Genomic DNA, 277,616 nt, shown 5'->3' on the forward strand with positions numbered 1-277,616 from the left:
TCTCTTGAAGAGAGGAGAGGCATCTGTGATGTTTCATTTGATGGCTGCTGCTGTTTGGTCTTTTAATGCTGCTGCACTTCAGCAGATCTGAGGAGTCACATCTTCTGCTGTTCAGCAAAAAAGAGTTCTTTCTCTGATTTCTTGTCTTGCATTGATGGGCTCATTTTCGAGTTTTGAGGTTCCATTACATAATTCTGATATTATATTACATAATATTTGAATGTAGTCTAGCAATAATAGTGTTGTTACTTCAATTTCAGCACAATCACTGACACAAATGCAAAAATATACTACCATTAAAAAATTTGGGGTCAGTAAGATTTTTTTCAACAAGTTTCTTATGCTCCTTTAAGGTTGCATTTATTTGATCAAAAATTAATTATAAGCAGTAATCAGTCCCTCCAGAAAAAAGTGATTATGCGATCGCCTGAAAGTACCAAGTACCAAAAACTTACAGTTGTAATTATATTAGTACTATGTAAAATAATTTACTTTGCAGTAAGAGATATTCTGTGATTTAGTATGCTCGCTTATCATAGGAAGTAATAAGAAATTACTCTTTACATTAAGGTAGTAGCCTAGTGAGAAGAAGGTGTTGGGGGAATCACCTTTTTTTCTATTTTTCATCAAACCGCAGTTTTTGCAAGTTCACCCAATTTCATCGCATAAAATTGCAAAAATATCCCGCACATTCCATCACATTTTTTAAGAAAACGTGCCGCAAAATCAAGGATTTTTGCCCGCAACAATCACAAAAAAACTCTGCGTTTTTCTGGAGAGACTGAGTAATAATGTGAAATATTGCAATTTAAAATAGGCCTGTTTCTGTTTAGATATAATGTAAAGAAAAAAAGTTTTCAGCAGCCATTTTATCTTTAGTGGCACACAATTCTTCAGAAATCATTCTAATATGCAGATTTGCTGCTCATTTATGATTATTTTAAGTCGTTCTTCTAAATATTTTGTGAAAATCATGGCACAGGATTCTTTGATGAAGAGAACGTTTAAAAGAACTGCATTTATTTTAAAAAGGAACCTTTTGTCACATTATAAATGTCTTTACTGTCACTTTTAATAAATGTAATGCATTAATGTTAAACTACATTTAAACTCATTTTTTACATACTGTTTACTTAAAGTATTCATTTACTCCCTCTCTGTCATTGTGGACAGCTCATGACCAAAACAAGCCGCAATGTGGACTAGACCTTATGCCGTTAATTCAAAGGTTTGGCTATGACAGACTTACAAATATACAAACACATCCAAAGTCTGCTAATGAAAAGAGCCAAGACATCAGCAACTTTTCCAAAACACCAGGAGGTGCATTCACACACACACACACACACACACACACGTCGGAGTTTCGATTATTAACCTCATTTCCTATAAGCTAGTGCATGATCAGATATATTATCTTTAATAAGAAAAACAGCGCATTAGCGATTAGCGACTCCATGCTAATGATAAGAAGCAAAGCTGTAGTTTATTACTCGCTCAACTGAAGCTGTGTTTGTTTACTGAGGTTGTGTTCTAATTTGTCCGCATTATGCTGTTCATTTTTCTTTGTTAGAGGGACCACGAGGCACAAAGAGAACAAGACAAACTGAAAGAAAGACAGAGATGTGAATGACAGTAAGAGAAAGAGTGTGTAAGAGAGAGCTAGAGAGTGATACACAGATGGGATGGAAAGTGAGATACAAGAAAGGGAGAAAATTAATGATGAGAGAGAGGGAGAGAGAAGTAGAGGACAGAGGGATGGAGGGAAGGAGACATGGAGGACAGTTCTTCCACATCAGTCACTAATCCCTTAACGGTGTGTAATCACCAGTTTAATTAGCAGCTCTGATTGGCTGTGTCTGACCCAATGCATTGTTTCTAGGACCATAAAATAGTCTGTTCAGAAGCTTCCTGATTAATCTCTGCAGGCCTTTCACCGTGATTAATGTCAGTGTTCTGTGTTGCTTTGTACCCTATATGGAGTGAAACACATGTCAGATAATCACAATTGCAACTAATTGCAACAATTGACAACATCTCACGCAGTGTTTTCTTTCTTGTAACTGCATCATTATTCTTATTCTTCAGAAGCATCAAGCTATAGCATGTCCCTAGTTATATGACTTTTTCTTGTAATTACAACTTTCTCACCATTGTGACTTTCATTTTTTTTTTAGAACTGCATCGTTTTATATCTTAAATTCACTATTTTCTATTCTTAAGATATATCAAAGCTACAGTGCAAGCCTAATAACTATTATGATTTTTATCTTGTAATTGGAACTGTTTCACCTTTGTGACTTTTATTTCTTGTAATTGTATTATTTTGTGATTTTATATCTCACAATTTCACTATTTCTTAAGAAGTGTCAAACTACAGCACGTCAAATACTGATAATTATGTCTATTTGTTGTAATCGCAACTAAATCTCATCATTGTCTATTTATTTCTTGTAACTGCATCATTATCAGACTTCTTACAATTTTATTTTTTTCACTTTCTTAAGAAGCTAAGCTACAGAGCGCTTGTTAAATTCTCACAAGTGTGACTTTCTCGCAATTGCAAATACATCTCACCATTGTAACTTCATTATTTTTCTTAAGTGCATCATTATGTGATTTTATATCTCACAAGTTTACTATTTATTATTCTTTATCTCAGTTTTATTTCTTTTATTTTTTTTATTTAATTTTTTTTTTATATTTCAGTTTATATCGCTCAGCTGCAAATGTCCTTCTATAGTAAACAAACAACATCTCGGCTAACATGGTTCAGTACTTGGTGAAAACATTGTTTATACTGATACAATTAATTAATGTAGTTATTTAATACAAAATGGTCTTTTAATACATTGTTGTTGACATTTTGTTCAGACTAAATGCTATGTGTTTACCAATGTAATAACCACTGTAATGCATGGCCTCTGGCTTATACTTATTCTTTATTTCCTCTTTTGTTTGCTTTCACTATTTTTACTGTTTACTGTGTACACTTAATGCTATCTTGCTAGCTAGAAACCTCATAAAATCACTCTTTGGTGACATTATCTGCAAAGCTTTTCATTTGGAGGTCACAGCGGTGAAACTGTGAAAGAAGCTTGCCTTTGTAATTCCATCCCATCATGCAGTCCTTAGAGCTCAGAATGGCACATGGGTTCCTGATCCCCATGACTCAGAGATGAGTGTGTGTGTGTGTGTGTGTGTGTGTGTGTGTTTAAAGTTACTTTACTCGCTCATTATGAGTAGAGTGACATGGCACTATTGCCTTCCATTATCTGGATTACATAAGCAGGTCTCTTCCTGATTAATCACTTAAGTGTGTGTGTGTGTGTCCTGTGAGACAGCTGCATTGACTTTCCCAAACCTTTGCCAGATGTGCGATGCCCCCATTCCTCCAAACCCCTTTTTACTCACATGTAAAGACACATACACTTTCTTTATCACTTCCCACGTCTGTTCCCAGAACACCTCGAGCAAAGCTCAGATCACCCTCCTCTCTCTAAAAGACTCAAAACCCTGCACTCCTAGTGGGTTTACTCGTGTCTTTAGGGAATATATTGACAGACAAACCGTAAATAAGCTCAAGTGACAGAATAAATAACAACATGTGTGATATATCAGTCAGATATAAATTATCATGATCAACAGGACCAAGCTTTTTGTTTTAGTACTATATATATAGTACTAAAAAGATATTAAGTGTTTTATAAAAAAAATAATAATAATATCACACAACACACCCACATTACATAATTTAGTATATAATATGAAAAATATGTAAAATTGTAATATATCTCTTTAATATGTGTATGTATATATGTTGACATTAGAAAACATACTCACAGTGAAACAACTGTTTGTATATACTGTATGTTGATTTAAGTAATTTCTGAGCACACCAGGAAGAAAGAACAAGGGAGAGAGAGTTCCTGCTTTGGTTGTTTCAATATCCTCAGGCTCACTCTACAGGGAGTGATTTAGCCACATATCTAAAAAACCCTTCCTCTCATTCTGTTCCTACATCCTACTCTGTTTTCCCTTCAGTAACCCTGTGTTTTGTGTATCTGTGTTGTCTTTTGTTGGCTCGCTGGGCTGAGGAAGGAAACTGCAAAGACATTTTTCAAATATAAACAGAAATAGTTTGTCTTTTTGAATTTGCCTTAGTCAGTCATTAAAATTATAGATCTTTTTGGAGGAATAGTTCAACTACAAACAAACATTACTAGATCAGAACTAACTCGCAGAACCATTATTCACTTTAAACCCATATTTCTTTCTTTTTTAGATGTCACAATGAGAAATTTTACTGGTATATTTCATGTGATTGCAACTCACTAGAACTTCAAGGAATAGTTTACCCAAAAATGAAAATGTTGTCATCATTTTTATGTCATCGTTATGTCGTTTCAAACCTGTGTAATTTTCTTTCTTGTTAAACACAAAAGAAGATATTCTGAAGAATTCTGAAGAACCAAACAGTTGTTGGTCCCCACTGACTTCCATAGTAGGGAAAGAAATACTATGGAATCAGGGGACCATCAACTGTTTCATTACCAGCATTCTTCAAAACATGTTTTATGTTCAACAAAAGAATGAAACTCATACAGGTCTGGAATGACATCAAGCTGAGTAAATTATGACAAAAGTTTTAGTTTTGAGTGAAATGGAAGCTTTAGCCTAAGTTCTGCCAGGAAGACTCAATCACTTCGTCATTAATTACCTTCATCATTATCCAATCACGTCTTTATACTCCTGTATAAAAGATCGTACTTACACATGTTTGAGTTCGCAGATGCCAACGCGACAACAACCTCCACCCTCCCCACCACCACCAGGATGGTCCTGTCCTTACCTTCCAGGGGGGTCTGCTGCGCCCCTGCCTTCGTCTTCAGGCAGGAAATGCAGATTCGCTACCCTCGGATTACGAACCATGGACGGGGCCTTCCGCCAAAGAAATTTATAATTGTGCTCGCTGAGCTGTCAATAAATGTATGCTTCGTACATTCCTCTATCTCCCGAGTCTTTCTGGTAGAACTATACCTACATTTGGTCTGTTTCCTCACAAAGCTGTCCTACTGCTTCAGATAAGATTAGAAGAAATATTACAGTACTCTGTATGGTCCTTTTGTGTCTGTTTCTGAAGCATGAAAGCATAAAAGTCTTATTGCGTAATAATAATAACTTTATATTGTTTTAAAAGTCAATTCTCAGAGCACTTTACATAAGCAAAATTAAGATAGATAAAATTGACATGATAAACACAATACAAATAAAGTATAACAAACAATTTGACAAACCTAAAATCAATTTAAAAAGAAATATCCAAGACATGAAGTAAACCAAAAAAATACATCACATAGACAACCACAAAAATCAACTATCACCCAAATGCAAAAGTTTTAAACATTTTCAAGGATGGCGCATTTCTAATTTCAGAAGGCAGAGAATTTCATAACTTTGGGGCAACTGAAGAGAACCCCCTATCACCCATTGTTTTTAGGTGTGTTACCGGAACAACTAAAAGACCGAGCAAAGATTACGTGTCGGAATGTAATTATATTGTATGGAAAAGAACAACATAGCACAATTGTCTAAAATGGCTGTTTTTTTCTTTCTTTCTTTCTTATTTTTCATGCAATATGGGTTTGAAATGACATGAGGATGAGTAAATGATGACAGACTTTTCAGTTTTGGCTGAACTGTTCCTTTTTGTCTGAAAGGGGTAGAAAAACTGTGATGTTTGAGTTCAGCCGAGTTCATTTGAAAGCCTTACAAAAGAAATCTGATTCTCTTATGCCGTCTTCACGTCTCTCCTTTAGCTACTTTCCTCTTTTATCTTCAGACGGCACAGAAAAACACAAATTGTCCTCTTCTCAAAACCATTTCTCTTGTGTTTCATATCATTTCTCATTTTCTTCTCTCTTACAGTCTTTCTCTATCCCTTTCCACTTAGATGTATATCACTGGCATTCCTTTTCTTGATTATTCTTTTTGATTTTGTTCATCTCATGTTTTACCCTTATAAATTTTGAAATACTCAATATAAAAAAAAAATAAAAAAAACAGAAGACAGACCTTGTGTTTGCTTGAAATAGACCCCCCACCACACACACACACACACACACACACACATAAAATGCACAGAGTGAGGTAGGGCTTTAATGATGTGTCCGGTTCTATTAGCTGTGCTGCCATCTTTCTATTCAATGAGTTCATTATTCACCCTCCTGTGACTCTAGGGCCTCTTATCTCCTTGCATTTCTCTGCATGTCAACCTCTTCCACACTTCCTGACTGACCCCGCAGGGATCTTTAATGGAGATCACTGCAGCGGAGACTCACTTCTGATCTCTTTCAAATCGGATGAAGTTAAGTTAAACCAACAAAAGAAAACTTGCCTCAAATACAATAACAGTGAGCTCTATCATCTGAATGGGGTAAAGTTGTGATTTAGCCGCTGTGTGTGATAGTACCATGAACCATGGGCCTCCCGTCAGGATCACAGTGGCAAACTCTCGGAGAGCGGTGCGGCGGCATGCTGAGGGATAGATATAAACTCCCACATGTGTTGTTACGGTGCTTCCACATCACCCATCTGCTTCTGTAATCAGGAGCCTGCAGTCACGCGTTTGATGAGCTGCTCACTCATCCCGCTTGTGCCGACAGGTAAAAACCTAAATGACCGTGGAACGCGCTCACAGTCTGTCTGGGACTGCGGATCAAAGGGGCCACTAAAGGGATCCCCGGATCAGAGCAGACATCCGGAGGCCAATAACTGTGGGATTAAGATAAAAATCTGCCTTTCGCTGGATTTCATCTCTTTCATTTTGCCTCTCGTTTATTCCTTGCCCCGACTCCTTTATTCCTCTTTCACTTCTTTTCTATTCCTAAATTAATGCATTCTCTTTCTTTCTTGTGGTGTTTTTTGAAAAGGCAAGTGTAGGACTGCAGATTCTCTCAGGCTGATAATGTGCACAGTTAAAGTGGCTCATTAAACCCATTTTTCACACAGAAATCACCGCGTAGCTCCAAGTCTGCAGTCAGCACTTTCCCACCCCCAGCCCTTCGCTGGGTTGTATAAGCGTCTGATAAAAATAGTGCAATTGAATCAAACTGCACATCATTTCATCAAACTGTTTGACTCCTGCTGCTTTTGCTGATTCTTGTTTATTAAAGAAAAGGTTTCAACCAAAACTGATGTTCCAAACATGCGTCACTTACTTTTTTTAGGAACACAGAGAAATTTAGAAAAATCTTTTCCATGCAATTGTGTGGTACCTTTAAAACTTCAAAAACACCATAAAACTTGTTTATATCCCTTGTGCACTATATTAAAAGTCATTATTCACTGAAAATATTTGCATGCACCTGAATTAATCATTCTTTTTAGTCAGACCTTTTCAGTGGGTCTAATAATTCAATTCACAAAGCATGTCTGAATAAATTGAATCCAGTTAGTTCTCTTTTTCTTGAACATTTCAGGGGGTTGGTGAAGATTATCAGTGGATAGCAACAAAATATATATATATTTGTTTTTCACATAAAACTATTTTATCACTTCTTAAGACTTATTGTGAGTAATTCATGTGGTTTGATATAAAGTGGAGATTTTTTGACATTTTGGAGCTTAACAGTCCCAGTCATCTTTTTAGTTCCCTGTCAAGGGAACTTCGAACTGCGTCCTCTGAAGGGACACTATGGGGAACACCTCGTCGTGACCCGTGTCTGAAGCATACTTTGAAAAACGCCAATGTGTTGGCCGGCGACAGCCTCTGACGTCGCTACCGGCGCGACTATAAATACGCGCCCGTAGGACCCGTCACTTATCTTCTTCGTCTTCATTGACTGTTTTGTTTGAAGCGTGCATCTGAGAAACGACCAGAATGGTAAGAGCGATCTATTATGGTTATCATGGCATCCACTAGCAAGGCGTTTAAACAGTGTGTGCATCCATGTCAGCGTTATTTGACACCTGATGACACACACAGTCTTTGCGTCTCTTGTTTGGGCAAAGAGCACGCGCGCGATGTCCTTGAGGGGGCAATCTGCGCGCACTGCGAGCGTTTTTCTGTGGAAAAGCTCCGCTCTCGTTTGTCATCTGGATCTCGCGGCTCAGGACCCGCCGTTGCCGAGGCACGGAGGAGAATGAGCTCGTGGGGATCGCAGGTGGATCTCGCTGAGGAGTTTAGAGAGGGACTTTCCTCTCACACTCTCCGGCGGCAAACGAGAGCGAACTTCGAGAGGAAGATGCGTTGTCATTAACCCTTTCTGACACTGAAGTTAGTGCTCTGCTGGGTTCTAACCAGAAAGAGCAGGAGATATTTGAGAGTGGTGAAGAAGCTGAGGCTGATCCGCTCATTTCTCCTGCTCTGCGTGAGGGGAGCTGTTAGAGGTTATGGATCGCGCCGCGGCAAAAAAAAAAAAAAAAAAAAAAAAAAAAAATATATATATATATTTTTTTTTAAATAAAATAAAAATAAAAATAAATAAACTTGCCATGGAAGTGTGCCAGAAAGGTAACGTCGCGAGGTAGACTCGATGAGTGTTATTTTTCTGACCATAGCCCGCAGCCCAGGTGAGCCTTCCATTCTTGCCTGACTTACATGCAGAAGTTGAAAAGGAATGGAAGAGGCCGTTTTCTCTTGCATCCATCGGTTTCAGCATACGAGTTATGCTGATATCGATGGCATGCACGAGGACGGCTATGAGAGGATGCCCCCTGTAGAAGAGATGCTGGCTTGCTGTCTCTCAGTGGGAGAACATCCTCTCTAAAATCTCCCTCTTTGCCATCTAAGCCCTTCCAGGATACATCCCGCTTAAATGGTAAATCATACGCAGTAGCAGAGCCCGAACAACAAAGGGGTCCTGGCCCATCTCGATCTGAGGATCGAAGACGGGCGCAGAAGGCTAGTGTCGCGGCTCGTGCTCCTCCCCCGCCTGAGGGCAGGGGCAAGAGGAATCGCGGGTCACGAAGAGGTAAGCAGGGTCTGAAGGATGTGATTCAGACGGGGCAGCGTTCTCGTCTGGATCAGAGCGATACCTAGGAGTTTGTCACTTCCTTTTGGATGTTTTTAAATTCTGTTTCATTTCTCCCCTGCCTAATTCCCCTGTAGCCACCAGCGCTCCACCTGATCGTGGTTAGGTGGAAAGTTTCTCACATAACAGGCTCCTATCCTGGACCTATTATGTTTTTGGTTGGTCCTTTTTTCATAGTGACCTCCTTACTGACGGTCCGGACCAAAAGGGGACGCCCCGTAAAGCAGGACTCCAGTACAGGAGGGTGGGTGAGTATGTAACCCTTTCTGCTTATGGGTGTTATGTTGCTGGTGGTTATGTCTTCTAACAGACTCTGTGAGTTTCCTTTTACAGTGCTCAGTTCCAGCCTTGTGCTCTGGCCACGATCACACGCTTTCGGCAGGCGGCCGTGCCGCGTGGGTTCGCCCCCCCAGGGCGCGACACCCACCGCGGAGCGAGTTCCACGTGCGGGAAGCAAGCGCTCTGCGGTTGCTCGTCCCACACCCCTCCCGAGGAGCCTGGCTGATCGTCAGAACTGGCATAGCACTGCAGGGAATATCATGGATATCCGGCCAGGTCACCCTGAGGGGCCGCCTGGCCGCTTGGCGCATCCGGGGAGGTGGTAGTTACGGAGTCCTTCTGTATGTACTGCCTCAGGTGATGCTCCCCTCGCTTGAGGGTTGGAGCTCGCCTCTCCCGTGCGATCCAGCGCCTCTGCGATGCTTAGGAACCTTTCTGTACACACGCTAAGCCTGTGTACTGTCTCAAAACCACATGGTGGTCAGTGTGCACGTGAACACTTTGCGCACTGTCTCAAAACCACGTAAGTGGTAAGTGTGCACGCAAGGCTCTGCACACTTTCTAAAATCCTATACGGTAAGGGTTACGCGCCCCGCTTCGTTCCCTTTCTTAAGATGATTAGCCCCGAGGTTTCTTGGGCTTCATTCAACCAGTGTGTATTTGTTATACACCCCAAGCATCGCTTCCCTCAACATGAGGGGCTGTGTGGACTCCCGCATATTGTGGTCTTTTCAGATAGTAGGCTTCACCAGGCCTCTCTGATGGTGAGCTCCCACATACTGTGGTTGTCAGGTAGTAGGCCTCACCAGGCCTCCCTGGAGATTTAGCTCCCACATGCTGTGCGTTTCCACTAAAAAAAAAAAAAAAAAAAAAAAAAAAAAAAAAGCTCCCACGGTTTGTGGTTGTCAGGTAGTAGGCCTCACCAGGCCTCCCTGGAGTCGAGTTCCATATTAACTTCCACTGAGGTGGTTATCAGGTAACCGGTAGTAGGCCTCTCTAGGCCTCTCTGTTGGTGAACTCCCACATATTGTGGTTATCAGATAGTAGGCTTCACAGGTCTCTCTGAAGGTGAGCTCCCACATACAGTGGTTGTCAGGTAACTTTTTTCTGTACACACGCTAAGCCTGTGTACTTTCTCAAAACCACATGGTGGTCAGTGTGCACGTGAACACTTTGCGCACTGTCTCAAATCCACGTAAGTGGTAAGTGTGCACGCAAGGCTCTGCGCACTTTCTAAAATCCTGTACGGTAAGGGTTACGCGCTCCGCTTCGTTCCCTTTCTTAAGATGATTAGCCCCGGGGTTCCTTGGGCTTCATCCAACCAGTGTGTATTTGTTATACACCTCAAGCACCGCCCCTTAACATGGGGGGCTGTGTGGGCAATTCTCACGGTAGTTTAGCAGCGCTCCCCTTTTCTAAAAGGGTCGCCTATGAGCATGCTGCTCGGAGCTCGGAGTCCTCCTCTCATGGGAGACTGAATTCTCGTTTTTTCATCAGAGCGCTCCAGTACTACATACTGTTTTGAGACGCACTGTGAGAGCAGACATCCTGCTGAGGCAGGGGCTGAGGCTCGGGGAATGGCGCCTTCGCACCAAGGTGTTGAAGTAGAGTTAGAGAGATTGGCCAGACCTGGGTGGATCGGTTTTGCGGCTCAAGAGAGCGTTGCACTATCCCCTCTGGCTTCCTCTGACTCATCCAGCTCCATTGGGGCTGGACGCCATGGTACAGGCGTGGCCGAGGCTTCATCTGTATGTTCCGTCCTCCAATTGCTCTGCTCCCGGGCCATTCCATCTACGAGCTGCTCTTATCAGAGTGCCACGAGAGCCCCTCCTTTGTGACAGGCAAGACTTGGTAATAAACAGTGCTAAGTTCTTAGCCGTATCCCTTTTAAAGGAATCTTTCGTGATTCCAAGCCTTCAGCTCTACCCCGGGCCGAGGCCCTTCAGGTAAGTTGGGTATGTAGCTTAGGCCTTTGGCCATAAGGGATAATGTCATGGACAGCCGTCGAACCGTCCCAGGGGCGACTCCCGGTGAAATGGTAGAGTTGGTACTTAGTGTTTGCCATGATTCTGGCCTGCACTCCCCTCAGCATGGCGGCGTGGGTATACTGTTCCCCATAGTGTCCCTTCAGAGGACGCAGTTCGAAGTTCCCTTGACAGGGAACGTCTCAGGTTACGAATGTAACCATGGTTCCCTGAGAGGGAACGAGACACTGCGTCCTCTAGCTCCCTGCCATGCTTCGGACGCAAGCTTCACGAAGAAGATAAGTGACGGGTCCTACGGGCGCGTATTTATAGTCGCGCCGGTAGCGACGTCAGAGGCTGTCGCCGGCCAACACATTGGCGTTTTTCAAAGTATGCTTCAGACACGGGTCACGACGAGGTGTTCCCCATAGTGTCCCTTCAGAGGACGCAGTGTCTCGTTCCCTCTCAGGGAACCATGGTTACATTCGTAACCTGAGACGTTTTCTTAAATTGAAAAAATAGTGGCAAAGATACACTTCAGAATCTCTCTTGTTGTCATCCGGTGCAGAACAACATGACAACATGTTAAATTTTGGGTGAACTATCTCTTTAATAGACATACCTGACATCATAGACCTGCTGTGATTAGTTAGACAACAAGTTAGTGATAATTTCACTATTTTTTAAGTCAGTTATTTATAAAAAAAAAATAATAATAATAATAAATAGCATCTTATTTGAATACAAAGACTTAAGTTGATCAAGGCTAGTTCTTAAGACACAGTCTTAAAGTGGCTATGTTTAAGTAACTGGCCACTGGAGGACAAGCAGTAAATGTGAACACTGCAACAGAGAGATTTCCATATTTCACTTAGGATATGGTAGCTCCAAAACAAAGATCGTAGTCAGCAAACACGGAGATAAATGTGTGTATTTGTGTGTGAGAGAGAAACTTTCTCTCTCTGACACTGATGTGGTGTGGCACTGAAAGCCTGCAGCAGTTTTCTGGCCAGCGGTTCCATCCTGCAGCTTCACACTGGCTTAGACAAGCAGAACAACACTAAGAGCTCGCACAGACACACACTTGTACACAAATATAGAGGGGAAGGCAAAAGAGAGCACTCAACTAAGTAACCACATTTAGGGATTAGAGGATGTGGGCAAAGCGCTCCACAGAGGAATTCAGAAAAAGCCAGACGGCAAGGAGTAAAAAAAACAAAAAAAAAAAACAGACAGCTGTTTCCAAAAAACTCTGTCAAAAACTTTCACTTAAATCAAAGCAGTCTGAGCTCATCACCAAATTAACTCCACTCGACTTAGTTTAAAAGACACAACTAAACAAGACTTTAATTAATTCATATTGAGAAACAAATTAGAGGCTGTGACTAGGCTCATGCCTCAAAATGGAAAACTTTTTAGGTGCTGTGTGTTTGTTTCTTAAAGGAACCACCTCAAAGTAACAATTCTGTCGTCATCCCAAAAGGAAAAACACAAAAGGAGAAACACACCACAAATCAATAAAAAGTGCACACCACATTCCATGTACACTGCTTTTTAAAAGTTAGGGGTCAGTATAATTTATTATTATTATTATTAGTATTATTATTATTCAGGTAGGATGCAATAAATTGATGAAAAGTGACAGTGCAGTGATATATTGTAACAAAAGATTTCTATTTCAAATATATGCTGTTTCTTTGAACTCTAATTTTTCAACAACATAAAGAAATTATGGGGAAACATATTACACAGCTCCTGAAAAAAGATTAGCTTAGCCAAAAAATTCTTGTTTTATTGCATTAAATTTAGCAAATAAATGCAGCCTTAGTGAGTATAAGAGACTCCTAAAAAAACAAAAACAAACATATCTTACCAACACAGTGCTTTATTCTGAAGCCATATAACAGCTTTGTGTTTGGTTAATAGCTATTAGTAAGCTGTATTAATAGCTTTGTGTAGAAAAACAAGCATTTTAAAGTTCCATTCACACCAGGAGTGAAAACAATAACTACAATGAATATAGCATGCACACCAACAGAAAATAATGCTATGCTTACTCTAAATGTATGCTTTAGTTATTTTTCAGAGATCAAATAATAGGCAGACCCCCTGCAGTAGTGCAAAACCCCCTCATCATTTTTAGATGAATTACACATTTAATATTTTTGATGTTAAACAGGATGACTGATACATTCAGTTAAAAGAACATACAGGAAATTTATTGGAAATGCTTTTTAACCGATTTCATTTTAGTTACCCAGCCTCCTTTTTCATGCAGTCCACTGCTCTCTTTTTATTTTTTATTCCATTCACATTTTTTAATTTAGAGTCTTGGAATTCCCTTTTACTGTTGGCCTCATGCTGGTATCATAAAGCCAGTTCGAGCAGGCAAGTGTATGAAAAGCAGAGCCAGAAGCCTTAGTCTTTCTCCCCTGTGTATCTGTAATCATCTGGTCAGCATTAGAGCTGCACCGACCTGCAGGGTTTACACAACACCCACCCGACCGCTGGAACTGACCTCCATGCACAGGCAACTTTCACATGTCTAAGCAGCAGGCGCACATGTACAGTACAGAAACACACGCAGGCACATTGGCCAAGGTGACAGTATGTACAAGCGGAGTGTGTGCGCATCACGCCAGAGAGCGCGTGAGCAGCTGTTTGTTTAATGTGTATGCGGCAGAATTCACCCAGAAGTTCAAGGCTATGGCCACGTGATACGGACTGACGACTCTGTCCCTGCAGGAATAGCGGTTACGTGCCGAGACTTATTGACAACGAGGCCACTATCTTGAATTTTGCGGATCACTGGGTTATCTTTGCCATAGCATTCTTAACTGAACTGAATTACTTGAGCTGTAATCGAAAAACAAAAAGCTGTAGCCTGCAAAAGAAGAGAATTTAATGAACTGTGTTTGTGCGTGTGTGAGAGCTTATGTCTATAGGACCCTGTGCTTTACAGTAGGACTGCATAGCGCTTTAGAGTCTCTTCATCTCTGAATACATGAATAAAAAATAACTGCATAAAAAAAGGGTAAAAATCTGGCAGGGCACAAGTGTACGGATATCCATCTTATGTAACGTGTAAATTAAAATCAGAGCTTTCTCTCTGCGTGAGTGTGTGAACTCATTGGTGTCGACCACACTTGTGTATTTATCCCTAAAAAGAGTGTGTGTGTGTGTGTGCATTTATCAAGTGCTTTGCTCATATCCTGGTGCTTTAGTGAATGATTAGGGGGGTGGGATTACAATCCTCAAAAGCTGATGACAATGTGTTTGCCACAGAGAATTTACTTATCATAGATGCCAAGAAAATTAGCATCGAAATGATTCAGCTGACAGTCTAACATTATATCTGACTGCAAAGGCCCAAAATATTTATGCTTACAGCTGAAGAGAGTGAAAGAGTGAGAGAGAGAGAGAGAAAGAGAGGGAGAGGAAAATGAACAGCACACATCTAAAAACCCCAGAGAAAGAAAACCTCTTTATAATGTCGAGAAATGCAATGTGAAGGAGCCTGGCTCAGCTACAGAAAAAAGTGAAGAGAGAAAGTGAACAAGAGAGCGAGAGAGAGAGAGAGAGAGAGAGGGAGATAAGGGAGAGGCTGACTTCAGACTTCAGAAATGGACCCACTGCAGAGACCATGGACTGTGACATAGCGGGTTGCCATAGAAACGGGGACAGGCGCTTATGTGTTAACTGTTTGCATATAGATTGAAATGAATGTGTGTGTCTGTTCATGAATTATCAGTAATAAATATCTTGTAAATCGTTTATTCCACCCACAATTTAACACAGCTACACCATTCCTCAAAATATGACCAGTTTGTCTCATTAAAATCCCTCACTGTATATTATCATATCATGATCATATGACAGGTTTTACATAAATGGGAGAAGATTTGAGCTATAATACATTAGTCTGTCAATATACTGCAACTGATCCTTCATCAGTCTAAATGTAATTTACAAATAACTAGTCCTGGGCAACGATTCAATTTTCTAATCATGATTAATTGCATTATTATCTGTGATTAATCGCAATTAATCGCATTGTTATGCACAAAACTAATAATGCATTCAAAAGTAGTGTATTGCGCACTCTTTTTTCATTTAAAAGTAGGCCTACTGCGATCTAATCGAAAATGTAATAAAATTTGGTTTGCAAACACTTTAAACAAAGGTGCTTTTTACAGGAGTGTTTATTTTACATATCAGTTTAAATATTTATTGAAGCCTAAGGCTACGTCTACATTAATGTGGATACATTTAAAAATGGCTTTTTCGTTTTAAAATGCTCTACGTCCACACAAGCGTTTTCAAGTGTTTTCCAAAAGTGCCTCATCCACACAGAAATGTCAGGAAACATTCAATTCGGTTTGTGCGCATGGATAAATCCTCAAAACTGCATATGATACACACGGAACAGACATGAGACAGTTTCATGCATTTTTTTCTGACAGGAAATTTGATTTATTTTATTTATGAAAATAACTCCCCATTCACACACGCATCCAGGTCACACACACTCATGATTGTATGTCTGATCTATAATGCAACTGCCCTCATGTTTTGTCGCAAATAGTGCGAGTAAATCTTTGCAGGACTGTGATATATGAAGAGTGTTCAAAGTAACGCATCTATAGCAATAGTGTGAAAGAGCACATGACGTGCACAATACCAGTATAAACACGGATATCTATTGGTATAATATGACTAAATTAGACTAAATTTGTGTCATAATTTTCAAAAGCCTCCGTTTTCACAGTCCACACTACGACACGATGACGCCATTTTCAAATGTATCCGCTTTGGAAAGCGTTTTCCAAAGCTACATTTTCGTTAACTAAAAGCGCCGTCTCAGTGTGGATGGAGGGCCATAACGGAGAGAAAAATACCAAAACGGAGAGTGCAGATCTACTGATACGTGCTGCATGATTGCGTGATTATTTCTGAGCAGCAAAAGCAATATATTGTGAGAGTGACGTGTGTTACTGCATCCCATAAGACTCAAAATAATAAACCACAAAGTTAACAAAATGATTCACTCCACTGTGTTGAGCGAGAGTGCTTCTCTGCTGTCTTCAAATACAATCGGAAACTTCCTATTTCAAACTTATAAAGTCAAGATTATGACCTTGTTGCATTCTTTTCTGTTAAAAATAACAGTGGACATTGATTTGTGAATGCTGATGCTTAGCCTAAATAATTAGATCGGAAGCATCCCCTCCCTGTGACCCATGATTTGTCTGTAGGCCTGTGTTTATTCAGAGCCAGTGAGCAATGGACTTAAAAAAACTGTGTTAACACTCAATAAAATAGTTGTTGGCATTAATCAATTAATGCATTAATGCCATAACGCGTTTACTTGCCCAGTCCACAAATAACATAAATGGAGTACATTAAATACAAAATGTAAAAAAATGGTCAACAGGAGTTGCCCCTGGAGAATAATCACAAATTTACATGAGGAGGGGAGTCATATTTAAGACTTTTAATGGCAAAAAATTTGCTAATAGCATCATTAAAGTACACTAAATCTATTATTTGAGCACTGAAGGTTTTATTCTTTGGTCCTGTCTGGGGTTCATGTTATAATCTGAAGAATTTTTGGACTTTTCAGCATTTTAAGCATCTAGCATATCTTCACTGTATAAACAACTAATGCCTGAGCATTTGAAGAGGACAGATATGGTTCTAGAGTCATAAATATGAATACAGATGAAGCAATGTGGGCAGAGGCTTTTCATGGTCTTTTCATGGACTTCATGCATCTAAATGCGTTTTTAAAAAATCTGTTCTGAACCTTTTGTGTAAAATATCCATTATTGCACACGATTTAATCTCAAACTACTCATAAAATTCTAATTATGTCATTATGCCAAAATGTCAGATCTTTTGTTTAAACCTTTATCTTCCACCCAAACTAATATTGTGTCCTAATAAGCTGTGAAGGAACAAGATTCCAGTGACAGGTACATTTTCTGTCCATACTGAAAGCGGGATTGTACATAAAGTTACATTTATTCAATTGGCTGATGCTTTTATCTAAAGTGACTTATGAGAATAATGAAAGCAGCAGCAATTAAAAACGAAATGAATAGTTCACCCAAAAATGATGATTTAAAGAGAATTTTCTCACCCTCAGTCTATTCTACATGTAGATGTTTGTTTCTTCATCAGAACAAATTTGGAGAAATTTAGCATTTGATCACCAGTGGATCCTCTGCAGTGAATGGGTGCCATCAGAATGAGAGTCCAAACAGCTTATAAAGGCATCGCAATTACACACAAGCAATCCACACAACGTGAAAAGCTGAGTGTTCGTAATAAAATGGCAACATTCGTGTTCGTTGTTTTTTTTTTTGTTCTTTTTTACCTCAAAACATTGCTAAAATAGGAGTCCTCTATACATAATGTTGCTTTCTCCTGTGAAAAATTCTTCACATCTGAATTACAAGAGTTCACTTCATTGGTGAACAAGTGAAACAATGCTAAATTTCTCCAAATCTTTTCTGATACTGGACGGCCTTAGGTGAGATGTTTAGCCAATTTTCTTTTTTGGATGAACTATTTCATATATGCAAGACGTAGTGAGAACACAATAAAATTACTCCTTCAAAAATATTCCACCCACTTTTATGTATTTATTTATTTTTACATCGGAATGGATTTTTCTGTTCAGGTGAAGGTTTGGAATTAACTTGAGCACTGAGGGTCAAGAAATCTGAAGGTTTCAGAAAGTGACATTGTACCAAACTGTAATGGAACCACCAGACTTCATTCATTCACTTAAGTGTTTAAGTATTTAGGTACACACAGAGGCTGTCCATCAGAGTCTTCAGTTTGATGCAGATGGCTAAAGGCCGTCTTAACATATTGCACCTGTTTAAGAGTAAAACTAAGTTTGAAATCATAAGTTTGAATGTGTTGCAAAGTCTAATGCAGGTATCCTGCTCTTTAAAATCAACTGCAGTAAAGTTTAGTCCTAGCGTCACTCAACACACCTGGCAGTAATTTACAAGTGAACCCAGACACTGATTAGCTGATTCAGACAGGTTTGATTAGAGCTAGATTTATCCTTCGCTGCAGGAAGGATAAATCAGAGCAGAAATGAGCACCTCTGCAGTAAATGTTGTCATTACCTTAAAAAAAAAAAGAATGAATAAATATTGTAAAAAAAAAAAAAAGAATAGAAAGATATATAGTTCCAATGTAACTTGTTATTCTGTTGTAGATGTTTGTCAAATTTACTCAAAATTATTTTAAAAGTAAATCTTATACTTTCTCTGAAACTAATGATACGTTTTCCAAACAATTACAAACATATGGCAAGTAACACATTGAATTAAATTAAATGTGACATTTTATAAATAGTATTTTTGGTTAAACTGACTCCACTAAGACAAGGCAAGGCAAGGCAAGTTTATTTATATAGCACATTCTGTACACAATGGTAATTCAAAGTGCTTATGGACATCGCACAGTGCTCATTCAATAAATGCACAGCTAAACAGATGGGTTTTGAGTTTAGATTTAAATGTGACTAGTGTTTTAGCACATCTGATCTCTTCTGGAAGCCTATCATAATTTCCAACCTAACAAAAAAAAAAACATTTTTACAGTGTACTTCTTTTTTTCCGTATGTGAAAAGGAGATTTGTAACAGCGTCATAATAGTTATTATTATGGAATGGGTATGGATGGGATCGTTGTTTTAATAGTGTTTTCAGATCTGCCACCCAGCTTCCACCAGCCAGCCAGAAATGATCACAGGAACAACTGATTGACAGGTTCTCTCAGAGAGACGCCTCATGCACACTAATGGAGAGATCTGGAATGCAGCAGTGAGGAGATTATAAAAAAAAATTATAATTATAACCATCAAAAGTCATACTATGAGATTAAAGGAGACAACCCCATTTAGATTGAATTAATGAACTATTGTGGGCTGCACACATAAAAACGCAAGCTTGTAAATAAAGGCTCACTGCATGCATCACTGTAGAGAAAACACAGAAATCAGGCCAACAGCTTGGACAGAGGCTTGTAAAGTTTGGGAAGAGCTAGGAAGCCATAAATGTAGGTAATATGCAAAAAGAGAGAGCTGGTGTTATATGGGTGCAAAGGAGGAGAAGGCTTGTCCGGTTTGGAGTAGCAGTCAGGACATGCTGACATTTCCTTTAGATGTGCATTTTTCCAGAAGGCCCGCAGGGGAGGCGGAGTAGCCCGCTACGACCGCTACCAAAGAGGGCAAAGCTGAGCGCTGACACTAACAGCAGGAGACAGAGCAGGCGACATGACGTAACCTATTACACTTTAATACCTGTCTAAAACAATCTCCCTCTCCATCACACACTCTCACACTTCAACCCGCAAGCTCAGATCATAGACTCCCTCTGTCTCCTTTGTACGTGCACACGTATACACACGTATAAAAACACCCAGTGCGTCACAAATGCCCAGACTTGCAGAGATTCATGAATACACACACACACACACACAAACTCTCTGCTGCCGCAACCCCCAAATATGTCATGTCAGGTCTCGCGTAGTGGGTGTGTTACTCAGGGCAGAGTGTGGGTAACACAGGGTTGACTTGACTCACACACTGAGTGTTCAGCTGTGCACGGAGAGCCCTGGAGGATTACTGTACGCAGGCAAGGATGAGGTTCTGTAACACACATACTGGGTAATCAATATTGCATACGAGTAAAGCTGCGTGCATTAAATAATGAGGCATTTGTAAGCTGTGTTGGACTGAATAATTACTGAATGTAATACATTTATAATGACACCAAACAATACTATTACTCTGGCTCAATGCTAAACCACTTTCTTTGTGCCATTTTTCCAAAATAATCAATAATCTGCATTATTACACTTAAATCTCACACATTTTATGACTATAATATTTTTATTAATAGACAAAATTAAAGAACTGTTAAAATAAATATAATATAATATTAGTTTATTTTAAAGCCAGAAGATTCATTTATAACATTTTCAGGATAATTAAGGAAATTTACCCAAACCGGATAATTCTCATGACTATAATGCTAAAAAATAAGAGAGGAAGAGATTATATTTAATGCTTTTTTAATTAAAGCATTCATAACAAAGTGTTAGAATTTGTTCGTATTGCCTTTAGTTTATGCTCATTTAAATATATGAAAAGATCTTAGCATTTTTTTCTTTTCATTTATATTTTTAAATTGTTTAATCTTTATTTTAATCAGAAAAGATTTGAAATTATGCATTATTTTGTTTTGTTTAATCTTGATTTCATCATGTTGTAAAGAGGTATAAAGCATCTGGATCAGAAGCATACAATCCTGATCCCACTGCTTCACCTTTCCCTTCCATGTCATGTCAAGGGCAGATGCTCTGCGGTCTTTGGATCCCCGAGACCTTTTCTCTCTAATCCAGCAATTAACATGAATTAATTAATGATAAAAGAGAGGCCAAAGCAGACCTTGAAGATGCTGTTCTGCCTCATAAGCATTCTGATCTCCTCTGAAGGTCAGCAGGATCATTAGCCTGCATGCTTCTGATCTTAGAGCTGAAGAACACTACAATAACAGAACTTTGATAAGCTTGCAGTCTCAATCTATTTCTGCTCTGTACTCTTTCTTCTTCTAATGCTCTCTTTCAAACCCATATCTCATTCTCTCTCTTTCACTTGCTTTCTCTGTTTCCATTAAGCATCTTTGAATGTTTTTCTAAAGAGGTTTTTGATAACAATCCCACTCTAACCCTAATGCAATCATTTTTTTTTCTTTCAAACTGTTTGTAAAGTTCCTTGAATTTCTCTAAACATGAATAGCTTTTGCCTTTTGTTCAAATAAATGGCAACATAAATAATAGATGGTATTACAAAAGCAACTAACAACAGCAAAATAGGTGCAAAAGAGAAAGAAACAAGATGTACATACTTGCAAACTACAGACTATTCATTGTACTGATCATAAATTAGCAAATTGTGTGTAAACCCATTATAAATGTTTTCATGTTTATTGATTTGCAAAATATGCTGTTAAAAAGAGTTGCATATGCAGTTGTGTAGCTTTCTCTCACACATGCACACTGATGCCTCCATGCACTGAAGCAGAAAAAGTGCAGGGTCGGTCAAGAGAACACTGAGTTGGCTTGAACAGTGAAAAAAACAGCTTTCTCATTGCTTAATGACCTCTTCTGCCCCCTGGTGTTCAAAAAAACTGGCTGCTTTAGATTTCACTGAAGAGAGATTCTGTTTTAAGGGGAGATTCACACTTTTCATTCTTTTTTAAAAGTATGTACATTTTTATAAGAACTCTTAATTGATGCAGAATAGTCACATTTTATGTGCCCCCAATTTAAATGCATTTATTGGATAAATATAACATTTTGATCAAGTTCAACTGGAGTTCAGCCCAGAACTGGCTCTGACTAATTCTGTCTCATAGCGTTGCCAAATAGGCATAACATACTAAAATGCAAACTAACTTCTTTGAACTTTATTTATCCTTAGTTCCCCTTTAAACATTAAAAACACAAGGAACATATTGGTAAATGGGGGGAACAGGTGATCCACCCCTTTCCTTTTCATGCACATGAATTGTTAAAGTTATTACTTAGCTAGGACCAGTAAGAAAATTCCCCTAGAATGAGTAAAGAAGCTCATCTGAATTATGTTAATATTCAAATAAAATAACATATTTTAAGTATTATTATTAATTCCATAAACATATATTATATTTATAATATATTATAATATAAATTACTGCAAAAGATAACTTTTTATTGAATTGATGTGAATTTTTATCATTTCATGTACATTTTCTTTAATTATGAGCTGTTAATCCAAATCCATCAAACCTCAAAACATAGTCTAAAAGACCAGATTTCACTCATATTGACTAAATGTGTAATTGCTAGATTTTACCTTTGCATGGTGAGCGAGTTGGGTTTCAGCTTAGGTTTCAACTTGCTAAACAAAATCAGCATTCAAAACAAAAAAAACTAAAATCTAATTTTCAGTGTATCTTAGCAGAAGATACTAGGAATAAATTAGACATGATCACTCTCTACCTTTAGGGCCTAACATAAATGAACAAAGACAGCAGACATGAAATGACACTGAGAGAATACAGTTACCAAATAATGAGAAATGAACACTCTTTTATCATTTACTCTACCTCATGTTATTCAAACCCCCTACGTCTTTCTTTCTGAGCAGAATTCCTAAACAGCTTTCTTCTATACTGTACATTGAAAGTGAATAAGTGAAGGCAAGCTCCAAGAAAGCAGCATACAAAGAATAAAAAATTGAATAAAAAATTATCAGAGATGGGAACACAAGCACATGCAACTGATTAAGACTTTACGTTAAATGATATTAACAATTTGTCGATGTAACTTAGTAAACAGTAGTTAAACCATAGTTAAGTAACTTTACTTCGAGTGCTTGCAATGCAAAAGGGTCAAACTATTGGATATTTCAAGCAGATTCACTCAAATTGCGCAGATTTTATTGACTAACACCAATCAAAACTTTCTAAACTGTAATTAGAGGAAGTCTGTATTTTATTCTGACCTTCCCCTCATCATCACATTTTTAAAAGAGTTTGTTTTGAAATGCTCTTTTGGGCAATTCTTTGCATTTGTCTACATCTGCAGTTGTCCTCTTTTACCAGTAGATGGCATCAACAGTTAAAAGAGAAGAAACATGCTGACACTGCTCTCATGGAAAGAGTTCTTTCTCTGCTAAAGAGGGAGAAACCCTGAGAGTTTGAAGATGACCTGATGTTTGATTTTTAATGGGAAAATAAAATATTAAAACTTACATACATAAAGCTGATGCTCACATACTGTATATGCCTGAATGTACATGGTGATAAAAATTGAAATTATATTGAAAAGTATATACTGCAGTGTTCATGTGATTGTAATTTAGCAAACTCAGTAAAGAGACAGTACTATGTTGCTACAGAAATATGTTTAAAAACAGTAATAAAAAAGTGTACTTGTGCTATATTTCTTAAAAAACATGCATCACTGCACAGATTACAAATTTAATTGTCTTAAATATCAAAATAATTTTTCCCTAAGCCATTTTACTTTATATAAAACAGCAAAATCTTCCTTCAACACTCACACTTAAAAAAAAGGTGCTTCGCTAGCTATAGAAGAACCCAGCAGAGCAATAACATATAATATTTTCTCTTCACCCAAAAACTAACACCTAATAAACATGAGCTTTTCTGCACCCATATAATTTATAACAACGCAAATGAATATTCCATAGAAATCTTTGCCTTAATAAGCATGCTGAGTAACTCGGCTAAGGATATCACACAACAGATTTTGGTTCTCCTTCCCCAAGATAAACACAATCAAATTGTCCAACAATACTATTTAATGCACTGCTAGGACCGGAGATAGAGAAGATTCTTGCTCATACAAAATGCCACAGCTCCTCTCATGAAGCCTTCCCTGCAGTTATCAGCACTCAAAATCCTTCTCCACCTCACGGCCCTTCACAATCATTTGATCAGATTTCCCTTCCACGTCATCCAGTCCTCATGTAAGAGCAGCCAATCACATTATTACAAACCGATTATGTCCGCAGAACTCAATTTCATTCAAATCTAAGTTTTATGTTTCACTTTGCACTGAATGAAATTGTTGCAATGGAATGAGCATTTGTTTTTCTCTTTCTTTTTTTTCCATCTAATAACTAATAAGTCGACAGCCACACACACTCCGTCCAGACATGCTTATGTTCAGACTCGTTTTTGAGTCTTTTCTATAGTCGTGAGCAATGACACGGACCATAAGACTTACAGCGCCTGTTCAGCTCTGTATTTCTCTGCTATTTTATTGCAGCTTACGCTCACAGGCATTAGCTTCCCAATAAGCAATTTTGCATTTAAAAGATGTCTATTAGCCATCCAAACACAGCCCTTATATCTAGGCTAAAACCAGGCGAAATCTGAACTGTCAGGGAAAATTTAAAGGGATATTCCACCACAAAATTTAAATGTTGATATTAATCACTTACCCCCATGTCTTTCCAAACCCGTAAAAGCTTTGTTTCTTTAACTGAACACAATTGAATATATTATGGATGAAAACCGGGAGGCTTGTGACTGTCCCATAGACTGCCAAGTAAATTACACTGTCAAGGTCCAGAAAAGTATGAAAAGCATCGTCAGAATAATCCATCTGCCATCAGTGTTTAAACTGCAACGTTATGAAGCGATGAGAATACTTATTGTAGGCAAAGACTTTCTGTACACTCTTCTGTGTCAGCCTCATCAGTTTTTCCTATTCTTATGTGTTCACTGTATAAATTAACATAGATTAATCTTTGTTAAAGCTGTGTTTTAACACAGATACTTACAAGACCAAGCAGGAATGTCCTTTATTGTTTGTTGTTTGCCTGTTGCTCCCCGACAGGTAAACTTAGTGCTCTCTCGTGTAAAAACAAAACAGAAGAAATGATTATGGCAGTACCTTGCAACAGTGATCTCTACTAACTTTCACATCTCCCATTGCCAGTAGTCTTGTCTCACTAGGGCTACAATTGCCATCTAGCAGTTGGAAATTGTAAAAGTATTTTTACTTTATGAACTGAAAGAGTCAAATAACATTGTATAATGTGTATGAATGTTACAGTACATTTAAATGTGTGGTATGTGTAGGGCTGAGTTTTGACACACATTTCACACTTTGATTCAGTTCTCATCAACAAGCTTTCGATTTGATTACCGATTCGATTCAATAACGATTATTTTGGACATGCCAAATTTTCTCTAGGAAAAAAAAAATCTCTCAACTAATACGTGAGAGTAATTTGGTACTACATTACTATAATATTGAAGGTTAAAAGTAACTGAATTGGAAGCTATAACATAAAAACTGTTAAAATGACACAATGAAGTTTTTTAAATAGTTACAATTACATCAAAATATTTCTACTTCGTTTTTTAATATAAAAATTAAAATGGTGGCTGTCATAAAAAAAAATATTTATTCAAACATAATTTAAACATAAAAATAGTAAAAATTATAATGAATATGTTATATGGTGCATATATTTAGCAAAATAGCCCTCTCTACAGTCTATTTTTCTATAGTCTATGGTCACTGAATATGTTTTTCTGAGGTAAATGTGTCATTACGTGACATTGTTTACAAGACTCATATTATATTGATCTATTCATGTGGCTGAAACACTGATTGAGCAATTACATGACAGGATACGGATTGTAAAGTTGTACTCTTTCTTTTAACTTATCTTCGGATGTTTAATCATGATTATTTTGTGCTGAAACTTGTATTAATGTGGAGGAGATGATCAGTTCCATTCATCTGTCACTCCACATTAAACAATTCTTTAAATACTGCAATACAATGGACATAATTTGAATGAACATAATGTTCTTCAATGTTTCATCTATCAACTGAAAACGGGCTATACTAATCAATTCTTGGAATTTAAGAATCAATATCTTTCCGTAAAAAAAGAATCGATTAATATCGAGATATCTATATTTTTTTACCCAGCCCAAGGTATGTATATTTTCAAAATCGCTTTAGAAAGCTGTGTCGGGACGAGTACCAAAACAAACTTTTTGCCAATCAGCAGTAAAGGGCATGTCTACTCATGATGTGCAGGAGAGAGTGCACAGTGCAAAAGATGGACATTTGCCGAGCCGAGCGACGACAGAATGGTGTGTGTGTGTGTGTGTGTGTGTGTGTGAAATATACAGCAGGTAAACCATTTTTCCCAGTAAATATATATATATATATATATCTCAATTTGTTGTTGACATGACATTTTCACCAGGGGCATGTACCATGATGGTAGCTGAACAAATTCAGAGTTACAGGATTAGTTTTGAGTTGACAAAACCAAACCTCTCTAATCCGGCTTTGTTGGTACCATGATGCTGATCATCAACTTTCTTTAGCCCCTTTCACACTGCACGTCGGACCCGGCATATTGCCGGAACATTGCCGGGTCACCTTCTGTATGAAAGCAACCACGTCCCGGGATTGATTCCGGCATTGAACCCGTGTCGGGGACCTAGTAACATTGCGGGGTTCAACCCGAGACGAGCGCTGTGTGAACAAAAGCCAGATCTAATGACGTGTTGAAGTGATGATGCGTGTTATCGACTCTTTTACTGGCTGTTTTGAAGAAAGATCAACGTTCGCGACAAAAGAATATGTGCAAAATGTAATGAAGCAGAGATCAGTTAGTTCCTTACTTTCCCCGCTGACGCCGAGATCGTTTGCTTGCTTCAGTGAAAGTATAACATGCCTAGCATTTTCGACTCGTACATTACACGTCACGCCCTGATGTCACGTGTCGTTACGGGATCTTTACAGGTTGTGTGTGAAAGCACGCACATATCCCTGGTAATCACTGGCAGTGTGAAAGTGCAAAATCTAGCGACCCGGGAACAATTGCCGGAACACTTTACCCGTGTATTTGCCCAATGGCAGTGTGAAAGGGGCTTTAGTCAACTCAGGCTTTGATCCTGAGTTTGTGGAGCTTGTGCACATGAATGTGTGACATCACTGTCAAACAGCCAATCACGAGCCTTGCAACACAAAGCATGTTTGATCTACTTCTCGCGAGAGACCCAGCGAGATTCAAAACTAAAGGTTAAAGGTTTTGCTAAAGGTTAAGAGATTCAAGAATATGACAAATTTAAACGTCATATGAAAAATAAAATAAATTATCTTGCTCTATCAGTGCAGTGACAAGTGAAACTTGTTAACTTAGTTTATAAATTAAAAAAAATAGAGATAGAGACTCAAACTTGTAAGGTCAGATTTTTTATTTTTTAAATAGTGCAATACTACAGCTTATTTATATTACATGATCTGTAGAAATTAACATTTATTTAAAATAAACAATTTATAATAACTGTTAAACTAAAATTGCTTGTGTGTAATAGATAAATAATAATATGAATCATAATAAATATGTAAATCATAAAATTACTCTGTAATTATCATTAAACCCAGACTTCTTCTCTCTTTTTTTTAGCGTTAGTGACCTTTAATTTGGAGCAAGATAAACTGGGGGAGTGACTTTGTGTCAGACCAGTCAGCTAATCCAGTTTCATGGTACAGGCCCCAGATGTCGGTAACAACCTAAGTAATTCATACACACAAATAAAACAAAACAGAAAAGTTCAGAAATTAAGTTTTGTGTAATAAAAATGGAATGACACATGGAAAAAATATTGATCTACTTAAATTTGTTTCATAATTTGAACAAAAGCCTTTTTTGGTATGGCAGCTTCAAGATGCCTTCTGTAAGGAGAAACTAGTAAAAAATAGTTTAAAAAATAATTAAATATAATTATATATATAGCCTATTAAAGCTGGAGTGGCAGTCAGATGCACGTAAAAATGCATGTTATCTTATTTCAATGATTTTGCGTTTGCCAGGACAGTTACAAAGCCACAATAAGCCCATTTGTCACACCATCTTGATCAATGTTGATGAGGAACGTAAACAGGTGAACTCTGACCAATAAGAGGACAGCTTTACTCACATGTGAGCTGTATGAACACAGTTTGGTACGCTTTGCAGTGTTGCCTTGTGAACGCTAACCGAACCGAGAAGAAAATGCAACATCTGAACAAATCAAACAATGGCTGCGGATGTAATGGTGATAGGCCAACTTGTAATGATAATAAAACCATTGCAAACCCAATTAATATTTCCATATCAAGTGTATGTTTGCGGAAAAAAATTTTTTTTTTGATTAATATAAATGTAACAGTTCAGTACATAAGATACTGTAGAACCATTATTTCCTTTGTTTCTGTTTTGTAAGCTTTCTTTAGTAGCGCTCCCCACTAAAACACGCGAGGACTCACGAGCTCTCCAGACATATGACTGCTCGCGCTCGGCACTTTCTATTTTTGTCCTAGTGGCGCTGTTTCTGCTCTTACTACCATTTTTCGATTGCGGGCGGGAATAAAACAAACCCTCTCCTCTGCTCTGTCCCTCACTTTGATATTAATGTAACCTTGCCCGCTCCTTAAAATAGTCGTAAAGTCGTGCCTGCTCGTGCGCCACTCGTCCTTGAAAGCTTTAACGCTCTGTAGAAGAAAATGAAGAAGAAGAAAAAGAGGAGGAAGAAGAATAAAAAGAAGAAAATGTAGGGGGGAGGGTGCGAATCAGAATATTATGGATTGATACAAATAGTCGCTCGCGCCAACCCTCAGCCAGAGTTGAATTAATGTGTTACTATTTTTGGAACGCCTGTGTTTCCAGGGGAAACCTAATGACGCAATGACGTCAATGCAGGTCAACAGCAGACTGGAGGAATTGAGCGCTTCCATTAGATTTTGCAGTATTTTCCAGAAACGCGGAAAGGACAAAATGGATTAGTTTAAATTGTACTAAAATCACCAGAGTGTCATTTAAAAACAGTAAAGATCAATACGAGAGGAGCACGCTCGAATGTATTGGAATTATTACTATAAAAAGCAAATGGGAAAAAAAGATCTCGTCTTCCATGAAGCATCGCTTGTACGGTAAGTCGGACATGTATTTTCTTCAACGGGTTGATTTTCTTTTAACGCTCACGGATCCGCGTTGTATTGTCTCGTCCCCTTTAATGGGGCTTGGTAGAAGCATTGCTAATGTATTTCTGACTTTCTGACAGACAGTCTGATGCATGTTCTTCCTTCATCTGTGAACTCAACACATGGAGAAAACACCCTGTTTCAGATGGTCTCTATGGAGCGGGTAGGTGAGCAGCGGTTATAAGCGCCTATAAATGAGCTATAACGCGCGTGCTTCGCCCTGCGTCCCTTTGCGCGCTTTTAAAACCCATTTAGAGCCATTGCATCTGTTGAAATGTGTATAATTTCGTAATGCTTGCTTATTCTTGCTAGGAATCATCTGAAATTACTTTAAATATTTAATTATGATTTTCAAATGCTGACTCGTGACTGAATTGTTGGCTTTAACTTCATGGTGTGGAACAGGCGCCTACGAGTATGCCTGGGAAAATACGATGCAAACGCACAGTATGTTAACCTTCCGATTCATAAGTGCATTTATATGTCTTTTAACACAGCTAAAGGTGTGGGACAGTGGCATGTACAGAATTGCAATAATTAGACACCCATATCTACTTCCATAAACACGATTATATCCAATACTACACCGGGGTAGCTCAAAAGCATTAGCAACAAGTACTACAAGGATTGTATTATTAACGTTCCCATTTTGTGCAACACGCTGGACTAAATGTAACCATTGAAACCTTTTTTACAAACATTCATGGGAAACAAACACCCTCGCAAAAAAAGGGAATATTACACACATGCACACTCCCATAAAGCAACTACACTCAGAGGAGAGGAGAAAGCGGGATCTTGAAAGGGACACACAATCAAAAAAGTGATTTTAATATTCATATTTGAATAAATTCAATTTTATGTTCCAGATTACAGGCACCATAGTCGGTCTGACGAAAAACTCTTATTTCTCCATCTCTTCCACAAACTGTGGGTGTGTGCATCACAAGGCGTTCACCGCGACGGGTGGGTTTCAGCACCGTGGACAGCAGCCCGTTCAGAACAACGGACAGCACCCGTTTAATTTACACCACCTTCAATCAACCCGAATACACCACATCAGCGTTTCCAGTATGTTTTTCTATGCGTTTCTCAATATACACGCATGTAGTGTTTTATCTCTCAGTTATGGTCATTTACACACAATACACGATATATGTGTACATGGAGACAAATTTGGGTTAAAAATAATTGTATGTCTTAGATAAAGGCCTATTAGATTTTGGTAGTTGATTTGGGAGACAAAAACCCGCTAAAATCGTTATAGGAATCGTCGCAATCAGAAAAGGGAGGAGAGCGCGCATGGGAGGGCGACACTTTTACACATATGACGCATTTAGTGAGGTAAGCCTTACTGATGCCTACGTCATGTACTCCGCTGGACCCTAACCATCTTTGGCCCGGGTAACAACATACGCAGAACACAATGCAGGATCGGATTAAAGGGCGTTTCACATCCGGCACCTGACGGTCTCAGGCTGCATTTTGGCAGGTTCAATAAAATTTGAACTTGCGCAAATGGGAAAATGACAGTGACTCATATGGGCTACAGTAATTGGTTTCTCACACTTTGCGCGAGAACGATGTAAGTGGACTAACATGTGACGCGTGAAATTTAGGCTGCACGTCATAAACGCAACAACAGATGCGTAGAAACAAAAATTATTGTCAATTTTCGCGGGAGATAACTCTTGCGCCACAATCAGAGAACACAGGAAACCGTCAAGTAATGATGCTAGTTCTGTGTAATTTAATCATTGTCATTGTGTAATTGTAGTACTTTCAATTAATGCATTTCTTCGTTTGGCTGGAAATGTCTTGGACGGATCAATGTGTGCATGTGTGTGTTCATATATTTCTTTCTAAAGAAATATTTTCTTAATGAAAGAAGGCTGACATTCACATTTCATTCTCTTTCCCTCCCTTTCTCTCTCTCCCTTTCTCTGTTCAGATAGGCAACATGAAGCTGATTTCCAGGTCCCTGTCTTGTCCTTTTCAGGTCTTTTTGCGGTCTGGGCTTGCTGTTCCTTGAACCAGTAGCCAGGAAGCCCTTACCCCAAAAAGTATCTGCAGAGGACCAAAACATCATAACAAAAATATCAAGCTCTCAAAATCTCCATCAAAACTTAGACTGCCAAAAAGAAGTGTGTTCTTTTGCATAGCACACTCATAAATGGTATGTTTTTGTTTATCGTTTGGTTAAACAAACAGTTTGATGATCTAAGCATTTATTTAATAGGAAATATTAAGCCATAAACCTCACAATACCGCATTTTGCATAGATCCAGCTACACACATTGTGTGGAAAATTAACAAACCTTTTACATTTGAATAGAATTTGCATTCTCTAAAAATAAACAAAAATTCTGTCTCAAATCAACTAAAACACAGTAGGTGAAGGAGAACAGAAACAAAATCTACATTTATGTCAGCGCAGGAATTATGGCACAGCTCTCACCACACTTGTGACGCACAAGATGAACTGTGACAATGCACTTCTAGCAACCTCAATCTGAAAGCAACCAGATCATAACTTTTACTTGTTGCCCTGGATAACTGATATTGCTTAATTAGATTATATTTAATCTATAATAATTGTAATCTGAATCTGTAGGATATGGAGAGATTTCGCAAAAAGGAATCAAGGGACAGCAAGAATTGTTTATGAAAAATGTTTTAAGATAAAACCAATTTAGGTTACGCTTTATTTTACAGTGTCTTTGTTGTAGTGTATTTATACATTTAAGTACTGAGTAATATTAATTAGCTACATGTACTTACTATATGGTTAGGGTTAGGATTAGAGTTTGGTTCAGGGTTGCTTGCATGTAATTATGCATGATTTATTGTTATTATAATAGTAAGTACATGTAACATGTAAAAAGGACACCTTGAAAAAAAGTGTTCCCAATTTTTATTCTGTACATAATTTCACAGCAGTTAATTTTTTATATTCTGAATAAAATAATAATAATATTCTAGAGACTTTCTCATATTTACAAATGGTGACAATAAAATTAAACATTAAAAATGTAGATTGAATAAAATATACATTTTTTATTTCATATATGTGGTAAATGAAGCGTAAAATAAATAAATTAATACATTAATAATTAATTAAATAAGGGGGCGGGGATCCATCTCAAAAGTTTTATTACAGAAAGTGTAATAAAATTAATGGACCATTCCATCAATATTGATTTATATTGTAATAATAGTTGCTTAAACATGAAACAGTCTATACATTCATATATGCAGTTGCATTTATGTGTATATTGGTCTATGCAAAAAAAAAAAAAATTATTAGCCTATAAAACCTTTGAGAGGATTAATTGTGATTCAAAGTGTTTAGTGCTTTTTAAATTAATTTTGTCATTTCTTAAGGATAAAGAAACAAGTGACAAGTGATCTTGATGTGTAAATCTAAATGAAAAAAAAATAAAAGACATTTAAGACTGATTTTGTGGTCCAGGATCACATATAGAAGTAGAAACGACCGCATTGTCCATTATCTTTTTTCTTCCCACTAAAGTTTTTATTCTATTACATTGTATTTTAAAAAAAGAAAGTATTTCAGTCAACCTGTTAGACTGTCATACTTTTAATGCATTGTATGATACAATACAGAAAAGTATTGAAAGGAAACAAAGAAGAAACTTAAATGGGTCATAAAGACTGTATACGAATGGCAACCGTTCTCCCTTTTGGTGCCTATGACAGCCGTAAGATATGAGAGTTGGGTATTCAGCCAGGTCCATGGGCATCTTGCTATAGTGCTTTCTTGCCCAGAGCATTTATCCCCATAACTTCCTGCCCATTCACCAAGAGACCAGCTGAGTGCTTTGGTCATGTGACTCTACTGTCCGCAGGCCTTTCCGTTGTCTCCGCTCTTCTCTGGGAGATCATGCACTTTGCAAAAACACAGACCATATGCTGACAGATAAATATAAATAAATGATGTATTAGGTATAAATAAGGTTCTCCCAAATTAATATTAAATGTATTAGGTGTTTTGCAGTAGAGTGGAATCAGAGAAGCCTAACTCATAAAGGTTTATAACATTACATCAAATTGATAGCTTAGAGAATGTAATCTGATTATTCAAAGTATTTCCTGTCCCTCTATCTCTCTTTTTTTAATAAATGCATAATCCTTCCTGTACTAATGACAATGTGACCCTCATACTGGAGACAGGGTTAGTCCCTTTGAATTATGATCCAAAAACATGGCACACAATTTGTGTCACCATTCAGCCTTGGGAAATGGAGCAGTGCTCTGCCGATGTCATCAGCATAGGACGTAGTGTTGTGGAACCACTTTTAGGGTCTCCATGTTGTAACGGCCTGCTGAAGTCGCTACTGTAGATGTTAGTTCTTATTTTGCAAATAACAGTTTCAAATCAGTTTAATAATTATTTTATTATTTAATTATTCGTTATTAACACTACTTTGTTAGAAACCATGTAAACAGCTCTGTAATTAAAAAAATAATGTTGTGTGAATCTTTCCTGCATCCGCATCTTTCTCTAGCTGCATGGACCACACTGTGTCCAAGTCCAAAATGTAAAAGAGAAATTCTGATATTAAACTATATATAATTATAATAATGATGTTCTGCTACTGTAATACTAGTTCTTTATAGAAATAAATCACTATTAATATGTGTGCTTATTTTTGGCCAGATGACAATAAAACTGTCATTAAGTCATTGTTTTATTTATTTTTTTATATTTTGAGATGTAATGTATAAATGCAAATTAATGGCAAGTGACCCTTCATTCAAGAGTCCTGCGAAAATTACTTTGAGTTTAAAGTAGCTATTGACTGTGATCTGAGAGCATTTCTTTTTTCTTTTTTTTAGCATTTCTAAATTGTGCAGCTTTTTAAAATGATAAAATGATTTGAGCACAGCCAAATAATATGCAAGGGAGTTTTGGGAGAGATCTGTAAGGAGTGTAGAGTGAGGAGTCTGTATATCGGGTACTAAATACTTAAGGTAAGAAGCAAATCAATTTCGGATGTTAAAATGGGACTTCAACAGAATGAAACAAAGGTTGCAGGTAGATGCCTGACAGATAACCACTCACGCAGGCTTTTGCACTCATAGCTGTCTTCTTATATCCTCACCTTCTTACACTCTCAGAAAAAAGGTACAAAGCTGTCACTTGGGTGATACCAGGTAAAAGAAAAACCTAAAAGTTTAATCTTTCTACCTTATTTAACCCTAAATAGCACATATATTGGTACTTTAAAAGTGCACATTTGTACCCAAAGTATTAGTACCTTTTTTCAGAGGGTGTATGAACAAAAATTGAGAGATGTTTAGTACATGTTGGATAATTCAGTCTTATCTACATTTTCTTTTATAAGAGGGAATATCCTTTTTTGTCTATTCTGGTATATTTCCCCTCCTTTTGACTGGTTTATGTTTAACCTGATCTTCTGGTTTTCAAAAAAACTGACTCAGTGAAAGCTGACTCAGTGAAACCTCCTACAGGTCCAACTGAGCAATGCACTCACAAGCACAATACTAAAGAAAGAGACGGCAAGAGTGAGGCAAACACAGAGATGTTCATCAACTGAAAGCTTCATTAAACAGTGAGGTTTTGCCCATCAAAACAGTGTTTTAGAAATGAGCCAACACTGTAAAAAAAAAAAAAAAAACATTTTGCTGTAAATAAAACAAATATTCTTAAAATAATTAAAAATAAATTTGCTCAAACTTAATGTTTCATTAAACATGTTACTTGCTATATCTTTGAGATTAGAGTTAAAGCTTTACTACACCACATTTTTCATTGTTGATAAAATACATTAAACTTTTTTTGCTCTAATTAGAAAGAAAAGAAAGTTATACATATACAGTTGGAAGTATAATTATGTACTGTATTGCTTGTATAGCACGCTTTGTATTTCTCTCAAGGCTCAGTTCCATATCTACAGAAAAATTATTATATAATAATACATACACTATATCCATAAGTATGTATTTACCTGTCAAAGACAGGTAGTAGTAAAAAGGCAGTAAAAAGTGTGTAACCACCTGTATTTCTAACTTGTCATAAAAGTGTCATAGTGTTTATTAATTACAGGTTGCATTCTCCATGCTCACATAGGTGTCCATATTTGGAGAGCTGTACATATCCCGCCTTCATCATGCAGCACATGATTTCCAGATAGGACCCTCCTTCACTCCCCTCCCCCAGCAGTACGTCAGTTTTGCAAGTTCGGTTGGGATGAAAGCAGGCTGTAACCCAGTCTAAAAGATCAGTGTGGGTTACAGCCACAGATTTGCACACAAGGAAATTACAGAGAAATCATAATTTATATGAGATTAATCATAAACAGATGGCAATCCTGAACAAAGTGCGAGTCATAGGATACCCATTTCCAAGCTGACTGAGCAAAATCAGACCAAACCCATAGACAGCCTCTCAAACCCAAAGAAACAAAATCACGTGATCCACAAAGACCACATGATTTATGGAAAACCAAATGCAAACTAAACAATTTTTCTGTAATGACATAATGAATACTTCTGTTTTTTACAAAAACACTCGAGGAGGATGTGAATACCTTTCCAATGATTCCCTTTTCTTTATTTTCATCTCGTTAAAGCATATCTAACAGACTATTAAATACAGGAAATAGCTTTTTCCCCACTGTTTTTGCTGGCTCATGTTGATGGGTTATGTGTAATGATGACCAAAGGAAGCTGTGACAGATCATTAAAATCCTCAGGCTTTTATGAATGATGCTATAAATCTGTGTCTCCTGAACTGCAGTCAGATTGGATATCTGGGATTAAACTCTAACCTCTGACAGTAAATTGAGATAAAAGGACAGGAAGTAAATATGCGTCACAATTGGAAAAAAAAGAAGCTTTTATGAACTGTCAGTTTACTGGAAGAGAACTTTTATTACCATCAGTCGTTCAATGTTGTCAGCCAAATAAAATATTGTTACACATACTCCACCAATCAAAATTAAATCCACATGAACTCATTTTTTATTATCACTATTTTCCCTATTTTAAAATAACATAATTAACCATGAAATAAATGGGAAGCATGGGAATTATGTAATAAGAAAATAATCATCTAAATAAATAAATAAAAATCATAATGAGTGGCCTGCTTTTCCTTTTACTTATTCATTTAAAAATGCTGTAAATAAATTCAGATTTTTCTACATTTGTGTACACATCAAAATGTTTTAAGATCATGAGAATTTGTTTTAATACATTTGATTGCATTAGTTGATTCATTGCTTTCATCTCTTACACATTACTGGATCCCAATGAAGCGTCAATTAATGTGTGATCAAACTGAAAAAATGTCTGAGAGCAACTGGATACCAGTAAGTGAAAACAAAAGGGCAGAGCTGGTTTTCAAATCCTCATTATCGCACACACAGACTCTAAAAGCACATGGCCTGCATTAAAACATGAATTAGCATTAACCTATAAAATCATTTCAAATCTATTTTTGTTTGAGAAAAAAAATACAAAACAGTCAAAACGTAATTAAGGAACATTTTATCCCTAAATATCCCTTGCTCAAAAAAAAAAAAAACAATCTGAAAAGAGAAATAGTACATACTGCAACAAATAAAACCAATTATGGTTTACGGTAACAGTGTTGGGAATGACCCAAAGCCTTTTGTTTGGCAAAACAAAACTGTCTGTCATGTCAGTGTTTTCCATGGAAGATGATCGGCTGAGTCACATTGGGTTCCAACTAGAGTCACATTGTTCTGATAATTAAAACTCCATAGAATTAAAATAGGACTTGGACTTTTGATACATATTTGGTAGCCTTGAGTTCATCTAATATGCGAGTCTACTTATAAAACATCCCTAAGTAGATAAAATTACAATTAAGCAAAAAAAAAAGGGGGGGGGGTAAAAATAAATATATTTGAAATAAAAGAAAAATGCTGTTCAAGTTTCACAGAATAATTAATGTAAACAAGTTTACTTCAGGTTTAATTCTGTCAAAACTCCTAAAAACGTACTTTTCTTAACCAATGTTTACACTTACAAACAAACTGAAGTGCTACATAATTTGGGATTAAAATACTGTTACATAAACAAAACGCTGGGTATTTAACATACTCATTATTCTGTGTCATGCAAATCTGAAAGCCATCTGTGACTAACAACATGTACATCACCATTATACTAAAATTGAGATTGCTACTAACAGTATTAAGTTGTACATATCTACTGTATAGTCTGTGCTCATCTCTAGAAAAACACGACAACTTTCAACCAACATTCAGCTAAAGCAATACATGTGAAGCTAATGAAATCTAAAGCACGTAATTTCCAGGAACTAACACTGAAAGCCTTAGGGAATTACATCACACACACACACACAGATGAGAGACAGGAAACACACATGAGCATGAACACACAGTCCATATAACTCAAAGAATGTAAGAATATTCCAGCCTGCAAACCAGTTTCATCCAGAGTGCTTTGTGCTTTGTCAGCTTTTGCATTTACCCAAAAAAATGTTGTCTGTTCAATATGTTTTGCATCAAATCAAAAAATAATAATATGAATAATAAACTTCTCTAAAGAAGACTATTATATGAGACCCTCAACAACCATGCTACTGTAGCTCATATTTAGTGACGCATAAAAGACTCACTGAGTAATAAAAAAATGAATCCTTTTTTACTAAATCACGAAGTATGTATGAAATGATACAGTCACGAACAACACATTACGACCATAAAATCATGCATACATTTAACAGGCAACAGTGTGCCAGCTAAGTTGCAGTTATGATTTTGTAATGTGTTAGTCACTGGCCAGCAAATTTATCTTCACTCTGTGTAAATATCTTGTGTAAGGAACAGGGTCACAATGCCACATCTTACTCAGATACCTGACATTAGACGTTTCCCTCATTGTCTATGATAACTCACCATACTTTGTTTAATTTAATGAAAAATTTAATTAAAATAGCATATAAAAGTTTTGGCTGGTGGTCATTTTATGTTTAATTTTATGTTATTTAACAACTTTTTCAACTTCTGATTTCATTTCTAGAAAGAAATTAGTATTGTACTAATTATATATTGGCTAGAGCTATCTTGAGTGTGTTGTAGATCATTAGACTATTATACTGCCTCAAAATCCTGTCCGAATTTAGTTTCCGGATGTACCTTCATGTGTAAATGCTGCCTGTAAAGTGAATTGACTGATAAGGCAGTGAGGCAACAAGTCAGCTGCTTAAGTTTTCGGATACAACCTTTTTTACTGTTCACGTTTACAACAAAAGAAAGTCACAAGGCCTGGCTTTTCCTCAAACACTGTATATGAAGTACAGTACTGCATGTTTTAACTAGGCCTTTTTACCACACTTTTATAGAAATACCAAGAGAAATAAGATGAGAAACTGTTCCTTTCTTTTAATTTATCTCATGTCTGGTCAGTATCAAACATCGCTTTATTTACAGAGAATAATTTAGTGACTTAAAACCTACTCAAAAGTTCATCAATATTTCATAAGCAGTTAATATTAACCTAAATTTGCAGTTTAATTTGTACTTTGTCCTGTAACTGTAGGAACTTTTATAGAAAAAAAAGTGTTTTGTAATATTATCTTGCTTAAGATCACTTTACAAATAAATGGAAGTGAATGAACATAGACTATCAATACATTTGTTGACTGTTTCCATGCTAAAATGTTTTCTTAACATAAGGTATATTTACAGTAGGACAGACCATTATAAAGACTATAATATTACATATATTCTTTCCATGTAATTGTTTCATAAAATTAATGCTGAATAACTACATTCAGTATTTGAACGTTTGGTTATCCATAAATTACTTACTGTTACTGAAGTTACTGTTAGAATATTTAGTTGGCTGCCTATATCTTACAGGACAAATATTTGGTGAAACCTTGAGATTTCAGTGAACAAGACTTGAAATATAAGTTAAAACAATTTGTGTGTGTGTGTGTGTTGAACTTAGAACTTGTCTATATGTAATTTATTGTCTAAATGTAATTTAAGACCTTTACATTTACAAAATGTATTACATACATGTCAATATCAAAAACAAAGGTCTGTGTATAAATGTACAGCCATAAAAAAAGAGAAAAAGTTGGTGCTCAATTGTCATTTATCAAGCTGTATTGACCACAACTTTACTGGAAGTGTCCTTACCTGGGGCTCCGGTGTCTTGGACTAGAACATGTGGCAGTGGTCTTCAGCAGGCTTCAAGCTATGGTGGACGACAAAGGCGAATCAGACTAGACCGGCGCTGGGTGAATCACTGGGGCAATGAGTCAATCATCCACAGCTATAAAAGGCAGATTCCTGCTCGAGTTTCTCAATATGCACATCAACACACCAGAGGTAAGCTCATTCATTCATTCACACAGACACTCTTGTCCACATGGACACAAAACATCACAATAGCACCTTTATATCAATGAGACATAAAAAATATACAGTTTTGTTATAGCTTAATTCATTACTGTACTAAACAGGATAACTATTTTATTTATATATTTATTATTTGTATATGTATTTTGAGACAATCTAATGATTATCTAATACTGCACACAACTAAATGCGTGGCTTATGACAATATGATTTGTTTCTTTGCAGAAAGATGCAGTCTTCCCTGATCTTTTTCTTCTTAATAACAGCCCTGTCGGCCGTTAGCATCAGTCGACCCACAGCTACAGAAGAGAGGATCCGAATCATGGCCCGAACTATCATCACCAGAATTAAAAAAATCAAGGATGAGGTAAATTGTATTAAATCAAGGTAAAGTCATGTCATTTACCCTCATGTCATTCCAAACCTGTAAGATTGACTTTCTACTGTGGATCACAAAATTAATTATTTTAAGCATGTTGAAGTTCAAACAATTTTGATCCAAGTTTCTTGTGTTCCACAAAATAACAGAAAGTTTAGGAATGACATCAGGGTGAGTAACTATAATTTTATTAACAAGAGCATGTAGCTTCAATTAATTAAACAAAGACAAATGTAGCACAGCTAAATGTAAATTCTTATAGTTTCGTCAGTCTATTTTTTATATATTCTTTTGAATGCAACTTTATTTTTTTTATTTTTTTGGCATTCAGTTCAACTTAATTTTGATAGCATATGACTACAAACTACCCAGTTTGTCTTTTGTGGATAAAGAAATGTACTCGCAAAGTGGGAAATTCAAGGCAAACTCTGCACTACTTGAAAAATAACTTAAAATTACTTACAATTATTATACATAACTATGAATAAAATATCTAGTTCAAATATATTTAATTCAATTATTTATGTTTTACATTTTATTTGATTATTTATTAAAATTTTTCCACATGACATTTAAGAGCTTGACTTCCATTTGACATTAAACTTATTTGAATATTCAGCACATTTCTGACTCTCTTCACAGCATTTCCAGATGTCTCCAGAGATTGATTTTGGCACTGACATCGATACCCCCATTGATAGTCTCACTTCTGTCTTCGTTCACTTGAGCTACCTTCAGCTGAGGCTGCGGGTGCCTCCAGCCCTGCACTTACAGCAGGTCCAAGTGGACTTGGAAACTCTCCTAAGAACACTGGAGGGACTGGCAATTTCACAGGGATGCCCCCTGCCCAACCCTGAGACCCCAGTGCACAAAGATGAAACAGCCTTCCCTGTCACCTCCAACTACCTGTACCTCCTGGAGCTCCAGAGGTACCTCGAGAAGCTCTGCCTGAATATGGACAAACTAAAATGGTGCAAAGACACGGATGTGGCCGAGACATTTATATTCTGAAATGTGTAAGCCATGCTTATATACTTCTATGCATTACTCTCAAAAATTCACAAGCAAGGACTAGTTCTCTAAATTATTTAACTTATTATACTTTGTTAGTTGTATTGAAATTTTCAGCTTATGTTAGTGCTGTCTTTTATACTACAGTTTTCTATTTTCTAAGCTATATTGTAATATTTTAGCACCTGATGATGTTTTGTATTATAACAGAGCACTGAGAAATGCCTTTAGATGTTTGTTATTTACTATGTCAGACATGAATGCAGAAGGACTGCGATGGTATGCACTTTTTTATGCATTTTTTAAAGAATTTTTAAGACAATAAATTATCTTTACAAAAACCTCTACAGAACCTTTTCGTATTTTTTTTATATGTAGAAGAGAGAGAGAGAGATTATTTTAATGAATCTCTATATAAATAAACCCAATTCTTGTATTATTTTAAAGAGGCACTGCACAAGATAAATAAATTTTATTTTTCCACAGCAAATACACAAATGTATTTTTGTAATTTTGTTTAAAGTCAAATCAAGTTCTTGTTTAGTTCTTATTTTGATGACATGTTACAGTAGAATCAGGTGGCCGGCCCGGTTGAATAAACTACTTAGACTGGTCTTAAAAATTATTCACCTCATTTGGACAAAAATGCAGATTGGTCTAATTTGAATCCCCCCAAAATATTTAAAGTATTACCTGTTAGCTAGTCAACCCAAGTCTTAACACAGTGGCTATGTTTCTGCAACTGGCCCCAGGACTACCAAATAAACTATTTGTCTAAAAACAAACAGTGTATACATACAGAGTGAGGAAACGTTCTCAGAAAATCGCTCTGGATCCCTCACATCCAAGCCATCTCCTTTTTGAACTTTTGGCATCTGCTTGGCATTACAGAGCACCGAATACCAGGACAGCCAAGTACAAGAAGCGTTTCTTTCCACCTCATGATCAGTTAATGTTCTCCCATTGTGCAATACAATTATATGCAATAGCCTTATACTTATTTATTAACCTAAATCCTAGTACATACCTACAACTTATTTTTTATTTTATTTTATTCTATACCTATTCTATCTATTGCACACCGGTACAATACATTATTTTTTGTTGTTTATTTATATTTATGCATGTGTATTTTATTCACCTCTTTTTTATGTCTGTGTGTTGTTGTTGTCTCTGTGTACTGGAAGCTTGTGACACTAAAACACATTCCTTGTATGTTCAAACATACTTGGCAATAAAGCTCTTTCTGACTTCTGTCGTCTGACTTCTGAAACTGGTGATGACACTGGCTGGGAATTTTAAGGCAGGAAATTTTTTTTCATGATTTTCAGATTTTGCTTCAATAACTAGTATTCTTTCAGACTAAACATCCAAATTGAAGAGTCTGTTTTATTAGCCTACACTATTTGTGTCTGTTGATTTTAATTGCAGATATCATTTTAAGTTTTTTTTTCTCTGCTTCAGTAGCCATTACATACACCAAACTTTTTCCACCAATTTTTTATTTTATTTTATATATATATATAGGGTTTGCTTATATAGGCTAGGTGATTTTTTTTTCTTTGTCCTTGACAGTTTTTTCTTTTGATATCCAAATTGTCATTTATCAGTCTGATGATGGTAATTACCTTCATGTGGATTAAATAACGTTAATTATTAAAGAACTGCTCAGAAGTTTTCAAACGCGAATTCAAAGAATTGCACACACTACTGTAAACGTGTCTGATTGTATTATTGCTTATAATTATTAACCTCCACTGTATATTTTGACAAATGAAGGTGCCTTTTAGCTACAGTTCTGCTTGATACAGTCTGCTAAAGTGCAGTAACACTCACCAGCAGCAGTCTGTGCTGCGGAGATCTCCAAGATGTCCAACATTGACTTTCCATCCAGTCTGCAGTCATTTGAGCAGGTGTCGAAACGGCTCAGGTACTCAAAGGCGGTCCTCTTTTTCATCCAAATGTCGCTACTTCCAGCCGTTTTCATCGCTTTACTCTTATTTGTATGAGAATCAAGCGAGGACCGATACAGTTTTCGCATTATTGTCGCGTTCCTGACAGTTTTTACCTTTTGTTTAACTTTCAAAAAAATTAAGCATAAACAAATATTATTCTGCTGATTTATATATTTATAGCGACTCAAAGGCAGTATAGTGTAGGCTTAGTAGCTTAACATTTCAATGACTAACAAATACTATTTTCGACCGACGTGGCTAGAAGATTTGCAAGTCCGACGGTTATTTTTTTAAACCAGCATGCACGTGCGTGTTCAGCAAACCGTACTGCGCGCCACACTAAACAACAAATACTAGATTTTACTTGTATAAACATGTAGAAAACATCATAAGTGAAAATAGTAATGACCGATTTACAATCAAAATAATATTTATAGTAGTTTAAACGCGTGTATCTTTATTGACTTTATAAAAATTTATTTAATTCACTTATGTGTTTTAAAAAGTAGCTTCACAATCAAAATAATATTTAAAGTAGTTTAAAAGCGTGTTTTTTTATTGACTTTATAAAAATGTATTTAATTCAGTAATGTATTATTTGATAAACTTATGAATATATTGTGGAAAGTTGGCAACAACTGTAAATGTTGATTATGATGTCCCTGATTTCACATCGCAGACTGTCTTCTGCAAGTTTTTTTTTTTTTTTTTTACTGCTAAAAATAAAACAAACGTCTATCAAACCTTAGCCGAGTTTCCATTCTGTCCCACAAGGTGGCAGCAATATCTTACATTTGCGCTTCAGTGCTTTTTTTTTTAATAAAAACTTTGTGTCACTTATATATATATATATATATATGTATTCTAATGTAGCTAAAATTGTGCCTTTGTTATTTCAATCATCTCAATGCCAATATGTCCGTGTACAATTGCCACCCTTTAAAAAAAAGGAGCTGGAGATTAAAATCTCAAAACAAGAAGTAGACTGGGTGGCTAGGGTGGACACACTGTGTCCAGTAGACCCTCCCTCTCTATTGTTGCTCATTAGGCAAGTATTGTTCAAGGTTGGGGCCAGCGAGACTGTTTAGGGTCGGCCTTCCTCTGTGCAATGTTCACAGTTTCCTTTTTTGTTTCTTCCTCTTTTTCTCTTCTCACCCATGCAGCTTTGTCTCTATTTTTGCATTGTACCAGTACAGGATTATTGCACTGTATGTTTTGCCCCCTGGGTAAACAGGGCTTGATGCATTAAACATGTGCACATTAATCCAATATAATCTGCCTGCTTGCCAGCATCCGCTGCTGATCAGAACCCAATGCTTTACCCCGCGACCCTCTTATTCTCAGTGTTTTCAACACGCTCAATGAACTCTTATTGGCAAATGACTACTTCAAAATACAGAACGAGTTACATTGCTTTAATTAATACTCTGCAACTTCTTTGCATATTAGAACTGCATGTAATGAAACATCCACCCAGTAGTACAGGCATAATGGAAATAAGCATATAGGCCATATTATATCAATTGAGAAGGAAAACTTTTAAAACAGATGTGAAAAGAAATACGCCTACATAGCTGTTAATCATGTATGCATGCACTTGCTGAAGCGCCCACACACACTATCATTCGCCTCCTTCAAATAGGCCCATGTGCAGTCTAACAGGTTGCTAAAAATGTATTCTCGCTGCTGACTGATATCTATGAGTTTTTCCAACAGCATTAAAAAAATAGTAATTGCGACTCACAATTCTTTCTGAGTTTATATCTGCATTTTCTTAAAATTGCAAGATGTTAATTCACAAGTGCACTTCTGAGTTTACATCTTACAGTTGTGTTTTTGTTACTACCTCGTGCACAAAATGGTAATTATGACTTTACACAATTCTGAGTTTATATCTCACACTTCTGGGGAAAAAAATCTCAGCTGTGGAAAAAGTTATTATATTTATTTATTATATTTATAGTTATTATATATATATATATTATTTTTTTTTATTTTTATTTTTTTTGGTGAAAACAAGGTTCCATAGCTTTCCAATGAGGTGCTAGTTTGCATGTCACCAAAATGAATAGGAAAAGATGAGGCAAAGACACACAATGCTGCTATTGATTCTTGTGAACCAGCATGTTTGTGAGTATGTGTTTTGAAGTCTCATAGGAAATCTCTGCACTTTATCACTCTGCATTTATCTGCACTCTGATAAATTAATGTTCAGCGCATATGACAGCCAGGTGCTGTTTCAGTTTGCATGATTGCTTTCAGAAATATTTGCATACATTATTACTGCCTACATAGGCAGGATCCTAACTGTCACACATCCTCAAAAGTGACTGATTTGACATCTATGTAGTTATTGTTTCTGTGTGGGAAACTCATGAGGGTGAGCAAATGATGACAAATTTCTGGGTGAACTATCCCTTAAAGTCATGTCAAAAAGATTGCATTTATAACCTGAGCACACATGAACGGCACAGCAAAGTTGGAATTATTAGAGATTTCTTTAAACCCTGGTTTGCCAAGATGGGGGCGTGCCAGTGAGAAAACATGGAGAAAACGATGGATGCAACATCTAATGCTGAAAATTATATAGTTTTCCTTTACTGTAAAATTATCTTTGTTGCATGTACAAAATATGATCGTATTGTACAATTACGAAAGAATGTACATTGATTCAGTTTACAGTGACTTCATTATTAAAAACATACAGCAAAAACATAAATCACTTTACATAAAAAAAGTGATTTTAACGCGTCTGACATCGTAAGATTTACATAAAGCACATAAATACATGAACTTCCCAGGTGGACTTGAATTCGTAGACCGTCCCAGGCAGTGCACACATATTCACGAACATTTTTAATTACACCGTATTATTTAAATATATTTAAATATTTTATAAATACTTTTTTCAGTTCTGAATTAAATGTTTATTTTTCAGACTTGCCTGACTTTGAAGTAGGAGCTTTCCAGGGGGATTTTAAGACTGCATCAGAGCCAAAGGCTCCATCTGAAATCACATATTCTCTAAGTAGGTACTTCTTTTTAATAAGCACTGCACAACCATTAAAAAAGTATTCTATATACAGTGAATGTAATCTGGACATACTACATTCTACTAAATTTTTACTTAGTAGATAAATATTTGGATGCAGCCAACATTTCTCATTATTTAACATATCATAACGTAAATGCATTACGTTATACCAACAAAACTATGGTGTAAACCAGGTCGAAATGAATAGCTCTTAAAGATAACAATTGCAGATTAGCACTATTTACAGTGTGGGTTTTGGAAGAGAGATATATCTAGCTGTGTGTGTTCGATCAATTCATACATCCATATGCATCCGTTAACTGGATGGCCAAGGAAGGAAAACTGCACATTAAAGTCAAGTTGTGTCTTTTAGCTTTGTTAATGCAGACTGTTAGGATTCATTGTTCCCTATAGACAAAGGTACTTATCTCTATCAGAGGCAGCCTTTGTGAGCTCCTCCGGATGCTGGGGGTGGGTGAACATAAAACACACAGGGTCAGGAGGGAGACCCTGCCCACCTTAGTCTTTTCAGTGAGCGGCTCGAGCAGTCAGACACAACAATATGGAGTCTGAGCATGGGCTTATGTACCATCCTAGTACATGGAAATGTGATGTAATACGACCATTTCAACTGTAATCAAATATTTAACCATGTATTGGTGGAAGAAAACAGATTCAGTAAAAGAACATTGTGCTAAATGGAAAACCATTTTATTTTTCTGTAACTGTAGGCCTTGAACGAGCCTGTTTGCTGAGCTGGGCTTAATGACTACACATTTTTCATCTGTGCAGTCGAGTTATGGAGTTATCTCATTTTAAAAATGGATTTCCTTTGAAGGGGCCTCCAGAGCAAGTGGCTTTTTGCAGAAATATGAAAAGTGGACAGTGGTGTCTTGCTTCTGGCAAGTGTCTTATAATGCAATTGTTGAACTTTTTATAGAAAACCAGGAAGGCTGAGAGATTACATTGCTGTGTTTTAATAACACATGGCCTTTTGCAACCACGTTTCTGCCCACAGTCAGAATGTGATGTCATTACATCAAGGGGATGTACTATTCGATGTTTTGTGCAGATTGTGTACTAAAAACCTAACTTGAACCCAAAACACTGAATCTGACTTTCACGGTCTCCGGTTGTTCCAAACCTCTTTTGACTTTCTTTCTTAGCACACACACACAAATATATTTGGAGTAATGTTGCAGTCCAGACTATACTTGGGCCCCTGACTTTCATTGTATAGACAAACACTGAGATTCTTTTCAAAATACTTTTTTTGTGCTTCACGGAAGTTAAATATAGTTTTGGGGTGACATGAGCATGAGTAAACAATGACGGATTTGTTTTTAACTGTGTAGTTTTCCTCATATGTTTTTTGGATGCTGTAGTATATTGTGGACTGTTGATGATCATCATGTTCTCCAAACCTCAGCAAAGCTCTGCACTTCACCTTAAATCATTCTGTTCTCAAAAACATTACCCCTGCTCTCATGAGATGTACAGTACTGATCTGGAGCATAAGCGAAATGGTAAAAAATAGTTGAATATGTGTTTGTGCGTACTGTATGAAAGGTCAAACTGGCATTGAGACTCCCTGGCTCCATCCAGTTGAACAAAGTTGAGCTTACTATCAGGAAATTATGTTTCCTTCGGATGGGACAATTCGGATTGTTTCTAAATTTAGTGAATTCCTTTGGATCAGAGAGGTTGTGATATCCCAGAATATACCATCTCCCAGGAGGAACATTGAGAATGGATTATTATTGGCTACCTCTGATTGTCATCAGAGATAAGCGTTCCATTGACAAGAAGACGAAGTGTGGCACAAGTCAACTCAAAAGCACGACATGCTAATGCTTGTGGGCTGAAGTGTGATGTAACATTTTTTTATGATTGTCAGAGACAGAGTTTCTTTACATTGTTAGGGTTTTTAACACACAATCTGAATTACAAATTTCGTTTATAATTTATGTGTATGAAATTAAGTTTCTTATTTATCAAAACAATATTAATTTATTAAATATTATCGTTATTAAATATTCAAATTCCTAACTTTTGTATAAATCCTATCTCTAATTCTTGTGTAATTGTGCATGCAGGTTTTTATTCCCTAATTTATACACTAAATGGAATATTTCTACTTCCATTCAAAAATATAAGTAAATTAATAAAATATGAATTAATTAAATATGAATTGAGAATTAAAATAGAATATGTTTTCTAACTCTTATCCTACATTTCACTTTTTATGACAATAAGAGAAAATATGCGGTATTTGTACATGCTAAAATTACCTTCTAACACAGCAAAAATATTTGTGCACTTCTGGATATCTAAAAGCGACTATATTGAGATTTAAACATCATCTGAAAGCAGAATAGACAAGCATGTTTTTTTTGTTTTTTTTGGATAGGACAATATTTGGCCGAGATACAACTATTTGAAAATTTGGAATCTAAAGGGGGGAAAAAAATCTAAATATTGACAAAAATTCACCTTTAAAGTTGTCCAGATGAAATCCTTAGCGATGCATATTACTAATCCAAAATTAAGTTGTGATATTTTTACGTTAGGAAATTCACAAAATATCTTCAAGGAACATGATCGTTACTTAACATCTTAATGATTTTTGGCATAAAAAATAAATCAATAATTTTGACCCATACAATTGTTGGCTATTGCTATAGACATGCCTGTGCTACTTGGGTTTTGTGGTCCAGGGTCACAAATAATTAAAAGAAATGTTGATAATTTATTTAAAAAATACTGTATTTAAGTTACTAATTTAAATTGTACTTTTAAATATATAAAATGTATTTAAAATAAATATTACATTTGAAATATTACAGTATTTAAGCATTTTTTTTACTAATTTGCTGAATGGGTATAATACATGCAGTTTGTATGACCTTAAATAAGTTAAATATGTTAAATAAGACCACAAGAAATAATTGTGCATAACTATTTATGCACTTCAAAGATCGTCTAAAAAAATAGTGAGGAAAAAAATAGATGTTGGTAGTGGTATATTCCAGTGTGCATATGTATTCACTGTATGTGTTCGAACGTGTGTTTTTCATCTTTGTAGGACCCTTAATTCCTTGACAGTTGCCTGCTGTACGGTGCTTGCTCTCTGCTCTCTAACAATCTGCTCAGCGATGTGTGACCAGATATTGTGCATCTGAATCCTACACTAGACTACTGATGCAGCGGGAGAGGGGAGGAGAGAGGAAGAGGGAGAGAGAGAGAGAGAGAGAGAGAGTGTGCGACCAAAAACGATTTCTCTCCCACACGCACAGAGAGACAGATCTCGCTGTCCTGCAGTGGAGTGCTGGTGGCTCTTCTGGATTCTCTGTTTACTCTCTTCCACTGGGAGAAAGGTAAGTTTCTCCTTCTGTCCTTCATCTCTCCAGAAATGTTTCATTGTAGAAGCTACAGCCTGGTTCCTGATTTCGGTATAATATATATGTGACAGTCTCAGTACGGTGACTCGGGTCCATAAACATTTGTATTTTTCATTGACACCCACGGCTCGTGCTCTTTCTTGTGCTTAATGGATGGTTGTGTTCCTCTCAGACCTCTTCACACATTCACATATGAAAAAGCTCTGCGTTTCAGACGCATTCTGCTCCTTTGGTAACCATGGCGAAGGCAGCCGGCGTAGCAGCCTGTGCGTTTTGAGATAATCAGGTGATCCGGATGCTTGAAGAGAAAAGCCCACAAAAACATTAACGTGACAGGTCATTCATCATGTTTTCACAGGCAAGTGTAATTGGCGACTTCTGAGCAACAGCACTGTGCATGTGCCAAGACAGAAAATGGTGAAAAACATTTGCAACATTTGGAAAATACAGTGAAATAGGCAAAGAATCACAAATGTCAACAGGTTGTTTGGACCACATTGATTAACATCTTTAAAAACAAATTAAAGAATTTGACTGACAGATATCAGATAACACATTTTGGAGTATGTTGAGTGCGTATTCTGATACTGCTAGCAGGGGATTCAGTGAAACAACCAGCATTGATGGTTGATGGCTGGGAGCAAACAACTATAATCAAGATATATAATTAATTTCCATGCACACACAGGCTAAACATAAATGGATTGATTCATTCAGGCCTGCAACAAGATAACATTGTTAATGAACACTGTGGTGACTGACCACCATGAGGACGCAGAGAGCCGTTGATGTGGAAAATTATTGTGTGCAATGTGCGTGGAGTCAACAGTATTGAGCCCAGTGTTTTGCAGTGTGAGGGAATGGGAGGAGAAATATTAGCTGGGTTTCCATCACTCTGCTTTTATGCGCACTTTGAAGTATCGCATCAGAATCGAGTGATGGAAATGCTTAATTTCGAATAAAAATACTGTAATTCGCGAAATAGTTTTAACGCTCGCTTGAGGTGGTTTCTGAAAATTATTATATTCAGTAGCTTTCCTACTTTTCGTAGTGACGTATAATCCCAGTTTATCAGAGAGTGACGATTTTGTTCCCTTTGTCTCGTTGGATGGAAACAGTGCTTGTTTGCAAATGTATTGTGCGATATTCCTGTTTCCAGTTTATACATAAAATTCGCCACTTTTGATGGAAACCCAGCTATTGTGTAAAATAACAACACAATAACATCACCGGTCGATTGAGGTGATTTAAGGGGTTCTGTAAAACTGGACTTTGCCCTTGGTTTGATGTTATTGTGTCCAGTTGACTACTGTGGTTACAGTTAATGGGTGCTCAATATGACACCAAAACTACTGATTTTCAAACAATCAAGTATTTTTTATGTGAATCAATAATAATATAGATAAATGCATCTAATAAACCTAGCGTACAGCTACTGATAAGAGCTGAAGATCTTTGCCCGAACCCGGCGGGAAAATTATATAATTTTACAGGGTAAATGAGCGGTCATGTGATGTGTTTCTATTAGCGCGAGAAAGATGGGAAAATGTATGCGGAGTAGGTGAAACGGAGGCTTGCCTTTGGCGATTACGTTTTGGTTGCACCAACAGCTAAACCAAAGTTGAAGGTGTGGAATAGTTTTAACCATGTTTATAATGAGAATAATGAGCCATTGGGTTATATTTCTGGACGCACCATCAGTGAGCGCAGGAACGCGCTGAAGCCATGTGGATTTAATAATTTTCTAATCTTGGTGAGTAAAGGTTTTTCAATTTATAACTAAATAATAAATGAGTCTTAAATGCATAATGTAGACAGAGTATATAGGCTAATGTTGGCATTATGCATTATTCTTTTATTAAATTTCAGCTGCTAGTGGCGAAGCAAATCCAGCGGAGCCTTTATCTTAATTTCATTATTGCCAGATACCCTTCTTAATTTATCTTAATTTAATTTAAGAAACACTCGTTTTTATTGGTGCATTGACCTATTTATAGGCTAAATGAGCCTATGGCTATAGGCCTAGTTAGAGTGCTGAGATGTTACGATTTAATTTATTTTTTTTGTTTCCAACTTCCAAGTGGCCTATAGCCTACGTTAGTCATGAATAAATTGTTAAAACATGTATAAATGACTCATTCTTGACAAAAGGTAAAAGAGCCGTGTGCGTGAGAACATTCGAATAATGTTGTGCTGTAAACGGGTTCGGGCTTTTAAAAAGCTGTCAATTAAAATGTACTTGTCGGGCTCGGGCCGAAATCTGTCGGGCTCAGGTCCTGTCGATTACAGCTCTACTACTGATGGTGTGGTTTTACTGACATTGTGATGTTTTTCAATCACAATACACAAAAGAAAGAACATCTTAAAAATGACTCTAAAACCTCTTAATTAGACTTAGATGTCTTTAATCCTGATTTAAGCGATTTTACTACTTCAATCCTTTGTAGCCTAGGATTAAGTTTGATTTCTATTTCTGTGTTTTTTGGCGAACCACACTAAATGTTCTTTGTTTAGGACTAAGTTGCATTTGGACCATGAAACGCCAGACCATGGCTGCTTTGGTTCATGGTTGGGTTAATTTGAGGTTAAGGTTAGGCTAATGGCTTTCGCTGTCTGTAAAAACCTTTAGACGGTGTTTAAAGGAAAACCCTGTGCTTTTTATGGCTGGAGGTCATAAATATCCCCTCCCCCATCTTGTCTATAGGATAAGAACCAGAAAGGCTCGGTGAATAAATCATTTGATTTCATAAAGACATGAACCAATGATTCCCACAGCCATCATGCACGTCTAGAGGCCTGTTAAAATAATTGATATCATGATGGGTCGATCCGTCAGCACTTAAGAGGGTCCTCAACACTAGACCTACTTTAAACACACATATATTTGAAAGAAGGATATTTTGACCCTAACCCTCTGTTTTTACAACCTTCTCTGTTCTCTGATGGGTTCATTCAGGTCCTCTCTCATCTGGTCAAGTGAAATCACTATTTTGCCTCTCATTGATTAAGTAATGCGTTGGATCAAAAATTCAGTTTACAAAAGATGGTGATGGCTGTGGTTCTCAACTGGTGGGTCCAAACAGGATTGTGGAGAGCTAGAAAAAACAATGCTGAAAGACACATAATAAAATACAATTGTATATAGGTGTGACAGCAAAAATTTTAAAGAGAGAGGAAAATATTTTAATTTCAAAAGGTTTGCAGCTTAGGTGAGCATAAAAGTCTTCTTTAAAAAAAAAATAAAAAAAAATCTTTCTGACCCCAGACATTTAAATGGCAGTGTACTCAAAATACACACCTTTTTAATCTCTTTGTATAACTTTACATAATGTGTTTGTGTCTGTAAATTTGCTGTTAGCTTATGTTTTTCACAGCAGCTATTAAACATCTTTGAATGGATCATTCAGATGCAAATTAACTTTTAATTGTTCAGTTATACGGGAACCAATGATCCTGATTCTTCTCGCAAAGTCAAATCTGTTGCACATCCAACTGTAATCTGTATTTTGACACATAAAATTAATCTGTCACTTGGTGAAAGAAATGAAGCAGATGCCAAACTGAAAAAAGTATAAAACTATACAACTATATTTAAAAATAGTATAAAACTATATTTAAAAATAGATTTCGTATCGTTGGGCCTCCAAAATCCAAAACCTGGATCTTGAAACGAAACCATCTGAGAACCACTGAATTAGAGTAAAAATGTCAATTGTGACAGTTTGGATGATAATTGCAATTGTTATTAGGATGATTAGGAGTAAGAATAAAGTTTTAATGGTGGGGGGGGGGGGTTACAGACGGTGAAGGTCAAGGTTCTATAATAATATAAAAAACTCAAATATAAGAAACTCATCAGGAGTAGCTCTCGAGCACTCGCTTTTTCCCTTTTTCTGCTTGAGTGAATACATCCAGCTCTGGCAGGCCCTTTCTTTGCCACGCACAGTAGAACAAAACGACAATGAAAGAGTGAAGGGAGAGAGAGAGAAATGATAGAGAGGGGGAAAGAAGAAAAGAGGGGGGTCTAATAGTAAAGATCAGTGCTATACAGTCATTTATGTTTCCTCTTTGGTACCGACTCTGACACATGCACAGCAGCGTTTGTGATGCTGTTTAACAAGCTCCTGTGGGGTCTGACTTTCTGAGGCATTTAGCTCAGACAAAACTGTTCTTAAAACATTTCAGAACATGTGAAAGAAAAACGCAGGGGCTGGCAAATCAACTGATCTGGCATCTGATACATTTTTGGAGAAATCTGGCCTGTAGTAATGCGGTCTTTGATAGCGAGGTTGTAGAAGACGGGACTCTATTCGCTCAAAGCAGGTGGTGTGTGGTAATGAGTAAACAGTCTGAGTAGTGATGACGGTAATGACTATGACTCAGCCAGGTTTCAACTGCGCCCCCTGTGAAAAGATTACGCTTGTTAAAAAAGCTTCCGAAATGGTGGGAGACATCACAAATGGTGAGAGTATTATGGTGGTATGCAGTTCTGACACTACCATTCTGCTCTTGCTATGCATAGTAAGCAGATGTTCTGTATGCACAGAATAGCTGGATATCAAAATGTGCTGTGTACAAGCACAATATATTTTACAAGGTACTGCATCCTATAATTCAGTATGTTGGCCTTGACCTTGCTTTTTCAGTGTGACATGGAAACAATATTTTATGTTTTATTTGATTGGACCATTATTTTTTTAGAGAAATTAATATATATATATATATATTTTTACCTTATTTTTTGAGTAAGGATGCGTGTAATTGATCAAAAGTAAGCAGTAAAGACATGCTTCTTTTTTTTAAGTTTCTATTCATCAAAAAATGCTGTAGAAGAAAAACTATTACAGTTTCAGATGTTCAGATGTTTTGGATTTTCTTACAAAGACAAATCTGAGATCCATCAGTCTTTTTTAAATCCATTTGCCCAGAGCCAGTTAGTTGGTTTAATCTAGTAAGCAAACCTCATTAAGCTGTGAGATCTTTAAAAAGACTCTTGAGGGAGGCAATTTCTGCGATACAGATGGCATTGAGAGACGGAAGAGACACAATGGGGTTACAGAAAGAAATGAAATGAAAGAATTTCATAATACTTATGCCACTGTTTGCTGACCAAAAACAACTGATGTTATTCCCAGCGGGAGAGTAGAGAGTTTTTGCAGTTTCGAGAACAAATCAATTGCGTGAGGGGGAGAGAAAGTGAACGAGAGAGAGAGAGAGAGAGAGGGCGAGAAAGAGGGATGCGGGGGTGGCAAAGAAAGAAAAAAAGAGTCCAAGTCTCACTCCGAGAGAAATTCCATCAAATTCAACTCCTCTCACTGAGGCTACAGGCCATCAGCTTTATACTCCAAAATTAGCCCAAAGCTCCACAAAGAAACCGGCCTCTATACCTCCTACTACACCACCCCCATATATACATACACGGCCACAAACAGACCTCTAGTCTCACATTAGTATTCTTCAAGAGCCCTGCTTCTATAATTGCTCTGTCAATGGAGAGTTGAGGCCACCTCTGGGACAGCAGAAAGATATGAGTTTGGCATAAACTCAAAGGCTTAAACTTAAACAGATCCTCTTACAGGTGTGATGGGAAAAGCTCTACTATATAACTTAGTTGAAGTGAACTGACCGGATATAAATGTTTATTGCATCTCTAGGTTATCTGCAGCAGAAGCCTGGTGCATCTCGTGGGCGTTCCTCGGAAATTCAGACACCATGTGAGCAGTGGTCCGTGACGACATAAGAGGGGCAGAATGCTTCTTCTGCGTGGGACTCTTGTGGTATTCTCTCTCTTCAGCTCTGTCAGTGGGTTTTTCGGCGAATATGGGCCAAAACCGACGACCCAGACCAAGGCAGGCTCCAAAGGATGGGGCATGCCCAACTTTAAAACATTGAAATCTAACATTCCATTCTTTGATTTGGGATCACGACTTTTATTCGGTGGCACTAAAGGGTCTGCTACTACAAAGGTGAGCACAGCTTTCCCAGAAGCAACCACACAAAACTATACTCTTTCTTCGAAGGACTTAAACCCAAAATACCAGCCGACCACAACCTCGTTTGAGGTACTTCAAAGCAGCACTGTCCAGACAGGCACCCTGCTGCCTTTAAAATCAGCTAAATTGCCACAGAAAGATGGAACAGAACCTCCTAAACTTTTTCAAAGCTATGATCTTGATCTTTGGCCCCCTAATAATGGCCAAAGCACAGCGAAAACCCCACAAACAATGATATCTAAACCAGAAACCCAAGCATACACTGTAACCACGGCTCAGAGTACCAGCACCACGCACACTACAACACTGAGACCGATTACGGAAACCATGACCGTTTACAGTGACCAAACTGTACCCACAGATACTCCGTCAACAATGTCAGAACTCACAACACAAGCGTACACTGTATCCACTGCTCAGAATACCAGCATCATGCAAACTAAAGCACTGAAACTGATGACGGAAACCATGAACACTTACAGTGACCAAACTATAGCCATAGACACTCAGGCAACAACGTCACAACTTACGATACCTTCATTCCAAACCACACATTTCCTCACACCAGCAGAATCAGAAGTATCTACCCAACCTTTGACCACTGTTAACACTGGACAAAACACAACAAACATGGCCTCGAAACTAGAACGGACACCTTTTAAAACCACTGACAAGGCTCTGGATGGAGTTTCGTGGGTAGAGCAGACCACAAGCCCATCAGAAAAGAGAAGAGTGCAAAGTGTTGGCCCAGATCCTACTCCCTCCCTATCAGCAGGAGGTAAGTCAACCCCTCCTTTGTCTTTTCATTTCCAACCCAAGCATATGATCCAAGATAAGCAAAAATGTACACAATTTGACCCATCCATAGCTGGCATGGGTGTATTACAGTACATTTGTTCTTATGTTATACCTTTATTTAAGGTGAAAATGGGTGTTTAATGAATTGCAGAGCCTTACTGATAACCAGTCAAGGGTTAGCAGTGGAATCAGTACGAATGAATTATTGATTAATAACATAAAAATACCTAAATTATGCTAACTGTTGTCAATAATTAGTGAAAAGAATGTTTCATTTCACAGTAAGAAGAAGAACCGCCCCATGATGTCTGATGTTTGTTCATATAGTTAGTCTGTGAGCTTTATTCCTGGCAAGGAATATATATATATATATATATATATATATATATATATATATATATATATATATATATATATATATATATATATATATACATATATATATATATATATATATATATATATATACATATACATATATATACATATATATACATATATATATATTAGAGGTGGGCATAGATTCATTTTTTTAATCTAGATAAATCTCACTGTGATCTTGAAATTAATCTAGATTAAAATGGCTCATTCGAATTCTGCCGACGACATTCAGAATATGTGTGTTACCCAAATAAAATTGACAAACAGTAAGTCTTTGAGAAGGGGTTTATCAAGCTAGGTGGTGCATTAGAAAAGGGGCTCATCTCCTGTTTTCAAAATGCATCACAAACTGCTTGAAAAAGCTGTAAACTAATTCCACATTGCACAAGGTGCAAACAACCTTACGCCTGTTTCACACATACTCTGTCTGCAGTGCGTATGCGTTGCATATTTTTTTATGCACCCATGTTAACGGACTACTACCGAGTAACACAGACGGACTGCATACGCACTGCAGACGGATTATGTGTGAAAAATGTAAAAATGAAGTATACAATGAAACCTACATTTATTCATACACCTTCAACATTTCTCACATTATTACAGTTTTGCTATATATATAAAAAAATATATCTGGTGTGTGAATAATTTTTGGTTTGACTGTTAAAACTACAAAGTAGTCAAGAGCAGTGAGTGATTTTCATTTTCATTTTCTTGGATTAACATTACAGCAGCCAGTCGCTAAATTAGGCGCGGTCACTTTAAGAGACGATGAACGCATCCAATATAATACACATCCCATTTTTTTCCTCAACTGTTTACTTTCACTTAAGAAATAACCGTTATATTTTGTATGTTTTTGTCGGCACTAGAGCAAAAATAAGCAAATTCAATGTTCAAGTGTTTTGATCAAAACACTTGAAAACGCTTATTTTTAGCGTCTCAAGACGCCTTTCTCTGTGTGAGCCCTGAACACCGGAACACCGGAACACCTCGAGTACTGAATTGGACTCTTTCACATATTTTAGTTTGTTCAAACTGCGATTTGTATTTGTTCGATCAGGTGCAGGAGGGACTTCGAGGAGAACTTTGCAGAAGAGAGCTCTGTCCGTGATACACGGCTCTCGATCTCTCTATGCACCGAACACAGCACGCGAGTAACCAGCTACTCTGTTAAGCTTTTCCGTGTCTTGTGTTTGGATGCTTTAATGTTTAAATCGACAAGCGTTACGTCTTAAAAACACGTGAAAAAGATAAGCTTTCATGACGATGCGCAGCAGTGGCCCGTCAACTGTCCTGAGCATCTTTTTAGGCTGGCCCCAGTCAGACTATATCAAGGTGAAAGTCATCATAGCTTGCTTAGTGTAGACCCAGCTGCCAACCTAACTTTGAGAATAGATCACCGGCGATATTTTTTTTATCGCCCGATAAGAGGTTAACGCCGATAACGGCCCACCACTAATATATATATATATATATATATATATATATATATATATGATGCGATACTACTACTACTACAGTATGTATACAGTGAGACGAATGTGACACCAAAATCAAGACAAATTTTGTGTGAAAAAGGTTACTATATAGTGCACATAAATTTCATTCTCATTACCATAATGCAGAAAAAATTTGAAGTAAATTTGTAAAGTTCCTACTAAACATAAAATAATAGAAGATTGTTTTATTAAATTTAATTTATGCAGATTCTTAATCTTATTCTTGGCTTATGTGCACGGAATGCTTTATTTATTTTTTTTACAGAAAACTGCTCCAATCCAAATGTAGTTATTTACATTTACATTTATGTCTGACCAAATCTAATGAAGTCAGCAATGACAACAATGTACTGTTATGTACTAATGTTTGAAATGTTTGTTGCATATTTTGTAATGTTGCTTAAAAGAGTCATACTGTTTAAAAAGCATTTTTCCACTACAAAACTACTGGCATCATTGAAGGTCAAATTAGGTCCGGTTTACCCACTGCAGGGACTTTTTTTTTGTAACGGTTTGCAACATTTTGATCCAAGGTCAGTGCTTACTATACTTTAGTCATTAAAAAGAAGATCTAGACCTAAGCTCATGATGCGATCCAGACGAATCAATACAGACCTCCTTGAGATGAACATACACTAAAACTCTCCAGATATATGTGACAATAGTGTGCCAAACACCTAAATATGGTGTATGTGAGGTGGCCAAGCTTGCTAACCAGTATTGACATGGCTCTGTTTGATATCTAGAGCTAAGGGAGCAGTAAGACAGGTGTGTATGTGTACAGTAAGCATGGGATTTGCACTGGAGAAGCAGCCAGTTGGGCGGTATGTGATCAGTATTCCAATGGCAGAGTCAGCAGAGCCAGTGAATCCTCAGGGACGATGTTTTTCCGCACCGTCTGTTCATGGATGCTGAGCATGCCTCTCTCAACATTTAGTCTCCTTTTCTCAATTCACTCTATCCATCCTCTCTCGCAGTAATAGGCCTCTCCTGACGTTTACTGGGCATCTCTCTTTTTTTTCCGGCAATAAGTCTCATTTAGCCCTTCAGTCTCATGTTTTCTTTCAACCTCTCCTGGCTCCCAGAGACATGTTTTTCCATGTCCTTCTCTTTTCCTTTCCTCTCGAACTCAACGAATCTTTTTTAAGATGACGGAGAAAGGAAATGCATAGAAAGAGAGATTTTCAGAAAGGAATATGGGGAGTCAGAATATCATCTTTTGTGTTCCACAGCAAAATGAAACTCATACAGGTCTGGAACGACATGAGGGTAAATGATGACAGAATTTACATTTCTTGGTGAACAATCCCTTTACGAACCACACATACATACATATATATATATATATATACATATATATATATAGTTCTTAAAGGGATTGTTCACCATGTGCCATGTTTCTGTAGTGCCTTCTAGAAGTGGTAAAAATTTGTAATCAGTAAAAAACCCAAAAATCAAAGACAATTTAGTATTGTGGTGGTATATAAAACATGTACATTTAGCAATAGATACATCAAAAAGGGTTGTAAATAAATATGCTCCCTGCACTTGTAGAAGGCACTACAGAAACATGGCTCATACTCTAAAGGGCATGATACACTGTCTCTGCATTTGTGGGTGTGGGTGTGTGAAACAGCAAATTATTGACTAATGTTTGGGTCACCTTGTCTTCTGGAGGTGCAGGCAGCCACAAATTGCTTATCCCCCACCTCAAAAACACGCCGGAGCTGAGAGCAAGGTCAATTACCACACTGGAACTGAGAGGAGGAGGGGAGACTGGGAAAGAGGAGGGCATTAAACAGGAAAGAAAGAGTGTTGGAATAGTGATGGACTGGAAAGAGAAACGAGCGTGAATCTCTCGAACACTGTCTGGGTCACATGCAGGGTTGCCAGGTCTGTGAAAAAAACAACTAATCTAAGGGCCAGTCAAAAATAGCCTAAAACTAGTCCAGTGACACTAACCCAAAATATGCTACTCAAATTCTTAAAATACATTATACAGTCACTGTTATGCATTATACAAAATAAAAATCACTATATCATAAACAAAATCTGTTTTCATAAATGCTGCACTGCAAAATCTTTCAAGTTTCCAATGCAGCTACGATTTTTAACATGCAAAAGTGTCTGAAGACCATACAAGGGTTTGACCTGTAATGAATATAATGCAAATCCTCTATTTCTTTTCTTTGGGATGAAACACCACTGAACTCTAGGGTTGTTAATATGCTAGATCATAAACTAAACGGTTGTCAAGGATACGGCTCTCAGGCTGGTTACAATGTGATTGTTGTCATGGCAACACTGCTGAAAAGTGCTATGTAGTGTATTGTTGATGGGTGTGTTTCGGGTAAACTGAGGACAGAGGCATGTGCAGGCTGTCACTAGAACATACACTCACAAACAATACACTTAAAGTATTCACCTCACTGTCATTTCATAGAAGGTTAATCCTATGATTAGGATCTCTCGAAGCGTCTAGACCAACCAAATCATTACAGCCTGTGTGGAGATTATGTGCGACTTCAGTGAATCCAAACAGAAGGAAATTTTGTGATGTTTTTTATCCTAAAAATCCTTTTTAAAATGAAATTCAGACTGGCCTTTTTAAACTGAATTGTGTTCATAATCTCACACACAAACACACACACACATTCAGGCCCATGAGGGAGATTAAATGATTTATGTCACACTGTGCAGAGGCCAAAATTACAAATTCTGATGTAATTCCCTCTTTATTAATGGTGACCAGGGAGAGAGGAGGAGGGTAGACGAGAACAAGGCAGGAAGATGAAGGTAAAGAGGGTTGCTTAGATGAATAACTAGCTCTGAGAGAACATTTCTCATAATCTAATGAGGACTGGTGATCTGGGTGGCTCGGACAGAGAGTGATGGGGGACGTTTGACGCCTCATTTGAACACAGCCTGTTTAATAGACAGAATCTTTAAATCACCAGTCAAGAGACAGCAGAGAGTAATTCAGTATGAGGCTAATGTTGGGGCAATGCATAGATACATGTGTAAATACAAATCTAATTACATTTTTTCTTTTAAAAATGAAGATTGCGAATCCAGGTTTGCTTGTAGAGTTGCATAATTTAGCCAAAACTGTGTGACGTCAAAATGGCTATAATTAAAAAATAATTACTAATTGTTGTTGTTATTGTAATAAAAGTAAAAGAGGATGCAAATGCTTTTAAAATATATCACTGTAAAATAAAAAATCTAAACCACTACAAATTTATATTACAAATATTTATGGCTGGCTGGATTTCTTTTGTGTTGATAAAAAAAAAACCACATGGAGCACTTTAATATTCTCTTTTGTTTAAGGGATAGTCCACCCAAAAATTAAAATGTCGTCTTGTCGTTCCAGACCTGTATGAGTTTCTTTCTTATGTTGAACACAAAATATGTTTGGAAGAATGCTGGTAATCAAACAGTTGGTGGTCACCATTGATTCCAAAGTATTTATTTCCCTGTTATGGAAGTCAACAGGGACCAACAACCGTTAGGCTCTTCAAAAATTCCACAAAATATCAACTTTTGTGTTCGACAGAAGAAAGGAACTTAAACAGGTTTGGAACAACATGGGGGTGACAACCTTTTCGTTTTTGGGTGAACTATTCTTTTAAGCAATTCTCATTACAAGGATGGAAAGTTGGTTGGATGGATACAGTTGATATAGAGGAATAGATAAATAGATTGATGGGAAGATATTGATGGATTTGATGTGGGTTGATGGATGGAGATGGAAGGATTTATAAAGATAATATATAAAGATGGATATATATTAAACATAAGCTACATAAAAATGGAAATTAATGGAAAAATATAGATATAGATGGTTTAGACAGATGCAGGGATACACAGACAGAAAGACAGATTCTCCTACAGAAAATCATGGAATCAAGTGGTGCTTGATGGTTTAGCATGAGTGAACCCCTGCCAAGAGAGGATGAGTAGAGCTCTGCACAATCACACACACACACACTCGCTGTCCTTTTGTAGTCTCCCTGCTTGGTTTGGTGCAGAGCTCATTATTCATGCTAATGAGAGACAGTATCATCACCAGAGTGAAGATCTGTTGTGATCAGACTTGAAACATACATCCTGACAATATACAAAAAAGAACATCATGCAGGTCTTAAGCAGTTTCCACAAGGAATTAATGTAGACACACAAACAGTCTTGAAGTCACCCTAAAGGTCATGTTTGTGTCTAAGCAATGAAAGCTTTGACTTAGCTTAATATACTCACAAGTCTACACACTTATTTGGGCACATTTATGCTACACATCCATACATAGAGTCCATACGCACACGCATGCCCAAACATCTGCATAGTTACACATTTGGGAATGTAAATATTTCATCATAAAATCTATTAATAAAGAATGTAACAAACACAGAAGCTTGATGTGTGGTGCTTAATAGGACAAGCTATTTGAGTCGGATCTGTGGGAATCATTGACCAGTGACCAGATATTAAACACTCTGGCCTCATTGTGTCAGGGCTGTTTTCGGTCCTAGTAAGGTATGTGTTTTGCACAGCGACACACAACCTAGTGACTGTTTGTAGCTGTTTCTCATAGGAAAGTTTTGCTTCGGATTAGTCTGATTATCCTGCTTTGTCACAAAGATAAGGTTTTCGTTTCTGATCCGTAATAAAGCTCAGTCGCAGTAGAGTAGGCTGCGCATATTCAAACATGAAAGGCAAGTTATTGTAATTAAACAATGGGAGATCAAATCCTGACCCTGAATACTGCAGAAATCTGTTTGACATAACTAGGTTAGAAAATGTTCCTGTTTCTTGATTCTTTCAGTCATAACTTTCGTTCAGCACCACATTCTCAGACTTGTGTGCTCTGTTTTCCCAGAAGGCTTCCCATGGGAGGAAGGCGATAAGGAAACGGGGAAGAGTGCTGATCTGACAACACAAGAGCGACACGATGAACTGACAACATCAGCTAGCGTGACGACTCTCAGGAACACAGGTAATTATGCAATACACGCCTTTATGTAATCTACACCTGTGATAATTATACTCCGGTTTTCATCTTGGGACATGAACCAGTTTTCAGAATTCAAGTAAAATGGAGAAAGATTCGACCTGAGTAAATAGCACTCCATCCAGACTAATCTGTTACAGGAATAGTTCACACAAAATGAAAAATTGTCATGGTTTACCCAACTTCATGTCATTCCGAAGAATGTTTTTATCACAAAAGTATCAGTCCACCAAAGTAAAATCCCACTTGAACACTTGAGCCTGCCAAATACAGGAAAGTAGACAAGTGCTCAAGTACAAAGACCGCAAGTGTGGGTATTGGAGCAGGTCCATTGAGTCTAAGGAACCAGAGCAGTTTAATTTGTTAATTTATTTATTTGTCTTCACTGGATCAGCCAATTAACCCAAAAGATCTGATTCCGAAAGAACAGTTTGTTCACAAATTTGACCACTTCACTCATGAACTGCCATAAATACTCCAGGTAGGATGGGTGTTAAAAATTTCTGCGAATATAGACTTATATTTTGGTCTTTCTCACACAAAACCAGCATATGACTTCAGAAGAGTTGGTATATAGTGCATATGGACCACATTTATGATATGTTAATGGACCATTTTCGGAGATTCAGAGCTCTAATATTCATTATAATTGTATATGAAAAAGGACATTCAGTACATTCTGCGAAATTTCTAGTTTTGGAGTTTGAATAAGTCATATTTCTTTAGAGTAACATGAGGATAGGTAGATTTTGAGTAAAATATCCCTTTAAGAATGTCATACCAGCTCTCCGTTGGTTGAACAAACAGATAGTCCTGCCTTAAAACAAACATTATTTAGCCTGTGTAGCTTTGTCTGATTGGTTGGGATGTCCAAACAAAAAGATACATTTTCTAAAGGAATCAACCTTGAAATGGCTTTCTTGTTTCTGGACATTACTGGGTTAGAAGAAAGTATTTTAACACTGAATAATACACACATAAGCTGGCAGGATGTAATACGTTTCCCAAACACAAGAACAAGTGAGCCAACTTGTCTTGTTTCTTTCACTGAAAAATGAAAGTCAAACTCTTCCTCCTCCTCCTCCACATGATTTAGAGGAAGATATCTTTTGGTATGGCCGAGTGCACCACGACCAACCGTCTGTTACCTGCCAGTAATTGCTTCCAGAGGGAGGAGAAACGAGCACTTTTATCTCATAGTTGGCACCTCCTACAAACAAGCCAAGTTGAGTTACTAAACTGCCCAAGAGAGTTGAGTTACGCAACATGTCTCAGTAGATCAGATCTATCAACATATGGCATTAAGTGTGCCATTTTACGTCACCTTCCCTGTTGATCATGAGGTACGTCGTAGACCCAGCTTCTCTTCTGTGGCACCTAACCTACTTTCTTCCCGCTGCATTCAATGGGATAACCTAAATTCCATTAATAGATGGACAAAATATGCCACAACGATCCAAGAACCAGGTTGCGAGAATATCTGTGTTTATGGACTGTCTCGTAAAGTAAACTGCATGCAGAGATCCGACCCACAAAAAAGCAGCTGCCATATCTCAAATTAAAGATGCAAAAGGTTTCTAAAATGGAAATCTCCCCCGAAAATGTAATGTCCTATGAGATCAGAAGGCCTTCCTCTCTTCTTCCTGTCGTTTCTCCTTCACTGCCCCAAGTCAGCATACCCAGGCCTCATCAATATGAATGGGGTCGTCCTACCTTGCTGTCCACTCATCTATTATTAGAGAGAGCAGAAATTGAAAGCGAGACAGGATAGATGAAATCTGAATGAGTAATTGTAACGAAATCACAGCCCTGTATTCCATAATTAAGCAGAGGGAGTTGTTATTATCGGATCAGCGAGTTGTGTCTGAATTCCTAATCCTAAAATACTTGTTGTTGGTTCACTTTCTGACAACCTGGAAAACTCTCAGATCCTCTTTACACTTCCGTCTTGGTTGATTCGATCAGCTGACGCATTGGTGAATATGCTAATTACAGACAAAAAAAGGGAACACTTTTGTGTAGGGGACAATTCTCTCTATTCGCTAGTTGCTTATTAGCATGCCTGTTATTAACATATTGGCTGTTTATTAGGACATTTGGACCTTAAAATAAAGTGTGACCAGTAAAAAAATAAATAAATAAGTTGCATCGGAGATACTACTCACAATTAATTCCAATAGAAATTGGTGCTAACATGTTGCTAAGAAAATGAACAACTTGTCAAACACAAAGCAGGACACCTTTCAGAAATCAGTTTAACCTGAGCATAAAAAATGCATAGCACACACATTTATAAGACTGAACTGTTTAAATTGATAGTTTATAACAAAATGAGGTATAAACATAGGGTGCTTCTCAATTCGAAGGATGCAACTTTGTAAGGCTGCATATCTCGGCGGCCATGATAAAACAGAAATTAAAGCATAAAAATAAAAGCTAATTCTAAATTAATAAATACTATAATAGCACAAAAATAATAATCAAATAAAGCAAACAAATTAATCTAGATGTGTAATTACAGACAAAAAAGCAGTTATGCATCTAGATTCATTTCTGTTTGTTTGTAACTCTATTGTGCAAGATGGCTCTTAAAAACCTGAATCGAAATTTGCACTCACTGTGATCACGGTCTTCACAAAAACATCCTAACTGATAAACTACAGGTCAAGCTAGTGCTTAGTGAGATGGGTAACACTTAAGTATAGGGATCACTTCTCACTATTAATTAGTTGAGTTATAGCATGCCTTTTGACATTTATTTGTACATATAAAGCACATATTCAGCATGACCATATTCTACATCCTTAATCCCGCCCAATTTAACAACCACCTTACTAACTATTAATAAGCAGCAAATAAGGAGTTTATTGGGGGAAAAGTCGTAGTTAATGGCTTGTTAATTGCAAGAATTGGGCCTTAAAATAAAATGTAACCATGAAATGAAAGCTATTTATTTGAGTGACTTGTCTGAACAGACCTTCTGGGCAAAAACGTTTAACTCTCTGTATAGACACACCCAGGGTGGCACCATCAACAATTAACCCTACCTATCATTTGAAATCCCATCAACCCCATGTGGATCAGTGGAGTTGTTTGCCTTTGGTCTGCTTCCGGCCCCCTCCTCCTGAACTTTTATCCACTGCCATTACAATGCATGGCCATAACAACAACATTATGGAACCCCATAGGATGATGATGTTAACCTGGCTTGAATTCCTGCTATGTTTACATGTCTGTGTTCTCTAGAGGTATTTTGTTTTGATAGATGTGCACACAGTTCCACAAATAGAGTGTCATCCAGTTGTGTGCAGGGATCAGGGTCATTGAGATTTCAAACTCTGGCTCGCATCCAGAAACTAGTCATATTTTCCACACCCCTGAGGGTGGAGGGCACAAGCAGGCGAAAGGAAATGAAGAGGGAGGACGTGTGAAGCTCCTGCCACAACAATCCCTCTTATCAGTGCCCGGCCTTCTCGTCACACTCTTTCTGTGTCTGCATACCATACACTTTCTCCTCATGTCAGAGTGACACACTTCTCACAGCCTTTAGTTAATCAAACACTAATTATTCTCATCAAGACAGCTGGACACTTTTTCATGCCATCTTGAGCTCATTTAACTTAAATTGGCATGTGATAGCATCTAGAAAGCAATAGACTACCCTGCTGAGTCCAGCATTAATTTCCATGCAAGTATAAACTGGTTTCTTCTAGCTGTTATGCTGATCTTTTAAACAGGGCATTTGTAACAGAATTGTAATTGTATTTTTTGCTTAATTGTTCTTTTTCAGTTTTTACTTACAGTATGAGAAATTCTTAACAAGCCGGTTAGGGTTAGGGTAAGGGTTATTTCCTAAATCAGGAATCTTATTTTTTACATTTTAAACATAAGTTGTACATTCTTGTGCAAACACAAGATTGGATTGAGTTAAAATAACTGTTATGTCATTCATTCCTGTAAAGGCGAAGATGAAATTTTAGCTTCTTTTACTCCAGGCTTCAATGTCACATGGTCCTTTAAAAATCATTCATATGCTGATTTGGGGCTCAAGAAACATTTATTATTATAATTAAGTTTAAAACACTTGTGTTGCTTATTTTGGGGGAAACCTTTGTGAAACTAAAAGAAAAGAGTTTATTTACCGTCACTTGATTAGATTACAGTATTATGCCTTCTTTCTGTCAAAAATTAGTATAAAAATTATTATTATTACAGTTGAGAATGACTCAAAAAAACTTTAAGTTTAGCACATTTATACATAAAGACTGAAACTCAAACAGCAAAACAGGAGACTGAATTAAAGCCATTTTTATTCATCTTTAAGAATACAGCAAAAGCAATACGTTAAACTCATTTGGTATTTCATTTTGTTCTTCAAAACACATCCAGAACAAATTTCTGTATAAATCATTTCCAAATCCTTTTTGTATGTACGTCACATTGAAATCCGTTCTGCAATTTACATCTGAATGCTTTTGTAGGATTTACTGTACATAGAAATTCATTCTGCTCATTCTTCTTGAATAAAGCACATTAAGAATGGATATTTTCATGAATGAACAACAAAGGTGTATATTTCATGAATGAACAACATAAAGGAGTAAAGCAAATAAGAGCTGAACATCCATTCAGACAGTTTTATTGAAAAGAAATCAGGTCAGTGTATTCCAATGAGCCAAAGTGTGCCGCAAACAGGAGTCAGCTGTAACCTATATTTAATGTAAGTGGATAAACAGCCATCTATAGATCTAATGAGCACTGCTTGGTGGTTAGTGCTGTGGTAGTGTTGATTAAAGAGAAGCATCTAATGAGCAGTGTGTGGCTGTCACACACACGCTACCATTAATCAAGTGCAACTGGTTTGATTATCTACTCCCACCATCAAAAAAAAAAAACACATTGACATTAAAATGGAAGCCAGGCTCACCACTGACTGGGTACGGTGAGTATATTTAACTATAGTGGTGGTCATCAGCCAAAAAAGCCAAAACCAGTGCAAAAAAAATAACAGACCCACCTTTGGGAGTGACCCATGATTTTGTGTAGGCCTCTGCTTTTTTAAAAGGAGGAAGGTCATAAACAAAGTAGTTAATTTGGCTCTGGGTGTAACAGGAAATTGTCTGTCACTACCAACATCTAAAAGCATACAGAAGCAACCTAAAATGAGGCAGGGTCTTAACCAGCACTCAACAACATTCAGTAATTATGTATTTACCATGCACAATGTGGACGTGTTTTGATGTCACACTTAAAACAATGAAAAAATTATTAAATTAAAATGTATTTCTTTTTTTATGCATGATTTTGAACATTGTGAAATGAGAGAGCCATTTTTAACTTTTAATCGAATCAATTTGAATATATAAATTGCATATATATATATATATATATATATATATTGCAATATGCATCCAGAGATGTAAAAGGAATGGCCATTTATGCTTTTATTTGCATATTTCGTTTTCATCAGTTCATGTTTGCGAATATAACAAAGAGAAATTGGAGGGATGGGAACAGGAATTAAGCTGATTTGTTTGAGAAATGTCTACATGAACATATTGTAAAAATTGGCATCATCTAATCTTTTTTAGTCTTTGTTGGCCCATAATGCTCCATGGTTTCTGTCTCAAGGCTTCAGTAAACTCACCGGCATTTTTAGAAAGCCTGATCGTGGCAGCTAAGATGAGTTATGACTCTGATCTCCACTGTAAAGGGTGTAATTAGATGTGTCAGTCTTTGAAGAGCTGACGTACATCCCCACGCTGTTATGCAAAGGACTGATATGGATGTGGAAGCTAATATCTTCCATCTCATATGGATTTGAACATCAGTTGCAAATGCAGAGCAGGGCAATCCTTCTAGTACAGGAGGATTGACATATTTTGAATGTCTTATCGAATTTTATAGTAGTACATTAGATGACACAAACAAACCTGTGTGGGTTTTCATAACGTTTACATGCTCTATGGTGATGTTAGTTCATCTGAGGACTTGCTTTTGGATTGCTTATACATCACTTCCAAAAAAATGTTTGGTAAGCGTTAGGAAGCAATTCCAGATTTGGAAATGGCTGTCACATGGAACTTCACATGCTGTTCCAACTCTGTTAGACTAAGAAGCTCTAATGTATATAACACTCCTCAGCACCAGAGCCAAGCCACAGAATCCAAAATCTAAAACAGCAGCCTCCTCCCAGAGCAGTATGCGAATCAAACAATACAATCACAATTACATTTTATACACAAACAACAGATGTCGAATCTCCACCTTTCATGGCAGCCCACCAATCCCTGCTACTTGGACAAATATGTTCACCAAACTTTTTCTCCCAGTTAGAAATGTCGTCATATTGAGAACTTTTACTTTTAGTAGGTTTGAAACACGAGACATTTCCCAAATTTAGGAATCTCCCATCTAAACCATTGGTTTTCCACTGTGAAACATGCTCAGCTAGGCAGACACCTAAAAAATGCCCTCTAGTGGTGATATCTTTCGCACACAAAAAAAAAACAAATCATAGGTTGCCAGAAGTTGGTGACAGTAATGACTGCCTTGGTTGTATGTTCTGGAAAATCCATTTTGTATACACTCCAAAAAAAGTCCTCAAAAATAGGGCCCAATGTACTGTGCTAACATGGAGTTTTCCATATTGAGTTTTCACAGGTTTTTTTATCTATAATTTTAATAAGCCATTGCATTGTGTTGTGTTTTAGAGTTAAAGGAAAGGTCCATAAACTTATCTGAAAATGCTCTTGAAGAAAATTACCAGTTCCAGTAAAAGTTCCAGTACCATTTACCTTTTCTTTTTTTACTGATTTATTTCTTCATGCTATTCATTTTGTTACTAGCTTTCCGGTCAATGAATAATTAAATCATGAGTCGTCTCCTGAGAATCAATATCTGTAGTGCATCTTTACACGTGTCCTGTACTAATAATGCAATGTTTTTGTTCTTCCTTTTAGAAATGGTCACCGCTACATCTGAAGACTGGCTGACAGATCTTACCCAAGAATCTGCACTCCCTGACTGCAATGCAGAACGTTCTGGAATCTGCAGTTCTAGTGACACTTGGCCCACCACCACCACTGTCCTGAGCAACAGCAGCAAAAATGACAGCACAACCACCCTCTCCACCAACCTCTCTCAAAGTCCCAACCCATTTCCAGCCCCACCTATGTTTGTGGTGCTATATTCTGATTGGAACAGTGCCCTGGCGACATGGGGTTCAGCGTGGGAAGCACACATCTATGGCCTGGGCACTGTGTTCTGTCTAGTCGCTTTGGCCTCCACACTGAACCTCCTGTGCCTGCCTCTACAGTACCCATCAGGCTGTGGCTACTTCGCTCTGGTTAGTCTCTGTCTGGTGGCCGCTGGCTGCACTAGAGCCTTCGTTCTAGTGTACGACGCATACGGATACCAGGACCGCATGGCATCCACAGAGGCTTTACTCTTACTTTACGAGGCACCATTTCCCTGCATGACTGCCGCCTTTGGCCTAGTATTCCTACTCCTGTCAATGCGTTCTCGTATGCAGCTGTCCTATTCCGCCTTTCAGAGACCTTGTTTCCTGGCTTGCTTGGTGCTTCTGCACTTTGCTGCTGCCTTTGGCCCTGTTGCATTACTCCATGTTGATCAGCAAGTCTACCTATTTCTGTCCTTGATCTCTAGAGGTGCCTTTGTGGCTCTGGCAACTTTCCTATCAGCTGCATATTTTGTGTTCTACTGCTACGTTCGTGCTGACTCCAAGCATATTTATCATCTGAACAACACATCACCAACACCAGCCGAACGCTACAACCGTTGCCCATTTGCAGAGAGCCGAGACTGGGACCGGGCAGCAGCCGCAGTGTTACTCTGTGCTGTCTTCTCTCTGGCTTGTGCAGGGCTGCAACTCTACGCCATGCTGCACGCTCTCGGAATTGCTGGAAGCGCAGAGTCCTTTCGGCCTTGGCCGTGGTGGACTTTCCAGTTCAGCTGCCGAGTTTGTGAAGCAGTGATCTGCCTCACACTGGTCCTGGTAGTTGCTCAGCCAGTTTACTGTTCTGATCACCTTCCCCAGCCAGGAAGTTGCTGGACAGAACTGCTTGCAGCAAAGTCACCTATAATTCCTGGGAGCTACCAGTGGACTCTGTCACACCAGGAGAAGCTGGCCATCTGTGATCCAATTGGGCATGGAGAGACCGAGTGCCTACCCTTGTACACACTGGTGGATGACCGTCTCAGCAGCTTGAATGGCCTTGACCTTTTATACCACAGCAACCGGGCTTTAGCCTATCGTGACCTTGACCTCGACTTGCCCAACACTCAACCCAACACTGGTGCCCCTTCTGTGGGTTCATCCTGTACCAGCGACTCCACAGCGGACCTGCGCCCTCCTTCGCCCATAAATCTGCGTCGAAGCATTGATGAAGCACTGTTTGGTGAATCTCTATTTCCCATGAGTCTCTTCAGCCCCTTACGACCCTTCACCTCTAGTGACCGCTCACTGAATGGTAGAGAGATCAACTCCAGTGGTGCTCAAACCCTTACTCCTGATCCAGGCCTATATCGAACATCTTCATGTGTGGAAGTGCTACCTAAAAATCCCCTTGCTTCTCAAGCTCAACCAGATGGTGCATCGTTAGGTTTTCCTCCATCCCCATCTCCCTCACTATCATCTTCAACTTGCTGCTCATCTCCAGAGCACTGGAGAGGCAGCTCCAGCTCCTGTTCCCTCTACAGACAGTCTCTGGGTGGCTCTTCTTTGGTTTTGTGCTCTAGTCCGGAAGGACACCATCCACCACCCTCTACCCTCAGTGGGGGTTCCAGCCACACTGCCAGCTCTGGCCACCAAAGGGGAAGCTTACAGAGACCCTACAGAACATTAAAGTCAGAGGAGAGTATGGACCAGCAGTCAGAGTTTGACCAATCTGTCCAAGAAGAATTTATCAGTGTATGCAGACAGATTGATGCTCTGAGCATCTGCAGTGAGACTATTGACCTCTAGGGGCAGACCTCTTTCTTTCGGACAAAACAAAATGATGTAATATGAAGAAACCAAAAGTTTTAGATATATGATGAGCAGGTAATGGACAGATCAGGTGATTCGGTGAGTCTGTTTGCCAGGGTGTCGAAACGCACTTGCTATGTGTAGACATACAGGTAAACATTTTGTGGTCTAGAACTGTGCCAAATGTTTCATTTTGTAAGGGTTGGTTTGCTTCTGTCAGGTAAGTTCTCCAAAGAGATGGGTTCTGAAGAAGTCAATATCCTTGTAAAGGTTTAAGAAGTGCCAGCAATTGCCAGAAGCTTAGGCAGATTTTGTACAAAAGTTCTTTGGTGATTGATACATTTGTAATTGTAAAACATTTGTTTCAAATTTTTCTCTATAATGCTAACAGTGACGTTTTGTATGAATTTGTGCAAAATCACTTTTTGGTCTATGTGATTAATACTGTAAGAGTGCGAACTACTGATAACCATAACCTTAAACAAATACTAGGCAACATAGCATCAAAAAAATAGTTTCAAATTAAACACAATATAACCTTTCAATCCAATTTTGGAAACCCTTAGAAAAGTTAATTTTGCTTCTGGTCTAGTTGCACAGTTAATTCAAGTGTTGTTTTTTGCAACAATGCATTATGAAGATGAAAGACCCAATAGTTTTATCAGCTCCAAGGGAGAAAACTTCTCTTAAAGGTCCCGTTTTACGCGCTTTTTTGTAGCTTTGATTGTGTTTACAATGTGCAGTATAACATGTTCATGTTTCGCGTGTAAAAAAAACACAGTATTTTTCACACAATTCACCTATCTGTATACTGCTCTTTTCACTGTCACAAAAACGGGCTGATGACTTCCTTGTTCTATGAAGCCTCTCCTTCAGAAATACGTAACGGGTTCTGATTGGGCCAGCGGTTCCTGTGTAGTGATTCGACAGCAGCTGAGAGCAGGCTGCCCTCCTGGTAACACGATTGGGCTAGAACGCACTTGCTGGAGATGTGTTTATAGTCACAGGAGCGTTTTTACTGACGAGATGCGCATGAAAACCGCATTTGTTTTTTTGCACAGCCCTATCATCTAGTTAACAAAGCTAAACAGCGTTGCCCTTTGTGTAATAAGTTACAGAAACTGTTAAACGCACCAACTTAATAAAATACACTTACCAGTTGTGGTCCATAAACAACGCCTTCTCCAGACAAAGAGGGAACTGCTCCATCTTTCAAGAATAATCTTTGTGCGAATCCGGTATTAAACTGGTTGAGATTGAGAAAGATGTCCTCAGCAAGCTGTCCTCAGCAAAATGAGCTGCACATAGTTTTACATGTGCATTATAATTTTCGGGAACCGAGTTAAACATAAATTGTAACCATTAAACTCAAAGTATAGCGTTCCTGGGAAGCCCAAACAAAGGTGATTGGACTCAGAGATTAAAATAACAGCGTTTCAACGACATGGCGACAAAAACAAACAGCTCTTCCTTCTTCTCCGTCGGAGCACAACAGGGCCACGCCCCCTGTTTGTGAATTCATGTAGGCGGAGGTTAGTCAAAAAAACTGTTTTAGTGGCGTCATTCCTGCAGGAACTAGAGGGATGTAGTCCAAACGGGTCGTTTTTTGTAGGCGAATTCTGTTAAATCAAATATCTCGCTTGGCATTGAACTTTGAGCTTTAGCATTTTACAGATATTATTTATACTCTAACAACAACATTACACACTAACTAAAGTTTAAAACATGGAATCACGAAGAAGGGGACCTTTAAGACAAAAAGGATTTAAGTATTCTCGCAGCACACTCTGCTAATAGCTAAAGTTCAGTCGTTCTGTAGCACTTAACGAATTGAACTATAGCCTGCCATTTTTTTTCCTTTTCATAGTGTATATTTGATATATAACTACAATTAATCATTTATTTATCTGCCAGATCTTATGTCATGTTTTCAAAATCTCTATACACTGTTATTCAATACATATTAGTATGAAGAAAAATTACTTTGTACATTTTATAGCGTGCATGTTCTGAAAACGTGTGAGAAACTGCTGATACATCTAATGTTTGTCATTAGAGGCTGTTGGAGATTTGCAATAAATATATTGAAAACTGACATTTGTCTCATGCACAAATATTTCACATACAAAACAATCCAAGTAACAGATTAAGTACTTTTATTTATTTTTTTAAACAATATTGAATAGGATATGCAACCTCAGTTGAGTACACTGTGGTAAACAGACTTGGCTCTTGAGTTGTCAGAGACCGTGACTGTGGGAAAAGCAACACACTAACAAAAACATCCAGTTGATGTAAAGGATGCAAAGGGTGTCTTTGTACATTGTTATTCTGAGAATTTTGTACAGCTTGAATAATCGTCCACATATTTAATGCTAAGATATAAAATAAAAAAACTTCTAGAAAAAAAAACTGCAAAACGCTAAACAAATAGTACTTAAATTGTATTACATAAACAGTAGTTTCAATACATATGGTTGACATGCTTCATTTGGCAGTGATAGATAAATGAAGCCACAGGATCTTGCGAGCATGAGTGGCATGTTTTGATTTAAGACGAATGTGTCCTTCATTTATTACACAATTCAAGGCATGTCACTGGTCCACCCAACACTGTAGGGGACATTTAGATGGACAAAAATATCCTGAGAGAAGACCAGGATACTCACAGCATTTATTTGGCTTTTATAGAAGATTAAATAGTCAAGTTAACAAAAATGCACTTGGCATTTATGTAAATAATAATAATAATAAAAAAGAATACTGCAGCATGCAAAAGAAAACGTTTCATACCTGTACAGCACTCAGTCACAACTGCATTAACCCAGATTCCATAATTATTATTCTTCTTTAAAATTCCTCATAGACTGCATTAAAAGTCACCCATAATAGACCTTGATGATCATCAAACCCTTCAGTATAACTTCCAGCTTTTGTCAAAAATACAATCCAGACACATTGGCATGACACTCTCAGAGCAACTACATATATCTACAGTAATCAGTTTTGGTATAATTATTTTCAGTATGAATCATACCCACAGTTACAGGATGCAGTAAGGTGGACGTAGAGAAACCTGACCCACCGAGATAATACAATAGACATTTAACTATCACAAAACTGACATTAATTTGCTATGTACCTCTGCCTTCTAAAATAAAAATATATCTCATAGCATCTTCAGTAGTCACAAATCTACTACAGAAAAGACTGCCTCAAGTACAGCCAAAGAACTTGATTTCAAGGCAGCTAACATTTTGCAGGTGGATATAGACACTGATGCTGCCTTTAAAAAAATATTCAAGAGAACAACATGGTTGAAGAATCAGTTTGGGAGGGGAAAAGGCTTTCAAGAATATTCGCTGCAAATGCTGCCTTGTTTCTGCCAGTCTGCTCATAAACACAGCTGCAAAAACACACAAACAAGCAGCTTTTCAGTAACCCTGATGCTCCCTTGAGTGCAACTGCCATGTTTGTGGGGACTGAATTAGTTTGTGGTCCTGCTCTCAAACTCATTTAATACTTCTCTTCTCCATATCTCACTGTGGTTGTCGTGCCAGAGGAACGGTGAAGAGCGGAGAACGGGTTCTGGCAGGGTGGGGTAAGTTCTAGGAATTGTCTGAGGTGTTTGGTCGCTGTTTCCCATCCGTGTTCTGCATGCTCCATTAGTAAAGACGTTTCTCATAACTATGGAGACAAAAGACAATAGTTTTGAGATAGTGAAACCCATCCTAGCTTTGACATATTAAGGTAGTGTTGAGCACTGGCGCCCTCTAGTGACTCACGAGTGAAGTCCATGCACGCCACCCTCCACCTGAGCAGACATGGTCCGCTTCTCGAACTTCAGCTCTCCGGAATACATCATGGACCTGAATGCGCACACAAAAACAGTGTAGGAATTTTCAAAGTGTTTAAAAAAAGCCAAATGCCCAATAAAACACCAAAACATGCCTACCGAAGCACAGAGAGGCTTTTTGCACCAATGTCTTGGCAGCCGTGTTGGATTCCAGCGATGAGGTATGGGACAAATTTATGGATGGAGCCTTTGTCCTGCACTGAGCCCGACACTCCCTGAGCCACCTTCACCTTATCGCCCTCGCTGCCAAGAGAGCCAATCAGCAAAGAAGATTAGGTCATGTGACGATAATAATAATAAATCATTATATGCTGCATACTGGGTCACATACTATTCTTTTAGAATACAGTGTATGCAGCACACTATTCAGTAAGGGTTTCATTCTGAACACAGCAATTGGCTTCCAACTGCTGAATAATTTATCAGTGTAGTACATAAACAGAAACTACTGTGTACCTGAAGTATCGTTTCTGGCTGCTGGCGTTTTTCTCCATAGCGTCTAGTGAGCCCATGCCTCTGTATTTCTTCAGCCGCACCCCATCAGAAAAGAAATATTCGCCCGGAGCTTCTGTGGTGGCGGCCAACAGAGATCCCATCATAACTGCAGACAGAAAGCACTCGTTTCATGTAAATGGCCATGTATTTCATGTTCAACAGTGCACTATAACAACAATCACCTGTCGATGCCCCCAGGGACAGTGCCTTCACCACATGGCCGACCGTCTGGATGCCCCCATCTGCGATGACAGGCACACCAAACCTCCGAGCGTACTCTGCCACCTTGTACACGGAGGTACCCTGAGGCCGTCCACATGCCATGACTACAGGGATCAGGAATGGACACACGTCAGGCTTTATGATTGGTTAACGTGTGAAAGGAATAGTGCAACATAACAGGGAGTACACAACTGTATATTGTGTTTGTGAAACACAGGGATGCAAACATGCCACCCTTATAGATACGATGCTTGAAACGTGACACGGTGTTCGTTTACACACAAGCAGCTTATAAGTTCTGTGTTTCGAGTGGCTCGGTTTGCAGTGAATGCAGCTCCACATGAATTCCATGTCTGCAAGTGCGGAGAGATTTGGTCTCTCATATTGCGCATTTGAAAATGCAACACAGCCCAACCATCTTCTCAAATTTATAAATGAGAATAATTTATAAATCTGGGGTCCACAAAAGAACTCCCTGCTGTTAATGTTTGAAAGCCAAAAAAAAAAAAAAGATATATTATTAAATAACGTTACATTATTACTTATATTAAAATAATTGTCATTTAATTGTAATTTAATTGTAAAGTGTAATTTAATTTCTTTTTTAAATATTAATACTATTAAAAAATAAGACCAAAATAGGGTGATTTCTTTTACATCCTTATGCTTAAATCGACTGTAAATCCACATTTTAAAACCTATGCTCTCATAGCACCCTGAGGCTCTGCCCATTTGCGTCCCTGGCAATATATGGATACTTTATTGACTGTGTGTGAGATTGAGTCCCAACCTTCCTGTGTGATGCAGATAGAACCACAGCCCATTCCCACTCTCAACGCATCCGCCCCTGCGTCGATCAGGTTCTTCCCCTGAGCAGCTGTAACCACTACAGAGAGAGAGAGACAGAGACTGAGGTTAGAGAACCAGAGTGAGCAACTGGGAAGTATCTGATAGTATTTCAATCCATATTTACCATTCCCTCCCACAACCTGCAGATCTGGGTACTTCTGCTTGATGTAATGGATCATGTTAATCTGGTATACAGAATTGCCTTGCGACGAATCCTGAAAAACAAATAAAGTCCTCAGTATTGCTGATGCTAGTGGGACTTACCTCACACTTCACCTTTAATAGAAGAACAACTCAAAACAGTTTATGACAGTTATAGGCCTGCATGAAACTGATCTTGGAGATAAGCTCCCTCAAGCAACATCTGCTTTCAGTTTTCAAAACCAAAGACTGACAGTTCCTTTAGAACAACCGCAGTGGCTTTGACCTACCAAAACCACTACATCCACCCCAGACTGCATGAGCAGGTCCAGACGGTATTTATCGTCTTCACGGGTGCCGATGGCAGCACCACACAGCAGCTGTTTGCGGGAGTCTTTGGAGGCCAGAGGATAGTCCCTGTTCTTCTTCAGGTCTGTGCGGGCTATTATGGCCACCAGTTCATCCTTGTCATTAACAATGGGCAGTTTACCTGTCGAGGAAATGAAGAAAACTCTATGAGACCTTTTAGAATTGTTAAACACTGTATTCTATAGTGGGTGACAGGGGACTGAAACTAAAATAATTTGATGACTGTAATCTGTGTTTAAGTGTTCTTACCTTTTTTGCTGCGTTGCAGGATGTCATTGGCTTCTTTAAGTGTGACACCAGCCGGAGCGACTACAAGATCCTCTCTTTTAGTCATCGCCTGGAAAACAAGTACAGATGAGAACAGCCATAAGGGTACAGCACCCCATTTAATTTATGTTATATATAAATATATTTAATATATAAACAAACATTTCTTAAATGTATACATGCTTGTGTGCATGGCTTTACATCAACACCCGCCAAATATACCCGTCAACACTCCCGTCTTACCTCCTCGAGGGGTTTGTTATGATCTTTCTCAGACAGGAAATCGATGTCCCGTGATGTAACGATGCCGACCAGTTTGCTGCCCATCTTGCCCGTCTCAGTTATGGGGATTCCAGAGAATCCGTGTCGAACTTTTGCTTCAAGTACATCACCTACAGTGTGATGAGGACTCAGGACCACTGGATCAGTGATGAAACCCTGTTCAAACCTCTGCAGGCACAAACACACAGTCCTTGACATCAAATATTAACAGGTACCAACACACGCTTACACTCACAGAAGACCTGGCATGAAACGTTTGTGAAGGCTGGCGCAGTCTTACCTTCACTTTGCGCACCTCGTTGGCCTGAAACTCTGGTGTGCAATTATGGTGAATGATGCCAATTCCTCCCATCAGCTGAGCAACAAGTCAGAAACATTCATATGAATTATTGACAGAAGTTCAGTCTAATCAAAAAGAGGATTTAAGAGGTACTCACTGCCATGGCAATGGCCATTGAGGATTCGGTAACAGTATCCATAGGAGAGGAGATGAGTGGGGTCTTTAGTGTGATCTTCTTGGTCAATGCTGAGGTCAGGTCCTACATAAAAGATCATAGAAAATGGTTAAAAAATATTTCCGATAATAAAATTTCAGGCCAAAAAGGAGTGTATTTTGACTATGTAGTTCCATGTCTGGCCAATAGAGGCAGAAGAGTATCAATAACTGCTGTTCCTATCAGGAATATTAACAGGAAAATTATGCCTAGTGCTAACATTTTTGTGTGATAAAAACATAACTGTTTTTGGTCCAAAGAGACAATAATAATAAAATAAATAAAACACTTCTATTCAAAAGTTTGAGTAAGATTGAATGCAGTTATTCAGCAAGGACACATTCAATTGATCAAAAGTGACAGTAAAGACACTTATTGCAAATTATTTTTGCTGTTCTTCTGTGTTTTGAATTAAAGAATTCAAAAAAAAAAAAAAAAAAAAAAAAAAGATTCACGGATTCCATACAAATTTTAAGCAACGTACAAAGCAAACATTAATAAGAAAAGCTTATTAAACAGCAAATCAGGCATATTAAACATATATTTGGAGAATCATATGATGCTAAAAATTGGAGTAATGGTTGCTGAAAATTCAACTTTGTCATACCTTAAAACAACTATTTTAAAATGATAATAATATTTAACAATATTGCAGTTTATTATTAATTAAAAAGAAATGAAATATGCAGTCAGCCTTGGTAAGCATAAGAGAAGAGACTTCCTTCAGATACACTTACTAACCCTAAACTTTTAAAAGAACTAACTAATTCAAAGAATATCACATTTAAGCATGTGCATGTGGGTAAGTGTGCATGTAAATCAAAATAATAAAAATAATAAAATTGGGTGGGTGGGTAGAAGTGGTTAAGATGGAGTGACAGTGAAGGCCGTGACCTTCATTTGTACACCAGCGCTGAGAAGTGTTCCTCTAAGACGGATAAGCTCACAAACATTCCCTTCACAACCTTCACCTTGCCTAAGTTCCCAAAATACGCTTTTGCATACACACCACTGGGGGAAAGTGGCCTCCTGGGAAAACAGACACCACAGTGGGAAATTTCCCAAATCTATGGTTTGGGAAAAGTCAAGACACGAACATTAAAGCTGTTATTAAACCAGCCTACACAAACCCAAACAGGAGTTTCAGTTTCAATACTGGTCACACTCGCTGTAGTTTTGGGTTTTGAGCTTCGACCTCATTTAATTCCTTATTATACACAATACAGGGATTTCAAAAGCCCTACTGTGCGCCAAAGGCAATAAAAAGAAAACAAAAAGACAATACAGCAGAATATCCAAAGTTCATTATATTTTAATATCTGCTAGTGAACACAATTCAAATTAAGGGGAGAAAAAGCAGCTGGTTTAGGAGTAAATTGATGCACATTTAAAACTGCTGAATTAAGTATTACGAAGTCAAATAAGATCACAAAAAGTGAAGTGCTACATTTCACAATTAAGGAAAATCCCTGTGGTATTTATTATATATATTATTAAATTGTAATATATTGTATGTATAAAATACATAATTCAAAATTATCACAACGTCTTATTTTAATTGTTGGATACAGTAACTTTTGTAATGGTGGTACAGATATTTGATGGATTAAAAAAATAGACACTTTTTATATTAAGTTATATTTAAGTTATATTATTAAAGAAAATATAACACTAAAACATTACTTTGTGTAAAAAAAATAATAATAAAAAAAAATCTTGAAAAGAAAAGAGCAATAAAGCCTGTGAGAAATGAAACAAAGGAGACAGCCGTTTAGCTAAAAATAGTAAGTCCAGAGAAAACACAGATGGGTTGTTTAAACCAACACGTCATTGTGAAAACAAACCCAATGAGTGAATGAAAGTGTGGAGGATAGACGACTCACCACTTCATCTGAGGTGAAGTCAATGAAGCCAGGCAAGATCAGGAAGTCACTGCAAAGAGACACAGAAATAAAACTATCATTGACCAAGAATCAAGTCATATAAATATGTCTTCATGTTTGTCCATTTTTAGCATTTGCATAAATTCAAAGATGCAAAGACATGGAGTAAAATGTTGAATAACTTCCATTTGATTTTATAGGGAGAGGAGGCGGTAGTTCAAGCATAATGAAAACCTGATGCTGACTGCTGGATGTATGTGACCTTAAATCACGAGGAGCTCTAAAATAAGTGTAGTTTTTGAGGTGAGCTTGAGGAACGTCGGAGGCCCAGGCACATTCTGACATGTTCTCATTTACATGAAACAAACCTTCACCGGCCTACTGAAATCCACCGATACGTGCTATATAAATCCTGCTGACTTACTAGCAAGAACCAGAGAAAAAAAAAAGCTCCTCATACAGACGAAACATATATGATTGGCAGATGAGTGCTAATAAAAAAAAAAAAATTTAGAGAGAGAAAATACGAAGGATTCTGAATAGGTTATGTATACGTAAAAATAAAGGGAGAGACAGAGGCAACTTGAAGGACATAAACATATTTTCTCATTTTGTGGTGGGCTAAATAAGGAGTTTGTGTCGGCTGGAACAGGGCAGAGTTCCTCTGCGCCCACATGAGCAGCACACAGCCCCGAAACAACAACACAGGGTGAGAACATCAAAAAATAAATGAAAGCCCAAATAAATGAGGGCAAAACAACAGTTGTCCTGATTAAATGTGCTAGAGTCCAGATCCAAGAATTGTTTGACTGGCATAAATATTGCAGGGAGCAATAGCGGTTACACCTCATTCTCCTGAAGTGACACCAAGAAATAAAAGCTCTTATGCATGTTAATCAGATTATTTGTCCCAACAAGCCACAATGAAATTGACTTTTTTTCCAGTGAATGCAATGGCCCTGCCCACAATGAAATTAGATTTGTTCAAAATCCTGCTTCGCATAACTTCATACTAACCATTAGATATGTTCTGAAAGGTTGTGATTAAGTAGTCTTGCTTTGTTACTTTATGTGTGTTTACGTACCTAAATAATGCCTTGAATGCACATTTTAGCATCTATAATCAGTTAATGAACTCACTGCTGACTTTCAGCTCTACAGTCTCTCTGGTGGAACAATAAGTCTCAGTTTTAGATGACTCAGACTGTAGACGTCACTAGACTCAAAGACAGTACAGACTGAAACCCAGTCTACCTCCAAATGTGCCAAAAATCATCAGACTCGCAGACTACAGCTTTATTCCAGCCATCTTTGAAATAATCCAGGTAACATGGTGATCCACTGAACCCTACATTTAAAAATGTTTTTTTATTATTTTTATGAATTTTAAACCACATGCTAATTGTTCAGCTATATGGTTTCAGTGAGCAGTTGCTCTGACTGAATCGGATCCGTAATCCACTTGCGGTTTCAGTTTGAATGCAGTATCTCCTTATCCATACTTCCCCTCCTAACTCATGCTATTTTATTTATTTTTTTATTCAAAATCATTAGTGAAGCCATTCTGCCTCACTGAACTTTGATTTATTCTCTGTTTGAGAAAAAAACAAACAAACAGGGTAACACTCTTTCACAGACAAAAAAAAAAAGCCTACAAGTATTTAAGTTCTGAAATTTCATTTAAATTGAGTGCATACTTGAGCAAGATTCAATAAACAGGAGGCAAAAAAAAGTTAGCCACTGGGTGGAAATGTGAGGTTTTTCACTTGTAAGAGGGGTTGATTCATAAAGAATATTTGAGAAAACTATGTAACAAAAGCCCAAAGACCTACAAGGTTTGAAATGGGTTTTTAAATCAGATTTAATGCAGATCAAAAATGGTGCCTGTTGCAACGTTTTATTATCGTTTGAATAAAACAAAAAGGAAAGAAAGAAATTCCAGATTATGTGCATTTTAAAATGGTAAAAAACACTGACATTGCCTCGGTGTCAGCTAATGTTATAAATAGAGAAATTAGTTTGAATACTTATAAAGACCGAAATCTCATTCATCGCTCTGATAAAATAATCTTTCAAAAAACATACAACAAGCTGCAAAGTAACACCGGGGTGAGACATCATGTGTCATATGCCATATACTGTTCAGATACACAAGTGCATTACACAAATCAATTCAACACACACACACACACACCCGTGTCAGATTTATGCGTTTCCTCCATCCCTGTCTCTGTGTGTGTGTCTGTAGAAGAACACCCCCCCCCCACCCAACCGATACACACACACACACATGATGCCAGCGTGAGGAAAGTCATGCGGCCCACAATGCATCCCTACACGCTTTTCATTACAGATAAGACAGTTATACAGCTGGACCTCTCACCTTGTAATCTCAATCTTAAAGGCGATATGGTTCATGAACTCACCATGTCCTAATGTCCTAATGTCACCCGTCAGAACACAAGTCTACCATTAAAATGCATTATGGGTAAACAGAATGAAGACACATATGCATTGTCAAACATAACACACTTATTGGTCCACACTGTTCAAACATTGTCCCATCATTCTTCAAAAGATCTTCTGTTGTGTACCAAAAAAGAAAAAGTAAGCCACACAGGTTTAAAATGACAAGAATAAATGGGGACGATTTTTAGTTGTTTACCTAATTGTCCCTTTAAAAAAAAAAAAGTTTGATTTGGGTTTGTTTAAATCTATCATGCAAATTACTACATGTATAGAATTATATATCCTGGCTCAGCCAAGCTTATATAACATGGGGCATAGATTACGACTGAAATCTGAATTTTTTGATTGTCGCCTAACAGCAAGAACAGTAAATAGACCATCCAGACTGTATACAGCCGGAACGTTTGCGTCTCTTATTGAGCTCACTAGATGACGATGTCTTAAATAAAGGGCCATATTACTCACTTGTAAGTCATACCGTCCCCCATAGAGCAAAGCTCTTCCGCCGTGAGTCCGTCTGGGACAGACTGCTGTTCTGATCTGTAATGTGGATGCCCATTACATACACACAGTACACTACAGGGAGAGGAACCCAATGACAAGCACTTACTTGTAGGTGAGACCATCTCCAACTGAAAAGAGCTGCTGGGCAGACAGTCCGTCATCAGGGATATAGCCTGTTCCTCCACTTATCAGATAGTCTGCCATACTGGGAAAAGAAATACACAAACACAAGCTGTAAATAGCACAGTTCTCGTCGTAGCTAATCTGCAAAGCAAAGTCCAATCATCTCTGTATTTATATTGGAATTCTGTTTATAGTCTAAATAGAATTTCCACTTGAATTTCTCATCTTTCTGAATTTCCACTATATGTAAAAATGTTATTTTTTCCACAGGGGAATTTATTTTGAACAATCACTTAAAGACATACCAACTATGGGCTGCAGAGTTATTAATCAATTGTATATGCTTTTGTTGAAGCCATTTTTATTATTATTATCATCATTATTATTATTATCGTGTTTAACAGTTATGTTTAACAAAGCTGTCTAGTTGTAGTTTTCCTAAATGTGAAAACTACATTACCCATGATCCTGCAAAGCTAGCTCTACCAATCAGATAATCAAAACAAACAATCTTGTTGTTGTTGTAAATCAAGTTGTTGTAAATCAATCTAAAAAAAATTTATTATAACCTGAGAGCAGGGAGGGCAACAGCAAATTTCTACACAATATTTACTCAAAATTCACTACAAATTAACATCATCCATTGAGTAGGCCAATGGTGTCCAATCATGCCACAGGAGGGCCACCTTCCTGCAGAGTTGAGCTCCAGACCCAAACAAACACACCTGAACTCGCTAATCAGTCAAGATGTTTGAAGATACCACAAACCTCCAGAGACATATGTCGGAGATGAACTTTATCTCTTCACCTGAGGTGGCCCTCAGGAAACACTGGCAGGTAAGATTTTTGAAAACATTTTTAATCGAATATTTAAATAGATTACAATTTGAATAGACGTCTGCTTATATTTGGCCATTCTGTTTGATTGTGATGCATCCGTTTTATGGACTTTGTGCCAACGAGGTTGTCATTGCTTGAGTCTGGCTGATTCCAATAATATAAAAAAGGCTGATATTTGATTTTAATGTGGCTGCTTTTATAGACTGTCTGTACCAGTGGCTATGCCAGTGTTTTTATTGACATTGGCTGTGGTCGATAATCTAAGTGACCGAGGGCCTGTTTCATAAAACAAGTTAATCAAATAAGCCAGGTTTACTTCAGAAAGTCTGGCTTATTTTCAGTAGATGTGACTCAAAATAAGTCAGACTAACTGAAATAAACCTGGCTTGTTTGGTAAACTTGTTTTATGAAACAGGCCCTAAGTATCAGCTGATACTTGTTTTTAAATCTAACCTCAATCTTTTTTTCTGCTATGGAGGAAATGTTTATTTCAGGAAATGCATTTGTGATCTGTTTTACTTGAGTAAAAAGCACATTCAGTAGACTGGCGTTAACAGGAAGCCACGCATATGTCTGATAAACCACATGTCGCTACGCGTGGAATATCAGGAACAATGCGTTTAGGTTTCACGATGTAAACAATCACTCGATAACAAAAACGCTAAATGTAATAATGTAACGATCACAGCGCCGTGACCTACTAACATTATTCCATCTGCAACCGCGATGTTAACATTACCGAACTGACACGTCACGTGCACACAGACAGGCGTAAACCGGCAGAATTATTATATTTGTGTATTTTTGCATTACTCTTTGAATACAGTAAATTAATCTACAGACTCGCACTACTGGCCCAGTGACCTAGATTATGCACATTAATAAATGAAAGTCAGGGAAACCCGGAATCTCGGTCGAAATTAAAAGCAAACCTGGTGAAGATTTTCTTTGTTAGTGCTCCTCCTGCTTTACATTACTAAAATTCTTAACATGATACCGGAGTAAATGTAAATCCAAACCTTTTCTGTAGATGAGCACGCGTGTGTCTGGAGCTGATGCGCGTCGGATGGGAAACCCAGTTTACCGCTCTCTGTAGGAGAATGCGTTATCTGAAACCGGTTAACTTAGTTCATCTAAATGAGATCCTTCAGAGGGTCTCGTTTGAATTCGGGTTTTGTAATGAGTCTAGCTTTATGTAGAAAGCGAGGCAGACACAGAGCGCGCGCGTCATATCCTCAACAGCTCCACGTGGTGGCGGCACGGTTAACTCTTTCATTACCGCCACATGAGGGTGTATATTCAATATCTATATTTATACACTGTGTATGGGGGTGTCAAATAAAGATGCCCGAGACATTGAGAAAAATTGTGACATAGTTTGATATGGATTAATATGCCTGTCAAATTATTTAAAGGTAATATTTGTATTCATATGGGCTTAAAATGCACACTACTTTTAAATGCATGTGATATATAATAAACTAAAACGCTTCTTGAGTACAAGTGAATAAATCAAAGTGTTTTAATGCATTTCTTATTTTTAATGGAAGGTAAAAAAAAAGAGGGAGGGGGCTGGGGTAACATGTAAATGTTGGTTAGGCCACACTAACTATTTTTGTAAATTTTAATTAGACTTTTCATGTATAATCTGTTACACCTCATTTTTTGCTTAACTTAAAATTCAGAAATTGAAAACCTCTTTATCATAAGTTTGTATTCAAGTCACTGTCTAAATGAATTAATTTTTTTGTATTTTTAAGCATGATAAAGGAAGTTGTCAGTTTTGGCATAGTATTCTCTCTAAATTCCTGTCTCGTGAAGTCTTGAATAAATGCAAAAAAAGCCAATGACCCAATTACATAATGTTATAACCAGAGATTGGTAATTGTTAAGCACCACTCCTAGATTTAAAAGTCAGCCACAACCAATTACCTGATGCCAATTGCTGAAGAATGACTGTGCTTAGGCAAATTACAAATCCTCTCCATTGACTGGCCAGCACCTTGCCCACATGAAAGCCCAAACTAATTTTGACTAAAGTAGTCTTTTAATGTGCACATTACTCATTCTTTGGAGGGCAGAAAAGATACAGTTTTAATATGTTATAAAACGAGTAGCATCTTCGGCCATCCACTGAACTTTTTTGTAATGTCTACCGTATTCAAAATTTCCTCTATCCATATTCATATATCATTTGTTTAGACACTGCAATGTAGGTCCTTGTAAAAACTGAACAATTATAGCACTATAATGCAACTCGTGATCAAGTCTGGTGTGCTTTGCATTCCATTGATTAACATGGGTAGCCAACCATAAAAAAGCAATTTGTATACTCCAAATTTGTTGGCATGCCATTCAACAACTCAAATTATGAACTTTTTCATCAAAGCAACCAAAGGCTTAATCTTTTACTTTAAGTCTGACACCCCCAGGCAAAATTGTCGGAGGCAATGGTAATGTGAGCACATATTCCATGATTTCCCATGGAGCTTTTGGACCAGTGGGGCAAGATGGCAAGTACATGTCGGTTTGTAGCATTTATTTAGACAAGAGAGTGTGTATAAAAGTACAGACAATAATCATGGCTCAGTTTGCTAAGAATAGTAGCATGTATGTGTCAGAGGCAACAGCCGTTAAAAGCCCTGACCCTTGTCTCCCACCATCACAACAGAGGTGAAGCGGTTATATGTACCTCACCATATGTAGGTCAATGGACATGTGGGTCAGACTATCATCCTGCACCGGCAGCTAACTCAGTAATTTCTGTAATGCTGCTTTGCAATGATTTGTATCGTGAAAAGAGCTATACAAATTAACTTGGATTTAAATAAAACATTTGGACTTCACAGCCCACCGCATAGCCGGAGAAGACCTGATCTGCTATGCCCAGAATAGCTCTTTTAAATGTCAACTTTTGTTGACCCTGCATCAGATTTTAAGCCCTTCAATTAAACAAGCCTATTTTAACCCTTAAGCTTGATGGTTTTAAAGATTAGAGATTAGAGACCTACATTTAATTATAGCATGACAAGAGGGGATTTATATTCAAAGTTGAATGCTTTTAAGAAAAGTAACAGGCTCAGAAGAATATGTGATGCACAAATCTCGATGATAAAGAACAGGTAACATTTCTGACTTTGTAACCTTCGCCTCACCTGTCTGGAAAACCTGCTTGTAAACGTGTTGCCGTGTAGCGCTGGGCTGCAGACTCATGTCCGCGCACATGAGGAACCCCTGGGAAGCCATTGGGAGAACATGCAGTGTTGTTCACCATCTCGTGGTCCATCTCCTGTTCTTGGAAGTCCTCTGGAATGTTTTCCATCTCTGTTTTGTTTAGGGATATAGTCTGTGGACTGTTCATTTCCAAAACAAATCCAACCAGTCCAAGCCAGTTGTGGCCGAGTCTTGTGCAAATTCAAATGATGTTCTCTGAATCCTGTTCAAGATAGCACAATTATGGATCCAAGATTCAGATTCAAGAATGGAATGAAAATAAGTACGTAACTACGAAGGCTAAAGTGGTCTATCTAGCTGTTAATCCAGAGTTAAGCGGTTTCATTTCTCTAGGATCCTGTGGTTGGTTGTGTTTGACGAGGTGAGCGAAGAGCTTTGCTATGAGCTCATATAGCCAGGGCGAGTGAGTTCCCAGGAACTGTGAAGCCATGCTCTACGCACCTGCTCACATGGAGACCAAGGTGTCACCGTGGAGATCTTCCCACCTCTGAATCCCACTGGCGCCTGTGTGCGAAAGCACTGGAATAATAGGAGGACCGAAAACAAATTACAGACAAACTAGAGATAGTAAGAGAATGTTCAAGCCTGAGGGAGTTGCATACTGGGACAGTGAGGAGATAGAAAGGAGTGTTTTGCGCTCACGCTCTCTCTCTTTGTGGCTTTAGCTGTGGTTCTGTCAAGAGCGCATGTCACTCACACAAAGAGGATTGGAGAATTAGACCTGGGGACCATTAAGATGAAAAAGTCACTACGACTCAGACTTCGTGTATATGTGTGTAGAGCCAACAGCTGCTGGAATTGAAGGCACAAAACAAACAAGATATTGCAAGCAAACCCAACAAACTAGCTGAAACGAACTCAAAACATTAATAAAATTACCAGAAAAAGTTGATGAAACAAACAAGCAAATAACTATTAAACAACCAAACAAAAAACTAGATAAATTATATTAAGCATAAAATAAAATAATTAATTATAACCTACATGGTAAAACAATAATATAAAACTAACATTTAAAATGTTGCTAGGGTGTTAATTGTGCTCGCTAGGTAGCGCAAGTTAAAATGGCCCACACTATATTTATATATACACTTACCCAAGTTCAAATAGCCCACTATATATATATATATATATATATATATATATATATATATATATATATATATATATATATATACTGTTTTTTTTTTTCGCATGCCAAACAAAAATCCTCCTATTGGTTTACAGCTTATTTTGAAGTATCCTTCATGTCTAGCACATGCTGAATATTTAGGGTTAAGTTTTTTTTTTTTCATAACTAATCAAGAGTCTTTAAATAAATATTCTTCACAATAGCAAGGCCACAGATTATGCGTCAAAACATATTGTCATTGAGTAGCTGATAAGTGCATTGTGCACTATAACTGAAGGCTTTCTTTTCGTTTATAGTTCATATTAAGCAGAAGCAGGTGGTTGCTGGTTTGAGACTAGCTTAAGCTGAAATCCTCTTAGACCTTATAAAAAAACAGTAGCTGACTATCTTCAAAACCACACATGCAAAACCTGTGTGTGGAAGATCATCGAAACTATGCAAAATAATTTATCTACATAGTCATCTCAAATATATAATGGATTTGTCATTTTGTCTGGTGAATCAAACATTTAATTTCTCTTGTGGTTACTATGACCATGATAAGGAATCTCATGCATATTTTGTGGGGAGTCCCATTCACTAGAGGGTCAAGCACATGACAGAGGTCCTCTCCTGACCCTCTGCTGCCTGCCTGTGTGTGTGTGTGTGTGTGTGTGTGTGTGTGTGTGCGCAGAAATTAAGGGAATTAGGCTGTGTGTGACTCTCACTCTCATCAGGTGAGCAGATGGTTTCAGTTTGACTTAAGGATAATGACAGTTTAAAACAAAGCTTTCCCGATTGAATGCAATACATTATTTTATTATTTATCCACATCTACCAACAGTACACTGCACTTCTTACAAAGACTTACAGTATATGAATGTATAAGCATATCACTGTATATACTATAACATTAATCAATTGCCATATTCATATACTATGGTATTTACATGGTATTGTCTTTGTACACCCCAAAAAAAAATGTTGGTACTGTTTTGGTTTCTGACCCCCCCCAACCCCCCCCCCACCCCCCCCCCCCCCCATCGACCATTTATGGTAATTTTAATAAACTAACATCCATTTCTCTCTTTCGGCCAGAAGAGAGCAGCAGAGACTTTTACATCTTCATATCTCTTCCATTTCGCAGTTTCCCATATCCTCTTGAGACCCTGGTTTTCCCATTAAAAAACCATGTCATCTATACACTATCTAATTTGCATGTGAATATTGTGTTGTGACGGCATGTAGAAATAAGTTTTCAGATTTTATTTCAGATTTTCATAAAATATTTCATAAGAATATAATTAATTTTCCTATTCAAATGCTTTGTCTCCCAAAATGTGTAATTTATCATGCTTTTAGTCCTTTTGTCCTCTACAGAGTTTGTGTATGAAATGACCGGTTTCATAACAGGAAGTTATTTGCTTTGAAACCCTAAAATTTTCCTGAGACGTTGTTTTTATGAAAAACAAATTAATCAGGGAAAAAAAAAAAAAATTTTTTTATCCCATTTCCATAAGGATGTACGTTAGGCCTACAATTTTATGGATCCATCCTCCATTTGGTAAAAAGCCCTGAATGTGCCCTTTACAGGACATCCAGATTAAACCTGTAACATATGATCTCGGTTGCCTATTGCCCTCTGAATAAATAAATTGCTAAACTTTTGAACTGCACACAAGCTCACCTACTGTTAATATTTTGTGAATACGAATGCTAATATTGAATATTTTGCGACTTTTACTTCATGGGTTTCTTTGGTACTTTCTGGTGACTCACAAAGAACATCCGGTTTCATTGTAATAAGCAAGTTTGTCATTAACCATCTACTTACTGGTTTTAGTAAAACGAGTTCGTTATTTGTGCTGACTTTAGATTTCAAATAGCTACAGGTTGGAAAATGGGAATTTGTGGAGCAGTCTATTTTCGCGAATCGGTTCTTTTGAACCGGTTCGAAAACAGCAATTCAGTGAAACCTTGAAGTTGCATGCCAACCGCCATTATTAAAATCTACAAGAAACAGCAATTCAGTGATCCTTTTACGTTATGGTGCAATTACGTCCATGCATCTATAGGAGTAATTCGTAACATTTTTCGTAGGGAAGTTTGTTGTAATGTGTCCCCGTTCATAAAAACATTAAAGTCCTTTAGGATATGCGTAAATAAAACTTTCCTACGGTCGTCGTAAACAACTTTAACATGTTTTCATCGTCTAATTAATGTGATGTTTCGCGATGTAAGTAAAAACATATATATAAACAACGAGATTTTGATTCGAGAAAAACGTAGACTGATTCGTACCGGCTTCAAGTGATTCGTAGAAATGATTCACTTCAAAACAAAAGCACGGTTCTTTCACATCGCGGGAATTTCTGCATGTTGTATGTTCTGAGTTTTGGAAACACCCACTTCACAGGAGGATTTGAATATGATGTCATGACATCAAAAGGAGAGCGGCACACAAGCACGGGCACAGCTGTAATAAATCCCTAAACAAGCAAGACAATCATCCCTCCTGGTAAGAAAGACGGATTTGTTTTCGCATATTTGGTCGTATTTGAGGAATTCCTTCTCAAAGTGACATTCGGTAAGTATTTATTCAGCAAACGCATTTTCCTTGCGAATATGAAACCTCAGTTTACACGAGGAATACAAATAAATAATTATATTCTTAAGCCAATGTGTGTTTTTAACTTCCGGTATTGATGGACGCGTGGCTCGTGTGTGCTTTTGTTCTTTATAAAGGACAGTCCTGGACATCCGCAGCGAAACATGACTGAACTCGGCTTTCTGAAGATCTGTTTAATCGGAACCGCGTTTTCCTTTCTGCTGGCTCTATTTGGGCTGGTTGATTCGGTCGGAGGTCTGATGTATCCTCAAGGACCAGACTGGGCAGACGACAGCTGGACAGAGAAGCTTCCCCCTGGGTCTTCATCACGGACATCTGTGGCTGCCAACAACACCAAGCGCCACGAGTCGAGGTGATCTTCTCAACTGCCATCGGTGGCAAGTCTCTAATTGCACTAGGAGAAATAATCCGTGCATTAATGTTACTGACCTACTAAAGCCTGCTGTGGAATTATTTCCTGCACTACACTACTGTGAGTCAGACATGAAGAACATCAAAAAGGGCTGATCATTCTACAAGCCATATGAGACGTCAATTCTTCCCACTCATTAGACATTTTACTTTGTTATTCTGGTTTCTGCAAAGAACTTGTCTGACTTCATAAGAAGAAAAGCTTGCAAGAGTAGAAAACAATATCTTCAGGAAAGATTGAAAGCTTAAAAATACTACAAACATGCTACATGATATGCTTGACTGCTAGAATCAAAATATTGAAATCCCCTTATGGTCAAAAATGTTTTATGTTTTTATTATGTGTGTTCCTTTTTTATATGAAGTCTAACACAATGTTTGCATAGATTTGTGTAACATGCTGTGTTCACCATTAAAACAAAAAACTGGCATTAGGCAGCAAAACGTTGTTTTGGTTCTGAAAGGGGGGGTCTGAAAGTTGTTACTAAAACTCACTGTTCTATATAAAACTTAATAAAATATATATACAGTTGCACTGGATATCACTATAAAAGAAAATTGGTTTTATGCACTACAAGTTTGCTAAAGTGTTTTAGTGTTTTGGTGTTTTAGTGTAGTGTTTTTTTTTTTTATGGCACACTTTCACTCTTTTCACTTTTTTCTGAGAGAGTTTTGTGACCAAAACTACACAAAATGGCAGGTGAAACTTATAGGGGTGTGTCTATACATGTTTAATAAAAGCTGGCCAGGTGAAAAACTGTGATTGGGAGTTATAGAAAATAGTAAAATGTTATGTATGGTCTTGATTTTTCCATGGAAATCCACTCCTCTTTACCGTGGCATTTTTCCACAGATAGTGACATGTTTTTGCAAAGCTGAAGTTGCATATTGGCAGCTTTGAAAAGAACCTTGACGTAGATGAATGTTATTGAGTAATATGATCTAGCCAAGCCTTATAAAAGCCACAGCCCCACTTTCTCATCAGAGAAGAAAGTTTTTGTTTTGTCTTTTTTTTTTTTCTGTAAATGGCTGATTTCAGCTTTTTCTTGTATTTGAATCTCACATCGTGTGAATTTATCCATACAGCTTTCTCTGTTTAGTTCGCTTTGACATCCGTACTAGTTTTTCACATTTTGTCACTATGTTCCCATTAAACTAGTGACTTTAGTTTACACAAGCTGAGTCATGGCATCAGGAAGAGATTAAGAACATCTTGTTCCTGAGATTACTCCTACAACCAAGATTGTTGGAGTGTACATTTATAAAAATGTAATCTGAACATCATATTTGTTTATTTGCTCATTTAAAGTACTAAGTGGAGAAAGACACTCAAAAAATTCAGTGGTGAAATACAGTATAAAGAAAATATAATCACTAAACAAAATATGGCAACATCTTTACATTTATTTTTATATATATATATATATATACAGTATTGTTCAAAATAATAGCAGTACAATGTGACTAACCAGAATAATCAAGGTTTTTAGTATATTTTTTATTGCTACGTGGCAAACAAGTTACCAGTAGGTTCAGTAGATTCTCAGAAAACAAACAAGACCCAGCATTCATGATATGCACGCTCTTAAGGCTGTGCAATTGGGCAATTAGTTGAAAGGGGTGTGTTCAAAAAAATAGCAGTGTCTACCTTTGACTGTACAAACTCAAAACTATTTTGTACAAACACTTTTTTTTTCTGGGATTTAGCAATCCTGTGAATCACTAAACTAATATTTAGTTGTATGACCACAGTTTTTTAAAACTGCTTGACATCTGTGTGGCATGGAGTCAACCAACTTGTGGCACCTCTCAGCTGTTATTCCACTCCATGATTCTTTAACAACATTCCACAATTCATTCACATTTCTTGGTTTTGCTTCAGAAACAGCATTTTTGATATCACCCCACAAGTTCTCAATTGGATTAAGGTCTGGAGATTGGGCTGGCCACTCCATAACATTAATTTTGTTGGTTTGGAACCAAGACTTTGCCCGTTTACTGGTGTGTTTTGGGTCATTGTCTTGTTGAAACAACCATTTCAAGGGCATGTCCTCTTCAGCATAGGGCAACATGACCTCTTCAAGTATTTTAACATATGCAAACTGATCCATGATCCCTGGTATGCGATAAATAGGCCCAACACCATAGTAGGAGAAACATGCCCATATCATGATGCTTGCACCTCCATGCTTCACTGTCTTCACTGTGTACTGTGGCTTGAATTCAGAGTTTGGGGGTCGTCTCACAAACTGCCTGTGGCCCTTGGACCCAAAAAGAACAATTTTACTCTCATCAGTCCACAAAATGTTCCTCCATTTCTCTTTAGGCCAGTTGATGTGTTCTTTGGCAAATTGTAACCTCTTCTGCACATGCCTTTTTTTTAACAGAGGGACTTTGCGGGGGATTCTTGAAAATAGATTAGCTTCACACAGACGTCTTCTAACTGTCACAGTACTTACAGGTAACTCCAGACTGTCTTTGATCATCCTGGAGGTGATCATTGGCCGAGCCTTTGCCATTCTGGTTATTCTTCTATCCATTTTGATGGTTGTCTTCCGTTTTCTTCCACGTCTCTCTGGTTTTGCTCTCCATTTTAAGGCATTGGAGATCATTTTAGCTGAACAGCCTATCATTTTTTTGCACCTCTTTATAGGTTTTCCCCTCTCTAATCAACTTTTTAATCAAAGTACGCTGTTCTTCTGAACAATGTCTTGAACGACCCATTTTCCTCAGCTTTCAAATGCATGTTCAACAAGTGTTGGCTTCATCCTTAAATAGGGGCCACCTGATTCACACCTGTTTCTTCACAAAATTGATGACCTCAGTGATTGAATGCCACACTGCTATTTTTTTGAACACACCCCTTTCAACTAATTCAACTAATTGCCCAATTGCACAGCCTTAAGAGCGTGCATATCATGAATGCTGGGTCTCATTTGTTTTCTGAGAATCTACTGAACCTACTGGTAACTTGTTTGCCACGTAGCAATAAAAAAATATACGAAAAACCTTGATTATTCTGGTTAGTCACATTGTACTGCTATTATTTTGAACAATACTGTATATATATCTATATCAGGTGCTTCTCAAATAAGAATGTTGTGGGAAAATAATTTATTTCAGTAATTCAACTCAAACTGTGTATTAAATTAAGTGCACACAGTAGTGTAGTTTAAGTCTTTGGTTCTTTTAATTTTGATGATTTTGGTTCACATTTAACAAAAACCCACCAATTCACTCAACGACATCTCAACATTTTTAGTGAATTATTGGCCTTCTGGAAAGTATGTAAAATTACTGTACATGTACTCCGTATTTGGTAGGGGCTCCTTTTGCTTTTATTACTGCCTCAATTCGGTGTGTCATGGAGGTGATCAGTTTGTGGCACTGCTGAGGTGGTATGGAAGCCCAGGTTTCTTTGACAGTGGCCTTCAGCTCATCTGCATTTTTTTGGTCACGAATTAGAATGTGGTGACAACTTAAGACACCTGAAAATGTTTCCTTAGCCTGGTCTAAGTTTGATTCACTATAGGCTACACAATTATGGGGAAGACAATCATTGACACCCTTCACAAGGAGGGTAAGCCACAAACATTCATTGCCAAAGAAGCTGGGTGTTCACAGAGTGCTGTATCCAAGCATGTTAACAGAAAGTTGAGTGGAAGAAAAAGATGCACAGCCAACAGCGAGAACCACAGCCTTATGAGGACTGTCAAGCAAAAGTGAACTTCACAAAGAATTGACTGAGGCTGGGGTCAAGGCATCAAAAGCCACCACACAACTGGCAGTTGTTGTATCCCTCTTCTTAAGCCACTCCTGAACCACAGACAGCATCAGAGGTGTCCTACCTGGGCCAAGGAGAAAAATAACTGAACTGTTGCAAAGTCCTCTTTTCAGATGAGAGCAAGTTTTGTATTTCATTTGAAACCAAGGTCCTAGAGTCTGGAGGAAGGGTGAAGAAGTTCATATAGCCCAAGTTTCTTGAAGTCCAGTGTTAAGTTTCCACAGTCTGTGATGAGTGGGGTGCAACGTTATCTGCTGGTGTTGGTCCATTGTGTTTTTGAAGATGCTGAATACATTTTCCAGCAGGATTTGGCACCGGCTCACACTGCCAAAAACACCAAAAGTTGGTTAAATGACCATGGTGTTGGTGTGCTTGACTGGCCAGCAAACTCACCAGACCTGAACCCCAAAGAGAATATAAGGGGTATTGTCAAGAGGAAAATGAGAAATGAGACCAAATAATGCAGATGAGCTGAAAGCCACTGTCAAAGAAACCTGGGCTTCCATACCACCTCAGCAGTGCCACAAACTGATCACCTCCATGCCACGCTGAATTGAAGCAGTAATTAAAGCAAAAGGAGCCCTTACCAAGTATTGAGTACATGTACGGTAAATCAACATACTTTCCAGAAGGCCAACAATTCACTTAAAATGTTTTTTTTTTTTTTTATTGGTCTTATGAAGTATTCTAATTTGTTGAGATAGTGAATTGGTGGGTTTTTGTTAAATGTGAGCCAAAATCATCACAAATAACAGAACCAAAGACTTGTGTGCACTTATTTAATACACGAGTATCACAATTTGAGTTGAATTACTGAAATAAACTTTTCCACGACATTCTAATTTACTGAGATGCACCGGTGTATATAAATATTTATTACAATATCCATAGAACCCTTCTATTACTCAAAAGGTTCCTTCTAGTAAAAAAAAATGTATTTGTTGCTTTTCACGTAAAGGAAAAAAAGGCTAATTTTAAAACTGTTCACTGAGAGGATCTGTGGGGAGCCCATAATGCTTTTTCTATGGCATCTCTGCTTAAACCCTTTTATGGATACTTAATATTTAATAGTGTGCATGCCATATATGTCTGCATTGGAATGCTAACAGACAGCTTTCACCAGGTATTGATTTCCTAATTTGTACTGCATATGAGTTGTTCCTGAAGGCTATATGAAGCAACAGCGCTCTCTCTTGGATAAGACTTGAACAGAAATACACACACACACACACACACACACACCTATAACAGAGTAAACTGCTCTAATGCTTCATGTGTTGATACTCTCACTCCATGTAACTCTCATTTATTTTTCATATGTAGCACATGGACGGTGACAACAAAGAATCTAATGACTTGTAATTGTTGTAAAGAAAACTTGAACGTCCACCCTAACAGGAAGATGTATCTAAGAATAGTTTCCACCCACCCACACACACAGATAGGAGTTCCTCTAGACGCTATTAGAAGAATTAGTTTCTCATACAATGGCTGGCCGTCTCAATACTATTCAGTTATTGTTATTACTTTAATATATAGCCATATGCAGTAAAACAATATGGTCTTTAAGTAGTTGTTTGGAAAAAGATGATCTTTATTGTCTACTCACATGGAAATTTGTTTTTGGCTCCACCCCACAAGATGGAAAATTACACAATGTACGTATCATTACAAACACAGGACCGAACTATTCATGCATATTGCAATCAGCCTCATGCAATGGCTTCCTCTTTTGGCTTTGTGCCCTGACATTTGAGAATAAGATGCAGTATAACAAAATAAAATACATTTGACATGAGTCCTAAGAGATAAAAGAATGTATCGATGTTTAAGTGTACAATAAAATACATGGTTCAAAATAACATCTTGATTAAAAAAAACTCATAATTACATAATTTTATTATACATTCAGCATGTTTGGGTGCAATTATGCTTATTTTCCTATTAGTTTTCCTATAACAAATGCCACTTAGAATTTGCATAAAAGCAAGGATTTGAGCAATTAAAAATGTTTATCCTGCCATATCCAAAATCTTCATTTCTACATCTGTAGACAGTAGTTTCAAAATTTCTGATAAATGAGACCTAAATGTTTTAAATACTGACATTTAACCAAATTTTTAGAGACCTTAACAGTTTTGAATGCAAATATAAAGCGCACCTTCCTCTTTTCCCTGTTTATGTCCACGTTTACTGGAATTGCACACTAATTACATAGGTTTTGTCACATTGCACCCAAATAAATGCTTACGAAAACCATTTCCTCAGTAGTACAGCCTATTAAACCGATTGTAACTCTATCCTTCACAAGCCTCAATTTCCTATGTGTTACATTAAATATGCTATCTAACTAAAGTGTATTTGCCTCATCACCCACAGACGTTCACAGTTCTGAAAGCAAATTTGTACATTGATTCCGCTTTTCTCTATTTAGTTCAGTGGTTCAGTCTCATATGATTTTCTCCCTTTCACCCAGTCGTTCCACAGCTGAGCCAAATGCTGATATAGCTTCGACATACTAATGTTGTCTCGTCTCTCACTTGCCCCATTTAGTGAGACCAGCATAACCGCACACTGGTCACTGATCCGCATCTAAGGACCCCACCGAAAGAAGACATCTCAGCCCTCATGTAGCTCAGGGCCACATGACTGCTGGCAGAGGTTAGGGGATGCTAGTCCACAGCAGGGAGTGGGCCTGCATTCCTGATGCCAGAGAGCATACTTGGCATTCCTGGCTTCTCCTAGTTGCTCTCAATGAGCCATTTGACTGGCGCTGAGGATTTTTCCCCCAGAGTGGCAGAGTCAGCCTCTGACGGATGAGAGTTGCTGCTCTGGAGAATAGGAGACCATTCATGCCATACTGGGATTAGAATGATGCCATTGAAATAGCATGCACCACGGAAAATGTTGAAAAGTGCCACGACTCAATTCAGTGTGATTTGGTTTGTTTTTAGATGGTCACATCCAAATGAAGCATTGCATAAATTTGTAGAAACAAAAATAAGCAAAATGATCTATTTTCTGTAAAGTGATATGACTTAATTGAGTGGGGTGTTGTTTTTATTGTTGTTTTTATTATTATGGTCAAAATATTGCATAGATGTACACTGACCAAATAGCAGTGAAATATATAGATTTTTTAGTATTTGGGTGCAATCTTTCAAATCAGTTTGAATTAGTTAGAATCTTTGTCACTAAATATGTCTGTAATTCAATATGGGACCACCAGATACAAAAATTATATCACATGCGTTTTAGAAATAATAAGAAATCTTGCATTCAGTGAAAGAAAACATTGCCATTGATATTGCATATGCCCGTAGCCAGCTTCCGGACCTTGGTAAACTTTTCATGGTCAAAAATCTAATTTTCACTAAATGACAGCTCTGCAGTTTAAAGCTCCTCATATGAGTGTCTGCAAGTATTAAGTTTAGACCATTTTCAAGAATGTTTAGCGCCTGTGGTATGTAAATGAGATCTGCTTTATGCTAGCGGAGTGAATGAGAGGGTTGTGAATGAAGGCGCGGGCGCCAATTTCAATTTATCAAACCCAATTATTATAAGCGTCTTTTAACATGTTTTTTTTTTTTACTTAGTTTGACACTTTAGAAAGTTAACGGAGAAGGAAGTTGCTGTTTAGAGTTAGATACATATTTATCTTGCCTTATTTACAAAAGATTATGGTTTATGTAATTTTCAGTTTTTATTTGTTTTCATAGCAATATGTTATTGCTGACAGGCTACCACATTCAGTAAGGCAAAAAAGTTAATAAATTATAATAACATTATCTGTCAGAAACGTTATCAATGTTGTCAAAACAGTACAATATATCATTAGTGCAGAGATCTGTAGAAGGTCACTAAAAATAAATAAAATGCAAGCACCAGCTATGAATAAGCTGACTTCACAAAGTCATGCTAACAACATTCATTAGAGCTATAAAGTTAGCCATGGTTATTAATGAAAACTATATCAATAATAGTCATACGTATTGTTGAATGAATAACAAACAACTGTACACCTCTAGTAATGATATAATTTAACAGTGCTTATTCCTCCAAAATAGAAAAAGATTCAGAAACCTCTAGATGTCCGTCTCTTTTAAAGTGTTTAATGAGTAGACTATGTGGGTATATTTTAGCACAATTCTTAACCCCACACCAGATCCACCATAATTGGAATATAAAGGAAAGTGAGTAATAATTACGTTTAAAATCAGTAAAGAAACTACTAGATTCTTTTTTATTACTATCCTTGTAATATCTTGACATAAATCCTTGACATGTACCATTGTTGAAGTATCTTGGGATACTAGCAACATGGTATTATTACCATTGGATACAATCGCTGTACCATGATGCCACTAGAGTACTATTTTCTCCCTCAGCATTCTTTCCCTATCTTGTACTGTAGGTACTGTACATATCCATCGACACTGTCACTTCCATGTGCCACATTTAGCAGCGCTCGTTCTCCGTTTCGCTCGGTTGTAGGCAGAGCTCAGGAGCGCGCGGCGCGGTGCTGAAACCGAGGCTGTAACGTCATGCTCGACTCTAAACCTCACCCACCCTCCCAGAGGCGAGCAGCTCTTTCACACGCACAGGCACAGGCGCAGACGGACTCACTGACTGGCTGGAGCTGGAGCGGATTGCTGTAAGTATCGCATTTGCGCGAGATTCTGTGGCTTCACAGTCGTATCGGCGCGTGTATTTCGCGGGAACTGTGAGGGGATTATGATGTCACCGTTTGATTGATACATTGTAGCGGCCGAACGGCGGAATGTTACAATGTTGCAAAGCAGACCGGCACAAGGGTTTGCGGAAGAGCAGCTCAGATGTCTAGAATATGGCGGAGCTGGAGTCAAACAATTCAACTCCTTAGATTTACCAGACTCGGTTTAGTGGCGAAAATGGTCGCCGGGAACTTTGTGTTGAAGCGCGCGAGGTTTGCGTTGCTCTGTCGCGTGAAGAATGGCGTTTTCTGTTGTCTCATGTCCACGGCACTGTGGAAGTTATAGCGGAAATGGAAAAGTTGTACGAATGAGTAGTTTAACGAAGCACGGATTATCGGCTTATAACCGTCAAAGCTGCATTTTTCGACACCGTTTACGTAAAGAGATGCAAAGGAGTGTCAGGCATCGTGATAAAAGGCACATTTAGCACCTTCTAACGCAGTCTTTCCTTCTAGATTTGACTGATTACCGGCCCCGCCTAGTTCTGTTCTGTTCCTCAGTCGAGGGAGATGACGAGTTCATTCAAGAAGAATTGGAGAAAATGAGACTAGGTTTTCTTTCACGGTGGAGTGACTGTCAGTTCACTTAGGAATACTTTGCACTCCTGCTTTTCAGGGTTACGGAAAGAGAAATATATATAAATAATGTGTTGCAGCCCACTTCATAGACATCACAGGGCCTTTATAGACTACTAGTTGTATGTGACATTTTGAATATTGTCTTCTGTGAAGAGATGTGAGGCTGAAGTCTCTCAAAGAGGTTGTTAAAGAAGATCCTGTTGCTTCTTCATGTATTTTTAATGGCTTGATCTTTAATGATGGGGCTCTTGTCAAATTATAACAGTCTTTCTCCAAAGGTGTCTCTACACAGCCTGCTTTGAGGTGGCTTTGTGTCTGCTATAAAGTCTGTGTGGAAATGCCATGTCACATAAATAACTGCTAATAATAAAATATGCCGATTAAAATAAAATATTTTAGATTCCCCTTAAGCTCATCGTATCTGCATCTGAATGCAGCATCAGTGCAGCCTTAAGGTGCGGTCACTTTTACCATTTGTCTGCCATTTTTATGGATGGAATCTAGTCGTTTCATTGGGAATTCTCACGATTGTTTGCGATGGGGAGTCTGGTGTGATGGTGGAAGTTGGTCCACCAAATGGCCACACTCACCAACAGAATACTGCTCGGTTTGACAGTGACTTCAATATGAGCTACGCTTCATAAATGGCTATGCTATTGATGTGGAATACTTGGAATTTCTGTGACACCTTTCCACTGTAAAATGGTATAAAACTCCATTTTAGGCTTTGTGGAATTTGTTTAGGTTTTTGTTTGCTGCAACATGTATGACAACTTGTGCACCCGCCTATCGATTGAACACCATTTCCTGTTTTGGAGGGGGTCTTGAGCAAACACTTGTCATTCCCAATCACAGAAAAGTAGGCAGCAATATATCTGTCACTGCCAAAGGAAGATAAGTGTAAGTACACTCTTACATTTCCTCTGTCAAATACTTTTGTCAGTTCACTAACTTCGTGTGAAATATGAAATAACAGAGTCATTGCTTTGTTTTTGTATCTTCTTTGTTTTCTGTTTACCTGTAATTTATACATGTATACATACAGGTCCGAATTCTAAAATTGAGAAGCCAGGCTTGTTACCATACCAGTACTTAGCATATATATATCTTTTTTGGAGCTTTGGGTCGGGACGACCTCACCCTAGTGGGGTCTGACCCCAATCCTGTCCCTCTTAGAGCAAGAGGAAGGAAACCCCTGTGATAGTGTGTCCTCTTGGGCACAGAGGAATGCCGGTCTGTAGGCTCTGTTGAAAATAACAAAATGAAGAGATGTGGACTTCCTTTCAAAGAAAGCTGTCCACCGTTTGAACACCCTTTAAAAATCTGGGTTGGGTCCTGGAGGAAAAGTCTGTATTTAGAGCCACGTCTGCTATGATGTGTCGATTTCAGGTATCGCTTTCATGTAGTTCCTAGTTGTTTTGTATAATTATAGTCGCGATTGTCGCGGTTGACAGTGTGGTTCTTGCTTTGAGCTGTATCAGAACTTCCCAGCAGCGTTCTTGTGGGAGTCAAACTGTATGCAAACAAACACAGGGTCTTTCAGGGAAGCAAATATCTCTTTGACTTTGTAAATGGCAGTTCTAATACAGCTGTCGGGACTGATTCCTCTGGAGGGCTATGTCGGAATAACCAGCCTGCTAGTCTGAATTGTGCTCGCCATTCTTCTAGTGTCACTATATTATGGGTCTTTGACTGGTGTATATGTATGTGTGTGTGTGTGTGTGTATATGTGTATATATATATATATATATGTATATAATATAATGGTTGATTGTGGGTTTTTCAATTTCAGATCCTTAAACTGTACCTCTTGAGCCCGTTACTGAATATTGAGACTTGAGAACAGCTATGACATTAGTAAGCGCTGTGGTTTCCCACCAAGGCTTTGACATTTGACTAGGAAACAGAATCGCGTTTTGAAGCCAATGGGTAATGAGATGACAAAACATTAACTGCCAGCTGTCGGTAACTGTTGAGACTTTTAGAGGAACCAACTGAGCAGAAAGGAAAGGAGATGCTCTGGAGAGGAAGAGCATGATAGTCCGGGGAAAAGAAGGCTGTTGGTGTTCCTCAGTAAATTGGACCACTTCCTCTTTAGGCCAAAGGGCCTCATGAAACCTGGTGGCCTTGTCACGCCTTCCTTCCTCCTTAGAAGTCATGTGATTGTGCGAGACTAAGTGAGTGTATAGATAGCTGTGGGTTTGATACTGTAAATATACTTTGTTTTCAGCAGGTATCAAGTGGATGATCTCAGTGTAAGAAATCAGAATTGGCTCTCAAGTTGTTTCCAAGGGTTACCGAGCTAATGTGGCTCAGCTTGACGTTCACGTTTTCTTACGCTAATCCCAAAGCAATTCCTCCATCTATTCCCACACATAATTTTCCTCATTTAAGCATGTAAGCCATGACTGATGACTGTGGCAGCTGTTTGTGACTTGCAAGATTGGGGCCTTTTTTGAGTCTATGATCTAGAAATATACATTTGAATGACGCCTTTGGTCATATTGAAATTCAGATATTTGTTGTTGCTTTATGTGTTCGCTGATGTTGAAAAATGATTTTTTTTTTCTTGAAAGAAAATGGTGCTTTTATTCAACAAAGATGCACTGCATTGATAAAGTATCAATTTGTCTCTGAAGACAGTGAATACATTAATAATGTTATACAAGATTTATTTCAAATAAATACTATTCAAAAAATGTATCATGATTTCCACAAAAATATTACGCAGCACAATAATGACGCTGACACAGACACTGAGGACTTGAGTAATGGCTTCTGAAAATCACAGGAAATTACATTTTAAAATATGTTGAAATAGTAAAGATGTATTTTAAATTGTAATAGTCTCTCAATATTTATGTTAAATAAATGCAGCAGTGTAAGAAATTTAAAAATAAAAAAGACATTAAAAACATATTACTGATCCCAAACTTTTGAACAGGAGAGTGTTATTTTAAAGCCATATTAAATATGGTTTATGTAGGCCTACATATTGTTTCTGAAATGGCTTAAGTCTCTATACATTTCATGGGCAAACTGCCAAAATAAATGCGAGTTTTTGAGCATTACATAAAAAAAAAAAAACTCGCTGAACTGATTGTCTTATGTCTAAAAGTGCTTTATTTCAGGATTGATGCAAGGCCAGGAATAGCCTTAAAATAAATATAAATTGGAAAAGGCATAGTGAAATCATCCATATGTTTGAAATGTTATTTAATGCACATCAGTAGTAGATTTACAACCCAGCATTTATGATGAGGCTGAGATCTGATTTAGAAATGCACAATGAAATGGTTTGAGCAACAAGTTCATGAAGAGGCATTGCTCATTTGACTGCAGAAAATTATGTGTCTGAGTTTGTGTGTGTGTGTGTATAAACGCATCCCTGGGGTCTATATGCTGTAGTCAGTCAGACGTCAGATGCCCTGCCATGTGTTGACATTTGACACTAGAATTTGGGCTGAGTTCTCATTGATCTCGTCTCCCGTTGCTCCTTTTCCTTCCATAATCTGCCTCCCAACTTGTTGTTTTCCAGTCTCTAAGCAGCTTACTGGTTTTTTAGCAATAGAAATCGTGCTATTGCCTTAGTCTTCGTGACATTGCTTTGACAAGGGATGTTTGACACCCCTGCCCTTTGAGGTAGTCTTCATAATTGTTGTGTGCATCAGTTGCCTTGTAGTTTAGTGTAACTAGATCAGAAGTGACTTGTATGACTTTCTTCTTTAAAACACAAAAGGAGATGCTTTGCAGAATGTTAATGCTGTTCTTTAGTGTACAATGACAGTGAATGGTGACAAAAAATTGGTCAAACTCTGAAATTGAGAGAAAAGTAACATCACACCAAGCTGAATGTTGAATAAATATTGTGTTTGCTATGGCATTGTTGCATAAAACCCCTTTTAGATCCTTTATTTTTAAAAGTGTGTGAGCTATTGTTTTAAAATTTTCATGGTGCTATTTTTGCAGCTTGGTCGCCATTCACAGTTATCGTATGGAAAAGAGCAACATGAACATCCTGCCTAAAACTTTTTTTTTTTTTTTTTTTTGTCCGCGAAAATAGATGTTGTAATGACATGAGAGTGAGTAAATTGTGACAGAATTTGCATTTTCTGTTTCTGCGAACAGAAATCGAGACCATGCTGGTTGAGAGTATATGAGAAAAAGAGCAGTTGTTCACTTTGGTAAATCATTTTAGATCCCCCCACCGATTCGTTGCATCAGTAGGAAATGTCTAAATGTGAAACCGTGATTGCTACTCCATGTTTGTTTTCACTCATTCTCCTTGACAAGCTTGCTTGACATGCAAATAACATGTTGGGCTTCAACACAGGTTTTTGACAGGGCCAGTTAAAACTGCATCATTTACCAAAACAAAAGCCTTTTCTATCTGTTACGTGGGCCACTGAATCTTTTGAACCCTTTAAATGTTCTTGATCGTCAACAATGTTGTCTCATTCATAATCATTGCTCATAATAAGCCTTTTGTGTGTTAGTAAGTCTAAGTTCTCAACACAATAGATTTATTTTTTGAACCGGTTAAAAAAAACAATTAATGGCAAGCAGTGAGCCAGATTGCTTTGTTTTTATAATTTTTTATTTATTTCAGACTGTCTCTGATGTAATGGCTTGTGCTTGTTCCAAGAGTTGATTACATGGTTTCATCCAGATTTGAGTAAGAAAAAGAGCGGTGTAAAAAACACAACAAATACTATGTTTGTTTTCTGCCCTGCTATGGTGGTTTGTGTTTATTACAGACAAGAGACCAGTTTATGTAGTCATTACCACTAGATTGTGTTGCTTTGACACAGATTTACTGCAGGCTATGAGTTTGCCATGCTAATAATGATAGCATGTCTGTAGCCGGCTGCTAGCTGAGATGATAATAACTTTGCTGGATGGTTATTGGCTCCATCCTGACTGCAGTAGCACCTTTTGGCTCTGAGTTTAGCCAAGTCTGGCGTATCTCTCACCTCTAGACTTATCTGCCACAACTCAACTGGGGTTCAATTTTGTATGGGGATGATTCACTTCATGGCGGATATACTATATGTTTTTACTGACTGGTTCTAAGTGCTATTAAACATTCATTTATATTTTAGAAACTTGGCATTGCCTGATAAATTGGCTCGAGACTTCCTGTTGCTGTCACTTTCATAAAGATCAAATCTTCATGATCATAAAAGCATTTGAAGAAGGTTTTTGTCAGAGCCCGTGTCAGTCTTAAAGGGGTCATATAATGCAACATGCACTTTTACAAGTTGTTTTAACTGAAATGTGTGTTGGCAGTGTGTGTGTACACAACCACCCTATAATGATAAAAATCCACCAAGTGTTTTTTCTGTAATCTCTTTAAATGTTTTCAACTTTCTCAAATCGACTAGTCTGACCGTGTGACGTCACACAGTCGGAGGCCCCTCCCCCGATTGTTTGATTGACAGCAGCGCTTCAGCACACACTGGACTTGTGTCTTACCTCAGACCCGCCCTGAGTGAACCATCATCAGGCCGAGATGCAGACTATCATGACTCCTTAGTGATTGAGGTGTTTTGTTGTTGGATGTAATAATGAACATAGCAGTAGTCATTTACTCCTGAAATCTGAGCGACTGAAATCGCAGAGGATTAACTTGCGTTTGGAGAAATGAAAGAAATGTGCCCTTGATCTACATAAATGTGTTTGTTCGCGCGAATCCTTCATGATCCAGCCTCCAGCAGTGAGTATAATGTATTTGAATGAATTATTGCAAATCGCCTTTTCTAATAATGTGCTAATTAGCAAGTTTCAATATGAATGTGGCCAAAGTCCTTTCAGGCAAGTCGTGCCACTCGGCCACCATCTTGGCAACGCCTCCGGGCAGCTATTTCAGACTAACAAGACCAGGCTTCTATCTAAATGAATGGGCAGAGAGTCAGAACTGCACTTTCACTGGTCACCGGGACATAAAAACTGCATGCATAGAAACAGCAGTAAAATATGATAAAAATCGCTGAAAAGGTTTGATGACTTTGCCCCAAAATAAGTTTTAAAATGCCTTTTTCCACAAAGGTTATACTTTTACTACGCATGTGCAAAGGTTCCTCAACTGTGCACATATGTCAGTGGAACCAGACGATAGGCTTAAATGTTTCCCGGCTTGACTGTTAAAAGCAGATGATTGGCTTTCCAGCGGGAGGGGCGGGACATGTGCACACAACCGCCATCTTTGCTGTTATGGTTTTCTTTATATAGTTGTATTGAGGAAGTGGCATGTCTCTTATAAATTGTCTCTGATGTGGCTAAAGTAAACAGTCTCTCAGAGAGCAGATCAGAAGAGGGGGGCGGAGTCAGCAGAGCTCATTAGCATCAAAGGAGAATCCCACAAACCAGCCTGTTTTGAAAAGAGCTGTTTTTGACGGTAAATAAAGGTGTTTTTTTACACTAACATTGAGAAATTTTAAACTAACTGTTACAGATTTTTCATTAAGACCCTAAAGAATCATATCAACTTGTGGAAAATGGGCATTATATGACCCCTTTAATTTTGACATTACTATTCATTTTGTTATGGGTTCAAAATATTGGAAATCAGTCTACTGCCATCAGTCAGTCTCTCTCTTTCTATAGATAGATAGATAGATAGATATACATACACACACTATACATAATGTAAAAAAAAATACAAACTAAAATCAATGATACATGTGATTTTAGGCATCACAATATTATAAGGTACACTGTGAATTTTTTTTTCACCAGTCTTTAAGGATTTGTGCTTAGATTTGTCCTAAACATCACCAGAGTGCAAAAACCATTGCTTTCTGTGGCACACATTTCTAGAAAGGCTGAGAGTTAGCCTAAAAGTTTAAACCGACGTCAAAATACGCATTATGTTTGTGTGTTCCCATTTACTGAGAGAAGTTACTCCTACTGTAAAACCTGTGAAAGCTTCAAGAGTGTGTTTTATTTATGGCACTGTAGTGAAGAGCTTTTGCTCAAAGGATCCCATTGCTGAGAAATAAATAACACGGGCCGTATGATCTCCTGATGTGTTTCGTTTTGGTGCTTTTCTTCAGGGACATGGGAAACACTTTTGACAGAACCTGGCACACAAAGCCCAGCTTATAGGATTCCAAGGACCCCATAATCACAGTGGATATAGACTGGTTTCTTAGCATTTATGGCGGTTTAGGGCCTGCTGAGTTTATGGGGTTACAGGTTACCTTTCAACCTCATTGAAGTAATGGATTGTGGGAAATTTCAAATGTGATAAGGAAGGGGTTGAAGAATTCCTGTGTTGAAGGCTGGTTTAATAGAGTCTTTGTGGAGTTCTCAGCTCACTACAACCCTTTTAATAGAGTAAATTAAAGCATTCCAGTCATAGATATATGAGACCATTAGTGAAGTACTCGGAAGTGGAAGGTTTTTTTTTTTTTTTTTCAGAGAAGCTATTGGTACAGAAATTACTCTCTTTCGTAAAGAAAATCAAAATGCAGGATATTGAGAAATTAATTAATAATTATAAGAGATTAGCTTTAGCAAGTTTAAAACAAAGATGTTAAAAAAATACTTTCTTGTCACAAAGCTCCGAGATGCAGTGTAGTCTGAGTTTGTCATGTTCCCAAGTGGATTACAAAATTTTTTAAATTTAAAAAAAAAAAAAAACTTTTATATGTGACCGTTTTATACAAAAATAGATATTTAAAATAAACTACATAAAATATGGAAAAATATACATTTAGATAAAAGAGACTATTTTTGTATTTTTTTTTTTTTGCATTGTTGTTTTTTTTTCTTGTAATAATACGAATGACTATTATAACTGTTTTTCTAAATATTTTATATTCCATATATTTTTTTTTTATTAAATTATTATTTTCATATATTTGATTAGATATTGTATATAATTGTGTGAAATGCACACAATTAAAAGTCCTTAATGCTGAGCCTTGGTTTCTTATAGCAGCAGTTCTCATTAAAATGTGGCCTTGATTATAGATATGTTTGAAGGCATACACTTGTAGATTTGGTATTTGGTTAATCCAGTCTGCTGCTCTGATTTGTGGCTGTCAGCTCAGGCCAGTTGTTGTTTTGTGTGGCTCTCTAAATAGACGTCCTTAAACAGCTCTGTGGATTGAAATTAATCCCAACATCTTCAGATAGACCCAGGGACTGTGTTTAGTGCTCTACTGTAGAGCTCTCATGTATCATCTGCATGTTCGTGACCCATTCATGTGCATATGAGTCTCTCTGTTTGCACATTTGCACATCTTTTGAACACCGATCCCTTTTATGTTTGAAGATGCCTTTTTTTTTTTTTTTTTTTTTTCTATCTCCAATGAGTATCGCGTTCATCTCTCCCGGGATGTGCGCACGCTCTTACGTATATTTGCATACGAGTATTCACCTATTTGTGCGATGCTGCATTCTGTGTTTTACCTTCCGCTTGCCTCTCTTGTCGAAATATTAGTTGACTTTTCTAAGGAGTGACATGTTCAGACTCCCTCCGATAAATCCCGTGGGAGAACGTGGTGCTTCTCTCCAACGCTCCTCAGAATAGCAAAGCTAACCACCCCTGCAGATCCCAGCAGTCTGTTCAGCTCCGAGAAAAGAAAGCCGCCAGGCACCAGCAGGCACGTGAAATCCCGGCAGGCCGACTGTCTTCCCTCTGCTGTCCTCCTAATTCCATTTGCACTGGAATTGACTGAATGACTTTGTTTGCTATAAACATTGTTTTTCTTAGCTTGATATATTCAAGCAGAAAGCTATTATAGTTTAATTATCCATGTTCCGGGGACCATAAATGTTATTGATTTGGACCTACATTTTGACCATAATTAGCTTAAAGATTGCTGTTTATTACTGCACTTTTGTATGCAATAGCTGACACGACACTTCCTCTTTGCAGAGGGATTTCCCTCTGGGTGTGGAATTTTACTGATGTGTCAGGGCAAAACACCCATTAAAACTAGGGGGAACACTTGTATTTTTTTGTTTTTATATAAAAGTTTTGACCATCGTTTGACCAAAAAAAAAAAAAAATCGTAGCTGGCCGCATACAACAATGATGTTTTAAAGTTGCCTCCTATGGCTAGTGCAGACTTGCCTGTCTTTAAGTACTACTGGTGAATGTTAAATTCAGGCTCATCAGAATGCACCCACAGCTGATGTGGATCCTTTCTTGGTTTGTTTTGAACGGTGTCATTTTTCAGCCAATTCGTTTATTGATTACTCAACACTTTGCTGAGCAGAGTGTACTGTAGACTCTACATTTCCAAATTAACCTGATTGATCGTTTCCTTTTACCTTCAGATTTTCCAGGTATAGATCTGTCTTGACCCTGATGAGGTGTATAGCTACCAAGTATCAAATGGAGTTCTGGAGCTCCTCCCTCAAACCAGACTCCAATTCTGATTGGTTGCTGGATCATATCAGTATCTCTTTATTAGTGGCGCATAATTGTTAAGGTTGTTATAAGGAACTTTTTTTGTCAAGGCATAATGGTAAAAGTACTTATAAACTATTTTTTTCAAGTTTATCACGTTTGATTTTTCAAACTTTCACAAAGTTTTTGAGAAAGATGTTTTGTTGCCAATATATTCAACATACACGCATTGGAAAAATGTGCCTCTACCTAATTTAATGCATACCTATTATGTACAATTTGGGGAATTTTTCAGTTGAAATTAACACTATTGACGTTAAGACTCCAACAACTATTACTCCTTTTCACAAAAAAATATATATTTATTAATAAGGACTTATTTTCAACATTTAAAAAATACTTTTACCTTGATGCATAATTTGTAAAATAAAACATTTTGGTGTTTGCATCACATAACTAGATCCATATGAATGATTTTATGATTTGGTAAACTTGCTCGATAGCTCACCTGGTACAGCATTTCACATGGGTGGGAGTCCAGTAAAACATAACTCTAACGCTAAACGAGCACAGAGTTGCAAAAATGGAATGGCTGCTTTAGCAAATGTTTGTCAATTTTGTTAACATCTTTTTAGGGCAGGTGGTGTTTTATTCTCCAATGGTTTGTAATATTTTAGTGCGATTTAAGTAAATTGGCGATGTAATAACATTGGAAGGTTTGCTGTCATCTAGGGGTGTGACGGTTAGTATATAACCGTGAGACCGGCGGTTATAGTTGAACACCGTCATTAGAACTTTATAACCATATAGAACATCACCAATTCAAAGTTTATATGTAGAAGCCAATGAACCTTCCTTGGAAAACAGACGATTAAAGTTGGCCTTACAATATGCAATCAAATTAAAAACAAATAAAGGAAATCCAGCACATCCGGCAGTTTTTACAGTCCAGTATTCAATAATGTATGAAAGAAAACCAAATCATATTCGTCCATTTGGTCTACGTATAAAACCTCATCTGGAAAATCTCAAAGTAGATTTAAACATCTTGGAACAAACCCACTTTTGCAAAATTCCCCCTTGGGATATCAAAAAACCCTTTATTTTGTTGGATTTATCAAAGAATCAAAAATCGGAAACACATCCAAATGATTATCAGCTACAATTTTTAGAAATAAGAGATATGTATCCTCAGTATACTCTAATATACACAGATGGATCCAAATCTGGAAACCAGGTAGCGGCAGCTTTTGCAACGAATGAAGTACATCAAGGTATACGTATTCCAGATCAAAGTTCAATCTTCACTGCAGAAGCAAATGCTTTATTGCTGGCATTAAAATTTATTGAAACTTCTTCACAAAAGAAATTCTTAATAATGACTGACTCAAAATCATGCCTGGATTCACTGGAAAGTTTGAAAACTGATCATCCAACAGTAGTCAAGATCTTCGTTAAATTATCAATGCTCAAATCAAAGGCTTTTAGCATCTACTTTTGCTGGGTACCTGGACACGCAGGAATTGCTGGAAATGAGAAAGCAGACAGTGCAGCAAAAGAAGCACTATCCGCAGAATTAGTAAATAGTTTTATACCTTTTACAGACTTAAAACAAACGATAAATGAATACATCAGAAATAAATGGCAATCAGAATGGGATCAATGTCTAAATAATAAGTTGCATGAAATAAATCCTGATGTGAAGAAAAAACTTAACCTCTGTTTTGAGAATCGTTGGAATCAAGTCATCTATACACGATGCAGAATAGGACATTCAAAAATTACACATAAATTTTTACTCTTAGGAGAAAATCCTCCAAAATGTTCATTTTGTCAGAATTCATTGTCCATTAAACATATCCTTCTAGATTGTATTACATCTGCCCCTGTGAGAAACCTTTTTTATTCCGTTGATACTTTTGGAAAAATTTTTAATCAAGTGAATCCGAACATGGTCCTAAGATTTCTAGAGGAAATAAATGTAAAACATCTTTTATAGCCTTCCTTTGATTGGTTGTATCTTATTCTCGCCATGAATATAGCCTTAGAAGCTGGTATGGCGTTTAAAAGAAAAGAAAGAAAGAAAGAAAGAACTTTATAACCGCCAAAACCGTGTCACTAAAATATTTTTTTACAAACATTTTTTATCAAAAATTATTTTCATTTTTTAGATAGGATCATCAGATGCGCAATATATCGGGAGACATGGTTTTTACCACTTAATGAAATTTTGTAAATCGTCAGACATGATATTTACCACTTCATTAAATTTTGCTTTGTAGAAAACCTTTCTTAAAAACGAATTTCGTTTTGAACAAATTTTATCTTAATTTTAATAGATGTTTCATCAACCAATTGCATGTATTTTAATAAATAAAAGCAAATATAGCAGACAATGATAACCGTGACATGGAAGCACCAGCGCGCCGCGTTCACTTGCACTGCACTGTGAACTAGAGCGCATCTCATTGTAAACGAAACTCAGCGTAGGCCTATGCCTCATACTCTAGCATTAAATATTTTTGCTGCATCCTTTCCAGAACAGACAATGGCATTTTTTTATTTTTTTTGCGGCTCGCATCAGCAAAGCATAGACCGCAAAACAATCATCGGATGGCGGGCGGGTGCGGCTTTGAAATTTGCTCAAAAAACTTTGGCGCGGATGATGAGTTTTGTGACAGATCTCCTTAATAAACGGAGGTCTGAAATCTCTGCCCCTTTACCGATCAGAGCGCGCGCTGAAACGGAGTTAACCCGCTATCTCCAAGATCAACCAATTGACTTTACGGCAGATCCACTAGCATGGTGGCGAGACAATATGAAACAAAATGAAACACGCTATCCACCAACCCCCCCCCCCCCCCCCCGACGGTTGTGTTATGAACCGTCACATCTGACTCACGTCATAACCGTCATCACCAATTCTGAAACCGGCACACCCCTACTGTCATCTGTTTTAGATAAAACTGAATGTGGTTTTAGGGCCACTAACTGGACTTTTCACTTTGTTTACTGCTTTTTTTCTGTATTTTAGGTTCTGACAAGATTATATTTTTGTTGTTTTTTGACCTATGAATTGATTCTTGGGTCAAGTGCTCTACCTCAAAACTCTTAAAGTTCTTCAGCATTATCCCCCCCCCCCCCCTTTGAAACAGACAGTCAGGGTAGAATTAAAGTTCAATCCTCTTCATCTGCCTTGGACAGTATATGGCACAGTGGGTGTTCACTTAATCAGAGTGGAGGGAAATGTCAGTGAAGAATGTCAGTCTTCTGAAATGGAATGGCCGTGGCCTAGGTTCTGAGATGGGGGTGTGGCCTGAGGTTGGGTGGGTGTGGTCTGTTATAAGACAAGGTGGGTGTGTTCATAGATTAGGTGAGTGTGGGTCTAGATCCTTAATATTACACATCTCCATCACAGCTGCAGTGTTTTTTCCCTGTGCTTTTGTGAGGCATTGCAGTTCACCAGTAATATGTGCTAAAGGTTTAAGCAGTTAACTTAGTTTCTCTAGAGAGGGAACTGAGAGTAAAGTGGCGTGATTATATGCCTCAGCCCAGTGCTTAATTTAGCTACAAGCACTTCGATGTCTGACAGATATCTTAAACTGTGTCTAGGGACTGAGTGATGCTAGTCAGCTAAAATGCAGATTAAAGTTTAATAAACATCTCATGGATTGTTGATGGGATGTTCGGAAGGATTTAAAATGTAGTTCACCCAAAAATGAATATTCTGACATTATTTACTCATCTTTATGTTGTGCCAAACCTGCATTGACCTGAATTTTAACTGTGAAGCACAAAAAAAGAGATATTTAATAGATTGTGACCCTAAAAAATGAACCACAAAAGGTGATTCATAATATGAAGTCTTCTAAAGCTATATGAAAGCTTTCGGTGAATAACAAACCACATTTTTTGTCCCCCCAATCTATTGTAGCCTACTTGTGCATTTTCAAACTAGCCTGTCATGAGACATGACCGATAGCCTAAAATATTTTGGTATCGTTTATGTAAGATATGGTGCAATTTTTAGTGTTTTTTTTAACGGTATAAAGTTTAGTCATTTTCTTTATTCTAAATTTACAAATAACACAATTTTGCGAGGTAATTATTATTGTTTTTTTTTCCAAAGTTGGCCTTAATTTAAGCACCACAATTTTTTCATGCTTTGTCAGACAAAAGCCATGTGTTTCAAGAAGAAAGAAACAAAGATTTTTCGATGTGAGGGGATGTTAATTTTGTAGTGTACTGCCTCTTTGAAAAAAAAATGAGTCAAGGGAGAAATGTTGTGTGAAATGCAAACTAATGTATGAAGCTTCCATTAGCCTGAGCATTTCATTTGAAACGTAAAGAGACTAATTTAAGTACTGACATTAAAAAGCCGTTAATGTCTTTCTCCCTCATCCACAAACACGCAGCATACACACCATCTTGCTTAATTTGTGTTGCCGTTATGCTTTTCTCATGATGGCTGTGTTTTGTAGAGCATGCCAGTCTGCCAGGAGCATATCCACTTACCGAGTTCATCACATTTCTGAGCGGATTCAGGTTTCAGGGTTCCAGATCCGAGAGCAAATGAGTGATCAGTACTCACGAGAGCTTTCTTATGCAAAGAACCGAGAGGTGCTGGTAGTGAATCAGCTCCTGTCTCATGTGCGGTCATGTCCCCTCAGATGACATCACCTGCGGGAGTCGTGCATGCACATGCTCTGCTATGTTTGGCATTCTGCTCACACGCGCATGCCCACGTATGTCAGAAAGATTAAGGAAAAAAGAACCGACCGCTGCAGAGAAATACTGTGCTAGCGGTCCCTGTTTATTCTTCACCACACATTGTCTTTGTCTCCCTCTTTCTCCTCCTCTCGTGTCCCCCGTCTTCAGTCACACACTCTTTAGGTCAGTGTGTTAGACAGCCTGGCCTGCTGCCAGTTGCTGTTGGTGAGGTAAGGACTCATAGATCTGCTCTTGCAGTCTGAAATGGGAAAAATAAACACAATAACCAGAACATAACCCCCCCCCCCCCTCACTCCTCTCGATGCTATGTCAGTTTCTTTTCTAACCAGAAGCATTGCATACTATTTAGTTCTCGCAGAGTATTTTTAAGAGGGGAAATCATGGAAATGGGATTTTTTTTTTTCATCTATAAGTTTACCAAGCACTTATATGGATTTTATTTTTTTTTTCTACATCAGCGTTTTCTTTTTTGGCCTAAATGCCACACTTGGCCCTCCTCTTATCTTCTGACAATTAAACGCCAATAAAGTCGCCAATAATTATTGTTTTTAAGTTATGGCCAATAAACGATAAGTGTCTTATATTGACATTTCTAATTGCAATTAAATAGATCTAATAAGCAAAATAAATTTTTATTTTGTCTCGTATTCAGCAAATGACCTCTTTTACTTCGTGATGCCTGAAGTAAGTGGAGCTCCAAACTGAATGGTATGGTCTTCCATTGATTTCTTAAGGGTATTATTCGAAAGAGGGTCAGAAAGGGTTTAAAATGATCAGGTAAAACTAAATGAATGCTGTTATTGATCTCAGAAACCCCGACTAACATTTATAAGCAGACTTCAGAGGACAAGAAATGCTAAGAGTGGAATGTGACCCTTTTAATGCACACTCAAGCTTACTGGGCAACTCTGTTTCTCTAATGCTTCTCTAAAATAGTTTGGAGCCCAGCATGGAGATGAACCATAAAAGCTGGCTGTTGATTGCAGATGCATTATCTGATGTGTGCTTTGGATTTGGACACTGGGAGTTTCCTTATAAAGACACAAGACAGTGGTTGCATGGGGCTGCTCCTTGATTCTGAGAGGGCGCTGCTTGTGGTTTATTAGACGCAGCTATCTGGTTTCCATAACTGCAGGGAGGCCTGGGAGATGGAAGGGCCTGCTGCCTAATCACAACCAGCAAGAGCTTCCTGACACCCCTCGTCCACGTCAATGTGCAGTGCTGCTCCTCCTGTCAGGCTCAGATGAAGCCCTTAAATCGACCTCAGACCAGCTGCTGCTTTCCCCCGCCCTCTGTTGATTGAGTGTGTATGTGTGTGTATTTAATTTCTTACGCCAAACCACTACCTTCTTTTTCTTCTCCTGCATGTGGCCGCCAGGAGTGTAGGAGCAAATGCTGTAGAGGGTGTATTCGGCATGCATATCCCACATCTGGCAACCCCATGCTTTCGGTTAGGGGCTTAAAGAAGGGGCCTGAAATGTAATGCGCAAGTTTCTCAGCACAAAAATGAACCGATACACGTTGCGTTTATTCTCTTGAATGTAGTTTCGCTAAACAATCTTCTTCTTTTTGGGTGTGTTTGTGTGCAAAGGGAAGTCTAAGTTGACCCACATGACTATTTACTATTGAATGCGTTAATTCACTCTGATGTTGTTATACCTGTTTTGTTCTGTGTTATTTCTAAAAAGAGCAGAAAAGTTTACTGGTATAAGTAAGGACACATCGGAGCAACAGGTCAGTGTCTCAAACATCAAAGTATAAAGTACGTAATGTGTGAGCATTATATTATTTAAATACATTTATTAATGCAGATTTGTACAAATTTTAATGAATGTCCTATGCATTTTGAGAAGGGTATTATTATTATTATTATTATTATTATTTATTTTTTATTTTTTTCAGTTACGTTGATATTGACTTTATTAGGACACGGAAGGAGTAGAATTAAACAATTTATTTAGGCTACATAAATATTTAGAAATTAATTTTAGGCTATATAATCCATACAAAGGAATAATCGTGCACATTTTTTTTCTTTAATGCTCTAAGCTTAAAAAATGAATTGATAATTATTTTAATCGATCGATAGCTCTAATTAGTGCACATGACATTTAAAAAGAATGCATCTTTACTATGTCACTTTTTTTTGTTTTTGAATAATTTATACAGCAGTCATTAGTGATCGTATTCATCTCTCCAAGAATGCAAGGAGCACTGCAGCCTTACTGTAGAGTTGCTCCATAGATACTCCGCTTTACTGTCAGTGCCCAGACTTGTTAGTGGTGAGCACTGGCTTGCTGAGGACTGCATGTAAGTCAGCTGTGGCAGCTCTTCAGTCTCTCTAGTGTAAAACATCTGAACGAAGACATCTTCTCTCTAGAGAGCGTGTGGAGACATGAACATCCCTAGAGCGCATGGGAAAGTTCAGATATTCTGTCGCTTGCTTATCTGTGCACTGTTTAAACACTATAAAATCTGTAAAAATGTGACAAGGGGAAGGAACTCAGCTGTTTGGGTCACTAAAAATGGTTATACTTTATAAGTTGTTGGGAGGTGTGATTCTAGTCTTGTCAAGTGTTCTTGTAAATATGATGTCTGTTCTGTTCATTTAATCGGTAGCCTGGAGAGCGTTTGCAATTTGCCACATTTTAAAGTTGGGATGTAATGGAACTGGCAACATATCTTTTCTTCCATGTTGTGAGTAAAACTGATCTATCCAGCAGTTATTGATTGGATGGAGGCAGATATTAATGCAAGCTTGTAGCTGATTGTTAGAAATGGGTGAAATTTGAGCTAACTAAATGATTGGAAAAGTCTGTCATCGTGGAAGATTGAGTTAAAGACGTTAACACATTGATTTAGTTACCAAATGTAATTGTTTTTGATTACAAGCTGAAAATAAGGAAACCTGGGTGGATGGTCCATATTAAGATCAATATGATGCATTTAACAAGTAAATAGGGGATTTCCATTTCATGCTGACTTCTGCAGTTATTAGTAGTGCTTTTGAAAAAAATCATCACAGGTTTTTAGTTCTAGAATTGACTTGTATCTATCACTTCTGTTTTATCTGTTGTTGAAAATGGTTTTCATCTTAAAGTGGCGTAGACGTTTTTATTGTGTCCATTTTAGTACATCAAAACAATCCTGACAGTTTCTGACATTAAATTGTGGATGAATTCATGGATGGCTTTGAAAGGGTGACTTTAGTGACAGAAACACAGTTCATCCAGCCTTAGAACGACTTTATAATGCTGAATGGAATGCTTTAATCCAACAATGGTACTCTTTATATCTCTTTTTTAACCCTCCCGAATGCTCATTTTCAAGAGGAATTGTATTTATCCATTTTCCCAACTGGAGTTACATACTTTAGCATATAGAAATGTTTCGGTGTCTAGTCCTGATGTTATTTCTGGTGTGACGAAAAAACAGCCCGAATATTTTCAAGGGTTTCAGTGCTTCCTCAGGCCAGAACCGGCAACGCCCAGGCTCACGAATGGAGGGGGTCCCCCCGGGGGTCTCACTGCGCCTCTCTATGAATCACTCTTCCAGCCCGGGACAAAAGAGATGCGCCCCTGCTCTACATTCCAACGTAGAATTACACAGAGCACAATTCCGTTCCCTCTGGTCTTCTTCTTTGGGCTCAGGGACAGTTTGATACAATATAGCGGGTCGGCCGAGTGGCCTGTGTAAACAACTGCATTCCACATGCGAGGAGAGAGAGAAATGCAGCTTCTCAGGCACGGATCCACCCTGCCTCCTGGCCTGCTTTGATTTAACTCTGCAGCAGGAAGTCCTCGCGCTGCACTGGATTGGAGAGCGACTACAATCAGCTGAATCTGGACTGTGTCTTGTTATCTGTCAGTCTATGCAGTCGTAAAGGGCTCACTCTCTTCCACAGGAATGGGATTTGTGCGGTAGGCGTCATTAGCTTGTTTATCTGTGCTTTGTGTGAATGCTGCGACTTTCTCGTGTGGGAGGTTTGAACCGTGTGGCCGAGATCTATCAGAAGCACGTTTCATAATGAAGTGCAGATAGTGTGCCAAAAGCTTGCTATCTCGGATGTTTCCAAGTTTGAAGGAGATCTAGCGGTAGTTATCTTGAATTCTGCTTCTTTTAAAGAAGCTATAAGTAGCTTTTGTGAGGTCCCTTGAGGTCATGGATCTTATTAAACTGAAGCTGAATATATTGCTGCTGTTGCAACTTGGGCTGGGTAAAAAACGTTTTCTTGTTACAGCCTTTTGCCGAAATGTAATATGAACCTATATTTAAATTTTCATTAAATCTCGGAATTTTGTGCACTACTTTTCAAAGGTTTGTTCAGATGTCTCTTGAGCACCAAATTAGCGTATTAGAATATTTTTTGAAGGATTATGTGAATCTGTAATCTGGAGTAAAGGCTGCTGGAAATCACAGGAATGAATTGCATGTTAAAATATATAATAATATATTAAAAAAATTATAATTTCACAATATTACAGTTTTTACTATACTAACTTTTGAACAATGGTGTATTTAATTGGAAAAGAGATGTTGATTTTTTTTTTTTTTATTATTCTTTCTCCGATAATACGAATTACTATTATGGCCAAACAGCCACTTGACCTTTTTCATGAAACATCAGCAAAAACATTATATGAAAATAATGTGTTCATGCATTCTTATGTAAATTGACAAATGAAATGAAATGTGTCGGTTTATGTAAGAATGTTTTTATGTGTGATTTATGCAGAAAATTCTTCTGCTTGCATTTGGTTAATGAAGAAATAAAATCACATACCAATTCTAGTTAAACTGGGATATTTTCTGCAATGTTTTCCTCTAAATGAACAAAATTTAAATAAATGTAATTTGAATACATAAAAAAATACCACCGTGGACTTCTATGAACATTTCTGAGTGAATGACGCAAGTTAATCATTAAATCGATTCATTAACAGTCTGGAAAAATGGATGTGGAAATTAATCTATCTTCCCAAAACACAATTTTTCTACATCAGTTATCTACTTTAGAGATGCTGTTTAAAAGTTTCTGTTTTAGCTCTCTCATACTAATGAGCATTAAAGTCACACCAATTATTCATGATGATTTTTGCTACTATTATTATTATTTTTTAATATATATATCATAAGTATTTTATATATAATTGCCCAGCCTTAATTGGAACACACAAGCATGTGTTGGGCAATAAATTAGGCATTTATTATTGCTAGCATGTCTTGTTCTCATATAGTGGCGTTTATGCATCAGTTAATCACACTTAAGCTGATAGGATTCATTGCTCTCTGGTTCAGGTTCATTTGGGTTAATGTGTGTGGGATTTTATTTGCCTATAATGGATTATTCTCCCATCAGAGGTGCGCGTTTGGACATTACCCATGTTCACAAATGCCATCTGAGTAATGACAGAGCAATGCCCTTTGACACCAAATCATCTTGTGGCCTGAAACCCTGTGAAGTCATTGAATTTTGATGGAGAAAACCCCATGATAACGGACTTATTGCAGGTATAAGCAGAATACTAGACCTTATGTCTGCTGGGAAACATTCGTTTCTGTGAAGTGCTTATTTTATGGTAATTTAGCATCAGATCCAGTCAAAAGGACAGAAGTATCTCAGCATGACTCAGTAGGTGTCTTTTGGTAGTTTCTCCAGAGCTGAACACTCGTGACGTTATTCTGACACGCAGGGAATGATTTTGGCATTGGGTCCCTGATTCCATGGTCATTTTTGTGACTTCCAGCTTAGTTTGTTCAATCATCTGCTGGTGTCTGCAAACAATGGATTGTTGGTGCCTTAATCCTGTTCGAATGTTTGGAGTAATTCCCAGCCATCAGAAAGATTATCCAAGAACGCAGTCTGGGAAGTGGTTGGGGCATTTGCACTGACAGCGATTTGCATCAATAAAGCAAATGCAAGTCATTCAGTTCCGATAAAAGTTCTCCAGCACAGACTGGTGAAGATACAGTTCAATACATATCAAGGATAATATATAAGAATGATTGGCCATGAAATTTTCTGAATGTTTCTGCATGTTGGTTGCACCCAGTGTAACAAATATAAGTTTATATATATTAACATAGCTTTTATTTTTGTATTTTCAGTTTTCATTTGATTTTAATTTAATTTGAGTATTTTTGTTTGTCATTTAAAAAAAAAATAATAATTTCAGTTTTTAATCTCTTTTTTTCTTTTATTTCAGTCTATTAACCAAATTTACCAAAATTAACCAAAACTATTTGTTACAATAAAATTGATTACACCAAATGATTGTTTTGACAAACAGATGTTTTTTCCTCTTTCTCTTTCTTTAAAATATATTTTTTAACTATTTTCCAAGAACACATACTTAAGAAAAGCGAATTTGTTTTTAAATGAAACAAGGACAGATGTCCACCCTGACTTTGACTTTGCATCCCCAAAAATATTAAAATTAATTTTGATTCAGAAATTATAAACATGTTTATCATAAGAGATCTGTAGTAAAGTAATTTAATTTGATTCAGTTTTGAACAGATTAATAGATCTGGAAAATATATACAGTACATGACCGTACCCTTAGCAGTCACATAAAAAATACTATAAGCAACAAAAAGTAGAGTATCACAATCTGTATATACTTATATGAAATGTTGGCTTAAATTGAATGGGTTAAATTCTCCTCCCTTCTTGAGTTTTTAGTATTTGTGAGTCATAGATTAGTCTTGAGCCTGTCAGAGATCTTCTTGTCTTTGTGTATGATTTATGGATACTGTGTGTTCCTTCCTCCTCTTCTTCTTCTATCTGGCTCGGGGGATCATGTCAGGATCTCTGTGGCCTGATTGTGCCTCACTGAGAAATGACAAATGATGGGTGAGAGGTTGAGGTAAGTCCTGGGAATGGGCTGACGGGGCGATGAGGCCGCAGGTCATTGAAACTCCCCAAATCCCCAAAGCATTGGAGCATATGTTTCTGTCTGAATAGGCAGTGTGCAATATCTCATTCTGACACCAGACTTGACCCATCCACTATTCAGTTCCAAAGTGTGCATTCTGATACCCATTTTAAAAGCACCAGCGGGGACCGTGGAGGTCATGACCGCTGACCTTGCAGAGCCACAAATCATAGAATGGCCTTTTTAGGCGATAGACACAACCTTGGATTCTTGCCTTTGATGGGGAAATAATTTGCTTGATTCTGTTCATCCTTTCCCCTTTCACATTGGATCACGCTCTATTTACACTCAATGATCCAAACCAAAGGTGTCCTGAGAGTCTGTAAGGCCCTGGACTTTTCATGTGAAGGCTGTTTGTAAAACTTCCTGGCTGGATCGAAAGTAACTCTCAAAGTATGTGAACGCAAATGATTTGAGCTATGCATGCTCAGTTTCAACTGCTGATATTATAATAAAGAAAAACAACGACGCCAATAGCTTTATAGGTAGCACTCTGACTTCTAGCACTGTGTGTTTCTTTGGGCGCTGTTGAGCTTTGGGTGTCCCGATCTTATATATATATATATAAAAACAATATGAATACAAAAGAGTGCATTTCATCCCTATTATGGACAACAGGACCACAAGCCTGCAATTCACAATTATCACAATTATCTTTTAATACTCGCTTAAAATATTCCTAAAATTTCTAGCCTTAAAGTGTGATGACGCCAATGTGCTCCCTTCATAAAAAACCCTGTACACTTAAATGGGATTTGGTTTTGTGCTGTGAAGTGGAGATCATTTGTTAATTGGAAACATTTCGTGACTATGGAGCGTACCTGCGCTGTTGCCAACACCCCCTCTTTCTTTTTTGGCACTGTGATGTCACTTTCTCCTTCCTTTTCTCATCAGTGGCTATCAAAAGCATGTGTTACATTAAATTACGTGCCACTTCTTTCTGCTTGATGACTGTGATTTCTAGGGCACTCTAAAGGCAGTGCCATCGCACCTGGGGTGAAAAAGCTGTGTTAATTTAACAGCTGGGGCTGGGCCCACCCGACTTTCTTTTAAATGGGTGTTTTTTAACCCTTTACGAGAGCGGACGAGAGGGTTAATAGCTCCGGATGGCACAGAAGGGGGTCTTTTTATGTGCAATTGCAACTTGGCAGTGGTGATGCCTCTCGTGTATCTCTGCTCCCAGTGGGGATTCACTTTGACTAATTGCTACCTCTGAACCCAAAAGAAACGTGGAGAAGTCAGACAAAAATGGGACAACGGTGCTGATATAAATGGACTAACCTGAGCCATTAATGAAGGGGCATTGAGAAAGCGAAAGTGCTGGGATGATATTAATTCAAGATGAGTTGGTATTTCCAGGGTGTTATAAGGCTTAGCTTAAGCATTAATGCTATTGCTAATGCCTGGTTTTTTGCATTTTGTGTTGTGTGGCCTGTCGCAATGAACCTGAGCTTTACCAATATCTCATCTCCACTTGTTCCCAAACTGTGGCGATTTTCAGGCTTGTGTAGTGAGTCACCGCGTGTGTTTGCGCGGCTGCGTCCTTACACTGCCATGCAAAGGATGCTGCATCTCTTCGCATGGTGTAAGAAATGTCGGGCGATGCTTTTCACAAATGGCAATCTGTTTAGCAACATCATGAGGCCTAGCAATGTAGCTTAGAATATTTCACACTTCAGTTGAAAATCTATGTTCCTAACAAGGTGCAACATGACACATTTCATACTACACTCAAAAGAGAAATACTGTGACGGCAACAAAGTCACAGGAACTTGGAACATATTTGATGATTGATCTTCAGCTATGTAAGGCAGGGATTTGGACAGGTGGGAGTAGTAGTAGTCTTGTAGCTTGTCGTTGTGACAGCATTGCTTATCGTTAAACTCTGATTTAGTTGTTGAAACGGTGTCTAGGTGTGAAATCAAGCAGTACTGATTCTTGTCGACTATTAGTGAGATTGTCGTTTTAGCACTGTGCGCCAACGACCAACGCTTCCCTCTCTACAGTCAGTTGTCTGCCAGAGCCCGAGTTCATGAACGTCACAGCACATTTCCAGCACTCACATGCCGATATGAATTTGGCTGAGATGGAGAAGTCTTTGAGGTTTGATATGCGAGAACTCAGACCATCTACTCCCCAACTCCAGCGCGGTTTGCCTTCACGTTCACAAGCATCTCTGCTGCTTCGCCTTTAAACTAGACGCTTACTGTCTGCTCCTCGCGGCCGAGGAAAGATGTTTCATTCACGCTGACTCCCGGTGTCTGTAGCCTGTCAGTTTGTGTTTACCTCTGGGTGAAAGATGCCACCATCTTTCGAATGGAGATAAACTCGTTCTTCTCTTTTTCCAGTGTTGGCTAGTCATTTGTGGATTGTAATCTGCACCGTGTATTCCTTGACCTTTGCACTTCCTACAGGAATGAGCGTTTGATGTCTTCCTTGTGTTGTGTTATCTTTATCTTGTGACTTCATACTGAACGCCTGAGCAAATGATACACTGTCATGCGAGTTTGACATATTAATATATATTAATAGATATTAATTTTTTCTATTTAATGAAAATCCATAGTGACCACAGGCCTGCAAATGAACTATCTTTACCATGTCAGTGGTTAAAATACTATTTTTATAGCAGATTATCTTTACGGTCATCTATTTTCAGTTTATTTAGAGGAAATGGTCAAATAGTATAGAGTTTTAACATATATGGATTACTGAAAACGAAATCTATGTAAAGCTTGTATGTAAAGTCTCTTTTGTTCTGTTCATTGGAAATGATGACCGCATACATGTTTGGAACAGCAGGAGTATGACAGAATTTTCATTGTAGTAATATTTTTATAATCTGTAATGTAATCTGTAATGGCCACAAAACCAATTTCTTCCATTTAACACTCTCTTCTCACCTTTTGTGCACTTCAGACCCTTTCAGAAGGCCCGTGCTCTGGTTTCTAAACCTCTTGTGCTGTGCTGTTGGGAGGTTTGTGCGCCAGCTTTAGAAGAAGGCTAACAGCAGCATGTTGTAACGCTGATACAGTCCTTTCCAGCACAGTCTCCAGTGATTCGCTGAATCTGGCCCTGACAGACGGCTGGCAAGTTCAGAGCAAGACTGTTGATTTGTTCCGTTGCGCATTTCAGTCTCCCTTACCTTAGCACACAAAAGCATCGGTCAAATAGGCGGTTAGATGCTGATGTCTGAAGGATGACGTGAACTCTTTTCTCAGTTTGCCTTTTAGCAGGACAAAAGGTCATCTTAAAACAAATTGACAATCACTTTTTACAAAGATGTGAGATCAAGTACACATTGTTCGAATGTACTCTGTAGGTCCTAAACAAAGCATAGCAGAGATATTGTCTGCATACGCTGTATTTTGCCCAAGACACAGGCAGTTTTTTGCGTTTATTGCACTTTGCAGAATAATTCAGAGATGTGAATGCTTTTCTTGGTAAAAGCTAATTGGACTCAATTTAAATGACTTCCGATGACCAACCTTTTTCATTGCTACTCTTTAATGTGCACAGAAAGTGCTTAGAGCTGCATGTGCGGTTGATAAATCATTTCAAATAATACTGTAAATGTACTATTAAAGTATGTTTGATGCCATTTTGATGATTCGGTCCCATTGTAAATAGATAAAATAATGTTTGATATTCATAATATTTATAATTCTTTTTTCTTTTTTATGATTCTGTCCTATTATAATAAAAAAGTCCCTTGTGTCGGTTGACCCACATCTTTTTTTTTAAGTGGTGCCTTGAGACCAGGTTTCATGAATGTGTTGGGACCCTTGTCTTTATCAGGCTTGTGTGTGAATCTAAATAGAAGGCTGCACTTATCCTCAAAGGCCTTTTAATGGCTTTAAGTAGCTGAGCACCATGTCTGAGGGTCTTAGAGGCAGAATCCACTCGCCACTGAATCACTTTCACTGTGGTGCTGCTGAGTCTCTCGCAACCTCTTGACATTTGAGGACAACCTGAGGCTGAGCAAATACAGCGTGCTCCGCCATTAGCCCGAGTGCTGTCGATGTGTGTAATACAGTCAGACAGAAGGAGCAGTTTGCCAAAACATGGGACTGTAAGACCTCTCTCTGTTCCTCATCTCGGGCTCTCGCTTATGATTTTGCTCAATTTTTGCCTGTGGTTGACAGGTGCTCAGATGATAAATAGCTTCACTAGGCCTCTTTTGAAGCCTTTAAGAGCCTTTCTTTCTGTTCTGCTCCTGATTTCTCTGTATCCCGTCAAGCGCTGGGAAGTCAAAAACTGAAAGGAAACATTGCAGTAAAACAAAAAGGCCCAACTAATGAGACATGCCATTTTTATTCATAAATTAGGAAGAAATAACCTGTTGGAAGTTATTGTAATCATGTCCTTGATGTATTTAGAATCTCGTAGTGTCTGAGCAGGTAATTTTGCCCCAAAATATTGTTATACCCTTTTTTATATTGTGGTCTGATAAATGATCAATATTCTAATTTAATTTGGACATGATTTGGATCTACATTCATTATGAACCTTTAAAAAAAATAGTTTTTAGAAAAAATTTGTGTTGGCATATGATACCCATCATATTTGCATATATTGTTCTATTAGGCTTTTGTTCTTCCTTTTGAACAAGTAGAATTTTAATCAGTCACTTCATATGATTAATAGACCTTGTGTCTTAGTGTTTTTTTTTTAGTTTTTTTGCATATTCTTTCAATGGAGGGAGAGGAAACTCTTAGGTTACAAATATTTGTCTCAAAAATGAATGATTATGGATTTTGAATGACATTTTGGTGAGTACCCTAAATGACTATTTCAAACTTTGTTTGTCATAAAACCAGGTCTCAGCTTAAGTGTGTGTTGGTGGCTCACTTAAACACACTTAACTTGGGCGTAATCATAACACACTGAGAAACACTGCCAAACCACACGGGCAAACACATTTACATAGGGCTTTGAACTTCTTCACACTTTCAGACGCTCACATGTATGTATTGTTTACCTAGCCTAAAAGCCTCCTAATTTTTGTAGTTAAGATAAGGTTAATATTGTAATCTTCACATTTAAAGAAACCCTTCAGCATTTTTAGACATGACTTTTAAAGTTGTCACCAAAAGAGTATTTTCTTCTATTTGTTGTCAAGTATATCTATTTCATTAGCATGCTGAAACTCCAGACCTTAGTCATCCTTGAGCGGAAGATCCAAAGCGTCTGCTCACTGTGTTTTGGATTCTTCATCACTGCGAAAATCCTCTTACACGGCGTCATGGGATCTTGCTTGGTTAATTACTAGAGGGGAAGCTTTGTTGGAGGAGAGAGATCACTTCACAGCCGCAATGGCTTGTGCAGTGCAATGTGCCTGTTAATTTCTCAAAAAGGTGTAGAGCAGATATGCAAAAAAAAAAAAAAAAACTCAAATCTTGTGGGGATTCCCTTTAAAACAGAATTAGGATTACTTCAAGGCTTTCTGACTGAAACGTATTTGATTTGGGTGGGTCAGAGGTCAGGAAGAGTTTGGGTCACGTTGCATGTCTTCCGATTAGTTACACATACAGAAGATCGAAGTCACTCATCTGTTTTAGCCCTGTGTCTTCCTGTGAGTCTTAGAGATATTTTGAGCTGAGCTTGTCATCACTTGACTTTATAGCCCAGAAGAGGCGTGGTGTGTCAAATGAGGATTGTTTGAGAAATCAAGTACCATTTCCTGTCATAATCCACCCTTTCATGTGCACCGCACTCTTGCTTAAATATGACCATCGAAAACTGCTCGTCTACACACCCCCACAGTCATTGTGACACCGACCACAGGCCTCGGCAGCCCAGCCCACAATGTTTGTGTGAAGCACTGAGATACAGCATTATAACCATTTCCTGAGTAATGTATTGCAGTTTATGACTCGAGCTGTCATTCTCATTAACAAAGTCATTCCTTTTCTAATCCGTTCAAGCACTATTCTTTGCTAATTGTCTGCCAAGACAAGTCTTGAAGACTCATTCGCACCCAGATTGATATCTATAATGATAATATATAATAACTACATCAGCTATAATAACTATAATGGCGTTCACACAAATGGACGATAGCATTGTTTTTTTTTAACTAGTTTTCATGAATAAACATCATATAGTTATTGTCTTTAGTGCAGAAAGGGCTTTACCCTCCTTCAAGTTGTTCCAAACTCATAAGAAACATTTTCCTCTATTGAACACAAAAGAAGGTCATTTAAAGTGATAGTTGACACAAAAATGAAGATTATGTCATTAATGACTCACCCTCATGTTGTTCCAAACCTGTAAGACCTTAGTTCATCTTCGGAATACAAATTAAAATCTTTTTGATGATATCCGAGAGCTTTCTGACCCTCCATAGAGAGCAACGCAACTAAAATGTTCAAGGCCATGAAAGGTAGTAAGGATCAGTGGATCAACTGTAATTTTATGCGTTGTGTTACTCTTGTGAACATGTGTCAGAAGACTGACAAGGAAGAGAAGAAATTGTTGAATTAAATAGTATTAAATTATGGTTGAACCACTGATATCACATTGAAAACGATACGTGACCAAACATTTCCTCCAGTCCAGCAGGTAGCAGAAATCTGTTACAGCTAACCGCTATTAAAATGGCCAGATTTCCACCACTTACTGGACTGTGAGGCATTTTTTACCACCTGGCAGATGTTAAAAGGGGCCAAAACTTTTGTCACACCAAATTCTTGTTTTTTTTTTTTCTTGGTTAATATTGAAGAATAGAAGCTCCAAGAAAACTATGAGTCTTCTTGTGTTTGTAACGAAATCGGATATTTCTGCAGACATGCACACATTCAGTCCCTCACACCTTTTACCAATCCAGAATGCTGCAATAAAGATACACAGCGATGTCTCTTTCCCACAAACCAAGATTCCCCTGCTTCTGTGATGTAAGCCTGTAAATCCCTGCTGCCTAAGGGCTTCAATGACAACCAAAAGCATATGTGAAATGCATAGGTGAAGATCTAATCTGCCTTTTCCCTGACAAAATGTGCATTTCTGTTCCAAATAGACTAATTCAGTCTATTGTTAAGATAAATGCAGTCATTTTAACCCAAACAACCACTACTTCACGGCTTTATTGGTCTTATTTCGGCTACCAACTGTGGGAGTCACTAATAGTGTATTTGAACCATATGTGAAGGAGGGTTAGGTCTTCAGAGGGTACATTCACTTTTATATTTGCTTTCGCACATCTGCGCTGAATACACTCTTGACTGACATATTGTACCCTGATATGTCCGTTTAAAAGATGTTTTCCATTTATATGTCGTATTCCCATTTGCCAGAGGGTCTTATTCTGTCACCCTCACATTTCTCACTCATTTTATGTTTTCCACACATTTCTACTCTCCCTCCTGCGCCGTCTCCCATTCCCTCTGTACTTTGCCAATGTAAATGGAAAGCAGAGCGTTCGATGACAGCGGAGGATTTGTTTTTTAGCGCGGAGCTGCTGGCACTGATCTGTTGCTGAGAGGGAGTGCAGTGCGCTGGGGCAGTTCTCAGTCTGAGATACCCTTGTGTCTATTGCATTAGATGTAAGTTAGTAGTAATCTCTTCTATCGGAGTGTGGTCCCACAGTCAGCCTGGCTCCAGATTCAGCTCCAGATTCAGCCCCCATGCCCACTAAAATCCAACGTGTTGGATCTGATATGAGCCTCCAGTTTACCCCTGTAAACTCATTGCTCTGTGGTCTCAAACCTGGGTAGAATGAGGAAAATTAAAGGGAAAGATTAATCAAAAATCTTGAAGATCATCTGTTTTGGGGTGCATGGGTCTTATGTGAACACCCACTAAAAAACTAAAGCGGTCAGATGAACCCGAAAACCCAGACTCGATTTTGTGCACTGTTGGGTTTCCAAAATGTGTCTCACTTGGACTGAGTTGATGTACTTGGACTTATTGTAATCAAAGTACACAAATGTTGCTTTCTTACGTTGCCAGTTGCCACGAGTGGCACTATAGTGAATGTTTTCATAAATTTCTTAAGTCCGAATAGTTTATAGTTTTATATATTTACTTAATTAGTTTATATTTTTTCTTTCCGATCAAAAAAAGGTTCACATGCAAACTAGTTCAAACTAGTTATTAACTGGTTAATAGCTAGCTATGCGGGTTTAAAGCTGAAGTGTGTGTTTCACCAATAGCTTCACCAATCAAAATCACACACACACACAAAATATTTTCAATCTACTTTTCAAAACGTTCTGTTCATTCAGTCAAAATTTTCATTGGTTGGTCACACAGATAACTCTGCCCCAAAGCGATGCCATTGGTTGTTGCTATGTCTGGCAATGTCAAACAACAAAGTGTTTTGATAGTGCATGTGTTTATGCTTTGGGGGGAATCAACTAATGAATTTGATGGCTTAGTTTGGTTTATCACCTCCCCTATGTGGAGTTCACGTAAAGTTTTACAAAGTACACTTGCAGTACATGGACCATGCATTCATAACTTTTTATGCACACAAAGTGCTTTTCTGACCCAAGCCACTACACATTCATATACTGTGTCTGTCTGGAAGTAATTTTATTACTCTAAGTGTTACGAGGAGTGTTATGAGGAGTGAGAGAGACAGAAAGACCCAAGAGACAGGGTGTGGAGCAGTTCAGATCTGTCTGTGTGTGTGTATATGTGTGCATGATGTGTCATTTATCTAAGATCTATGTCAACCCCACCACACAGCTCTTGTTCCACTCTCTTCCTGCAAAGAAGGAAATGGCATGAGTGCACAGCTACATTACCTCAAACCAAACACCTTTAGGGGCAACGCACTGCTATGTGTCAGATGGTTGATGATCTTTTTGAGATGCAAAAGCTGAAGTTGACACAAAATTGTGATGTCAAAGGAAACTTTACATTTTAATTAATGAGTGGGCAGGAGTCTTGCGGGTGCAGTTCAGATTAGATAGTCAGCTTTATAGCAATTTCACGCTGGCGGCCTTCTATTAGCTTTGAACTTGAGGGCCGACCACAGGTCTAAATCCCTTTTTGTTGCTTGATTGACTGCGGCTCTCAGCTTCAGGTTATGCACTGAAGTGCTACGGTGTACTTTTTCATTAAATGCTTGTTCAAAGTTTAAAGTCAGCTGACTAGTATGAACTGGCTACTTGTATGAAATTCTGGAGGCTCACCTTGTTTTTTTCCTCTTGTTTCTTCTACAGGTAGTTAACAGACACACTGCACAATGCGTGAATACAAGTTAGTAGTCCTCGGATCAGGAGGTGTCGGCAAGTCTGCGCTGGTAAGTGGCTTCCAAACATCCCTGCCCCCTTCCTTTATCTCTCTTTCATACTGTTTTCTACATAAACACAACAATTTCACGATGGTTTATCTTTCGTAAGCATCTTACAGTCTAGTTCTAGACCACAAATATTATAAGTGGTGCTTGCTGATGTTTTTCCTTGTGATGGACAAGTGACACCAGTCCATCTACAAGCATCTCAAATTCAAGTGATTCAGTCTAGGGGTGTCGCAATATTAAAGGGATAGTTTACCCTAAATTGAAAATTCTATAATTAATTACTTATCCCCACATCGTTCCAAACCTGTAAGACCTTTGTTCATCATCTTAACACAGATTAAGATATTGCTAATAAAATCCGAGAGCTTTTTTGACCCTCCATAGACAGCAGTGCAACTGAGATTCAAGGCCTAAAAGGATAGTAAGGTAATCGTTAAAATAGTCCATGTGACATCAGTGGTTATACCTTAATTTTATGAAGCCACGAGAATACTTTCTGTGCGCAAAGAAAGAACAACTTTTTTTCAGCAATTTCTTCTTTTCCGTGTCAAACTTTGATGCATGTTCATGAGAGTACCACATAAAGTTCCTTTTAACGCAAAGTATTTTAGCCAAGATAGTGAAGTAGTGAAAAATCTAGGACATTTAAATACTAGACATTTAAAGAATAGTCCACCTGACAATTATATGATCATTTCAAACAAAAACTTCTTCAGATTCATAGAAATAATGGCTTTTTAATTAATTTTTTTTTTTTTCTTTCCTTTCCTCACACAAATTCATTGGGGTCCAGCATTGTTTTGGACCCTATTTATTATCATTGTAACAATTAAAAACATTCTTCGAAATACTTACTTTACCACCCTAACATCACTTTAAACATTATGAATTTGTCTTGCCCTTTATGCCATGTCCATTTTAGGAATCCCCCTGAACATGTATAACAAACTACACTGTATTTCTGTAGAGAAGCTGGTTTCCCCATCTGAAAGCGCTTCTGCGCTGCTCCGTCCAGCACTTTAGCGTCTCTGGAGAAAATCTGTCCTCAATCAGGTCGATAAAGGTTGTGAGAACCAAACTGGCCTGTGGTCCGTTGCGGTGCCCTTTCTGAACCACTCAAACATCACATATATTGGAGTCACGGATACAGTGAAATAACTGTTACCTCAGTGTGTTGGCATTTGCTATTCAGTCAGCATAATATATGTCAGATAGCATTGCAAAACCACAAGTAGTTCGGCAGCTCTTCTAAAATTCAGTGGGTCAGAACGACAAAACCCTGTGGAAAAATTCTGCTGCATGCCATTAGCTTTAGATTTCCACATTTCCCCTGAAGTTTAAAAACAGAGCAGTTTCCTCATGAATTATCTCTTATCACTGAAGTCACTGTTTGCTTCCTTAGCTCGTTAGCACGCTAGTACTCCATGTAATACCGTACGTCCCGCTGACACCACTTTGACCTAGTTTGTTCCATCCCAATGAACTCCAATGGCTCACCCATTGGAGAGCAGCCACAATGGCAAGACCCACTCACCTCGGGGCTCAACAAAGAACCCATTGGCTGTATGTGTGCCACTGGGTGTGAGAACAGTCCACCCCAATCCTCGTCCCTCTCAGCCCAGACCTCTTTCAGCATAAAGCACATAGACTTTTATTGTCCATTAACTCTAATTGGAGCACTGTGGATGGGTCTGGATGAAATGGCCATGCAGAGTTAATCATGTTGTAAATGCATTCACATCAAGCTCCTGTCCTGCTTCATGCAGACGGGGGGGAATGAGACAGGTCTGTAAAATCAGATCATTACTGTGTGGGTCAGTCTGCTGTCCTGTAATGGAGCTGTATAGACTGTATCAATGGCTACCCTGTAGCCTTGCAAATCTGCTGAAAAGACAAATACAGGATTTACAGAAATGAATGAGCTAATTCTTGTAAATAAGGGTAACTTGTGTTAAAATCAGTCGGTCTCTTTAAAGGTTATTATTATTATTATTATTATTACACATTTTCAATTTTGATAACCGTTGTGCTGCTTAATATTTTTGTGGAAACTTTGATGCATTTTTTATTTTTATTTTTTCAGAATTGGTGGATAAATATAAAGTTCAATAGAATATCATTTATTTGAAGTGGAAATCTTTTGGAAAATTACAGATGTCTTTACGTTTTATCAATTTAATGCAGGCTTCCTAAATAAGTGTTAATTAAATATTATAAGTGGTATAGTATATGAACTAACATGAATAGAATATTTAAGAACTTGATTCTTGCATTATAAAATAGTTTTTGAATTTTTTTTGTATTTTTGAATTTCAAATGAATGGACATTTAAATATGAAATTTACTTCCCGAACAATTCTTTGTTGGCTTTTGCTCTTTTGAACAGTTCTGCAATGTAAATATGCAGCCATTAGTGTGATTTAGCTCAGCACTTGTGCGTATGGCTCGATTTACAGTTACAGGAAGAAACCACTCTGTGGTCAGTTGTTAGTAGCTATATGGTAAGTAATAGGGTTGACATTAGTGTTGTTTTTTGTGGCCTGTTTTAATTTTAGTCTAGTCTTTGTGTGAAGCTGTCATTTTAGTTTTTATTAGTTTGTCACGTTTATACTCTTTTTAGTCTAGTCAAGTTTCAGTCAACTAAAAGTCTGAGCATTTTAGTCTTATTTTAGTCAGAATTATACATGACTATTTTAGTTTAGTTTTAGTCAATGAAAATGGTATTTTAGTGTCTTTTTAGTAATGCAATTATATTTAACCCAGTCAGTATAGCATGAGTACCTAGTAGAATAGACGAAAATTACTTTTTTTTTTTTTTTATCCAAACCAGTTTCAAACAAGGTTATTTTATTATATTATTGTTACCCTATAGACTTAAGAATACATCCATTCCAGACACGGAAGACTCTCTGATTTGAATTTACAACATTTGTTTCATCCACCAAACATGTTAGAAGCACACACATCGGTTCCTTTCTCTGTGTTAGACTTAACTTTGTTTGTGGTCATCTACTAAATGCCGCAGGTGGGGCTTGAGGAAGTGACGTCGGTTGCGTCTGCGCAGTGCAACCTGATGTGAGACACAACAAACAGAAATACTGGAAAATAATAATAATAACACGACTAAATGAGACAAAATAAGGTTATAACATTGTTTCATCTTGTTTTGGTTAACATAAATGAAGAGACATTTTAGCATAGTTTTTATTTTGTAAACTACGTTTTTATTCGTCAACAATATTGTATTATACATTTAATTGTATAGTCAACGTCACATGGTCAATATTTACGTTGCGTCTCGTTTTCGTCACATGATAAAGGTTCATTGACGAGAATATTTAGTCATAATTTTTGTTGACAAAAGCAACATACTACTATATACCACTTATGTACCATTTTTCCGGACAATAAGTCACACTTTTTTTTCATAGTTTGGCTGGTCCTGCGACTTATAGTCAGGTGCAACTTATTTAGCAATTAATTTGACATGAACCAAGAGAAATGAACCAAGAGAAAACATTACCGTCTACAGCCACGAGAGGGCGCTGTATGCTGCTCAGTGCTCCTGTAGTCTACACTGAAAACATAGAGCGCCCTCTCACGGCTGTAGACGGTAATGTTTTCTTTTGGTTCTTGGTTGTAAATAAATGCGACTTATAGTCCAATGCGACTTATATATGTTTTTTTCCTCGTCATGACGTATTTTTGGACTGATGCGATTTATACTCAGGTGCGACTTATAGTCCCGAAAAATACGGTACTTGATCTATATATATATGGCCTGATAGAATAGATTCACCATGGATTTAGATTTTTTTTGTGGTCTAGTTTATAAATTATCATGAGTTTGTGTGTTCATGCTTGTGCTTCAACCTTTATTTCAGTAATTAAAATAAAAACGAGTTGGGCTGTTCTCAAACATTGACTCGGTCTGGCTGTTTTGAGGAACCGTTGCTTCACCAGGCAACACCCTGTTAGTTTATCTGTCAGATGAGTTGTGGTAGTCCGGGGGAGAACAGAGAGTCGGACAGGATCAACAGGGTCAGCTTGAGCTGTAATGATGGATTGCCAGAGCTGACACAGAGAGCCCATATGCCTGCAGGGAGGAGCGGATCTACTCAGATGCCCACAGTGCTGCTGACTTCTGTGTGCCTGAGTGAGGCCGCACATGCTAATGTGTTGTTGCTCATCGATAACCTAAAAACCAAAGCCACCTTTCACCTTCCAACATAGCTCTCGAATCTCAGACGAGGTTTCCAAACTGAGTTCAGGGAGCAGCAAGCAAGTTCTGAGCGCTCTGTGGATAATTAGAGAGACAGAAAAATATTTTACTAAATTATTTTTCTGGGCTATTAGACTTAACGTGCCAACTTAAGGTACAGTAATGTTCAAAAGTTTGAGATTGGTAAGATTAGAATAAAAAAAACAAAAAAAAACCAAGGATGCATTAAATTGATCAAAAATGCAAAAAAGTTATTTTGATAACCATAATCCTACAAAAAGGTTTATATAAAAGTGCTTAAGTGTTAAAAAATGCTTTTTAACATTGATAATAAGAAGACATTTTGAGCAATATATTAGAATGGTTACTGAAGGATCATTTATTACCAAAGACTGGAGTAATGATGCTGAAAATTCAGTTTTGACATCACAGGAATCGATTCCATTTTAAAATATATTAAAATAAAAAACGGTTTTAAATTGTAATAATATTTCACAATATGTCTGTTTAAAAGTCACTTAAAAAAGAACAGCTTCAAAATCTTACTGGATGGTACTGTGTTTAACAACTATAGTATTAAACATAATTTTTCTTACATGCTATATATGTTTACATATATATTAATGTGGTATATAACTACCCTCTTTTTTTGCAAGATAATAAAATGTCCTGTACTTTTTCAAGGACTTAATGGGAATACCCAAATGAATAGTGTAATGCAATAACAAGCCCTTTCTGTTTATTAATTGTAACAGAAGATTTTTTTTAATATAAGCATGACCTTTACTAATCATTTGATGCTTATCTCCACAATATTTGTTGCTTGAAGTGGCTGCTGGGATATCAGCATTCTGAGCGTGCCTGTGTGCACTTGATCTAATCGCTGAGAGCAGAGCGATGCGCACGCACGCACACAAACACACACACAAACACACAAACATACACACACACACACACACACAGACACTATCCTTCACACATCCTCACTGCTCTTTGTTGGAACATTGTAATCAGTGGCCTTCTTTGAATTTACATGCCTTGTTTCCACTTCTTTCTTCCCATATATGGATTATTTTTAGCCTTCGTTTTGTGTGTGTGTGTGTGTGTGTGTGGAGTAGGTCGTAGTTCAGAGTTACTTTAAGGAACCAAGCCAGAATGTGTATGTGTGTGTGCGTGTGTGCGCGCGTGCATGCATTAGAGCACTAGTGTAAACCAGCCAGAAATAATAAGGAACAGAGCTGTAAGATAAAAGACGTTCAGAGCATATGTGCCAGCTGACACTCGTGCATATGATGTGGTCGGTCTCAAACACATCAGTTCAACTCTGCTGCATCAGCACACATCACCTCTTCATGCCCTAAATCTCTTCTGAAACCAGCACACATGCACAATGCGGCCCAGCGACAGCCTTGAGATGCATAGGGCTGATGAAGTGTGAGGAAGACAACTGGGGAATAGCAGGAGATGGTTCACTGTGTAGAGAGATCATAATAACTGCCACTGGAATTCTCATATTGAGTCCTCGATTTGCAAAAAACTTTCCTAGTGGCTTTATAGCTAAGTAGAACTGAAGTGACATACGCTTGTAGAAAGAGGACAAGGTGTGTTTCCACATGCAGACATCTCTCTCTCTCTCTGCCATTCACTACTGACACATGCTTGCACTGTAATGACAATGTTACCATTTCCTTACTTCACTACTACTTAAAATGTGAAAAGTATTTATAACTTTAATCGTTCATTGACATACAACATGATATTTAACAACCGGATCTATCAATTGTATTTTTTATTTAAAGGGGTCATATGATGCGATTTAAAAAAATAAAAAAATAATCTTCGGAGTGTTACTATCTCTTGATCTGACATTATTTACTGTCTTTACATTTATTTTGAAAGATGGAAAGTGGCGTTACATTTCTGACAAGTGCTTGCGGTGTTCGTCCAATCACAATGTACTGGGTCAGCTGGCCAATCAGATCAGACTGCGCTTGTCAGAAGGAGGGACTTTGTAGGAAATGATCCATTTGAGAGAGGCATAGAGGACCTACAATAATGTACAGTATTTGAAAAATGTTTTGAACCATGTCAACATATACTGTTATAGCAAAAACACAAAATAATGATCTATAAAAAAAGCATCATATGAACATCCTTATATATATATATATATATATATATATATATATATATAAATAAAAGAATATACATAGAGGCCATTCCGTGGTCTTCTGATTTAATTTCATGTTTATTTATTTTTTAAACATGCGTCTGCATGTTGGTTGCACTACATGACCTTGATATTGCAATCAATTGATTTTTCAAATATTAATAAGCTGTGATGCCGTTGTTTTTGTAAGAAATAGAGATAAAATATGCTAAACTACTAGTCAGTGCAAATAAATTAATGAACTGTATTTTCATAAAGCTTGACAGTTCTCAGCTTTTTTATATTTATGCCCCTCCTCCCCATAAAAAGTCTGAGATTAATGTATACATTTATGTAACATGCATTTATTTATGTCACACTTCATTTCAATGTCCAATTCTTGCAATTAACAAACCATTAACTACATCTTTTACCTCAAACTTCTAATTTGCTGCCAAGTAATAGTTAGTAAATTAGATATTAGGATGTAGAAGGTAACACTTTAGTATAGAGACCAATTTTCACAATTAACTAGTTGCTTATTAGCATGCTTATTGTTAACATAATGGCTGTTTATTAAAACGTATTAGCAAATTTTCTGCATGACCATATTCTACACCCCTTATCCCTAAACTTAAGCGGTAAATTTTTTTAACTTATCAATATATGAATTTATCTTTTTACTACTATTTGCAGTGAATCAATTAGATCCAGACACAAAGAATATGCATTATGGATGAACTATCCTTTTAGGATCCCCTCTAATCTCTTCTATGAACTAGTCTCATCTCGACAAATTTTTACAGAAGACCGCATTAATTTCACAGCACACAGGCACTAATCTAAATTCATGATGATTTCTTTACTCATCATGGCTCTTGTGTATTAAGCTTGATTCTTTTTATCCACACTAAGGCATTAGGTAAACAAATGATTTCTCGTTCACCAGGACAATGAGATCCCTCGTACCTCGTTACTGACATCACCTGCCTTTGCTCCGTTTCTTTCTTCCTCTCCCTCCCATCAGGCCGTTGTCTTCCTCCCACAGTTGATCAGCATCTTAATGGTTTTTCTGTTGTTTATGCCTGTCCAAACAGAGCTCTCATTAATGGATCTAGGCTGGTGAAGTGCAAATCAAAAAGGATGATCAAAGGTCACCCGAGCTATGGAGGCCCTGAAGCCCCCGCACCTGTGGGCAGCCTCACATGGTTTTCATATTCTCCGCCACCCCTGCACTTCCTGTGAAGTCACTGAAGAGCCGATCGCCTTTAATTCGCTCTTTTGTTTCAACACGATTGTTCTTCAACCCCCTGCAATTTACTTCCATCCATAAATGGTTCTATATTTACGGTGGTAGTTAATTGCTTGGTAACTGGTCTCCCAGCAACATCGGAATGTGTTCTGATCCTTGACCAGAGAGTGCAGGTTTCGCTCGGGTCTCTTTCTGTGTGAAGTGGCCATTGGCCTTTTCATATGAGCACCTCTGTGGTTTCAGAGCAAGGAGAGCGATAATGACACGCAGTGGCTTGTTTGTGCAATAAGCAGACGCAGAAATCTCTAGGTCTAGGATTAAAATGGAATTCCCCGTCAGCTACTGGAAGTGAAAGTCATTTTGCACTGTGTCAACATGTTCATGTTTGAGTATCGTAACGTTTAATGGACATGTCTTTTTCTCTTTGTCTTCCTTCTCTCTCGCTCTCCAGACTGTTCAGTTTGTCCAAGGGATCTTTGTGGAAAAGTATGACCCCACAATAGAAGACTCGTACAGAAAGGCAAGTTCTGCATCATTTTTATTGTGCATAGGTTGTCAAACCAATGTCTTTTTAATGTTTTCCAGACTCAAAATCCAATTTGTTTTCTTAACTTTTTCCTAGGCCAGCACATTCTGGACCGTAACACATAGAATGGCCTTATCCAAATATAGTTAGTCTATTTGTTTTTTTTTTTTTTTTTTTTTTTTTTTGTAGGAACCATGAAGTAAGCCATACTACTTTTATAATCAAGTTAATTAAATGCCATATATGTGACCCTGGAGCACAAAACCAGTCTTAAGTCGCTGGGATATATTTTTAGTAATAGACAAAAAAACATTGTATGGGTCAAAATTACAGATTTTCTTTAAGGCAAAAATCATTAGGATATTAAGTAAAGATCATGTTCCATGAAGAGATTTTGTAAATTTCCTACCGTAAATATATAAAAACTTAATTTTTTATTAATAATATCCATTGCTAAGAATGAATTTGTACAACTTCGAACATACATCAATGGGAGCCTATCTATTCAGATTTTAGTTGACGTATAAATCTCAGATTTGGAAAACTGACACTTAAGTCACATTACTTCAATTACATTACTATAAAGTCATTGATGTATTCGCATTGCATATTACATTTAAAATAGGGTAACTTATTTGTAACAGGTTACATTTACAAACTTAACTTCTCAACACTTGCATATTGTGAGATAAGTTATAGCCAATGTTTTCTATTATGACGGTGGGATTTAATATTTCTGAATATGTCTGTTTCAAATAACATTGCCACTTTATTTCTTGCAATTGTGACATACTCTACTTTGTGACTTTATATCTAGGTGTGATGATGTTATTGAATTTCTGAAAAAACGATCCATTGTCTATTACGATCCATTGACAACTTCAGCCAACTGCAAAACCTATGTGGGAAAATCTTTCACCCTCGCATGAAATCCCTTAATGTTTTGGAGGGAAAAAATTCATTTCAGTAGGAATCCACGTGGGAAATTACTTTTTCACCCACAAAAAAATTGCTGAACATTGGCTAATGTGGTCATACCTGAAGTTTTCCATTTAAATTGACACTTGGGTTAACAACAAAAGACAAATATCATGTCATTGGATCAGCCACAAATGTATAATGAACAATATACACAAAATATATTCTATATTTATGTCCCAAATTGTTAAACAACCTACAGTTACACCAGACCCAAATGGTGCAGCGCTTTGCTTGAAAACTAAATAGCTCACATTGCAATCAATAAAGCTGTCAATAATCAAAGAACTGGAAATGCCCATCTGTGACAGTTTGCTGACTGTAATAAAAATGTCTGCTTATGTCAGATTTTTTCCAATTGCAATGCGAGTATATCATGACAAAATCTCTTATCAGTTGACACATTTCTACAGGATGTAGTATGTTCCCCGTCCCGCCCTAGATACACACGTCAAAGAAACGGTGTGTGTGTGTTTGTGGGATGCGTCATCGCCCCTGCGCTCAGACTGCTGTGTTCGATGAGGTTTATATTTTAATGGCCTCTGTCCAAGAGCTTGAGACACAAAGGTTGTGTCTAAAAATGAACCTACACTCAAACAGTAAAAGGAAGTCCCATCTTGACCAGCACCTCCCTTCCTCGCCGTTGCTTACACTGCTGTCCCATGGGCACTTCCTGTACAGTACCACATTTTATTAGTGCAGATTTTATTCCTTGTTTATACGGAGACAGTAAATATATTTAATCATTTTTAAATCCTTAAGTTGCATTTAATATTGAATTTAATCTGATTACATTCAATGATAAAATAGCAACACAGTGTTTATAAATGATTTAGAACCATATGTGAAGTCGGTTCAACTACAAACCTAAAAAACTATGAACTGGTTTCTCAACCAGAAAGTGACTTTTTACTTGAATTAAAAAAAAAAAAAACTATTTAATATTGTTTTACAATTTGAAACCCACACATTTTTCAAAGAATCAAATTTATTTGTATATTTATTTACATTTTTAAATGCTGCTTATGTGTCCAAATACTTACTGGGTCCCACTGTTTACAAACTGGAGAACCATTATTTTTTTATTTTTTTTTATAATTACTTTAGATTAAAATCAGATCAGGATTTTTTTTTTTTTTAAAAGCAGATAACTATTTTGATATTTAAATGATGTCACAAAAATGAAGGGGAAATGGTGTGCTATAGTCTTTGTGTAATAATCCCCCATATAAAGGTTGTTTTTTGATGCCAAATTTTCTGTCGTGTCTGTGTCTCTGCAGCAAGTGGAGGTGGATGGACAGCAGTGTATGTTGGAAATTCTGGATACTGCCGGAACGGTAAGACAGTTTGTGATCAGAGCTTTATTTAATAACTTGCTTGCATCTATGCATTTGAAAGAGTTAATGCTTGTTCAGTTCAGTCATGCTGTTACATGAAACTGGTTTTTAAATGTCCTCTGACATCACAGCCAAGATAAAATCTTGTATGGTAGCTGTAACTAAATGGGTTATATTTGCCTCCGATCTCCCCCTACTGTAAGTTAAGTGATAAATAAGTGTGTACATGTGAGTCCTCATGTTTAGAGAGTGTTTCGTCCCCTATGGGGGATAAGGACATCTTTCCAGTTCTGCAAGCCCCTGTTTTACAACTCTGAGTTGTGGTGACAGATGGTGAATGTTGTCCTTGGGCTCTCGGCCCCAGAATGGAGCCACAGTCAAATGAAACCGAGCCAAAGTAGCTGAGAATATTCCTGTCAGAGATGTGAACTACAAATTGGCTACAGTTTTTGTACAGTAGGACTGGCACTTGCTCCGAAATGGTCAAAGCATTATTCAGTTTAGTACTAGCTGCAAGAAAGCAGACTCCAGAACATAGTCTTGATTGAAATTGGGTGAGCTGACACCAAAAGAGAAGGACTTTAAACAATGACCGTTAAAGTCAGTCTGCAAATGGCATAAGGCTCACATTCTCAGCCTATATGACTCGGCACACAAAAGATGTTTTGATAATTGTTTATGCTGCTCTTTTTCTTGCAATGCAAGTAAATTATGGCCAGCAGCTATCAAGCTCCAAAACATTCTTAAAACATCTTCATGGAAGAAAGAAAGTCTGTACAACTCTGAGTTTGTTTATGTGGATTTCTCCCCTACGAATCCTGAGCTCTTGCCCACTCACTACCACTCACACTGTTGTGTCCTCTAGAGAGAAAAAAAATCATTATTCTTCTCCATACCCTTCCTTTACTAGACATATTACACGTTACCTTTGACAACCCTCTTCATTCTCCATGGGTTTGAGAAGCTCTGAGCACTTTCAGCACACTGACCCAGAGCAAACAAAGCTGTGGGGCTATTGATGTGCCTCTTATCAGGTCACTTGACGTTCAGCTCATACAGGATCTAAGCCGTCTGAGCTATCATTTAGAACCGCGGTGTAAAAAAAAAAAATGTTATTATATATTTGAAGGCGAGACATTACAGGCAAAAAAAAGCTGTTTTTAATGCACTCTTTAATTATGAGGTTTTGTGGAAAAAATTGTTGTTGTTTTTTCAGACTAGTGGAAGGAAAATATCCACTCCATTTTCTCAAAATTTTCTCCTGCACGTAGCCTAATATCTGCTTCAATAATTCTGAAATACACCAATCTTACCCGTCTGTAAGGTTTTTACCGAGGGGTTTGTTCATGCATAATTTGCCTGGTTTTATACAACATTTTATTTCTTAAGAATTGTGAAAAATGTATTTTCCCCCTGGCTGTTGACCATAATTTCTGATTTATAAAGTGATAAAAAGAGATATCCAATATCACCTCGGTAAAAATGAAACGATCATTTTCAACCAGGCTTTATCCAATGTTAATATTTGTGTTCTAGAAATGTATGTTAATTAGCGCATTTTCAATTCTGTAATGCCTCATCTGCACATGTGACCTCAAACTTTTGAACAGAAGTCCCATCTGGTATTCTCAGGTCAAATGAAGATGGATAACATTAACTTTACAAATGTATTATTTATTAAAATCAAAGGACATTTTGTTATTTTATTTTTTTTACATTGCTTCAGTTATAATTCAGTTATATAATGACTACAATAAACCAGTAGTTTTTGTACAATATGTTGGTATGGTATGGGTTATTTCATATTTGGTCTGTTACTTCAAAAAAGCTTTCTTTTTGTCTGTCAGTACCTCAGCTCCCCCATACACTATCTGAACTCTCGTCCTCCTCTTTCTCTTCCACTCAGGAACAATTCACAGCCATGAGGGACCTGTACATGAAGAACGGCCAGGGCTTTGCACTAGTATACTCCATAACAGCACAGTCCACCTTCAACGACCTGCAGGACTTGAGAGAACAGATTCTGCGGGTCAAAGACACGGATGATGTGAGTCTTGTCCATCTCTAGAAAAACTCATCCTGCCCTGCCTTTAGCTTTCATCTCACCCTGAGCCCTCATGCTCACCGTCGTCAATAAGGGCGACCTTTAGGCTGTGAAGAGGCTCGTCTCTGTTGACATAAGAACAGAGTTTTTTCTTCTTGTCCACCTCTCTCTGTCTGACAGTTCTGGTTGGGCAACAGTTCTGCGTTTACTCGATGTTTATTTTGATTGCCAACCGGTTTATCGCAAATCCAGAAGTGTTATTGCTGGAGGTCGCTAATAGGTATACCGTTTTTTTTTTTTTTTGTGTATGTGTCTTTCTTAAACTAACATGACTACAAATAGTACAAAAAAAAAAGATTGCACGATTCATACTCGATGAGAATCGACAAAATTCAGTGAAAATGACTGACTTCCTATTGCAAAAGTAACTATTTGTGAATGTCCCTTAAGATATAGTGTCTTTTGTCACAAAGTCGGACTAGGCTTGGATTGAATTGCGGCCAAGTTTGTAAGGAGGAAATAAATCCGTGTGAAAGGTGTGTGTGTGTGTGTGTGTAAGAAGTCATTCTTAACTGTTTGTGAGAAAGATAATAGTGTGACGACCTCAGTTGACCTGCGCTATTTCTGTGCACTTCCTCAGCTCAGCTGATTTAACACTGGACGTTTCGGTTAATTATTCTGCCTGGCTGCCTGCTTTGCTTTTTGCTTTTTTTTTTTTTTCTTTACACAGTCAACTTTTTTGTTGCTTTGAAAGTATCTGCTGAAATCAAATGTAAATGCTTTGTCTCACAGTTTTACTTCTGCTATCAGATCTGGGCTGTGTCTGAGTTGTGTGGGAGTTTTTAGCTGCGTTTGTGGTATTGTATGCAAATGTGAATGCATCTGAAGCCTCGAAATGACCTAAGGTTTCGGCTATCGCCTTTCCTCCCTCTTTTTCTCTCTTTTGCAGTATCTTTTTCAGTTAAGGAATTACAACAGCTGTTGCAAACTGCGGGCCCTTAAGAATGATTTCTGCTATTATAGCAACACAGTTTCTGCGAATGTCTCTAAATAGCTTTTCTGATGAAAAACAGATAGAGAAGTTGGAAGTGATGACCATGTAAACTTATGTTTTAACTTTTTTTTTATTTTTCTGTGCTAAACATGCATATGAATTGTCTAATCTGTCTGAATTAGTTCGAATCCCTAAACCATTGTATTATCACTTGATTTCTTCATCCGTAAATGAAAACTCAGTCGAAGTGTTTCTCTTCAGGTGCCGATGATCCTGGTGGGTAATAAGTGTGATCTGGAAGACGAGAGGGTGGTCGGGAAGGAACAGGGCCAGAATCTCGCCCGTCAGTGGAATAGCTGTGCTTTCCTGGAGTCCTCTGCAAAGTCCAAGATTAACGTCAATGAGGTGAGAATGACGTACAGATAGAAAATAAGGCCTCTTTTTACCCATTATGTTATAAAAAGTCACATTTCATGCAGAGTTTTTACAATGTAAGACCTTATTGAAGGATTTTTTTTTATTAGAATACATGATAACACAGGAGGGACAATTCTCACATTTAACTAGTTGCTTATTAGCACGCCTGTTATTAACATATAGGAACATTAACATATTCTGCATGACAATGTTCTACAGCCCTAATCCTAACCAATACCTAATCTTAACAGCTATCTTAATTACTGTTAATAATCAGAAAATTATGAGTTTGAGGCAAAAGCTGTAGTTAATGGCAAGAATTGAACCTAAAAAAAAAAAGTGACCGAATACATGGCTGCTTGATGCCAATAGAGAATGTTTGTAAATGGTGTCGAAACAATTTTCACTTAAGAAAATGGTTGGAAATGAATTAAACGGGACATTTTGAACTAGAATTTTTTTACACTTTGAACTTTCTGGTAAAACTTACTTCAATACTTCAACTTCAAAAAATCCTTTTTTTTATATACATCATATGGCTTCCACCAGCAGGGGCAGTTTTTTATACTAAAATATAAAATCATTTCTTTACAAACTAACATTTGTATTAAAAACAATCTATAACCCCCTCCTAAAATATATTTTTTATGAAAATCTTTTCAAATGAATCATAATTTCTAATTCTATTGTAATGTGTAATGTAATGCACCGTGTCTTATATTTTAGTTTATTTCTTTTTTTGTTACCTGGATCACTGAACACACAGACCTTGTTTTTCTTACTGTGAACTGTCTACCACAGAATACTCATGTATAAAGCTTTTCCATTATCGGTTGTTGTCTTAATATTTGAAATATTTAAATCTGGGAGTTGAGAGGTGAATCTAAAAGGGTGTTTTTAATCGTAGGTAAAGCTTTATTCGGTAGGCTGTGTATGGGCATGATCTTTTCCCCCAGTTAATTATCAGTTGAGGTCAGGCTTGGGTTGTCTTCTGACATGCCTGTGCTGGCGTCACCATGGAGCTGAGGTCTCAGAACAGTGTCATTGTCAGCTAGTGATATCTCTCCATGAAAGCGTGGTCACACATTAGCAAAGCAGGCAGTCATCTGAACCACTCGGACACAGAGGGTCCTTTTGTGAGCAACACAACTCTGCCTACATGACATAGAGCTGCTTTGAGCTCAGTTTGTTAAAAAATGACAATCCAGGCGGTTGTAGCGGGATGCTATATGAAACCCCAGTGCTGGTCTTGAGTCAGTCCTGTAGTTTATGAGAGGTGACTGAAGGGCAGAATGGGATGATTTGAAGTCTTCAAGCTTTTTTATCCCACTAGGGCATTGCTCCAGGATTACTCATTGACTTTTGTCCAAGCACAGACCTGCATCATCATTAAAGTCTCGGACTCTCCCATAAGTGATAACTAATATATGGATCTTCAGTTGGAGCTCTCTCAATAAGATAATAAGGAATTTCAGTTGCACGTGACCACAGTCAAAGGGATTCATCACTTTCAGTTAATGCAGCCAGAGACATTTACTTTTTTACAAGGTGCTTTTTCTTATTTTCAAAGCCCAAAATGACTCAATCTACTAATAATCAGTACAGAGTTAAAAGCAGTAGGAAACGACGCATCTTTAAATATATGAGTTCAAAATAACTGATTTGCATTATTATGCATTACTACTTTTTTAGTCACCAATATAAGAAATATAAAAGAAAACATTAATTTTGCACATTCCAGATAACGGTTGATACTGCTTTGTTTGAAACGCCTTTCATTGGTGGATCAAAATACATTTTCAACAACAACAAAAAAAAGATATTTTTGCGTTAATTGTATAAAAGCTGAGTTTTTATGGACAAAACCATGCCAAAATCCAATTAGACAGGAAATTACAGGATTAGAAAGGACATTTAGTGCTGCCAGGTCTCTCTCTCTCTCTCTCTGACATTGAATTGCATCTGTATCTTTTAGTTTTTTTCTGCTTTCCTTTCAATGAATGAAAGAAAAAAGCCATTTATTGATTTGAAGGGGTTTAGGCAAGTCCATTTGCTCGGTTGTTCTGCACAAGTTTGTCAAAACCTTTTGGTGCATCCTGTATATCTGCATCTGTTTATCTGGCATAACTGAGATCATCTGTTGTTATGTACAGTATAGAAAAGACTGGATTACGAGCTTATCCTTCTCAACTCGCGTCCCAAATCTGCCTCTCTACACGACATATGGTAGCAGAGATCTTATTACAAATCCTGCTATATGACCAGTGTTGTTTAACGTCAGTAGCAAACATGCAAATGTGTTTGTCTGTAACAATAGCTCTGATCTCTGGTGGTGGTGTAAAAGCTGCAGATGTTGTGTGGAACTGATTGATGATGCAGGAGCTGGTTTTCCCCTCTGGGAGCTGTGAACATCTGTGTGGGGAAGTGTCCACACCTCCGACTGACTGATTTCTCTCGGTTTCAGGCTAGAGCGGTAGTTTTAAAAACACCACCTGAGTTGGAAGCTTGGTTTTGTGGTTTTGCTATAAATCTGATCTTATTGCCACAAAGCATATGGATTTCACACATCATTAGACAAGGAAAATAAAATTAGTGTTAAGTTTACTCTGACTGGTTAGTAGGGGTGTGCAATGGTGACTTGACTTCCTATCATAATTGAAAGTTATTACAACAGATTCAAAACGTAAAGTCCCCATGAAAGCTGTTTGCGTTTTCCTTCAGGAATTTAACATATTTATGAGTTAAACAAATGCAAGACAGCCATTGATTTTACCTTTTACGTCAATTGGAAATAATGTGGGTCATTGGATCATTGGTCTTTATATGATAGGTTTATTGTTTTTGTTTGTGTTTGTTTTTGTGTTTCTTGTGGTGTTCTGTTTTTGTTTTGTGCTTTTTTGGCTTCGCTATGTTTTTATGTTTGTTTGTTTTTTTTTGTTATATTATGCTTTTTCATTTTATAAATCGTTATCTAAATAGTAAAAATTACTTGGCACAATTTTTTGTTTTGTTTTGGGTCTTAGTTTTGTACTTATTTTATTTGTGTGTTTGTTTCTTGTTTTGTGCTTGTTTGGCTTCGCTTTGTTTTTAGGTTTTATTTCATTTTATAAATTTAAACCGTAAAAATTACTTGGCACAATTTTTTGTTTTTGTTTTGGGTCTTAGTTTTGTGCTTTCTTTTGTGTTTTGTTTTTAAAATACAAATAATTATTTAAACAGTAAAATCTTCTTTGCATAATGTGCATTGAGTAGCAAATATTTCATGTCCCCCCTACAAAACCGTTTTGGAGCTAAAGTGACACTTTAAAATACAGGTTGACTACCTAATAGTGAATTTTAAGACAAACACATCTAGTCTGATGGTACATGTATGTATTCACTGAGACATGTTTTTGTGTGTGTATGCAGATCTTCTATGACCTGGTCCGGCAAATCAACAGGAAAACTCCAGTACCTGGAAAGGCCCGCAAAAAGTCCACCTGCCAGCTGCTCTAATACACAGCTGTTCTTTTGCTCTGAGCCAGGTAAGATCTCAGTTATGATTGGCTAAGCAGAAATGATTGACAGCTCATCACAATCAATGGTCTTTTATTTATTTAGATTATAGAAACCATTGAAAATGGGTTCTGTTTAGAGCTTCATGAAGTGTAATTGCACTTTTATTCCACTCTTTTTTTATTTTCTGTCTTCCTGCAGGTCTGATTTACTGCTGTGTCTTTCAGCAGTGCCAGCATTCCGACGTTACTAAAACCTAACATCGAATGGACTTTCCTATGTGGTGATGCCCCTTTAACAAACCAACCAACCAACAACCAACCAATGGATTCAGACTACAGTACCATGACAGTTTTTTGCACATAGATAACTATCATCACTTTCCAATGTCGCGAGTAAGAGATTTTTACATATAAATATATAAATATATATTCTAACTGTATGCAACTGAATAAAACAATTAAGTGAATACAGAGCTAGACAAAAATAATTGTAAAAACAAATACAGAGCCTACACGCAGTGTTATTGTTAACGGAGACAGCCACCGTTGTAAATGTGAGGAGGGAATGTCTAACCAGGCTGTGCACGTTGCCATGGCAATTACAATGATATTTATAAGCACCACTATTTTAGCCGGAGAGGAAGTCCAAAGAGCTCCTATATAAACCATTCTTACAGCTAACTTTCTTTTTTTTTCTTTCTTTTTTTTTTTTGTTGATTAATATTTTGTAACTTTGTTTCTGCTTTTATTCTAAATATGATTTCTTCATTCTCTGCCTTTTTTCTCTTTTATAAAATTACTAGATTTTTGCTCTATGGAGATGTTATATTCACAACAGCTATTGATGAGTTTTACAGTAGGAAAACCTGTGGATACAGTGATGTACATGTAAAAAGTGCAAAAATATAATTTTTTTTTCTCACCATCATTGTCCTTAGCCTCAGATGTTGCCTTCAAAATGCGTGTCAAGACCTTTTTGTGTCTTTTTTTTCTTTTTTTTCCCCAAGGATTCATTTCCATAATCTTAGGTCCATCTCATACACCATGCCGGGTTTCTTTAGTTTACAAAGAACTTTGTACAGCAGGCTTTTTTTTTTCTTTCAAAAAGGGGTATTAGTAAAGGGGTTTGACTGTTTCGTTTTAGTATCCGCCTGAAGCTCATCTTTTGGATGGTCTCATAATAAATAGTCAAATCCGTCTTGATAAAGCTGATCCTGATAAAATTTAGGACATAAACACAATATTTTAAAGAATTGGGGGTTTTAATACACAGGAAAAACAAAATGTACAACAAACCAAACTCAAACATTGCCCTTCTCCCCTTGCTTGAGATGCATCTGTGTAAGGATATGAAAACCAAAATATTGGATCCATTCAGTAAAGAGTGAGGAAAAGACATCTGTTAGTGACTGTTTCGACTTTGTAATATTTTGCCCTGTTTTTCTGTCTTCGTTACTGTTGGATTAACTGAATGTGGGGGTGTGGGGTCTTTGGTGTTAAGCGAGAAAAAATGGGAAGAATTGATTTAACAAAAAATTTCATTTTACATCAGGTGTAATCATAAAGAGTGTTCATAAAAGAGACGAATGCACAGATGTAGCATTCGATACTGGTCTTTGCAAACACCGAAATGTCTCTTTACAGGATGCAGCATGCGGTATGTACATGTAATGAATTGTTTCTGAATGCTTTGAGGATTTGCACTGTGTAAAGAGAAGAACACGACTCCTAGGGAGCGTCCGAGCAGCAGCGGACGCAGGGTTAACATTACGAGTCGTGTGTTGTACTGCAAGCAAATGCCTTGATGCTTTTTAGGAATTGAGGGGTGGAAAAAAAAAAGCCTGAAGAAAATAAAAACTTCACGTGAGGACCAGGACTGAGACAGAGGCGCAGTGTTTAAAATGCAACGTCGTCTGCTTCTGATGGGGCGAGGGTGGGTGGGTGGCCAAGTGTCAACTTAAAAGCCTTAATTAAAAGAATTTTTGCAATTTTGTATAACCGAGCATCTGTAGTTTAATAAATTGGATTGCCATGCAAGGGCTCCCAAGAAGCCAGTTTTTGCCACTTGAATGTTTTGTGTATTGTTTCAGCATTTTCTGTCAGACCAATAAATAAAAAAAACAAAAACGTTCAAGTTGCTCTCTACCATGATGGGACGTTTGCTGAAAAGGTGATGTCTGATTCAGACTGAATCAGAAAATGGAAAAAGTCTGGTATCTGGTGCATGGACTAGAAGGAAAAGGAACAGGATGACTGGCATCTTTCACTTCCCAGAAACAGAACGGATGGGTTCTGGTAACATGGCTTTCTGCAGATGAATACTTGTATACATGTACTCCAATGCTTTATCCACTGATGAAATGTTCATATGGCATCTGTGGTCTATCCTGTGATTTCAGACCTTAAGTCACTTCACAATACACCATCATCACTAACACGAATTTATTCGAAAATAAAAACATATTATCTAGCCTAAGTGGCACGAGATTAGTTAAATTGTTTTTGTTTTTTTTGGCGGACAAATGTAATTTGACAGTTTAGTTTTTGACAAGTTGACCAGTAGGCATGTTGACACTTGACTATTTAATCTATAATTCACAAAATTGCATAATCAAAAATGTTACCAGCCAATGCAATATCAAACCATTATTTTGTCAAACGGATAATATAATCAGGTTTATACATGTATAACATAAAACATTCTCCTGACACCTAGCAACGACCTCATTTATGAAAATATTTCCGTATATTTCAATAATGAATGTTAAATGGTGTAATGTGATCTCCACTACACGAGGAGGCGCTGTGCTCTTGTAGTTTCCCAAACGACATCTAATGTAAATAGAAGAAAAATACACACATGACGTGGGAAACACGATAGTGCTACTTAAGTTTAATAATGATTTTGACTTTCTAAACATTAATTTAAATGTAATAAGCATGATATAGCAGAAATACTCTACAGTTCGTGTGACGTCAAGTCCGAGTTGTCTTTCCGTGAGGCTTCAAAACCAGAGTGGTTTGCATTTGAGTGTTCAGAAAAATATGTTAATTGCAACACAAACGTTTTCATCATGAATCTCAGCGTGACTCTCAAGTGTTGTAGTAGAGCTCGTTTGCTTGGGAATAAGACGGCTGTGTGGCACTGCAGAAGACTGTCAGATGTGTCGTCTGGTGACAGTCAGCCGAGCTCTGAGGAGGAGAAGCCCAGGAGAACACGCAGGGCTCCGGGGAAAGCGTCTGTCCTGCTGTTCCCTGGCCAGGGCAGTCAGTTTGTCGGTATGGGAGAGGGACTCTTGAAGTATGGGAATGTCAAAGAGATGTTCGCTGTAGCCGAGAAGGTGCTTGGCTATGACCTTCTGTCTCTATGCCTAAATGGACCCGAGAAAGATCTGATGAAGACTGTTCATTGCCAGCCAGCTGTGTTTGTCTGCTCCCTGGCTGCTGTGGAAAGACTGAACCGTGAAAATCCTGCTGTAAGTTACCCACAAGATCACTTGACAGCTCATCTATTAGGATTTGCTGTGTCATGCATGTATGATTACTATTGCCGTGGTCAATATTAATGTCAAACTCATTGACCCCCATCTGCAGGCTATAGAGAGCTGTGTGACTGCAGCAGGTTTCAGTGTGGGGGAATTTGCTGCTTTGGTCTTCTCTGGTGCAATGCACTTTGCTGAAGGTAAAACTTATTAAACATGCTAAACTGGCTATTTCAACTACGTTTTTTAAAAGTGTGAACCATATCCAGATCACAATTGTCCCCTAAATCTAAATAAATAATTTATTTCCATAAAAACTCAATACAAAATAAATATTTCAATTTTATAAAACATGTTGCATGTAAAAAAAAATACCTATTTATTTGTATTATGACAAGCACATAGTAATACAAATAATACACCCCTACGTTGTCATAATTAGTAAAGATATTTGTTAACTAAACTCTAAAACGGACTATTTTAAAGTTGTTTTTGTTAAATGAAGTAAAGCTGATGCTTAAATGAAAAAGTTGCTGTGGGAACTAACTGAAAATAAGAATACTAAAATTACTAAAACTAAAACACCTATTCATTAAATTACAATTACAAAGGAGGGTTTAAAAAAAGAATTAAAATGACAAAAGCATATAACAAAATGGCTTAAACCTTAACCTAAATTATATACAGACACACACACATATACGTATATTATCCTCATTATTTGAATTATTTTTCACAAACATAATTCACATTAAAAACAACTATTATTTGTATTCATTATTATCGCTTTCAAATCAGCATAAATTAAAGACGGTATCATATGTACCATCATGATGTATGAGTACATCATCATACATATTGTTTTTTTCATCATAGTAATAAGATTGTTGTTGTTGTGTTTTTTGCAATAAGCGTTGTAATTAAAAATAATTTCACATGTTTTTTGCAATAAGCGTTGTAATTAAAAATTATTTCACATTCCACAAAATCTAAGCATACCTAAAAGTAGTCGTCTTTGCATATTTTTCATATTTCATATTAAAGGTTCACCCAGATTAATTTATTATAATGGCCCTGTTTTCTGCTCACAGCTTTGTTTGCAGTAAAGGTGAGGGCAGAGGCAATGCAGAAGGCCTCTGACCTCGTATCTAGTGGCATGTTGTCTGTGATTGGCCGACCTCAAGCCAACTACAGATACGCCTGCGTCCAAGCTAGGGAGCACTGTTTGTCTCTCGGTATCCAAGAGCCTGTGTGTGCCACTGCCAACTACCTTTTTCCAGATGGCAGAGTAATAGCTGGACACAAAGAGGTAAGATCAGTCATATGGAATCAATGCAAAGAGCTTTATTCATGAGAAATATGGGCTTTAAAAAAGTTTTGAAGTCCTGACTTTAAAGCAATGCTGTGCTTTTAAAAACCACTCTCTCACACAGGCTTTGGATTTCCTTCAAAACCATTCCAGAGAGCTGAACTTCATGAGAACGCGACTGCTGCCGGTTAGCGGAGCCTTTCACACCGCGCTGATGGAGCCAGCGGTCGAGCCTCTGAGAGACGTCCTCAGAGAGATAGAGGTACGGCGGCCAGAGATCTCCGTGCACTCCAATGTGGACGGCAAGCGTTACATGCACGACAAGCACGTGCGCAATCAGCTGGCCAAACAGCTGGTGTCTCCAGTGAAATGGGAGCAGACGCTGCATGAGATTTATGAAAGAGCCCAGGGGCAGGAGTTTCCTCACACCTATGAGGTGGGACCTGGGAGACAATTGGGCTCAACGCTACAGAAGTGCAACATGAAAGCCTTTAAGAACTACACGCATGTAGATGTTGTATTGCCTTAGGACTGATGTGCAGTAAAACATGTTACACTTGGTTTTCTTCTTTCAGATAAATGCAAAAAAGACAAACTCTGATTTATTTTTACAAATTTTATTGCGCTTTTTGGTTTGGAAAGTCCAGCTTCCTTTAGTAGTGCAGAAATGCTTTTAGAGGAAGAGGTAACAAATCATTGGCCCAATTATCCAGCAATAGACCCAAAACACACACAAAAAAAACTAAAACAATCTTTGACTTGCAAAATCCCGCACATATATATACTTATATATGTGAACCAGCACTTCATTTAAATCAGTTATAAAAGAGAATTTAAAATAAGCCGTTTTCTATAAAAAAAATGGAAATAAAATCAGCCGTGGTTATATTTGAGCCAAAGACCAGCTCTTGACCCCCTCAGTGTCACATTCAGCCTTCATCTTCATTCCAAGCTTTAAGGAAGATAGACGCAGTGACCAGAAGTAAAGCAGATGCAAGTATGCATGTGGTCCTGCGAGAGCAGTCAGAAACGTGCAAGTTGGATACCTGAGAAAAGATCACAACAAATATAAATTAATTTAGTTTATACCACATTTTCCCTTAAATACCACTGCCAAACCTGACCTGAAAATATCAATCATTTTTTATTGTACATTTTTAAGCCTAAAGAAATCTATTGAAATTAACAAAATCCTGAACAATCTTTAAAATTTCTGTAGTTATTATTATTGTTATTTTATAATTGGTCGTATTAAATTGGTCAAAAGTGACAGTAGAGACATTTTAAATAATATTCGATTTCAAATCAATGCTGTTCTTTGGAACTTTCTATTCATTAAAGAACTCAAAAAATAAAACACAATTGATAAGAAGTTATTTTAAATTATACTAATATTTTACAGTGTTATGGTTTTGTGAATTTGTGCTGAGCATTTTACCCAAGATTCATATATATTTACAGACACAAAATAAATATTATCCATACCAAGGCTGCCCACTTCTTGGCCTCCTGACCGCAATTTTGTAGCTGTGGAACAAGCCAGGATGTCCTCAACATTGGCATAATTTTGGACCCCCAGACGTTGCTGAAGATCCTGCTTAAGACAGTTTCGTTATTAGAAATGCATGAATAGATATTAAACCACACCGAATTCATTTGAAACAGCTCTCAACTCACCCAGAGAACGCTCTCCTGGTTAGGACATAAGGATAAATCCCATAATTCAGGGGCAGTTGATCACGCCATTTGTAGTCCAGTTCGTCCCCTATCAGAGCCAGCTGTCTTCCAATACGCTGGGAAACACCGCTGTTCAGACCAAAAAACAGACTTGTGTTTAAAACACTGTGTTATATTTTATGATATAACAAATCTGAACATATATTTACCTCATGTCGTTGGTATAGCGAGTGTTGTGGTCTACCTCACCAGGTCCAGCCCGGAGGGATGTGGCGTTTTTCCGCTGTTTCGTTTCTTCCACCATTGTGTTCTGAAAGGTGTGCGATCATGTTTATGAAACCAATTCAACCGTCTCTTGCATCACATATAACCATGCATTTGCCTAGACTCAGTGTTCTATTTCCTTTCTCTGCTGCGGTTCTTCATTTTGTTTGTGTGGAGGAAGAGGACTTTGTTATTGCGACCTGCCCTTTGTGGTCTCACGTGACCTGATCCTGTAGCTAATTGCTTTCAACAAACTGCCATCACTCTGTAAACACACAGGCCATGTGACATGTGCACACTGGGTGTGTCTCTGTCTGTTGCTGCCATAGAACATGACATCATTGCCCATACAATTCAAGTTTCGAAAAACACCTGCAGCCATGAACACAACTTCCTGAATTGCTCGAGGACTCTGGTCTCTGTGGTAATAAAACATGGAAGAACGCAGACATGCACAGCTCAAAAAGCACCATAAAGCTGACTCAGTCCTCGCCTGTGGCCTTACTTTTCGCTATTTGATGTTATGAAAGCGCATGCGATTAAAATACCTTTTGATTATTTATAGTATAAACAGTCAACACATTTATAATGTATGAGGGTCTAGCAGGAGACAAACAAACGTGTTTTCCTTCTCCTTCATGTGACTGTTGAAAACATCAGGTTTGATGCAAATGCTCATTCAAATCAGCCAAACTGCTCAAAGCCGAGCAAACTGCATCTTTTGTTTTGAACAGGTACATTGTTTATCGACATATAACCAAAAACGGATCGTGAATCTTGTTTTTTGTGTGTGTGTAATAATACAGACTATCGTGTCAAAATAAACTGTGACGCACAATTTTTTGGAGACATTGTCAACATTCTAAGACCAGGAAACATCAAAAATAATTGAAGAAAATCTTAATTTCTTACTTTTACTTTTGTAAAGCTTTCTTTTTCACTTAATATATACTTAAAAAAAAAAAAAAAAAAAAAAATATATATATATATATATATATATATATATATATATATATATATATATATATATATAAAATACAAGTCAATTTTTAGATGGCTACAAAGTACTAGTTTGTATCGTCAGGCATGCTGCTGAATATTTCTTGAAATATAATTTTAATTTATTCATATTTTTTGTTTTTAACGGTAAGATTCACCATGCACTTATTTCCTGTCAGCAGTCAACATGTTCCCATTTGGCTTGAAAACAAAGGACAGGTGCATAATGGAAAACAAAAGCCAAGATCATACCTTGTTTGTAGATTAAAGTGGACGCCGCCCTGCAACATTTCAAGATATCGTGTTAATACAAGGAAATTTTTTGATATATAAAACTACTAATGAACATTGTCCCAGACTTACAGCAGCGTCCTTTAATCTCGGTGTCTTCCTGTGATGTGTCTCAGCTCAGTGATCACCTGCAGTTTTACATTCAGGAAGCAGATGTGGGTGTCTCTGTCATTTCTGGCCAACAGAGGACACTGTTGAGGGTCGGATATCACTGCATTCATTCATTAAACACAGATCTGAACCAGATGCATGAGCTCATGTTGTAATTCAGTCTGCTGGGCCAAAAAGCAGACGTAGAGGATCTGGACCTTTCTTACGTTTCCAAAACCCCAATTGCTTCCATCTCCTTTCTATGTGTGGTAAGTATTGAGCTGTGTGCTCAGTAATGGCAAGTGTTGTTCGTCTTGTGACTTATTTATTTATCTGCAGGCCAGTTCACTTGCTTTATGACTTTTGCTTTGCACCTAAATTAAAATGTATCTTCTTGTCCTCCCACTTTGGCTTTGAACCCCAGCCACTTTGCTGCCAGTGGACCTAATGTTCACACAACGCCACCTGGCTGTTTTGCTGATAAATACAATTAAATCATATATTCTCTCTCTCTCTGTCTGTCTGTCTGTCTGTCTGTCTATAGAGTATGTGTAAATTGTATGTACTGTAAATATTACTGTACGCGTGTGTGTATAATGGAAGACTTACGTGTAAATGTATATTTAAAGGAACCATACTCATTTTTATACTACCATTATTTTCCACATTTTAGAATAATAGTATTCTGTAATCTAAAAAAAGTCTATAAAAATAGTACCTTGATGAGGTGCATCCCGGGATGATTTTTAAACCGTGTTGAAGGAGTTCAGTTCAGATGTATGCTTCACTCTTGTTGACTGGTTTTCCTTTCATTGTATGATGCGGTGCATCAATTAAAATTTTATTCACAATTTTACATTGAGAGTTCACTATTCATTTATGTAGATTTTCAATTATGAATTAATGATTTATTTCCTTTCTTTCGTAATCTTGAGGACTTTTGTTACAAAAACAATTTGAGCTTTTGTTTTGAAATGCACAAACCGGAAGTGCAGTTGAGCAGTGGCTTCACACCGCTATGGACCACAGTGGTAAGGAGGGAAATTTATAGCGTTCATTCGAAGGTTTATTTCACCCAAAACTTGTTTTATGTAACCAAAACACATCTGCGCTGGGTTTTTACACATGTTTTCATATAGATAATCGAGCTGCTTCATGAATGTGCCTAGTTAAAAACCTTTTCCTGCAATACTATCGGTAAAGAGGCCATGGTCTATGTCAGTGTGGCGTTAAATCTTTCCATTAGATCCAGTTTGTTCAGCCTCTAAAGAAAGTCTCCAGCATATTGTAAATAAAAACACAAATATGTTAAATCGTGCATTCCTCTGGGTTGTTAAATATAACATAATTATGTGTGAGCGCTGTAAGTTTCCATACTGCGCTATCGTTCACATTACTATCATCAGTATAAACCTCACATCAAAATCAAGTCTTATTTACAAACAAATGTTTTATCGTTTATGTAAGTATAATGGCCACGAATCAATACAGGTTACAAGAAGATATGTTTAGATAACTATTAGTTACTCATACGTGCCAGTTAATCAAAACAATCTCTGATTCTGCATTAATACCATATGAAGGTCAAAACAAACTATTAATTTGTTCTTTTTTCATGCAGACAATGATATGCAGGGTACGGACGGACCGTTAGGTGGTCCTGATGTCAGAAGGAGGATCCCCATCAAACTTCTTCCCAAACAGGCCAGGAATAAACCTGCCCCTCGACCCCAGAGACCAGCGGGACGGTTACCGTCCAAAGCCCATTCTGCAGAAGAAGGTATTGTGTCTATATATTTTTCCACATTAGATATTATAATGCACTGCAAATAGAGCTTGTCTCCTGATCAGTGTTTCTGCTGAAAGGGTTTAACTTCAAGCAGGAGGATAGATTTGATTGCGGTGTGAAAGCTGGAGATGCTTTTGCGAGCCAGCGTCGGTTCCCACAGCAGCTGTACTGGGATTACAAGGTAAAAGTTGTAGAAGAGGAATTTACCCACCTCTCAGATGCTCGTGTTTAAAATGCTGTGAACACTCTTTGTCTCTCTATCTCTTTAATTTTTTCTAGCTAAATTTGATCGGTGAAAAAGATGAGACACCTGTGCATTTCTGTGACAAATGTGGACTGCCAATTAAGACATATGGCCGTATGGTGAGAATAGTTGACGTGTGTAATGAACGCATACAATCTGCAAGCCACAGCTTTCTGGTGACATGAATTAATACTGACATGACTTCATTAATTAAATTCTTTGCAGATCCCATGTAAGCATGTTTTCTGCTACGAGTGTGCATTGCATCATGAAAGAAAGGGTGACAAGATGTGTCCAGGGTAAGTAAAATACGATTTATTTATTTTTTTTATAAAAAACAAAATAATGCCTCTAAAATTACTAAAATACACTATAATAGAGAATGCCTCATAGCTTCATGCAGATATATGATCATTAATATTCTATGTATATTATATTATATAACTATACTATATTATAGTTTGGGGTTTAGATGTTCTTTAATGAAATTAATGATTTTATTCAGCAAGGATGCAATTTAAAATCAAAAAGTGACACTAAAGGCATTTAAAATATTACAAAAGATTTCTAGTTCAGATAAGTGCTGCACTTTCTATTGATCGAAGAATCCAGCAGTACAGCTGTTTTCAAAACTGATATGAAATGGCTGTTAGTTATGGCTTATGAAAATTTAGCTTTGCCAACACAGGAATTAATTAAATATTAAAATGTATTAAAATAGAAATTAATTAATTACGTTAGTCTTATTTCACAATATGACTGTATTTTTGATAATATAAATGCAGCCTGTGTGAGCTTAAGATACTTCTTTCAAAAAAAAAAAAAAACATAAATGGTATTGTAGCTAAAACAAATTCCATCTCTGTTCTTTTACAGGATTTATATATATATATATATATATATAATATGAATACTGTTACTCTCCCTTTATTCAAAAAAGTGAAAAGTGGTAACTACAAAAGGAGAATAACAGTGAGCAGATCTGTTTTCTATTATTTGATGTACTCTTTGATCTTGCACCTGGCCCCAAGGGGATTTTGGATGTGCGTGCTTCAACGCTTTCTATATATAGAAGGATAGAATGATTAATATAAGTTGAATCATTTTCTACAATAAGGTTTTTAACCCGAGCAATTTCAAAATGTTTTATGCAAACAGACAATTGCAAAATAAAGTTGAAATCTAGTTAAAATAATAATGCTATGTCTTCTGCAATGAAAATTATATTTAAATTATATTAAGTAATATTTGTCTACATATATTTTGTACTCAAAACTGAAATACCACAAAATATCCCTCAAATTTTTAGTGTCATCCTGCAATAAAAATGATGAATCATTGTTACGAATCGATTACGTGGTAAATATTTAATATATGTTTTCCAGCCCTAGTTTGTACTGATATGCACAGTGTTTTACTGATGTTGCTTCTACATGTGTCCTCTCTGTTCCCAGCCTAAACATGTACAGCTGTACAGACCCGGTCCAGCGGATTGAGCAGTGCCAGCGTGGCTCTCTCTACATGTGTAGTATCGTTCAGGGTTGCAAACGCACCTATCTGTCCCAAAGAGACCTGCAGGCTCACATCAACCACCGGCACATGCGGTCCGGCAAGAGCTCCAGCAGCCGCTCTGATTCTCTCCACCTTCCTCCCGCCTCGGAGGTGACGGACCGCTTCCGTGTGCCCCCACCTCACCTACCCAAACCGCATGTGCTCATCCCTCCTCCTCTGGCTCATCCAGGACACGATCCCTACAGCCAGCCTCCCTCTGCCTCACACGATGACCTCCGACCTCCGCAAGGCCAACCGCCCGGAGACATGGGACCATCCCGCTCTCTTGCTCAGGAGACCTTCCGAATCTCGACCGTCACCACACGGAAGCACAGCAACCTCATCACGGTTCCCATCCAGGACGATTCCGCGAGCTCCGGACCATCCCGCGACCCCCTGCCCCAGCCCAGCAATGCTCCGCCCCCTCACCATCACCCTGGAGACTATCCAGGTCAGCCTGTTGTGACCCATCCACATCACATGATGGCGCCGCCTCAGCAGCACTATGGCCCCCCGCCGCCCCCTCCCCCCATCAGTCATCCCATGCCGCACCCGGGACAGGGCTCAAACACACCTCACATGGTTTTCAATCAGGCCCCTCCGCCGCTGTCATCCGTTCCCCCTCCCATCACCCCGCCTCCTGGGCACCTCATTGGTCAGATGCCCCCGTTTATGAATCATCCTCCTCCAGGGCCGCCCCCTCAGCATGGAGGTCCCCCTGTCAATGCCCCACCTCCCCACCATTACAACCCCCAGTTTCCCGAGGACAAGAGCACACTCAGCCCACCGTTCAACCAGCCCGGGGGCTTGAGTCCAGGAATGTGGCCGGCGCCCAGGGGTCCTCCTCCTCGAATGCAGGGTCCCCCTCCACAGGGACAGATGCCAGGGCCGCATCACCCCGATCAGGGCCGCTACAGACCGTATTACCAGTAATAACATGCTTTTTTTGTGTTTTGCTAAATAAAGTGATGTGGTATGTAAACCTGGCTGGGATTCGAATGGATATTTTATAGTCTGAAACTATTAACTGTATAGTAAAGATCATTACTGAATGGTGTGTTAAATCTTGTCGTCAGATATTCAAACATTTACTTTTTAATAATTCAGCCCATACATGCTGCATTTTAGGGGCTTTTGTTGATTGTTGAATGTGTTGTTTCTTGAATGTAATCAAAATTAAATGTACAAATTAAATGTGTTTTATTGCGTTCTTCATCTAGTGTCTTAAATATTACTTTTTTATGAATATCTGACAAATAAGAACTGAGTTTGTCTTTTCTTAGTGGTTCAGAAAGTTTGGCTGAAGAAAAAAAAGATATATTAGGTCTGGCAGTTACACACGTTAACTTAATTAGTTATGAAAAAACCTGATTAAAATATTTCAACGAAATTAATGCGTGCATCATCCAAACCTGTACATTATCTTACATTTCATATAGTTGACCGTTCACAAATGTGATGCAGGCCAACAACTCCATTAATGCAGTTATGCCATAAAATTTGAGATATTGGTTAAAAAAATGCCCCTTTATGAGTCTTCTATGTATATCATATGATAAGAGATATAAGCAGCAGAGAGGAGTATCATGTGATGGGATGATGAGTGGTGATTTTGTCCTGAATATCAAAAGTTTGAATGTGATTTTATACAACAGTTCAGTAAATAAGAAGTTGATGTTGTTATATTTTAAACACAATATGTGTTTTGCTCAATTTTGCAGAAAACAAATTACATTAAAAGCCATAGCAGAGTTTTTGCATGTACCATTTCATAATAATAATAATGATGATAATAACTCATAGCTCACCCAAGAAATAAAAACTGTAATCATTCACTCACTTTCATGTCATTTCAAAACTTTCTTTTGTGGAACATAAAAGAAGGTATTTTGAATACTGTTGGTAATAAGGCCGTTTTAGTAATGACTTTCATTGTATGAACAAAAAATAGAGATGTTTCTCAAATTATCTTCTTTTATGTTCCATAAATTATGTTAGGCCGTTGTAGCCTAAATGATTATGTATAATACATTTTATATTGAATCAAATAAAATATTTATTTCTAAAGAAACAATTTGTAATGTCTACTTTACTTTATAATACTTTCTTATTAAACACAAAACTAGCTTTAAATAATCTTACTTTAATAACTGAATTTAATTGGTACATTAGTAATTGTTTCTAAAATGTATTCTTTTTCCAGTCTTTATTGGCTGTTTGCAAATTTTGTAAAACCTTCATGTGACATTATAATACTTAACATATTCGCCATTTAAATATACAATTTATATATATAATAAAATAAAAGGCGGGTTACTAGTATTTTCTTTACTTTTATTCTATTCAATTTGTTGTACAGATGCATTTATTATAAAATCAACAGTACATGCTTGGATTGTTTTGTTTCAAAATACATAGTGCAGTAAATAACATACATAAATATAATATAGACAAGTAGGTCTGTGCAAAACACTCCAGAGAGAGAGGAAATTGATTCTGAATAATGCAGCTTTACAGAATATATATATATATTCTAAATCCAACATGAATAAATATACAAATATAATAGGCTAAGTAACGTAGGAACTGTGGCATACATTTTTGTTGGGACGGCGTGGACTCCACAGGAGAAGAGCAGACATTTCATTTATCAGTCCGAAAAAGTAAAATGAGTACATTAAAACTACATTAAATATTATATGGCGTCACGCCCGTCAGGATTTTGATTGGTTGGCGAAACACCGACTTCAGAAATCCATCCGCAGCCCTGAAAAACGGTTTGTGCGTTTAAAAAATAAATGATACGTTACACTTTCCGCGTTTTTAAATAATATTCCTTGTCCCAATACATCAAGGTGGAAACATTTACAAGACTACGGAGGATTAAGAACTGGAAGTCACCTGTACAGGTAGACTTTGCTCTCTGAGCAGGAACACGTGCGGTATTAGATGAACGTTATTACGGAAGTCCTCGTTTGTAAGGTAGGAATTGTTTTCATTCATAGCTATGTCTTGTCTTCAAAACTTAATTGTCTCGCTCAGTTAACATTTGTAATGCTTCTGCTCGCCCCTTGTGACAGTTTATCCACTAAACCACAAACAACGATTAATTAATTTACTGTTAGGACAGTAAATCACCAGTAAACGGTAACAATAAATTCAAGTTGCTTTAAACTAAAATAGTGCATTTTTCTCAAAACAGCCACTGGCCAGAATGAAATGTAGGTTTAGATAATGTGTTGTGACAGTGTTGAAAGCAATGTCTAGCCACATTGTTTGGCTGCACTCATAAAACTTTTACCACAACCTTTCATGTCTGATTTAAAGAGTATTTCAGCTCACAGTCTTCTGTTCTTCACACAGTTATACTGTCTCTCTGAATCACTTCGTAGTTTATGTCTAGATCCTGCAAACATCACAACACCGATAGACATGGATCAGGATTACTTAGAATCGTGATGGTTGTTGTAAGTCAAATATGAAATATTATCAAAATATTGAATTGCAGTGAATACCTTTTCTAGTTCTCCGTGATCTGGATGCGTCTCCAGAATGTGCAACATGGCATCATGTAGTGTGGGGTAAAAGATGGACGTCTTAATCTCGTCATCAAAAAATGAACATTGATGAAGTTTCTCCATGATGTACACTGTAACAAGACCAGAGTTGTTTTAATCAAGAGTTTTTGAAATAAAATGATTGGTAGTAAGGAAAATCTGTAGGAGATTGTTTTACCATCACACGAGACTATGTAGACGTCAACCTCGATTCGTAAAAACTCTTTCAGGGTCTATAAGAAGAAAAAAACAAACAGAGTATAATTAGGCTAGACCTCATGGAAACCAGATCCAGTGGAAATATACAGTATGCTGTATCTCATAAAAAGCCATTTTACCGCTTTGAGGCCCTTGAGAGCAGATAAATCGAGGAATGAGACCGCCGAGAAGTCGAGGACCACACTGTGGATGTTCACAGCAGGGACAGAGATGTTGGCCGGCAGTTCTGTGTTCCAGTTCACCTGGATTGGAATGCCAGAGAAATCAATGGGCTGGTCCAGACCCTCCATGCTGTTGTCCTCTGAAGTATCAGCTGATGGTTGTCTCACCTTAAGGCCACCCTGTATACGTAAAGGATAAGGATAGGTTAATTAGTGTTGTTACAATTGTGTGCTTAAAAAAAAAACAAGTAAAATAATTTTATAGTAACCGATTCATGTAAAAAAGTATTAGTAATAAAAAGAAAACAAGTAAACAAACAATATGCATAGTGCCCTTCATTATCCTGTCCAACTAATCCATAAAAAAGAATGAATAAATACATTAAAATGTTATATATATATATATATATATATATATATATATATATATATATATATATATATTAGGGATGCACGATAATATCGGCACAACATCGGTAAGCTTAAAATGACATCATCGGCATCGGCCGATATGAATATTTCTGCCGATGAGCCAAACCGATAGGGGGGCGTGTGCGCGTGCGACGACCATAAACGTAGCTTGAGCGCCAAAAACATAAACTTACAGCATGTCAGCTGTGTGGAGGCATTTCGAGATCTGTCAAACAGATAACAAAGTTGCTATTTGCAATATTTGTAAAGCACAAGTGATGCGAGGAGGCGTAAAACAACAGTCTTTCAACACTACAAATATGATTACACATCTTAAGAGCCGTTATCCTGAGCAGCACCAAGACCTGTTTTTCAGGTGTGAATGTCTGTCTACATTTGTAAAATAATACATTTATGGTAGAATCAGTACAGAAGAGGTACCTGGATTTCTCTTCAGTAAAATGAAAGTTTAAATATATCAGGCAAAATTTTTTTTTATATATATCGGTATCGGCATCGTCAAAAATTATTTTTAAAATATCGGCATATCAAATATCGGCCAAAATCCAATATCGTGCAAAGGATGAATTTAAAAATGTTAAGCTTCGAATTAAAGTATAATTTATGATGATTTCTAAAGCGCGATAGTGAAAAGTGCAACAAAGAAAAACGTTTTGTGATAAAGGTCAGAACTCCTGTTATGATTGGATCGTTTCCAATGATATATAGTTTGCCAAGATTAGTTTAGGATTTATTTGTTATATAGTGAAGTAAACTTATGCGTCCTGCTAAGGGGACGGGTGATGGTTAAGAGGTTTTAATTAAACAAACAAATAAACAAATGTATGGGAAGTGGGTTAGTGTCCCTAATTATACTGTCAAATTAATCAATAAAAAAACAAAAACAAAACATTGATAAATTATATCAATGATAAGGATTTACCTCTGAAACTTCCAGGTCTCCATTACGCAACATTTTTCTGATCTTTCGCAGAGCTTTGTTCCTTTTCTTCAACACCTTTAGGGGACTAAAACCCACCTAGAAAAAAAATAATCATAATTTAGGCATATAGACATGTTTCTATACACTTCTTGGAAAATAAACTTAAACTTACTGCTTGGACCAGTTTGTCTCTGAGGAAATCAATATTAGCAAAGAAGATGGGTGAGGGAATTTTGAATATTTTAACTCCATCAGGTTCGTAAATCTAAAATGGAACAAAATCACATCAAAACAAGATTTTGGGGGTATTTGTACAAGTGAGAAGAATCTGGAGCAGTGGTTTTCAATACTTTGACTCAAAGGCACCCCGTTGTCAAACCAAATTTTCAAAGTCCTCGATATTGGCACTGGTGTAACTAAGACAATAGTATATTAATATTAATCGTTTACATCAGCATTTTGTTTAAGATAATGTTTTTAAGTTACCCAGTTGCCTACTTGGAAGTTTGCCAAGGCCCCCCTCGTTGAAAACCACTGTTGTAGAGGAAGATAAAATGAGATCAGCACTCACACAGTTGTAGTCTTTGCAATCCCTGTAGATGTCAGTGCCTGTAATATTGGCCAGGAGGGAACAGCGTGGGCTGCAGTATACAAAATATTATCATGCAAGGTCAGTAGAAATTCAACACTATCCAGCAATATTTCTGGATGTGTTTTGGATTCATTTGTAGGTGCCATGAATCCATACTCACAACTGAGTCCTGTAAACCACAGTGAACAATTCTGCCCCGAGACCCACAGCCAACCCCAAATCCAGCCCCAGGAAAAGAGAGGCCACGAAGGTCACCACCCAGGTCACCTACGAGAAACGGACACGTGGACTTGAACTTCTGATCTTGAAGACTCGGCTTTGCTCTAGCTGTATGCATTGCTAATTAAGATTTTAAAACTGCTTCTAAATGATCAGACAATGAAAGATCATTCACAAACGAACTGGTGGTAAAGAAAATAGAAACTCACAAAATCAGTCCGGTCATTTTTCCATAAGAACGGCAGCTCTCGGAACTGCATCAGCATGCCTTTCAGATTAACAATGACCAAAGCTCCCAGAACAGACTGGAAAAGAAGCATAAAACTCATTAGATGGACTCCTACATCACTATTGTGACTAGTACAGTGCTTACGTTATGCAGTTTGCATACTAAGAAATAAAAATTCTCACCCTGGGCAACGGCTCAAGTAGAAATCCTACTGCTACAATCACAATCAGTACAATCATGGCTGAAAGAACTCCAGCTATCTACAAATGTTAGAAAACAAACATTAACGATTATTTGTTGTAGGCGGTCACTGGATGGTTTCAGCTCAAAGAATAGCGTGAGTTTTACCTGCGTCTTCCCTCCTGTGCTCTCTTGTATAGCGGTTCTAGAAAGGGCTGTGCTGGCAGCAAATGCTCGGAAAGATGCCCCAAACATGTTGCTCACCCCGAAAGCAAGGAGCTCCTGAGTGTATAAAACACGTCCTTTTTGATTTTCAAAATACCAAACTGAGATGTACATTACACCTCAGAATTTGCAGTGTTTGTAGTGAATAGAGCCTCAGCTGACCTGGTTCCCATCAATCGTGTAGTCATGTTTGATCGAGTAGACTTTAGCTACTGAGAAAGCCACAGCAAATCCCACTATGGCCATAGGAAAAGCCTCCACTGCACTCTCCTGGATGACTTCCAGATTTGGAGCAATTGGGGATTCATAGCTAAGAAAGAAAGATGTTATATATTAGATGCTGATTTTCATCTAGGATTTGAGGCTTCAATATATAATAAATATAATATATTTTAATATTGAATTTGTACACTTTTACATCACTTATATGCATTACATCACTTGAAATGTTGACAGTATTGTAGATGACATATATTTTTAGATTCTTACCCGTTTACCATCTCCCCAATCACAACCACATTAAATCGGTTTTCGAAGTTGAATGCATAAGAGACTCCACAAGCAATAACAGTCTGTTGGGTAGATTTACATGAAGTGGTGAAATTTGATAAAGAAGTTATATTTTTTGTGCTAACGCGGTCAAACTCAGTAGTTATACCTACCATGATGACTTCTATAGGTATGGGCACAGGTAGTTTCGACTTGAATCTGTCATTGATCTCCTTCGCAATAAGCACAAGCACCATGATCACAATAGATGTCACCAGGTCGGCCACATTGGTGTTCGTGATGTCTCTAAAAACGTTCTCCAGAGTCTGAAATCAAATACCAAATGTTTGATATATATTCACAGAAAATAAATCATTTAGAGCTATATAATACAAAAATAAAAACTTGAACTCACATAGACAATGGCGAGTGGTCCGTTTACACCAGGAAAGTCCAATCCCAACACAAACCTGAGCTGGGATACCAGAATGTGAACAGCAGCCGCAGTAGTGAATCCCGACACCAGAGTCTCTGACAGGTACATGACGATGAAGCCCACCTGCAGCAGCCCCATTATAAGCTGAAAACAGTAAAAATAATATGTAATTTTCTTAAAACCATTTTATTTATGATTGCATTTATTGTTTATGAGAGTAAATCTAAAAAAAAAAATCTGAAATGCACAAATTCTTCTCATATTTCGTCCCGAAATCAAAAGAAAATTATACGATATTTGTATTAATATTGTGTATTATAAAATATATATAATGGTAGTAGTAATAATAATTTCTTATTAATATTGTTGTTGGTGCTGCTGCTTTTGTTCTGCTACAGTATTTCATGCTTCGGTGTTAAAAAATATGAATGTGTTTGTTTTATGTACCTGAAATGCTCCCATAACAAAAGTAACCGAGGAAGCAACTAGAACCCTCTGTTGTTCCATGCTCAGTCCTTCAAATCCAGTGATGTTAGCTGGCGGCCCGCCATCAGGAACCAGTCGGGTGACAACAGCGCCCACCATTAGACTCAGAATGGGAAAGGCCCCTAAAACACAGTCCAGTTAGAAAGGAGCTATATTATTCACTTGTGCATGAACATTCACTTCTAATTAAGTAGCCTTCTGTGATATTGTGTGCATGTTTATATTGGGAAAATATTTTAAAAATAATAATAATTAAGTTATGGTATTGAATTGAATTTTTAAATAGAAATACGGAAATATAAATCTCTTCTACAGCATACTCAAATAATCATTGTTTTATTTAAAACTTTGAAAAAAAATGTCATGCCATGTAAATGTAAATACATATTGCGCACCTACTGACAGGTGTCTGGAGGTTCCCAAAAAGAAGTAGATTATTGCAGGGAAGAATGTAGTGTACAGTCCATATCCCGGAGGTAAAGAGGCCAGCAAAGAGAAGGCAAGTCCTGATACAACATAATCCAGTGAGGTGGTGTGCATATTCCTTTTACAATGTATTTCTGTATTACAGAATTTACAAACTCTTAACAAAAATTATTTTAGCCAAACTATGCATGTTAAACATGATACCTTGTAGCACTGCCACTAGCCCAGTGCTGATGCCTGAAACAATGTCACCTAGCAGCCATTCTTTGATGTTGTAGTTCTTCATCCATCCAATGATCGGTAGAAGGGAAAGAGCTGCATTCTTTGCACGATTTCGATCGCAACTACAGTGCAAACAATATAAACACAATTTGCTCAAGCTTCTTGTTGCATCATTTAGTCATGTTTCAGACATTATCTTAAAAATATCACTACTACTTCAGATGTGATACCATATTTCGACTTAAAGGACCTGCTATTTTAAAAGTATCACAGAAGACATAAGGAAAGCAAAGGCTAACAATGAGGACTATATGAAAAGACTTGAGTCTCAATTCTTACGTGAAATAGTCTTTCAGATGGTGCCGCAGAGTCTTGCGGTTCCTGTTGATCCTCTCGTGCTGCTCTGCGAAGGAGTCCTCTGAAAATAGAGGTCTTACCACCACATAGTGTCTACCGGAGGGCTGCATTTTGGTTGGTTCGTTTTCAGAAGCATCTCGAGTGCTTTATATAGTCTGGTTTGTATGATGAGTGGGTTGTCATTCGTCTTATCACAGATATTCTGGGATGTCTTTTGTGAGTTTTAATCATTGATAGATTTTATCACAATGGATTCTTTTCTTTTTTTATCATTCTTCCTTATTTACATGTGTTTTAGAGAAGGAAACAAAAATAGAACTACAGGAAATACTATGTCAACCCACGTGGATTTGTTATGAATTCCTGCATACAAGTCACAGTGAACTTCCTCCATTTAGACTAATGACTAATGATCATCACAGATTTAGAGATGCTTTTGTTACCAGTTTATGCTTTATGCAAATTAACTTTTTTTTTATTTTTTATTTTTTTTATGAGAGGTCCATATAAGGCAAAGCTCCTGTGAATGGTAATCTAAATTTTATTTTTAAACAGGCCATTGTTTGTCAAGTCACCTTTATTTATATAGCACTAAATACAATACTTATTGTGTCAAAGCACCTTTACAGTGACTAACAGTTAACAATTAATCCAGATTTAAACTGACAGAGATCTGCCTTCAGTAAAATGCTAGGTAGATTCCAGAGTTTGGGTGCTAAATAAAGGATCTGCTGCCTACAGTTGATTTTGATATTCTAGGTATTATCAAATGGGTTTTATAATCATGCATTCCATTAGTTTTTGTGTGATTTGTTTTTGCAGAGTGTGCATTATTTAATTAAATATCAGACCTAATTTTATGACCAATTCATATAAACTGTGGTCCAAAGGTCCATGTATGTTTCCCTGATACAGTATTTCCTTTTGCCAGAATTTGTAATTACTTTCATTCAGACTGATTAAACACTATCTTTATCAGCTGTTATAGGCCAAGTTACTAAGTTAAGAAGCGCACCACATATATTGTGAAATAATGTATTATTTTTTACACGTGTTTCTCTTTCCTCTAATACAATTCATTAATCTTCCATTGTGTGGACTAGTTCAAATTGAACTAGTTCCTTGTTCCTGTGTTTGTCCAGGAACCAGACTTGAACGACACAATCATAATTCTATAACCATAATATAACAACTTTATTTATATAGCTCTTTACACAATACTGATTGTGTCAAAGCAGCTTTAGAGTTTCAAAGAGGAAAATAGTTCAATAACACTAGAGGACTATAACAGAGTAATTTCTTCCAGCTAAAATCAGTTCATTAATGGTTCAGTTATGTCATCATCCAGTGCAGCTCTCTTCCAGTTGTGTCTCTGCAATCAGTCAAAAGCCAAAAGCGACAGTGGCATGGACCCTAAACTCTGTCGGTGCAGAGAAGGCGAAAAATCCTTGGGAAATGCCAGGCTCAGTGATACGATCTAAATCCTGCCTGGAAATTCTCACAGATACCATCTCTCTCTAATAAGCAACACAGCTGAGAGGAGACTGCCTTTTCTATTATTTTTGACAGAAAAGGGAGATTTGAGATCGGTCTGTAATTGAATAATGTTTGAGGATCTAGCTATGGTTGTTTAATGAGAGGCCTAGTAACAGCCAATTTGAAGGTTATGGGGTATGTATGTAAGTATGATTACAATGAGTAGGCCCTGACATGTGTTGTCTAACCCCCGGTGGAGCTCAGGATGTCTATAAATGCTGATCCCAATACATATTTTTCATAATCAATGGATATTTAAATCACCAACAATTAAGACTTTATCTGGAGCACTACCTCAGTTAGAAAATTAGCTAATTCTTTGATAAAGTCTGTATGTTGCCCTGGTGGCCTGCATAAAGTAGTCAGTAAGAACATAACAGGATTTATCATTAAGACTTGTTTCTATGGATAATGTTATATACAGCATCATTACTTCATATAAACTAGACTAGTAACACCTCCCCTTTTACCTTTTGGATGCGGCTCATGTATATAATCTTGTGGGTAGACTCATTTAAAATAATGTAATCTGGTTTTAGCCAGATGTCTGTCAAACAGAGCACACCTAATTTATGATCTGTGATCATATTTGTTACTTATTTTTTAGAAAGGGATTTAATGTTCATTAAGCCAAGCTTCCTTTGTTTATCTCTATTATTTGTAATAGGCATCCAGCCATAATAGCAATAATAGCATAGGCTAACCAACACTTGAAATCTGAGAGATTATTGCTAGGATGTTCGTCACTGTCATCAGCGGGTGTTCTCTAGATGGCCACCAGAGGTCTCCTGTGTCCTTGTCTGAGCACATGGCTTGTCATGTCTTTGTGCCATGTGCTCACCTGTTTATTGTCTTGACACTGCCCTTCTTATTATCTGGTTATCGGTTCAGTTGCTGTACCCATGTGTGTCTTGTTACCCTCCTTCTGTTTTCTGTCCTATGTGGTGCTTTATTGTCCATAGTTTCTCTGATTGTTGACAGTTGAGTCAAGTTATTTCTTTCTGCGTATTTGCTCTGCTCATCTGTGTTCTGTTTTGTTTTATATTCCTTATCACAGGAATTTCCTGTTACTTTTATTTTCTTTCCACGTTTGACTTTTATCTGCAATTAGTCTAGTTTTTGTGTCTCTCCTTGTTTTTGTTAATAAATATCCTTATTTAAGCTCCACTGGCTGATCTGCATTTGGGTCCTGTTTGCAATCTGTGCCAAGCCAATCTCTAATCTCAATCTAATCTCAATCTAAAACTAAAATCAGATTGGTAAATATGATGTTGTTACAGTACAAGAAAGAATATTACTTCTTAAATGTTGCTAAGTAATCACAATTTTTACTATTATTTATTATTATTATTTTATTTTTTTATTCATTATATCATAAAATTCAAGTTTAAGTCCTTTTTTGGCTCTTTCCCACTATTCCCAAGAGTGCTTCTTATTAATACTGGTATAATAATGAGATTAAACTTGGTTGCATTTGTTGATTTAAAAAGTCTTAATCTTTAATGTACAAGAAATAATTGTTAATAGCACTAAATAAATAACATTTCTGCCCTGACTCATTGGGACTTTACTATTTTTATATTTGAGAAAGTCATCTTCAGTAGCTATAAAATTATTATTATTTTTTCTCTTAAATTTTTTTAGGAGAAATTATTTGATCTTTCCTTCTTTATTTCCTCAAGCATAACTTGCGTTCTCATACAGATAGTTCGTCATTTACACCTAGGAATTAGATTTAAAACAATATTTTTTTTAACGAGTTATTACTCCAGGAAAAATAAAATGGTTAGATCTGCACGTGTCTTTATTTGTATACTTGAAAATAATTTTGACTCAGGTCAGAAAGGACTTTATATATATATATATATATATATATATATAATTTTTTTTTTTCAGAATAAAAATAGTCCACAAAAAAATACATACTATTCAAAAAAGAAAAAAATGTAAATATACAAAACTCACTGATAGTGAACTGATAAAAGCATGTGTTCACCACAAACTCAATAATTTAGTGACATGACACATTGACATAATCTCAAGCTAATTCATTCTGCACGCAGCGCTATACACAGAATACAAACTGCTACATGCTAAATCAAGTTAATTATTATATATACAGAAGTACTACATAGTGAAAGTTTCAAGTTGGTTCACTTCAAAACCTTGTCTCTGGTTTGGTGTCTGTTTCGACTTCCATTTTCATGTCCTGCAGAAATTAAAGCAGATTAACCCAACCGAGAACTTCTCTCCTGAATAGAAATCATGATGCACTATTGCTTTAAATCATAATTTTTTATATGATTTAATATTTTAACAGGTTTAATCCCAGGTGCTTGCTGGGTCACTTACTTCCATCGCTTGGATTTTCAACCCATTGGATATGCTGCTACTGTTAATGTGTTGAGATCGGGAACTTCCTGAGACCTGTTTACATAAATTCAAATCAGTGCAAATGATAATTATGCATTTGTTATAAATGCAATAAATGAATCTTTGAATGAACAAATCAATTAGTTTCGTTCACCCTCTCGCTCACAGTCTTCGGTGGATGGGACTCATGAATGAATAGCATTGCATCATGGATGCTCAAAAAGAAGATAGATGTCTTGATCTCATCATCAAAAAATGTACAATTCCTCAGCTTCTCTATGATATACGCTGGAAACGACATGTCAAAGGTGAGAGTTACTGTGCTGTTTTGTTATTACATACAATTAAGCTATATTATAATAGCCGTATTATTGTAGATAAGGAGAAAACATTATACAAATATATCCTGAAAGGGAAAAAGAACTTACGGTCACAGCCCACTATGTAAACATCAACACTGACGCGTATAAATTCCTTTAAGGCCTGTTAATCGAAGTGATTATGGTTCATTAGAGATTTTAAATAATTAAATTAGAATTGCTTGCATTGATTAGCAAAAAATGATTAATAGTGCATTTTGTTTTCAGAATGAACACAGCTGCCATACCGCTTTAAGACCCTTGAGTGCAGATATATCCAGGAATGAGACCACAGAGAAGTCCAGGATCAAACTGTGGATGTTCACTGGAGGAACTCGGATGTTGGCAGGAAGTTCTGCACTCCAGTTCACCTGCATCGGAAGATCTGAATAGTCTGTGGGCTTGTCTAGATCCTCCATGTTGCTTTCATCCTCTGACTCTTCGATGGGCATTGAGCATGTGGCCTGTAGTCCGTTCTATATCCGAAAGAAGTCAAATTAACTTTTGATAGATATCTCATTAAGATTTAGAAATCTTAGATGTAGGTATCAAAGCACTAGATACAATACATCCACATTACATAACATCTATCTGGGATTCCTTGAGTTTGTTATAATCATGTTTTCAAACTTCAAGACGTACAGATGTTAAGGTCAGCTCCCCTTTCTTCATCATTTTCTTAATCTTCTTCACTGCCTTATTCCTCTTCCTCAGGATTCTCAAAGGATTAAAGCCCACCTGCCAGAAAGTAAACGGGTTAGATTATAATCATGTCAGTCGCTAATGTCGTCTGAAGTCAGGGTTGTCACACTGAAACTGCTGCACTCACAGCTTCCTTCAGTTTGTCTTTGAAGAAATCGATATTTGCGAAGAAAATGGGAGATGGGATTCTGAAAATCTTCACTCCCTCTGGCTCATAGATCTGTGGGAGATTCAGAAAGATGAAAAAATGAAGCAAAGGCAAACTTTTGTGGCTTTCGGGCATATGCTTCTTTTCACAGCGCTTTTAATGGTCCTTATCTTGGTCTTTCATGTAACCAAGTAATAGGTAATAGAAATAAGACAAAATGATTATGTTGTCAAATTTGGATGTGTCTGTAGCACACTTACATTGACATAGTCCTTGCGATCTCTGTAGATATCTGTTCCTGAGATATTAGCCAGGACGCAGCAGCGTGGACTGAAGATTAGAAAAGATAAATAAATTACTACCAAAAAAACAAGAAAAGAACAAAATTTATTACAAATAAGAATGTATATTACAGTGATTTAGAAAAGTTGTTTCTTTGCCTAAATCACAGTATCTTTAAAGAAGCAGTAAATATGTATACAATATTCAAATGAACTCCCATTGTATATTATTTTTCATCTAGTTAATTAGATCTGTCAGAACTTACAATTGAGCCCTGAAGACCACAGTGAGGAGCTCCAGTCCAAGACCAACAGCAAGTCCTAAGTCCAGCCCCAAGAATATAGCAGCCAGACAGGTCCCCACCCAAACAATCTGGAGGAAAAAGATAGTGCACCGAGAATGGAAATCAGTGAAACTCTATACCATTAGACAGGTAAATTATTTGAGATTCCAGAATGTAATTCTCATTCAAATTTGTCTTCTTGATTGCACTTTTTCTAAAATCCCCTCTTTAGATGATTTGTAGATTTAGAGGTCAAAGGCTCTTACGCAGTCAGGACGGTCTTTCTTCCACAGGTAAGGGACTGTAACCACCTGCATCAACATCCCCTTCAGGTTCACGATCACCACTGCACCCAGCACTGACTGCAGTCACACAACTCCATATTTACTTCAAATCACAACAACTCTTTTCTTTTATTAAAGGATTTACACCTTGAATATGATTCCTACCTTTGGTAGAGGTTCCAACAGAAACCCTATCCCCAAGATTACCACCAGCACAATAAGGGCAGAAAGTAAACCGGCTATCTGAAAATAAATTTTTTGAAAAGAAATTCATTATTTGATTTAGCAAGGATGCATTCAGTTAATCAAAAGTAGAAGTGAAGACATTTTATAATGTTATAAAGGATTTCGGTTTCAAATAAATGCTGCTCTTTTAAACCTTCAATTCATTTAACTTTCTTGATTCATGGTTTCTTCAGAAATATTAAGCAGCACAACTGTTTTAACGATGATAATAATAAGTAATGTTTCTCAAATCAGCATATTTGATTGATTACTTAAGGATCATGTGACACTGAAGTAGCTGAAAAGTCATCATCTTAAAAAAATCATTGATTTTAAAAATAGAAAACAATATTCAGTACTCAAATAATATCCATTTACTGTATTTTTGATTAAATAAACGCATAATCAATCTTACCGACCTTATTGAATGGTTGAAAAGAACATTTTGACATAACTTTTATGTTTATGAGACGGAATATGATGTAATATTTACGGCACCCTTCTGTTTATTGTATTAATTGCAACATGTCGACACTCTTTTGGAACGCCAGAGGCCAGTATTTTTCTGTTGCTGGAAAACAAATTCCCTAATTGATACACCACAGATGCAAAATCATATTTTTGTGTTCCAGCCAAGACGGAAAGTTTGCAAACAGTTTGAGCTGTTTACCTGTGTTTTTCCTCCGGTGCTTTCTTGAACTGCACTTCTGGAGAGAGCCGTGCTGGCTGCCAGAGACTTGAACGCTCCTCCAAAGATGTTGCTTGCCCCAAAGGCAATGAGTTCCTGTGTGTTTATATGTGTCATTGCAGATGTTCTTGTTGTTTGTTGCTTTTTAAATGGAATATTATTCAGGACTTACTTGATTTCCATCTATAAGGTAGTCGTGCTTCACAGAATAGACTTTAGCTACTGCAAAAGCCACGGCAAATCCCACAATAGCTATTGGGAAAGCCTCCACTGCTGTCATCTGGAAAACCTGCAGGCTCGGAGCGATTGGGGACTCAAACCTGGACAGATGAAAATGTGTTTATTTTTTATGACACCTACAGTTCTCTTCAGTTAGCTTTGTGCTCTGAGGCATATGCATTTGTTTTTGTTACTGTGTAACAAATTGTTTTTTTTATTTGTATTTTTTTCTATTTACAGACTCTTTGTAAGGATCTAAATTCGCCAAGATGATCTTTTAGCAGGTATATGCATTAAAAATGTATAGTTTTCTCCTTTTGAAAAATGAACTAAAATGTATAATGTGTGTGTATATATATATTTATTTATTTATTTACGTGTTTGGAATTTTCCCCACCACATCCACTCCGTGATTTTCGCTGAAGTTGAATGCGTAGGAAACGCCACACGCGATAACGGTCTGTTGGTAAAAGTAATTTTGAATGACTCTGACATTTAAAACTTGATTTGAACTCAATAGATAAGACGAGACAAGAACTTGTGCACTTAGGAAATCATAAGCACTTGAACAAATATTAACAAATACAGTGCTTGGCAGGATAGTTTGAAAAATATAAATCAATATCGGTTGATAAACTTTATTATGTCATAAAGATGATTAACTTTTCGAAATGTCAGGTTACAGAAAAGGTAAAGGTTATATAGGTACAGAAATGGATAGGTTCACTCAACTCACCATAATGACTTCTATTGGAATGGGCACTGGTAACTTTGACTTAAATCTGTCGTTGATCTCCTTTACGGCCAACACCATCACCATCACCACAATTGAAGTCACCAGATCATGGTAATTAGTGGAGGTGATCTGGGTAAATACACTCTCAAGAGTCTGAAGAGAAACCAAAGGACAGATTGTTTAACAGGACTTTTACAATCAAACAAATAATGCTAGAATTAGTCTAGTAATCCTACAAACACTTATGAACTCAATTTTAATGCAATCTGTGGGTTTGTGAGTTAGATATTTTGTCGACTATTGTTTTACCCTAATTTTTTCATTTACATATGGAGGAAAATACACTTGTATTATACTTAAGAGAAATGTGATGGTTTTTGAAGTGTAGAAATAATTAAGCTTTTATTAGGCAAGTTAAAGGGATACTCGACCCCAAAATAAAATTTTTGACATAAATCACATACCCCAATGTTGTTCCAAACCCGTAAAAGCTTCGTTCGTTTTCGGTACACAATTTAAGAATTTTTGGATGAAACCCCGGGAGGCTTGTGACTGTCCCATAGACTGCCAAGTAAAATACACTGTCAAGGTCCAGAAAAGTATGAAAAGCATCTGCCATCAGTGTTTCAACCGTAATGTAATGAAGTGACAAGAATACGTTTTGTATGAGAAGAAAACAAAAATAACGACTTTATTTAACAATTTGTCTTCCCTATATCTCTCTGCATGACAGTACCGCAGGCAGCGTACACTCTTCTGTGTCAGCCTCGCCACAAGGATGCGCTGTTTTCTTTCAAATCAGTGCGTAAGTAAACAAAGAAAACAGCACATCCTTAAGAAAGCTTTTCATACTTTTCTGGACTTTTGACAGTGTAATTTACTTGGCAGTCTATGGGACAGTCACAAGCCTCCCTTTTTTCATCCAAAAATTCTTAAATTGTGTACCGAAAACGAACAAAGTTTTGCGGGTTTGGAACGACATGGGGGTAAGTGATTAATAATGACATTTTTCTTTTTGGGATGGAGTATCCCTTTAAAGAAAACGATCATGACCACAAGGAGCAAGAAAAATGTCTTATATCCTACATATATAATAGACAGTGGTCCACTGAAACCTGGTACAGTCAGTCCTAGTACAAACTTGAGCTGCGAAACCAGGATGTGAACAGCAGCTGCGGTGGTGAATCCAGATATCAGAGTATCCGACAGGTACATCACAATAAATCCCACCTGCAGCAGCCCCATACCAAGCTGGAAACAAACAGAATGAAGATAAGCAGTGGTGTGATTGAAAACTAACATTGCTTTTACATTTTTAATAATGGGATGGTCGATGTACCTGGAATAGACCCACTAGGAAAGTGAGGGAGGCAGACACTAAGATTCTCTGCTCATCTTTCGTCAGGCCCTCAAAAGCAGTGATGTTGGCAGGCAGACCCTCATCGGGCACCAATCTGGTCACTACTGCCCCCACCATGAGACTCAGTACAGGGAAAGCTCCTGGTGTGAGTAGATTTACAGTATATCACATGTCATGATAAACAGGCAGAGATTCAAGTCCACATGTTGAAATAATATAAAATATTACACATACATTATATATATATATATATGTATATATCACAGTATTATTATTTGAACCTATGAAACATCATTTGTTAGTATTGTTGTCATTTTTTCCTCTCATTGAATCTTATAATAATTGCATAATTTAGAGATTTCAATCAAAAGCTGCACTTTGATGATCTGTTGTAGTAATTATAATAATGTGTAGTAATATATAATAAAACTTTTATTTTACACGTACATATATACATTATTTATGTGCATTAAGACATACTTTTGCCAAATAATTGTGAAGATTTGAACCTTTCTCCAGTGAAATACAAAAGAAGCTGTTGAAAAGCTGGCCGAGTATGTTATGGCAGAGAGGTATTTTAATTGAGATCAACTGTGCCAGATCTAAATTAGAGGCTACTTCAGTCACAATAAATGTTAATGGCATTTATTTATAGCGTTATATTAAGACGTGTTTTATAACAGCTAGATAGTCCTGGTGTGTCAATGACAACGTTGTTTGCCTCATTCGCATAATCTGTTCACAAATGCACTCACCTACAGAAATGTGGCGTGAAGTGCCCAGGAAAAAATAAATGATGACTGGGAAAAAAGCAGCATATAGTCCATACCAGGGAGAGATGGATGCCAGCAAACTGTAGGCTAGTCCTGAGGAAATAATGATGATGATAATTATTAATCAATCCATAGTAGCATAGTTAAATAATCTTCATCTGATTTGAAGATGCCCTTATTCAAATACTCTACCCTTTATCAACACCCCATTCACTTTTTTCTATTTTCACTCAATGTTTTTTTGGAGTACATGCATAACATAAGCAAAAAAAATTCATATTTTTGTTTGAAAGTTTCTTTACTGTGCATGTGCTAAAATGTAAAAAAAATTATATATTTGTCAGCAAACTTCTTAATCTTAAATGCTACCTTTGCTCAGTATGCACTACATTTTTGATGACATGTTAATAATTTCAACAACAGTTTACAGATAAAGCACTTTTCACCTTTTTTGACACATTTAGTCGTTTCAGTTATCGCATAAAAACTGCAATAGTGCTCACATCAGTCACAGAGCTCAGTGTTCAAAGATAAAGTATCATTCCTGTAGTGTAACATTCTTACGGCTCGATATCACATCACATTTATCTAATATCATGAATCTATTTCAAGAGTTGAGCTTATTTAGGAAATGTTCCTGTTGAGTAACACTCAATAAGAGCGTAATGTGTTTTTACCTTGTAGTACGGCAACCAATCCTGTGCTGACGCCGGACACAATGTCATTCAACAGCCAGTCTTTGACTGAGTAGATTTTCATCCATCCAATGATAGGCAGCAGAGAAACAGCAGCATTCTTTGCACGTTCAGAAGTACAACTAGCAAACAAATAATATTTTAGCTTCATAAATAAAGTAGTAATTAAATGAAATATATTCTTGCTTGTATTTATTACAAATTTCTCTCAAAATGTTAAGAGATCAGGCTTACGTGAAGTACTGTATAAAATGGTCCAGCAGTCTCTTGCGTTTCCGATAGACTTTTGCGTGTTCGTCTTCAAAGGTGTCTTCTGAGTAAAGCGGTCTGCTCACTGAATACCTCCGTGTTGAGGGTCGGAGCATGTTGTGCTGGTAGAGCTGGGGCAAAACCCCTTCTGATCTGTGTGAGGTAACCAAATAAATGTAATTCCTCAATATCTGCTACAACTCTGGCAACTGTCAAGCTGGATCTCTTGCATTTGTATTTATATTGATAATCATGGAAAAGATGTGCAAGTTAGAGGTGTTTTCTCAAACGCACTATGAGTAAACATCATGCTATTACACAGTGTGAGTTCACATGTCTGTCGTGATGAGTGTATGATATGAGTGTATGTGTGTGTCCACCTGCATGCTTAGTTTGATATCTCTAAAATACAATAGATGTTCCCATGGGATTTTCATTAATTAAGGATGCTGGTCTCTTGTATATGAAAATATTCTTGCTAATTAGGCTTTCTGTCAACAGTTATGATTTCATGATCTATAATATGTGGTCAGCAGCTCCAAATAACATTAATTCTTATTCAGTCTTATTATTTTTAATCTGTAATACCAGAATCCTTTGAAGGTTTATCAAGACTGCTTATAATTTTGTTCATAAAACTGAGCTTTTAGCTTTATCTTTTTGTTTACGTCATATTTAGGTTTTGCCTTTTTAAATCAGATTTTGGATTTTGATTTTTGTTATTCATGGAATGGTTTTATTCAATTGAATGGACTTAAATTCATATTTATACTACAATTCTATTTTTTTTTTTTAAGAAATTTATGTTTTAATTCAGAATTGATACTTTAAATTGACCAAAAGTGACAGTAAAGAAATTCACATGGTCACAAAATATTTTTTTATTTTTTATTATTATGATTATTAAATTCTGTTCTTTTGAACTTTCTAATGAATCCTGAAAACAAAATGCATTTTTTTATTTATTTAAAAAACATTAAAAGTCTTACCAACCCACAACTTTTAAAACAGCAGTGTATTTTTGCAATATTATAATCCTACCTGTTCAGTGAGGTATCAAATATTTCCAATTTGCTGTCCCTGTTTTGCTTCAAAAGTTGCAGTGGTCTGAGACCTTTAAGACCATGTCTATTTATAAATTGTTAAACTTATCACGTCTGTAATTATTAACAGTTATCAAGATACCTTCTTTACATTGCCAGCCACATCTCCGTCTTATCCTTGACCATTGTTCTTTCTGATAAAAACTTGGCAAAAGCCAACCGCTTATCGATTGCTTCTTTTAATCCTCTCAATTCATCTTAAGACAAAATCTTTTGATATTGCAGACATAATGTGGGAAACCTATTCATTTGAAGTTTGAATTTCAATATTTTTATTTTATTTATTTTTTTGTGTCAAAAAAAAAAAAAATCTTTTTTTTTTAATTGATATTAGTTCCAGTTCAGGATGCTGATTGATCAAAAGAGCATTTAATTTGTTCTAAACTAATTGATGTATATAATCAGTTAGCTCTTAACCTAGTTACTGTGTCTGCTGCATCTACAGAATAACATTCTGTTATTGTTTACATGTCACATGCTAATGCTTAATTAATTCATGTTTTAATAAAAGTTTGTGTCATTCAGTTTTACAAAAGCAATAAGGAATGTACTGTATTGTGTATTGAGGAAGTTTGTTAGGTAACTTGGCAAATAAAAATAATAATAACACAAATATTTTTAGTAAGCCTATATAGCAGATGCTTTTAACCAAGTTACATAAAGTAAACCTGATAAGTACAGTTTCTACAACCAAACTTCCTGTTGCCTAACCTGAACTCCTTTTCAGTGACGCACAATTCATTGTAATTGTGAGAGACTTGTGAGTTCATTCGCATGTGATTCTCTAGAAGACATGACTTAAAAATCCTCAACTGTGTATGATTAGTAATGTCACATTCATATGTTTATCACTAGGCTATTTTTGTTAAGAAATGTTTGATGTGGGTGTGTTTATGTATGAGCGTACACTGTACAAAATATTAGTAATCCCCCAAAAATAGTGTAAATGCATCAGTTAATAAGTTACATTGTTAACAGTCAGTCACAAATATACAGTATACATTTTAAGACAATGGATTTAATTAAACAATATTTAAGTATAAATTCCTTAATAATTAACTTTTAAATGATATTTTATAAAGAATTAAGTATGCTTTTGCTGTTATTGTTAATAAAATAATACAACTAGTATTATTAAGAATATAAATATTATTGTTTTCTAAGTAAAATGAACCTGTATGATTGTCAGTATGTTTAACATTAACAAAACAATTTAAAGTGCTCAAAATAGTTGCTCTGTTAACATTATGTAATTTACATAATACAGTTATAAATAACCCTGTTTCTTGCCCTGTTGTTGCCTCCAAAAGTAAACATTTGGACATGATGTCCTTTAATCAGATTTATGAATGAGTATATCCAGCTGCAGCTTTTATCATCAAATTAGTTGATGCTTCTGTTTTCTTCAGCTCCAGCAGTTCGCATCAGAACTGGCAGCTCTTTGATATAAGAGGTTTAAATACTAGATAACTGCATAGAAGTACAACCGCTTTTTATCAGTAACATGATATGAGAGAAAAGATGCGCTTGATATCTAGGGATATATACAAGCGTGGTGACCTATGTTGGTATGATTGTTGACTGCAAGCAGTAAAACAGGAAAAATAAGAAATATAAATGCTATTTTATTGTATACGGTAATATATACTGCCGTTCAAATGTTTGGGGTAATGTTTTTGAAATATGCTCATCAAGGTTGCATTTATGAATGGTCTTTAGTTTCTTGAAAATCATTCTAATATGATGATTTGGTGTTGAAGATCCTTTTTTTTTATTATTAACAGTTAATATTTTGTGTAATTTTTTTTCTGGTTTCTTTGATGAATAGAAAGTTCAGAGGAACTGTATGTATTATGCATTATAAATTTATTTTATTTGTTTTTTCTGTCACTTATAATCATTTTTATACATCTTTGTGAAATAAAAGGGTTCATTTCTTTGAATGGCAGTGTGTAATGCAGATTCATATAATAATGCATAAGACACAGTAACATTAATCATATACTTTTTTATTTGTATTTGATAACATTTACTTGCATATGTAATGTAAATATGATACATAATATTTTCCCAGTTCTTTGGTCCTTGTATCGTTATCATTACATTATTTATGCGTCATCACTGAGGGGGAAAATTATATATCAGTACTCTAGGTAGAATTTTACAGCATAGACTTTACACCTAGAGCCATAATAATAATCAGATGATCACTGTGTGATCTTTGCAGATAAAGCGTCAATCCTCACCTCAGTAATGAATCAATTCTAACTTTCACTGATATCATCCCGACACATTACAACATAACCCCTCGCATTAACATTTAATTAGTCATACATTTATTAGGAAAGGTGTGTCATTGACAAAGAAGTGACCTGCTGTTCTACCTTGTTGAATTATGCACAGATACTAATACTAATATATCAGAGAAAAGACTCGATACAACACAACGTACCTTAGAAAGCCTGGGTCAGTCAGTCAGTGAGTACTCAGGGATTTGTGAGTGTGTGTGTGTGTGTGTGTGTGTATCAGGCACACATGTTCTTGTGTGTTTAATGTGCTCAGTTACTGTTGCTAAATGTTTTAAGTACACAATGGGCCTCCAAATAGAGCAACACAGGAATGTCAACAGAAATTATACTAGTGCTTTTTGTGTTGAGCTTGTCATTTGTCACAAGTTCTCCCTCCATTCTGTTTATGTGTTTGGAAAATTTCAGACATTTTAATAAGATGATGGTCTACATAGGGTCAAATTTCTTCATGTGTAGCATTATTTTTCAAAATTGAACTTGTGCCGTTTAGTCCATGTCTGTTTGCTTTGAGGTCATCTACTCCTAAATGCTGATAAAATTCACTTTGGACGTTTAAACATTAGTCTTTCTTTTTCCAGGAAAATTGACAGAAATTAATGACAGCTCTTGCACTAGAAATTTTTGACCAATCAGATCGTCTACAAAATGCCACACACCTAATACCACCTGCTTCTGACTAGCAACAGCAGATAATTAGTTACATCGTTTTATAAACTAAAAACTATCGGCTCTTTTAAAAAGTAATAAACCATTTGATGTGCTCCACCTCAATTTGCTGTTGTAATAGGAAATACATCAACACAGGAAGTATGTGGTGATCTGTTCATTGTACTTGACTCATTCATAATACTTTACAAAAAGAGAAAAAACAGATAACATAACAGACCTTTATTTTCAATTTCTGACTCTAGTTATATCCAATCTGAGAACAAATCGGGGTCAGCAGACTAATGAAACAATAAAACACAGAGACCCATCGTAATGTATTTCAACTTTTTCTCAGGTGATTTATTTCCACATATTAAATGTTCCTCTTCTTTGAAGACTTTTAGTGAACAGTTCGTAACCAGAAATGCAGATTTAATGTGTTTTTCTATCTAAAAAGGGCCTCCACATCCTGTATTATACTAACTGGCATTTGTCATCTTGTATTTGCCTCAGTAATGAGGCTGTAAAAATCAAAACTCCACTTGCTTTCTAAATGTTGCAGTTGGTGTTATTCTTCTAGTTCAGATGTTGAAGGCTTTGTTAGCTCCACTTTCTTTCTTCCCAGGATGTCTCCTGACCCACTATCAGCAAATGAATCAGAAGACGGTGACTGTCTTTCCCAGTGATTCTTAACAAAGGGAGTGTTTCCTCAGTTTGAAAGTCCATAAATAGCCTAGAAATGAAGGAGAAATACTTGTTTAGAGGGTTGTTGATTTGAGTTATTTGATAAAATTATATAATTGAAGCCATAGAATAAAAAGATGCAGGATGCTCACCAAATGCTGGATGTCATAGGTCTCAATCAGGTCCTCATCTTCAGGAAGTGGCTCTTTGTCATCTTGCAACTGTGAAATCTAAACACAGAGAATATTATATATATATATATATATATATATATATATATATATATATATATATATATATAGATATATATATATATGTGTGTGTGTGTGTGTGTTACTGTATGTATATATACAGTAATATTAATCAGTGTCCTTAGAATGCCATATTACAGTACTGGGACATTTCTATATGCACAGAATGCCACAGGTGCCAAAATGTTCAATACTGTTTAATTCTAAAAGGCTGATTTGTTGGTCAAGAAACATTTATTATTATCAATTATTATCAATGCATTGCTGCTTTATATTTTTGTGAAACCGTTTTTAAATTTTTCGATGAATAGACCTTTTTACATTTTAGGATCTAAAGAAATTTCAAAAGAAGCGCATTTATTGAGAATATAAATCTTTACAAATATCGTTACTTTGATGTTTTTAGCAATTTCGTGCATCCTGAAGTATTCAACAAAAGATCTTACTGACCCCAAACTTCTGAATACTTTATTACTAGCTGTTGAATGTTAGAAGGTGGCCTAATTGACATAAATTCACCCTGTATACTGCACAGTATGCAGTATAATAGTATTCCCTTCTGAACAAAATCTATAACATCCGTTGTGTTGAGTCATGTTACAACTGGCCACTTTAACTGTTAGCCATTGTTTTTCTCCATGGGTAATTTTTTTGAGCAATATCAGCATTTGCCGAAACATTTCTTTTATTATATCTTGTTTATCTGGTTCCTTTGATTATCATGATTTATAGTCAACCAGATTGTCAGGTTCAATAAGCCAACAAGAAATTTATCAGTCACCTCCAAATTTCTGTTATCATTGAGCAGCTTTATTATGAGACAATTGACCCTTCACCGGGAGTTTGATTGACAGGTGATCTGACCAATCATAAAGCTGAAACAGGAGATTAGATTGACATCAGTGGACTTTAACTTGAAAAATGGTGTGTATTGACATCTTTCGGCAGTTGAAAAATCTTCTGATGTCCATTCATGTTTATTTTGTGCTATAACTAGTAAAGCGGAAGAGACGATGAGTGTATGTTCCACTTGAATTGAGGTGCTACAGTGATCTGTCATGACTGTATTCATTGTTTGAATTTCTTTGGTCCAAGATGTATTTTTCACTGTGTGAGAACATGATGTGTGGTGTGAGAGCAGCATAGCTTGTCAGATATAGCAACAGCAAATAAAGGGGGTGGGTCTTTGTGAAGGGTCAATCGACACATGGAACTGTTGGCATGCAGGACATCTACATGAACACAGGTAATATAATCACCATGTCCTTTTTGCAAAAAGTATTTGTCACCCCTTGAGATTAAAATGTAAATTTTACCTTCTCAGCTAAAGGATCCTCATCATTTCCAGTGGAGGTTTCCAGCTGAATGAACAGAATGGCGTCATGGACAGAAAGGAAGAGAATGTCTCTAGTAACCTCCTCGTCAAAGAAGGACAGGGCCTCCATTCTCCTGACCATCTGACCTGTGACACAAGGAACCTTTAGGTTATTCACCGCGTCCTAACCTGCCATTATCAGGCTGGAGTTTGTAGCAATAGCTTGTTGCAACATACTGTTATAGAGTCAGGCCTTACCATCACCACCTGCGATGTAGACGCTGACCCCAATTCGTATGAATTCCTTCACCACCTGTGAAGATGGGAAATGACGAATTAGCTTCTGCTTGGTTTAGCTCCACATCATTACAAACCTTTCTTATTTGAAACACACAAGAAAATATTTTGATGACAATATGTTGAAAGTCAGTGGGGTTCAAAACAACACCGGACTCCATTGACTTTCATTGAATAGACTTTTTTTTATCAAAATATCATCTTTGGTGTTCTGTGGAAGACTGAAAGTCATACAGGTTTGGAAAGACATGAAGGTCACTTTCATATTGTGGATATGCATTATTGCAAATAAACAATGACTCCGTAAAGAGCAATAAAGGTAAAGCAATAAACACACCAGTTTGAGGGACTTGGCTGCTACTACGTCCAGGAATGAGACAGCAGAAAAGTCCAGCACAAGGCTGTGAATATTGACCGTGGGTACTGACACACTGACAGGCAGCTCAGACGTCCAGTCTACCTGAACCTTCACCTCTGAGTCTGACTGAGACGCCCCTTCGTCCAGCTCAGAAACCTGCTCTGTTTCAAAGGCTTGGTTTTCTACTCCCAGTGAGGCCACTGGCACCACACCATTCTGTGAAGGACAGCACGGGAAAAGGTCGGTGAACAAATTGAGTTTTTTTTTTTTCTTGAAAGCATTCCAAAAAATTTCTAATGTTTGTGATTTACAGATACTTTGACAAGAATCTGTTGTGCAGAACGTACTTCTGTAGCTTGTAGTTTTCCTTTTTTAATGAGTTTGTGAATCTTCTTCAAAGCTTTATTTCTTTTCTTGAACACCCGCACTGCATCAAACCCCACCTGTAAGAATTAATAAGCACACCATGTTGTTGTTGTTGTCTTTTCTCTCAAATCAAATAATATAGTTCATATTTTAAGAATTACAGTAAAGTGAACTCACCTCTTCTTTCAGCTTCTCTTTGAAATAATCGATATTAGCAAAGTAAATGGGTGAGTTGCACTTGAAGATCTTTATTCCAGGAATTTCATCAATCTGAAAGATTTGGGAAATATGTTAGTTTAAAACATGTATAATGTTTATATATATATATATATATATATATATATATATATATATATATATAATATTTACATGTGTTGTGGCACGTTACTGATTATTGACAATATGAAAATGTGTATCTTACATTTTTGTAGTCCTTCATGTTTTGGTAGATATCAGTATTAGGGACATTTCCAAGAGTGGCACAAGAAGGGCTGAACAAAATAAGAGTTTAATCTTCAAATACATGTCTTTAAAAACAAAATTCACCACGATTGATTTCTCACACATTAATTTGCATACATTTACATAATGTCTCATTTGTGTTTAATGGTGCTTATTCTTTTTATACTACTTGGAATAAAATTGAATAAATTTGATTAACATTAATATTATATGCTTATTATCGACAATATTTACACTCATCGTTTGAGCTATATCATAAACATCAAGCTGCACTAATTAACACTTCTCAACATATATACCAAACCCCTACTAAAAAATGAAATAAAATAATTTGCTTCGTGTCAAGTATTTACCAGTTTTGTGTACTTTACAACCAAAATCTTTACATCTGTGCTACTTACAATTGTGTTCTGACCACCACTGTGCCCATCTCAAATACCAGACCAGCCAGCAGACCCACATCTAGACCCAGCACAATGGATGCCAGGCACGTAGCTATCCAGATGAGCTGCAGAAGTATTAGGATTCATATGCACTCACGTCAAACGAGTGTAATCGAATTTTTATACAAATAAATTGATCCACAAGATTCAATTTGCTTAAGGTAATCATAACACTAATTAATGTTGTAATGACCTCAAAAAGGACTGTTTTACAGAAACTTGTTATACTTGTACACAGTCTTTCATATCTGATGTTTCAAAAAGCTTGTCTCTTTTTCTGACTATTTTCTGCCAATGTCATTCTGCTAATTTATCAGTCTTGTGATGTTACTTACACAGTCTATTCTGTTCTGTCTCCAGAGTACAGGCACTTCTGAGATCTGCATGAACATGCCCTTCAGGTTGGCTATAACAATGCCAGCCAGCACTGACTGTGGGACAGAGAGGGGTGACATCATGAGCTGCATGAAGAATATTGCAGGTATTTGAATTTTTGATAGTAAACATTAGGCTCCTGCACCACACCTTCTGCAAAGGCTGAAGAAATGGCCCAAGGGCCAAAATTACTATCATCACCATCAGAGCTGAGATTATACCAGCAACCTGCAATGGTGAAAGGAGGGAACAGTTAAACAGGGAGTATTGCATTTACACACACACACAAACACACACTTGTAAAAGTGCTGGAGTTAGAGCATGTGCATTTTACCTGACTCTTCCCCCCTGTGCTTTCCTGTACTGCTGTCCGTGACAGTGCAGTGCTGGCCACAAAGCTTGAGAAACATCCTCCAAAAATATTGCTGACGCCAAAAGCTATCAGCTCCTAATGGGAATAGAAGTGTAGTAGACCAGATCAGACAGTTTATAATGACTCTGTATCAATTAATCACCAGAAATGCAGTCATTACTCTTTATGGTAAAAAAATAATTCTTTGAATACCAATAACAAAAAAGTATGAAAATAAATTACAGTGCTAACAAAACAAATGTAGCCGTGTCCTAAAGCTCTATGCTGCTCTGCTAGGTTTAGAAATGATATCAGCTGCTGCAAACTCAGACTCGTTCTGTTTTGGCAGGAGAAAGTGGCTTTTTAAAGTATCAATTAAACACCAGCAATTCACTTTTTGGTATCCACTGAACAAAAATGATTTAAAGACCAATCACAAGTCAGTATGCAAATATATTTTAATCTGACCCCTTATCTGAATCTTTAAGTATTTGTTTTGTTTACAGTGCTCACAAAACAAATTAAGCTATACCTAAAACTCTGTGATATGGTTTATATAATGTATATGTGATACCAGCTCCTGTTGTAAACTCGCATTCATTTGGTTTTTGATGATGACCTTAAAATTAATGAATCAGAATGCACATACATTTTGAAGTTTTCAAGGATTTGTTTTGTTTATAGTGCTAACAAAATGAAGCAAAGCAAAGCAAAAAATTAAAAGGCAATGTTAAACAAAGCAAAAACAAGAAATTAAACAAAATTAGAAACTTAAAAAAAAATTAAAACAAATGTAGCTGCCCCCTAAAACTTTGTTGTTTAAGTGATAACAAAATGAAACAAAACAAAGCGAAACGCAAAAACAAAACAAAAAGTGAAACAAAACACGAAACAAAATGTTAAAATGAAACAAAAACAAAATGTGAAATGAAATGAGAAATTAAAAAAAAGTAGCTAAACCCTAAAGCTCTGCACTGTCTGGTTTAGAAAAAAAAAAGTTGTACTGGCAGGTGATAAAAAAGTGACCTTAAAAGGCCAATCAAAAATCAGTATGCAAATACATCTTGAACAAAACCCAAACCAGAATCTTAAAGGATTTGTTTTGTTTAAAAATAAATAAACACTAGCTTTGCCCTGAAGCTCTATGTTGCACTACCTAGTTTAGAAAAGGTATCAGCTGCTTTATCAAACTCAAATTTGGTTTGTTCTGGCAGGTCAACATGACCTTAAAAGGCCAGCTAGTTCTTTCTGGGTCTCCCTCACGTTACTCTAATTTTTTCATTTGTGGGAGAGTGCTGATCTTCCCCTTATTATACTTGAAAAATACTTCACACTAAAACAGACACCCTTGCTTTTTTCTTCCCTCAGTACTTGTCAATAGCACCCACATTTCTTGCAAGAAACTGACTAAAGCTGTAGTTCTCAGCTGGTTTTGCCACCTAAAAAGCACAAAATAAATTGTTTTCAGCACAAACCATTTAACTATGCTCATTTAGCCATTGGACGGAAGCATAATTGCAGTGTCCGACACATTCATGCAGTATTTTTGTATACCTGGTTGCCGTCGACTGTGTAATCATGTTTTGCTGCGTAGACTTTGGCCACTGAGACTGCTACTGCATAACCAACCACTGCTGTGGAAAAACTAGAGCCCAAAATCTTCCCAATAAGTGCTATATTTGGTATTTGTGGGGGTGCAAACCTGTGGAAACACAAGAAGACATATTGTTTTACTACAGATTCACATAAAAGTTTTGTACACTACTTGTCCTGTGAGTGTTTTATGCTGTTGTAGTATGCTGATATTGTTTTTAACATGTTAACACTGTTTTATGTTATTAGTGCACAAGGGTTTTAAACTGTCTGTCAGTGTCATTGTTGTAAAGATAACATTACAGCAGAAAATCATTACAGGGACAATAATAATAGTATGTCAATATAAAGTGACTGAATGTGCACCCAGCCCTCATCAGGAAGCAGGAAATGCCACAGGAAGTACTCTTACCCCCTGGGGAGGCTGTGGACAATGCTGGCGCCGAACTGAGAGTTTAGGTCCATCACATGAGAGACTGCAGAAGCTATCACTGTCTGACAGTTCGAAAGAGTGAAAGATAATGACAGTCATTATTAAAAAAAAAAAATCATGTCCGTATCAGAGCCCTACAGGCATACGGTAGTTTGTTTTTATGGGAGAATTGTAGGAAAACTGTACATACCACAATCACTTCTATGGGAATCGGCACTGGGATTTTATGTTGAAATTTTGTGTTGATCTCTTTCACAGCCATAACAATGAAGATTGTTAGTAATCCAGCTATCAGGTCCGCAATGTTCGTTTGGTTGATGTTCTTACTTACATCAATGATGGTCTAGATGTGGAAAAGATAAATGAAGAGTAATATAAATAAGAATATACAAATATATAATATAATATATGAAATGTAAAGTGCATTTATAATTATATTTATAAAATGTATAAATATAAAAAGTACATTTTAAATGAAAATATTATAAATTATATAATTTGTTTGAGTCCCCCCCCCCCCCCCCATTTTACTAGTGGTCTCATCCTATAAAGTAGAGTTCAACATTTTGAGAACACTAGTCAAATTATTAAAAGACACACACACACATTACACAAGTTCTTGAGTCTGAGATGAAAAATATCATAGATTGTAAAGATATTAATGATTTAAGAGACTCACATAAGCAAAGGCGAAGCATCCATTATGGTTGTGTATAGGAACAGACAGGATGGTTTTAATCTGAGATATGAAGACATGAAAGGCAGCAGCAGTGGTGAAGCCACCTACCAGTGGGTCTGAGAGATACCTGACTAGAAAGCCCACCTGCATCAGCCCCATAGCCACCTGAGATTAAGTCAAACAAATTTGAAATGCTTCAAATGCATTGCTGATTGACATAAAATAAAAATCTTCATTTTTTTTTACTTAAATTATACAATTACAAAATGTATAACTTCGTTGTTTTTTCTTTACCACAGGTTTTAATTGTGAATGTTGTGACTTTACCTGGAATAATCCAACCAACATTGTCATGGTACAAGCCACCATGATTCTCTGGGCCTCTCGTGCCTCTACATCAGCCTCCATTAACCTTTCATCGGTAACTGTCTCATTCACTGCTGTGATGTTCGCTGGACGCAGAAAGTGTTCATCAGGAGCTAAGGTCAAAACTACAGAGCCCACCATCAGACAGGTGACAGGGAATGGACCTAAATGAAATATATAGACGAAGAAGAGAATGCATTGCACATTTATTTAGTATTTATTTAGACATTTTTATATGCATAAAATAATTGCACAGATCGTTATATTTGTATGCAATGCATCGAATACTGTATCCATTATAAATAAACTCAAAGTAATATCATTTTCTTGAATCATTATTTCTATTGAATTGCATTACAAACAATCAAGACATTTTCTACATAAAATTTGATAAAATAACAAAATAACCATATGGAAGATAATAACTGCATGCCATTTTTACAGAATAAAACATGCATTTACTGTCATACACTGAAACCGTTTAATATAAAATAGTAAGAAGTATGCATGCAGTAGATCTTTTTTAAAGGGTTGCTTGGTTGATACCACTAGAAAGTTCTTTATTAATAAAGCCATAGACCTACCCACAGAGATGTGTCTGGATGTGCCCAGCACAAAGTATGTAAGAATAGGAAAAAACGCAGAGTAGAGTCCATAGACTGGTGCTACAGAGGCCAGCAGTGCATAAGCCACACCTGTGCAACAAATTCAAATAATGACATTGAAATGGCATCATGCTGATACTAAACTGGGGTTTTGTTCACAGATTGCATCCTACCTTGTAAACAGCATACTAGTCCAGTGGTTACCCCAGAAACGACATCACCGGGTAACCATTGCTTGACTGGGTATTTAGGAAGCCAATCCAGGATTGGCAGAAGCCCCTTTATCTTCTGCACAGCCCATTTATCAGTGCATCTATGGAGAATTAATTTTATATGAATGAATATGAAGATGATGATATGACATCGAGTGCTTCTCATATACTCACCCGCAGGCACTGCTCAGCTGTTCTCGTAAACTCTGGACCTCTTGGGCTTGTCTCTCATGAACCTGGTCAAAGACCCGGTTTGAGTAGATGCGTCGTGACACGTGGTAATCATTTTCATGAAAACACTCATCCATGGTATAGTCCTAATTTGTTTGTCTGTGAAAATCTGCTTGGGCTGGAAAAAAAGAAAAAAAAGAAAAGCAGATCGATTACATTTCAGATTAATTTCAATTTGCTACTGCCAATGAAAATTTAAGTACACATCATGTTATACATAAATCAGTCTACCTGCTGTCAACGTTTCATTTTCTTTCTCTCTTTTTCTAGGATGGCTAGTCCAGATTAGCGAACACTTCGAGGGTCTCGCCTCCCCTGTGTCAGAACAATCTGATCGAACAGACCAAAAGAGCCCTTCTCCCTTTCTCTGGCAGTACCTCCCTGTTCAATAGACCAGCTCTTCCAGGTCTGCACTAAGATCACTGAACCCATTGACATCAGAAACCCTTCCAAAAGTTGGGAGGGGATCCAATCTCCCTCTCTGAATAAGGAGGTTTGTGTCTACCACACATTTGAGAACCATACGTAGAAACACAAAAAGAAAACCTTATCCTGAAACCACCTTTTCTATATCAGATGACACTGATGTTAAATGAAATCCTGCATTTATTCAAGTGCATTTGAGTTTATACTAAAATACTCATTGGTATGAGTTGATTATGAAGCCTTACCGGTTAGGTTTTGAGTTTGGCAGAGTGAAATTCCACAAGAATAGGGTGCATCCATGCCAGACGTCCACTTAAAGGCACATTTTGTCGATGTCTATGAAGTCGGACTCTCTTAATGTGGCCATCATCCCTCTCTTTTGTATTTATAAGCAGCGTTGGGATGTGGGAGGTGTATCAGGGTTAAGCACCAACAGGAAGCATGAGGGAATTACATCAGAGGTCTACAGCATGCATCCTGCCAAGGGTGACTGTCCCTCCCAATCTTGTTGGAAAGCGTGTGTGTCTGTTTGGGATAGAAAGGGAGTGAGGAGGGCCTGTGATGTGTCAAAGGTGGGCTGTGTTGTATGTATGTACATGTTGATCAGTGCAGGTGTGACTGAACACTCAAGAAAGAATGATATGATAATACGCACGACACAATCTGACCTTCTTAGTACAGATTGTCTAGATATGGCCAGATCTCTCCTCAGAACATGAGCCAGCTCTTGAATACATAGTGTCTGACGGTCTGTTGATAAGCCAGAATTGAGTCAGCTTCATCATTTGTCTGAAAAATCAGGCTCTTTTTGGCATAGTAGCTCTTTTTTAATTTCTTCTAAGTACACTTGTGACGTAATGACGATTACTACAAAGAATTTAAATCTAATTTTTGAAAATACTGAAAGGTAACGTTGAAGCCTTTACAATGGGAGTGATTAGGGCCAATCTCTGGAAAAAGTATAACTGGAAATATGAAGCTTATAATTTTATAACAGCACTTCTTTAATTATTCTTTCAAAACTTGTGAGTATTTGAGCTAAAACGTTTAAATCATACAGTTTACATTATTATTATTATTATTATTATTAGTTTTTTTTTTTTATAGCATTGCATTTCATGGTGACAAAGTTATACAATTAATAATATATGAAATAAGCTTCTACAGAGTTATTTTAATTTTATTTGTTTGTATGTTTTCCACCTCACTAAAATCATTTTAACATGCATATTCTTTACGTATATTTGTAACTATACTATAAGAACAGTAAGTATTTTAACGTTTGTGGATTTACTTCATTTTCAGTCTCTCACTGTAACCGAGATTTATGCCTTTTTATATCAAAAAGGAGGAAGTGGAATATAATTTTGTGCCAACCAACATTATGCCACAAATGCTGTAGAATGAGGTTAACTTATACGCTGTCTGAGGTTTGTGTATTATATAATAAAATTATATCATAATGTTTATTTTATACTCTATATACACACACACACACAAACACACATTATACACATAAAAATATTATTCTGTAATGTATAACAAATGTACATTTCATGTATCATCAATTATACACAGATCTTAAAGCGTTTTTTCCCATTTGTCTTAAGATTTTCTTATAATCTTTATTTTATATTATTTGAATGTGACATTTGACACATTTGACATTTGTTACATTTATACTTAACAACTTAGCAACTTATACCTAACCTGAAGTCCCAACTAGGTCAGCTGTTAGTCTGGGGTTTGTGTATTAAATTATACTATATTATAGATATGAGCTGAGAGCTCTGCAAGAAATAATTAAGTAACTGCATGTGATTTAAATACGACATTTGGCATTATAACATTACAGTTCGAGGAGTGTCGTAACTAATGTGACCTGATGTTATAACACTGGCATTATTTATTCTTCCACATTACTTGTGGTCTAAACTAAGGTTTAAGAACAACAGAAGTAACTGTCTCCTCCCAGCTGGTGCCTTTAACTCCGTACTCAGGTTGACATTTGGCATTATAACATTATAGTTCAATGACTGTTGCATCTGATGTCACCTGATGGTATTACTTTAGACTTGGAGGAAGTTTCTGAACTATAGTGTGGCATTTCATTTTTACACGTCTTCTCACACATTAGTTTCCTCTTATATACTTTCTCAAGATAGTCTTGAGTTAGAAAAACTCAGAGGTGAACTAATAACTTGTTTCATATATATTATTTTTTAGACGGACTTGAAAACTTTTCCCCTAGTAGTCTTTTAATTTACCTTTGCTGCTTTTATCATGTTACCATGAGTCAAGAACAGTATGAATATTTATAAATTAAGATGACTAAGCCAATATTACAGAGTACAGTTTCCCTGACTTCTTAAAGTAGCTTTGTAAGACTGAACAAACATGCAGTACAAGCAGATTCACTCCCACCTGAGCTGCATGAGTGAACCTTGACCAGAGATAGAAGTGCTTCCACTCATAACTTTCACACCGACAGAACACTTAACCTCACTTAGTTAACCTCACTCACATGCTGCCCTATGCACTGCAAATAAAATTAAATAACAAAAGTGACTCATATCACATTTTATCACTCAGTTTTGATTTTCACGAAGCTATAGAAAATAATAGCCTAAATAATTGCTTGCATAATTTTACTGTGATTGCAGATTCGTACATTCCGTTGTGATAAAATGTTCCGGTTCTTTCCTCTACTAAACTGCTCATCCAGGTAAAATAATTTGTATGTTATGTGTATTTATCATAATTTATAACCGTTACCAATTAATAAAATTATATTACGCTCATCGAAGTTGTAATTTCATTGCCTTCTGAAAAAAAGGCTACTTAGTTAATAAGAACTGAGAAGTGTTGTTGATTGTGGTTATTCAGTTTAGAACCTTAATGACTCCTTGCCACGTAATAACATGACGTTATTCATTCTTCCACGTTATTTACGTTCTAAAACGAGGTTTTAAGTTCTCCAGCACTATCCCCTCCCAGCTGGTCTATTTTATTCGGTACTCATGTTGTGTCTTAAATTATAGCGAACTGCCTACCTAAACATCATTTTGGGTATCATAGACGCGTTTCTGGCCGCGGTGAAGCTCTGCTTGGAACGCATTTAGGATGCGAAATATGTTGCATGCTTCTGTGTTATCCACGGTGCTGCCTAGTTAGGCAGCTCGCAGGGTTTTTAGTCACAGCCAGCATCTCAGTTCCGCAATTTAAAGCGGTATCTGTCTCAGAATGTAAGCAGGATGTGTCATTACTGGCGTTATGGATCTACAAAGCGAGCTGCTGAAGTCCATCTGGTACGCGTTCACGTCTCTGGATGTAGAGCAGAGCGGGAAAGTGTCCAAGTCGCAACTGAAGGTCAGACCACATGTGTATCTTTGACTTGACGTGTTTCACTGTGTTGAAGCGTCGTTTTCATAAACTCTATACAATACATTGTTTACTTTTGTATTTTGTATGTACAGTGTAATAATGTTTTCTACATTCTTGTTAGGTAAATGGGATATTTTATTATCATGGGATTGATACTGTTGCAAAGAAAGGAGCAAAAGTCCAAATAGTCATGCCTTATCAAACGCACACACATACTGTACACACACCTTATCTAAATGGGGACATTCCTTAGATATATATTGTTTTCATACTGAACTAGTTAGAAAATACTATAACATAACCCTGACTCACACCCTAACCCTAAGGGAAACAAAATACAGTATTTCTATAATTAAAATAAAAAATATGTTATGTCAGATTTACAGATTTAGCTCACTTTTGGTAGTTGAAATAGGGTTGAGTAAGTACACACACACCCTGACGCAGTAATACATGATCTCAGATAGTCTTAAAGCTTATTTCGTTGTGCCATTTGTTTTTAATGGATATTGATGGGGGAATTTAATAGCATCACTGGTTGGTGAGCTTGAAAATAAATATCAAAAGACACATTCAGTATGCTGACAGCTTTGACAGTCTTTCTCGTGTTTAAACTTGTCCCGGGTCAGCCCTTTTCTTAAAATTTCAGCATCAACAGACACGCGTCCGGACTTGTTAAATCTTACACAAAGCATTTTTGCAATTGCCTACAATTTTTTGTGTGTAAAAACTATTATTGCACATGATAAAAAAGTCATTCAGCTTATCTTATGTCACACGGTGTCAGCACAATGTCCCTTTAAAATATCTTTTAAATCATATTTTTCACAGCTGAAGAGTGACTAAATGCTAGCAAGTCTGCCTTTTCAAATAGCTAACTTCACTTTTCTCTGCCATTTTGCTATTACTTCTATATCCAACAGGTTTCTAGTTGATTTGTAGTGGATGTACTGTATAAAGTCAGTTCCCCTCCAGTATACACAGATATCCTAGCATAGTAACCACAAATTAACATTGAGTATGCATGCTGTGGCTTGCAGAAGTTTAGGAACCCCTTGCAGAATCTTTTGGAATTTGAAGATCAAGATAAATTGCTTACGAAGGGCAGAACTAAATGGAAAATATTGGACATCTTCATTGTGTTCAAAAGTTTTCACCCCCTAACTCTTAATGCGTCGTGTTTCCTTCTGGAGCATCAGTGAATGTTTGAATCTTTTTTAATAGTTGTGTTTGAGTGCCTCAATTGTCCTCAGTGTGAAACTTTTGAATGGGGTTATTTTAATAATTTCAGCAATTTTTTGTGTTGTGGACAATGTAATCATCTTTTTGTACAATATCTTACTCGGGAAAGTACTAAATAAAAAAATAGCATGCATTTAGTATGACCTCTCTTATTTTGCTAAAATTATTCACATTTTCACAGATTCTTCAAGGGTTTCCCAAACTTTCGCATGCCACTCTATGTTCTACGAATGTTTGACCAGAAAGTGTTTTTGACTTACAGTATTATTCAAATTATATTTACAAACATTTTTCCTAAAATATTTAGCTTTAGTGTAAATATATGCTTATGCTATCTTCAATATAAATGCCATTTGGTCTGATGTTTTGTTACTGATTTTTTTTTTTTAAGTGTGTACGTCTTTTTGCGGTCACTTTAAGATAACTGATAGCTCAGTTATATCTAACACACTAGGCTGCTTTCTGACCTCTTGTGTGCATTCTTGATTATCTGTCATTGTGGCTACCAAGATATAAAACACAACACATATGTGTTTCTCCACTAGGTTCTCTCACACAATCTCTATACGGCGCTGAATATTCCTCATGATCCTGTGGCATTAGAGGAACACTTCAAGGACAATAACAATGGGCCAGTGTCCAACCAGGGCTACATGCCCTACCTCAACAAATACATCCTGGCAAAGGTCTGGTAACTCTCTGTCATCATTTAATAGTATATTATCTGCAAGTACAGTTATATTTTTAAGATTTAAAGTACACTACAAGTGCATATTCAATATCATTAAGCACACTTCTTTTTCGTTGTCGTTCCAAATCCATATGATAAATTTCTTTCTGCCATGAAACACAAATTGAGAATGTTAGAAGAATGTTATAGTTGCTCTCTTCCAAGCAATTATTATGAATTGAGCTTTCATACATCAAAAAGGATGTAAATACTCCCTTAAAGTACAGTATATATATATTTCTGCTTTTGTGTTCCACGCAAAGTCATAGACTGAAACAGTGTTAGGCAATGCTTTCTTGGCTGTTGATAGTGTTTTGTTAATTTACAGGCCACAGAGGGGACGTTCAGTAAGGAAACCTTTGATGAGCTGTGCTGGACGTTGACATCAAAGAAAAATTGCAAACCCAGCATTCAACAGGGCCTGTGTTCACATAAAGACTGCTTCAAACTCTTCTGTCTGTTCAACCTGCTGTCTGAAGACTGTTATCCATTAGTCATCATTCAGCCGGAGGTGAGTGAGAGAGAGAGAGAGAGAGAGAGAGAGAGAGAGGCAGCTGCAGAGATAAGACATGGTTGCAAAAAAGCATAGCTGAAATGATGCAAAATAACCAGACTCTGACTGAAATAAACACAAATATTAATATGTATATCTCCTAAAAAAAATATGTATACAGGGGTAAACAATGTCAGACTAAAGCATTCAGAGACTGGACACCAGAGTCCACACTTATACGTTCAGTCTGTTCTTCATTTTGTGAACAAAGCCGTTTTATGATGCTTACGTGAGAGTTGACACATAAAGCAAAACTGTAAATGTGAGAATCTAGAACTTGGTTATTCAAACCAACAAACTTCAAGTGGTCTGAAGCTATAGTATGGTGTTGCTTTTTTGTTTTAAGGAAGGAAGTGACACGAGGAATGGAACTTCATATAGTGAAAGTGGGGTGATTTCCTGATGATAACACTTGTCAAAAGTACTTTTTTTTTTTAATCAAGTAACCAAATCTAAGATGTTGTAACTTGCATTTCTTGTTTTTTTGTATTCTTTCATCTCACCCCCATTTGGTTTTCTTCGACCTATAACAAATGAAACCCTCTGAAAACAAATGTTATGATCACTTAATGGTCTCATAATAAAAAACAATATTTAGTAATAAGTAAGATAAAATTGAATTACATTTTATTTTAATTCATTGTATTTTAAATGTCAAATACATTTTATTTTACTAAAATAAAGAAACAAAATAAAGTTTATTAAATTAAATTGTGATTTTATTTATTACTCCCACACTATATGCCAATTGTATTTTATTTTATTTGTGAGAGTAATGTTATTTTCATGATAATAATAATATTTATTTCTTTTGTGAGATTCGGCAGTAAGTATCTTAAAATAGATTTTTGATTCAAACATTTGACCAATGCACTTGCTCTAATAGCTCATATGTTGCAGACCATAATGTGCCAACCCAAAGTAATGATTGCTTTTTTGCCTCTGTTAATTTAGTTAGAGTACCTGCTGAAGAAAATCTCCAGTGCAATGAGCGTGGAGTGGAACGGGACGTCACTGGAAGAACTTTTGTCCCAGAATGCAGCTCTTCAAGACGGCATGTCAGTGTGGGAATTCCTGGAGCATTTGAGTGCCGGCCAGCTTTTGCATGTTGAGAGTAAGGAGGCCTTCAGTCTCGCCGTGGACGATGTATTCATGGAGATGTACCACAACATTATCAAGAAGGTGACTGATGCTTTGTGTGCAGTGCACTAGGTTGATGCTGTATTATGTGATACCTCATGGGGGAATCCTAGTAAATGAATACAACTCGGCATATTACTTACACTTGACATCGCCCTAATGCTTGATTCTTAGCAGAATAGTCCTTCCTGCATTGTGTAAGAGATGGCATGTCATTGGCATAAGCATTTACAATGTTTTTAGTCCCATCCTATCTGTTTCATGTTTGCTTTATCCATCAGGGCTACCTGTTAAAGAAGGGGCACGTTCGCAGGAACTGGCAAGAACGGTGGTTTGTTTTGAAGCCCAGTAGTGTGATATACTATGTCAACGAGGACCTGAAGGAAAAGAAAGGAGAGATCCTGCTGGAGGAGGGCAGTGTGGTGGAGGTTGATAACTGTTTTCCTCCGTAAAATAGAAATCATCAATGCATTAGGCCTCATAAGGTTCTCATTTCTCATCATTACACTCAGAATCTCCCTGATAAAGAAGGCCGACGCTGCCTGTTCTGTGTGAAGACTCCCGTCAGGACCTATGAGATGAGTGCTTCAAACGTGAAGCAGAGAGTAGACTGGGTACAAGGTAAGGGCTGTACACACAAATACCACTGCTACTTTCTGGTCAAAGTGTCCTAGTTTCTTGATGCCTGTTTTATAGCCATGCAGACAGCACTTAGATTGAGGGCAGAGGGGAAGAGCTCTCTCCATCAGGAGCTGAAACTGAGCAGACGCAAGCAGAGAGAAGCCTTTCAGAGAAGCCATAGCAACCAGAGTAGCCACAGTGAGCCCATTGCAGCCGAGGCGCTGCAGCAATCTGATCCAGAGCAGCAGGGGGAGACGGAGAGCTTGGAGCAACACATCGAAAGCATCATTCAGGTATCTGATGGGGAACAGGGCAAAAGGGAACTCTTTCAAATGGCATGCTACTATACTGTATCTACAGCATACAGTTTGTTTACTGTACACATTATGTACATTTTGATCTGCCTACAGTTCCCAAAATGTGCAGTATATAATAGAGCAGTGGTATTCAACCAGGGGCCTCAGCAAACTTCTAAGCGGGCTGAAGGTTGACTAAAGCAAGTATTTAAATTAAAACATTACATAAAAAAAAGTGATGGGTAAAAAAGTTTGAAAACAAGCAGCCTTGTCAAAATGACAGCAGATTTGCCTAACTATTCTGTTTCATTAAAATGTGTTGTCACACTACGGTACATCCGCTTCTTAAAACACTTTTTTTTCTTTTCTTTTTTTACACATTCACGCACTTGCATTACTATGACAAATTAATTGACTGAAAACAGCACTTTGAATAAAGCAGTTGCATGACATTTTGTGATGTATTAAAGGGATATTGGATAAAATTGTCTTTTTTTTTTTGCATTTAGTTAGGTTTCTAGGGTGTCTGCCAGCTCCAGAAACCTGAAAAGAAACCACGCTGCCAATTTGTTTTGGGCTGTCTGAGTCAGAAACTGTTATCCAGTGAGCTGTTTCAGTTTGCAGCTGGTTTCTATGTAGATAGCTAGCAATTTGAATAAGACCTCCTACGAGGCATGTACGGATATATTCATGTCTCTTTTGTCCTCTGCAAAACAGTGCATGCAAATTAGGTGTGGAAATTACAAATTTTGAGTTTAGATATGGGATATGTGCATTGTGCTACTTTGAGCCCAACCTGAATATATGCTTTTAACTTCAAGAGATTGTTATACAAAATAGGATCAAAATGCAAAACCATATTCATAACTAAATAGCAGTCTCATAATAAACATGCCACATCATAAACCATGGCCATGCTACTGTTTTTATATGTTTGAAGTTATGTGTTTCACATATTATTTTTTAAAAAGTAGTTGGTAGTATAAGGTATGTACTGTGCAGTATTCAGAAAAAGTTTCATTCCGAACTTAGCTTGTGTTATTCTGTCTTAAAAAAAAATTCTGAGCATGTGTTTTTGTTTGTCCCCCAGAAACAGAGGGAGGTGGAAGCAAAGCGTAAAGAGGAAGAGAAACAGGAGCGAGAGAAACAGCAGGCAATACAGAGAGATCTGGAGAGACAGCTTGAAGAAGCTAAAGAGGTGAGACTGTTCTGTTTTCACACTACACCCGCTTAAACACATTTTAACACATTAATTCAACTTGCATTACTGTGACAAATCCATTTACCTAAAACAGCATTTTAGTTCTTTGAAAAGCAGTTATACGAGCCGAGTAGCCATTACCCTTCAAATTGGACAAATTGCGATTTGAAAAAATAACACAATAATAAAACACGTTAATTTAGCAAAACCTCCCATATATGGCATAAAAGTTTTTATGCTCGCATGAGGTGTAGTGAGTAATATTGTAGTGTTAGAGCATTAGAAACAATATTGATTAAGTTGCTAATTATGTAGGCCAAAGAGAAGCTGACGGCTACATTGACTGAGATGGAGAAGGAGGTAAAGCAGCAGAAGAAAAGGATCCATGAATTAGAGCTCACACAGGTTAAACTGGAGGAGGCACTCAATGCTCAGATTCACGCCCGTTTAGAAGAAGACACGATCCGACACGAACTGGAGAGGTACAGCGAACTTCATTTTATTTCATTTTTTTATACCTTTCCCAACTCAAAAATGGCCTTCTCGTTTCTTTCGTTACACTTTACAGGCAACTTGCAGAGGAGCAGAAGAAGATTGCAGAGCTTCTCCTCCATCAGAGTCAGCTGGAAACTCTTGCTGTGAGGAGTCAGGAGGACTGCTCCACCATCAGTCAGCAAACAGAAGAGAGCAGTCAGCACAACACAGAGGTGAGACAAATAAAGAGAGGAAAGAGAGATGGGCTTTATAGGCTTGGTTAAATAAAAAATTAATGGTTTGGTTTTTATTGCTGTTAAAATTATATTAGCAAATGCATTCATAATTTAGAGTATTTCACATGATCCTTTTCATTGCCTCTCTGACTCTTCGATTCAAAGCAGTAAATCAAAGGTCTTTACTGTCAGAGAGCTGCCTGAACTCAACAACCCTCTCTATCAGGTTAAAAAAAGATGATTATCATCAACACTGTCATAACAGACAGCTTCATTCACTCCTTCAAGTGGACTACATTAGTATAGTAAAGTAGGAAATACTGAATAAGGTGTATACAACCTCTGTCTAAATGATGTTGCATTAGCGTAACTGTCATGCTAATGAAAATAATCAAGAGGCTGTTCTTTTTCAACCGACTGGCTGATTTTTGGCTCATTTTAATGGTTATATATGGATACAAACAAACAAAATGTGTCCATCAAGCACTGTTAGAAGGATATTCTGGGTTTAGAACAAGCTGAATGATAGGTTCAAGCAAAAATACAACATTTGTCATTATATACTGGGAGAATGATTAAAAAAAAAATCACTTTTGCCCTTGGCTCTGACCCTCCTTGTGTTTCAAAATGTTTGAAGTTTTTGAAAGTCTCTTATCTTCACCAAAACTGCATTTACATGATCTAAAGTATGGTACAGTAGAATTACAGTACAGTAAAGATATTACAGTACAATTCTATTTTCATATGTTTTAAAATGTAGTTTATTCCTGTGATGACAGCTGAATTTTCAGAAGTTCACATGGTTGGTGCTCAAGAAACATTTGTTATTATTATAACTGTTGAAAACTGTAATCATTTAAATAAATAAAAATAGCATTTATTATAATTTTTTTTAATATTAGGTATTTGCCATCACTAATGGATCAATTTAATATGTCCTTGCTAAACTTTTGATTTATTTTTGACTTACGGACCCAAATATTTTGAACGGTGTCATAACACTGTATCACATCACAACAAGTTTGAAAATGGAGAAGTGTGAATGAGATTTGACCAAAGGTTTACTTTTGGGCCTGTTTACTTTTTTGCGACTGTATCTTTAGGATTTCTTCATGTAAATTATTTTTTTTTATTATAATTTACTGATCTTCAACATTTAGGGCAAGCATTGCTTAGCTGGACCGACCCTGTTCTAATTACTTGTTTAATAGTTCATTAACAAACGCCTTTTATTGTAAAAGGAGGTAACTGTCCATGAATCGACTTCCACTGTGACACCAGCCAACATCCAGCAACCAGAGGAGAGCGGGCAGCACAACAGAGAGGTGAGAGAAAGTGTAGAAAGTATGGGACTAACGAAAAAGGGCCTTTCGAGCTACATACTGTAAACGATACCTCAAATCATGCTCTGTTACTTTAAGATTTGGCCCCATGCCATATTCTATGTATGTCTATACAGAGAGAATTGCTGAATCAGTCTACTACCACTCAGATGCTGAAACACTGGACAATTCAGCTTAACCGCCTCATGAAGCCCATCACACCAGGAGGTAAGCTGCAGTGTCAGTCTCAGACTGTTTATGGCACAGCTGTCACCTGAATATGAATATAAACAGCTGTTTTTTGTTTGTCTGCTCGTTTACAGACAAAGTTGAGCATCTGCCCGTAAAGCCCACCTGCCCCAGACAGGGCCAGGCCCTCACCAGCACAGAGTTCATTTCTAAGGTTCAAACTAGCATCAGCCCAGAAAAAGGAAATGCTCCCAACCCAACAGCAACACAAGAAGAGGAAGAACAGGGTTCCTAAATCTGTATATCTGTAATAGATTAGAGTATACATGTTTTGTACAGCTGGTTTGCCCTGTGTTTTTAAGTTAGGCTACAGGTCGAAGTCTTATTTTATTATTTATGTCCATAGCAATCAGCTTTTTATTATATAATATGCACAAAAAATGAATAGTAAAAATAGATTCAGGAAGCATTGACTTGTTTGATGGCAGGAGTCAAACAGATGCTTTAACTCTTTAAATAAGTGGTTCTCCATTTCAATTTTCCCTATTGGCAAATAAAATATTTAAAGGCCCGTCAAGATATTTTTGCTATAATAAAGACTTTTGTGTATACAGAAACAAGGAGTGGCAATATATTAATATTAATAAGTCTTATGATTCATTATCTGAATGTTTTCCAGCATTTACATTACAAATTAATTAACATGACTTTTTAATTGTCATGTGTGTGTGTGTTTGTGTGTGTGTGTTTACCTACTAATATCAATTTCTCAACCAATAAAATTATTTAGAACATGGCATAACCATTCGGTCAAAGTCAACTTCAAGTTGAGGCAACAAATTATTTAATATATTTTTTGTCTTGTTTCAAATCATTTTAGTTAATCTCAGAAGTGTGCTTGGGCCTCCAGGTCAAGAAACCGCCTCTTCAGATAATATACTGGATATCTGTTCATTCTGTTTTTGTTCTGATGTTTAATTCGTTGTTTGGTCAGTAGAGGGGGTGCATGATCTGGGCTGCAGTTTCACCGAGCCCGAAACCAACCACACATACTCTAGATCTACTTTTTCAGCACTTTCCTGCCCCCAGTCCTATAGATCAGGATAAAGTCATTCTGAAAATCCAATCAACATACTTTTTATTTTGCTAATCATATTTTTAACTTGACTGACCAAGTCGAAACAATTAGGACACCCCCATTTTGTGCTAAAAAGTGCAAGGAATCATGAAATCTATTTATAGATCCATGGAGGCCAGCAAGAAAGTACAGTTGAGTTTGTGGCTTTGAGGCTTCTGTTGAGAATGAATTATGGTTCTCTCTGTTAGTTTTGGGTGGTCATCAACAGACTGACTGTAAATGATCTTTGTAAAAAAAAAAAAAAAAAAAAAAACGTGGCCGTGATTTTTCCAGATACAGATCTTTTCCCCTTTTGGTTTGGATGGTTTCTACCTGTGGGTCTAGAGACCTGAGGTTGCGACGAGAGGAATTGTCAGGTCCAGAGATGAGGAAAGATAAAATGCGATACTTAAACCCTTGTTTGACTACTTCTGTAATATTAAATTGTATCCGTATGCCTTTTAATAATTTAATCTAGATATTATGTGTATTTCAATATCCTGGGCTCGAGTAAGTTCACCAAAAAATAAATAGAAGTTGCTGACATCCCTCAAAGTATGGTAGAGGTCAGAGTATAAAGAAATGCACAGAGCACAGACTAATTAGTAACATGCATTTAGAATATATAAACCCTGATATTCCATTCACAAGCATCACTCGTTATCATACTCTACAATGGGTGGATATTTTGGTTATTTTGTAGAGACATCAGATTTCGGCGCTTGTTATTTATTAAAGGGGAAAAATGGTTTCCAATTAAGTTCTCTTGTTGTTTCATTGTGCAATTAGAAGCAGATTTCCTGTGATCACTGCATTCACATGAAACCAAACAGGGCTTTAATCGCATTAAAATTCTGCTTTTGTAACCGGTTTCAGACAAAAATGTCTGCAACATTTTCTACCCAACTCTCTCAGTAGTTCAACTATTGTAGAATGAGCCTCCTTCTGAAGTGAAACCATGGCAGGATATATTATAATGTGTCTCCTGCAAGTTTGTCATTGTGAAAGCAATACTTCTCTGCTCCCAGCTGCTTCTCATGAGGAAGTATTTCATGAGAACCATATTAGAGTAACACATATCCCAACTTCTATAGTATTTCTGCAAGCGTTTAGCTGCCTTGCAAAGTGATCATTGATTTAGCACATATTTATCTGCTCAATCTGCTCAAGGACACCAGATACATTTGGAGTGGTGGAGCGGAACATTTTCGGCTGGCCCTGTAAGCCATTAAGCACAGTAGATGCTTTCAGTTGGCTTCTGTCTCTCATGATCGACGACTGCTTTAGGGTCTGGTAGCGGCACTACCCCATTTATGTATTAGCAGCGGGCCCACCCTTAACCCGAGGATATATGTCTGATACAAAACCACCTGTAATTATATTCTTCATGCAAGACCAACTTCCTTCAGTGCATTTCCCAGGCCAGAAAAAACACAAGATGAACCGCAAGATGGAAAGCCAGTGACCCAAAATACTCTGGCACTTCTGAGGATTCAAAGGGGAACTCGGGCCTTTTGTTGTTTCAGCTGGAGCACTTGTCCCCACATCTTGTTTATGAAAAAACTGAGAACGATTGATGTCGGAGTCCTTTGAACGTTTGATTCAGATGAATGGGTGTCAGATGGCCTGGCTTATAATGGTCTGGATGATTTCATCCTTGAACGGGGACAACAAGAAAGTTACATCATGCAATAATGTTTAGGCATGATCACAAACATTCGCTCTGTCCTCCTCTCAAGATCAGATTTAATCAATGTAACCTTCACAGAGTGCTTCCCTAGTGTAACATGAGCGATAGCATAAAATCAAAACTCAAAAATAAAGGAATGTGACTTCTGGATTTGTTCAATAATGCCATGGATACTATTGTTCTGTTCCTAAGCAGTGATTGCAATGTATTCATTGGAAGTCATTTTTTCGGCTGTTCCACCTTGACTAACTGTGTGTAATAACTGAAATTAATAATCAGCGAATTGTAGAAATAATCTTGTTTTAATTATAGATTTTAATTACCACGGTAATGACAAAAAGAAAAGAAAATATCTCCGATTTAAGAGGGTCCCTTACAATTAAAAAAGCTAATTTGTTTCTTTCAAATCTATTTAAAGTATTTGTAAATAATATTAACAAAAAGAAACCATTACTAGTATCAAATAAAATTTTTATTTTTAAACTATTGGCTTATATTCATTAGAACGCTCTCGTTAATTCAAGTGCACGGGCTTTTATTTTGAAATCCAGTCTAGACGGCTGGCGGAAGTAAAGTCTGTTTATGTGCGCGCGCGTGTGTTGATGGCAGCCTCCAGTGACAGCATGCAGAACATAAACAGCGCGCTCTGGCAGATAGCCACAGAAAAACTTACAAACACACATCTCACAACTTTGAAAACTGTGACGACAGCTTTACGGGATGAGCAGTTCAGGTACTACACATATCCCACTTTACAAAATGAACAGAAATGTGTGTGTTTAAATGCACCAGTATGTGCCAGACTCAGCAGAGAGTGTTACAGATTTCAGTACAGGCTAAAATCTGTTTAATGCTGATCTTTAGAGTTTTAATAATCACATGATATAACACGTCTTAGTTTCTATATACTGTGTATTTACCCGCACACGTGAGACGTGAACCAGTTTTTTGACACGTGCATTAATTGCTGAAGAAAATGACAGGATGCATGAACTGCCACACATATTAATCTAATAGAAAATAGACTGACCGTTTGTTTCTGTTTTGTCTCAGAGCCAGTGTTGACAGGGAGGCTCTTGGAAACCTCTTTGCAGCGTTGTCAAAACTTTCTGTGGATGTTGAGCATTTGATTGAGAAGATAGATTCACAAGAAGAAGAAGAAGCATCTCTATGCCTTAAACTCACCGCAGAGTGTTTCAGAGCGCACAGAAATGCCTGTGTGCAGTGCCCTCAAAACCAGTGCTGTCTGAGGTAGTGTCCAGTGTCCAGAAAACATGAGATTACTAATACAAATGCCTCACGTTTGCATTTTTAATTGTAACGTTTAATTTCAAAGTGTCTTAATAAATATGTGAGTATAATATTGAAATTGTAGCAAACGAAATGCCTAAATATGTTATATAATATTGTTGTATCTATAATTATATTTTATGTTCCCTATTTAATGACATCAGAACTCAAACTGCATAAACTGAAGTTTGCATAAAACTTGTGTGATTATTGGCCTGCAAATAACGCAGAATCATACATTTTCTTTAGATATAACTTTATTATGCATTCCTGTTCTGCATGTACATACTTTGTAGATACTATACTAATTATAGTAATTGCATTAACTGGGTAATTTCAAGTTTTCATGTAGTTACCATATATTTCCCAGTGCTTTTGTTAGTAATGTAATGTAAATATATGTAAGTGCATGTACTGTAAAAATAAAGTGCAAACACATTTGTTTCTTTTTTATGTCATAACAGTGATTTTTTTCTCATTTTTTTAAGTGGTCTCAGACTTGGGGACACTGTTCATAACATTATAATCATAATAACTGTGGCCTTTTGAGCTTTATGAACTTGGAAACAAAAAAAATAATTCTTTCTTCACAGAGATCTAGGCTCTATCAAGCTATCTTTTGAGATTTTGAACAGACTCCTGAAGATTTCATCAGGAGGTTCAAATGAGATTCATGACGGTGGGTTTCGAGTGTTTTAGCTGTATGGAGGGTAATGGGCAGATAAATCAATGTATGTCTCTCTGCTTTGGCAGCACTTCGATGTGGGATTCAGTTTCTTGGTAACATTGCTGTTGGAAACCAGCTTTGCAAAGATGACATCTGGGAGCTTGGTTTCCCACGCATCTTCTGGTGAGTGAATTTATGGTTAGGCATGAATGGTGCATTTCTTACGATGCCAGTCAAAAATGTGTTGGGTCTTCATTTTGTAAAATGCCACTGATTTGTAAAGCCCTTCTACTGGGGTGGTTTTCTAACCACTTCTATCTCTTTGAAGGGATCTTTTGGAGCTTGCGGATGAGAAAGCGGTTTCATACACATGTATGGTGATCCACACTTGTCTGGATGAACACAAGATAGAGCAGCTAGTTAAAGACACACAGCAGCTTAAATTGTCCCTGAAGATCATGGACTTGTGCAAGACATTGCCTGATGTGGACTGGACGTAAGTTTTGTGTAGGCATTGAAACAAACACACACACAAAAAACCATCTGTTATTTAGGGCTATTTTATACCATATAAATATTACTCGTCTTACAGGGTTTTTATTGTCACACAACACTTCCTCAAGTCGTCAGAGCTTGTAAGGAAGATGTACACCGAAATGTCCAATGAGGAAAGGTAAAAACTCTCAATTATTAAATCGGTTGTTGCACGAAGATGAGATGCACTTACGTCTAGGTTAATACTGTACATCACAACACTGAGTTTCATTTGTTAACATTAACAACGTTATTTAACAGAATCTAACAATGCACAATGTTTTTATAGCATTTATTCATTTTAGGTAATGATAATCTCAATCTCAGTCTGAAAATGTGTTTCAGCTAACATTAACAAAGCTTAATAAATGCTGTTAAAATATATTGGTCATTGTTGGTTCATGTTAAATATTGCATTAGCTAATGGTTAACAAATCAAAACTTATTGTAAAATGTTACCCAAATTCTAGTCAGCTTCCTAACTAGACAGCATTTTTAAGCATCATTGGCTGTTCCAAATAGTAGGCATTTTTAAATACATTTTTAAATATTCATAGATAAGCCACTGTGGAACTGAGTCCAAAAATTTCAGAGATGGCGGATGGATTCTATTAAATATTAAAATAGTCACATAACATAATAAAATAAACACCGTTGTACTTATGCCTTTCAGTGCATTGTTACCTATCAAAAGTATTCAAATTCAGTAATTCTGTCTAGGCCAAAGAGATTCCACTTTGGTTAGGATGCTTCCTTAAAAGGTAATTCTCTGTGTAGACATTAAGACTGGTGGGAACAGAGCCTGAGCAGTAAAATGGGCCATAAGAGTAAATGGGTCTTTATTATATTGCATGTTTTGATATAGATTATTTTGTGAATGTAATTGTATACCAACAGGCTCACACTGCTGGAGCTGATTTTAGCACAGCTTGGTGTCGTTGAGGAGGAGAACTGCTTAATGCCGCTGAGCACAGCTCAGTTCCTGGCTTCCTGCTTCTCTGATCACTGCAGATCTGTTCTCACTCTGAGCTCTGAATCATCAGATGACCAGGTCAGTTTTATCTGCATATTCTACATATATCTTCATATTGCACCTTTTAATGTTAGTATGCAATAGCCATATGCAATAGCCATATACAGAATATTGGGGTCATACTGTATAGTGGGTAATAATACTAAAGATTGGAGTAACGGATGCTGAAGATTCAGCTTTGCAAATACAGGAATAGATTGCATTTTATGATGTATTCAAACAATTACAGCCTTGATGAGCATTGACTTCTTTCAAAATCATTTAAAAATTCTCACTGACCTTAAAGCTAGTGTACATTTGATAGAAGATGTTCTAAGCCTGGTATTTGTTGCACATTTGTAGGAGGCTATGGTTGTCATCAGGCTTTTGGACATCCTTTGTGAAATCACCTCTGGCTGCAAGGAGTTCATGGCACTGCAGGATCACTCTGACCTTTTGAGCGCAACAGTCGGTAAAATGTGGCGTAATGCTCTTGCTTTTGTTGGAGATAAAAATACTAATGCATTCTTAATGAGAACCATAGGAAACCACCAGGTTTTTGTTATGAATTGAAAATGCAAAATATTTGTTTTGGTACAACTGCATAATCAGTCTTGAAAACATTGGGCTGAGCTTGCTATCCCTCATACTGTCTGTATTGCAGAAGATTAACTAAAGTGAAAAATCAGTTCGCACATTCCTGTATGCTTTTTCTCAACTATTTAAAACAAAAAGCAGCCAGTTCAGGAGGGTGCAGTATGAAACCGAAACTCTACAGACAGACACAATCTTCATTCTTCTCAGACTCTCCTGTAATCTCCAGCTGTGATGCACACATTAAACATGACAGTTACGCCAGCATGCATTTCTCACTCTCTTTGTCTCTTTTTCTCTTTCTCTCACTCTCATCTTGTATGTAATGTGTAAATTCTCCATCTTTGTCATCTCCAGATCTCTTAAAAGAGGTCCACTTATTGGGCAAAACCAGTAGAAATGTGTTCACCGCAGCACAGGATTTCTCCTTGACAAGGCCAGGGGGGGCCGACACCCATCCTGCCCTCAGTTTCAAAGCTCATCTCGTTCGCCTCATTGGGAACCTATGTCATGGCCACATTGTCAACCAGGACAAGGTATTGCACACACTAGCTCCTAGAAGTTATTGTATGTGCGTTTGTGTGTGTAAATATGAGATTTTGCAGACATGAAGGGTGCAGTCACATTTTAGGGATATGCATAAACAATGTGTTTTAAAAACAGACTCTATATATGATATGTCCGATATGTCTTTTGTTGTCTGCATTAAATTAAATTTCCAAATTGATTTAGCATATTTAGGATCTCATGTACATAACTTTTGTGAAAAAAAATGTTCCATTGATATTCAGCATAACAGATATACCTTTGCAAAAATCAAACAAAATGCTTATTCTGACCTACATATGTATATATACGTGTGTGTGTGTTTACGGACTAAACAATTCTTGCTGACATATTGGTAAAACCTAGTGGTTGGAAGGATAGTGTCAAAGATAGTTTCTTTTTTAATTAGTTTCTTTTTTAAAGTCATCTTTCTTCTAAATATACCTGACAAGATTTTTGGGTAAATCATTGTAAATCAATAAATGTAATGGTAAATGGTAAAATGATATTCAAAATGATATTCAAGACTGGTTGAAAAATATGTAGCTTCGCTTGACTGCACCTTGCTTGAAATTCATCAATAAAAGAGAACTGATTGATGGGTAAGAACAACTGAAATAGTCAGTGGGATTGCCAAAGGAAGGAAGTAGTTAGCAAAATTCTTGGAAATCATCTTTTAGACTTCCTCTCCTGCGATTTCTGTGACGTTTTGGAATGAGAGAGAAATGTGTTGGCAATGAATGACGAAACTAACACCATAGAGTTTGTAGCCAGCACCAGTAATGTACTGATCCACGGACGACACAACCCAGTCGTGGTAAACACATTAACAATGCTGTGGTTTAGAGGCTTTCTCTCTGTCCGTCAACCAAGGCCTGGGCTTTTTTGTTTGTGGAAGCTCCCTCGTTGAAAGCTAATCAGGGGATTAACACATGTAGATAAAGACCCGAGAACCATTCTGAAATTCATGCTTGTATCATCTCATTTCTTCCCCAGATCTTTGCCCACTTTGTTCCCTTTTCTTTTTCTTTTTAATGAATTCTCTTGTAAGCAGTCTTCTGCGAAGGAGGGATTTTCAGTCTTTCAGGTCCATCCCCTTCAATCAGCACAGAGGATAACCTAGTCCCGGCATTCTTAAATAGGGCCATGGCACACAACTGAGAGGTCAAAGGTCAAAAAACAATAGCAAGTCTCCCCCAGCCTCCACCCTCACTTTTTGACCAAAAACCTTGTTCCAACACCTTGAGAGCGCACGGCTCCCATTGCTGCTTTCTAATGGGCTGTTTACTCCAAATGCATTTTTGCATTCCACTGCACTGCTTTTCCATTACTTTTCCGTGTAAACCAGATTGGGTGTACGATAGTTGAGTTAAAATGTGGTCAGCTTTTAAAATCCTGCGTCTCTAGATCACTTCTTAAATTATGGTCAGCTCTACATAAAAACGAAAAACAAAACAGCATCACACAATAGCATTTTTCGCACAAAACAAATTAGAGAGGCTACCAACAATTGATTTCAACAGTTTTGTGTTATGTTGCCACTGCAAATAGCTGACTCAAATAAGCATAACCATACATTAAACACAAATTTATAATAAAAATATTAACTTTAAGTGTATTTGTCTACATTTTGAACTACTCTTGTCTTGTCTGTTGTTTTGGATTTTTTTTCCATCTTTACTTTGCTACGAGAAAGTGTCTTGGTGGCAGTACAGAAGTGCTCATGCCTTAAAATGCTGCCTCTGCAGTAGTCCACCTACATGTGAGGATAGCCAAACAAAACTAATTCTGTGGCCGAAGCGTACGGTTACATAAGTTTCCCTTCGTTTTATTGCTAGTACTACTTTCTCAATCAAATGCTATGCTAGTCATTAGCAGCAGAAAATTGTCAGGGCTTGTGTCTCATCTTTCTTATTCATTTAAAAAAAAAAAAAGGAACCAAAAGGGCAACCGCTGTAGCTCTTGGGTTACGATACATATTCAGGGTAATGTACGGTATAGTTAGAGACTGCATGTGACGAAAACCAGCGCAAACTCGTTTGACTGCGCCAAACCAGAGCTCAACCGCATGGACTTTCCTCTATGGAAAGTAATTGTTTTCTGACCAGTCTGGCTCATGATGTCCCTGTTAAAGACCATTTTCCTTGTTTTTTCCATTTGTTTCCTATAGGTAAGAGAACTGGACGGTATAGCTCTCATTCTGGACAACTGCAGCATTGACAGCAACAACCCCTGTATCCTTGGTCATGACTCCATTCACTTGGAGCTTTTGTGGTGTATTTATTAATGGCTTTGTGAAAAACCACCACAATAAATCCTAAGATATTGTTATCTAAAGTGTGTATAGCATTGTAATAGCCCCTTAAATTCCATTAAAAATGGAGGTTTTACCGCAACGTTTGACGCTTGAATGATTGGTGGCTTGTTCAGACTAGAAGTCATTAGAGCAAAGCCAGCATCTTGCCCAATGGTTTCATGTCCTTCCACCTAGCAACGTCCCGTGTAGAGAGGTGGAACTGTTGGGCTGACTCATGAACATTTTGTAATCCTCACTCACCAGTCTCCTTGTGTGAAATATCTAGTCATAATAGTTTATGAAGCTAAATGTAGGTATCGCATAAATGAGTAATTTTGTGGTGTTGACAGAAGTCAGTTTTATAGATGTGCAACACTTTCTGGAAAACTTGATTGAAATCCTGGGTGGAAAATCACCACTTGAATAAAATGAAGTGACATTTTGTAATTTTATAGTGTTGACCTGCATCCTGCCAACTCTGTTCCATATGAAACGGTTCATTGATAACACGACAATCTGATGTATTGCAGCTGTGTTTCCAAAGGATCCTTGACTGATGCTGGCACTGTTGTTAAAAGAAACGCTTTCATTCTCTAGTGACCACTGCCGTTGTGTATTAGAGAGAGCAGGGCACAGTGCCAGCTGCTCTTTCACTAGTGGATGAGCCGCTAAGCTGAGCTTGTGTGCTCCCGGACGCTGTTTCCTGACCGTTTCAGGAAGTTGTTGTGGTTGCTTACTGTATAGTGTGGCTGCTAGACCTGGTGTTGCTAGCTTTACGTCTGGTATGGGCAACATTTTGGTAAACTATTATGTAATATACTGATCTACCAATATATTGTGCATCCACACCCTAAGTATAAACTTGGACAGTGCTCAAATTTGCATCCTGATGGATGATAAAATTGGTGAAGTTATGTTGAAAGTAGTTCCTCAAACATATATAAAGACCGGAAATTATGGAGACTTTTTGGTGGGATTTTTTGGCATTGAACCAACAAGAACACCCTGACAAACTTTCCTTAATATTTTTTTCCAGTCATAAGCCAGTGGGCTGTGTTTGCCATCCGGAACATCCTGGAACACAACCTAGAGAATCAGAAGCTGATACAAGGTCTTCGGAGACAAGGTGTGGCAGACGACACGATGCTCAGAGAAATGGGCTTCAGAGTGGAAGAAAGGGATGGAAGTCTACTGCTTAGGCCCCTAAAGAAGGACCCATAGTTGATTAAGTAGAGCTGGGAGACCCCACACCCCTTTACCATGCTATATTACACCCTGGAGATGGCTTAAAATGCCCACAACACACTGGGGTCATTAAATATCCAATCAGTAGTTGGCAGCACAAGGGGGTGGTCTGGGCTTTGTGTTCTCCACAGAAGAGGAAATCAATCAGAGGAGCTTATCTGAGAGGACTCATGCTGATGTCTGTGATGCATTTAGTGGTCTTTGATTCCAACCCCCTCCCAAAGTGGGATTCAAATCCTATGAAACAAGGAGAACCGTGTCTTCCTGGCTTTTCAGCCACTAAAGAGACTGGTGGCCAATAGGGAGTAGAGGTTAATCCCTAATTCAGTGCATTTTATAGAGGCCAGACCGCCCCTTGATCTGTATACGTAAAGTTAGTCTCTGAATAGCCGCGAGACTCGGATCCTTCTTTCTGAAAGCTGACTAAAGATTTTGTGCTTTTAATCAAGTTTGTTTACAAAGCCATGCAATTTCAACAATTCGCCTATTATTTGAACAAACGTCCCGTGTAGATGGAGATTGCTGTTTGATAGGGCTGTCTATTTAATTTTTATTTAGTGCATTTATTATAATAAAAGTGCATTTATTATAATAAAATAACAATTCGCAATTACCTGTGTGTACGTACCATAATATCCAATTTTGTATTTATTCATTTTTAACCAATAGAGCAATTCCACACTCATTTTTTGTGTGAATCTGTAGCCAGCACAACCACAGATCCCATTACAGGCAACAAGCTTTGACAAACTACACTTACTGAGATCACGTAAAACTGAAAAGTGTTCAGCTAGATCATTTTGAAAATGTATTTTAAAAGTATGCATAACTATTTAAAAGTTTGGGTTGCATTTGAATGCTTTTGGAAGAAGCCTGTCTCTAAGGCTACATTTATTTGATAAAGAACATTAATATGTTGAAATTTTATTGCAATTTAAAATAACTGCTGTCTATTTTAATATATCTTAAAATGTAATGTATCCCTGTGATAGCAAAGCGGATCATCAGTGTCACTTGATCCTTCAGAAATCATTCTAATATGCTGATTTGGTGCTCAAGAAACATTTATTATCATTATTGTTATTATGAACAGCGAGTTGCTTTAATATTTTTGTGGTAACTGATACATATATTTTTTCAGGATTCTTTGATGAATAGAAAGTTCAAAAGAAATAACAGAATTTGTTACATCAATTATATATATATTTTGTATCAACGTAGAAGTCTTTACTATCATATATACAAAATTCTCTTATAATTAAGTTGGCTTGAAAAAGCCAACTTACTGATCTACTATTTAATCTTATTATTATTATTCTTCTGAGCCAAATTTTAAACACTATCTCCTCCTAGAGCTTTCAAGCTAGAACCACCAAACTCGGGTCAGACCTTCAGACTGGTCTGACTCGGGTTGCTATATCTTTTCTAACTGATTCGGCTTATGGTTTTCGTAAACCAGACTACCAAAACCACCTTAAATCCCATAGACTTTCATTGCGGGGGTACAAACTTTTGAAAAATAAGGCTTATAATATATTTAAGCTGTCTACTACCAGGGCAAACCTTAAAAACTCTCTACTGAGAATACAGCTAAAACCAGCCTAAGCTGATCAGTTGTTTTGGCTAGTCTCCCAAACTGGTTTTTAAGTGGTTTTGACCACTCTCACGCTGGTCTTAGCTGGGTTTTAGCTGGTTTTTACTGAATCCACTGTTTTTAGCTGGTTTTTGCCAGATTCGCATAGAAACATGCTAACAACATGCTAGTTACTCACTAATCAGACTAGAAACATACTTCTAACAAGTTTTAAAGTGGTTTTGGCCACTGTCACGCTGGCCTTAGCTGGTCTTAGCTGGTTTTAGGTGGTTTTATTTACTGAATCAACTGGTTTTAGCTAGATTATCATAGAAACATGTTAATACCATGTTAGTAACTTGTTAATCAGACTAGAAACATACTTCTAACATGGTTTAAAGTGGTTTTGGCCACTGTCAAGCTGGCTTTAGCTGGTCTTAGCTGGTTTAAGGTGGTTTTCTTTAATGAATCAACTGGTTTTAGCTAGATTATCATAAAAACATATTAACAACATGTTAGTAATTTGCTAATCAGTCTAGAAACATACTTCTAACATGGTTTAAAGTGGTTTTGGCCACTGTCACGCTGGCCTTAGCTGGTCTTAGCTGGTTTTAGGTGGTTTTCTTTACTGAATCAACTGGTTTTAGCTAGATTATCATAGAAACATGTTAATACCATGTTAGTAACTTGTTAATCAGACTAGAAACATACTTCTAACATGGTTTAAAGTGGTTTTGGCCACTGTCAAGCTGGCTTTAGCTGGTCTTAGCTGGTTTAAGGTGGTTTTCTTTAATGAATCAACTGGTTTTAGCTAGATTATCATAAAAACATATTAACAACATGTTAGTAATTTGCTAATCAGTCTAGAAACATACTTCTAACATGGTTTAAAGTGGTTTTGGCCACTGTCAAGCTGGCTTTAGCTGGTCTTAGCTGGTTTTAGGTGGTTTTCTTTACTGAATCAACTGGTTTTAGCTAGATTATCATAGAAACATGTTAATACCATGTTAGTAACTTGTTAATCAGACTAGAAACATACTTCTAACATGGTTTAAAGTGGTTTTGGCCACTGTCAAGCTGGCTTTAGCTGGTCTTAGCTGGTTTTAGGTGGTTTTCTTTACTGAATCAACTGGTTTTAACTAGATTATCATAGAAACATGTTAATAACATGCTAGTAACTTGCTAATCAGACTAGAAACATACTTCTAACATGGTTTAAAGTGGTTTTGGCCACTGTCAAGCTGGTCTTAGCTGGTTTCTAACTGATTCAACTGGTTTTAGCTCGATTATCATAGAAACATGTTAACAACATGTTAGTAACTTGATAATCATGTCAAAAACATGCTTTTAACATGGTTTTAAAGTAGTTTTGGCCACTGTCACGATGGTCTTAGCTGGTTTCTAACTGAATCAACTGGTTTTACCTGGATTAGCATAGAAACATGTTAGTCACTTGCTAGCCATGCTAGCCACATGCTAGTCACATTTTAATCATGCTAGCAACATGCTAGTTGTATACTAATCATACTAAAAACATGCTAGAGACATACTAGCAACATGCTAATCATGCTACAAACATGCTAACGACATGCTAGTCACTTGCTAATCATGTTAATACAATGCTAGCAACATGAAAATCATGCTAGAGACATGCTAGCCACATGCTAATCATACTACTAAAATGTTAACAACATGCTAATCATGCTACAAACATGCTAGCCACATGCTAATCATGCTAGAAACATGTTAGCAACATTCTAATCATGCTACAAACATGCTAGCAACATGCTAATCATGCTAGCAAAATGTTAGCAACATGCTAGCAACATGCTAATCATGCTAGAAACATGCTAGCAACATGCTAATCATGCTAGCAAAATGTTAGCGACATGCTAGCAACATGCTAATCATGCTAGCAAAATGTAAGCGACATGCTAGCAACATGCTAATCATGCTAGCAAAATGTTAGCGACATGCTAGCAACATGCTAATCATGCTAGAAACATGCTAGCAACATGCTAATCATGCTAGCAAAATGTTAGCGACATGCTAGCAACATGCTAATCATGCTAGAAACATGCTAACAACATGCTAGAGACATGCTAGCCACATGCTAATCATGCTACTAAAATGTTAACAACATGCTAATCATGCTAGAAACATGCTAGCAACATGCTAATCATGCTAGCAAAATGTTAGCGACATGCTAGCAACATGCTAATCATGCTAGAAACATGTTAACAACATGCTAGAGACATGCTAGCCACATGCTAATCATGCTAGAAACATGTTAGCAACATGCTAATCATGCTACAAACATGCTAGCAACATGCTAATCATGCTAGCAAAATGTTAACGACATGCTAGCAACATGCTAATCATGCTAGAAAAATGCTAACAACATGCTAGCCACATGCTAATCATGCTAGAAACATGCTAGCAACATGCTAATCATGCTAGAAACATGCTAGCAACATGCTAATCATGCTAGCAAAATGTTAGTTACATGCTAACAACATGCTAATCATGCTACAAAAATGCTAGCAACATGCTAGCAACATGCTAATCATACTAGAAACATGTTAGCAAAATGCTAATAATGCTACAAACATGCTAGCGACATGCTAGCAACATGCTAATCATGCTACAAACATATTAGCAACATGCTAATCATGCTAACAAAATGCTAGCGAAATGTTAACAACATGCTAATCATTCTACAAACATGCTAATCATGCTAGCAAAATGCTAGCAAAATGCTAATCATGCTACAAACATGCTAACGACATGCTAGTCACTTGCTAATCATGTTAATAAAATGCTAGCAACATGAAAATCATGCTAGAGACATGCTAGCCACATGCTAATCATGCTACTAAAATGTTAACAACATGCTAATAATGCTACAAACATGCTAGCAACATGCTAATCATGCTAGCAAAATGTTAGCGACATACTAGCAACATGCTAATCATGCTCGAAACATGCTAACAACATGCTAGCCACATGCTAATCATGCTAGAAACATGTTAGCAACATGCTAATCATGCTACAAACATGCTAGCAACATGCTAATCATGCTAGCAAAATGTTAGCGACATGCTAGCAACATGCTAATCATGCTAGAAACATGCTAGCAAAATGCTAATCATGCTAAAATCATGCTCTCAACATGCTAGAAACATGTTAACAACTTTGTTAATCATGCTAAAGACATGGTAGTCACTTGCTTATAATGCTAGTAATATGTTAATCACTTTCTTTTTTAAACTTCTTAACTTTTCAAACTTTTACATTTTTTAAACTTTTTAAGCTTTTCAAACTTTCTACATTTTTCTAACTTTCTGGCCAGGCTTTTTCAAGCCAACTTAAAGTTTGAAAACAAACTTTACTATCTAGTTTAATATAAAGTAGAAAACCTACGCCATTAACTTGATACAAAGTAAATACATGTTGATAAATCAAATAATTTAATTTTGATAACGACATTGTTTCTTTACAATAGAATGTATACTCTGCATACTTTCAAAAAACAGTATAAATTGCTCTTTACACATATAACTAGTGTCCCTAGATTCTTGTTGATTGTGATTGTATACAGCCCAGTCGAATATACACAGGGCATTAGAAAAGCAACCAGAAAACAGTTATCAGGTCTTTCTCTCCCTCTGTTTATCCCACACCACTTTTTTGCTCTCTCGGCCATCTGGTTTTGCCCTTAGGTTTTCGTACGTGGATCAGACCAGAAGTATTAGCTTACAAAATCACATCTCGCCCCGTCCCATTCTGGAATGAGCTGAGTGGTCCACACATACACCCCCCGTCGCATTAATACCCCTCTGTGGAGGCCTCTGCTCTCCCCGCCACACCCTGTTTTTTCTGCCTCATATTTTTTAATGACAAAATGTTTGTGCGAAACAATCGGGGTTGACTTTTCTCTCAATCCGGGGTATAGTGTTGGGAGCTTACGCGGTTCCGGTACCCAGCAGTTCAGACGGCTAACAAAACAAGTCCAGTTTACTTCTGCTTCGGTGGCTGCCTGCAATGCTTTTCACCCACAGGAAAAAGAGCAGAGGGGCAGAGAGCATACGGCGGGTGAATGAATGAGCCAGGTCGGATGCCTATTCAAACCCAGGCGGGAACTGCTCTGTGTCCCTCCGAGATCAGCGTTTCGCAGTATCTACACCCACAACTATGAGCCGCTCTGCGCTTCTGGGAACTTTCCGAGATGTTGATGTGCGTTTAACAACATGGCATCATTTTGCTTAGTAATGAGATGAATTCAAATGACCACAGTTTAACGTATTTGATCCAAATGTTTGATTCATTATTTATCTAGCAATTTTAGTGTAAATCTTTGCCAAAAAAAGTATAAATACATCCAGGCAACAAAAAGATGAGATGGTTTCATGTCAAACTTGAATTCAGGAAAATAGACATAATTAGACTACATAATTAGACCGGGACAAAAATTATAGACCCGCAATTAAACAATAAAAACATGACAAAGAAAACCATATCAATAATTACTCTGAATATACCTGACGTAAAGTGCCATATTCTCTACATAAAAAAATATATTTGAACAAATTTATCAGCCATATAACTCGTATAAACAATTTAGATTTGAAAAAACTCAAAATATTTCCAGTGACCTTTCAACCGTTTTTCGACCGATAGCTGTATGGTCCATTGGCTCAGGCGGAATATAACTAGACCTTGTGCACGCCGGAGCAGTGATGTGGAATCCCATGTCTCTGGCATTCGTGGGAATGGTTTGGTCACTCAAGCGGTGGTGGCTCGCATTTCTATTAAGTATGTAAAAGCTCTCTCTCTTTCGTTCCCACACGTTTACACACTCACGCTTAGAGCATTGCAGCATACATGGCCAAGTCTTTATAGATGACTAAGGAAGCTTCTCTTCTCATAAAAAACACAAACTTAAAGCTCACCAGTGCAGCAATTGGCAACGTATTTACCAAAATGATAGTTTCAAGTGTTGGAATGAGTTGACCCTTTTTCTTAATCTGTAAACTGCAAAACAAGCTCTTTTTACATACGCAATATCCAGTACTGTTTTGGGTTGAGTTTTGGAAGCAACAGATCAGTAGCAAATACATTAGAAGTTCATACTTCTGTGTACCGTTATGAGACATCTGAACATATTCAGACTTTTTCTCCAAAGAGAAGGGAAAAAGGTCATGGTTTTCAGTGTTCAAACAGATACAGTGTGGCTGAAGCTTTCCAGCGTTTCCAGAGTTGCAAAGTTGCAGCACGTTTCTCCTCATGAACTCCCATTAGGGCTCAGCTGGTGGGACATTTTACAAGTTCTTCTTGCCTTATTTTGAAAAAGATGACTTTTGTGGGCAGTTCAGACTGTCCAATAGGAGTATTGAGTCAATATGTGGTCCTTAGGACAGGCCCCAGCTGACTTTCTCAAGTCTATGAGAATCTGAGGTTTACAAAAGCCTTGCACTGCATATGTAGCGTCAATATGTTTGCATGAATTCACAAAAAGTCTGTCTGAGGTCAGTGCATTTTCCTCTGAAGTTGCGGCATCTTCATTATTCATCCCAGTCTTCTTCAGCGGGGCTTTCTTGCATAAAGACTGCCTGATGTGCAAATGAAGCCACTTCCATTTCTGTTTAAAAGACTTCCTCTTTCTTTCCATTGGCTTCTCGACTTTCTTTCTTGTCTGTTTAACTCTACCACTCGCTCATTTACAGGTAAACACCTCCGTCTTTTCACTGCAGGTGTTACACTTAACGAAGCAGCACCACTGGAACTTGCAGTTGCACTGCCACACGCGTGTGTACTGATGGGTGTTGTAGCCTCGGCCGCAGCACATCAGATTGCAGCCGTCCGCGTGAGGAGACGTGTGGTTACACAGCCGCCCTCTCGTTCCTGCGCTCCCCGTGGCAGCGTCCTCCTCACAATAGTTGGGCGAGCGCTCCAAGTAAACCAAGTCTGTGTCGGTGGGCTTTATGTACCCACGGGACTGCTTGAGACGCAGGAAAGACGGTTGCCGAAAACGCGTGGCTCTCACAGCCTCCACCTCGACTGCAGTGGCATAACGCTCCTTAAGGACGTAGCCGATCTCTCGGAATTTCGGCAAAGTCGTCCAACAGGTTTTTGTGGTACATGAGCCGGAGACGCCATGACATTTACATTCCAGCTTCATCCGTTCCTCTAGGACCTGCAACAGTATCGAAAAACTGATTGAAATGATTGTGCTTTGTTTTGGAAATGAAAGGTAATGTATATATCATAGTGCTGGGCATTGATTAAACATGATTAATCACATGCAAAATAAAAGATTCTGTGTGTATAATTATGTGTGTGAACTGTTTTTTATTTATTATGTGTGTGTGTGTGTGTGTGTGTGTGTGTGTGTGTATGTATATATATATATATATATATATATACACAAACATGCATGTATATATTTAAGAAAAAAATTTATGTTTATATCTTTAAATATTTATCTATATAATATAAATTATATAAATAATATATATAAATAATATATACACAAGTACACACACACACACATATTACATAAACGTATTTTGGATGCGATAAATTTTTGTGCAGCACTAATATGTTGACTTATAAAAATAAATATATACATTGTTTTATTTGTAATTTTGTGCAGTAATGTAAAATGTAATTATAAAACGTCATAATTATAAATATAATGTAATTTTTTAATTAAAATCTAAAGATTTGAGAACTGTTAGCATTTTATATTGCTTTATTACTTAAATTTGTTTAAAATAATCAGACATCAATTGAAAAAGTATTATATTGCTAACATTTTTATACTACATTTTATATTAATTTGCAATGTTTAGACCTTTACTAAAACATCATGCTGTGTGTGTGTGTGTGTGTCTATATATATATATATATATATATATATATACTAACAATCACATTTCACATTTTTTTAGATTTCACAATGTGATTCATCTGGTTTTTATTTCCTAGTAGGACTCGCAGAGTCTTTTACAATGGGCATGACCTCATCAGAGGCCTCTGAAGCTGTGGTGCGAGTGAATTCATGCAGCTGACGGGTAAGGGAAATTCTTGACATTTTATTTCGACTGTTTTCAGCGTTTTGAACCAAAACCCATTATTCAGTACGTCCTGAGCAATGTTTCAATGTGTGATGCCAGATATCTGTCAAAACTGAGAGGAAAAAATATGTTTTAGCCAAATCATACCCTGTAATTTTCTCTACCTTCCTAAGAGCCACATCAAAGAACGAGAGAAATGTCCATAATTCTCAAGTCCCCATTTCTGTATTTGGTTACATTAGAGTTAAAAGCAGAACTATTTGGCTGTTTGATGTGTTACTGATATGTTCAACAGACAGTGGTACGTGATAGTTGACATTTACCCGTTTAGTTAAATGTTAATATTCCCCTTCAATGAGAAGGATTCAGCAGTAATGTTCCTATGTTTTTGCCCCTTAAGTCTTTAATGACTGTTTAAAAGCAGTTTAAGTCACAATTCATGGTTTTTTATGAAGTAAATCACAAGAAAACATGCTAATTTAAATTCTGTATATATATATATATATATATATATATATATATATATATATATATATATATATATATATGTGTGTGTGTGTGTGTGTGTGTGTGTGTGTGTGTGTGTGTGTGTGTGTATATGTGTAATACACTATACAACTTTTCTTCAATACCTTTCTTCCTGCTTCGTTATTGTGCAGGTTCATTAGTCTCCTTGCGTTTTTTTTAATCTCTCGGGCATCTACAAAGCGTCTGGAGAACTCCACTCCGTATTTGACGTCTGCCGAGCAGCCGCCCCATTTCCAGCCCTCCTCCTGGTCGTGATAGCCCTGTTTTTCTCTGTCACAGCCACAGTGGCTCAGGTTGCCCTGACTGCAGGCTGCTGTCACAGCGTGGGCAACACCTGCTGCCGTGACGGCGTAGGTAAATGCAGCCTCCTTGCTACCTAGGAAGAAGAGAGTAGAACCTCTGAGATGATTTGACACCATTGACATCCCAAAGTTCATGCCATCTTTGTAAGGTTTTCCACTCAACAGTGTAGCATTTACTAGAGGGGTCTCACTTCTAATTCGAAGCAGCAAAAACACACCTGACTGTAATTTTTATCCCTAAGAAATTATAAACTTGTTTGTTTGATTAGTGATGGAACTAAACTCTGCAGGACTAAGCACTCTTGATCTCAAGATTGATGTAAGGAGACTAAACTGACCCCTGCTGGTCAGCCTTTATGAAAAGAGGTTATTAAGAATAGACTGACTGCTACAAAGATGTCTTTACTGTTATCTCTATACTAATGCATTATTAAAAACCAAATGTAAGCATTTCACTTTAAATTAAGAACAAACTGTTGCATTGGTTTTCCAGTAGAGAATAATGAATTGTTCTATGTGAATGGATTTCTGAATGGTTTAGGTTTGTAGTTGATGGCTTCACGTTGATCTTTTTGTGTAAAACCATTCCAGTTATTTTCATTATTTTGCAGTTTTTGTACTTGCTCTCTTTATTAGTTATTTATTTGTTATTGTTGTGAAGAGTTGGAACTCTGGTCACCACTTCCCAAGTATCAGTCAGGTCTTGTTCCCAGACTTTAGATTAAGAATAATCATCCAGGTCTGGCAATATTACCGCAGTATTTTAGTATACACTGTTTTCCGTTTACAGTTTAAGCAGGGAATAAATATGAAATTGCTGTTGTTCTCTTTTTTTACAGATAATATCCCTCATCAAGATATGCTGGCAGTGAATCTTGTAAAGGCAACAGTGGTTACCCTCTCCGTCCTGCGAAATGGAAAAGACCATTAGCGTTGTGGTTTTTCTCATAGCTAAAGTCCAAGTCCTATAACTGATCATCAGGTTTGACTGAGCACAGGATATTTCCCTTCAGCCAAGAGATCTGAATGCTACAAGTCTATGTATAATTTGACAAGTAATGCGTGCCTGGAGCTACTTGTGAATCTTAACTACTGTTATTCTAACGGATTTTGTGGGAAAACCCATTGGCCTTTCAGTAAAGTGCACAATAGCTATTAAATAACTTGCAGTTAATCCTAAAATGCCCATTTGAAAATTCAATTTCAAGAATTATGAAATTAGATAAAAGGCAAAGCATTTTAGAAGATTTTCTCTACTGTAGGTTTAGTGTGTCATGCTTCATTGAGCATGCTCAATGTTTAAATCAATTTTAAAGTCAAAACTGGTGCAGAAATTGAGTAAACAGTCTGTAGATTCCATCCATTCCTAGATATTGCATATAAAACTCAACTTTTCTGCTACAGTTATGCAGTACAATGACTTCTCTGTCTCTCACACAAGCAATTTGCACAACAGACCTTAAAAAGCTTCATACACATTAGGACCCACATATAGAACTCGCCACAGCCGAGAAACATACATTTCCTTGAACAGAAGAAATAAGATTATGTTGTGTAGAGCCAACCAACCCCCAAAAGAGTGATTGTTACCAGGACCATTGGATTAAACACAGCCTTGCACCGCACCCTGACCGCAACAAAACATTTCTGACTGAAAGGCAATTTATATGGGAGTGCTATATTAAAAAACCCTCTCCTGGTCGGGGTTCTCACGGAGTCTCTGGTGCCAGTTGTGTGTGCTTGTAATTGTGCAAATGTTTCGTTGAAAGATTTTTTAAAAGGAATTGGGGACAGATTGCGTCCACTTTAACATCTTGTCGTCTCACTTGTTTCGCAGGGCCACACTCTCACGGAAACAAATCGCAGCCAAAGCAACACACACACACACACTCACGGGGCTGGACCTACTGACCTACTCTCAGCTCTTGCCCAAAGACGGTCCTCTCGCCAAGGGCAGAGCAGTTCCACCGTCCGTAGCGAAACTGATACTGGCACTCGTTGATGCCCAGCTGAGCGCCCTCCCCAATGATGATGATGGCATCTGGGCGGCTCTGGCAGATGGCGCGCTGTCGGGGGGCCAGGCCGGGGATCTTGTTGCAGATGATGTTAGCGCCCAAAGCCACGACTGAAGACAAAGCCCTTTGGAGGAAACCAGATACACTGAAGTCAGCAGCTGATGTAGACCAGGTATTCAAGAAATGGGGACAGTTCAGGCGATAATGGAAATTCTGGCATCATTTACTCACCTCGTGTCATTTCAGACCTGTATAACTAAAAAAATCAATGGGTCCCAATGCTGTTTTGGACCCCATTGACTTCCACTGCATGAACAAAAGCAGTTAGAACTTTATTTGAAAAACATCACAACATGAGAGTGAGTAAATGAAATCTGAAATCTCTTTAGCATTTGTTTTCTTGGTGAGTGGACTGCAGCTATTTAAGATGCTCAGTGTTTTAGAAGCGATATTTATAGTGCTTCTAAAAGGTTTGTATAAACCCTTCAAATATCCCGATGATTTAACTGCATTCTGCCAGACAGTTTCCTCACAGACATTTCCATCTTTTTCAATACACCACAGGAAACATTAAAAGGATTGCCTTTATTATAACGAAAGAATTTAAGAGCATCTCATGACTCATTTAAAACAGAACAACAAACAACACAAAGTTCATGAATCAAGGCTTTTACAGGCAAGCGTGGAACTGAACTTGATTTAAAATGTGAAGGGGGTCCCAAATAATGTCTAAACAGATCAGCAGACAAACCGTAGACTATTCTACAGATAAAAACCACAAACTGTAGAACAATGCGATCACAGAATATATAGTCCAATTATAGTGAAACCACATGCAAATGTGGATTACTCTTGTAAATCAAGCCGTCTGTTCTGCTGTTCTTAAACAAAGTGAACCCCAGTGTTCGTCTATTGACTAACAATTTAGAAAACATGATCCAGAAATATATTAAGCTATTTTAATGGATTAAACTATTCATGACACAGTGGGAGATGTTAGTACTAATCATTGCAAGATGAAGACCCATTTTAGAGCAATACAACTAATGTCCTGATAAAAATTTGGAATAAACACGTTTGAGCCAAGAAAGAGTGTCCATTCATCGGTCATAATAACAGTTTAGCATTCTTGTTTTTGTAAGACGAATGTTATTTAATAGCATCTGAAAATACAGGGAAACTTTAACAGGCTTTTTAAATAGAATTCAGCAGATTTCTTTGGTCTTCATAAGTCTGGTCTGAAGAAAATCTATGAAGAACATTTTAGGGTTTAAATAGTCTAGAGGCTACCAAATGTAACAAAATGTAAATTTGACAAACTCTAAGGAAAAGCTTTAAGTAATGATGGCCACTTCTGACCAGAATCTATTTAAAGTACATTTATGGTCTACACATACGTTTGAAATTGTGGCTTAGTCATTTCTCCACAGTCTGAACTTTAGTGCAAATAAAAGGTTCACTCTTTTCCAGCCACATCTCACACATCTCACCCTCTGTTCTTTTTCTTTCCAAAGACGGTTTTCCAATTACAAGCGTTTGAGATCAGAACATGATGTTGTAACGAGTAAAACATTATCCTCACACTCTCACAGCAAATGAATGAAAGGTAATCGAATCAATTTTGACTGAACTGGTTTGTACTGACACAACGAGTTTTGCCTATAACTGGGTGGTATGAATTTTACATAAATGGAAATCTGCTCATTTGAATAATTAATTGCAGTAAGCACTTCACCATAGAAAATACTGATTTGGGAGGTGTTTTGGTGCGTGTACAGTTTAATGGAAAGTTTATAACTATTGTGTAACTAACTGATAAAACCTTTCTTGAACTACTTAAATCTGTTTTTTATCTCAAAATATACTATTAAACGCCGTAATAATGCAGGTGGTAAAGGCAGATGATGACTAAAAACTTCCCTTTTCACCAGCAATGGCTAATAAGCATGCAGTGCACATGTAGTGTTACACAAAAACAAACACCAGTGAAACACAGGACACTTAAAATGCAATAAGCATTAATCCACCATACTGTGCATAACTGTTACCAAAACCAATAAGCACGACTATTTGAGATGATAACATTTATGGGAATTTACCCAATACACTTGGCCATAACTTTTTCATTAACGTCAGCATTTTAAAGTAAGAGAACATGGTATGTTGTGTTAAATGTAGTAGATTTTGTTAGGAGATTTGTATGGTAATTAATACATTTTACTTCTGAAAACCACAATTTTAAAGTAAATTACGTTTAGTGTGTTAATTACACTAACAGTTTTTACTGCACCATTTTAAATGGTGAATTGATTATGACACATTATTTTCTTTTTTTATACAGGCCTATTAAAATATATATAAAGTAGTATAATGCAGAACGGCTGCTTATATTATTACGCACAATTCAACATTTGCTTCTTTCTCAAGCATAAAGTGGCTTAAAACATAATTTAAGTGCATGCACGTGCTCGGTCTCATCCTGTAAAACAGCAGGTGCACTAAATAATGCCATTTCCAACACGTGTGGAAATAATGATTTGTTTGCACTCTCAAAAAACATTCATATCAACTTTCTAATCTTGCAATAGTGATCTCTTTAATTGAACGTTAATTGCGCTTGACGCCGACAGGATAGCCGGAATAAAGGTCGGAAGAAAAATGAAAGCAGTAACGTTAGATCAAACCTACAGGTAGCTGCCGCTGGTGAGGATGAGGAAGATCTGGGGGTAGTAGACTGACAGCAGTGCACCGCAGGATGAGATGCTGCGCATGGTGACATTGAAGAGAGCGCGTGGAGAAAGCGAACTTCGGAGGTTTAGTCGTGACTTTACGCTGCTGCTCGGTGAGCTGCGGGCGCAGAGACACGGTCCGTCATCTCCTGCGCGAGACAGGCTGATTCAGAGTGTGCTCCCCGCCAAGGGCTGACTGCTGATTTTAGGGATTTTGGGTCTTGTGTCGGTGCTTTGCCATTGGCAGAGGGGGGGGACACTCCAGTCCGCCCACCTTTACGGGCACGGTTGAGTGACATCTCCGCCTTTTTGTGATGCATTGCGCTCAGTGTCAGAAAGATTGATGAGACATGGACAGAAATCTGATTCGAAACCGCTTCTTTTAATAATAATAATAACAGTGGCACGGTCTGTGGGGAAGACCTCGTTTAATCTTTGTAAGACACAAAAAAAGTGAAAGCCCAGGGTTTGTTAAGAGTTCTGCTTTGGCGGACTACAATTCCGTTCAGTAAATGAGGCATGCAGCTTCTCTCATCACTGGAGATGGCAGGCACGGGTCACCAGGGGGTGCGAATTATGAGGGAGTTTGGGGAGGCCTGAGCCCCCTAATTAGGGTTTGAACCTTTTCAGTTGAATTCAAAATTCAAACGTATAAATCTTGTCTTGTTACACAGCATGCATGTATGGGTTAAAAGTGGTCAAAAGTTGGATTACAATTACAAAATCACGCTAAACAGGTGTTATATAGCGAGACAGTACAATAATGTGAATATATATCGTTTTCTCATGTATATCAGTACAGTGTTTAAAAAAAAAAAAAGTCTTTAAAATATGTTCCTGTCGTTCTGGCGCCAATTCAGATCTGTTGCGCGAGGCGAATCGTACTGACAAGATATTACCTTTAAACCTCGACTCTCCTAGAAAGCAATTTAATATGTTTAGGCTGTATAAAACTAATCAATAATCTGGCAAATTACAGACTGCGCTGGAAAATCCGTTTTAAGATGGTAATGTGGTTTCTAGCTGGTTTTAGATGCTCATTAGCTGGTCATTTGATAGTCGAGCTGGATTGTTGTTGGTCCAAGATTGTTTAACAGCAAAATAAGACATTTTGAAAGTCAGTTAAGTTCAAGCAACTTTAATTTTTTATTTGTGTTCCACAGAACAAAGAACGTCATACCGGTATGGAACTATATAAAGGTAAGTTAAGTGAATTACATTTATATTTTGGGTGAACTTCTTAAATAACTGATTATAGTGACAATCGCTATTTTAACTTAGTGCCATCGTTTCTTTTATTACATACACTGTACACAGTGCAGCTTTCAACAATCAAGCTTACAAACAGATATTCAGAACTTGAAAACAACAGAAACAAGTTAACCATTAAAAAAAAAAAAAAAAAGATTTATAGATTCATTCTGAATGAAAACCGTCTCCCTCTAGCGGCAAAGAGTAAAGGTGCGTTCTGCTCTTACAACAGAAAGCCCAATAAGTCGATGTGCATGTAATCATTCATGTGCAAAAAATAAAACAAATTGATAGAGGAAAACATCAGGTCAAAAGCTGTTGGGAGATAGGGGCTGATTGGTGAAGGAAAGCAAACAGATTAACTTTCTCTTGTAAAGATGCTCTGCAAACCAGAGCTTGTTTGCTCTAAGACCGAGAACGTTGGACAGGATGGAAGGTGGGGAATTAGCTGTGCAATATCATAAGCTTCAAAGGGTGGGTATGTTTATGAGCCCCTCTGTCTTTGGTTAGCGCAGAGATCAAAGTGCACAGCCTTTTCAGAGTTTCTGCTTCTGTTTGTTTTTGATGGTTGCAGTGGATCTCAGGTTTTGGTAATGGGATGGAAACTCAAACCAGAATGTTATATAGTTTGGTTTTGGATTCGTGTTATATTAATCTGGCCTCCATTACCATTTTGAACGTCACTATGCATTTCAGTCCTGAAATGAACAGTGCTGCTGGGGATCATGATGGTGGACCTTTTTGATGATTTAGAAGACCTTGTTATGTGTGTTTCTTAGGGTGTGTCATCCAGCTTATCCAAACATGGGGCTTGACATGGTGTCGTTCCATGAAGCAAATCTAGCTGTATTTGGGAAAATGGATGTTGAATATACCTCCCTTTGGCTATTTATGACTTATGAGTATCACAATTTGCCCTTGAAACATCCTCTTTCTTCTTTTAATCCTTTCTCGATGTATTGAGTTTTTTTCTTTTCTTTTTTCTATATATATATATATATATATGCACAAGTCAGATATAATTGAAATCTCCTATTCGAACCCATGTTCCAGGCCACTTGTAGATAAAGTTCCTATAAAATTCCTAAAAAAATTTGCAGAAAAATGATGGATGATATTCAAAGAGAATGGAAGGGAGGAACCCAAAGGGAAGAGAAAAAAACGCCCCATCTGATGCTTATGTTAGTGTTTTTGACCACAGAGCTTTCTAGCCAAAACTGCACTTTAGCTGTGCTTTCATAGTTTGGAAGGTTAAACAATGGAATCTGTTTCTCTTCATTTACTTAATCAAGATTGTAGAGGAAAAGAGGACAAATTTCCTCATCTTGGGGGAATATCATTGTCTCATTGCATTTTGTCAGTGACCCGTTTGCTCGAGAGCCCCTTAAAAATTCCATCTGAGACGGAAAAGACATGTTTGGCACTTTTGTTCTGTAGTACAAGGAATGGAAACTGGACATCAATACACCCCACCTCCCTTCAGGGCTGTTGGTTTCAGTTCTTCATCTGCAATTACTTTCTGGATTTTTTTCTTCTTCTCTTTTGCACCCCGTGACACAGTCCAAGTGCGTGCGATCAACAAGTTGGTAAATCACAGTTGATTTTGACCACATGATGCTCTATCGCAGTTGAATTTGATCACATGATTATGATGCTCTGCTAAATCCTCAGAACTGACAAAAGAAAATCGTAAACACATGTACGGAAATATGTTTTAGAGACATGTCTTCCCAATTACAGTCCATTAAAAAAAAATTGATGCACGCTGAAGAAGAAAAAACGGCATACTTTCATTAATGTGTTGCTTATAAATGTCTGTGTAAATCACACAATTTCCTATAAGTTATTCCAGAATTTATTCTTTTTTTTTTGTTCTTTCTCACTCAAAACATGAACCAGATGCTGGTACGTCCACCCACAAACAGATGCAGAAACTGCTGGAGTAATGACAGTGTGGTTTGATAGTTACCAACTGGCAGCATATTGAGTTTCTTTCATTAATAATTAAAACATAAACTACTTTTTTTTACGATATGTATTATATAAAAATCCTCAAATTGTACCAATTGCTTATATTATATTATATTATAAATATATTACAAGCATACAAAACATTTTTATTACATTTATTTTGCTTGGAAAACATTCATTTAAAAAGGCCTTACTTTACAGTAACAAGAATTACGTGAAAGCGCAATATTGAACCACACCAGTAGAGGGAAGCAGAGCTCCACAGAGTGATACCCTTCTACCAGTTTTCAGACCAGACTTGAATGTCCACTCAGTCTGTCCCTCCACCTCAGGTTTAGCCTTAGCTTGAGCTCCCCTCATCCTCTGGTCAGAACAGTTTTGATGAATGTCCACAAGGGGGCTCTACTTGACTGCCTAATCGCAAAAGATGAAGAAATGTACTGCCACCCCTAAATAAGAACTGCACCTCACTGCTCCCGCCATCTTGTATCCCGCCCTCAGAAGTATAAACTTATCCACTGTCGATTAATGCTGAATAAAGGCTGCCTGGCTCCGACCCAAAGCCCGCCATTTTTTAGAATACGAGGTCATAAAAATCCCATTGCTTGGGGCATTCAAACAGCTTTCATTGTCTACAATTCATTGTTCCAAGATCATTGATGTGGTTACATTTTTAGATCTCACTTGACATTTTTACATTTTGCAAAATATGGCGTAGGATAGTGTTATTTAAAAACACGTTATTTATTCATACTGTAGCAAGGCATTTTGTGGAAATTACACGTATAAATGTAATGACTCAAATATTACAGGGGGTCAAAGGGCAATAGCGGTTTGACCTTGGGGGTTTTCTAGACTGGATGTTATTGTTATTCACAACAACAACAAAAGGGTGAAATATGTGAGATAAGTAAAATACTTTGGAAAGAACAAGAGGTCCAGAGAATTTTTTTTTTGTTAATATAACAGCCTCGCTGTATTAGTGCTGACCTGGTTGATGGGGTGTGTGTGTGTAATCACACAGGTGGACTGAAGGGTCACCCAAATGGCTAATTGAAGTCTAATGAAAGTTGAATGTTTGTGAACACAGGATGAGGTAGAAAAAGGCCACAGGTCAGTGCAGAGAATGAGAGAGAGAGAGATGGAAAAACTGTATGATGGGTAAATAAAAGAGGCTTGTCATTTTGGTGCCCATGTGATGAATGCCTATTGGGACAACAGATGTGTGATGATGTCATTTTATTGCATGTGTGTGTGTGTGTGTGAGGGAGAGAGAGAGAGAGTGTATGGGGAGGCGCAATAGCAAATTCAATTCTCTGCTCTGTAGTGTAAATTCTCAGTTGTTCCTGTTGAAACTACCAAATTGGACATTAATTTCCAAGCTGGTTTATGCTGATCTGGAGCTGGTGGACAAAAGAAATATAGATGGTGGTGTCAGCATCCATAAAAGGTGGGATTTTAACCCATTTTTGATTGCTGACTTCCATGGTTTTTCAGGGGTTCAGGGTCTCCACTTGAGACTATAAACACTAAAGGGCCTTACTTTAGAAAAAGGTCAGCTCTAGGGCCTTTTACCTTTCAGTACCCTGCCACCACGACCAGCACCTTACACAAAACGCAGACTCACTATAACAGGCCACTGAGCGAAAGGTTTCTGATTTAATTGTGGTTGCACTGTAAAACTTTTGCCACTGTCTTCTGACTCTCTGTGAGAGGCATAAGAAGACAATTGTTCTTGTGGTATGCCGTGACAATAGCTGTTTGTCATCATGTGGAGCCAGAGAGAGATGGGGCAGCACACACAGTAACTTCACTACACCGCTGCCAGCACTAGGTTTTCCAGGCAGGGTCGCACCAAGGTCAAAGAGCTCTCGATCACACCATGTTGTGTGCCAATTATGCCAATAAGATCACTTTTTTTCTCACTGACCTTTTTAACCAATTCGGTTTCTTCCATTTCGTAAGTGATTCAGTTGGCAAAAAAGTCTGTAGTGTATTTCTTGTCATTCTGAAAATTGCATTGTATTAATACCTTGTATTAATACCTATTAAACCTGCTGAGGTTACCACCTTAAAAATTTATATTTAAACCAAATTTAAATCCACATTCGGGTTTGAAACAGGCCTCTAGGGCAATTGAGCACATGTAAATAAATCCTTCAAAAGAAGAAATGCCTCGCTTTCAGAGCCTCGGAGCTCACAGTTGTAGTGATATATGTCTTAAATGTGCACAGATTAAGCCAAATCTCAGAATAAAAGGTTTTTCTATGGAGAATCACTGTCGATAATGCAGTTTAGAATAGGACTAGGGTTAATCTGTTTCTGGGAATCGGACCAAGATGATGCAAATATGAACTAATTCTGAACTGTTTCATGTGATTATATTGCTTGATGTTAAGAATAAGCAGTTGTAAAAGAAACATATTTTGAACGCTTGTCGAGCTAAAGGGGTTCCATACGTTTTAAGAGCTGAACCGACAGCATATCAAAGCGCCAACACCAGAAGAAATCACTCTTGATGTAAAGTGATACACACAGCTGTCGGCCTTAACTGGGCTCACCGTTTTTCACTTCACCTCAGACAAAGAGGCCATGTGGAGCCAATAGTCCAATTTTTCACTTTTGGCACTTGATTTACTGTGAAGAAATAGTGTCAGCATTGAGAATATGTTATGGATGTTATCTGGTTTTGTGATAAAGTCATAGGTGTGCTCTGGGTTTTATCGTTCTCTCGTTGCTTCGAGCCTGTGACCCCTTTCTGAGGACAAGCCTCGCTTCTCGGTAATCATTCACCTGTAGCCTTGGGTTGTGGGGCTGTGATAGGCATTGTCTTGGCTCTTGAAAACAAAGTAGAGATATCTCATATAATAGACCTGCATTACTGAAACCCCAGGCATGTGTTTTTGTTCCAAAATCCATGACTCAGCAACAATTTAGTACTCCTTTTTACTGTAAGATTTTGTAATGTTTTTGTCTCTCTCATGCTCCACAAGGCCACAATTATTTGATCAGTTATACAGTAAGACTGTAATATTATGAAATATTGTCACTTTTTTAGTGTTAAAATGTTGATTATTTCTGTGATGGCAAAGCTGAATTTTCAGAATAATTACTCCAGTCATCAGTGTCCCATGATCCTTCAGAAATCAATCTAATATGCTGATTTGGTGCTCAAGAATCATTCCTCATTATTGCCAATGTTGAAAACAGTTGCGCTGCTTAATATTTTGTAAACTGAGGTACCTTTTTCCCCCCAGAATTATATTACAATAAAAACATGTTTACTGTCACTTTTTATGAATTTAATGAATCCTCGTGAAATATAAATAATTTCTTAAAAAAAAAAAACTTAGATAAATAAGTCGAAGTTCATAAAATACAGTAGATAAATAGATAACAATATGGAATTTTATATAACTATATAGCCTTACTAGACAGATAGATATCCAAAAATCCTTTTAAAAGTGATTTAAAAAGATAAATAAATTTAACGAAAAAGAAAAAGTTTATCAAAAATCAAAGTAAGAGTTTGTATTCAAGGCAAAGGCATCAACATTGCACTTACCATGCTAAAAATACTGTTCTAGATTGATCGAAAGATGTTTAATTCAGTGGCAATGACATTATTTTTCTCCTTCTTTAGTATCTGAATAAGCGTGATATAATTCTGGACATAAGAAATGAAATCGAGGTTTGTTCTCGTAACGCTGGGACACACTGTGCGGGGTGCAAGTGTTGTGGGTGTGGTACTGCAGCGTGCCCATGGACGCCAGGCACAGAGGGAGGCAGGGGGCCATTGCAGCGTGCCTTTCTCTCTCGCACTGTCTCTCAGCGTCAACCCGCCCCCTTTGCCAATGCCATCTCTTGGCTTTCCCAGAATGCCCTCTGTCTGAGAGCACTGGCCTGAAATAAAACTATGAGGGCCTGCACGGAGAGAATGGGAGCTTTGTCTCAGCTGCCATTTACACTGTCTGGGGGCATACAGACAGAACTCAAAGAGAGTGTCTGATTGCAAATTAGCACAGCCCAGGGCTCAATGCTCCGTACACTCATACACACTCACGCACTGGCGGTGCGAGGCGTGGAGAAAGTTCTGCATTAAACGCTGCTGAAGATCATTACGCCCTTTAGTTCTATTGAATAGTGCCACATTTCAGTCAGGGGCACAAAAAATAATTAGCAGCAGGCTTCTCTTGAGCTGACTTGTGTGTGACCGAAGCATTTGGGCTTGTTTAGTATGCAAGTGATGCCGGGTCTGAATTTGTGATTAGCTGAAAGACAAAAGGTGCAGCCGGTGCTCTGCAGGAGCTACGTCTCTACTTCGAGTGGGCCTCTCGATGCGTTTCTCTGGGATTGACATGCGTCAGACGATCGCATGTAACTTGTTTCATGAAGACCCTGGTGTGAGATTTCACCATCTTTATCTTATAAATGGAAGTGTATTCATTTTGAACTGTTTGACCTAAAAGCGTTCCAGCCAATTGTTTTCAAAGTAATCGGCTGCCTTAGGAAGCAATTTATAACCGGCACAGAGCCCTAAAAATTGTGTGTATTAAATGTCATAAAATCAAGTCTCTCCTTGATTTTCTGGTTTACAAATTTGGAGCACTTGCTGGCATTAATATCTACTCTCTTTTTTCTCTTTTTTTTCTTGCATATAGGTTTTAATTTTAATAAGAGAGGCATGCAATGCTGGAGACTAAATAAGAATAAGTTTCATGCGAACATGTGATGCCATTTGAACTCAACAACCCTTTCGTTATAATCTGCTTGCCACCATCTCATGTTAATTCCCACGAGGCCGCTTTGTGTAGGACATAAACACGCGCGTTCACACATAGGACACAATTTGGCCCTTTAATCTGATTAGCTGTGTGTGTACTGTATGGATGACCCTGGGTTCATCAAGTGTGTTCCTCTACTTCTACTTTAACCACTGGCAGAGAGTGAAGCAATGACTTCAGTTTTATATCTGATTTCTGAGCCCAGAGGGGAAAAATGCAAGGTAATTAGTTCTGAAATGTATCTTTAGCCATCCCATCTGTCAGCACCATCCTGTATTAGAAATAATATTTGACTTAAATGTTAAAAAGATGCAATGATGTTAGTTATGTCTGCCCTATCCATTTCTTAAAAAAATAAAAATAAATAAAAAATTAAAAAATCTGTACTTGACTGATAAAACAGTACTCTGCCTGTTTTAGGTGGCTTTGTAAAATAATTTTTTTATGAGTAGGTATTGCTTTTAGAAATACATTTGTGAGGTCATTACTCCTGACTATGAACCACAAATTCAGCAGGAAAAAAAGTCACACTAATGGCCTCTGAGAGCCATTAATAGGGCTAAATTATAATTCTGTTTGAATTCTGTTCTAAATAGTTATTTCCTTAACAGAGTTTACAGTATTGTAAGTTAGTTTTGTTGTTGTGGTTGTTGTTGTTATAACATTTAACACTTTCTGTAATTATTCTGAACATCCAGACACAAATTCTTAAATTTCATGTTGCAATTTAGTATGTAGACATCCTTAATGAATGAATGAATGAATGAATGAGTGCATGACTCACATCACACATTGTTAGCCAAAACCTGATGAAAATGCCCTTCAAAATGCCTTTGATAGCACACACACACACACACACACACACAGGTTTAACATCATATCACATGATTGCCTGAAGTCCTTCTCACTTAACCCATTTAATGCTCGTTTTTAACTACGAATAAAAGTGTATTTTAATATTGTTAGTGTAGTTTGCCCTTCTGAAAGATGATGTCAAGGCTCTATAAAACATGTAATACAGAGACATCTAGCATAATTGAAACATATAATATTTAAAGGGTCTATTATTGTCATATAAATGTCTCTTATGGATCATAATGATAAATGTAAACATATCAGTGGTTATATATACAATTGTAGACTTTGTCTTTTGAAGTATTATCACTTTAAAAAAGAAACAAAGTAAGAGCAAAAAAAGGGTCTATTATTGTCATAAATGTCTCTTATGAATCATAATGATAAATGTAAACATATCAGTGGTTACATTTTTAATAACTTTATATACAATTGTAGACTTTGTCTTTTTAAGTATTATCATTTTAAATTAAGTAAAAGCAAAAAAAAAAAAAAAATCATATTAATATTACCAGTGCCTGACAGTAAAAAAAAGAAAGAAAAAGAATTAAGGGATAAAAAAAGTATCTTTATTTTTGGAACATTCTGTTGGTTCTCTTTGAGCAACTGTTTAAACAGGGAGGGGTATACTAGGCTACTATATATACTATTATTTTTCTTTCTTTCTTTCTTCTTATTATTTTTTTCTTTTACAAAAGGTTTATTTCATCCACCATCCAATAAGTAAAATACTTGTGCTCACTCAGCTGGGAAAATGTTGGGATTAAATGGGTTAAACGACGGATTACAAGACCCTGGACATCTACAAACAGTTATTAAAAACTTTATGGAATGGCTAAACGCCTTTAAATATTTCACATGGAGACATTTATATTAAATACTAACGTTACTTAAAATATTTTATTAATACTAAGCTACATAAATCGGGAATGCAACAGGTAACGTTAGAATGTCTTATTAGCTTTAAGGAATCAACAAATGAGCAAATATAATTCCTAACCCTCTTCCACAGATATAAAACAAATCAAACATCAAGGATTTTTATCAAATCCCGTTTTTATTTACTTTATTTTAATTTAAGTTATTTAGATCAACCATAACAAACCTCTCAATTCGAAACTTAATATTTATTTACCCTGTTTTTTTTTTTTACCTCAGATTTGTCGTCTGTTTGAAAACGGACTCGTCGAGCTGTTCATCTGCAGAACGGGTCGAGCAAGACGGGCCCGTGAATTAACAAAAAAGAAAAGCCCACAGCCACCACCGTTATATATCCAGTGTGAATAAGAGTAAACCGTGTGTTATTTTGTGCTGATATTAGATTATAGGTCAGCGGCTGCTGTCTGGCTCTTGTGTAACGGTCGGTGCGCGCGCTCTCGTGTGTGTGTGTGTGTGTGTGTGTGTGAATCATAGTTCACCTTAGTTGAACTTGTGTGATCTAGTTCACGGTAGTGTAAGGCTTTTCGTCCGTTGGCTGTTGGGAGGATGAACATCTCTTCTTGATCATTACAAAAACCAAACTAACGTTACCCTTAAAAGACGCAGTGTGTCGTCATGTTTTTTGTGTGTAGATGAGAAGGTTTTGATAGTTTTCTCGCAGACAGACTGCATTAACGGTCGTGTGTAAACCTCCGCGCGACAGAACATTTCAGCCTGAACTTGGAGAATAAAAACGGTCGTCGTGATTTACCCAACGACTCCCTTCAAGTTTCTTTTGTTTGTTTGTTTTGCCGTTGGCCGTTTCTAACGACAGCTAAAGGAGCACGAATGACCCAGACGAGGCTGAGAAGCGGACTCAAGCGAATAATGTAAGTTGTCCGTTATCATGTTTTAGTTGGTCCCATCGGTCGTTTTTTCATCTTCTTTGTTTTTATTTCGCGGTTACGCTTTAAATTATATGCGCCCATCATACGAAGCCGGCATATGGGGCATTATTGAACTGTAGCCTAGTTTTCACAGCTTATTTTCCTGGCATCAAATGTAAAATATCTGTCGAGCACGCACTCGAATGAATTAAACGAGGAATAACTCATTCTATTTGTGCATGTTGAGGAGAATAATGGAGTTATAGACACATTAGAGATAGAAAAGAGGTCAGTTTCTCATGGCCAGACCTTTTTGTTCATGCTTTTCAAAAAATCGATCGTGCTGCTCTCTTCTTTGGGTTTGTGTAGATTCTTCTCTCTTACTAAAGGCACCAAGAGACTGCTATGGTCTTCTCATTTAAAAGAAAAATAAATCTAAGGTGTGTATTTCATAAACGGGGTTGCTCTCTAAAATATTCTTGCCGGACTATTTTTTTCAGACCTATTTCATCCAGTCTATATCAGGTTGTAGAACAGTGTGTCATTCAATATATTGAAATTAATAAATGAATCTCAACTGATATTATTATTACTAAAAATATTCTGTGACCTCTTTTGTACTGAGAATGCATGCTCTAATATCTTAGTTGGCTTTCTTGTCTTGTATCTGGCATAAACAAAGTCCTCAGACAATATACACCTTTTAGAGTTGATGATAATGCACTTATCGAAATACATGCAAGTTATTTTACAAAGGTTTTATTTCTCTGCATGATGTTATTGTTGTAGATGTTATTTTTTTTTTTTACAGCCAGTGAGAATATAGCTCTTTCTGAAATGTAAGACTGTGTGTGTGTGTGTGTGTCTGTCTGTGTTGCAGTGGGGCTTGAAATGGCGAAAATCTCTTTCGGACTCAACCCAGAGATGGAATGTACGTCCTCCTTTTATCTGGTATGACTTTATCTTGATTATCATTTTTTTCAGAGTAACCAAAAGTAATTTTATGTGATTATCTGCTGTTATATGCCGAAAGTGAGATGTTTTGTGCAAGTACATCAGAGAGATGTTGAATGATGAAGCCTATTGAATAATGTAAACTATAGTTTCATGCGCGCATCATGCTTTATTGTGCATATGTGTTTTATAATGTATTATTATTAGATTTGAAAGTACAATGATTTGTACATCTCATTATGTGTCTCTGAGGCTTTACTTCTGGTTGTTGACCGCTCTGTGTGTTACACACACATGCTATATGTTAACTAACATCCTTTGAGATTCGTTATGCTGATTATGCGATTACTAACCAAGGCTAATTTGGCCTGCTTATGCTCTAATTTTCGTCTGTGAATCAGTTGCTAAACTGAAATAAGCACAAACTTTTTTTTTTTTACTCAGTAGGAACATAAACAACTTTAAATATATTTTGAAAGCACAATTTTATCACCGCCAGATTTATTTCTCCATTTGTAAAATGTGTTTTGAATTTGTTGTCAGTGGTAGTTTTGGCAGACCAAGTGCATTAGAGAAATTCTGATGTGCTTTAGTTGTCCTTAACATTGCTTGTTTGCATTTTGAATAAATAGAAATAACCTCTAAAACTAGTTTTAGGTATTTCTGAGGTTTTACATAAAACCTCAGTCAGATGTTTTACATATGTGTGCCTCTTAATGTGACCCCAACACTCACTGTAAACAACAGCATTCATTATTTTGAAGGGCCTGTATATTAAAATTTTTTCCACATTCACTTTTTTAGCCATACACCTTTTGAGACCGAAGGAGATATTCAGAATGCAGATGAGGTAATCACTTCAAAAAACAACTGAAAAAGAAAAGAAAAGAAAAGGAAAAGGTCATCAGTCATTCCAGCAATCTGTTTCCAGTTGTCTTAATGTTGTCACTCAGCACTGGAGTTATCTTGCCAAAAATATCTTTTCATTTACATCTCCTGTCGGGGAAATAACCAAACCGCCGTTGAACACAGAGCTACGTAACCCAAGGCAGGAAGGCTCAGGCCAGGCCGATGCTGAGAGCGCACGACCGAGGCCAGATTGCATTCCGTAGGTCTTGCTGAGTTCGTAAAGTGTGTGTGCACGCTGGAAGTGTCTTTCCATGACTAGCCCCTGGTGCTACAGCCACGCCAAACTGTCAATCCCACAGGAATGTCTCCCCAAACTCTTTGCAACAGATGACAGAAATTTGGCGTATGGTATTGTCATATTCTTTTTCTCTCAGCCTTTTTTTCCCCTCCATCCCTCCTCTGCTTTTGAGATCAGCCTCAAGTTTTTCAGTGCGCTCTCCCCTTTTTCTCTTGCTGCTTGTCAGCAGAGACAGAAGGCCAAACATGTAATGTGTCAACATGACCTGGACTCGGTGCTATAATCGGAGTGTTTCACTTGGCCTTTTGAAAGGATTTGATAATGACGACGACACATTGCCGCCATCTTTTGCAAAGACTTTGCTTAAATTGAGCAAAGCCTACCAATCCCTTCAATATTACAAAAAGGCGAACAATCATATGCGCCTGCAGTGTCATAAATTTATCTGTCTCGTCACTGGCCTGAATCCAAGCCGGTTTACCTCGGTTAACCCTTCGAAAAAAGCATACATCATTTTAAATTTAAAATGCAATCACCACAGGGGAGGGGAGGCGCCTCGTCTAACATGACACATTCACACAATCAGTCCTCGCTTTTGTGTGGCTCTCGGATACAAGCGGCCGGATGATTTGAGTGGCCTGTAGTGTCAGCTGAGGTCAGGGGCGTGTCCTGAGTTTTTAGCCTGTATAGCCTGTCTGAAGCTGGCACTAAGAGGTTGCACAGATGTGAGGAAGAGCCATTGGAGCAATACGTGTCCGACAGGAGTCGGGAACATTATAGAGCACAGGGGGACGTGCCTAAGCTGCTCAGATTCCAAGTGCAGCAGAGGACAATCAGACTGACACACATTCTGCAGCCACGGGGTTGTGTTTTACCTGTCATGCAGGGAGATGTCAGGTGACGCATTTTGTGAGCACATGTGCATGGGTAACTGAGGTCATGCATGTGATTTATGTGTGTCGGTGTGTGTGCGTTCAGTTCAGAGAGGGAACTTGTGGGTATGAGCAAGGAGCTCATAAGTGCTTGACCCAATTTCGCAGGCAGAGAAGAATTCGGCAGTGAAGGCCTTCCTCTGTTACTGTGAGGTCGATGTGCTGGGTGTTTCCTCCCAGGGTCTAACAGGAAGCTCATGTTTGAGTTCATTTGAGGACAGGGAAAAGGCTTTTCTTTCCACTGCGGATCGTTCTAGAGAGGGGGAGAAAGCCAGGGCCTAAGCTCTGAATCGCCCTTCTGCAATCTGGCATGTGTTTTAGCTCCTTATACTGCTGTATTGTCTGTTTTGGCTGAACTTAGGTTTTTTTGCTCCTGCCAAGAAAACATCTATTTTTTGGGCTTACAGTGAGCAGAAGCTGAGATCCCGAGTCAAAAATGACTTAATGAATCCTGCGAGCAAATGAAACAATCCCCTGCAGGGTTCTTTTCTGCTTCCTTTGGTTCGGTTTTACATTCCAGGCTCAACTGAGCCGGGTCGTGACCCATGAAAATGCTGTGCTGTTCACAACAGTTTTGGATTCATATGCACAGCACATATGAAGCATTTGTGCCTTTCACTGAGTTGTAGTGAATGCTTATAGACTATGATTTGTTGTTCACAGGTTCGGGGATTTTGGATGACACTGACAGACATGTGTGTTGCAGGACCACGCAGGTGAGAAACAATTTGACAAACTGAAGTGACCAACAGCACACCCTTGCAGCACCACTCCATGCCAGAATAAGCCAGTTTTGTAAAGGAAATCATATTTATTATTAATTAAATACATTTTTATTGGCTTAAAAATAGGCATATTTTAAACTGTTTTGTTGAATTGATCTGGATGTACTGGACACATTTAAATTTTACTTAAATGTTAGAAAGTTTATATTACAATAATACGTAATTATTTTACGGTATTTAAAGATTTTGTATAATCATCGTCTTTAATGCATACTGCAGCCAGTCTGCAGGCTTGCAGTATTCGTGTGGTCTCTTTGAAATGTGAATTCTGTGTGGGAGGCCTCTCTGTTCATCTTCCATGAACATTTCATGTTGATCATTTGGTGAAGTAAGAAGATATCAGGTATTCTAGATATGTCCTTTCCCAACTAGAATGTACATGATACATATTGCCTAATTCTAAATGTTCTGATACTTGATTACATATTCAGAACTTCTTACGCAGATCAAATCTTTCATCAGACAGTGGGGTTGTTCAAATCTAGGGCACGTCTTTGAGTGCTTATTTCTATGGTGGGCAGAGCAGAAAAATAATGAGGATTGACCTGTTAGTCTCCCATTGCATCAGTTTGACTGAAATTGGAGGCAGATTTGGGATGAAAGGTTCGCGGTATACAGATTGTCTGAAAATGATCACTTCAGTGTGCATAACCACACTGATCAAACATGATTTATCTTATCGGTGAAGTTGTCTGATCTGCAGGGTTGGTTTTTGGCTTCTTTATGACTGTCTTTCTCTAAATCTGTTCATCACTGTGTAGGTTGGTTGACATGTTGATTTTTACATGGATTTTCAAGTGCGTAAAATTAGCATGACACGAATGAAAACATTTAGTCTTTCTGTCTTTACTTTTGCCAAACATCCCAGTACCTTACAAATAATTTTATTTACTCAAGACTTTGTAAGCAATCAGAAAAGACTTTGTAAGCAATCAGAAAAGTATCCAGATACATATCCCCTGTAAAGACCTTGTCTCAGACGACCACCAGGACAAGACCACAGGAAACTGATGATTCTTCTGCACAATCTGACTTTGCTGCAGCCTGCAATTGAACTGCTGGTTTCGTCTGGTCAAAGGAGAACTGCCCCAACTGAGCCTGGTTTCTCCCAAGGTTTTTTTCTCCATTCTGTCACCTTTGGAGTTTCGGTTCCTTGCCTCTGTCGCCTCTGGCTTGCTTAGTTGGGGTCACTTCATCTACAGCGATATCGCTGACTTGATTGCAAATGAATGCACAGACACTATTTAAACTGAACAGAGATGACATCACTGAATTCAATGATGAACTGCCTTTAACTATCATTTTGCATTATTGAATTTTGCTCAGTTGCTTTGACGCAATGTATTTTGTTTAAAGCGCTATATAAATAAAGGTGACTTGGGGGGCCAGTTCTCCTCTGACCAAACGAAACCAGTAGTTCAATTGCAGGCTGCAGCAAAGTCAGATTGTGCAGAAGAATCATCTGTTTCCTGTGGTCTTGTCCTGGTGGTCCTCTGAGACAAGGTCTTTACAGGGGATCTGTATCTGGGGCTCTAGTTGTCCTGGTCTCCGCTGTCTTTCAGGGATGTAGAGGTCCTTTCTAGGTGCTGATCCACCATCTGGTCTGGATACGTACTGGATCTGGTGGCTACGGTGACCTCGAATAAGAGAGAAACAGACAAATATTAGCGTAGATGCCATTCTTCTAATGATGTAGCAAGTACATCGGGTGTTATGGGAAGTGTTTCCGGTTCCGGTTTACCTAATTAATGCAGCCTAAAAATCCTTTAACGGATTTGGACATTAATAGCATATTAGTGTGTTATGTGTAAGCCAAGTTAAAGAGATGGGTCTTTAATCTAGATTTAAACTGCAAGGGTGTGTCTGCCTCCCGAACAATGTTTGGTAGGTTATTCCAGAGTTTAGGCGCCAAATAGGAAAAGGACCTGCCGCCCGCAGTTGATTTTGATATTCTAGGTATTATCAAATTGCCTGAGGTTTGAGAACATAGCAGACGTAGAGGATTATAATGTAAAAGGAGCTCATTCAAATACTGAGGTGCTAAACCATTCAGGGCTTTATAAGTAATAAGCAAAATTTTAAAATCTATACGATGTTTGATAGGGAGCCAGTGCAGTGTTGACAGGACCGGGCTAATATGGTCATACTTCCTGGTTCTAGTAAGAACTCTTGCTGCTGCATTTTGGACTAGCAGTAGCTTGTTTACTAAGCGTGCAGAACAACCACCCAATAAAGCATTACAATAATCTAACCTTGAGGTCATAAATGCATGGATTAACATTTCTGCATTTGACATTGAGAACATAAGCCGTGATTTAGATATATTTTTGAGATGGAAAAATGCAGTTTTACAGATGCTAGAAACATGGCTTTCTAAGGAAAGATTGTGATCAAATAGCACACCTAGTTCCTAACTGATGACGAAGAATTGACAGAGCAACCATCAAGTCTTAGACAGTGTTCTTAGTTATTACAAGCAGAGTTTTTAGGTCCTATAATTAACATCTGTTTTTTCAGAATTTAGCAGTAAGAAATTACTTGTCATCCATTTTTTTTATATTGACTATGCATTCCATTAGTTTTTCAAATTGGTGTGTTTCAGCGTGCCCGGGAAGAAATATAGAGCTGAGAATCATCAGCATAACAGTGAAAGCTAACACCATATTTCCTGATGATATCTCCCAAGGGTAACATATAAAGCTTGACAACATATGTGGATATGTGCATTCTGTCTTAAAGTGGCAGCAACCTATAAATACCTGCTGTTCCATAAGCATCACCTGCTGTCAGAGTGTGTAATTTGCATGTTGTTCACAAAGCTAAAATCAGACCATTCTATTTTTGCTTCAATATTTAATTATACAATCGAATTATAATCGAATTAACATTTATTTAGTATATTGTTTGGATCGTGATTAAAACACAGTGGTTGCCTCTGATTTTAAATGGAAAAAGCACAGCCAAAGCATTAGTTCGTTTATATGAAGCCATTTATTTTATTTGTATTATTTAATTATTTGATTTGGGATTTGTGCAGCATTTCGTTGGAGAAATAATAAAAGGTTACCTTTTCATTTATAATTTGTCTTAAATCTCATTTTCTTAAAAAGAAAAATCGAGAGAAAATTGTATCGTGAAATCAGTATCATGTATCACATCGCATCGTGAGTTGAGTGAATCGTTAAATCCCTATATGCCACTAGTTTTTTCTGTGGAGCCAAAGAAGTATTCTATTATTTAAATAATAACCATATTTTTTTGCTGATCTGCAAAATGACCCGATCTGTTATTCAAAATCTGATATGATAATGCAATATGATCTGAGCCGTGTTTTTTTTAATCTCTTGCACCCCTTCTTTTTTGACTTGTTGTTTTTAATCATGCTGATTTGTCCACAGTAAAGTTCAGCCAAAAAAAGTTCAGTTTTTTTTTCTTTTTTTTCGGGCTACTTAAATTTATTTCGTGCTACCAAAATCTGAAGAATATCTGCCAGCGGATTAGGAATTTGCGAGCCCCATTTAGGATGTTTGCACCACATATTTCAATAAACAATGTGCCTGCATTGTGCAGTGGAGAAAAAGAGAGAGGAGGATGACAACTTAAAACAGCTGGTTTATGAAGATGTACTTTATCACTCAATCATCTAACGGTCTCTTTCACACATTAGACCCATTTCCTTGTCTCCTGCAGTGTGGATATAATCAAAGGTCATGTGCCGTTTACAGGTGTCATCCAGATGTTTTCTTGCGTGTTCTGATGCTCCCTCTGTTAGTACTTAATGCCATTTTTGCCGAAAATTTTCTCATCTCTAGCAAAGAGTCTCATGCTTACACAAGCTTAAAGACCAAATTTTTTTTGTAGGCCTAATGTGTGGCATAAACATGACCAGCGTGACACTGTCATGGCTGGTTTCATCCCAGTCTTTGCAGTCATTTCCCATCTGTACAGACTACAGAGCTTTCTTTGATCGACACATTAACAGATAAATAGTGATAAACAGAATATCCACATTGTTGACTTCCTTTAGAATTATTTGATTCATGAATCTTTTTTTTTGTTTTCAGATGATGACCGCTAAACTGTATACAGTAATTGACCCATCCAATCAGTTTCTTACACAAATGTGCTAAGTTCATAAGTTCTATTTATTTGCAGTTATTTAAGTAGCTGCATAATAAATGTATTTATATAACACATAAGAATGGGGGCAGATACAGTACATGTATATAGTTAATTTAATCAATAATTAATAACTATTATAATTAATAAGTAGAATTAACTAAAATTATGGCATTTATCAATATTTGCTGAAAAAAGCCACCAACGGAACCTAATTAAAATTCCATTTTATTTTTGAATGGATACATGTACATTTTATGCATAAATGTATATATTTGTAACATAATACAAAATGAATACATTTTTGTTTCCATATGATTCAATGAAAATAACCTACAGTCATAATTTTGTAACAGAGTTCGTCATGGTTACTTAGATTCTGTTTATACAAGACGTGTTATTGTTTTTGTCTGTGATTTGAAAAAAAATAACAAACAAAAAAATATTACACATAACCACTGCACAATGCAGGCACATTGTATATTGAAATATGTGGTGCAAACATCCATACACTCATTTATTCACATCCTTCTCTTCACTCTCTAAGTCACCAAACTCATCCTTTCTAATCATCCTACTACTTGTCTGCTTGATCCTATTCCATCTATTCTCCGCCATTTCTCCTACAGTTGTACATGCACTGACTCATTTAGACATGCTCATTTTTTCAGCATCTTTCACCATGAGTGCCATGTTTTAAGACACTGTCAAGTTAAAAATATTGCAACTTTGTAAAAATTAAAGTGTTCTGTTCTGCTCCGTCCAGCTGTAACATAAGAACCCAATCTGTGTGACTGTGAGCTTATTCCATCTGCTCTCCTTAGGTGCGTGATAATGGAATTGTTACATCCAAACTTCTTCCTAACTACAGCAAATCACCAATTTGCACTGACATAAACCAAATTAGGACTGTTTAGTTTGCATAATGATAAATCAGAGTCAAAATTTGTGACATTATCTTACGTAGTAATAAAATCATCCGGCTTTAGCAGAACTGTGGCCTTGAGTTATTTAATTGTTAGAGAACATAGCCACGCATAACATTTTATTACATAAACTTTTTGTTTGGCATGTAATAAATCTCAGAAGTTGCATAGGCATAAGTTTTTTTTTTTTTTTTTTTTTTTTTATGAGCAAGTGAAATGCTTGTGCCTAATGGTGTTTTTAAATGATTAACCTCAGCTCACCGTCAGGCTATTACTAATGTGATTTTTATTTGACTGATATTATATGACCTGTAGAACTACATGCGTCATCTTCTAAAGATCCTCCCTTGTCACATTCAAGTGACCATTGTGTCAACCTTAAGCAGTTGCATTTGTTAGTCAGTTATGGATTGCCTTTTCTGCATTCACAACAAAAACATTTGAAATTCTTTTGTCAATTAATCTTTCAAAGGACTAAGAAGCTAAAGCATGTTTAAAGCTATGTTTACTTAGATGTGGCAATATTCTGACCCCTATAAGAAAACTTAATTGTAGATTTCCCAAAGAGTGCATTTCCCAAAGTACATTTTGGCTCTGTGATGCTGTTAAACACCCTGACACAGTAACTTTGGCTTGACCATTGGCATGAGTTTGTTTAATTCTTAAATGAGAGTCATGACATGAACAATCAATGCAGAAAATGCTGAATTTTTTTTAAACAAACATCCACTGAAACACTCATAGACCTGTTTTGTTGAGTTTGAAGGCCCAGCTCCAGACGAGGGCTGCTCCATGGGTAGGCCAGTGTTGTATTGTTGGCAATGGCTCATTTGAATAGCCCTTTAGTATTTTGTGTGAGCAAGTCAGCGCCATTTGCATTTGTTCCAGTCACAAAGCTTTACAGGTCAATAGAGACCAAGCTAACATGCAGAGGAACCCTCTCTCCTCTTATTCTCCTTTCTCTCCTGTCTCTCAACCTTCTTTTGCCCTTCCTTGGTTGTCATGATAAACTCTGCCTGTCTCCCTGGGAATGTGTTTGTGCATGCATGTGTGTGTGTGTGTGTAGCAACACCTCAGATGTCTGGTGAGTGATTAATTCTAAACTGGGAATAAGATTGAAGAGAGGCCCCTGGTAACCCTCAAGCAAACACCAACAATAATTTGATTATCACACTTGAACATGCTTATTTAGCCTGTGCATGGTCGTGCATGCGTGTGTCTGTAGATCTGCACACTGAGGCAGCAGAACACAGAGCATACCTGATTAAATGGAGCCCATTCAGGACTGTTGTTTGTAAGCAGTTTGAATGACTGCAGTGCTGACACATAGCTTCTTAGATGCACACACACAGGCAGAACCAGAAGCCCTAGGTCTTCATAATTAATCCTAGAGTGAGCTCATGGCCCTATCCTCAAAGCTTTAACTCTGTTCTTTCCATATGTCAATCTCATGCATGCATGTGCACATACAGAGAAGGAAGTATAGACATGACAAAAGTTTCTCACTTGTCACAACCTCCTTGATTTTTTTGAGGGGGAGGGGGCATTTTTAAGAATTACAGTTTTTGTGTACATGCATGTGTTAATTTATAACAAGTACCAGTTTAGTTGCATTCCTTTAGTTTAATTAAAGAAATAGTTTACCTAAAAGTTAAAATTCTGTCATTATTTGTTCAGTGTAATGTCATCTGAGTTTCTTTTTTCTGGGTAATTTAAATAGAGTTATTTACAGCAGAATGGCCAAGCGGCTTTTTCCATAATGTGAAACTAAATTATAACTGCAGCTGTGAGGCAGGTTTTAATACATATTTCAGTGAATAATGACTTTAATTTCCGTCAGTTCCTCTCATAAAGTCATTCCAAGTAGATTTGGTGGTGCATTTTTACTTTTTTAGAGCTGGTCCTGATTTCCCTATTGAATGGATGAGAGAAGCATCAATATTCTTCAAAAGTTCCCTTTTTGTGTTGTACAGTGTACAAAAATTATGACTATGACAGTGATCAAATTATGACATTTATTGGGTGAACTATTTCTTATTTTAATTATATTATTTTATTTCTTAAAGCGTTACTCCACCCCCAACTTTAAAATTTTGACATGAATCACTTACCCCCATGTCATTTCAAACCCGCTTCTTTTGCAACAAACTTTATTTTATTTTTTTTGCACTACAGCATTGGATTAATCAATGGATGCTTTATCATAGTTTATATATGGTAACAAAAGTGGTTAGCATTCAACCCGTTCTTTTTCATCAGTATTATTTGTGATTAGAATGGGAATTCCTATTTTGCTGTGTTATAAGCGTGGCTTTGGGTGCTTCACTGTCGAATTCATGATCTTGTCACGTTTTACAATAATTTTTTTTTTTCCGTACAACTTTCGCTTTTCAAGACTAAATCAAAAGATGGATTCATTGTTATTCTTAATTAAAAAGCACAACAACAATAAAACCATGAGATACAATGACAAAGTAGCTTACAAAACATTTATTAACAAAAACGAATAAGAAGAGGCATGGGAATAGGCTGATTATCTGCATGATCGGTGATTGGCCGTGGCCGATCAGTCTCATGTCTTTCCCATTTTGAGGCAATCCGTCTACTTGCAGCTGTGAGTGCAGCCGCATGCAAACACGCCATTTACGTTGAAGTTTTTTATTGAAGAAGACACTAAGTCTGCTATTTGTGTTCTGCTAACTTTTAAGGCTAACATAAACTGCGGGGGTTTTAAGGCACGCATTTTGCCTATACATATGCTGGCAACATTTATTACCCACTTATTGCATTATAATTATTTGGAAGAGTATTGTACACTTCAGTTTTATTCATTCATTGGATATTTTGACTTTTTTAAGACAAGTAAAAAAGAGAAAAAAATCCATTTATAAAGTTGTTTTGTTTTATAAAGCAACTCCTTTTCAGTTAATAGTTATTTCTAGTCTCAGAGCACTTAGATTTTTTTGAGAGTTATTTAAGTGAGTGAAGATCCTGTAACTTGGGAAATTGTAATGTTTAATAATTTATTTTATTATAAAAATAAAATTTAGCTTTGAAGAAAAGTACATTTTTGTTTGTATATTCTCTAAATTGTAGTTTTTAGAAAGAAAATCGGAATCAGCGAAAATCGGTATCGGCAGATCACACTTATAAAAAAAACTCAGATATCTGAATCGGCCAAGAAAACTGCGGTGCATCTCTATTTATCAGAGACATGGTGGTGCAATTTTTTAAATACTTTTATTTATTGACCTATTTTTAGTCAGAAGCTAACATTTTAATAAAATATCTTTATTTTAGTCTTATATACTTTAGTATATCAATCATGACCATCTGATATGATATGTAAAAAGTGAAAATAAGTTGTTCCCCTGATTGATATTTGATTTGATCTAACTCTTGAAATTATTTAATTTGTTTTGTCTAATATAATCAGTCATAATAATTTATTTATACTAGCCACATAAGAGAATGTCTATTAGCACTGTTAGCTTTACTAACATTTTTACAGTGTTTGTGTTTGCGCTTTTGACAATGTTTTTAGTGTGGCCACAGGAAGGCAGTAGTCAATCTCTGCATCTCTCTTGTGGCCCTTTATTGTCCCTTCTGAGCTGGACAAGTGAATTGCAGCACAAAATGTGGGCTGCTGGATCAGCATGCATGCTACATAAAGACTGCTTTTGTTATAGCCTGCACGTTCATGACCACTGACATCTATAACCCCTCACCCCCAACCACACCAAACTCTACCGGGCTGAGTGGAGAAACCCCCATGGAGGGAATGGATAGTGACTTTCAGCCTTAGAAGCTCACATAAGAAATGTGAGGACAAAATCTTATCTTATTCCATTCCAGATCAAATTGAAGTGAATTTGTCTCATTAAAGATTCATTAAATAAGAATAACACAATTCTTAGCTATAGATCAGATAATGTTCCAGTGCAGCATAACGCACTCTATTCGCCAATTGTGATGTAATTATGATTTGAAAATTCCACACAGCCCTTTAATGCTGTCAGTTGATGACGAGCAGAGCGTGTGGCACTTGAGTGTGCATGTCTGTTGGGCCTCAGTCGACAGAGGCCTTGGAACTAGAGCATTGAAAGCGACGTTGCCTTGCAGCCACCGGGCAGATATTGCACCATGTTCACCTCAGCCTATTAAAGGTTGGGATTCCCTTCGGGAGAACACTCACGCGCAGACAATTAATGGAACAAAAAAAAATAAGAAGAAAAACCATGACAAGATAATACGCTTGCGATAATGAGCCTCCACTGACCTATAATCATCCTTTTAAAATGAATTTTAACCAAGATAACGTCCTTGAACACCAGCAATGACAAGTGCCACATTCCGTGTGGTTCTTCTAAAAATTCGATGTTATTATAGACTTGCGATGATGACCTAGGCAGAGATTGTCATTCCCAGGAGAGAAAGCTGACTTCTAGGCCAACGTTTTATGGTGCTTCAGGAACGATTGAGAAATATAGATGATGCAATACTAAGGGATTTTATGCTGTATTAAATAAAACTAAAAACTGCATAACTAAGATCATCTACAAATGCTAGTCTGGCCCAGATAATGTGTTTATGCTTTTTAAATTTAACAACTTAAAAAATTTACAATTTAACAAGCATAGTGACTAAATTTAGTCTGAAGCTGAGCTAAGTAAAAAAAGGAAATTACTCTACAAAGTTTATTAGTCTTGCTATTATTAAAATCATGCTTCACTTATCTGTAGGGTTGGGTATCGATTGGGTTTTTTATGATACCGGTGCCAAATAAATTATTTTAAAATGGTTATGAACTGATACTTTAAGAAAAAAAAATGAAAAAAAAACATGGATAACTATATATAGCATTCACATGCTCCTTGGATTCACTCATTTCCCCAGCTGTGCTTCCTTTACGCTAACGCTAATAAATGTATTTCACGTTCTGGGTCATTATTTAATACAAAACAATATTTAATACAAAACCACACATCTCTGTCAATCACTCAAATAATTGAATTGACTGAGTGCTGTCTGTCATTGTCTTTAAAGGGTACATAATATACACCGTTTCACCTAATCTCATGTTAATCTTGAGTACCTAATAGAGTAGTACTGCATCCTTCATATATCCAAAAAGTTTTATCATATTTATAAAAGAAAAATACAGCTTTCCGATTCTTTCCGGAAAAAGCCGAGCTACTGGAGGCGTGCAGTGAGCGGAGTTATAATACTGTTGTTTTGTGTTGTTTCCATTAACATATATCCACTTATGTGCTGATTTCCAACAAAATACAGAAATCTGATGCAATTGTACTTACATGAATGGTGACTTTTATCACAGGGATGGCTCCATGTTTTAATAGCAAAAGATGTGCAAATCCAGCATCGACTTGGGCCTTGTTTATAAAACATTCGTCACTCAAATGACCAGAACACACAAACGCACTTGCTACACTCTGCTGCTGCCCTGGAAAAACAAACATGTTCATGTAACGTTGGGTTCTTGGGGAAGCTGAACACGGTAAACTTTCCCTCACATCCAAAAATGCACTTATTTGGAGGCATTCTCGAACAAATCCTATGAATCGCTGCCGACGATTTTGAAGCACGTTGATGTGCACGGTATCGCTCTCCTCTGGCCAACGTGTGCACGGGCGTGCTTCTCTGGAAGAAATGTTCTTATAAGGACTTCCGTTCTCATCTACGTCATTAGATCCACGATCAAAAAAACCCAGCCGAAACTTGTACCAACCCGGGAGTAAAATTTTTGGCACAGAAATTCTCAGTCATTCTTCTAAACTATTTTTTTAAAACTTTGGCCATGTTTAGCATGAGAATCCATCTCTTTAACACTGTGAACAACTCTGAATACACGAAACACCATTGTATCCCCCCTTTAATCAGTTCTGTGAATGACTGTATGCCATATGCACTGTAATATGTTTTATGTTAAAGATAACATTTTCAGATAAAAATAGCAACATGATCGTTTTATAAACTATGCATTCATATGTGTTTATGTATGTATATATGTAGCCCACATTTTAGTTGTAGGAAACAGCTGTGGTGAGATGAGAGGTGAACACAGTGGAAACATTACAGTAGATGGGAAACCAATTGCTCTCTCGTGACCTTTTATAACCTGTATTTATGACAAAGATACAGATATTATAACAATCAAGTGTTCTCTGTTTCTGTTTAAGTCCACTCGCTCTGCTCTGCTGCGGTCTGCGGATGGAAGAGTGTGCTGAAAGACACGGAGGAGGCGAGGTCTGCCACCATTTTCATATGAAATTTAAAGTGTACCGTCTCTGAGGCGATGACCAATTTGTGTACAGTTTATGGAGCTTATCTCTGTAGCCCCGCTAAAAATGTTCTAGCGAAGCACAATGCTTCCTATGTCCATTTTGTAGAACCAGGACAAATATTTCAATCGTTTTGCTCTGTGTTCTGATTCAGTTCTAGTACATACTGGTTACTAGGGTTCGGTACCCAACCCTAATAAATCAGCAGTAAAAAAAACATTTATATATAGAATTTCATCATCCAGAGGGTGTGCTGATATCAGAGTGTCATCCGGCACAACCTTTCCTTCGGTCGTTGGCGGTTGCGGGGTAAGAGGGTTGACTGGGTGTAGAAGGCTCAGCTGGGGCAAATTCTGGAGGTCTTGTCCATTCGGAGGCAAAGTGACGTGGCACATGCAAAAGCAGTCTGTGCTGGCTTTTAAGAGCCAGAACATTTTAAGTGCCAGAACTGTCCCCATTCCCCTCATATACACACACACACACACAGCTCTCCAGCACTAAGGAAAATAAAGAAGGACTGGTGTGTTAAAATGTATTATTAGAAGCAAACCAGAATGGACAGGCTGTTTGGAGTGGAGATGAGAGTTAACATGCATCAGAGGTTATTTAGTGGGGGAGTGAACGGCACTGAATGATGCCTGCACTGTGTGTTGGGGAAATATTTGGATACGGACGTAGCAATTAATTTGAGCATGCAGTTTAAAGATTGAAGGTTTGTTGTGTGTAGCTTCAAACAGCTTTTCCTCTCTTAAAATCTTTGAATGCATCAGAAGTCATTTATAATTTAACACGGTTTAAAACTTATTTATAATCTGTGGGCAGGAGTTCATTTGTGGTTAAATATTTGCTAATCATATGTTAGAATAATGACTTTTTTGGTTTATGCCCTTTCCCTTACAGCTTAAAGTGATATATTTGGTTCGGTGAACTGCCTGCATGTCTTGTCAAAAATACTGCATCTTTTAAATTTTCAATTGTGCTTTTTGACTTGTGTTTTTATTTTGAAATGGTCTGATAGTTTTTGGTAGTTTCAGAGTTAATCAAAGTGCCACCGAATCCTGCTCCTCTCTCCAAACACAAAGTGCTCAGCAGAAAGTTCTGGAGATTGGAGCATGCGGCAGTTAGCGGCCATGCGAGTGAGCTCTTGTGAAGTGGACACGGAGAAAGTCTGTACTGTTTTTTTTTTTGTCCCTTTTTCCCCACATGACTGAATTTTTTAAGGTGAGTTACTTTTAAAGTAGCTTATAAAAGTTTAATTGTATTTCTAGCTGTCAGATACAAATAAATTCATAAGTGAAGTCAAAAAACTAATAAATTCATTTCTTTTTTTAACCGTTAAATTAAGACCTCCATAATCAACTCGTTCCTAATTAATGCTACTGTAGTACTGTTTGACTTTGTTACAGAATAGTACAAAAATAACACATAACAGCACATGAGTGTGATGATCTAAAAAAATATATATATATATATTTCTTAAAAACTTCCAAGCTCAGTAGTTTAATAACTGTATTATGTAAATAGCAAAAATCCCTACAGATGTTATTGCACTGATTTAAAAATAAAGAAAACAAGATGAAAAAATTAAAGTATGTCATTTGACTTTCAGATATGAATTGACAGATTTTGTAATGATGCTTTCATATTCATTACTATTCATTAGAATAAAGTTTATTTTTAATATTGCAAAGCCATTTAATCAAGAAATCAACACCTAATAAAAATGTATATATAAAAATAGCATGTAAGGAAAGTTTAAGAAAAAAAAGTGTTTAAATAAAATTATTGTTGTATTATTCCTGTTTAAACCAGAATTCCACAACCTGATTACACAGTGATTTAAAATTAAAATGTGCTTTGTTGAAATGACTTGTTTTAAGCAAATAAAAGAGAGAAGAGCCATTCAGTCATATATTTTACTGTATTAAAACCATTTTACTTTTAGAGTATCAATTGTTCTAATTCAGAAGTGTGTTAGGAATATTATAATTTTAAAGACTTAGTTCTGCCTTTAAAAAAAATAATAATTTATTAAATGGTGAATCAATATAATTGCTAATAGGATCAAACTTCTGGCTTTGTTGAATCTCCACTGCCGGTAAAAGAAAAAGGAGGACAAATCAAGTTCAGGTGGTTTGTTAAACTTTTTAAATGAGAACATAAATTGTACAATCTTTCTGTTATTCTGTCTGAAGGTGAAAAGTTGAAGAAATGGGTGAAATCTATATTCTCATTCCTTTTTTCTTCCGACAGAAAGTTAAATTACATTGCATCAGACACTTAATGGTCTCAATAGATTTCTGAATTGTCTTTGTATGGAAACAGAAGATGTTTTCTCTTTTTATGTTAATAAAAATAATACATGTAGAATACCACTTATATATTTTTTTAACAAATAAAAAAAAAATAGTGACATTTCCATTTTTCCATCATGAATATTGAAAAGTCATTCAGCCCTTGTCATATTGTGGTCTGTTTGCAACACCTAATGTGCCTTATACTTATTTTATTCATTTGTGTTGTCTTTAAAAAAGAAGTGTTTACACTGCTAAATTACAGTAAATGTTTCTGAGATAAATAACCAAAAATAAATTAAATAAATCCCATAAAGTAAAATGATGGGAAACAACCTTTTTATTTTGTTACTACAAATCAGTTGTTTGCAGAATTCAGTATCATAAAATACATTTCCCATCATAGCACTTCTAAAAATGTATTTCTATAAATGCATAAACCATTTCTCTCTTTAAAGGTTTTTTTTTCCTCTCAAACTTGTCTAAAATTTCTCTCTAAAACATCTAATCGCTCATTCTTTTTAACATCTCTCAAAATAAATGTATAGTTCATAACTTTTTTCCCACAATCTTTTATTGATTAGTGATTTTCATCTTAATAGTGGTTGGTTAGAAGGTCACACCGTGTAGAAAGTAACTTGCATGCAAACACAGATCAGAACAAAGCTTTTTTTCTCTCTTCTGACCTTTTTTCCCAACTTTTTTTTTTTTTAAACTATATATTTATTTATTTGTTTTAAAATGATTCTTCCTTTCTAGTCTTTTGTTAAGCAGTGCTGACCGTCGATGTAGTGGCTTGGCATTCTGAACACACATGTTCAAGGTTATGCCTACGGTTCTGCAGAGCCGTAACTATCACACTGCACAATTTCTTTCGATACAAAATATCAACACTTGTTAGACAAAAATATGTTTGTTTTATTTATCATACAGACATCTGCATGAGTACACGCAGGGAGTGTCATCCTGCCTGCGTGGACATAGGCGCATGCTCTTATCGGAAGTGACCGCCATGTTGTCTAACTGTCCTCCATTTTGTGATTTCAGACCTTTACTGTACTGTAGCACAGCTGCCCCACCCTTGCGAAATTATGCAGTCGTATCCCGATGGATCCGAAACGCAGACGCTAATCCTTACTGATTTCATCTGGAATTATTGAGCTCTTGAACTTTTTTCTCTTATGGACACAAAATCATTTTAACCTTATGTGATATTGTTGCTTCAAATGATGGTACTATTACTGCTCTAGAAAAAGCTGTTTTGAAACATCATTTTCTTTTTTTCTGTAGAATTGCAGATTCTTTAAAATGTTTTAGTTTGCAGTGTTAGGAAAGGGATGAGAAAATCTTAAACAATACCATACCAGGTGCTTGGGCTTATGATTAATAAATGGAAGAGAAAAACAGTTGTCCTCAAATTAACTGACAGGACAAAGACAACAGCAAACATAAATATAGTTCGCATCGCAAATTTTCTCAGAGCAAGAACAAGGTGTGTGTGTGTGTGTGTGTAATTATGGCATATTCCAAGTTTGTGGTAAAATTGAATCACACCCACAGAATCAGTTAAAACATGTTGTAGTAAATTATCAGTTTTTATTTCTTTAATGTAATCCATCATAACTCTCATTTATTTGTATTATTATAGTTTGAAAGACACTTTCATTTCAGACAGTAACAGTGAAGAGTCAAGGTAGTTATCTTTTTATTTATTTATTTCTCATTCATTTTATTTGTGTTAAATAATATTCAAATATGAATTAGTTTAAAATATGATCACTTTTCAGTTGCTGGTTTTAATGCTTTAATTATAAAAAAAACAACTAGTGCAATTCTTTATAGACCAATCTTATACGGAATCTTGTCTTTAAATGAACAAATCTTTTAAATGAAATACATTATTATTATTGTTGTTGTCAGTTGGTGTCAGAGAGCTCCGCTCATGTTTCTGTCAGTGCCGCGGCGAGCCGTAAGGGTCATTAAGCGTCTTCTGACGGCAGGCAGAGGTCAAGGGAGTTAATCGGAGTTGATGGAGGGGCCCTCTGAGTGACAGTCCTAAGGGGCTCACCTCTTAATCTCTGTTTGTCTGTGTTTTAGTACTCTTTACCTACACAAAGCAAACAGCACCCTCCCTCTCAATGGGAACCAGCCTGCTCGCAGTCTAGCACTTCTGACCTGTGGGTCGTGCCCTTTGTTCCTCTCTCTACAGAGGCTGACCTCAGATTTCACCTCTGTAATTGAGGAGTCCTGTAGACACGTGCCCAGGGGGGCCCAGGAGAGACCACCACCGCTGCAAGCTCACTGCTACCTCTGCGTCGGAGGAAAAGGGTGTCTGAAAATGACGTTTCCTATGAGTCCCAAGCAAAAAATACATGTTTGGCCGATCAGATCTTTCAGTGGTTTACTGATAAATTTCCCAGCTGTTTTTTGTCATGTTGTGTTAAATGTGGCTTTATTGGCTTAAACATCTTCTAAACATACACTGGGCCTTAACAAATCCACTTGGTCAGGTTTATGTGGGTTTGTTTTTATTAAACATACATTTTTCTCTAAATATATATGTATACTCTAGATATTTTGCGGTAGATTTAGACACTGATGTACATTTCAGATCTTAAAAATGTTGCTTTTTCTGTGGAACTCCAACTCTCATTTGATGAACTAGGCCACCAACCAGGATTGAAATGCGTCTCACTTCTTTAATCTGTGCCAGGCTTGTCTTGTTGTGTTTTAATTAATTTTTTTGCTTCATGGGAGTGTTATGTTGTCTATATTGAGACGCTGTTGTTTTTGTCTGTTTGTTTTTTTTTTTCTCTTCACTGATGAAAAATTGCAGGTTAATGAAGCTCATGTTATTAGTTTTTACTCATTGCCCAATCCTCAAAAGCATAATTATGGGTGGGAAATTGCAGTTCATTGATGTGAATCTGCAACACATGGCTGCAAATTCCTTAGGATGCGTTTTTAAGTTGTTCTTGTCTGATAGTGTTGGAAACCCTGGTGTTAATTTGGGAGGAAAAGAAAATATACTCTAAAGGTCCTGCAGACAGTTATTAGGAACTGAGATCTCATGAATGGCTTGTTAATCTTCATTTAATTTTTTATTTTAGTTTGTGCTTTTGGCATCCTCTTCAATCGTATGTTTAGATCTGATAGGGTTAAGGTGCATTTTAGTATTTAGTAAGGTATTTTTTGACACATGAAGTAATGTTTGACATAATTTTCTCTTTGCTTCCGTTTAATGTGTGTATATATATATATATATATATATATATATATATATATATATATATATATATATATATGACATATTTTTTGTTATATATCTATGAATCGCATTGGATGGACTTATTAAATGCGGAAAAGTGACCAGCCCGCTGTGCTTTTTAACCTTGTGAAGACTCACTATAGCCGTTATCGCTCTTTGGTAACTCTAACCCCAGAACACATACATGCTTTTAAATCACACGAGAGTCTTTTTAAAATGATCTCAGCGATGGTGCATTAAAGTGCTCTGAGGTTGAGCCCTGAAAAGTACCATAAAGAGTTTGTTTTGATTGGCGTTTGATCATAGTCTCTGAGCCTTGTGAAGGATGGGGCCTTACAGAACAGCTCACTGTTTGGGAGTTGGCAGCCGACCCAAAACCAAAATTGTATCCTCAAATGAACTTTAATGCAATGTACAACACAACACATGCTCCAAGTCCCGACTCCCTGCTCGCAGGTCCTGTAGTAAACAAGCAAGTAAATGAACGCCTGAGAATCAGCATCAGAGAATGAGAAATAAAACAGATAATGTGTTATAAGAAAATGAGAAGCGCGATTTTTCTCGTGTGAGGTGCGCCGCTTTCGTGATTGGCTGACAGACGTGGCGCAATGTGACGTCGGCGCGTAATACCTTGTGCCAGAGCGCGCGACCTGTTGCCATTAGGGAATCGGACTCGATAAAAAGGGGGTGAGAACTTGGAATTTGATTTAGCTGTAACGGTTTTATATGGGTGGGACTCGGCCCAGATTTGGTGTTGAATTGAGGGTGTGGTGTGCGGTATGTAGAAACTAAGTATGAGTGTGTGAGAGTGTGTGTGTGTGTGTGTGTAATGAGAGGTCAGTACCATGAGGGAGCCAGAAAGAGGAGGCCGAGAACAAGGCAAGGAAATCTGGGCGGACCGGGTGCTTTCGGTCCCTCCTCCACGTCAGTGTGTGTGTGTGTGTGGATCTGCGTGTGACAGCCTGATGAGCAGCAGCACCCTCTATGCAGCCATGTTCGCTGGTCGACGAGCATGCTTTTATCAACTCTTTAGTTCGCTAAACGCAGAAAAGGTTCGTGATACACTCCGAGGAACAGAAGCAGGCGCAGGCCCCACACTAGCACTTTTTGGTATGTGTTTTTGTATTCTCTTTGAGCTTGTTCGCTGTAGAGAGATCATCTGTTTGAACTTGTATTTAATTGCCGCATTGATTAACCACAAAAAAAGTTTTGCAATCGACAGTACTGGTATGTTTACAAGAGCGCGCAAACAAAGGACTGTTGGCAAAAGAAAAAAAAACACAGAATAACGAAATCTTGAATCATTTTTATTATTTTTTTGCATCGGACTTCCTCACAAGTTATTGAGTTCTGGTTTAAAAAGGAGGCGTAACCGAGGTGCACCCACAAAAGATCGAAACTTGATTGGTGGAATGCTCCACTAATTATTCCGGCACCAGGCGGATTCTCAGGTAGGCCGTGGCTGCAGAGTGTGTGTGTGTGTGTGTGTGCGGTCACTGCAGATGAAATCTCTCTGCAAATTGCGACAGATGTTTCACCTCCAGACTGTCTCACCCATATGCCTGACGCGTCTCCGGACTGTGGGATGTACAAAGACACCCCAACATTTGCACCCTACACTTTGCATCATGGTATGGTCATCTTTGAACTGCTGACTCTTTTAACGTTTTCTCATTTGTGATTGCTTGTATAGCCATTCAGTGCTTTTGAGCCAAAGAACAGCTTCAAGGATCGAGTTTGGTCTTGGCGGTGGAGCGCCTGCGCGTTTGGTAAATTGTGTTTGAATGGTTCGTAACGGGTGTGAGCGTATGTTTGTGTGCACTCTCCGGGTGAACCGGAGTCTGTGTCACGCTTCCCTCCTCTCTTCAGCTCTCCCTCCCTCTCTCCCTCCCTCCCTACTCGAGCTCTCGCTCACTGGCTGGAGCGGTGATTCAAAAAAAAGAATAATTGCTCACGTACTCCACTGCCTCTTGGTTTCATCATCAACTTTTTTCCTCCACTTCAGTTTTCCCTCTCTCCTCTCCTCTTCTCTAATTCCCTCCCCTTCTCTCTCATTCTCTCTCTCTCTGTGCAGATAGAAACGAAAAAAAAAGCCTCTCCCGCTGTTTCTACAGTTCAGTCTCCTCCCCTTCACCCAGTCTGTGCCAAGAGAAGGAGGGATTTCTGCTACTCACAGGATTTTAACCCTGTAGCGCAACCGATTGGCTCAAGCTGGTTCTCTGCCACTTCAGTTTTTCCAGCATGTCTTTTCCACAACTTCCCTAAACCTCGTTGGCATGTTCTTCTGCATTTTTATAAGCTCGAGACGCTTTCAATCGGAACATTTATGGCAGGTGGAGGTGTGTGGCATTTCTCTTCCTCACCAGGGGTTAACGGATCCTTTCCGTTGCTGAGCTTTGAAAATGGCTGTATTCTCCCTGCTTGTTGCGTGTCTCGGAGAAGGGAGGCGCCTGGAGTTCTATCACTTTAGCACCACCCTTTCTCTCTCTCTCTTTGCCCTCCCTCTCTCTCACACACACACATACAGTTCTTCTTTCTCTCTCTCTCTCTCTCTCTCTTTCCCTCTCTCTGAAAGGGGAGCGGGAGGGCGGTGCGGTGTCGGAGCTTTTTCTGGGACAGGTGCCAATTCCAAACAAAAGACATAAAAAGGCAATGAGTGAAGGATGCCTCGATCGTAAGAAAGAAATATGTTACACGATGAAACGCAAGAAGTTTGTGCCGACCGTGTGCGCGTGTGGTTGTGTGCATTCGACTAAATACAAATGTTTGAAGCTAAGATTTGAAATAGTTTTCTTCTCTATCTCTCTCACAACACTCTCTCGCTTCTCTGCCGCTCTTCAGCCACTGAAGGCATTTCAGTCATGGGGGGTGGGGTGGAAAGGGGAGGGGGCTCGGTTTTCAAGCTCCTGAATTATTCATACGCCTGGGCCAATGCTGCGATCGGACTGGCTGGGACATTAACATGCAGCGGACATTCTATTTGTCTGTTTGCTAACATTCCTCATTCAAAGACTTGTTAACTGCAAGACGGGCCGACACACGCGTCTCTCGGGTTGCTATAGTGGCCAGGGCCCGGTCGTCCCAGACCAGGGGACAGCAGGCTGACTCGTAGCCCGGTGCTGGGGACACGCAGCTGGGGTGGGGGGATTGTCTTGGCCCCCCGGCCTACCTCCTTCAGTCCTTGTGCCTGCTGTGGAAAGCTCACTGCCTCCTCTTCTCCTTCTCTCTCTCTCTCTCTCTCTCTCTCTCTCTCTCTCTCACTCTCCTTCAACACAGGGCTGGTGAAGTGAGCAGAAGAGGCCTTCAGCACTTGTCCAGGAATGTTTCTATCTACAGGCACACGTCAGTGTTATCGGGTAAGTTGCGAATATTTGAGATTAATGTGATATTTAGTTTGTTTCTTGTTACTCTGATGTATTTCTTGATTTTTTTTTGTGTGTCTTTAGAATGTGTGTGAAATATTCCTGTTATGGTTTTATGGTTTAGACGAAAAAAAGCGTTTTATAAACGGTACGATTCCTGAAGAAAATGGCGTTGGGTCTATGTAAAAGCAGTTCATATCAGCGCCCAACAAATATGATGTGCTTCTGTAGTGAGGAAGTCGACCTTTTTGTGAGTGAGAAGAGGTATTCTTTTTGGGAGTGAGAGTTTTAAATCGTGTTGTCGGAAAAAAGGTTTTTACGAATGAATCTTTATTTTTCTGATGCTTTCGGTGTGTGTTTACTGGAACACTTCAACGTAGTGAATGGACATCAGCTATTTGGGCCTTGTGTTTGATTATCATGTTGTATTGTCGTTTATCTTTGCAACTGTTCATTGTGATTAATATTTGTTATCGTTTTCATAAAATTATTGAATTGTAAAATGGACACTTATGGATGGAAGCGCAATATGTGCCACGTCAGAGGTTAGTTTGCACAGTTATGCCTTTTATTTTTTTTCGTAGATTTTTTTGGGTTGCTTAATTTCAATAGTTTCGATGTAAATGTAAAATTCAACTCAAATTCATGTAATTTTGACTAAAATATATTAGCGTTTAAATGTACACATATTTAAATATATCAAATATGTCCATATTTCATTTGAAAGCAATTTATACAAATTTTAACCTATGAATATACATTAGTTGTATTTAAAAAGAAGGCATTTGCTCAATCAGAACGATTTATGTATTGTTTTAAGGCTTTTATTTTATGAATACATAGAACGTAAAGTTGTCTTTTGAAATTTTCATTTTAGAAAATAAATTACCACACCAGTGCTCTTTTTTTTAATCTCTTTCACACACAGACACGCACACACACACACACACGTAAAAAAAAACTCTTATTGCCCTCTTAAAAGTAAATCATTTATAGGTAAAATCGTATTTACCGAAACAGAATTTACCACCTGAACATTTTATGATATTTAAGAATCATTTGCATAAAAGAGCATTGTGTTTGATCAGTTCATATCATGTAGAATTTACAGGTGTAAAAGCTAACAGTTGTGTTTCTTCGTTCAAACAAATGAATTTGGCTCATAGCAGGCTGTTTAGTAGTACGAGTGAGAACACCAGGGGCAGTGCTGATGAAGTGTGTTGGCACACAAAATACACGTTGGTTGGCAGTGCCCTCCCCCACCCCTTTTTTGGTTGTGAATGGAGTGTTCCAGAGATGATGTATAGTGTAATGAACAGAGCAGGTGGCATCATCTAAAAAACGAAGAGGGGATTTGATAAAAGAACGGAGATTTTCAGGATAAACGTATCCCTTTTTATGAAAATATTCATGGTTTTGACAAATACTGACTAGTTTACCTTTTATAAATTAAGATGCAATATATAATGAACTTAGGAACTTTAAAATGACCTGAAAATAACAGTTTTAAGGACTAGGATTTTCTGGGATCTTTTTTCAAAAATGTTGTCATGAAAATAGAATTGAATGTGTGTCCAACTGTGCCGAGGCATTCCCAGACATGCCGAAAAGCAGCAAGCATGTGTGCACTAACTGAGACACCCACCCTCGCTGTCACGTACAGACGTACACACACTCTCTTACACACACCCCGACACACTTGCAGCCATGTGCTCCATAAAAGACCTCTGATTCAGCCCTGAATAGAGTTCCCACGCCTCAGTGTGTGTGTCTGTAATAGTTAAGGGTGTAGACCCCCCCCCCACCCTTTTCAAAAGATACTTGTGTACTCTCACACACACAGTCTAGACTAAAGATATCTCCTTCATTCTGTTTCGAGGTGTATTTTAACCGCTACACACTCTGAATTGTTAATTCGTTAATTTCGGATGAAATTCCAAGGGTGGAATTTAACGAAGGACGTGACAAAGCGATCAAAACAATGAAATATATATTTGTTTTAAATATATATTTCAAGTCATTTTAATTTTCAGTGTAATGTATAACTTGAAATTTTTTTTTCAACATTATTTGCACTACAAAAGCAATACTTATGAAACTAATTCATGAATTACATATATGTTATTGTGTGATGTCTCAAGCAGGTAATGCTAATTGTTGAATATTAGTTTGTGTAATTTTTTATATTTCTAACTGTGTAAAGATCCAAATGCAGTGCGAATGTTTATTATTAAATCGCACATCTCTTCTTTTCTTTTTTTTGGTAAAAGTAAATATAATATGGGTAGACAAAATATAGATGTTTGTGTACTCTTTTGGACATTTTCTGTTTTTATTAAGCAGATAAAAATTTGTATTCTCAGGAACTAATGTTTTATGTTATTTTCAGTATCCTGAGGATATACTTTTATAATTATAATTATTTAAAGAGTTCTTATCATGTTTAAGAGATTTAGATTAGCGTTTGAAGGAGTTATTATTGATTACAAAAAGTGTGTGAAGGAGTGATTATTGATTTGGATGAGGTACTTCTATTTTAACACATTTTCATGCACACCAAACGTCTTCTAAATATTAGAAATATTGTTTGCAGTATTGCTCATATTTTTGTGTAACTGTTCGATCAATTTAATTTTAAAACAAAAATAGATGAAAGATAAATTGATCCTTTTTAGGTGTTTTTCTTATTTTAGATTTATTAGCAAAAAGTTGAGAATTTACACATTACATAGTAAAAAAAAAAAGAAAAAGGCACATTGCGAAAATGTTTTTAAATGAATCTGTATACATAACTCTAAATAAACTGTAATGTATTTTTTTAACCACTTTTTTTTAGTAATTGGTTATGATGACAGTAGTAGACAGGCATGTTTTTTACAATTCTTTGTAATAAAGATCCTAAGCCAGTACACTCCTATAGACTCTATAGTCAAGTGAAGAGGGAAAGGAGTGGAGGACTGTGAGGTCATTTAGGGATAGAAGTTCTCAACTAACTTGCTTCCCATGGACACAATAGAAGCCAGACATGATTGGCAGGTGACAAAAGGTGGGGTGGAGCTGAGTAATTGTTCAACCCTAAAATGATGTCATGGGCAAGTCTTGAGACCAAGGGCTGCTTGCAGTTTTAGCGAAGGCTTGCGTGATTGTGTTGGTGTGTGCTTTTGTCTCACAAAAATGTATATTCACTGCATTAAGGATTTTCTATCAGAACGAAACATTTACCTCATTTCTTCATAAACGCAGCAAAATAAATACAAGGAGCCATGGCCTGTCCAGACAAAGCAGAATAATATTATGATACCGATCACTCGTGTAATCTGTGGTTTAAAGTTCAAGCTCAAAGTCCATTACAGACATTGCATTCACGCTCTGTGGTAATCAGTCTGGGATATCTCTCCCCCTCCGGCAAGTCACATGAGGACTTATTTTTTATTTCTTTCACTGATTTTGACATTGACAGACATATAGTACAAACACAGAAGATGGCTTTGCTCGGGGAGCGCCAGAGGTTTATTTAAACAGCCAGGGCTTTATTCTGTCAATCAACAGTTCTTAAATCATGTAACACTAAATGTTGCTTCAAAGACCGTGCATCAGGTTTCTTTGTCGTATAACTTGTTTGTACCTGCACTATCGACACTGCACAAATAGGGATATAAACAAAGTGTAAATGAGCTGTACACCTAAAAGGCAAACAATGATTAAAGGAAATAAGAATCGCTATGTTTAGCAGCCTTTCTGTATAATGGGCCTATTGTCACTGAATTGTGAAATACTGAGGGAATATGGCATCAGCGCCACCTTATGGCTGTTGGCTACTCCACAAGATCTTAAAAGTTCCAATTCAAGATCGTAGCGACCTAGGGTTTGTTTCACCACTAATGTAAACTACAACCTGACTACAGTACTACAGTGACTACAATAAGAGTACTTATCAGTACTCTGGTGATGTTCTTAAGACGTTCTTAATCAAATGTGCAAATTGCGTGGGTGGTTTAGAGAAGAAATGTATTTGAAGTCACTCAATAAATCATTGCTTTTAGGAAACACAGTTTTGGAAAATTTAATTTCAGAATAACAACAATTTTAATGGATTGTTTCTGAGTGAAATGCTCATCTGATCTCACATCATTTCTTTGCATCTCTGTCTCTTTTGGAGTAAAGTTAAATGAACCAGCTTTAGATGAAGTACAGCAGGCTGTTTTCCAAATGGACCATGACATGTTTAGACATACTTTAGTCACCACTGACAGAAGAAGAATGTCAGTTGATGTAACTCTGTGATGTGTTAGAAATGATTGAGGTAATAAAAGGACACTAGTAAAAATTCTTTTGTTATATTTTATTTCATAGGAAATTTCACATAACAAAATATATTGTGACGTTAACGCAATATGTTATCATACTTTGGGTAAAAAATGTGATATGAATTTTTGTTTATATTCATGTGTTTTATTATTTGGTTAATTAGTATTTGGTTTGTCCACCTTTTGCTTTAATGACAGCAACACTTGAGCTGTATGAAATGCATATGTTTGTATAAAAATGATGATCATGTTTATACAGCAAGTTTTGAGATAATCTAAAGTGCATGTTGTTTTAATTGAAGGAAATCTGATTGTCTATACAAAGAATCATGCAATTAGTTTATTAACATCTTCATTTTATGTTTTATTTTTACTTTGTGTGGAATTTAATTTAATAATTCAAAAACTTTATTTCCAGATAATAATTATTTTTAAAAAAACATCAAACAATGCAAAAAAAAAAACATTCTAATATTTTTTTGGTATTGTCTATCTATAAAAACGTTTAAACATCATTAAAATAATATTATTTTTTTTATTTTTTTTGTAAAATTGCACAAAATATTGGGAGTTCTTAAAAAATTATATATATATATATATATATATATATATATATATATATATATATATATATATATATATATATATATATATATATATATATATATATATAATTTTTTATTATATATATATATATTACCATTTATTATTTTTCTTATTGACAAATTTCTTGTTTCAAATATTTTTTTTATGTTAAATATAGTTTATGCTTATCACAAGAAAAATAATGCCGAAGGGTAACAAATATCTTAATATCTTTTATCTGAATATCTTCTTAACCTGAAAACGTGTGTAATCACTCGCCCCTGTGAGGTTGGTGGCCTGTGTGAGTCAGTAGTGTGTGTGCAACTCCTCCGTGTCTGAGGTAAACCACACTGCTGCCCACAGCCTTACTCACTCACTGCACCCTCCCGCTCTGACCACACACTCCCTCATCCTAATCTGCTCATGCACCCCCATACTGTCAGGGTCAACAGTAGACAGACATACGGCACAACAGAGCTGATGTACTGACTTGAGTGAGTTTCGTGCCTCAGTAATCCTCTCTCTCTCATTCTTTCACAGATGGCAAACCCAGAAGCTGACTGTCTACCTTTCTCCTGTTGGTGAGCTTGGTGATTTTGAAGGATCTCTGACTGAAGCTTTGGAGATAGAAGTGATAAAGAGACCACAAATATACACATTTTAGGTATCTGCGATGCCTAATGCTGTCGGTTACTGTCATGTGATTTGCTAGATACTGTGCAGTCATTAGGCATTTTGTTAGAGAAGGTAAAACAGGAAATGGAAGCTGCTGTAGCAGGAAGAGAAGAGAGAGACTGTCATTTGGGGTGAGGTAGTAGGTTGTATAGTTTGAGGGTTTAACCCTTGCTGTCAGATAACTATACAACTTACTGTCTTTCCCGAAGTGACCGTAGTGCCATCGCTTCGGAACATGTCACATGGAGGACGTCAACAAGAAAGAAGAAATGACATATTTCCAGGTTCCAGCATTAATGTGTTTATCTAAGATATGTTTGATGAAGACTTGAATGTTTATCAGATGTTTTCAATAAAAGAATTTCAAAACAAGGTTTATGCCATACTGTCAGCGTTACCAAAAAAACGCTTCTGAAATTTGTGTTAGAAATGCCTTAATGCATCTTTGATTTTACTTTATCACATGTTGGTCAAGCATTCACGTGAATCCATAAAGAGGACAGTATACGCAGAGAGTGACGATACATCACATTCATGACTGATTTTGATTGGATAAAATTCAGTGTGGTGAAACTTGTCGATCTTTGTGGAAGAAACAAAAGACTAAACTAAGGAATACAGAAGCATCTATGGGTTGGGTTCAAAGCTAACAAGAACTGTGAAACTTTGAAACAATTTCTAGATAAATATATATATATATATATATATATATATATATATATATATATATATATATATATATATATAAAGGTATACATAGTATACTGCATTATTGATTAGAATTCAAAAGGTAAAAATGTGTCGTTCTGTTGTTGTGGAATATTCAGCAATGATGTTCGTACAGGGTGAGGTAGTAGGTTGTGTGGTTTCAGGGTTGTGTTTTTGCCCCATCAGGAGATAACTATACAACCTACTGCCTTCCCTGAAGGGCAGCAATACATCACCAGACACAGTTCATCCACTCTTTGAAGAGTGATTTCCTTTCGTTTTTCTTAAATGTTTCATTTCCCAAAGTTCTAATTATGATGATCTTGCCCTTTATAGCTGCATGAGGATTACATACAGCACAGGTTTGTCATATTTTAAATGGGAATAAAACAGTTTGATATTTTAAAGATTGCCTGTTTTTTTATTCTTTGCCTCAAGCACGTTATTGACGTTCATAATGGATAAAGGCAAAATAATCTCGTTATAAACGAGGAAGGAATAGTTCACTCAAAAATGAAATTTCTGATAGAATGGCCAGAATATTCTTCAAAATTTCTCATTTGTGTAACCAAATTATATTTTTGGGTAATATTTCCCTTTAAGATTACAATTTCCATCATTCAGTGACAGATCTGCATTAAATGAAGAGTATTTTCTTCATAAGGTTCTGAGGAAACTATACTGCCTTGTGTTATTCCGTTTGTTTGTTATTAAAGATGCAGTGCAGAGACAGACCGAGTGCTTCTGCCAGGGTAGCTTGTATTGTAAATAAAACATGGCCATGGCTCCAGACGGCCATTAGCCGATGTTAACAACTACAGGGCTGTAGGCAGGATGACCTTTCACTGCTGCACAATTTATGGGCACTGGCTGGCAGATCTCCACAGGAGCACCTCTAGACTGGCACTCACAGGAGAGGAATAGCAGCAAGGGCGGGCAGAATGTGACGGCCATGTCACCTTCAAAAAGTTTAGTTTCTTTGGAAACAGGACTTATGCATTCTTATTGTATCAGCATTACCTTGGGGAGTACAGCACCGTTAGTCTTACTAAACTACTTTGTTATGCACATTACAGTAATCCACAGAGGATAAGCGTTTAATATTATTCCCTCGAGAGACCACATCAGTTTTTCAACTTTGGAGTCCTCCAAGCATTTTTTTTATTTTTATGTTTTTTACTCAACGACGCTATTAAAACTAACAAGCCACTATGCAATAAAAAATAATATCAGTGCTAATGGGTTTTTAATTAATTATAACATACAAAATGACCTAAATATGTTAATGAATGAATAAATACAATAGACAGTGTTTTTTTTTTATTTGACAACAGACAACAGTGTAGTTACAAATGTAACAACGGAAGAGAACAAAATTTACACACAATAACGTTGAGTCATTTCAGAATATCCCCAGTAGGTGGCAGCAAATGTGCGTTATTGTCACATTGAATTAATTATTAAAACTACTAAAAGTGAACAGGTAACTAAACACACTTAAGACAACATAGGCCTACGTTATATTAATTATATTAAGCAATATGGCGAGATATTTATCAGGCGTACAAAATATCATCACCTAAATGAGAACTGTTGCTCAGTTGCAGTTACTCGGTGGGCGTGGCTTTCCGTCTAAAAGCCTGCGCCGATTGGCCGAATCTAAAGGTGTGTCAGGAGGTGTGCGCTGTCGCGTCCGGAAAGAGAGAACTCGACTTCTGTCAGAGCGGTTTGACAGCAGTGGTTGCGGTGAATTTTAAATAGGACGTTTGAGGAGTACTACAGCCTCTCTCGCACCACCGAGCTGAGTGTTGGCAGTGTCACAGAGCCCGTGTGTTTTATTCCTGCCAGCATGGCGGCCTGGGATTGGGAGGTAGACGCGCAGCTCTTGTAAACAAAGCGCTTGTGTAACATTATGACCGTGTTTTATCCGGCTTTATGGCCGCAATTACTGTAATCTTAGGCTTTTAACTGGAGCAAAGTAAACATTCACATAAGAACACATGTCTGTGCCATTTTCACAGCGAGAGGCTTATCACATACTCTGTAAAGAATAATACATGCGTGTGCTATAGTTTATCAAGATTTAAACGTTTGCTGCAACCCAAGCGAAACTTTATAGCGTCTGTGGAACACTTACGAACTCGATCGATCTTTAATGCTTGTCGATTCAGTCATTGGCTTGGTTTAGTTTGTTATTAGATTGTTATATCGTGAGATGATAATAACTTTATCAGTTTATGTAAAGGCCTGTTTATATATTTATTCCACAGTGTCAACTAACGTTGCATACTAACTTTAATGTCATGTTAACTAGCATAATCATGCACACTCGTGTAACAATTGTAATTTCTCTAAATATATATATATATATATATATTCTGGTAATAGTTAAACTCAGTTCAAATTTGAATGATTTAGTTTAGAATTCCATTTAGAACCGAACAGAAAAATCTCACACTTAGCCATCGAAAATATTCACTAGTAGTTTTCAAGTTCCCTTGGTTAACCTTTATGAGCATTTCAAGATCACAACATACAAGTACTTTAGATTTAACATTTAATCTAATATTCACAAGTCAAATTTAATGCTTGTTTTTCCATTACAAATGTAAAATATTTTATCATGAATATATCTGTTCCGTGGTAAACTTGACCAGAAAATGTGAGTTTTGGTGATAAGTCGTCTGACCTGTGCAGCTGTGTTATTTTAGTATCATTGGAATACTGTTATAGTTTGTAGTCATTATATGAATATATACAGTGAAGAACATTATGTAGGGCAAGCCTGATGGAGCCTTTAGAATAGTTATTTATGTTATGTATGATTTTTTGTCTCATATTTGTATTTTATGATGTAGTTAAGCAATATTACACAAGTGCTGTTTTATCCAGATACCAGAATGGCAAATGTGATATTGATTTTATACAACATTTAAATAAAAAATAACTTAATACTGTTCTGTATTTTAGACACACTATTGTATGTTTTTGCTAACACAAATATTACCTATTTTAAAGCAATGGCACAACAGTTGTGCTTCTGCAAGCAATACACAATTTCAATAGTTGGACTTCTCAGATAAACCAATGATTTAATGACCGTTTAATTAAGAGAGCTTTTGCTTAATTCCTGAATAAATCAGCTGACTGAACAAATCGAATAAATGACTCAATGACTTATTCATTTAGACATTTACTGCCACCTACTGGCAGTTTAAATTTCTTACTTAGATTATCATTTCAATAAAAAATAACATTTAAAAAACCTGTAAAAAATAAAAAATAAAATCCACATTAATAATAAAAAATAATAAAGTGATAGCTCACCCCAAAATGCAAATAAAATGAAAAAGGAAAAATAGAAAAAAGCTTTCTAAAGCTACTTTTTAAAAATATGTATTCATGCTTTTCTTAAATTATCTAAATAATTTATCTATACATTTATTTAAATTATCTTTTGTGGGTAATGTCTCAGCTAAATTTGATGTACGATTAATTAATAACAATATTGTTTAATTAACTAGATACAATTTTAGTTTAATTTTAGTTCATATTTATTAAAAAGTTGTTGTGTTTGTCATTTTAATTAGTTTTTTTTTTAAATGTCTGTATACTATTCAAGTAGTTTTTAAGTAAGAAGTTGTTTATATATCTTGTTTTATTTCAGTTACTGTTTATTTCTGGAAACGAATATGCAGTGGCTCCCTTTTAAAATCTTTTACTCAAGTTAGGCCTTCTTGCTCACTGTTGAAGAATTCATGAATTAATAATAACGTGCTTAATCTAATATATTCATTTCCTGGACATTGACATTCTCTGCAACGAATCAAGAAACTGGTGGCGTTTAGCACAGCTTTTGTATCCCACATCAGTGACTACAGGGCCACATGGGCTTGTCCATTAGCTCCTGTTACGTAACATGCTAAAAGGGTCACACATATCTTAACGCCCCCTGTCATCTTCCCTGTCCCTGACGTCACTGTGTGGGCTCTGAGAATCTAATTCGAGATGTCAGTTTATAAACAGTTAAATTATATTTATATAATGATGTTCACATTTTACCTTATTCATTTGATGCATCTTAGAAATCTGATTTATAATATAGTGTGTGTATACACTTTTAGACAACTTTGAAAGTAGCTCCGTTAAAATTAAGTAATTTTATTGCCTGGTTCATAATCTTATCTCTGTGGCAAAGTTTTTTACACCCTACTGGCTATGTGAAACACTTTTGATTATCATATATCATCTGTAAGATTAGATTAACGCAGATTTATGGAATGATTGTCATCTTTAATTTGTCATAACACAGACTTTTGGCCATGACTGTATCGGCAGGTTAAATGATGGAGAAACATCTGGCCTTACATGGATGCACCTGCTTCAATTGCCGCCCGCATGTTTGCATTTCATAGTCTGTATGAAGCTGTCTGCCTTGACTTAATGCTGAGCTGTCTCTCTGTAGGCTGAATGTATTAAACAGACAGGATGTTTCCTGGGCATGTGGATCGAAGACATTCCTGACCTATTGTTGAAATCCTAGTGGTTTTGATTAGAAATGCATCCAACCAGACATTAAGGTTCTCTTATCTGATGCGTGTAGCTCACTGCGGCGTCCGTTTGTTAGTGTTACGCAAGCCAAACTCTTGAACGGAGAGAAGCAGGCATGCAGGGGGTGTGTGTGTGTGTGTGTGTGTGTGTGTGTGTGTGTGTTCGGACTTTGGCCCTGGAAGGGGTGCGTGTATTTATTGGCAGCTGGCAGAGCAGAACCATGAATCGTGATCTGGTAAGCACTGATTTCATTCTGCTTTGCTCTGCGCTTAGGTGATGATTTGAAACCGGTTTGTAATTGTTCTGTCTGCTTTAGGCAAAGGCCTCACAGCCATTGTGAAAAGTGAAGTAGTTCTCTTTTGTGCAAGGATATGTTTTAACACAAAGTGTTTTCTTGCTGCTTTGTTGTACACATCTTTATAATCAGTGGCAAATAAGAGTGATTTTAAACTTTCAGTTTTAAAGACGTTTTTATTATTTACATTTTGAAAAACTTTTTAGCATTTTAAGAAAAGTAAATCCCTTACACTTTTTATGCATGCAGGTGTTTAAATTTTGATCATTATTTTCAAAATGGCTTTTAAATCTACTTTTCAAGGTAAAGTTGTTATTATTCATTCATGAACATAATTCTGTTTTTGGAGAGTCGTACCATGTTATATTTTATAACCTTAATAGCCTTGGTTAGATTGTCATTTTAAGCGACTTGTTGACCTCGACACTCAATCATGAGGGTCTTCAGGGGTCCTTTCTGAATTATCAGTTATTGTCTGCGTTTTTGTACGTTGCATCATTAGACTTTAATTTAGAGACAAAATTATAATTACAAAACAGAAATTCTAAGCAATAATACTTTAATAATAATACCCACAACAATAATTATTGTTGTTCGTAATTAATTAATTAATTAATTAATTAGTAATAAATAATGGCAAATAATTATTTTAAGAAATAAAGGATTTACCTTAATATATAATTTTTTCTTTGTGATATCAGGACAAGTTGTAATTATACCTTTTACCCACCAAAAATATTAAAATGAATTTTAATTCAAAAATTAAAAGCATGCTTAATACAGAAAAGGTGTATTTAAGATGTATTTTGCATTTTTGCAATTTTGCATTTTGTAATATGCATTTTGAGTAATCAGTAGATCCAAAAAAAAAAAAAAAAGTCATGTCATAGACCTTTCACCAACAGTGAGCAAATAGACTTGTCTTTATTTTTGCCAAGTAGTCTTGACCCTCATCCAAACTGGAGAGATTTATCCGTCGCACATGCTGCTTGGAAGACGTGCTTTTTATCATGCACTGAATCAATATGTCTTTCAAAAACAAACTCGCACGTGGTCTGTGGTCACAGATTAATCTTTATACTTCAGTTCTGTTGTTTCTATCCGGTGGGTAGAGGTTCTGCTTGGTCATTAGTAGTTGGCTGATGCAGTGGAA

At 37.2% G+C, this 277,616-nt stretch overlaps 11 protein-coding genes and 4 long non-coding RNA genes across 24 annotated transcripts; 10 read left to right on the top strand and 5 right to left on the bottom strand.

Annotated features, from left to right (window-relative positions):
* Positions 1 to 48,820: 48,820 nt before the first annotated feature.
* On the top strand, positions 48,821 to 73,836 carry LOC127956741 (proline-rich transmembrane protein 4). Of its 2 annotated transcripts, none has more exons than XM_052554913.1 (4): positions 48,821 to 49,043; positions 54,722 to 55,838; positions 62,624 to 62,737; positions 69,715 to 73,836. In XM_052554913.1, the coding sequence occupies exons 2-4, from the start codon at positions 54,818 to 54,820 to the stop codon at positions 71,736 to 71,738; spliced, it is 3,159 nt and encodes a 1,052-aa protein (XP_052410873.1). In that variant the 5' UTR covers positions 48,821 to 49,043; positions 54,722 to 54,817; the 3' UTR covers positions 71,739 to 73,836. The 2 variants fall into 2 exon arrangements, with proteins under 2 accessions (XP_052410873.1, XP_052410874.1); XM_052554914.1 differs by having other exon boundaries at positions 48,832 to 49,043; positions 62,621 to 62,737.
* A 44-nt stretch (positions 73,837 to 73,880) lies between these two features.
* Positions 73,881 to 87,935, bottom strand: LOC127956742 (inosine-5'-monophosphate dehydrogenase 1b). Of its 4 annotated transcripts, none has more exons than XM_052554915.1 (16): positions 87,691 to 87,935; positions 83,679 to 83,777; positions 83,534 to 83,608; positions 80,600 to 80,648; positions 78,660 to 78,761; positions 78,503 to 78,577; positions 78,184 to 78,390; positions 77,923 to 78,010; positions 77,595 to 77,794; positions 77,288 to 77,378; positions 77,105 to 77,200; positions 76,275 to 76,418; positions 76,054 to 76,198; positions 75,697 to 75,840; positions 75,527 to 75,610; positions 73,881 to 75,428 (listed from the first exon to the last, which is right to left on the bottom strand). In XM_052554915.1, exons 1-16 carry the CDS (start codon positions 87,894 to 87,896, stop codon positions 75,407 to 75,409), a joined length of 1,827 nt encoding a protein of 608 aa, XP_052410875.1. In that variant the 5' UTR covers positions 87,897 to 87,935; the 3' UTR covers positions 73,881 to 75,406. The 4 variants fall into 4 exon arrangements, with proteins under 4 accessions (XP_052410875.1, XP_052410877.1, XP_052410876.1 ...); XM_052554917.1 differs by lacking the exon at positions 87,691 to 87,935 and adding an exon at positions 85,555 to 85,794; XM_052554916.1 differs by lacking the exon at positions 83,534 to 83,608 and having other exon boundaries at positions 87,691 to 87,920.
* Positions 84,465 to 92,364, top strand: LOC127956743 (uncharacterized). 2 transcript variants are annotated; one of them, XR_008153627.1, is made up of 3 exons: positions 84,465 to 84,532; positions 91,297 to 91,467; positions 91,626 to 92,364. It is a non-coding gene; the product is annotated as an uncharacterized LOC127956743 (long non-coding RNA). The 2 variants fall into 2 exon arrangements; XR_008153628.1 differs by lacking the exon at positions 84,465 to 84,532 and having other exon boundaries at positions 89,974 to 91,467.
* A 7,847-nt stretch (positions 92,365 to 100,211) lies between these two features.
* Positions 100,212 to 149,639, top strand: LOC127956746 (ras-related protein Rap-1b). The gene is made up of 8 exons (XM_052554922.1): positions 100,212 to 100,358; positions 131,219 to 131,298; positions 139,373 to 139,445; positions 141,710 to 141,762; positions 143,669 to 143,809; positions 145,062 to 145,205; positions 148,626 to 148,741; positions 148,914 to 149,639. The coding sequence occupies exons 2-7, from the start codon at positions 131,242 to 131,244 to the stop codon at positions 148,710 to 148,712; spliced, it is 555 nt and encodes a 184-aa protein (XP_052410882.1). The 5' UTR covers positions 100,212 to 100,358; positions 131,219 to 131,241; the 3' UTR covers positions 148,713 to 148,741; positions 148,914 to 149,639.
* A 1,817-nt stretch (positions 149,640 to 151,456) lies between these two features.
* LOC127956745 (malonyl-CoA-acyl carrier protein transacylase, mitochondrial-like) lies at positions 151,457 to 154,100 on the top strand. Its single transcript, XM_052554921.1, has 4 exons — positions 151,457 to 152,190; positions 152,309 to 152,396; positions 153,288 to 153,505; positions 153,630 to 154,100. The coding sequence occupies exons 1-4, from the start codon at positions 151,789 to 151,791 to the stop codon at positions 154,032 to 154,034; spliced, it is 1,113 nt and encodes a 370-aa protein (XP_052410881.1). The 5' UTR covers positions 151,457 to 151,788; the 3' UTR covers positions 154,035 to 154,100.
* Positions 154,101 to 157,775: 3,675 nt separating this feature from the next.
* On the top strand, positions 157,776 to 161,608 carry LOC127956744 (E3 ubiquitin-protein ligase Hakai). The gene is made up of 6 exons (XM_052554920.1): positions 157,776 to 157,857; positions 158,448 to 158,606; positions 158,693 to 158,796; positions 158,895 to 158,978; positions 159,085 to 159,158; positions 160,314 to 161,608. The coding sequence occupies exons 1-6, from the start codon at positions 157,845 to 157,847 to the stop codon at positions 161,341 to 161,343; spliced, it is 1,464 nt and encodes a 487-aa protein (XP_052410880.1). The 5' UTR covers positions 157,776 to 157,844; the 3' UTR covers positions 161,344 to 161,608.
* A 1,435-nt stretch (positions 161,609 to 163,043) lies between these two features.
* Positions 163,044 to 191,660, top strand: LOC127956701 (uncharacterized). The gene is made up of 12 exons (XR_008153615.1): positions 163,044 to 163,187; positions 163,266 to 163,392; positions 173,640 to 173,779; positions 174,059 to 174,482; positions 175,204 to 175,395; positions 175,478 to 175,538; positions 176,902 to 176,945; positions 178,803 to 178,902; positions 186,794 to 187,679; positions 188,710 to 188,871; positions 189,071 to 189,191; positions 191,401 to 191,660. It is a non-coding gene; the product is annotated as an uncharacterized LOC127956701 (long non-coding RNA).
* On the bottom strand, positions 163,552 to 169,672 carry slc26a3.1 (solute carrier family 26 member 3). The gene is made up of 19 exons (XM_052554865.1): positions 169,545 to 169,672; positions 169,188 to 169,366; positions 168,953 to 169,063; positions 168,519 to 168,679; positions 168,051 to 168,215; positions 167,809 to 167,961; positions 167,636 to 167,718; positions 167,309 to 167,456; positions 167,090 to 167,203; positions 166,924 to 167,001; positions 166,722 to 166,817; positions 166,454 to 166,560; positions 166,273 to 166,342; positions 165,874 to 165,966; positions 165,702 to 165,797; positions 164,306 to 164,527; positions 164,146 to 164,200; positions 163,926 to 164,059; positions 163,552 to 163,816 (listed from the first exon to the last, which is right to left on the bottom strand). Exons 1-19 carry the CDS (start codon positions 169,670 to 169,672, stop codon positions 163,766 to 163,768), a joined length of 2,244 nt encoding a protein of 747 aa, XP_052410825.1. The 3' UTR covers positions 163,552 to 163,765.
* LOC127956698 (chloride anion exchanger) lies at positions 172,989 to 184,246 on the bottom strand. 4 transcript variants are annotated; one of them, XM_052554863.1, is made up of 21 exons: positions 184,030 to 184,246; positions 180,460 to 180,627; positions 180,208 to 180,347; positions 179,513 to 179,623; positions 178,737 to 178,897; positions 178,484 to 178,648; positions 177,398 to 177,550; positions 177,039 to 177,121; positions 176,615 to 176,762; positions 176,425 to 176,538; positions 175,695 to 175,772; positions 175,512 to 175,607; positions 175,228 to 175,334; positions 174,941 to 175,010; positions 174,660 to 174,752; positions 174,473 to 174,568; positions 174,079 to 174,306; positions 173,900 to 173,954; positions 173,638 to 173,759; positions 173,451 to 173,525; positions 172,989 to 173,307 (listed from the first exon to the last, which is right to left on the bottom strand). In XM_052554863.1, exons 2-21 carry the CDS (start codon positions 180,588 to 180,590, stop codon positions 173,257 to 173,259), a joined length of 2,277 nt encoding a protein of 758 aa, XP_052410823.1. In that variant the 5' UTR covers positions 180,591 to 180,627; positions 184,030 to 184,246; the 3' UTR covers positions 172,989 to 173,256. The 4 variants fall into 4 exon arrangements, with proteins under 4 accessions (XP_052410823.1, XP_052410821.1, XP_052410822.1 ...); XM_052554861.1 differs by having other exon boundaries at positions 173,626 to 173,759; positions 184,030 to 184,242; XM_052554862.1 differs by lacking the exon at positions 184,030 to 184,246 and adding an exon at positions 181,516 to 181,565 and having other exon boundaries at positions 173,626 to 173,759.
* slc26a4 (solute carrier family 26 member 4) lies at positions 184,758 to 193,673 on the bottom strand. Its single transcript, XM_052554860.1, has 20 exons — positions 193,500 to 193,673; positions 193,287 to 193,426; positions 193,093 to 193,203; positions 192,470 to 192,672; positions 192,143 to 192,307; positions 191,654 to 191,806; positions 191,443 to 191,525; positions 190,992 to 191,139; positions 189,420 to 189,533; positions 189,236 to 189,313; positions 189,046 to 189,141; positions 188,669 to 188,775; positions 188,227 to 188,296; positions 187,983 to 188,075; positions 187,787 to 187,882; positions 187,419 to 187,655; positions 187,043 to 187,097; positions 186,786 to 186,931; positions 185,371 to 185,448; positions 184,758 to 185,267 (listed from the first exon to the last, which is right to left on the bottom strand). Exons 1-20 carry the CDS (start codon positions 193,631 to 193,633, stop codon positions 185,244 to 185,246), a joined length of 2,331 nt encoding a protein of 776 aa, XP_052410820.1. The 5' UTR covers positions 193,634 to 193,673; the 3' UTR covers positions 184,758 to 185,243.
* LOC127956702 (uncharacterized) lies at positions 193,268 to 195,440 on the top strand. Its single transcript, XR_008153616.1, has 3 exons — positions 193,268 to 193,337; positions 193,506 to 193,603; positions 193,827 to 195,440. It is a non-coding gene; the product is annotated as an uncharacterized LOC127956702 (long non-coding RNA).
* Positions 195,441 to 197,097: 1,657 nt separating this feature from the next.
* Positions 197,098 to 206,190, top strand: def6c (DEF6 guanine nucleotide exchange factor c). Its single transcript, XM_052554866.1, has 13 exons — positions 197,098 to 197,351; positions 199,154 to 199,294; positions 199,667 to 199,849; positions 200,846 to 201,073; positions 201,313 to 201,459; positions 201,544 to 201,652; positions 201,728 to 201,945; positions 203,039 to 203,146; positions 203,465 to 203,631; positions 203,718 to 203,856; positions 205,101 to 205,184; positions 205,319 to 205,409; positions 205,505 to 206,190. The coding sequence occupies exons 1-13, from the start codon at positions 197,256 to 197,258 to the stop codon at positions 205,663 to 205,665; spliced, it is 1,872 nt and encodes a 623-aa protein (XP_052410826.1). The 5' UTR covers positions 197,098 to 197,255; the 3' UTR covers positions 205,666 to 206,190.
* Positions 206,191 to 208,744: 2,554 nt separating this feature from the next.
* Positions 208,745 to 216,974, top strand: LOC127956963 (ataxin-10-like). The gene is made up of 11 exons (XM_052555296.1): positions 208,745 to 208,910; positions 209,231 to 209,428; positions 210,061 to 210,146; positions 210,221 to 210,317; positions 210,463 to 210,630; positions 210,727 to 210,807; positions 211,566 to 211,719; positions 212,044 to 212,152; positions 212,632 to 212,810; positions 214,991 to 215,054; positions 216,153 to 216,974. Exons 1-11 carry the CDS (start codon positions 208,780 to 208,782, stop codon positions 216,335 to 216,337), a joined length of 1,452 nt encoding a protein of 483 aa, XP_052411256.1. The 5' UTR covers positions 208,745 to 208,779; the 3' UTR covers positions 216,338 to 216,974.
* A 4,407-nt stretch (positions 216,975 to 221,381) lies between these two features.
* wnt7ba (wingless-type MMTV integration site family, member 7Ba) lies at positions 221,382 to 230,787 on the bottom strand. Its single transcript, XM_052555297.1, has 4 exons — positions 230,547 to 230,787; positions 227,756 to 227,982; positions 225,646 to 225,917; positions 221,382 to 224,130 (listed from the first exon to the last, which is right to left on the bottom strand). Exons 1-4 carry the CDS (start codon positions 230,627 to 230,629, stop codon positions 223,651 to 223,653), a joined length of 1,062 nt encoding a protein of 353 aa, XP_052411257.1. The 5' UTR covers positions 230,630 to 230,787; the 3' UTR covers positions 221,382 to 223,650.
* Positions 230,788 to 240,764: 9,977 nt separating this feature from the next.
* LOC127956966 (uncharacterized) lies at positions 240,765 to 262,523 on the top strand. 2 transcript variants are annotated; one of them, XR_008153676.1, is made up of 4 exons: positions 240,765 to 241,256; positions 242,134 to 242,204; positions 244,950 to 245,002; positions 259,760 to 262,523. It is a non-coding gene; the product is annotated as an uncharacterized LOC127956966 (long non-coding RNA). The 2 variants fall into 2 exon arrangements; XR_008153675.1 differs by having other exon boundaries at positions 240,767 to 241,256; positions 260,922 to 261,463.
* Positions 262,524 to 277,616: the final 15,093 nt, after the last annotated feature.

This window comes from Carassius gibelio, chromosome B4 (assembly GCF_023724105.1).
Source record: "Carassius gibelio isolate Cgi1373 ecotype wild population from Czech Republic chromosome B4, carGib1.2-hapl.c, whole genome shotgun sequence".
Lineage (NCBI taxonomy): Eukaryota > Metazoa > Chordata > Actinopteri > Cypriniformes > Cyprinidae > Carassius > Carassius gibelio.

Excerpts from the sequence above, each read along its gene's own strand:
- LOC127956741 (XM_052554914.1), top strand. The coding sequence starts at position 54,818 with ATGCTTCTTCTGCGTGGGACTCTTGTGGTATTCTCTCTCTTCAGCTCT. Across the intron at positions 55,839-62,620 it reads TCCCTCCCTATCAGCAGGAG|AAGGCTTCCCATGGGAGGAA; the intron begins GTAAGTCAACCC and ends CTGTTTTCCCAG. Across the intron at positions 62,738-69,714 it reads GACGACTCTCAGGAACACAG|AAATGGTCACCGCTACATCT; the intron begins GTAATTATGCAA and ends TCTTCCTTTTAG.
- LOC127956742 (XM_052554915.1), bottom strand. The coding sequence starts at position 87,896 with ATGAACAGTCCACAGACTATATCCCTAAACAAAACAGAGATGGAAAAC. Across the intron at positions 78,762-80,599 it reads ACTTCACCTCAGATGAAGTG|GACCTGACCTCAGCATTGAC; the intron begins GTGAGTCGTCTA and ends TCTTTTATGTAG. Across the intron at positions 75,429-75,526 it reads GGCGTGCATGGACTTCACTC|TTATGAGAAACGTCTTTACT; the intron begins GTGAGTCACTAG and ends TTGTCTCCATAG.
- LOC127956746 (XM_052554922.1), top strand. The coding sequence starts at position 131,242 with ATGCGTGAATACAAGTTAGTAGTCCTCGGATCAGGAGGTGTCGGCAAG. Across the intron at positions 141,763-143,668 it reads TTCTGGATACTGCCGGAACG|GAACAATTCACAGCCATGAG; the intron begins GTAAGACAGTTT and ends TCTTCCACTCAG. Across the intron at positions 143,810-145,061 it reads GGGTCAAAGACACGGATGAT|GTGCCGATGATCCTGGTGGG; the intron begins GTGAGTCTTGTC and ends GTTTCTCTTCAG.
- LOC127956745 (XM_052554921.1), top strand. The coding sequence starts at position 151,789 with ATGAATCTCAGCGTGACTCTCAAGTGTTGTAGTAGAGCTCGTTTGCTT. Across the intron at positions 152,191-152,308 it reads TGAACCGTGAAAATCCTGCT|GCTATAGAGAGCTGTGTGAC; the intron begins GTAAGTTACCCA and ends CCCCATCTGCAG. Across the intron at positions 153,506-153,629 it reads TAATAGCTGGACACAAAGAG|GCTTTGGATTTCCTTCAAAA; the intron begins GTAAGATCAGTC and ends TCTCTCACACAG.
- LOC127956744 (XM_052554920.1), top strand. Across the intron at positions 158,797-158,894 it reads AGCTGTACTGGGATTACAAG|CTAAATTTGATCGGTGAAAA; the intron begins GTAAAAGTTGTA and ends AATTTTTTCTAG. Across the intron at positions 158,979-159,084 it reads TTAAGACATATGGCCGTATG|ATCCCATGTAAGCATGTTTT; the intron begins GTGAGAATAGTT and ends AATTCTTTGCAG.
- slc26a3.1 (XM_052554865.1), bottom strand. The coding sequence starts at position 169,672 with ATGCAGCCCTCCGGTAGACACTATGTGGTGGTAAGACCTCTATTTTCA. Across the intron at positions 167,002-167,089 it reads GCACAGGAGGGAAGACGCAG|ATAGCTGGAGTTCTTTCAGC; the intron begins GTAAAACTCACG and ends TAACATTTGTAG. Across the intron at positions 165,967-166,272 it reads ATTGCAAAGACTACAACTGT|ATTTACGAACCTGATGGAGT; the intron begins GTGAGTGCTGAT and ends GTTCCATTTTAG.
- LOC127956698 (XM_052554861.1), bottom strand. The coding sequence starts at position 180,590 with ATGCTCCGACCCTCAACACGGAGGTATTCAGTGAGCAGACCGCTTTAC. Across the intron at positions 176,539-176,614 it reads ACCTTATAGATGGAAATCAA|GAACTCATTGCCTTTGGGGC; the intron begins GTAAGTCCTGAA and ends ATAAACACACAG. Across the intron at positions 175,608-175,694 it reads TGTTGGAACCTCTACCAAAG|TCAGTGCTGGGTGCAGTGGT; the intron begins GTAGGAATCATA and ends GTGTGACTGCAG.
- slc26a4 (XM_052554860.1), bottom strand. The coding sequence starts at position 193,633 with ATGGATGAGTGTTTTCATGAAAATGATTACCACGTGTCACGACGCATC. Across the intron at positions 192,673-193,092 it reads ATCCAGACACATCTCTGTGG|GTCCATTCCCTGTCACCTGT; the intron begins GTAGGTCTATGG and ends TATTTCATTTAG. Across the intron at positions 192,308-192,469 it reads TGTTGGTTGGATTATTCCAG|GTGGCTATGGGGCTGATGCA; the intron begins GTAAAGTCACAA and ends ACTTAATCTCAG.
- def6c (XM_052554866.1), top strand. The coding sequence starts at position 197,256 with ATGGATCTACAAAGCGAGCTGCTGAAGTCCATCTGGTACGCGTTCACG. Across the intron at positions 199,295-199,666 it reads ACAAATACATCCTGGCAAAG|GCCACAGAGGGGACGTTCAG; the intron begins GTCTGGTAACTC and ends GTTAATTTACAG. Across the intron at positions 203,147-203,464 it reads AGCTTGAAGAAGCTAAAGAG|GCCAAAGAGAAGCTGACGGC; the intron begins GTGAGACTGTTC and ends CTAATTATGTAG.
- LOC127956963 (XM_052555296.1), top strand. The coding sequence starts at position 208,780 with ATGGCAGCCTCCAGTGACAGCATGCAGAACATAAACAGCGCGCTCTGG. Across the intron at positions 208,911-209,230 it reads TTACGGGATGAGCAGTTCAG|AGCCAGTGTTGACAGGGAGG; the intron begins GTACTACACATA and ends GTTTTGTCTCAG. Across the intron at positions 210,808-211,565 it reads GAAATGTCCAATGAGGAAAG|GCTCACACTGCTGGAGCTGA; the intron begins GTAAAAACTCTC and ends GTATACCAACAG.
- wnt7ba (XM_052555297.1), bottom strand. The coding sequence starts at position 230,629 with ATGCGCAGCATCTCATCCTGCGGTGCACTGCTGTCAGTCTACTACCCC. Across the intron at positions 225,918-227,755 it reads TGGGCAAGAGCTGAGAGTAG|GTAGCAAGGAGGCTGCATTT; the intron begins GTCAGTAGGTCC and ends TCTTCTTCCTAG. Across the intron at positions 224,131-225,645 it reads ATAACGAAGCAGGAAGAAAG|GTCCTAGAGGAACGGATGAA; the intron begins GTATTGAAGAAA and ends ATACTGTTGCAG.